The sequence below is a fragment of the Centruroides vittatus genome, unplaced genomic scaffold, assembly GCF_030686945.1.
Source record: "Centruroides vittatus isolate TY-2023 unplaced genomic scaffold, ASM3068694v2 scaffold_490, whole genome shotgun sequence".
Classification (NCBI taxonomy): domain Eukaryota; kingdom Metazoa; phylum Arthropoda; class Arachnida; order Scorpiones; family Buthidae; genus Centruroides; species Centruroides vittatus.
In genome coordinates, this window is record NW_027122711.1 from 161790 (window position 1) to 450147 (window position 288358).

A 288358-nucleotide genomic window follows, 5' to 3' on the forward strand; every position below is an offset into this window, starting at 1 on the left:
ATCTATAAATTCACATAGTAAAATATTTAATGTTTCATATAATATTTAATAACATGTAAACGAATCGTACAAAATCAAAAATAATTTAAATATTTTCCTAACTTACGGGCCAGTTGGTAGATAGGAAATATAAATATCTAATTGTCTTAAGGCATACACAGTTGTTAATTCTAACACAGTTGCAACTGTACAAACAGCAAGTAAATAAGACTGTAATAAAAAAGCATAATATATATTAGCCTATTCATAATTTTATATTGTAATTACTATAACTAAAACTCAATATTTTTTAACTTACACAAAATTTATGAGATCCGTAACGACGTTCAAATATTCTAAAATAATAAATCAGTAAGGTTCCGCAAACCAAATCTTTTGTGTCAAGGAAAGTAAGTTTAGAAGTTATAATTCTCCATACCTGAAAAATTACAAATTAAAAATCTTTTGATAAACCAGAAATATCAATAAGAATTCTTTATCATAATTCTAAATGTTTTCTTCCTTTAAATCTTAATGTAAAATCTCAATACTGAATGTAATAAAATAAAAGTTTGACTATGAATAGACCTTTAAATTGCTTTTTAAAAGAATTTTGGATGCATCGGTTCAATGCTTTTTAACTAGCATGTTACGTTTTGCAAAAATTCAAACACTAATGTTTATTTTAGATTTTATAATAGATAAATTTTAATGAACTCTATAATTATATTATAATTATCTTTATAGATTCTAGTAATTCTTATGTAAGAATTTCAATACGATTAATTATCAAGTTATCGAGTTTCTTGAATTACGTGACAGAGGAAAAAATTTAGAAAGTGTAATTTATCTTAAACGTCTGACAGTTTGCATTATAAATGTAAATATAAATTTCGTAATAAATAATTGTGATGATATAAAATTAGTTTCCTTGAAAAAATTTATTATAAAAAATAATTTTGATTGTAAGTTGGATAGTTTGTTAGAATTGTTGTGTGAAACAAGACAATACAAATTCTCATTTTTTCATAATACACAATTTGATATTTTAAATACTGATAACTGAAGAAAAATATATAGTATTAGTACAATGTAGAATTAATTTAAAATTTCCTGTAATTTTATCTGGTTTGCAACTTTCAGTCTTTCTAATATAGATGGATGTTCTTATTATTTTGGCAATGATGACATGATATTTATTGGTGTTTAAAATTAAGGGCTCAGCATGCTTAATGCATTCAAATAGTAAATATTTAAGGACGTTTTCATTTTCCTTAACTTGAACAATTTTTCGTGAGACCAACATTTATTCAGAATGAAAAGCAGTGTACACCATTAAGTAAAACTTTCAATTCATATGAACTTTGTCTATAGTGATTAGTTACACTTTAACAAGAAAAATGTTATAATACAGTAGAGCGTCATTTATCTGAAAGCCGGTTAACCGAAACGTTGGTTATCCGAAAGCTTTCCAGTCAGATCGTATCGTGCCGAATCGAACGTTTTTGATACTAGATTAATTTCTAAAGTATAATTTTTTGTTTTTATATTTTTCAATATATTTATTTTGTTTGTACAAAATAAAGAAATAATTTTGAACGACACAATAGCCTCGATTATTATTATAAAAATATTCGTTAGGCTTAAAATCGACGAAAATTCAACACGAAGCGACACGCAACAGAAAAAATTTCAACATCGGATAGGTTAATATATTTTTTCGTACATAATCGGTTATCCGAACAACCCCAGTCCCCAATTGATTCGGATAAATGATGCTCTACTGTACTTGACATTTTTAGCATTATCATAATAATTACCTCTAATAATAAATGTAATGAAACATCTAATGACATTTTATAAATGCAATCAATTATAGTTTTCTCTAATTCTTTGACTATGTTAAATGATTTATGCCTCATACATTCGATATGCTATTGCACGGAGTAACAATAATTATTGAAGTCATACACAGATTATTATGATTATGATGATGATTGTATTAATTTGAAAATGTCATGCAATACGTCAAGCATGTAAAATATGGCGAGAAAAAGAATTAAAGGAATTATAATTATGATGATAATACACATTATGCTGTTAAATATTTAACTATAATTATTCATAATTATTTAATATTTAAAAACTTACCTCATATTGTTCAAATATATTAGGGATGCTATATATTACATATTGTTTAACATGAGCTAATAATGGAACATTTAAAGCACATGATGTTAAGAACATACATCCAAATAAGCCTTTAGAAACGGGTGCTTTATCTGGAAAATAAATTTTAATTGTGTTAATCATCTTAAATATAATAGTAAAACTAATCAAAAATACTGTTAAAAAATAATTTAGGATAAAAGTATTTCTATTGTTTTGGCAAAATTATTTCGATTAAGTAAAATAAGATTTCCAGAAATATGTGTTTTTTAATAAAAATATTTTTAACTTATTAAATGTTAGCCGAGTTATTTAGAACAGTGACTTTTAACGAGGAGTGCACACACATCCATAAAGATACGAGATATCTTTTTTGGGGGCTGGACTTCTGTGATACATTTTCTTTATTTCTTTAAACTTGTTTTTTCATTACACGCCAATTCTTTTTTTAAAATAAAACACTTATACAAAATATACCAACACCAAAGTTTAAATATATAATTGTCTCTTTATTGCAAATTCCTAATATAGACTTAAATGTTTTTGCGTTAATTTGAATGGACTCAGATGACACTGGGATGTAAGAGGCATTTTAAAAATTCAAAGTGTGCAGACAAAGGTTTATTAGAAACAATTTGAATATACATTTTGGACTTAACCAAATTTTTTTATAGTAAAATTTTTAATATTGTTTTATAACTTTCATATTAAAACAAAAATTAATTTTGTTCCTTTTAGTAAATAATATATTTTTTGTTTTACGGTAATTATTTAAACATATTCTTAGCAAAATAACTAAGCAAATAATTAATCATCATCTATCAATGTAAATGTAGCATTTGAAAATAGCAAGCTATCAATGTCATACTTAAAATCTTTTGTATGTATCATAACAATAGGTCTAGTAAATGCTTTTTTTGTAATAACTCTATAATCAGAATTGAAAATAAAAATTGATATTTAAAATTTTCAATAATAAAAAGAAAGAAAGATACAAATTCAAACAGTAAGACACTAAATTAAATCATGTTATAAAGCAAAATGTTTTCAAAAACTTCACTCCATTACCAGAATTATTTAACTGCTTTCGTTGAATTATCATCATTACATCAATAGTCAAAACTTCTACTTCAAAAAGTTTATTAAATTTTTTATTTACAAATAATCGGAAATGTCTTATGATAATGGATTTCCACCCCCTAACGATAATAAAATCTCTCTTTTCAACAAATTTTCAATTTTCTACAAGAAAGTATGTCTTTTTTTTAAATTTAAACAATATTCCCATTTAACTACTGTATTTTCCGGTGTATAAAATGACTTTTTAACCCAGGAAAATCTTCTCAAAAGTCGGGTGTCGTCTTATAGAGCAAGTATATCCCAAACTCTATATTTTAACTGTAAAAGTCGGGGTCGTCTTATATGCTGGAAAATACAGTATGTTTAATTTCTACATAACAAAGATTTTAAATCCAGACAAATTTTAAAATAAACATCCTCTTTTTTCTTATTGATAAGTAATAAAATACCGACTCCACAACTCTTGCCAGCAGGATGACCACAATAAATTTAATACAATATCTGTTCTATACTGTACTTCTAAGAAGGTAGAAACATCTGTATCCAAGGATAGTTTCAAATAACAATCTTTTTTATATGTTCGAAAATGTAAGAAATGGTTTTCGTCAACAAAAAAGTTCCAGATGAAATTTTTAACAAATGATCAAATGATAATATCAGATTATCTATTAGGCTAGAACTGGCTAATTAACTTTAAACACGCTATATAATTTGGACTTTAATTGAGGATGATAGCTTAATTTCCAATAATAAAGTTTTAAATTTAGACTATTCTTCTAAATGGAAACGGAGGAAAATTTTTTATGAACTTTCATTTTTCAATTACTAATAACTTAATTTATTAGTGATTAAAATTTATTTATTTATTGTACAGTATATAAATATTTATAAAACAAAAAGTTCTGTTATTTAATATTCATAATAATCTGTGCATATATTTTACACATAGTGAGTAATTAGTATTTTAACAGATCTTTACAAAAATTACTGTATTTTCCAGCATATAAGACGATCCCCGACTTTTATAGTTAAAATATAGAGTTTGGGATATACTTGCCCTATAAGACGACACCCGGCATATAAGACGACCTCCGACTCGAGATGATTTTCCTGGGTTAAAAAGTCATCTTATACACCAGAAGATATGGTATTATATGTTTTAAAATAATAATCACATCAAATTTATATTGCCTCTATGTTTATGACTAATTTAATTAATTATAATTAATGACTACATTTCAACTTTTAACCTAATTATTTTGTGTTTCATAAATACTTCATAATTTCAAAAAGTGAAAGAAACGTTATACTTCCTCAAACCCCGCAGGGTTTATTTTTAGTGTTTGTATCCCCAAGGGTTTATTTGAAGACATGGATATTTTTGAGATTAGTGTTTATCATCTTGCAATAGGAGACAAGTGGGTAAAAGCTGAAAGAAATACCTTAAGTACTTGTATATTTTCCAAACTATCAAAACCTTTTTATTGACTGCATTTGTAGATTACAGCTACAACATTTGAAATAACTACTGTTTTCATATTTAACCCAAATCGGCTTCTTCCAATTTGGTTATTACGTTGACAATCATATCTGCTTCAAATTCACCATCCTTTTATAATTTGAGTTTTCAAATTACCCTTTGACTAATGAGCTTGCAACATATGAATTCAATTGCAACTTTCCCTCACTCAATATTAAAAAATATTTCCACAAACCTTGGTATAGAAAATGCTGTCTGATTCTAAACAATCTGAAGAGAGAAAATTTTAGTTAAACTCCTTACCTGCCATTTTAAACTGCATTACCATATTCAGTACAGTACTTCAATGTGTTTCCTATTCTTTTCAATCCTAAGTTTATTTAAGATCAAAGTTTATTCGATTTATTCAAAGACCAAAGGTTAATTAAAGAAATACTATATACAGTAAACTCCTGATTATCCCTGTGCAGATTATCCGTGCATGAATTTAATTTCAAAAAAAAAAAAATGTAATGAAGGTAATGATTTGATTAAATTTTGGAAAAAAAATGACAATACTGGATGCGATACATGGTGTAACTCAATCTTAGAACAAAATAAAGCCATCAACACTCGTTTGATCGTGAAGGAAAATTCTACCAAATGTAGAAGGTGATTTTTTTGGATTCTATCAAGCCCAAGACAAGTGAAACAGTATCTAAATAAGTGAGCTAAGTGCAAATTTAGATGGCTTTGAAAATGTTGATAGAGAAAATATTGAGGAGTGGTTAGAACATGATTCATATGATGGAGGTTTTCAAATAACGAGTGACGCGGATATTATTTCCAATCTCATTCAACCAGAAGAGCAAGAGAATGAAGCCGAAAGTAGAGAAAAAGAAATTATCAATTGCATTAGTCACAACACAGTCCTGAATTCTGTTGACACTTTGTTGGAATACATCGTCCAATGGGAATTCAAGTATAATGACATAATAGCTTTTAGAAAAATTCGAACCGATATTAAAAAATCATTAAAAGATTCCTGCAAACAAGCCAAAATCACAGATTTTCTTAATAATGAGCATTAAACATGTTAAAATAATTGTGTGCCTTAGAAATGTATAATATGTTGTATTTTAAAAATAAATAATTATAGTTCGGATTATCCGTGTTTTTGGATTATCCATGCCACCTCTCCCCACCATTAGCCCGAATAATCGGGAGTTTACTGTATATACAAAAATGGCAATAACTTCGTTACTTGCATCTTATGTGCAATATTTTGTTTTGGACATTCTTACCGTTTCTTATTAAAAATGTACTTAATACATTATTATATTAACTCTACCTAATGATAATTTATTGTGCATGATTTCCATAATTCTTAACAAAAACCTTGTTTATGAAGTTTTAATATCTAAAAGCAGATTGGAAACTTCTACATGAAATAAGCAAAACTGAAAATTATCTCACCGCAATTTGAATTTACTATAAAAGAATTATCATTTTCCAATAATAATCTAGAAAATGAAAGTATATTCATTAATCAAAATTTACCATAAATAGAATAAACATTTTATATATGTGTATATGAATGTATGTAATATTCTTAAATATTTTTAACACATTTAAATATACACATACATATAAATGAAAAACTATATAAATTACAATATAAACTATAAAATCATTTTATAATACATAAAACAAACAAAACAAATTTATTCCGTTTTTATTGCAATAATTTATGTATCCTTACGTGAAACTGAAGTTGCGGTAATATAATAAATCATTTCTTTTATAATTTACTTTTCTCTAACAAACACAGGTTGTCTGAAAAGAAACTGAACTTTTGCTCTAGGAAGAAAAAAAACTACAGGAAATATTTTTATGAATAAGTTTGTTTATTTGAAATAAAATTCCTTTTCAGCAATACAATGTACAGAACGAGGAATGAGCATTTCAAAGACTTTTTGAGCTCCTGTTTTGGCACCTGGTTCAGTACTGCAGTCGCAGCAGCCTCGATCTCAGGAATGTCTAGTAACAGTCCCTCCCATTAAAATTTTGTTTTGGGTACAGAAAATAGTCGCAGGGAGCCAGATCAGAAGAATTAGGTGGATGGTCTAGGGTTACAATACCTTTTTGAGTCAAAAATTGACAAACGACGGTGCTCTTGTGCGAGGGTGCATTGTCGTGCAGCAACGTCCAGCTTCCTTGAACACAATACTCCAGCTGTACGTGTAAAGTTTGGTTCCAAAGACGTTCCAAAATACCTAAATAATAGTCTCTGGTAACATTCTGGTCATTTGGGACAAATTCTTTGTGCACAATACCCTTGGAATCATAAAAACTGACAAACAGACAAACACGGTCTTGTCCCACAATTTTTGGAAACAAAGTTTTTTGATGAGCTTGTCTCTGACCTCCATATAGGACTTCGATGTTTCGTCAAAGAGGTTGTATTGGTAGAACTGCATCTCATCGCCGAAGACAATACTTTTAAGAAAATTTAGATTGTGGCAAGTTGTTTTGATGATATCCTGAGCATGATGAATGCATGCCTGTTTTTGTTCCTCAGTGAGTGAGTACAGAACAAAGTGGGAACAGACCTTATATTTGTTCAAATGATTATGTAAAATTATGTGGACAGAGTCCTTTGACACTCCCAACTCCTCTGACAACATTGTACGGGTTACATTTAGACCTTTTCCTAATATTTGTCGCACTTTATCTATGTTACTGTCCATAGTCAACATCTTCAGACCACCACTTTTCAGATTGTTTTCAATTGACTCCTGGCCATCTTTGAATTGACTAAACCAGTTGTAAACTTGTGTTTGGAACAGGCAATCATCCCCATGTACTTGTTTCAGTAACTCAAACATTTTGGTTAAACTTTTCTTTAGTTTTACACAAAACTTACTGTTGGCACATTGCTCCATTGCAATTTTGATGAGGGTCACGAAATAACCCTTACATTTCATGCCACACAAAGGATCGTTATGAACCAATTCAAATACTATTGCACACGATTGATAATATAATGTTCAAAATTTTGAATTTGACTGTTAATACTAATTGTACCATCTAGGGTTATATTTCAAGAGCAAAAATTCAGTTTTTTTTTTTTTTTTAGACAACCTGTGCATATATAATACTTTTTTATTCTATAATTAAAGAAAAACGTCATTAAGCAAAATTTTATTATATAACCAGGTAAAATATGAAATGGCATCTCTCTGTGTTGATAGATTATGCTTTATAATACAGATATCCTTGATTAACACAATTAATCCCTCAATGCTACTGCATATATCATTATTACATTAATAAAATACGGTATCTATGTTAAGTAAAGACAGCTGGTAAAGCCGCATTAAATAAAATTTCTGCCGCGTACATAAAGGTATTACAGCAATTAACTTTGCACGTTAATCAAATCCCGCATTAAGCGAGGAATACCTGTATTCTTGTTATAAAAAAAAAACACATTTAAGTTTGAAAAAATTATACAAAGCTATACTTCCCAAAATATTCAGAAGAATAATTAATATGTTCATTTTCCTAGCTACTGATATAAGAATTAAACTTCTGTGTAATATTTTCAATATAAAATATTAAACAAGATATTAATATCTTTGACATAATTAATTTGACATGATTTGCTGTTTATAGTCATAGCTGTGAAAAAGTTACTAGATCCGGATTTTTTTTTTAATTAAAATATTTTACATTTCAGACACCTGTTAACAATCAACATTGTTCTTTTCTTGTGTTTTTGAATTATCTTCTATAATGGTGTAATGTTGCTTACAGATAAAAAGTATTATTAATTCCATAATACTAGATTATACAATGTCACACAATAGTTAAATAATAGATCAGAACATGAAACTACAAAATTATTCAATTGTTAAATTTATGAAGTTTAAAAATAAAGAAAATAAATCTGTTCTATTTTTATATCCTTTTTAATTGAATCTATAGATTATTGATTTTACGAAACAGAAGAAAATGTTTGTCAGATTATTCAACATTCATAATCAAATTAAAAGCATATTATACAAATGAAACTTGTCAATCTAAAAAACTAAAACCAATTTTTTTGACAAACGAAAATCAGAAGAAAGTTGATTTGCTATTGTTTATCAGTACTAAAATCAATAGTTTATAGTTTTCAATATAAAATTTAGTAAATTAAATGATAATATAGTGACTAATATATCAAATTTAAGAATAAAATTTAATCTTTAATTTAGAGAAATGTTGTAGATGTGCAATATACAATCTTAGGGCTGAACAAATCTTGCAGTTACAGTAGCATGCATAAAGAATGAGCAATTATTTATTTTAACAGTCACATGGCTGGGCTGCAGTTTTTAATCATATATTTTATTTATTTAATCGATATAAATAAAAATGTAATGTCCGTTTGTGCCTACAGGTAATCTCCGAAAGTTCTTCGCCGATTCCTTTGAAATTTTCACACAACGTTCCATTCAAATACGGCCGTGTTTATATATAATATACATGTCGAAATTCCCTCCCCCGAGAGTTAATAATAAAAAAAGTTATTTTTTTATGAAATCTCATAACAGATGGTGCTACACACAATTTTAACGTCGTACTAGTGTGTCTTGCTTTTTCTTAAATATTTTTCGCTTGGAAAATTACGAAATATTTAGTTACAAAAGTTTAAAAATTAATTAAATCGTATTTACATTAAATTCCTTCAATAGAAACATTTAAATCATTAACTTTAAATTTATAAAATTAAATCCAGAAAGAACACATTTCTAAAAGCAAAATTACTTTTACGTATAACTGTAGTTGTACAGTACAATCAAATTTAACTATTTTATAAATGAACATTAATGCTTCTAATTATCAGCGATAAATAAAACTGAAAACATTGATGACGAATTTAAATAGGAAAGTGAAAGCGTTACTTTAGATTTATTACATTGTGGTGGTACACCATTATATTTTTGTAATTTTGTATATCTATATAAATAAAAATGTAATGTTCATTTGTTCCTACTGATTCCTTTGAAATTTTGACACAACGTTGCATTCGAATACACACGTTTTTATATAATATACATGTCGAAATTCCCCACCCACCAGGGGAGAGGGACAAGATTAAGGCTTACCATAAAAAACTGGGCTTCTATTATACTATTTTAGATGCGGTTTTTTGCATTTTAATAGGGTACGTCAAGAGAATGTACACTGAGAAGGGATTTTTCAAAATCCCCCACAAGGAAAGTGTTATACATTTATAATAGATATATTTTGAGCCACAGCAACGTGTGGCTGGGGCCGCTAGTTTAAAATATATGCTTGCCACCTCACTAGTTAGTAGTGTCTTGCCCCTGTATATTATCACAGTATACTTTTTCACGTTAGAAATAGAGACATGCCAGTCATCTATCTAACTTCTTTCGGGGGAAAATTTTTGAATTGAAATATGATGTAGTTCATATATAGTTAATCGGGGCCTCATGCCTTTAAGTGTTCCATATCTGGTCTCAGCTTTCATTTATCTAACTCTGTTCTCAAGATTAAGGAAGGTCAAAAAGACAACAGTGCAAATTTAGAGATGTACAATTTTTTCAAATCGCAGCCCAATGAGTTAACTTTAGAAAAAATATATCGCATGTCATCACTTACATGATATTACTGGTAATAATATTGCACATTACTGGTTAACTTTGTACCTGGCAGAGCAGTAATATAGGTAACACTACAACCAACCACACAACAGTTATTTTTTGAAGTTTTGTGTGGCAGAAAGCTGTGGTTCATTATCACTGGAAGAAAACAAGCACTGCGTTTCAGTATGTATCCAACCCAAAGATGCACGTGTTTTCCCGAAGCAGTTTGTTTTGCCTGCATACAGATGGCTGTCAACTCAGTTCCACTAGCTCTATAAACAGTAGCAGATTATGTTTGTTTGATGCCCTAGGCTCAATTTTGTTATAAGGCCCTTTATGTACAAGTGTTTTTTTTTATATTAAAAAGACAATAAAGTCTGTCAAGTAGGCCTAACAAAGTTATCCAAAAGACAATGTGATTTGGTCTTCCGCTTGAAAAAATTGGTTTTCTGGAGGGAGTCAGTTCAGCAGGTGGCATATTAGCTGGTTTGGCACAAGTCCCAAATGGGCAGACCTGAAGGTACACTACTGGCCCAGTTCCAGATTGGATTATTGTTAGACCTGGAAAATCCCTTAAAAGGAGAGATGATGATCAAAAAAGGGAGATGTTTTGTCTGGACTATGAACAGAGGACCAAGACGAAAGAAAGTACAGCAAGAACTTTGTATGGACTTCAAAAAGGAAAGCTTCCTCCAGATTGCTAGAGGGAGCAATAGAAAAGAAAATATGGCAGAAAGCCTTGACTGTACTTTAAAGGAAGAGAGAAGCAACATTATGTTGGAATACTACAGATGCATTTGCTGGTGTGGTCCCAATATATGTAGAAAATAAAGGACTGGCCAATAAGTTTAGGTCATAAGGTGTCTTTCTGGCAAACCAGGACCTCAAATCATAAGTAGAAGTTTATCTGATCGAGACTACTCTAAACTGGATCTTTGAACTTCACTAAGTCCTTAAATAATAAGAAGTTTTTTCTTTATAATATACACTTTTTAAACATTCACTGAATTTTTAGAGGCATATTATCTTTTTGCCATGTAATTTTTAAGGCCACTCAAGATGACTAAACCCTAGATGCATGCCTAGTACACCTATCGGATAATCTATCACTGGATGTAAATGTGAAAGAAATTAATATCATTATTTAATTTTATTTTTCAAACTTCGAAAAGTATTCTCTCTTGTATGAAAAAATAAATTCTAAATAATTCAATAAAAAAATAATTTAAAAATTCAATATAAAACATTAATTTAGCATGCTTAGAATTTATAGATAGTAAAGTTTGTTTAGGAAAAGGTTCAGAAAGTTCAAACATATCTTTTTTTTAAATATATTTTATTTTTATAAAAGAACTATTCATGAATTAAAGTTTCTTATTTAATACAATTTCAATTTTCTCTGTTGTTTTCCCAGCATTATGTCTTGCTTATCATGAAACATTATAAAACTTGGCACCAGTTTTCTAAATAAATAAATCAATACTAATTTCAGGAAGCTATCTTTTTCATTAATTAAAACAAATGTTTTCAGTTAAAATCCAAATAATTCTAAATCTGAAGTTTAATAGTTTAAAAATCACATAGCATAGAATATGTAAATTAGAAAAAACTTCAAAATTATTCTAAACAGTTGCAATTTTTAAATTTGAAATAAAGCAAAATAATAAAATGAAACTTATTTTGTATTATTCTAGGACAAATAAATATAATTAAGTGAATTTTGCTATTAATCTCTTGCAGAAGGAAAAAAAATTGATGGAATTCAACCATAGCCAAGTGTTGCTAAGTTCATTTGCATCCTGTATATTAATAATGTTATACTGAAATAGTTCTAAAATCCTTACTGGGGTATAACCATCCCATTCATTAATTAATACAGGTTTGGACCCAAACTGATGTATTATAATAAAGTCCACATAAACAAGGAGGTAGCATTACTCACAATGACTACAGAAGCATAAAAGTTCTTTTATTCTAACAGAAACTGATCTAGTACTAGAACAATATTATATAAATTTTGAAAGTTTAAGTATGTAAATACCAACTTTATCTAATTTATCTACAGTATTTGAATCTTACATGAGCAAAGGATTTGTATAACAGTGGTATTTATCTCAAACATTATATCTATTAATAAGACCTTGATTGAGTTATCAGGATGTTGGCTACACTTTTGTCAGTAACTATCAATAATTTTTAGTTAGTTTATACAACATCACTTTCTGCCCTGTGGGCATTAAAAGTGTTTCTTTTTATTAAGCCCATTTGGTTCAGCCAGACTCACAATGAGGCAACAGGATGGTGAGGAACAAGGCCCAAAATATTCAGAAAAAACCCACAAAAATTTCTGAACTTTTTACCTGCTTTGATTTGTCTCCCTAAAATGGGTGGTTACTCTTTTAGCAAACCTTATAATGGGCTTGCTAAAAGAGACCCTCTTAGGGCAGAGGTGAGCGAGCGAGAAGAGGTGAGGACGTTTCGTGCTCTCATTTATTTCGACCACACAGACGAGAGAGAGAGAAACAGTGTGTGAAATGTCACCACCTCTTCTCTCTCACTCACATCTGCACAGTTGCACCCTTAGTGCCTACAGGGCAGAAAGAGTTAAAAAAAAAAAAAAACCATTCTAGAAGACGTAGAAAAACAAATCAATTTCATCTCAAAACAACTTACAGTCGAGCCAGCATCGAAGAGATACCTATAAGATAGCTAAACAATTTTTAGTAAACATAAATTTAATTAAAATAAAATATAAACTATTACTAAAATCATTGCTATCATTTCCATCTAACTATTCCAACATTAGATAATACAGCTGTCATAGGAAAGACTATTACATAGAAAAATATAATTAAAAGTAGCATGTATAATATATAACCAGATTAGTTAAATAACACTGCTTTAATTTAGAAACAATTTAAAATCACTTGTAAATTGATTACATAACTTTACAATTACTTAAAAGTGTTTTAATTTCAATGAGTGTGTCACATTAAGCGAAATTATAAATAAAAAAACATAATGTAAGGTAAATAAGGTCATTAACTGCATAAAAACGCAATGTGTATGCAATAACTCATTAAATGATACAGGTGTGATGTTTATATTTAAGAAATTGATAGAAATTAATTGAATAATTTGTTATATTTAGCAATATGTCACTTACAGAAGCCGGTGGTACTATATTGCGATAATATTGCAGCCATATTTTGAGAAGAGAAGAGAAATTAAACAGAATTAAACGAAGACATTTTCTTTCAAAATGATTAAGAAGATTCGAATCAGAAGATGGCCACCTAACGGCATTATAAAATATTTTCTAATATATGGTAAAATATTAATATAAATTTTCACTTTTATATTTTTATTTTATTTTTATTTAGATATAAAACGTGTATATTATTAGTTATATTAAATATATATAATAATTTTAAAAAAATACTTTTTAAATACTGTAGTTATGAAATAATATAAACGGACGAAAGACTATGATTGGAAGACGAATGATCGCGTGACTTATTTAAGCAACTTATTTTAAATTTAAACTTTCTTCTATATAAATATAAAGTTTTCAACAGGAAAATAAATTTTATTTCCATTTTCTTTTTTTTTTTTTTCATTTTTGAATTCCTTTTTTTCTTACAATCGGATGAGCGAATTATTAGCCTACCGCACTCGATGGCCGAGCGGTCAAGGTGGCTTACAGTTCTGGGGACCTGGGTTCGATTCCGGACGGGTCGAAAAATCTCGCGAATTTTTCGGGGGTGGTCCATCGGGATATGTTGGGCCTTGTCCCGGGACGGGTTTACTAAAAGGCCCTCTTAGTGCCCAAAGGACGAAAAGAGTTTTAAAAAATACTCTTTCCAAAAAAACCAAAAAAAAAATTCTGTGAACATTAAAATACCTAAAATTTAAATTTTTGTGCGGAGTTGTTATTAAACTAAACCACTTTCTTCAACAGTTTACACCAACAAGCTAATATTTCGGTTTCTCTTCTACGATGATCGTTACTAGTGTTGATATGCAAAAAAGATTTTGATTTTAAAAGAGAAAACGAAGGACGTAGGACAAAATAAACCTAGGCATTTACAAAGTGAAAGCAAAGATCTCCTAAAACTTCATTAACCATAATGTAGAGAATACGGTATTGCTACAGGCAAGGGCGTACCCGAGATCTAAACTAGAGAGGACAACTTTTATTAGTTTCGAGGAAGTGGGGAGGGAGAGTGAAACATGATGATTTCTTACAAAATATAACTCGAAACTATTGAAAAACTGTTTTTATTATTCATTAACAGACTAATGCTACATGCTACCACTTTATATATGGACCTACTACCTACCATGTTATCTGAGTTACAAAAGCCAAAAGATACAAAATATTTTGAGAAGAGAAGATCATCTCACAGTGTTCTTTCCAAAATTCCGATGCACGCTCATCAGGCATAATACAGTCAGTCTTTTCCATAGTGCTCCTAAGCCAGGTGTTCACTCTTCGAAGCGTACTGAAGGATCGTTCTACGGTCGCCGTAGTGCATGGAATTGTGAATGATTTTCTTATGGCAGAAATATATATATATATATGTGTGTGTTTCGTTAAACCGGTCAACGACTTCTATATCTCTTAATTTGTCTTCCGATAAATTCTTTATCCACAAATTATACCAAAAGTCCAGTTCTCGGATGTCATCATCCAACTCATAAAAATTTGTAAACAGTTCTGCGTTCTAGTGTAAATCTGTGATACTCATTTTGTTCATGTATAAAGGGTGTAGTTTTGTTAACGCAAAAGCTGGGGTATTTTCTTGGGAAAATCGAATATTTAACTATGATGTAAGCGAATCCAGGTAGGGTTTAATGACGGCCGGATGGCCGAGCGGTCAAGGTGACAGCCTACCGCTCTGGGGGACTCGGGATCGAAGCCGATCGGGTTGTGAATAATCCCCAGGAATTTTTCGGGGGTGGTCCGTTCGGATATGTCGGGCCCCGTCCTTCACCACCCGGTCGCCCCATCGTGGGCCTGGACGAACCCATAATGGGCCTTCTAAAAGAGGCCCTCTTAGTGCCCACAGGGCGGAAAGAGTTTAAAAAAAAAGATATGGTTTAATTAGTAAACGTCGCCAGTATATAGTCATTGTCTAATGGCGGATTGCTCTTGTGTTTTTGCTATGAACAAGACGTAGAACACAAATTTCTAATTCCATTACCATGTTTGCGCTTTTTAAGTAATTTGCCAGTAATTCGATCTGCGTCTTTACGGTCGTTTTTAAGTACGTCGAGGATTCCTGTAAAGTGTTCTCCCACCATGATGAAATACCATGGTGTTTGCTCGCATAGCGTTAACTACTGGTTCCAACACTGCTGAGTATTTTGCAATAGAAATTAGCGCAACGATAAATAATGGTTTTGTAACCGCTGAATGCAACTGGTATGCAGATTTTCTTGTGTCAAAATTTCCCTCCGTGAATAATTGTCGTAGCGCTTTCACAAGCTCTGGGAAATTTTGAGATTGAGTTTGGGGCTTGAGCAATGAAAATATAATGCTCGAGAATATTTCTTCCTTAAAATCGCTTGTACACCACCCTCTTTGCCTGCCATTGTAGAGCAGCCATCGAAACCAAATTCAACGCAATATTCTGGTGGAAGATTATAACTATCTATAAAATTGTCAATTGTTTCTGCGATTGATGAGGCATCTTGTTCTTTTAGTTCCACAAAACGTACAGATTATTCTCGGATTTTTCCTTTTCTTTCGTTGTAGAGTCGCAAACCAATTGATACATCTGTGCTGTGTGGAGGGAAGGGGGAGGGGGGAGGGAGTAAGTCCAATATCACAACACGTGGAATATGTAACACTCGTTTGTTTCGTCCAGAAAGTGTACTCCTTGACGTCAATATGACGTCATTTTTCGGTTTGTTCATTGTAAAATTGAGGAGATGACGTCAAATTGACGTTAGAGTGTACGTTTTTTATGAAAAGAACGTGGCTATTATTACTCTCAAACCTGTTTTTGTGCGGTCTTTTTTGTGCGATTTTTTATACGTGCAATGTGTTTTGTGCAATTATTTTTGTGCAGTATACCAATTTGATTGAAATTCATATACCGCACACAAAAAATCACACAAAACAAATCGCACAAATAAAAATCGCACAAAAAAAGACCGCATAAAAACAGGTTTGACTGTAATTAGAAAAACATTTTAAATTAATTTTATAGAATGATGAAGTGTTTGTTGTTGTTTGAAATAAGTTAAAAAATTCAACAACGAATTTCGTTTGTTATAAATCTTTTATTGTAAATAATGGCTTTTTCAACAATAAGAAGTAGGCCTAGTACTATCCAATTACACCGCAAATCGCAAGACCCAGGGAAGATATAATAGGGAACACTTGACAATTTTACGTGTCATCCTTGCACAGGGCACGCTAATGGTCTCTGTATCGTTCCGATTTTAGAATGGACTACCGAAGGAGTACCAATTGATTACTCATAATTCTATTAATTATTCACATTCATTATTTCAGGTATCGAACCAATTGAGAGTGCTTTGACAATACACGTCATCCTAATTTTATCTTTTGGTCATCGACTTACGAGTCACCCTGTGTAATGAAAGTAGTAGATAAATGTCAGTTATACCTTCTAATTAGACGCATTGTTCTGTAATTCATTTATCTACTACAAATGCATGTTCTATAATATATATTATATAGAATTTTTAACAAAATTCGTAATGTATTGGCAACGGTTCCAGTTTTTACCGTAATGGCGATTCTGTCTAGTCATTACGGGGTTTCTGGACAAACAAAAAACCCACGGAGAAGAGTGAGACCTTGACGATGGTTCCGTGGCTTCTAATGGAATTTCATTTCCTGTAACTAACTTCACTCGACAGAAGCACTCGAAAATATTTTTAGAATTTGTTCCTTTTTCGGGATATAATTGATAGTTTTATTTTTATTTTGTAATCATTTTTAGGCATGAAAAACATTAATTCGTTAATTGTCAACGTTTGTTTACTCCGGAAAGTCAACCGTGCAAAGGATGGCCGAGCGGTAAAGGTGGCAGCCTAACGCTCTGGGAGACCCGGGATCGAATCCGAACGGGTCGAATAATCCCCAGGAATTTTCCGGGGGGTGGTCCGTTCGAATATGTCGGGCCCCGTCCCTCACCACCCGGTTGCCCCATTATGGGCCTGGCCAAACCCATAATGGGCCTACTAAAAGAGGCCCTCTTAGTGCCAACAGGGCGGAAAGAGTTAAAAAAAAAGTATATCGCTATTAACCTACCCCATGTTAAAATTTTTCTCCGTTGTGCGTCGCTTTGCGTTGAATTTTTAACGATGTTAAGCCTAACAAAAAGTTTTTTAAAAAATAATAATCGTCGCTATTGTATCGTGAAAAATTATTTCTTTATTTTCCACAAAATAAGACAAAATAAAAAATTAAGCATGGTTTAAATACTGGCTTCCCTTTCATGGTCGAGCCAGTGCTGCCAGCTAAAACATGCAAAAATTTAACAAAAATAATATTAAAGTAGCCAAGACATAACCAAATATTGTAGCGCCACATCACTAGCGGACATTTGCATTTGCCGACTAGAACGCGGTCGGTTAACCGATAAGTCGGTTAATCGGGGGTCGGATAATCGATGCGCTACTTATACAATTTCGCAATGCGAAAATTTAAACATTTCATTTCAGAATCCAATCAACGATTTTTAAAACTTCCAAGATTAATACAGACTGAGGCACTATAAACCACCTGCAAACACGCAGATATTTTACAATTTTGAAATGATGGAAACAGTTAGCGATTAAACACAGTAAAATTAAATTAAAAATGCCTGCGGCTCTGCGGGACTCGAGTTCGAATCCGGTCTAGAAATTCATTAATTTTCGGGGTGAAGTGACAAAGAATGGCGCGCCAAAAATTCCCGCCTGAGGCGAGCCAAGTTTATGCAGCCGTTTTTCTCTTACGTGATGGCTAGATGGCCGAGGTGGTTAGGCCGCAGGGGTGGCCAAAACGTGGCGCATTGGAAGATTACAAGTGGCGCTTTAGTCAGTTTTGAGCAACATTGCCAGATTTGGTTTTTTTGCGATTAAGAATTACATAGAAAAATTAATTTTTTATAGTCTGTCTTGACAAGTTCATTTGTTGCACAATTCGTTGCAATCTATTTTGCAGATAAAATAAGTGTTTTCCACATAGTAAATTACAGTGTATGCGTGTATTTTGAGTCTGGCGATCTTTATTTCCGATCAGTTTACAGGCGTGTAAATGGCCGAAAACATTTATTGTGATTAAAGTTAGTGCGAAATTCACGAATGTTGTTTTTATTTTAAAGAATTTGCAGACAAATCCAAGTTCCAAGCTGATCTCGCTCTCAGTGCCAACAATTGTGGTCCAGAGTAATCTTCACCAAACGAGACTCTGGCAGTTATAGCATCATCATGAAGCGATCACCCTCTCGTACAGGAGATCATTGCTGCTTCAATAAACTGGCATAAATTAATTAATTTAACTGCATGATTAAGTTATTCCTTTTTCTCCCCTAAGCAAAGCAGATTTATTCTTATCTTTATTTATCAACCCCTAACAATGAACGTAAGACAGTATAAATAGTGTGCGGCCGGATGGCCGAGCGGTCAAGGTGGCAGCCTACCGCTCTGGGGGACCCGGGATCGAATCCGAACGGGTCGAAAAATCCCCAGGAATTTTTCGGGGGTGGTCCGTTCGGATATGTCGGGCACCGTCCCTCACCACCCGGTCGCCCCATTGTGGGCCTGGCCGAACCCATAATGGGCCTTCTAAAAGAGGCCCTCTTAGTGCCCACAGGGCGGAAAGAGTTAAAAAAAAAAAAGTATAAATAGTGTTTGAGTTATATGGCGCATCTGAACTCGTCTGTCAAAAAATTGGCGCATGGCATGCAAAAGGTTAGCCACCCCTGGGCTAGGGCATCAGCTTATTACTCTGGAGATCCAGGATCAAATTTAGGCAAGCAACTCGTATGGAATTTTTCATGGGCAGACTGGCTTGGATGTCAGATTCCTATCCTTGCCACTGGGTTGACTGGCCAATCTCACAATCGGTATGGAAGAAAAGCTTTTTGATGTCAAGGCAGAAACTCAATAAAAATAAATTATATGATAAAAGGGGCAAACATGAGAAGAAAAAAAAATGGCATTCAGATTTTAAATAAAAATTGAAGTCTTTTCATTATATATCAATTACATTTTAATTACAGTATGCCCATGCAATCATCATTAGAAATCATACTTTTCTTGATATATTGGAATCACTATGTATTTTTCTGCAACTATACACCATACCTGGATGGTCAAACGAGGCGACAGACTGCCGCAGGTTCAAATTGGGTGAATTGAGAAAACCCCTGAAATTTTTCATAGGCTGGCCTGGCAAACCCGTGGTGGGCCTACGAAATGCCCTCAAGGTGAAAAGAGTAAAGAAATTTCGATAAAATCAACAACACGAGTCTCGAGCACCATAATATTGCCAAATTTAAACACTCGCTTTCGGGTAGCCAATTTCATTTAAAGCAAGGAACATTTTAATAACTATTTCAGATCATCAGATTCACAATGAAATATTGGTGTAATGCAAATTTAAAAAATCATACAAAATCAAATAAAATTTGAATTTAATTAAAAATTACATTTTACAAGTAACTTTTTAGATATTGAAAAAACAGGACATTTAAATTCATATAAATAGCAGACAAAATATTATATCATGAAAGATTACAACAGATTTTTATTTCACTGAATTACAGTATTATAATAAGGAAAAATATATATAATCCCTTAATTAAAAAGCAAAAGAAAATTATAAATGTTACATAAATAAAATATTAATATCAAGTATTTTCCTTCAATTAATATTTATAGTTTACAAATAATGTTTTAGATTATGAAACAAAGTATTATGTTACAAATACATTTATGATTAACATTTATAATATTTTATTTTATCAACATTCAATGATAAAGTTTCTTTTCTATTCATTTAAAGAACTGTTCTAATTATGTCCACTTTGAATAAATTGGAATAATAAATCTCGTAACAGGTTTTTGGCAATGATATAAAACAATTAACCATATAATATATTAATTCTTTTAAACGTGTTTATAATTACTTTTCTATCTTAAAATTTACATATTTAATTTTATAGCTTAATTGTAAAATATAATGTATATATAAGCTTATGTAGTCAGCTTTGAAAATTGACAGGGACCGGGAAATTTCGCAATTCGTATTTTGGAATATTTCTAGTTTTAAAATCTGAAATTAAATTTCGTTCTGTTGATTTTAAAGTATTGAAATGGGAAAATTCGAGAAGTAAGTTTGAAGTAAGATTGAAAATTATTTATTAAATTTTAATCGATTTTTGTACTAGAAAAAAATGCAGGAGATTCATTTCTCCGAAAAGATCCCAGAATTTAGAAAGTTGACTATATATGCAATATGAACATTTAACAACATTTTGGAAGAACACTTTTCAGACATACAACCCTATACACATAGTATAAATACATATTACTCTTAAAACTAGAACATATACGGGAATACATTTTCTGAAATATTCTCAAGTTACGTTACTTTGTAACATAGCTTAAGTAATTTAATGGATGTGCGATAAAAATAAGATAAAGAACAACTGTGCGATTTGACTACAAAACATAAAAATTTGCATAAAAGGCATTTAACATAAATAAATACTATCTTACACATTCTTTACAGTAGTTAACTGACAATCAAAATTCACATTCCTTATTTATATATATCTTTATTTTATTTTTTTAAATTTATTTTGAAGTTATATTTAAAAAAATTAAAGTAACTTTCTCTCTCTCTCATTACAATATTATCAATAAAATTAAAAACTTTTTATTTATATAACTATTATAAATTTTATATATATATATAATTTTTTTCAGTTTCTTTCAACAATTTTATTTTACACAAAATAACAATTTGATTTGCTTTTGTATGGCAACAAATATTAAAATTCCATCGTTTCTGCAACGTGTACAACCATCAATTTTAATTTATAAATGAAATAATGCACCCCATGATTTGCCAAGAATATTATATTCATTAAATTAGAAACTTTCAGAATTCTGATTTTTGGCTCTTTGGGAAGTCTCAGGTAAATTTATCGCATTGGCATTACGACAGATTCGAAACGAATTCGAGACCACGAGCGGTCGCGTCGCATTTAAATTATTTTAAAACTAATATTCGAAACGACTTTAATAAACAGACTGGACAATGAGGTGTCACATCTCATTATCTGATCCGCTATAGTAACCTAACTGGCTGTCCCACCAAATATGGACTTCTCCGACGACAGATGCCATTTTTGGCATGGGAAGATGATTAAAGCCGTCTTCTTCTTCTGGAGTGGTTGAAGATAACTCGCTGCCCTCGCTTAGGTCGGGAAGACCCTTTGAACCTAAAAATGAATCTAAATAAATTAGAAAATAAGATAATCCAATTAATATCTCAAAATTAACCTGCTTGTCTTGCATTCCATTTTTTTACAGAAAACCTATCCTTTTCTGCTCGAGAAGCACTGTCAGACAATGATGGTACTAAAAATTTTCTGCCTCCCTAAACAAAAATAAATTATTTATAAAAACTTATTTTTTAATATAGTCATTTAAATAAATTATAAGCTATTTAAGTTAAGCTTATATATAATTAAGCCTCGGACTTATTTGCACAATAAAACTATGTAATATTCATGCAAATATGTATTGTAGGAGAACATTCATCAATTCATCAGCACAATTTAATGTTTGAGTCAGACAGGTTAGGTGTATAATGTTTGGATAGAAAACTTTCAATGTGTTAGCCTCCTTCATCATATATTTAGCATTGTCTGTTACAAGCAGGAACACTTTATGATGTCAGATCTTTCCTGGCCACAGAATATGTAAAGCCACATTCACAAGTTGGGCACAAGTTTCGTTATTTGTTTTTTTTTCAGCGTATGTGATGCAATCGGATGTCTTTTGGATGACTCCTTGTCCTTTTTGCATTAGCAATGTACTGTACTGTGCAAAAGCATCTGTTATTTCATCCATCAATATGTTGACAAGCGATACCTTACTAGAAATCTTTTGGAACAACCCCTAACAAACCTGACAAAAAAATAGTGTTATCATCAATGGGCAAGCAATCTTCATGAAAAACTTTATCTATTGTTGCATTAAAACTTTTCTAGAAAGCTTCTCTAATTGTTAAATAAATATTAATAGTATTCACCACAGACCAGGGAGAATTCACAGATAAACACTCTAGCAGACTTCATATCAAAAGAAAGTAAGAACAGCCTTTTGAATGATAGGGGAGTCTCATGAAATGGAGAAAATTCCTAGTTTACAAATTTTTTCCCTAGATCAATAGTTGGTAAAATTATTAAAGAACAGAATAAAAATTCATAACTTTAATTCAATTAATTCAAAGATTTCGAGAATTCGAAAAATGATACACAAAATGAGTTCATTGGTGAATTTCTAACATTTGAATTTTGTGCTCTCATCTGTAATTGGATGATGGAGTAATATTTCTCATGTTTTTTATAGCAGAAACAGACTACAACACAATGGTTGTAACTATAGTCAAGATCTCATGTTACAAACGTCCCAATGCTATGCATTCAAAGCAGGGAAAATTAAAATCCTGGGAAATTATGTCACTACTAATCAGCCAAATATTTTTAACAATTTATCAAACCATTGTATCTGCAAACCTGTTTTTCCAAAATTTCTTGCCCTGGTTCCTGAAATGGTGAGATTTAGCACTGAGAAATGGTGATAATCAGGAGGCCAGCAAAATCCCATCACCACCTCCTCGCAATGCCGGCCAGGAATATCGACCTTCGGGAAGAAGCTAACGGTGAGGGTCTCCAATGTCAGGCAGTGCGATGCACCAGTTGGAGTATTTTCGGTTGCATCAACATTTAACGAATACTGCTAGGGCATCCCCCATAGGCGACGCATGTCGTTTACGTCCAAATGGTGTGAACAGTCAGCAAGGGCTACCTGCCCCTGGACAGTGCGGGCTAAAGAAAATAGTCCAAACCCTATGAGTAGCCACGGTCAACATCAGCACCCTTACCACCAGAAGCCAAGAGTTGGCAGCTGCACTCAAGATGCGGTGAGTAGACATTGCCTGCATTCAAGAGACACAAAGTGGAAGGGCTCAAAGGCCTGAGAAATTGGTGATAGATTCAAACTATTGTACAATGATACAAACTCATACCAGAATGGCGTTGGCATAGCAGTTAGTGAGTGGTTCCGTGATAACATCACTGATGTCCGGCGCATCTCTGACCAGCTAATGTCCGTAAAAATTGAATCCAGCGAACTAACTATCCGAATCGTTTCCTGCTATGCCCCACAACAAGGTGCCCTGAAAGATGAAAAGGACGAATTTTGAAGAAGCCTCCGGTTGGTCGGCGATGATGAATTCCTGATAATCGGTGGTGACCTTAATGGCCACGTTGGTGCAACAAGAGAAAATTATGAGCAAATGCATGGTGGGAGTGGATTCGGGGACCAGAATACCGAGGGTGACAGGATCTTGGAGTGCACTGAAGCTTTTGACTTGGCCATCGTCAACACCTTTTTCAAAAAGCGAACCAGCCACCTAGTGACCTATGCCAGTGGTAGTCGGATGACCCAAATAGACTACTGCCTCATTAGAAGACAGGACCTAAAATTCATGGTCAATGCCAAAGTAGTTCCATCAGATAAATATTGCACCTCAGCACTGCCCACACTTCATCAATTTTCATCTTAAGCTCAAGCTCAGCAACACCTCAAAACCTGAAAAGACTGGACCTAAATGAATTAAGCGGCACCGCCTACCTGAACATAAAACTCTGTTCAAGGAAGCAGTTGGTCTGAGCATGGCCAACTTCAACAACATTCCTGAACAATCAGTGCCCATCATCTGGTCTAGCCTAGTTCAAACATCCACACAACAGCCTCAACCATCCTAGGCAACACAAAACCTGATAGGAGATACCTTGACAAATGTATTTGATGATGGAATGAAGAAGTACAAGCAGCTGTCAGAGAAAAGAAGATGATGTTCAGGAGATGGAGGCAATCAGGCACCAAAGATGACTATGAGCGATATTGGAACTTCAAGGCCTTGGCAAAAAAAGCAGTTGCAGCAGCAAAGGTTGCCCACTACAACCGTGTGAGGACCTTGACACACCAGAAGGAGCAAACAAGATTTACCGGCTTGCCAGCACCCGACATCGTGCAACCCAAGATATACACCACGTAAAGAACATCAAAGACAACCATGGCCAGATACTCCGTGATCCATCAGCCATCCTCCAAAGGTGGAGTAAACACTTCTCAGCCATCTGCAATGAGGAGTTCCTACACCCTCCAATCCATCCAGCAGACCTAGTACTAGGACCAGTTTCCCTGATATCGCCACAAGAAGTTGGAAGGGCTCCCATGAAAATGAAGAATGGCAAAGCACCCGGACCAGACGATATACCCACTGAAGCATGGAAGCTTCTTGGAGGATGAGGGGAGGAGGCTCTCACAGCCCTCTTCAACAAGATAATTGAAGACAGAGAAGTGCCGTCAATCTAGTCAACTAGCATCACAGTGCCAATTTGGAAGGGTAAAGGTGATGTGGCAGACTGTACCAACTACTGACCGATCCGAATCCTGTGCCATGCCATGAAGATTTTTGAGCGAATACTCGACATTCGTCTTCGCCAGATTGTCAACCTGACTCCAAACCAATGTGGATTCATTAAGAGCTGTGGATTCATTAAGGGCTGTGGAACAACAGATGCAATACATGCTGCCCAGCTACTTCATGAACATTACCGGGAGAAGAACAAAACTCTCCATATGGCCTTCCTGGACTTGGAGAAAGCATTTGACCCATGTTCCATGTGACCTTATCTAGCAATCGCTCAGAGTCCATGGTGTCCCAGAAGCCTACGTTCAATGGACCCAGCTCCTGTACACTGATGTGACCAGTGTAGTCAGATGCCCAGTGGGAACCTCACCCCTGTTTAGCATCAAAGCTGGTGTACACCAGGGATTAGTCCTCTCACCCCTCCTTTTCATCCACTGCATGGACTATACAACAGCTAATATTCAAAGTCCACACCCATAGACCCTACTCTATGCAGATGACGTTCTCCTAGCAGCAGAGTCGAGGCAGGAGTTACAAGACCAAGTCCACCAGTGGAATTACTGCCTTGCTGGTGTCAGCTTCAGGCTCAACATCAAGAAGACAGAATACCTAGAGTGTGAGGCCCAGACCAATGGGTCAATTAACATTAAGGGAGAAGACCTTAAGAAGCCCACTCAGTTCAAATACCTTGGCTCACTCTTCAGCAATGATGGTGAAACCACCCTTGATGCAAAGGCGCGAGCCAATGCAGCCTGGCTAAAGTGGCAGCAATGCACTGGCATCCTCTATGACCATCGTATGCAGACCTGGCTAAAGGCAAAAGTCTACAAATCCGTAGTCTGCCCAGTGGCCCTATACAGGTCAGAATGCTGGCCATCAAGAACCTGCCATGAACAAATTCTCCATACCATGGAAATGAAGATGCTTTGCTGGTGCCTCGGCTTTACCCAACTTGACCACATCACAAATGAAGACATCCGAAAGATCATGAGAGTGGCCCCCTATATCTGAAAAGATGCGGGAAGTAAGACTCAGATGGTATGGCCATGTCATGCGTACTGATGAACACTCAGTAGCAAAGACAGCATTACAACTCAGCCCACCTGGACGATGACCCCAAGGGCACCCCAAAATGAGGTGGATGGATCGACTGCAAGATGACATGAGGAGGGTGAACGTCACTCTGGAAGACACATTGAACCATACCATACCATGGAGAAGGGCATGTAAGAAAGCAGACCCTGCATAGAAGCATGACCTAAACACTAGGAAGAAGAAGAATAAATGGTGTTAATCAGGAAACAAATGGTGACAATTTATACAATGAAATTAAAATATTTTGTGCTGAATGCTACAATGACATAACTATTGCAATTACAATGTTTAAATATGCTGTTTAAAATACATTTTTGTAACTTTATTAATTTTTGTCTCTGAATTTTTATAACTTTGTAAATTATATAATTTATGCAGTTTTATTATTATATTTTTGTATATGTAGATCAAAGAAATAGCTTTATTTTAAAATTTTATCCAAAAAACATATTACGGTAAAAACAATATAATGCATATTTTTGAAGGAACCCTGCAGTTGCTAGTGATGGCCCTGATTATTATTAATAAATAATATAGCAATTTATTTATAGTTAAAACTTAGCTATAACAAATTTCTCATAATCTTCTGTTCTTACTTGAGAAGAAATACTGTCAGATCTTCCAGGCAATATTCCTTTCTTACGATGACGTATAGATGATCCTTGCTGATCTTCCTTACCTTCTTCTTTTGGTTCAGCTGGAACAGGTTTAACTGCCATTTCTGTACCACCTAATAATGCTTCAGTTGTTGCTCTTAAACTATTTATTAAACTGGTTTGTTCTTTCAACTAAAATTTAAGAAATTTTTTTTATTAATAATTCCAGATTCATCAAAAGCTGATACAAAAACTTACGTACCGCTTTCATACGATGTAAGCATTTATCCAACCATTGACGAATAGTCTGTTTTGCTACTTCTTCCTCAATCAGATATTCTAATTCTTCTCTGGCCAAAAGTTCTTCTAGTTGTAACGCTTTGCGTATATCAACAGATCGATAAGACAACATACTGCAAAATATATACATTTTTAATTATTAGAGCGAAATAAAGAACGTGTTTTAAAACTTACTTCAAAACATCATGAAATGTCACATCTTCTCCATTGTGTAAACGTTCCATTTCGAAACACATATGTTTAAAAAGTAAGCGATCTCTATCGGGATCGACTTCTAATCTCCCCTGAAATTGAAATAATTTTTATGTCAAAATACGAATATAACATTAATAAAAATTTTAATTAAATATCACTTACCTTTAGCAATCTTAGTAAAAATTTTACTTTTCTCACAGGTATTACACCCTAAAATTAACATAATTTATTTATTTTATTGCAAAAAGTTAAAGGTCTTGCTCTTTTAGACATAAAAAATCCAAAGTAAAAAGAAAAAATCAAAGATACATATTTATAATCTCTTTAATAAAGACTTACTCTTTGCTGGATGTCTACCATATTCCAAGTACTCTGAAAATTTCTGATGTCTGCATAACTCAACAAAGCATCTTCTTCGTTAGAGTAAAACAATGAGAAATTCTCCATAATGATAGCTAAAAATAAATTTATGATTATATCTATCTGTTACTTACACTTAATTAGAAAAAATAACAAAACATTTACATAACTTTAATGCAAAAAATACAACAAATTTAGATAGTAAATTACGAATAAATCTTTTGAATCATCATTCACAACTATAACAACAGAACAAAGTATAATAAATTATATGATTTATAAGTAATTTGATTATAATTAAAATTTGATTATATATTACAAGGTTATCTGGATCATTTTAATTTTGGTTTTTATTCTCATTACAAAGAAAATAATATCCAAATTAAATTATTATACGTTTCTTTAGTATGTTTTAATAAAATAATTCTTACCTACAAGTAAATTTAATACTATATATGTTATGATAACATAAAATGAACAGAAATATATCAAGCTTCCGGTGAAGTTTCCGCAATCAGTTTCCCAATAGTTTTCTCCGGGAGTACAATATGGTGGACTTAGCTGAAATTTCAAAAAAAGCTTATAAAATGAAATTTTTATTGATTTAGTTTATTAAATCAATTCAATCATTGAAAGCAATTAGAATAATCAAAGCTTGCCAATTAAATTAAATTTATTTATTCTTCCAAGTTAATTATTAAGAATACTTTTATAAATTATTATTATTAAGTTAAAAAGGTACATTTTGAACAAATAATTTGCATCCTGTGATTTAAAAAAAGCAATGAATTACCAAAATCTACACTTTGTTGCTTCATTATAACATTTCAATACATTATTTTCAAAATTTCTTTACGTAATGTGGCTGTCTGCCATATTATATGCTTTTGTCCTTCTGACAATTTTCCCTGCTCTTTGTTCTTTTCACCTTATAGAACTTCTAATCTTCTTAATTATTCTTTCTTGGAATGAGGGCCACTTCCTAGAATTCACCATCATCGTATGCAAGGTTACCCGAGGACATACGAAGCAAAGGAAGATCACATTTGGGTTGGTACTCAAAGAAAGACGACCACGAAAGAAGAGACACATTACAGTGTCCAGTGGCTTAGAGACGAGCGAGGCTAGAACCGTGAGTGTAAATTTTGACATTTCCGGGCCAAAGTTATTGCGTTAAAGCCAGCATTTCATCTTTAGGAGTCCGAATGTGATACTGACTTTTAGGATAAAATATACAAGAAAACCCTCAAGAACTGAGGGGAAGGAAGACAGAAGCAAGTATTTGCATTTAAGTTCACACGTGGCCCTTGTGGTAAGCAAAAGACCCATTTATTCTTTCCTATCCTATCTGCCATCTTTGCTACTTCTCACCCTCTTATTTTCAATTTTTTTTTATTAGAGTAAGTGTAGTATTTAGAGTTAGTTTTATAAAAATTATTATTGTAATAATTATTCCTGTTTATAATATTGAATAATTGTGATTACGATTTGGTGTGATGTGGTTATCTTATTTTTGTAATTGTTTCGCCAAGGATCAGGTTTAGGATAACTGCCAGAGTAACTGTCCTAGAGTTGGTTCCTTTACTGAACTTGGACATAGTTATAACATGCAAAAATAAATTGAGATTTTAACATCTACTGTGCATGTTTCTTTTTCTTGGGTGTTTGCCTTAGTGAGCTAACAAAAAACCCTTTCGTATCTCACAGTAAGTCCAAAATATTTTTATATAATAAACAGTTAAATATGCATTCACCATTCAATCATATTAATCATTACTGCGAGGCACCCACTGCCTCAGAAAATTCTTTAACAATATAACTAATTAGTTGTAAAAAATGTCAATCAAATACAGAAAACATTAGAACAAACCTATTTTCTCAAAATATTAATACAGTATTCTCTTCCAATGTATTAGGCATATTTTATCGTAATAAAAGCTTGGTTAAACTATACTGCTACGAAAAACAGCAGAACTATAAACTTGCCAATTTAAAATTTTGCAACTTTCATGTTTAATAATAATAATTTTTATAATAGATTAAATGCAAATTTCTCCATTTCTTATAATTATAAAATTCTAGAAAGTAATGTTTATGGTCAGGGCTCTTAAGATGGGAAGAAAGCTAGGGATTTTTCCCTGAGCCTAAGAAAACTTACAGATCAATCTTCCTTTCTACCCCATATAAAATTAATGCTATTTTTACTAACAGAAAATAAAATCTTTAAGACTACCTTTTACTAATTACAAAAATAGTCCATGTACTGTACGATAAGACCCCACTTAACACGGAGGAATATGATACGTTCCTAGATGACAAAGCGCTAAACAAAACAGCGTTAAACGAGGTCATTTTAACACAGACTGAACAGAGAAAGGGAACACACAATCAAAAATAAACAGATTTTACTTTAATTTTATATTAATTTGCATAATAATATATGTTAAATAACACACAAACATATGCACACAGAAATGTAAAGTTCATATTTTGTGATGAAGATCCTGGCTCTTCTGAAATTCTTATTTTTTGCAATAAAGTCATGTAGTTTCATTTGTTGCTTTTTTTTTCTTTCCTTAAGCAAATGTCAGTAGCAAGAGATCACATCCAAAGTGCCTCATCTTGCTTTTACACTCCTTTCAAAATCCGGATCATTTCCTACAGTTTAATCAATAATTTCGGTTATCATTACCAAACTTTTACTAAGGAAATCTGTTAGGAAATTCTTTTGGATTTTTGTTTTCAGAATCACTATTTTCCAGTTCTACATGAATTCCTTGTTCTGCCAGTTCTTAAAGGTCATCATTGGTAAGGCTCTCATCAAAAACCTGCAGTAACTCCTCAATATCCTGCTCGTCTACATCTAGTCCTGCTATATCGATTAGGTTGACAATTTGGTCAACCCAATGATACAGCGATAGACTCTTCTTGTTGAGAATTCTTGGATACCGCAACCATAACTTCTTCCACAACTCCGCATTTATCATTCTTGCCAAGTAAAGTTGATATTGCCTATGGCATCCATAATGTAATATTTTTTCCAAAATTGCAAACAAACAAACATAGATTTAAAGAAAGTACAGCGCTATTATGAATTGTCACCTTTTGTCGATTGGTTCGTGTTCAGGAATAATTGTATTATACATGAATCAATGAAATGCCACATTAATTTAAATCAGCATACATTTTGAGCATTTTCTTAGGTTTCAAGCAGACTGCATTATATCGAATCAGCATTAATTGAGGCAGCGTTCAGCAGAGTCTTACTGTATTTCATTTGTTCAAAAATCAATGGATAAAGTTGTGTTAAAATGAAGGAGTTTCACAAATAACCAAAGATAATAGACGAACAAAGAAAACTTTAATTGTACTATTAAGATAATGTACAGGTTCGCATACCAGATGCCAGGCAGTCTCGATTCCAACATGCAACACTTGTAATATTAATTATTAGTACTAGAAAAAGATAATCATTAAACCACACCGTGTGACAAAATCTATAGGATTGGCAAAAAAATCTCAACACTGACCACATGGTATAACACACATATACAACATAAAATAATCTAAAACTAAAACCTATAACTAATTATATTACTAAAGAATAGGATAGAGGATAGGACAGATTGAGGGAATAGAAAAACGGGTACCCAATGTTCTGTATCTGATTTCTTAAGGTGGTCATTGAGCATGGATCTTTCTTTGATGTTGAAGATCGGGGTTACTGTTCTTGTCACTTCAGAATTAATTACTCGGTTCTAATATTCACATTTTTTGTTCCTTAGATTGTCCGATGGCTTCTCAATGGCTCTCTCCTCGGTAGTTTACGTCCCTCGCCTATTCCACACGGCTCCAAAACGTACCGGAATAGCTGACACTCACACCCGTCTCTTCCACAGCTCAAACCCCAACTGTTCACACTCCCTCTCTATTGCCCTCCATGCTACATACCCTTCTATTGTTTCACATGGTTCACTATGCCCATATAAGGAAATGAAGTTTGAACAAGGAAATTCCAGAAAAGATAGACAATAGAACAAAAGAGGAAAGCTATGAAAGAGAAATAGAAATAATAACAAAATATAAAATACACACATATAACTACAAAATACATATGGCGCACGGCCACAGTTGTCTGTTAAGAAAGGGGCCCATTCTACCTCCTGGCCCTATATAAGCTCTCAACAGCACTGTTTTGTTTCAAAATGACATCACTTTCTGAAGAAATGTAATGTAAAATATTCTAATAATTTAACATATAATAAATTAATATAAGTACACTAGGTTTGGCTTAACTTCATAATATTGCTGAATTTTTTAATTACAATGTTCACAGGCTGGAGCAATGAGGTAAGAATTAAACAGAAAATAATTTTATTATCAATATTAAAATTATTTCCTGTTTAATTTTGTTCAAAATGTTGTAACCCTTTTAATAGGATTTCATTAAGGATTATCTTTTGTTTTAATACTTTAATTTTGTAGTGCAAATATATGAATAGATAATTGTCAGAAGATGGAAGTTGATAGAAAAATGTCTCTGAGTAAACAGACAATTTTTCCAGACATTTTGATAGCAAAAGAAAAACTATGATTGTATGAGGCTGGGACCTCCAATGGGAAATGAATCATTAAACTATCATCAATAAACAAGTGACTTATTCCTGTGAACAGAATTGGGGCCACGAAGAAATGGGGTGAAATGTGATTTAATTGTCATATTCCTGAAATTTAATTGACACACTCCTGGTCATAGATCATGACAGAGAGTGGAAGAGATTTTGCAGTCACCTTAGACTGAGTTCAAAGCAAAAAAAGTGAATGCTTTTTCAAAGGGAGGTGGCAACTGGGACATACAACCCAGTAGCATCTTCTCCAAGACAAGAGAAGATGCATCTGTCAGAATTTATGGAACAATCACTCAGGAAGGAGTATGACCCTACCTCGGGGAGAGCGGTCCATACAGGGTGTTTGATAACCCTGTAACCTGAATTGCATCCCTAGCAGCAACAGGATAGGGATTAATAGAGTTGCAAGAAACCAACCAAAAATCAGGATTTCGGGTGAAAATAGTATAAAAGCTTGAGATTTCAAGGACGCAGGGAGGTTATGATCGAGATCATCAGTCCCCATAACTGAGATCTGGATCTTCCGAGAAGATGGAAGAAAACCCAAAATCTCCAAACGAGGACAGAAGGAACTCAACTTTCCAATGCCAACTTCTCTGCTCTGAGACCTCCAATTCTCTGACTTTCTCCAAGGAACAGAAAGGAGAACTAGAGATAAACTTTCTTTTCTTCAGAATGAGTGCCTCAAGATTTAGCTCCAATAAACATCAGGACGGACTTCTCATTTTCCTCCTGGTGTCCTAAGTTTGACAAAACCAGCACTGTTCTTTATTGTAAGCATGTTTTGTCTTATTAAACTCTGCACTCAAAGCTAGAACTATTTAAAATCAATGACACAAAAAACCTTACACACGTTGTTTCTAGCAATTAAACTAATAAGCACAAACGTTTTCGGCCGTTTTGAAAGGCCTTCTTCAGGTGCACTGAGGTCGGTTGGAACGTTTGTGCTTATTACTTTAATTGCTAGAAACAACATGTGTAAGGTTTTTTGTGTCGTTGGTCTTATTAAACACAATTAATTTTGTCACTCTGGTCATGCGAGTCTCTGTATCCTAACCACTACCCCAAAAATTCTCATGTCATCCTAACAAGTTGTGGGAAAGCGAGTATTTCTGTCTTCCACCCAGACAGACCATCATCGGGTAGAGCCCCTGATGGTGGCCTTCCTTACAATAGACTTTTCTTTAAAATATTTCAAAAAACTAATGAATAAAGGTATTGATTTTACAAGTTTAATAAAAATCCAGCTTATATACTTTACAACTGAAATTTTGTCTACTACATAATTGACTTTCATCCACAATATCGATATACAGTAATAGACAAGTCAATATTATTATATATTGTAGAATCTCCTTGTATTTGCAGTAACAGATCCTCTGAAATGAGGCAAAAAAAATATCAATTTGGTATCTGGATATATAGAAAACATCCATAAATTAAGATATTTTCTCCAGATGTGTTAACGAGATCTGTTCTAACACAATTCTACTGTATAGTAATGGACCAGTCCATAATAATCACGATAAGATGGACCCTCATTATAATAGACTAATTTCTTCAGACCTGTGGTAGTCTGTTATATCAAGCTTTTGCTGTATATCACAGATATATATATATATATTTAATATACATATTTTTGCAATTCAAAACTTATTATAGTGAACTTACATTTAAAAAAAATTATATATGTAAGAAAAGATTTATGTCATAGCTTACATAATTCAGAGAACAGTTTTAATCAAAATAATTTACCTATTTTCTGCTGTTCTCTGTTAATAATGTTACTAATAGATCTTGAAAATTTTATTAATATTTTTCAAGTTTAATTTCTAAATAAACAGCAATAAAGACTCAAAATTATTTACCATACAGTCGTGCATAATTTTATTCCAATCTTCTCCTGTTACAATTCGAAAAAGCATAGCTATACCACTAGGAACAGTCTGAAAATTTGCATGTCTGCGTAACAAAAATATATTTAAATTTTCAAAAAATAAAACTAATCGCTTATATTAAAACAAAAATTTAAGATTTTATTACCTCCCTATGTTTTCTCCAAATTTGACAGTTCCAAATAGAATGACTCCAGTCAGAGCATAAAACAGGATTAATAGGAACATTCCCATTATGATAAAGAAACTTTTATAAACTGATACAACCACAGTCAGCATCAACATCTTCAATGTAGCCTATTTAAAAATACAGAATAATAACAACAATTGTTTTTATTATCTTAATTAAACTATAATCTTTACTTCAAAACATCTTCACCTCTTATTCATTTTTTCACTCTAAGTACATGTTAAATTTTGTAACAAAATTTAATATTTCAATTTTTAGAATTAGTATCTAATAGAAAACTGTATTTTATAGATCAATTTACTTTGCATTTTTGTATTCATTATTGTTTTCAATCAGCACTTAATGTAAAGAATGGCGAGGTTGAGGCCAAAGTTTTAAACGTGAAAACGGGTACATTGGACGTTCGGTGCCGCTTTCCTGTAACCCTAGAAGTTTGGCAATGGCCTTTGGAATGTCGAGCATGATTCCACTGACTTTCCAAACACCATTGTCAAACTTCTCGGTTTACAGGAAAGCGGCACCGAACGTCCGACGTACACGCTTTCGCGTTTAAAACTTCGGCTTCAACCTCGCTAATTAGTTAATTAAAAGCATTCGCCAAACTTACATGTTTTCCTGTAATCGTGAAGAACCTGAATATCACAACTGCAAATCCAAATGAATGACTTAAATCATTCTGAAATTATATTTTAAAATCTTGTAATCATTTGCTTTGAATTTAAAGAAAATTTTAAATATCTAAAAGTAATTTTGAAGTAATAATAATAATACTACAGACAACAATTTCTTTTTTAAAATATTATTGTTTTGAATACTGGTTAAAATTTTATCCCTGCTAATGTTAGAATATTTTTATTTTCTACTAATTATTACAGAATCTAATTATTAGAAATAAAATTGTTATATTTAATTAAAAGTATGATTGATTGGAGAAATAAAAACCAATTTAACAATAGAACTAACCCTGTATTGACTATTTATTATCTAAAATAAAAAGTTATTTTTTATGATTAAATACTGAAATCAATAAAGAATATGTAAACATATATACTGCATTAGCTACTTACAGCTATAAGTAGCAAACAGAGAAGTTCGTCGAGCAGTCGAATGGCGAGAAATACCTCATGTTCAACCTTTAGAAAAATTGACATCGACCAATATAATGAAGACACGTACAAAGAAGATGAAAACACTGAATCTGATTCTCCTCCAGTTAACATTGTGAAGAATTAAGTTTTCTTCTTGCACAAGGGAGACATGCTGAGGCTTTAATCCAAAATTGTTTGGATTTAACTATTATATTTAATTAAATTTTATTATTCTACAGGATGCTGCTTTAACTAGAGTCCTGCAAGTATTGCTGTCAGTTAGAACAAGTGATATTGAAGCAATAGTTAGCATTCTGGATCCATCATTAATGGATACTCTTATGAAATATATTTATAGAGGTTTTGAATATCCTATTGAGGGAAGCAGTGGCTTACTATTAGCTTGGCATGAACTTTAAGGTTTTTGCCATTGGAGGAGTAGGCTGCATAATGAGAGTCCTCACCGATAGGAAAAGAGTTTGACGACAAGAAAAAATCCTTGTAAGCAGTCCTGCAGCATTTGCTGAATATTTGCCATTGGACTGATTACGATTTTGAATAACATGGACTGCAATAAATTTCATTTCGGCCTTTGTATACCAAAATTTCTAAAATTATAATTTCAGAAACACCTCATTAAACTATTCTTGTCATTTGTAAACAAGAAAAATATTACAGTTGAAAATCAGTCTAAAATTTAATATTATAAAACAATTTTTCTAATTGAAAAATTATTTTTGTTTATGCTGTATTGTAGAGAAGCAATGATGCAACGTGTACATAACTTAAAGCAAGAATGAAAACAAAGTGTAGCTATTCTTGCTGATTTATGTCCTGTCAGTCAATTATTCAAAGAACAATATCCTTGTAAGTGGTATTATTTTTGCTATAATAGAACTAAAAATGCATATACTTTTTATTTAATTTTTGGTCTTTATATTTTTTAGAATTTTATCATTTTTCATAAGTTAGGTTTGTATAGTAACATAAATAAAATTTATAGAAATTTATGCTTTTCAAAGTAAAAAGTTGCTTAAAATTATTCTTAAAATTGAAATCAATAAAGAATATGTAAACATATATACTGCATTAGCTACTTCAGTATATTTGAGAACTTTTTAAAATTTTATAGGAAATTTCTAATTTTTTCATAAACAAAACAGTACAGAGCCACTAGCAATTGTAGCCATTTTTCTTGATACGAGGGTAATCCCAAAAGTAAGGTCTCCTAATTTTTTAAATACAAAGAAACGTTTATACAAAAATAAAGTTCATATCATTTTAAAACTTGAACATTTATCTAGTTTTCTACATAATCGCCATTTTGGTCAATGCATTTTTGTATGCATTTTTGTATGCATGTCTACATGTCAAAAACATCTTCAAGCGGTATAGGGAGTTTGCAGCTGATCGTACCAAAATTCATGACTAAGAAAGAAGTGGGAGACCACCAATTTCCAACGAGACAGTTGTGAAGGTTGAGCAAACCATGCGTGAAGATTGGCGAATCACTCTGGATGATCTCTGCATTTTGGTTCTTGGGCTTTCCCCAAGCACAATTCATAGGTTTTTAACGGAAAAGTTGCAATATTGGAAGGTGTGTGCAAGATGGGACCCGCGACAAGACGGCGAGCTGGTGTAACATGGGCATACAAAAACTGCCACAGCGCAAACAAAAATTCATCGATTGAAATGATTATGCAGAAAAATAGATAAATGTTCGAGCTTTAAAATGATATAAACTTTATTTTTGTAAAAACGTTTCTTCGTATTTAAAAAAAATAGGAAACCTTACTTTTGGGATTACCCTCGTATGTCAGGGTCTGTCCCAAAAATTCTTGTGTTTATTGGTTTAATTTTTTTTATTGCAAACCAAGACAATTTTGCACTAGAAGCACAATTAAAATTTATTAAACATTGTTATCCAGGTGAGTTAGAATTTTCTTCAAATCTTATCATAAAGTTTTAGAAACTTCTAAAAAAAAACAACAATGTATTAAAAAATACTGCAGTAAATAATAAAAAACATAAGATGTTTTTGTCCAGTGACTGACACATTGTCCTTAGGATAATGCAAGTTCAAATAGAAAAAAAATCTTTAAAAAATTCAAAATCCAAACATCTTAACAGATTTATAACAAAACCTTTTACATTTTATGGCTTCAATATTTTACAGCAAATTTTTCTTCTAAACACAAAATAAGTTTATTCTGAAAATGTTTTAATATGACAAAAATTCTGACATACAACAATGAAACTGTTTTAAATATAATTTTCAGTTAAATAAAAATAAAAGATTGGAAGATTTTATACAAAATGTTCTGTCAATTATTTAAAATTCATAATTCAGAATAGTAACTTCTATATAAATCTAATTATTTTCAAAATACTCACCCTTAACATGAAGTGCATCACCACCCAAATTACTCCAATGAATGTGACAAACAGGTCATAGCGGTTCCTTCGACTTTGCCAATAACCACGAGGTGTAAAAGCAATGGTTTTCATCACTACCTACAATTTTAATAGATCAGAATCAAAACTTAAACCAATGTAAGATAAAAGCAGAGAACAGTAGATGTTGGATCTCTGGGTCAGAATACAACTCTCTGCCAACACATTGTGTTAGTAGAGAATTGTATATATGGAATAGGGCAATTTTTTGTTTACCTATGTCGTATCAAAGAAAACTTCCATTTAAACAGTATGGTATCCCTATTGATGGGGTGGAAAGCCTAAAAGCAATAGCAAAAATAATCATTCATTTCGATTTCCAAAAAAAACAGAGAACATGATGTGAATAGAAAAATAAATTTGATTAACAAATCAGAAACTAGAAGGTCACATTACATATCACCATTCAAAAAACATTTCAAACAGAATATTGAAGAATAAAAACTGCTCATTGTAAGTGAAGATCAAGAAAGAATAGAATCTTTATCATCAAAAATACAATAATGTGGATAATAGTTTACTAAGAAAAATAAAAAAATAAAAAAATCTTTTCTTCAAGGAGAAAAATCATCAGAGTAACTCTGTTCAATATTTAAACAATGGTCTGAATACACAAGAGTTTACCATTGTTTTGTTATTTGCAGGTCTGAATCTAATCTAGCAATTTGTTCTCTTCACTTGCCATTTCTTTACTGGTTTCCTCACTTCGATTAGCTTGGAGAAAGTAATACATTAGTTTGTATAGCTGTTACATTTGAAGAACATACATGTGCTGAAATTGCAAATGCTATTACGGAATTCTGAAAAATTTGTAAATCTGTCTAACAGAAACATAAGAATACATTATTGTATTTGGTGTGATCAAATGAAATGCCTGCTATCATGTAAGAGAATCACAAGGAAAAGCTACATACAATAGCATCCACACACATACAACTGTATGATCCCTCCTGATGATACAACTGGGATATCATAAGATGTATGCACAGTGAGTTCCAGTTCATCATAGGGACCAATGAATGTGGTTAGTGCTGCAGCATAATCTTTATTACCAGGCAGAGGGTGACATTTTTCTCCAGTGCATAGTGACAGTTCAAAGAATATGGTGTCACCACTTTGAACCATCAAGCAAGTCCTTGATGGTTTAAAAAGTGCAGTAGAAATACCTACAGTCCACCACATCCCAAAAGTTGAGCTAGCAAGTTGATTCTTATGGTCTTCTGTGGTCACAACAAACCTCTGTTAGTAGTTTTAAAAAATGGACACCATAATCAACACACAGCATTATCTGCAGACATTGAACAACCTCCATCGTGCCTTAAAGAATAACTTGGGTTTCTTCACCTTAGGTGTTAGTCTTCTACACCAGTGGTTCTCAATCCATGGTCTGCGGAACACGGGTGCTCTGAGAAGCCACTTCAAGTGTTCCACGAAAAAACAAATATACAATTAAAAATTGTTGCAAAAGAAAAATCAATACAATGTAAAATAATTTTTGTATGGGAATGTAATTAGCAAACGCCAATGTCGTCATCTACTAGACCGAATGTGCTTGATTTCAAAAAGGTTTTCCATCTCTGCTTTAAAGCTGATGTATTGTAACTGCTCTGCGGAAAAAAATGTCAAAGTTTAGTGTTCCCCGACTTCAAAAAGATTGAGAACCACTGTTCTACACAATAATGATCATCCACTGTTAAACAAACTCTTGCCAAAAAGAGATGGAAAATTTTGAAGCATCCTGTATAGTCCTTAGCTCTTGACGTATGACTATTTTTTGTTTGAGCTGCTTAAGGAAGCTTTTGGGCAGATGATATCTAACAGATAATGATGTGAATGCCACTGTTCATCGGTAGTAAAAGAAACAGGAACTCCTCGTTTACAGATGGCATAAAGCAACTGCTACAATGTTGGGATACAGATGTTTGCAGGCGGATGAATTAATGCATGTCAAGACTCTATACACTAGTATTGACATATTCTTCTACACAGTATCCTAGTGTCATGAAATAAATGTGGTTTTCTTGGTACTTATAGCTGTTGAATGAGTTTATTTGATTATGTCTAATAGTTAAGCATAAGCCAAACGATTGCTGTATTGAATCAATTTAGTATGACAACTGTTTGAACATTGGACTTTAAAATATTTATATATGTATAGCTAAGCATAACCATCTGTAACAACTGTTTCTTATAAAATAAATAAAACAATATAAACAAACTTTTCATTATGTTTGTTTTTATTAAAGTAAAAGTATTATTAGTAAAAAGTAAAATACTATTTCATATATCTTAAATCATTAAAATGAAAATAATTTATACCAAACGATTGAGTACCTTATTTTCTAATCTCCTTTTATAGCTATATTATGTACAGATAACTTACTTCAATAGTAAAAAGTACTGTGAAAGAAGCAGATACTGTGGCTAAAGGCATCGTATAATTTTCATCTGATCTCCACTGCGGGTTGTTTTTTGAAAGAAATATATTCATTAAATTAATAAATATAATAAAATTTAAAAAAAACAACGCAAGTAAACGAAAAATTTATTTACGCTAACGCATAGAAGACTGCTGTTTGCCAATACTAATAAAGCGATAAAACGCTTAAAGAAAAGTTTCTGGGTTATATCATATATAAAAGCTCTGATTTTGTGACTGTCGGGTCGGGGTGGTAAATGGAGTGGTTGAGCTATTTTAAGTCTCTTCTTTAAGTCACACCATCGTCTTTGGTCGACGGTAAGTAAAGCCGTTCCCTAAATATCAAATAACATTTTTTAATGTTTCATATAATAGAAACAAATTCAAAAATATTACCTTATTTTCACTGTAATTAGCAATGACTACACCAACAAATAAAGTGAGTCCAATCATACAACCAAGAAACACAAAAATATGTATATAAATGGCATGGACCTATAGAAATAAATATAAAAATTTAATTTAATTTAAAAATAAACAGAAAAATTTTTAATTTTGGAATGATATGCCATTAATATTTTAAACATTTTTTTAATGAGAAATTATTAAGTTGAATAAGAAAAAAAGGTATTAAAAAACCTAGCTCTTTTATAAAATAAGACTTACAGGACCTAATCTCTGAAGTAATACATCACGAATATCCAACCATCCTTTGAAGGATAAAACTTCGAAAAGAGCCAGCATAGCATTGCCTACATTGTCAAAGTTGAATCTGCGAGGATTGGCCCTAGAGAGAAATTTGTTAGCCTACAGATGAATGGTTAATAAAGGCAAAACTACTTATGGATACACATTAGGGAGTTAATTAATGCAATGCCAGGCAATAAAAGAATCTGCAGAGTGAAAAATATTCAATTATTAAGCTGAAGTATATAATACAAATGCATTATATCAGGAATGCTTATTGAAAGTGCAGAGATGATGTAGCATTCGAATACCCCATTCTTATAACCCAAATTAGTACTGTTATCCGAACAATCACAATTTAATTAAATAATGCCGCAATTTAGAATCGTGTTGCAAAGCCAAAAGCCGAAAATACAAGACGTAATAGAAAAAGTTTAAAAGAAAGTAATATAAAAATATTGCAAAGATATGGAGGTCCCAGACTCACATCCCCATCTTGAGCAGTGATAATTTCACGTACTTCAGCGTATCCCTCGTAGGAGAGGATTTCAAATAAGGTCAAAAGAGCATTACCAATGTTGTCAAAGTTGAAATTACGGGGATTGGCCCTATAGAAATGAAAGAATGCTGCACTTCTTATTTTAGTTCATTTTAATAAGAAAATATTAAAAAAAATACATATAAATATATTAAAAAGTCTTAAAGTTGAAAGTATATTAACCATAAAAAATTTTAATAGAATAATAATATATTATAAAAAGTATAATGTTCAGTTATAGAAAAAAAGCAGATTATATTTTGGGAGCAGGACAATGCTCTGCCATTTAATTAATTCCCCAATGTGAAATTTTGAAAATTATATAATAAAAACAAAAAAATTGTATCTTATAAAAATAATATCAAATTGAATACACAGTTTTACAATATGCAATTATTTCCCTATTTCAATAAACAACACAAAAGAAAAATAAATAAATGTCGTTACAGCGTCAAACCGGCGAATATTCAAAAATGAAAAACTTAATATTTAAAAAAATAAGAATAAAAAAAGTTATTTTTAGTAGATAAAACTGAAAAAATTCTTAAAATGTGGTAAACAAAACGAAATTCTTTTTAAAGCAGTCATAATATTATCTAACCAAACTCTAGGAACGAGCATTGCAGGATAAGATTCATTTTCTCCTGGTTGAAGTTTCATTTTTGTGATAAATATTTCCCTCATGAATACCCCCACACAATCAGCCTAAAAGATAAGAATTTCAAATAAGTTAAGTCAATTTATTACGATTTAAAATATTATTTTAAACTTAATAATTTGTATATTTAATTTCTATATTAAAAAATGAAAAACGAAAACCCTACTCTTTCAGTGACAGCAGGATCGTTGCATCTTGCTAAACGACCACCAAATAAGTGTACTCCGTAACAAGCGAACACAAACATAAGAACAATGAGAAGAACTGATACCTATATAATATTAAGAAATAATCTTAATGGGATAAAAATTAAATGTAAATTTTAAAAAACTGCGAGTGTTAATTAAATTCGTCGATACCAGTAAAATCTCTTTAAATCCACGACACAGTTCGGATACGACTTTACGCATGTGTGGAACCAGAATGAATATACGCAAAGGACGAACACATCTTAAAATCATTAAGACTTGAGCACCAGACTGAGGAGGTACTTTCTGTGGCATCCAACACAGAAAGACCAAATTAACCTAAAGAGAAAAATTTAATAAAATAAAAATGCAATTTTCAACATATAAAACCAAGTTTATTTTTTTTATAATTTAATAATAAGAAGTTTAATTACGTACAGTATATATGAAAAAATCCATGATTCCTGCCACATCCTTCACTAAAGCTTTAGGTGTAAAAAACAGACCGTCCGCTAATATTTTCAATGTCAATTCTATACTCATCGAAACAACAAATACATATTCCGATATCTATTTAAAATATAAGTAATTGTTAAAAATAATTGTAAATAACTGAAAGTAATATACTTTAATTAATTAAACATTATATAAAATTGAGAATTAGTCTACATTAATATAAAAACTTTATGATAAGATTAAAAGAATAGATCTGGTGAACTAAGAAGATAATTTCTGATATCATTAGAAGAAAATCAAGAATGTTAGTTGTGAAATAGTCATAAATATTACAATTTAAAATAAAAACACACACATATATATTAAATTTATATCAATTATAACAGAAATTAATATACAGTGTATTTTCTTATTTACTTACACACACGCAAACTGAATTTAAAAAAAAAATGACAGATGAATACTGAAAGTTTCTTGCCTTCTTCCTGCAGAAAATGTAAAACAATTCAACAGCTCATATGATACTAATAAAGCACAAACTTGATCGCTGCATAATAAACCAGTGGATGAGATTTATCACTCTTTGTTTGTAAGCACAAGATAGGAAACCTTATTTCCAAAATGGCCGGCCCTTCTTTGGAATATTCCTGGGCAACAGTTTCAAGAGTTTACCAGAAATATCAGAACTATGAACACTGTGGTCTGTCCATAATTCTAATATTTGTAAAGTTGTACTTGTTCCAATTGTAGAAGATAAGATCCATAATTCTATCAATATTTATAAGAGGTGATGTCAAGTCACTACAATTGTCTGTAGTATCCCAAAGGTCTTTGATTGAGTTCAAATCTGGTGAGCATGGATGTCAAGAACACAATAGGTTATTGTTGGCACTGTCCTTCTAAAACAACCCATTTTCAAAGGGAATAAGCAAAGCATAAAAAAAATGGAGATGATCTGCAATGATGTTCGTATAATAAGAACCTGTTATGATAGATTCTATAGGGATTGAAATTAATCTTTGAGAAATAGTTGTTTCAGGTTTCTTGTACATTCAGATCAATGTGAGATATGTCACGATGTCTTTATCTTATGGTGCCATTACTTAAAATAGAATCTATCATAACAGTTTCTTATTATACGAACATCATTGCAGATCATCTCCATTTTTTTATGCTCTGATTATTCCCTTTGAAAATGGGTTGTTTTAGAAGGACAGTGCCAACAATAACCTATTGTGTTCTTGACATCCATGCTCACCAGATTTGAACCCAATCAAAGACCTTTGGGATACTACAGACCATTGTAGTGACTTGGCATCACCTCTTACAAATATTGATAGAATTAGGGATTGCCATCCAACATGCCTAGATGACTACACCCATTCACCAGTTCCTGCACCTCATGGACTCCATGTCACTTTGTATAGTCACTATTATTAAGTCAAAAGGAGAAGCTAAGCATTATTAGTCTGCAGTCTCTTGCATTTTGGCACTTCAATTTATATATATATATATATATATATTATATATATAAATCAGAATATCTGTTTATTTCTCAATGAATTAATGATTTAAGATCTCAGATCCTTGACACATCCACTTTATTCAGTATTGTATCTTTTATACATTTGTTTGCCAATACACATTTCAGGTTTCCATCCATCTTCTGATGGCACGATGCATAGCTTACACCAGGGATGGGCAACCTTTTTCTATGTAAGGACCACACTTAAAACTTTGAAATGACACGTGCTGCACAGAAGAAAAAAAAGAAAAAAAATGTGGGTAAATCACAACTATTTATTCATATAAGATTATAAATTAACACAAATATACTTAATTTGATGTGAATATTTATATAATATATCCAAAATATTTAGTCAAATATTAATCACTGCTAGTTTTAACTGGTTTTGATGTGAAAGTCTGTTAACTGATTTCTTATTTTACTTTTTACTGAATTTTCATCAAGTTGTAGAAAATAATGATAAAATTTTTGTTGCATACTTTCTTAAATTGAGGAATTGATGTATTTATTAATATTTTGTACAGCACGGACCGCACAGAATATTAATGTGGGTTGCAGGTTGCCCACCCCTGATTTACACAATCATTTGCTTTGGTTTTTTACATTAAAACCAATCTCAAATTTGCCAATATTGCAATCATTCTTTCATATCTTTTCCTAGTTCTTTCTTTCATTGTGAAATAAAACAAACATTAAAAAATAAAGACACAGTTTCAACAAAAGGAAAAAAACATATAATTAGTAATTTTCCTTTTATATAAATCTACATTCTACTTTATCTTTTTTTTTTTTTCATTAATGAATTACAAACCTGTAAGAGAGATGTGTTCATAACCCGTCGGCATGGTGTTTCAAACATCATAGATGCACATGATAATGTAGTTATAAGAATCATCACCCAGTCCAAGTAGGTAACTAATCCAAGGAGATTACTGTAAAAATTTATTTTATTAATCATTAATTTTTAAATTATGAGAACCTGAGAGTTATGATACTTTTTACCTTATGAGATGCACCATTGTATTGTTTTTTTTGGGGTGGAAATATTCTTCACATTATAAGACACCCTAATTTCGGATAAAGTTTAGCTACAAAAAGTGTATCTTATAAGGTAAAAAATATAGTTACACTAAAATGTATATATCTTAGAAGATATTAACAATATATTACAAGTTTTTGCCTGTAAGTATAAAATATTTGTTGAATTTTTGCCTCATCGTCAGATAAAGATCTTTGCTAATAATAACAACAAAAATATATTACCGTATTTTACGGACTATAAGAGGCACAATTTTCTTCGAAAAATTGCCTCCAAAATTCAGGCGCATCTTATAGGTATTATTTTTAAAAATTGCTTAAAAATTAAGGTGCGTCTTATAGTCCGTAAAATACGGTATATTATACTGGAATGCTAATGTATTGAAAAATTGTTATTAGTATTACAAGCTATTCCTAAATTCAGATAATTTTTTTGTCATTTGTTCTAAGTATATAATATTAATATGGTAAACATTATTTTTATCTAAATGCCAAATACTTACTGTAAGCTTTTATATTTTATTTTTTTTTCTTTCCCCGTAACAGGATCTCTGACACAAGGATTATATCTTGCATATACTATTGATTGACACAATTTACGAAATTTGCTTTCTCGTCCGACAACAAAAAGGGGATTGTCAAAAAATGGATGATTTTCTCTCAGATCTTCTTCTCTTTGGTTTCTAAATAACACACAAAATTTAATAAATAAATGTGTATATTAATTAAAATATGATAAAAATATTCATTTAATTCTTTTAACTCTAAATAACTCCCTTATCAACTTATTCATCCAAAACTGGTTTTCTGAAATTCACATCTTTATTACCCTAGCACAGGGGTCCCCAACCTTTTTGTACCTAAGAGCACATTCTAGAATACCGGCCGGACGGCGGGCACCATTTATTTTTTCAAGGTGAATTTATATTTGGACGTAGTTAATAATACATACACATAATGTACAGAAAACATTTAATTCCAAAAATGTAATAAAACATACACAATTTAAAATTTTTGATCTGTATGACTAAATATCTGCATCCATAGTTTTCCAGTATAATAAGTCCTGTTAATATATAGAATGTACTAATATACAAAACAAATTTTAAATTGTGTTAGAGAGGACAAAAAGGCATAATAATTAAAACATACACAAGACTATTAACAATAATTTTTACAAAACAAGTAATTACTAAACAATGCATACAAAATCTACAAAGTATAAAAATTCTTTATAAAAAGTATAAATCTGAAAGTAAATGTGATTTTTGGCATTGCATTTCATTGGCCATTGCTTCGTAATTAAGAGAGTATGATGATATTCCTGCTCATTAGCAATCGTCAAGGTGTTCATCTATAAGTCGTGATCTGTACTTTGATTTTATGATATTCAGAATGGACCGGTTTATTTCATTTCAGGTATGGGAAATTTGGTTGGTGAAGATTTGGCGCGAGGGGAAAAAGAGATCGGTCGCATTTCGCTTTGTGCTTTTATCTGTGTTGGACGCCATTTATACTTTTGAGTGGTTAATCATTAAAAACAAAAAAACTTTTACATAGCATTTTATTGAAAACTGAAATATTTTTATTTTTATCATGGTCGCACAGCGGCGGGCACACGTAAAACGATCGGCGGGCACTATGGTGCCCGCGGGCATAGGGTTGGGGACCCCTGCCCTAGCACTTTCAGATTCCTAGATCCCATCATTCAAAATGTATGTATACTGACAGTTAAGAGAAGTGCTTATCTCAGAATGCCGAATCAAATATTTTATTATAAACGCTTTCATTTTACATAAGAACAGCTTCAGCTAACATCCAAATATGAATAATGTCTGTTATCCAACAACAATTTTTACTTTGTATATACAAATGCTAGTTATCCCTCAAAGCTCCTGACTCAACTTGTCTCTCAGACCACTCAAAATCTCATTCCTCTGCCAATTTTGTTGCTTTGTTCCCTTACATTCAAACTCCTGACCAACAGACAATCCATTTCAAGTTATGAACTTATGCTGTCAGCTACTGTCACTGTTCTCTGTGTGTGCTTTAAGACTGGAGAAGTTTTTTGCAACCATAAAACTAGATGAAATGTTGTTTTGCCAAGCTTAATGATTAATTAAGTTAGGTCCAGCTAAGTATATCAAACAAAGTCAAATGACCAGACAAGATGGGACTCCCAATCTTGACACTATATTTAAGTACATTGTTATTTTTTTACTTTTAATGTATCTGCCCGACATATATCATCTCTAACTAAAAAAAAATTCTCCTGTTAGCTCTTTGAGCTTTTTCAGAAGCAACCTTTCCTTCTTACCATACATCCCAACAGTCAATTTTTAATACCTTCCTTTCAGTCCTCCTTCTGTAACTTCAATATCATTTCCCAAAACTGAAAAATCCACTGCTTACACCTGAAACTTTGGTTCCTTCTCTCAATCATACATTTCCATGCGTCTTGTAAATTATCACAGTGTGTGATTATATAAAGTATGAATGAGTCGACACGGAGAACTTTAGTGATTTCTTTGATGGGACACATTGATAACAAGCGTGCTCGATAGAGCAGACGCTTAGAAGGAGGAATCCACTTATCTCAGTAGGGACTAGACAAAGACAACTATCCAAATTAACAAGATAACCCTTTAATTTTCCTTGGAACATACAATACATCCAGGGAAACACACAGGAATGTACGGAGCCCAACAATCCAATCTACCGAATAGCTTTAACACACAATTCTCCTGACAATAATATGTTACAGAATTTTCGTAACACGCACCCATAAAACATACCGACAACGAGTTTAAAGTGTACCTCTTCTTTTACTTCTTATTGGACAGGAAACAGTTCGAAAACGAAATCTTCCCGCTGACCTGGTTGCACAGTCTTTACTTTCCGGCTTCCCGACTATTTTTCTCACGCACTTTCACACACCACACTCTTCCCTCAGATTCTTCCTTCTCTTTCCACTTCTGTTCTAACTTCTCCCCAAAACACACCCTCCAATAAATCTCCCACACTAGGTTACACACCCAGATTTACACAACTCCTCTTCACCGAGTCAGACCCACCATGTGGCAAATTGGGGGGCAGGAAAAGACATAAGTCACAACAGTCATAATTATTAATAACTAATTGGAAGTGGAAGGACTAAAAGGAAGGTAATAAAAATAACCATTGAGGTTTACAACTGGAAGGAAAAATTACTTTTTAAAAAAGTTTAGGAGAGCAAAGTAGATTTTGTGTTAGAAGACAATGTAGGTACACCTTGTGATTTTTTTTATTTTGATTGTGAATGTCATGAAGACAAGTTGTAGAAACTTGAAAACATTAAAATAATAAAGATGTGAATAAGGTATTAATCATTAAACAATTTTAAAAACAAATACTGTATAACAATAAAAACACAATGCTTTTTACAATTTCACAATATCAGTTTAGAGTCAAACAACAGATAGCAAATTTCGTGTATCTAATTACATGAAATTTCTGCTATCATTTTCAAACTGTATCTAATTACAGTTTGAAAACGTTAGTGATAAACTGTATTATTCACAGAACACACCAGTAACAGGTTCTGGATAAGGTGTTGATTTCCATCCTTGGTGTTGACATGTTGTTGATGTTGATATCTAATTGCACATTTCCATCTTGATCTCATGGGCTAAATCTCATTACTTTGACATTTGATTCAGCAAGAGATGGCAGCTTTCAATACTCATACACTAAACAGGAACATAGTCTCTTCATATAAAAAATGAATGCAGCAAATGAAGTAATTTCTAATAGACCTTGCTAAGAAAATGGTAGAACTTAAAATAAGATCACAGAATCTGCAGAAAAGAACTAAAGCCATAAGAGATGCAGTGAATGCAAGTTAATATCAGCATCTAATGATGTCTGAAGATTTCTAAACAAATTTTATAATTCAAAATATTGTCATTTCTCATTTTTATGTTTAAATTACAAATATTAAATGTTACGACGAAAAAAACAATGGGGTTTTTATCAACGGGGAAAGCTTAAGCCCATGTAACCCTCTGTGTATCTATCCCTGAACCCTGTAAATAGTAAATAATTGTTGTAGAAGGAAGTATGACTGAACTATGGAAGAAATGCAAAATTCTGGCCAAAACACAAGAGCTGAAATCACTTAAAATTAGTATGGAATATGGAAGAATACTTTTCTTCACTAAAATACATCTTTAATATATGAATGAATTGTTTTCTATTCAACCATCTACAGACAAAAACCGTGAAGAGTGTAGAGTATCATCCGGAAGAACTAAAGAGCTACATCCACCAGCAACAACGGTATGATCTGGATACAGCAGGAACAGGCTACAACAATCAGTGAATAAGCTTTAAAATCTCTGGAGATATAGTCACACTACCAGACTGCCACCTTACACTTTAAAGACTATTTTCTCTCTTAATGATTAAAAAAAAAATTGTCATATAGCAAATTTGGATAAGTCTGCGAGGGGATACTTAGACTGACATGTTGTAACCACATCTTATTCATCCCAATAAAGTATCATTGAACATCTTGACTCAACTCACTAATTTATCAAGCATAAGACACAATAAACTTCGCCCATTGTTAATGATGAGAAAGTAATAATCAAGTTTACATAAAATTTTTCATTAAGGTCAATTAGCAAGTAAATTTAAAATATATTTTTCTCTTTAAATACATGTTTTAATGGAAATTTTAACCACCTAATTAATAATTCTTGCAGTACATTAAATGAAAAAATGAAATTGGTAGCGGTACGATGTAACGGTCAAAAAAGAAAATTTCGCTTGAAGAAGGACCTAGTGAGGGGCCGAAAACGTTTGTGTACGAACTTTGACTGCATCGGTTACAAGGTTTGCAGGAGATTTGAATGAAATTGGTAGCATTTGTGAAAATACTGCTTGCTTCCTGGTTGGTGAAGAGCATTTACAAATTTCAATTTGGTGCTACCAAAAGCTTTATGCAAAATAAAGGAAGAGTTACATCTAAACAATGTTGAACAATTTTATTCTTTCAATAAGAATATTTAAAAATTGTAAAATAAAGTAATAAAAAGGTTTAACAGAATCTTTTCATTTCGTCCGTATATAGTTATTATAAATTTTAAACTCATTATTAAGCCAGTTATAATTACTTTTTAATTAAAAAATACTCTCTTCCAATCAATATTTTTTTATTAAATTTGTTCTCTAATTAATTTGGGTTTATAATTCTCTTAAATACATTACAAATACTGTGCTAAATAGGGTATTCCTGTATACACAGAAAAAGATGTTATTATATGTGTCACAACGTTTATATGAAATGTTTTGTTACATAAAACATAATTACCTTTTCATTTCTGCTTGTTGACGTTTCTGTTGCAACAGCTTAATGTCAAAATCATGAGGATTGCGGGTGGCACTAGTAGTACTACCCTCTCCATTTTCATGAAGATGATCATAAGACTGTTTAATCTTTATAGATCCAGCACGAACAGATCTTCTCATACTTCTGATAAATCAAATCGATACCAAATATAAAACTAGTCAGTATATCAAAATTAAAATAATATACTACCTTCTGTCTAGTCTAACTGGTTTTTGGCCTGGAGTCTGCTTTTGTCCTTTACCCAAAATAGGAATTTGTCCAGAATCTCCTACTAAAAGTCGCTGGTTATTTGAATCACTAAAAATTTTTTAAAATAATTAAACTTTTATAATTTCTCAACTCTATATCGGAAAGTTATTTATATTTACACCAATATATTGTTTATATTTGAACGTTTTAGATGACATCCAACATTACGTATTTTACTAGGAGAAGATAGCAGATGTAAAGGACGTTGTTTGCGGTATGTCACGAGCGTTTCTCCCTCTTCGCCTTTTTTCATTGTTGGCAGTTCTTCAGGTTGTTCTTCTACAAACATCTTCATAAAACTTTCTCTTACCTAAATACATAATAAAGTCGTGAATATGTCTAATTTGTAATAAAATTTCCACTAAAATTTTACCTTCGGAACACTAAATTCAGATGGAGTTTTATTTAATCTACTCATCTGAGGACTGTCAGGAAAACGTTCAAAAAGCAACAACCTTTTTGGAAGGCCTTCTTTAATTCCAGCACTCTGTTCTTTTGCTTTTAACTAAATATTAAAAAAATAAATAAACATAAATCAATCTAAAATCTCACTAAATTTAAAAATATTAGATTAATGCAAAAGTTTATGAAATTTTTTACAGTTTTATAGTATAATATTTATTGCAAGAACGAAAAACAGTTTATAAGCCATGCTTTGAATGCCATTACATTCAAGCACCTTCTTCTATTAATTGGACAGGTCATGGATTTCTTCTGAATAAAACTCAGACTATTTTGACTCAAAGAACTTTGCAAGTGCAATTTTCATCAGCAAACTGCTTTCCATCCAAGAAATGTTACACAGAGCTGAAGAAATGGTAGTCAGATGATGCAATGTCTGGGCGGCAGATGAAGAAGAACCTCCCAGCTGAGATTATGCAACTTCTGCTGGGTCAACCTTAACATTTGATCTTGCAGACCTTTCCAATGGCAGGTAAGCGATAAACTACAGTGAACTGGTCACAACAAAGTGTCTTCCTCATATCTCACAGTCAAAAATGGGTTGGCTTCCATCAACTTCTGCAGCTCATCATCTTACAAGACAGAAGACCTTCCGAGCATAGCTAATCTTTGACTTCGTATTGTTCAGCTTAAATTAACTGAATGAATTGTAGACTGTAGACTAGGAGACAACATTCTTGCCAAATGATTGCATCATATGATGATAAGATTCAGTTGCTTTTATACCAAACTGATAATCATAAAGAGTATATAAGTGAATTTGGTCATAAAAACTGTTGGCAAATTTGTCGTATTTAAAAAGTTAGTATCATCATACAGAATATCTTTTCACTTACAATTGTGCACCTCACTATTCTTCATTTACATACCCCACAAGAAATTTCTAGATGTCCTTTGTTGAACAATTTCAAGGATTTTACAGAGGTTTAAAAAATTCAAGAAACTTTTGCATAAACCCAATATTTAAGACACTATAATATTATATACACTATAATCTTTTAAGATTATAGTGTATATAATAGACAAGTGTATACTTCAAACTTATAAACTTATTATTTAAAGTAAATATTTCTACTGATATTTAACTACCAGGTTGTTTGAATTGCAACTTTAATGTTTTATTGTATTTAATTGTCTGAAATGAAACTTGATATTGTTCTAACTTTATTACATCTTTCTTATTTGGAAAAATTTAACGTTAAGTAAAAAATCTACTTAATCATATACAAGATTTTCATGTCATTAAATACATACTTGTTTAACTTTTTTAATATCTTCGTCGAGTTCTAAATTATCTAAGATTACAGCTACAAATAAACTGAGCACAATCTGTTAAATATAAATGCAGTTTACTTAGTTCAATTTTAAAACTTTAATTTGAAATAATATAGAATAATTATCAAGAAATATATATTTACCAATGTTACAAAAAGATGATATAAAATAAAATATATCGCAACTAAAGGACCAATTGTTTTACTTGTACGAAGCATTGTTTCATTCATTACTTCGCCCCATCCTTCTTGAGTCAATATTTGAAACATTGACATAAAAGCCTGTAAATTAATAATTAATTTATAGAGATTATATATTTATTTAAAAATTACTTCCTTAAATAGATATACGAGAAGTTAAAGCGTACATTTTTAAATTATTGTTTCTTAAATTAATTAATTAATTATTAAAAAAGCCAAAGTAAAAATTACTATAAATAAATGGTAGCTTGGACAATTTTGGCAAATGCACACTAAATAAATTTTCTGTTATTGCGTAACAATAAACTTTATATTTGCAAGCTTACTCTAAACCAAATACATAAAGATATATCAAATTTTCATATAATAATAACTGTATATTCTATTAAACAGCTTTAGTGTAATTAGGCATTATATCTTATATTAAAATATTTGTTATATATTTTAATTTATACAATTATTTTTGAGTGCCAAATAAAAATCACTCAATGATTTATCAAGTTAAGGTTATTATATTTAATATTATATTAATTTTTTTTATTGAATCACGTGTAATATTTAAAATATTCTGCTAAGTTAAAATTCTTTTATATGTGTATTTACCTCAGGAAATGCTTCAAATTTATTAAAATCAGCCAGAGAACAAAAAAGTTGCATACTTATACTTGAAGTAATAATTAATAGACACATGGTGAATATTATAAGACTTCCTAATTTCTTTCCTGGTCCAAAAATCTATAAAAATTTATTCAAATTAATAAATTGAAAATATTTTTTTTTTTTACATAATGCACGTTTAGTACCTTATATACAAAATCTTCTAATACGGGAGAAGCTTTAATTAAACGTACAATTCTCAATACCTGTAATTAACATAATTAAATTTCGAAAAAAGTAGTAATAATAATTAATATATTTTGGAATTTAACAATAAAAAATTTAAATACCTGAAAATAAGCTAATTCAGACATGTAAAGAGATGGTATTGCATGTAAAGTTGTACCAATTGCTAATAATAATTCAAACTTGTGTAATGATCTTTGATAATAGCCATGCAAACCAAGACACCATATTTTAAATAAAACTTCCAAATCAAAGAAAATGGTAAAACCAACCTTAAAAAAGTTTTTAAAAAATTTAAATTTAAATAAAGATTTGTTATTTTTGAAAAATATTTCAATTGGATATTTATTTATGAAATGAGAAAGAACGCATACTTCGGCTAGATAATACTTCTCGTAAAATTGTCGTCTCGGACGTCCGTCGTGTTCAAATGAAATACTTGCAGCCACAATGGCATTTGCAACGTTAACTACCATAACAATAACTTGAAAGAGAGCAGACTGAAGAAATATTTGAAAACAATGTGGTGCTTTACCTCTTCCCTTATTCTCATCAATTGTAACTAATCTCCAGCCTGTATCGTCTCCTCTTAAAATCTAATAAATAAAACTTAGTAAACTTGAAAATAATAATAAATTAAGTTAATATATTAATTAGATAATCTCCAAAATTTATAGTAATAATTACCTGAGGTGTTGTTTCGGTTGCAATTGTACCTCTTTCCCCCCACATTTGTTGAAACTGTACTCTTATTTCATTAAATGTTTCAGTAATTACGGCTATGAAAACATTCTAATAAATTTTTAAAAAAATTATATAGATTATATTTAAAATTTATCAATCTTTCTTAAAGAATAATTAATTAGATAAAATTTTGATTGTAAAACCTTGACAAGCCATGCCAGAAAAAATATCATGGTTGTAAAATAAAAGGTTGCTCTCCATGCTGGTAAACTATCCATTGCTTTATACATTAATAATGCCCAACCTTCTTGTGATGCAGCTTGATAAACAGTGAAAAAACTATGTGCTACGAAGCACAAAATATTTATCGTTAGCCATTTAAATAAAAGAAAATTTTTTATTTATTAAAAAAAGTCACGAGATTACCAAAATCATCGAAACCATTGAAACCAGATATATTTTTGGGAAGATCAATTTCCATGCAAACCATTCCATTTGGACACTTATATCCAGTGTTTGAGGTCATTGAACAGTAAGTATCTGGGATTGCCAATGAATCAAGAGTTACATTTCTGTAAATAAAAAATTAAATTTAGCAAATAATAATGAATTTAAATGAATATTAATTTCTTATTACAATTATATTATAATAAATAAATTAGAAACAAAAATATCTTTTATTTTAATTGGAATTTCTTCAGTAGCCACCCATTTTATTTTATTAAATTTTATACATTTTATTATTCATAAAGTGATAAAGGTTTTGAGGGGGGCTGAGTTTTGCTGGATATCCGAAGAGGAGAGGATGCTATAGAAACTTGGACAAACTGGGATGATGAAGGAAGGGAGAATAAAAATTTCAAGAAAAAATGTACACATAATTTATGGACAGCCCTAAAGTGAAATTTTTGGCATAATAGCAGCTAAATTATAAACCATGATAATGTTGTAACTTGTGGGATTAGATTATAGTTAACTTCTTGATAACAAGAGTTAATCTTTAATAATTTCAAGACAGAGTTCGCTCAAACAGAGATCACCATTTTAATTCCGTGTTTAAGACAATACAATTTGGCGACCGACCTTTCCATTTGGACACTTATATCCAGTGTTTGAGGTCATTGAACAGTAAGTATCTGGGATTGCCAATGAATAATTTTCCGGCGCTTACTACTTAGTGGATATAAAGCCGAGAACTTCATAAGAAGGTTAGATGGATTAAAGGAGATGTTCGTATGTCACCAATTCCTATTTTTAAAAATTTTTATATTTTTAATTGGAAAATTTGTGTTTTAAAAAAGACTTTTTAGTTTTTTGCGGCTAGTAGCCTCTACGGAAAGGTCGGTCGCCGAATTGTATTGTCTTAAACACGGAATTAAAATGGTAATCTCTGTTTGAGCGAACTCTGTCTCGAAATTATTAAATATGAAAAAAACCATCGGATGAAACAAAAATAAGAGTTAATCTATTATTTTTTCTTTTGTCTTTTGTTGTCTGGAAAGTAGAAGTTATAATACAATACTACTAGTTTCCCCAATCCATATAAATACTTAATTCTTCTTCCAGGAGTAACAAACATTTTAAAAAATATGAACTATTTTTGTGGAAAATGCTAAAAATTTAGAAAAACAGTTAGTAAAAATAAATTAATTTAATGTATTCCTATTTTTTCACAAATAAAAAATTATCAAAACAATTTTGATGGAACATTTTAGAATTGAACGCATCCACTCGCTCCATATTAAGAAGGAAAGAAAGCAAAAGTAGGAAGAATTCTTAAAATTAGCCATAATTCAATACTGTGTTAGTGACATCAGGAATAACAGAAAATTTATAAGATCAATTATTCTTATAGATAATATAATGGCAATTTTTAAAATATTAGTATACTTTGATAAATAAAGTGCCAACTAACAAACAGTAATTATAATTATGTTTTGGGAAAAGGGGAATTAAAACATTTCAAGTACAGTAATACCTCGACTTACGCTACCCCGACTTACGCGATTTTCAAATCTCGTCGATTTGTCTTTTGTTTGAGCGCCACGCAACTTTTGATTACTCACCCTCCCCACACTATTGTTCAGCTTACATGTTCGGACGTGTCGCGCGGAATCGACACATAGCTACAATTTATTTTGTGTTATTTATTTCTGTGTTTGTTATATCTACGGAGACTCGAGAGACTCTACTATGTCATGCAGACGAAGTAGAACTGATTCTTCTGCATCAAACAAGAAAAGAAAAACTTTATCTTTGGAATGTAAAGTTAACATTATTAAAGACTTCCATACAAAAATAAAAATTTGTGAATTGGCAAAGAAGTTTGATCTACCAGAATCGACGGTTAGAACAATTATAAAAAGGTAAGAAAAAATTCTCAAAGCTATGAAAACTTGACAGAAGGCCTCAGTTCAATTGAAAAGGGGTTACAAATTTTAGAAAATAGACTCCAACAAAGAGTGCATTTCTTCTACAAAACGAGAAATAAAAAAATTAGCAGCATGCTACGAGGAAATTTTGCGGGAGAAAAAATCTTTAAGCCGTCAGACAAATTTGTTAGATTTTATGAAGCCTTCTACATCAAAATAACTTCGCTTTATGATTTTAATAATATAATTTGTTATACATATATATTATCTAAGATTTTATTAAACATTTTTTTCTAAATTATTGTTTTCTTTAGTCTCTGGCCCCAATTAAAAATAATTTGTATGTATTTATATGCGAAATTATACCCCGACTTACGCGGTTATCACTCGGTCCCACCTATTGCGTAAGTTCGGGGTATTACTGTATTCAGTTTTTATAAATTTTTTTTCATGTATAATTCACACATTTCAACATATCTTTAAAACATAATACTTATATTGGAAAAACTAGTTGTAAATTTGAGTTGTAATTTTTTCAGTTTTTTTAGCATTAACATAAATGTAGTCTTATATAAACCAACACTAACATGTTCTGTTTTAGACAGGTTTAACTGTATTATAATAAAATATATTTATCTTACATTATATAAATTAATTTTTATTTCTTACAATGGATTTGTTCCATTTACGACACAATGAGTAGACATTTCTCCAAAAAACTGTACACCAAGAAGACCATATAATGACATAAAAAATAGGAAGAATAAAGTGACATTGTATATTTGTTGACTTGATCGCCTAGGATTCAAAAAAAAAAAATAATAAATATACAGAATTTTTTAAAAATACATAAATTTTAAATTAAAATATAATAAAATTAGTTTAAAAATTACATCATATAAATTCTTAAGGATTTAATTTGAATGTATTTTAAATAGTATTACAGTCAATACTATTAATAATGTACAAGCAACTAAAGAATAGATATACTGCACATAATGCAATTCATAATTAAATATTGCTTTATTAATCAATTTTTAATATTTTAGTACAAATATTCAATTCATTCAATTTATTAATATAATCAATTATATTCTGTGTTTGATTAAATTAATTAATTTAGCAACTCAAATCATAAAATATGATAAAAGGTTTAAAAATATAAGCTGTTAAAAAATAATATCTGTAGAAATTTCTGTTAACGTATTATAAAATATTATCAGAGAAAAAAGTAACCAACTTAGGAAACTCGCTAGCAGTTTACGGTAGTTATGCTTACGTTAAATGTGAAAATTTGGTGTAGGCAGACAAAATATCTTTCTCAAGAAATTAATATTTTTGCATTAATTATTATATTAACCTTTCAGCAGTGGGTTAGTCAGGTATGGTGCTATCCCTATGTAGTGTAGAATAAATGTGGGAAATTTTTTAAGTATCTTTCCAAGCGTTTTTTCTCATTACCATTTTGGAAAAAGATTTTGTAAACAGTTATGTCTAGTAAAGAAAAGTCTTTTTTAATTGTTGCATAATTCCTTTTTTATGTGAATTTTTTTTTGTGGTAGTTTTTGGCAATATCCGCAAAAGAATTTTGCGATATCACCAAAAACTATCATATCTGTCTCCTCATATAGTATAAGGTACTGTCTCCTTTAAGTATAATAAAATTGCAACTGATATTTTCTTTTTATATACACAGTATTTTATAACCACAGAAGGACAGATATCCGCAAAATTCTTTTGCGGATATCTGTCCTTCACCACAGCCACATGATCATGCTTGACGGATATAGCCATCGGTCACTGCTGAGTGGTTAATATAAGTCAAACTTCTTTAAGATATATAACAAAACCAATAAACTCCTGAATTCGTTTGTACACTGCCTGATGAGGGGCTCAGTTGTCCGAAAGTGCTAGAGAGTAACTTGTTACATAAATGTGAACTTCATTAAAGCATATATTAAAAAGCTTCTTGCCTGTATTACTTAATTACAAAAAACTACTTAGTTAGTTACAAATAATATACAGTATATCGTATTGTATGTAAGTAGTTTTTTATAATACAATACAATATACTGTATGTTGTATTGTTGGCAATTATCACTATAGACTCTGTTTTATATGTCACCAAATTGATAACTGCCAGTAATGCATTTTGGGATGAGTTAATTAAATAGATTGGGTGTGTAATAAACCTGTTCATTAGTCATATGTAACTAAGTAGTTTTTTGTAATCCAGCAAAGCAGTTTATTGGTTCTGTAATATAGTAGCCCCTCGTTATATCATGCTTGTTGGGAGAGGAAAAAAATGTGATATAACCGAGTACTAAAATTTCTGGGCTTATACTAAACAGATTATACATGCTATGGAATCTCTATCCTCTATTCTTTCATCAGCAAGTGTTTCTGATATAAAATAAGCTTAGTTTTGCAATACTGAATTTTATTCATAGTTATATCAAATTAAATGATATTTATATAAACATCGATACCATAAATGCCAATTTAGCATTATTGTTTCTTTAACAATGACATTTTAAGTCAAATACTGTGGATATAAAAACAAAATATCAGTTGCAATTTTATTATACTTAAAGGAGACAGTACCTTATACTATATTATGAGGAGACAATACCAATAAAACCAATAAATAAACAACTTTTATTATCAAAAAGAAGCATAGATGATAATCGATCTGTCCACCTGTTTTGCTTATTTAGATCTTGATGAACTTATTGTTTCACCTGCAGTGATAGTTTCAATGACAATAGTAAGAATAAAATACCATATTTTGTTGCAAAAATAAATTCAATGGCACTTGATGTTTTAAAATTTATTGATTCAAGTGCTTTTGAAATTTGGAGACAAAAAAAAAGCACAATATATCCGAATTTGCAATATAATGAGGTGCAATACAACGAGAGGCTACTGTATAATAATTCATTACAGACTGAATTTCAATTTTATTAGTAGAACTCCATTAAATTTATGTAATTTTTTTGAAAAATGATCCCAAATTCTAGTAATGATAACTTTGATAGTAAAGTTAATCTAGTATCAAAAACATTCGATTCAGCGTGACACAGTCCAAGTGGAACGCTTTCGGTTAACCGACGTTTCGGTTGATCGGCTTTCGGAGAAACGACACTCTACTGTAGTTGAAAATTTATTTCATCTTAGTTCAACTATAATAAAAATAAATTTAAATAATTTTGTGCAATTAAAATATTAATTAACTATCAATAAAAATATAAAATAAAAAATTTTCTGGAGATATCTAAAGTAAATTTTCTGCCTAACGTGTTCTCTTATAGGGTGCTAAAAATTTTATTTATGTTTTGTTTGCTTATTACCATATATGTAATTTAAAACCTTCAATGAACTTTTAAAAATTATATAAAACATGGTATATTTCTTTGAAGTGTACAATAAACAATAAGAAAAAACGTTTTTCCAAGCAAGAAACACAGCAAACTTTTCTGATGCTCAAGAGAATGGTCTGCATGTGTTGGAGTATAAACAGCTCAAACCTTTCATCAACATTGAACATATCGCATTATCACATATCCTATAATAGCCAAGAAAGTAAAATTACTAATAGTATTATTACATTATAATCTGGTAATTGATAAATACTCACAAGCTTATCAATTTAAACTTATTCTATGAGAGATTAAAACTAATTGATATTTTAATTTTTTTATCAATAAAACTCTTAAATAAAATATTAATTACCATTCGATTTATTATAAATATTCGTGTACATTTCTCTGCTGTCTTAGAGACAAAAGCACTAAAATATTTTTTCTCAATCTTAAGAGATTGAGAAATATTTTTCTTTTTTTGCAAGATAGGATATTAATTATATTGTTAATTATAAATATTCAATTACAGTAATTTTATTTAAAGAAAAGGTCATTACTTACTTAAATATTTGATTAATTCTTGATTTCGGCATAGAAAATTTTAAAAATACTCTTATGAAACGAATCATGATCAGAGGTCGAGGAGCTCGCAAGATGGACAAATAAGAGAACTTTGGCACTACTTGGGTAATTTCAAATACCTAAGTATGATATAATTCACATGATATAAAAAAACAATATTTTTTAATTAGTCACAATTTAATTTTATTTAAATACAATAAAATGTCTTTATATGTTTAATAATCAAACTGACAAACTCTTTCGAACCACTAATAAATGCTTCGGGATTGACAAGATGCGTGTATTAGTTATAAACTTATTAGTCCAATACTAACTGATATTCATATTCAATATTCATATAAGGAATAAAATACTTTAAAGGTATTAAATGCATTGGCTTTCGTGAAATTTAATAAAAAAAGGTAGTCTTTAATATAGTTTTACACTTAAAAATTCATTTATAAATTATTTCTTAAATTTATTAATCTAAAAATTATTTTATTTAAAATTCTCATAAAAAATTCTTTGTGTAATTGATATTAATAATAATAAAAATGAAGTATTAATTATATTACTTGAAGAATTACAGATATCCAAAGAAAAAACACCATAGTTGCATCAAACTGACACCATCTATCTTTTAAATATGGGACTTCACCCTATAATAAAAAATAATAAATGCTATTATATATATATACATACATACATACATACATATTTATATGTATGTATGTATATACAGTACTGTATTTGGTTTAGTGAACACTCATGTTTAGTGGATAAAACATCTAGTTCTCACATAGTAATAGAACTATTGACACATTTTTATCTTAAGTAAATGCTGCCCTATGCAGATAACAGACTAATATTTCCCATCTTTCCTATTATCAAAAACTTCTCTAAAGAAAACACTACAATACATTATGTGTTTTCCATGAAATAATCATGTTATTTTTTAAAGTGATATCTTTGGTGCTTTTGTAAAATTTCTTTGTATCTTTACATTTGTCACAGAAAGTTTACACAGTTCTATTTTTGGATAATATTCTAACACTTTGCATTAAACATTCACATCAATACTACTCCCTTACATAATTGCAAGGGGCCAAATAACAGCCGATTTCAGTTAGTCGTTGCCTGTTCTTTCAACTGTTCAGTTTAGTGTGTTTGTGCGCTGTTTTGGATTAGTGCTCTTCTGTACCCTCAGATTCCTCATCATCCCTCTATTTGCTGCTTCCCTCCTGAACTGTTAACTGAAGGACTACATTCTAAAGATCCTCAATGAAGATTCTAGTTCTGATTTGTGAAGTACCAAAAATTTGTAATCGCTTTCTCTTTCTCCACAAAATGCGAATACCCTGTGTAATGTGCTGTATCAAGTTTGTGCCGACTAATAAATGTTTAAGTGTAGTGAATTATTTTGAATGAGTCCTTTCCAACTAAATCTCATCATTTCCTACTCCATCCTCTTACCTCTAATCTCACATATGAGACCACGTTATTGCCATACAAGAAAAATGCTCAAACTCGTGTAGTAGGTGTGTAAGGAACTGAGTCCGAGCTGTATTTTTATTTCTATTTTTATTTTCTTTAATTCTATTTTATTTTGGGGATTATGTTTAGTTAGGGCGAAGGCTCCCTTACTCACCCAAAGTAATATAACGAATGAACGAACAAAAAAAAAAGGAAGAACCAACTCACCAACCCGACAAAGCGCCGTAGGAAAAAACTAACGTGCAATTGTGCTTTCCTGACTCAGAAGTTCAAAGGAAGTTCCGCAGAGTGGGGGGTGACCCCACACACACTAATGTTGAGGACTCACTAAACCTTAAGCAAAGACATCTCAAACGTGTAAGAAATCTTAATAGAAAGTTATGTAAAAGGATTTAGTGAAATTGTCGGGAAAAACATTGACCAGGGGAAAGAAAAAAGATTGTTAGACATTAAGTATGTAAATGAGGGGGTGGTTCCAGAGAATCATTGTGACGTCACCTCACAGCATAAAACAAGCCATGTTTGAGACGGAGGATGAGGTGAGCTTCCAAAGTGTTCGAAGAGAGATTCCAAGGCGATAATCGAGGTAAATCGAAGTAGTTCCTGAGTGATAGATTAAAAGAGAATTCTTGGAGATTGAAAGAGTTGGATTCGAAGGAGTTTTAGCTAGAAAAGGTTCCTAGTATAAGAGGTGACAGATAAGGTTCTAGTTGGTTAAGATTCTTTGCACATAGTTATAAGTTGATTGACCTTGTCGGATTTCAAAGGGGAATAGCTTTAAGATAGTAGAATTTAGGAGATAAGTTATCTCAAATTTTGTCAGTCTTTGAGAATTGTTTGTCTTTATTGAATAAATTGTTGTTTTAAATTTTAATACTTGTATATAGTGCTATTTAATAGTTTATATTAAAACTTGTTTTGTTCTTTTGTGGCTGTACGCCATATTTTTGTACATATGAATTTTAGATTTAATTAGTTTTAATAATTTTCTCTCCTTCTTAACCCTTCTTTCTAATTTCCTTTGTCCATTGTTCTGGCTTCTGGGAACGCGGGCTTCCCACTCCCCACCCACCAGGGGGTCGTGTGGAACAAAGAGTTCGAGTGGAGGACGAGTAAAATCTGGGTCATCGAAGAGTCACTTTTTCTCCGGCCGGACACGAGGAAGCACGGACGAGAACGGCGAGCTCGTGAGACGGAATTCTACGAGGGCCGAATAGAGAGCCGTGAGGTGAGGATCCGGACCGTAGAGTCAAAGACACTGACAAGAAATTATCCTAAAAGGTATTTTTACAACGTTGACGAACCCAGAGATACGCAGAATAAACCACCAGCCGGAATCGGAGTTCAGCGAGAACAAGGGTACCCCTACTATCCTATCAATTCTTCTCACTTCCTACTTTTATACTTTTCTATCCTTTTAGGTTTAAGTTAGTTAAGAATCGCGCGGGTTTTATTGTTACAATCGGACAACAAGAGAAGTTGGACTGAGGGAATCCACAAAGAACTTATTTGTATATATTATTAATCGCGAAATTAAATTTGTTTTAATTGAATTCACGTGTCTGTGTATTCCTATCGCGCTTCACACTTTACACTTTATTGATCTCGACTTATAATTTAAATTTTTTTGGAACCCGCAAGTCCAGGCCTAGCTTTCTAACTGCAAACCCGCGTAAAGTACCCGTTAGGTTAATGGTCGTAAGTTTCAACCAATAGTTTCACCAACCATAATGGCCCATTTTTTTTCACTTGTTTTCAATAGAAATGGATAAGTACTTTACAGGTGTAACCTACTTGGTGTCAGAAGGAAAGACCATCATAGAAACTCACAGTGGCATCTGGACATCACCCAGCTACCTTCACATAATGGAAGGAGGATTTTAAAAATTCAAAGAATTTTGAAGAAGAAAATGAGTCACACATTAGAAAAATGGGAAATATCCTACTGGGAAACCAAGACAGCATAATTAGTATTGTTATTTGCTAAGCTTACAATAGTTATAGTCTTGAGTCCCCAATTCCATGCAAGATCTTTAGAAAAATATAGAAGTCTTCTATATTTTTTTAAATTAGTTAATCATTAATTTATAATTATAGTACAACAGCACTTAACACTTCTAGTACTAAATTATGCTAACTAATAATTACTATCTAAAAATAAACCTAAAAGTTCAGAAATTCTTTGGTTATTTCTGAATTCTGTTCTTATCAAATATTCTTTTACAAAAGAAAACTGTGTATCGATTACATATAAAACTATCAGATATTGTAAAATATATAGCAATTTTTAACGGATCTCTGGTCCCAAGAATGTTTGCTAAACCCAAGCTCAACTTCATTTGTATAGATACACTTACTGGGAGTTCTTAAATATATTTATACTTACAGTGATCACACCTCTAATATGCATTTTGGCAATCATTTCCGCAGAAAACAAAAAAGTAACAAATAAATCACAACAAAACGTGATATAAATTAACGACTGATACTTCTCAAAGGTCTTTGTGGTATTCAAACTAACAGATACCAGGCTAACCAAGGCACAGAGACGAAGTAAACGCCTTACCCATATCTGAAAGAAAATTAATATATAATAATTTAACAGTGCAACTATTAAACTAATATATCTTGTATTTATTATTCTTATATACAGTACATGTAATATATAAACATTTCAAAGCCCGATAATTATATTAAAGCCAAACAATTGCTGGATTAAAAATCGAGCTACATTGTTGCTACTATTAATTAAATACTAAGTAATTTGGCATTAGAGGTAGGCATTTGGCACCATCTCTTATCAAACTTAATAATCATAAATTAATATTTATTAAATAATTTAAAAAATTCTGGAAGAAAAGAACTGGCCCAGAGCATGACTTGAACCCAGCAATTGCCACTTACTGTGCAAATGCATTGCCAGTTATGCTATCTGGCTGGACCTCTGTCTGATCCCTTGCTTCCAGACATATTTAATTTAGATACAACCATACTAGTTACCAATTAGCACCGATTACTCATGGTGCTAACTAGGGATGACATAGCACCCATAGTCTATAATCACCCACTGGGACTCAGCTGGCTATTGCTTTACCCCAGTATGGTATTATGTATATGTGTGTACAGTAGACCCCCCTATAACATGGTAGATATGTTCCGTGTTATATGAATCCGTGTTGTACGAGTCACTTAAATACATGAACCAATCACAGTCCAGCACGTGTGCAGTTTAGGGGCTATGGCTGTTTGAAAGGTTTTCTTCCATAAAATTAATCGATTCTAGCCTAATTTGACTCAACATTTCCAAATCACGTATAATTTTTTAGGAATAATCCATATGAACTATGCTATAAACAAAAAAATTGTAGGTGACTTACCGTGTGCGCGCCGTTTGACGATGCCATTGCTTAAGCTTGTTAATGTCGCAGAGCGGCTCATCGAACAGCGGGTGCGTGTTTCCCGATCAGCGAATTTTTCACAGAAAAATAACTTAACTTTGGAGACATCATTAATAAAAATATAATTTTTATGGCTGTTAAATAATAAATGTTTTTTAGTAGGTCCAGTGCTCGTTTAAACTCAATAGTTTGTACAATATCTGCTATTGGTCCAGATTTGACCAATCCTGTCATGACATGAGTCGGCGATGACGTTTACCTTGTTATACGAGTCTCTTTTAGCGTGTTATACAAACACAATCGCAATTTTTTTGCCGTGTTATATGAACCCGTGTTATAGGCGGTCTACTGTATATATATGTATGTAGGTATGTATGTATATATACATACACATAATTGGGCTACAAATTTGCTAATTAAATGATAGTATTAATCATTAAATTAGCAGATTTATAGCCTAATTATTTAAGGCAATTGTTTAATTATATATATCATATTTTACGGACTATAAGACGCACCTTAATTTTTAAGCAATTTTTTTAAAAAATGCCTATAAGACGCTACGAACTATAAGACGCACCTGAATTTTGGAGGCAATTTTTCAAAGAAAAAAGTGTGTCTTATAGTCCATAAAATACGGTATATACATATAATTATATTAAAGCCAATCTAGTGCCAAATTACTCAGTATTTAATTATTAACAGTAGCAGTGATGTAGTTCAATTTAATCCAACAATCATTATGTTTTAATTGAATGTTCCCAGCTGAAATAAATGAAATATGTTAGTCTTCCAAACAATAACATCTGTCTCTCTTCGCCCTCCTCACTATCTTCTATGTATGCAATCAATTCTCCAAATCTACAGGTAAAGCAAGAATAAACTTGACCAGTATTTTTACTTTACCTTACTTCATCTATATAGGTTTTTTTAAAATTTATGCATGTCAGGCTGTAAACTTCTTGTTAAATTTGTGTTAAATTCTACTTAAAATGCTTTTATAAGTGTATTTTTGGGTCTGGAACTGATTAATCTAAATTAGAGACAAGAGACAAGGACTTCTTCCAGAGAAAGATTAAGGGCAATATCTTCTTAATCTTTCATACCAACCACCATCATTGTAGTTCATCTTCTCTTGATTGATCACTGGCATTTCATTTTTCATCTGTTCAAATCTCTAAAACCAAATTATCTTAAAATATTTTTTCAAACTATAAATGTTAGCATTACGAAAAATAAAAAAACTTGCTAACTAAATGTGCAAGAGAAATTCCAATTCAGAAATCGAATTAATAACAGTTTTACTTACAGTGAAATAATTATTCAGTATTAGATTGTATCCTATCCTAAGTCTCAAACATACATAGCTATTTACAAAAACAAGTTTCTCCTATTTGATGTTGTCAGAATCATTGAGGAGGAGAGCTAGGAACTTTTCTCTGGCTCCAGGTAAAACTTTGGGACCTGTAGTTATTCCCACCCCTATATATTAATGTTATTTTTACTAACAAAAAATAAATTTCTCGTAGTATTTTTGTGAGATTTATGATAATGGGATCCCATTGAGAGGGTTTGTCGCTGTAAATAGATTTAAAAAATTAAATCTTTGTTTCTTTATTGACGAAAAAAGTCTTAAAGAAACATTCAATGTATTTACTTTGTTAAAAAAAAAAATAAATGAATCCACTCTACTCCTGGGCCTCTTACAATCTCTTGATGACCCTGAATGTCATTACATTTCTTTGGAATGTCTTCCTCAAACAGACAGACTATAAAATTAATGCAGTTTCAATTTATAAAATCCTCACAATCATTTACCTTTTATACTTCATTATATTAACTTTGAAAACTGCTTTGTTAAGTTGGATACAAATTCACACAGGTAACAAAATTAAGGCAATATTAAATGTTAACAACAGGCTCAACCAATCATCCATTTAAATTGTGAAGGTCAAAAGAGGTGACTGATATTAGATGTAGTGGATGGAATCGCCCAGGCAAGCAATTCCCGCCGTTTGTAAGGTAACGGAAACTTTCGTAATTCAAAATCATAGCCGTTACAGAAGAACCGTTAGAAAAGATCCGTTGGGAAAGTCGTTGTGGTTTGAATTGATGATCGACGGATGATTGGCTGTTGGAGAATGGCTGTTGGCTGGACTTTATGAAGACATCGAAGCAGATTGGCGAAGAATTTGAACGCCGGCTACTATATAAGCAGTTTTCAGCGGGAAAAGAGGTTACCGAGATCTCGCTATCTCTCTTTGGGACCTTGCTGAAACCTGGTGTAAGTGGACTCTCGTTGGACTATCACAAACTTTTCCTGACCCGGAGGTGTTGCGAGTACTGTCTGTTAGCGGAAGTCGTAAGGTCTCCTTCCTTCCGAACTTGTACGGAACGTAGTCGGTTGTAACTTAGATTAGTGTATTGTGGATACCTAGTTGTAAACGTTATTTTGTATTTATTTTGTATGTTTGTCTCATCAATACAAACATTGTGTTTTGTCAATCCGACTGGTGTTATTTTGAACATTACTTCAGTAATTGTTAATGTCAATGTCATCTTAATTTTGCCACCCATATGAATAAGCCTTTGAGACTTCATCTTTTAGTTGCTAATTTTCAGAATTAAAGAAAGTCAAGTGGAAAAAACGTTTAGTAAACCGATAAATTTAATACTTTAATTGATTGGATTTTTGAATATAAAATAATTGTAAACTGAATAAATAAAATAATTATTCAATTTATTATTATTTCAAAAAAAAAAAAAAATGTTTATAATATATAAAATTATGCGCACAAACTATGATATTTGTCATATGCATAAAGTGTAAAGCTACCCATTGTTCTAGTCAACTGAGTTGATCAACTACAACTGATTTAATATTTTGTATCTATTAAAAGAAAACATATACAGTAGAGAGTCGTTTATCCGAATCAATTGGGGACTGGGGTTGTTCGGATAACTGATTTGTTCGGATAACCGATTATGTACGAAAAAATATATTAACCTGTCCGATGTTGAAATTTTTCTCCGTTGCGTGTCGCTTCGTGTTGAATTTTTCTCCATCGTATGTCGCTTCGTGTTGAATTTTCGTCAATTTTAAGCCTAACAAAAATTTTTATAATAATAATCGAGGCTATTGTATCGTTAAAAATTATTTCTTTATTTTGTACAAACGAAATAAATATATTGAAAAATATAAAAACATAAAAATTATACTTTAGAAGTAAATCTAGTATCAAAAACGTTCGATTCAGCACGACACAGTCCGACTGAAAAGCGTTCGGATAAACGACTCTCTACTGTATTGATAATCAACATTTCTCTTTTGTGTTCTTTTCCTTTTATCATATTAAAATTCTTTAAAAATTATCTTTTAATAACGAATAGTTTCTTGTAAAATACTAAATATTGTCAATTTTCATGAAATGATCTATACATTTTGTGATTTATTGGCATGAGTCAATAAATCACAAAACTTAATAGATACTTCCGCGCAACAGGGAATTGTCTCCTTTTTGCTAATAAAGATTGATTGAATGAAAATGCATAGTTTCATTTATTAATACTATTCTATTTTATTAATTAAGCATACATTTAAATGTTCCAAATAAATAAAGTATAATGGAAGACTAAGTGTATGTCAATAAGTAAAAATTGGTACTATACATTTGATTCATTTCTTACATTATGATGAAAGTAAGTATAAAAGAATAAATTTAATAATAAATATGAATTAAATGCAGTAAGCGAAATAATAAATTATTATTGTTTTGTCGAAGCATGAAGCTAAACATAGATTTGAAGCAAAACTTTAGCAATTATTTATTGTGACATCATCACAATGCCGAGATGCAATTTTTAATCATATGTTTAATTTATTTAATTTAAAATATATGCTCTCCACCTCAAATTATTACTTTAGTGTCTTACCCCTGTACATCATACTTTTCCATTAGCAATGGAGTTGTGCCAATGATCTATCTAGCTTCTCTTAGAGAAAGTTTTTGTATTGAAATAACGTGACTTTTGATTTGCATCAGAAGTTTGTTTATAGTTAAACGGGGTCTCTTGCCCCTAAACTTTCCATATCTGCTCTTAAATTTTATTTATCTAACACCATTCTCGAAATTAAGGAAAGACGGACGACAGCGGGAATTTATAGGTCTACAGTTTCTTTCAAATTACAGCCCAATGAGACAATTAAGGTGTCACTAAAACAGATTTTAAAAAATAAATATATTAAGAATAAATTAAAAAACACAAGTGAAAAACAAAGAACACACACACAGCTGTAATGAATTATTATTGTTATTTTTTTCATCTGTGAGAAAAATAAATATGAACCTACTATAAATTTATACAATTGGAAAAATTCTGTATCTAATTTGTTATATTGATTTCAATTTAATTTATGAAGTCAATTTCGTAAACTGTCGAAATTTTATGATCAATTTAAACGACTAATAAAAATAAAACTAACCATATTCACCCATTCTATATCAGTATTTTCGTTTAATGTTTCGTCTGGTCCATAATCAGCCAACGTCACCTCCCCTCTCATACTCTGCTTACGACCTAACATCATTTTCTGAAGAAAAAACAATACATATACATATATAATTAAATTCTATTTAAATATAAAATATTATTTATGATGTTTTATTATACTAGATTTTATTGCTCTTGTCATTTTTGTAGTTAATTTTAAAAACTATAAAAAGTATTAAAACCTTTTTACCGAGTTTCTTTAGAAAACGTACAAAAATTTATAAACGTTTATATTTTATTACTCTTTCTCCGAACTGTAACATTATAAATAGAATATAAAACAATTTTTTAATGATACTATTACATTTTATTTGCAGTTACTATTGCTATATGTGAAATAACGTCAGAATCAGTATAGGGAATCTAGTTTGTATCGACAGTTGAACACATGCCCTACATATGATAAAAATTAACAATTAATGTCTCACAAAAAACCCACTTTTTTAAATGTTAACTAAGATTTATTTCTTTCATTATATTTTAAAACAAAAACCATATATAACTGTGGATGGGTTGTCCTGTAATCATGTATTTTACATGTGCTTTGTAACAAATTTTCCTGAACTTGAAGAATTGGGACTAAGTTCTCCAGGGTCTCTTACTGCTCTTGGGCAAGGAAATGAGATTAAGCAAACAAAATATAAGGGAGCTGTAATGGCAGTTCTGACTGAGAGGTTAAGCAAGAGAGACGCGCGAAGAGAAAAGAAAAAGATGAACGAAACAAGAGTTTAAAAAAATGAGGGAAAGTGCGATAGCTTGTATTATGAGTTATAGAATATTTTATTTATGTCTTTGGTCCATACTTTTTCATTATTTCTCTAAAATTATCATTTTTTGTCCAACATCTTTGGTTAAAAAATTTTGTTGAGGCAATTGACAACAATACTTGTAATGTTACTGAAGTAATTACTTTTAGATCCTTTAGTATATAATGTACTCATATCCTTTACTCTTTTCACATTTGTATAATAAAACTTTACTTATGTATTTGTGTTAAATTTTTTAATGAAATCAAAAATTTTAAAACAATGTAAAAATTATTGTTTGAACTTATGCTGGTTATGTATATGTATATTTAAGTTTTTTTAATCTATAATAAATACTTCCATAAAATATTGATTAAAGTTCAAACAATATACCAAAAATATATTCGAGTTGTACTTGCAAAAATGTTATTTAACTAACAATGTTTACCTTACAAATGCATATAAAATACATTGTGCTGTCCACCCTCCTGCAAACAGCACCGTTTAATAGCTGCATCTCACGTTACTATGAAACGTTTGATACAGCACTGCACTTTTTAGCAGTGCAATCACGAATAGTATAGCCACATGGTAGGAATTACTTAATGGGTCATCAGAAGTGCATAGTACTCCATGATTTATAAATGTTAATACAGAAAGAAAAAAAATTGAATCTTAAATTGATTTATTTTATGAATGCAATATATTATATGGGTTAATGTTACCTATGGTAGCGAATGTGGTGGCTCGTCTCTGAAACAGTGGATACGCACGTTCTAACCTAACCTAACCTATTCTTATAATTTGGTTGGCAATAATTATGGTAATTTATTAGAATAGGTTAGGTTAGGTTAGAACGTGCGTACCCACTGTTTCAGAGACAAGCCGCCACCATCGCTACCATAGGTAACATTAGCCATTATATGCATATAATTTGTTATGTACTCTCAAATTAGACAATCTTGTTAATGCGAGTAATATTTATTTTTAATATGGAAGCTCTTTTAAGTCTATCCTGTGCTTTAGAATAATTTAAATAATCTAAAGTATGGTATTAATTATTACATTATATCATCCAAAAAATACCATAATTTTAACTGATTAATAAACTTGACAGCTTTCTATTACAGTAATATTTTAAGAAACATTATAATCTAGATCCAAATGAAACAAATTTCTTTCAACAAATAATCATTGGTTGTAAACATTGTAACTCAAAAGAAAAAAAAATTATATATATTTATAGATAATTGTAAAATATTGAATAGCCTAGATGCTGTAAATATACCGAATTAACAGACCTACATAAGAAATAATTAAAATATTTCTATCTAATTAGATAGAAGAGATGATAATATGAATTAATTTACTAATTATATGAAAATAAGACATCTTTATATTGTTTACTTTCAATCAAAAGTGAAAACTGTTAATTGATCAATAATTTGTTTAAAACTAAGAGATAATACGGGTATAAAAATGATATATTTCCCCACAAAGAAAGATATATAAAGATAAATGAGATACAAATTGATAAAAGGGCCCACCAGTGGCCAAGTGGTTCCGTTTCCCGAATGCTGGGAGTTCGGTCGTGGGTTCACGCCTCGCCAGGATGAACTGGCCATGTAGAGTTTTTCAGGTTTTCTCCATGTTGTAATGCATGAATAGGGGCCATTTACCCTTAAAAACACCTCCCAGAAGGCATTCCACCTAGGCAGATCGCCCAAGTGTTGCATTGCTGTAACTAACAACAACGCAACACTTGATAACAACAATGCACACTTAATAAACAAACAAACAATTGATAAAAGGAAATAAAAATTACACATTATGTAAAAATCGTTGGCATAAATGTTTATATTTTGTAAAGTTTTGATGAAGGTGATGTTCAATAGGCAACATGTTATTAATGAACAATAAAAAAAAAGGGGTCTATGACAATGATAATCGATAAAAAAGAGTATGTAAATGTGATACGGATCTAGTTTTTCTGGAAAGAACTAATAATTGGATATTACGCCATCAAAATATTTATAAGTTAAAATATGATCAAAGTACTTAACTCTTTCTTTAAAATCAGGTAGTCCCAGTCTGATTCTTGCGACGTCGGCATTATTAGTACCGTATTTTATGGATTATAAGACGCCCCTTAATTTTTAAGCAATTTTTTAAAAAAATACCTATAAGACGCACCTGAATTTTGGAGGCAATTTTTTGAAGAAAAAAGTGCATCTTATAGTCCATAAAATACGGTATATTGGTAGATGGCAAAATTTGCTCGGAAGGGTGTATTTCCTTAATAACTTTATTTAGTAAAGGGGCTACCATTGTCCAGATTGATAAGCAGTAGTCTATTAAAGACTGAAAGTTTGCAAAGAAAATTGACTTCAGTACAATTTTTGAGAATATAGGCCTATAAAAAACGCCTTAAAATTCCCCGGCAAAATAGATTTGGCAATTTTTTCTATACAACCTTTAAAGGTCGACTTATTATCAAAGACAACTTCCAAATTGCTATATGAATTTACATAATTTAAAACATGATTTAAAGATGTACAGATGCAGAAATGGAAAATCTCTAATCAGAGAGAAGCAAATTGTGACAGTTTTACAAATATTAACTCTTAGATTTACTTTACTAAAAGCTAAAGATAAAATTTTGAGGTCAGTTTGTAAAACTTTAGGGTTGCGATTTAAGAGTTTTATATTGTCGAAATAAACTATAACTTTATATTTAATATTATTGAATAGATTTTTAATGTATGAAGACAGTGCCGTAACTAGCCACTTCCGTGCCCCGTGCAAGAATTTGCATTTAGGCCCCTTAATTAATTAGGTTTGGGAAAATAATAAAACAAATACATGCATTTTGGGCCCCCCCTTCCAAGTGGGCCCTGTGTGGGTGTACCCGTTGCACCTGCCTAGTTGTGGCACTGTACGCAGAGAAAAATAATCCACTCAAAATTGATCCTTGTGGGATGCCACTAATTTGGGAGTATCTAGGAATTCAAAATCGTTTAAGTTTATCTTGTATAATCTTAATAGAAAATAGTTAATTATCCAAACTGAATGATGGCAAATACCACAATGTCAGATGGGGTATAATTTAGAAGTTACTGATATATATATTTTGCGATAAATACAGATCTCAAATAATTTTAACATTGTGGACGATAGGGTGATAGGTCTGAAAGAGTTCGTGTCTTTTTTATGAATAACTTTTATTGTAGATGAATGCCATTGTTTCAGAATATAGCTATGTTGAAGTAGCCTGGAAAAAAATTTGGATAATGTGACGGTCGAGGTAGGCTGTAATTTAGAAAAGAAAATGGCAGGTACACAATCTGAATTAAAATTAGTGTTTTAGCTTGCAGATAGTCTCTTTGACTTCTAAAAACAATAAGCTATAATGGTTGGTAAAATTATTACATGAAAGAACAGTAAAATCAGCATCAGGTATAATATGAAAAAATCTAGCTTTAATATTGTTGTAGACATTATAAATTATGTCATCAGGTATATGTTGTGTTGTGTTTTCTTAGATATAAAACCCCAAAAAATACAAGTGTCAGAGTCAAAATTAGATATAACACTTATAAAGTAATTTTCAAAAGATACATAGCATTCTTTATAAAATTGTTTTTGAAGTATATGATGTAAATAAAGGCCACAGGAGTTTCCACTCCATTTCCATCTGGCCCATTGTTTTATGGTTGCATTTCTCAACTTTTTTAAGTGACGATTAAACCATTTATAAGAGGAAATATCAATTGAATGGAATTGCAGGAATTTGTTTACGGTAAAGTAGATAATGTATATTTGATCTGTAATGGCTTGTATGGACATAATTGGAGAATTGAAAGACCAGTCAATAGAGCAGATGAAATTTGAAGCTTGTGTGTTATTAAAATGTGTCCATAGAGGTATTCTGTTAGTCTTACAGTAACTTCAAGGCATATAGACACATGGTCAGATTGGAATCCTTGGGCTGGGTAGGCATTAAGATTATAGTTTGAAGTAAAAGATAAATCTAAAAAAGTGTTAAAATATGTAGTGAAAAGTATATTTTGGGATAAAATTGATAATGGGTAGATATCATTAACAAAAGTTAACTTCATCAGGATCGGGAGATGAATAAGAGGATCGTGGTCGGTAAATGGACCATGCAATATTAGATAAATTAAAGTTACCACATAGTATTATCTTATTGTTGCAAAAATTGTCTATTATTACAAGGTACCGATGTAAAATGCAGAGAATCTTTTCCCTAATATTGGGGGGAGGATAAATAGTAATTATAATTAATAGACAGATAATTTTACTATTAAAATACAGTCTAAGTATTCAAAAATGTTTTAAACCTGGATAGAAGGGGTTAATGCTGCCTCACTTAACGCTAATTCAATATAATGTGGTCTGCTCGAAGCCTTAAAAAAAAAAAAAAAAAGCTCAAAATTTATGCCAATTTAAATTATCGTGGCATTTCATTGATTCGTATACAATACGATTATTTACGAACATGAACCAATAAGCAAAAAGAGGCAAAAACGTGCACTTTCTTTAAATCTATGTTTGGTGCAATTTTGAATAAAATATAGCATCGTGGATGCCATAGGCAATATCGGCTTCGCTTGGCAAGAATTAACTGATAAATGCACGAACGAAGTGTGGAAGAAGTTATGGTTGAAGGTATCCATGAATTCTAAACGAGAAGAGCCTATCGCTGTATCATTAGGTTGACCAAAGTCAATCTAATTGATACAGTAGGACTAGGAGATGTAGACGAGCAGGATATTGAGGAGTTACAGCAGGATTCTGGTGAGAGCCTTACCAATGATGACCTTCAAGAACTAACAGAACAAGGAATTCATGTACAACTGGAAAATAGAGATTCTGAAAATGAAGAACCAAAGAATTTCTCTACAGATTTCCTTAGTAAAAGTTTGGTAACAATAACCGAAATCGTTGATCAAATTGTAGCAAATGATCCAGATTTTGAAAGGAGTGCAAAAGCAAAACAAGGCATTTTAGATGCGATCTTCTGCTACCGACATTTCCTTAAGGAAAGAATAAAGCAACAGATGAAAAATGAAACTTCACGATTTTATTGCAAAAAAAAACAAGAATTTTAGAAAAGTCAGGACCTCCATCACAAAAAAAGAACTTTACATTTCTGTTTGCATATGTTTATGTGTTATTTAACATATTTTTATATTAATTTGTATAATAATATAACTTAAAATTAAAGTAAAATTTGTTTATTTTTGGTCACGTATTCCCCTTTCCCTATTTACTCTATGTCAGCGGTTCCCAACCTTTTTTTGACCAGGGACCACTTTGATTTCATTGTTGTTAGCAGGGACCACAAGGTTTAAGAAAAATAAACTGTGTCAATCTAAAAATAAACTGTAATCAAAACATAAAGCAGATACGTTCTCAGCAAATAATTAGCTTAATTCACCACACTACACCTTTATTTGTTGCTGAGATGGTTTTATTGAAAGAACTAACGTTTTCGGCCTACTCAATAGGCCATCATCGGGCTTAACTTTCGAAAACGGAACATTGGCGTTCCATTAAAAGAATACATTTGTTTAAAAATTCAAAGCATCAGTAACGGAAAAAAGGAAGAACAAGATAATATATACAAATATAAATATACAATAAAATCAAAATAGTAAAATAAGAAGTAAAAAAATAAAAAATAAAAATAAATCTACTGGTGATACTTTATATAAACATAGTAGCAAATTGTTAAGGAATAATTGATAAAAAATGTAAATATAAACCAAGGTAAGCAAGCCTACGAGGTCGTGCTAAATTTCTTGACTACAAATTTCCAAGCTGTCGGTAGGCTATCTGCGTCCCTCGCATTTATGCATGTCTCTCAACAATGTTCTTTCAATAAAACCATCTCAGCAACAAATAAAGGTGTAGTGTGGTGAATTAATGTGATCAAAACTTTTAACATAAGTAATAGTTAAACTCAAGAGTAACATGCTTTAACAGTACTATTATAATAGAAAACATAACATTTTTAGTAAAAATTAAATTCAGTTTGTATCAATGTGGGAATAATAATTTAAATGAATAAAAGTTTTAAATCTTTTGCGGACCATATTTTAGCTCTTGCGGACCACTGGTTGGGAACCGCTGCTCTATGTTAAAATGACCTCGTTTAATGCTGTTTCGTTTAGCGCTTTGTCGTCTAGGAATGCATCCCCCGCGTTAAGCGGGGGTCTTACTGTATTTTGCTTTTTTATTACCAAAAAGGAAATATGTTGTTCAAGCAAGAAAAAATTGTGTAACATGTATGGAGAAGATGTATTGACAGAACAACAATGCCAAATTGGTTCACAAAATTTCGTTCTGTCAAGCTTGATAATAAAGATGCACCACGTTCTGGAAGGCCAGTTGAAGCTGATGAAGATAAAATAAAGGTATTAATTGAAGCAAACTGCCGAATAACAACACAAGAAATTGCTAAAAGATTAAATTTGTCAAATTCAACCGTTTATGATCATTTGAAACGACTTGGTTTCGTTTCAAAGCTAAAATATATGGGTTTCACATGTTCTTAAAGAAAGAGATTTGCTCCTTCGCACTGACATCTGTGATTTGCTTCTCAAACGTCAAGAAAATGATCCATTTTTGAAGCGAATCATAACTGACAACAAAAAATGGATTGTTTATAACAACGTTGAATGCAAGTGATTATGGAGTAGAAGAGATGAGCCAGCTCAAAGCACTTCAAAAGCTTAAATTCATCAAAAAACGTGATGATCTCTGCTTGGTGGGATTTTAAAGCAATTGTTTTTTTTTTTTTTTTGAGGGTCTACCAGACTATTCTACAATTGATTTGGAAGTGTACTGCCATCAAACAGAAAAGGCCAGAATTGATCAACAGAAAAAAAGTGTAGTGTTTCACCATGGTAATGCCAGACAAGAAGTTCAGTAACTTGTCAGAAGCTGTTAAGGCCACCACACACATTCAGGAAATCCTTTGAGGAATAACTGTGCAGGCCTGACCTCGAGGAATTCCTGAACATGTGTGAGTGAAAACCGTACAGTTTCGACGGCCTGTACAGTCAACCAGAGTAGAAACAAAAAACCATTTGATTTTCCTGCACAGTTTTGAACTGCGCAGGCCAACTGAACGTGTGTGTGCCGTCGTGTCGTTCAGTTGTGAGGCCGCCGAGTAGCGAGAACAATATCTCGTGAATGTTTGGAAAAATTATTTTTTATAACCTTTTTAACTTTTATTATTTTAAGATCGAATATTTCTTGAGTAAATTAAAATTATAAATAATTTTAATATTTAGAAAACTTCTCAATTCATTTCCTCAGCATTTTTATATTTAAAAAACTTTTCAGTTCATTTCTTTAGTTTTCATAAAACATCTTGATACTCTATAATATCATTTTCTTTTACATTTTAAAAAAAAAAACAATCCTCATACCGGTACATATAAAATCCAGAATATCTTCCTAAGCCTTTTCGTTTCCGGTACCCAAGACAAAATTAATCACCAACTAACGTTTTCAACGTTAGTTGGTGATTAATTTTGTCTTGGGTACCGGAAACGAAAAGGCTTAGGAAGATATTCTGGATTTTAAAAAAATTATTGTTTTAATACCTATACCTGTTTTAATGTTTTAATATTGTATTAAAACATGACAATTTGAAATAATATTTTAACAATAAGACAAAGTAAAATAGGGAAATAGTTTAATATAATAATTATTTAAATTATATTTGTTACTTATTTATCAAATATCTATACAACGTATTGATTTTGAAAATATCTATTTTTTGTTCAATTAAGAATTGTTCGTAAGATAAAATATTGCAAAAAGAACAATGCTTTTTAAAATATCTGTGGTAATAACAATTCTTTTTAATATCTGAACTTGGACACCCAAGAAGTTTCATGTCTAAATAACTGTAGCTCCAGTTTTTAAAAAAGACTTTTTTCCCCTATCTATCTACCTTTAAATAAAAATAATTCTTTATACGTTGAGAAATTATTTAATAAGTTTTGTAAATTACTATGTTTGATCCAGCCAGTTATATCCGATGGTTTTTCGTCTATAAAATTTAACCCATGAATTTTTTTGGCAGTAAAATCGATTTGCCAATGATCTTTCGCTGGTAACTGATGCTTTTTAACAGAATCTACAGCCCAAGATTTCTCTTGAAAAATTAATTTTGTGATCTGAAATAATGCCATTAAAAAATTATTCGTATGAAAAATTAACTTTGTCATCAGTGCTACTCAAACCACTACTACTACTCTTTACACATAGACTTCTACGCACATGTTTTTTCCCGCGAGTTTAATACAATTTGTTGCCAATAAACATCCAAGAACAGCCAGTACGTCGTCATCGGATGCCACAACCGACTGACTAACTGAGAGATTTTCCTCCTCGTGCGTGGGCAACGGGAAATTCTGAATTACCTCAAGGCCAGGCCTGCACAGTTATTCCTCAAAGGATTTCCTGAACGTGTGTGGCGGCCTTTACAGCTTGGATGGGATGTGCTACCACACCCACCATATTTACCAGATCTGGCACCCTTGGATTATTACTTGTTCCAATCTTTACAAAATTTTTTAAATGGAAAAACATTTACTTCAAATGAGGATGTCAAAAATTACTTGAATCAGTTTGTTGTAAGCAAAGATCAGAACTTTTATGAGCATGTAATCTTTATCATAAAAGTTCAGAAAGATGGCAAAAGGTATCGGACCAAAATGGTCGATATATAATTTAATAAAATATTTATATATTATAAGAAAATTGTTTTTTTTATCATGAAAAAAACTAAATTACGTTCCAAACAATCCAATATTATCAAGATACCAATTCCTCATTGACGTTCTCTAGCAATAGAAAAATAAGAGTAACCTAACTGTTCTAAGTAATTATATACATCAAATGAATAACGGGTTCCCGACTTTCGGTAATGATATACAAATTATAAAAATCGTTTAGAATTGTAGGCAAGTGTACACATTTGTTTTTGATGAATCTTATATTTTGTAAAAAAACTTTAAGGTAATTAACGGAAAGTGACATTTAAAGGCAGTTAAGTATCAAGAACTAAAATATAAAAATGCTTATATAATAAACAAACAAAAAAAATGATGTAATTTCAACAAAAAAATGATGTAATTTCAACTAAAAACGTGATTACATCGTAGAGAGAAAACAATAATACAAGTAATATTTTAGAATATTGATTGAATTGATAAACAAAATTTATAACTAGCAAAGTAAACAAAATGCTTAATAACTGAAAGTACACCGAGCTTCACCAATTGCAACTAAATTCTGCATCATAATTAATGCTGTAATCTGTGGGTATAGATCATGCCGACTTCTGGGTGATAGAGTTATTGTCTATCATTTTTTCCTTTTTTTAAAACTGTATTTTCATTGTCTGGAAAGTAGCAACTCTGACAGTATAGCTTACAACACTGCCGTTTCTTCCCATTTATCTAAAAGAGTTAATTAATCTGAATTTTGTTTATGAAATAAAATGAATAGCTAGAAAATTTCAAAATTATTTAGTTACAACAGACTTCAATATTTTATATTTTCAAAAGTAATGATAATTAACAATATAATAAACTCCAGATCAGCAGCGCCGCTAGCTGTTTGAGCGCCTGTGTGCAATACCGATTATGCCGCCCCCGTTTAACTACAACTGCCTACGCTGAGCTTGCCAGCAATACCAATTTGCCACCCCCTGGATGTGCCGCCCGCATGCGATGCACACCTTGCACGCCCACTTACGGCGGGCCTGCTCCAGATAAAACTGATTACATAATACATTTCTGTATAATATAATGGACTCAATTGGTTGTAAATTAATTTTGATTTTCAGTTTCTAATTTTTTCATATTACTTCATCATTTCTTTGTTCACTAGCAGATAAATAATGTAGTTACCAGCATCAAATCCATATATCTTCTTTATAAAAAATATAATTAGTTTTTGTCGGAAACAGCATATCTTGTGCTTGATATATTATCTTGTCTCCAAGGGATGTCTTTTTAAATTATGGATATTTAAACTGTTCTACATCCTATTTTATAAATTAAAGAGAAAACTGTGTATGTTAAAAATGCTAGTTTTTTTCTACAATATATTAAAATAAAAAAATATATATTGAATTAAACTGAAGAAAAAAGTTTGTATCATTTTTATATCAATCGACAAACTAAGCAATTGTGATTCTTTCTTTAATTATTTTCTATTTTCCTTCGTTTCTCATGCGCTTTTATATTAAAAGGCTTGACAAAATTAATTTTAAAAAGAAAAATACTAATTTTATGTAAATCATTGTTTACAATAAATTCACTAAAAAATAATAGCCATAATTATTAATTAAATAATCACACTAGTTATTATATCTTTTATTTTCATCAAATCAAATCCTTATGGAAGTGACAGTAAATGAGTTTGAATCGTAGCAACAGAATCTAAATGGCAGCAATGCCGGCTCTTTTAAGATCATCATTAAAGAAAGAAAGAAATTATCTATAACAATTGTAAAAATATTCTTGTCAATAATTAAAAATTGTTGGGAAATTATTGTAAAAAGAATGTAATCATGATATTAAGAATAAGAAAGTACTTATTAAGTAATCAAACATTCTAAGAGATTAAAAAAGATATAAAATGATTATTGCCTGAAATGGATATCATAAAAGTCTGTACAGTAGACCCTCTATAACACGGAACGTATCTACCGTGTTATAGGGGGGTCTACTGTATAACAATCACATGCACAGACAACAACACAAACTCTTCAATTTTGTTCAACAGTACGGTTATATATTTCAAGGTTATGGTATATTGAAAATTTCTGTTATAAATTACAGAATGTAACGCAGAATTGATTCTTAGACTGCTAGAACAAGTCAACATATTACTTTGTTTTCCAAACAAAGTGATATGAACAACTACATAATGCTAAACATCTCTTCACTGCTAATGGACCTTACAGGAATGTTGCAGCAAGATACTAAAATGATTCCCTAATCCATAGTTAATGGTTTCTGATAACTAAACCATACTTTCACTCAACCTTTCAGAGCAGCAAAACCTTTTAATAACTAACGTTTCAGTCATATTTAATGACCATCTCAAGGACCCGAGGATGGTAATTATCCTCAAGGACCCGAGGGCGATAATCACATTTAATGATCTCCTGAGGATGATCATTAAATATATCCAAAAACATTAGTTATTAAAAGTTTTTCCTGCTCTAAATTAGTTACTCAGTGAGTGATTTGTTTACACAATACTTCACTTTATTTTCAGATATAGCCGTAAAATAGTGCGAAAACATTTCTCCGCTATTAAGAGTTTTCGGTTGTCTTAATTTAGCTGTAATTTTATTTCTCGTTACAACTTTCGAAATGGATTTCTCTGTAATTTTAAAAATAATATATAAAAACTCTTCTTATAAACTGAAAATTTCAACTGGCGACACTATACAAATTAAGTCGCTGGTTAATAAAAATTAAATAAATAATCAAGTCATAAAACAATGATAAACAATGCATCAATGTTTATATTAATTACAATAAACACAATTTAAACTTTTGTTTATAAAAGTTAAAAGAATAACATTTGCAATTATTATATATGAAAGCCATTAAGAGAAAGCATATAAAGCTATAAATACTTACGAAAATAATAAATTCCAACCCGGATGCCTCTCCATGCAAACAAAATATTGAAACTATCAAAAATATTACAGATTAGAAATTATCATCCTGTTAAAATAAACAATATGAGAACAGATACAAACCTATACATTGATTATCAAATAAAGGAAAGGAGTAGGAAGAGGAACATAGGAGGATTCCATGTTTTCCTCTTTCCTAATAGGATCAATCAATCTTCTCCTTAAATAAGTGTTTATCTTCAAAACATCCAGCTTCATAGTTCTTGTAAATAACACGTGGACATTTTTAGTACACAAGTGCAGTATTACGTCATAAAGGTATAGAATATTCGCATGACGTCATTTCGTTTCGTTTCTTTAAACGACTCCTTTCAAAATCTAAATTTACAATTATTTATTACCATTCAGTTAAAATAAATAATAAAATAATTTACTGGATAATTTTCAATTCTATTTATAAATGTACGAAAAAATAATTATAAATAATTAAATTATTTTTCGTATATTTTTTTATTATATTTATCTTTATTATTGTTATTTTAAAAAATTATAATAAAAATAATAATTTATAATTAACCAAAAATAATTAAAATTTAATATCAACCAATCACGTATCTATTAGAGAAATCGTTTTAAATATTTGAAATTTCAATAACCAATAGAAGTTAAGAGCAATTCTATTTTAAAAATTTTTAAAAATTTGAATACTGTACTTGAAAATAAAACAATATTTAAATAACATAACACGTAGATTATATATATTTATATAAAACAATATAGGAAATGAATGCTTGGCATTATTTTTTTTAATATTTAAATATAATAGAGCAAAATTCATTTACAAAAGTCTGTACAGTACATCAAGAACATTATATAATAAATTAGTGTAAATGTGAAGAAGGAAGACTAATACTAAAAAAAAAGCGATAAAAATATTTAATTTATGTAATTCTAATCGTTTTCTATAGTTTATTTATAGCATCTTGTCATTTATTTAATTGAATAAATGTCACCATAAATTTTTGTCACAAGAAAAAGTCGTGTGAGAAAAATAATTAGAATTATATATAAAATGTATATTATTTTATAAATATTTAAAAATAAAATTTATTTTCAGAAACGATGATAATGTCAATAAATTATTCTACATTGAAAGGATTTCTAAACCTTTTATTTAAATAAAAGGGAAAAAAATCTTCAATTTATAATGATTTTTACCAAATCGAAATAAAATTTGGCAAAGATGAGAGTCTTTTATGTGCCAATTCCGTAGCTTATAATTTTTTCCGTTCTCTCATTACTCACAATTTGATATATTTTTACAGTTAGAGTGAAGAAAAAAATCAATTTTTAACTATAAAAGATGTCGTTTAAAATTAAAATTAACGTTAAAATTACGTGCAGATAAGTTTCCTGAATATATATATATATACATATAAATTATAAATATTTTAAATTAAATAATTTTCATTTTATTATATTTTAATAATTATCTTAATTATTATTATCAAAAATTATATTAATTAAATATTCGTATAATTCTTTCAAATAAAAATAAATTAATAATTAATTAAATGCGATTAATTAATTATTTTGCTTTAATTTTCATTTTAAAAAAAAGAAAAATAATAATAATTTAAAATAGTACAAAAACTTACCAAAAGATGGCGACGAAAAAAATTTATTTTAAAATACGTTCAGATAAATAAACAAATTTGGCATGTGGTATTTAATGATTATTTATTCATTATTTCTTTTTAAATTTTTTCAAAGTCTGTTTTTCTCCGATTGCATCTTTATTTTTATTTTAAATTTATTTTTAGATTGCATTGTGTAATCACGTGATATATCGAAATTAATCAAATCACGTGATCTAATATATATATATTATCGGAGAACTATCACCGACGTAACTTAAATAAGTTACCTTGACAATAAAGCGTGTTTTGTTTTACTTTTTATTATTAACTTTACTAAAATAAACAATAGTTTTTTTTTTTTAAAAAATAGAATAGAAAATCGATTTTATGACTATTGTTAATATATTTATTTATATATTTTAACCTTTCACGCTCTGCAGATGGCGCTTGAGTCATAGAGATTGATCGGTCAGCGTGTGATGGTTGATGTCGTCAAGAGAAAGTCAAGTTTAGTTAGGAGGAATGTAGGTCGTTATGTTGCGGTAAATTTCTCTTCCAGAGAATCTAAGTAAAGACTTTAGCATAGGAACATGTAAAGCACATATTGGGAAAAGTTAAATCATTATGATATATGGTAAGATGATTTTTCTAAATGAGTTTTCAATTGATTTACAATATATTTAATGTATAAAATGTATATTTACAGTTATATAATCTAAATATACATATATCCTGTATATAAAGGTGATCATATTGATTTTTATAAGTTTTTTTCCTATATTTATCAATTCATTCTGATGAAAATTAACTTATAATATATTTTTAAACATGATTTATGTGTTTTTTTTTTAAATATATGCTCAACTATTAAAATCAATAAACATTTATAAATTGTTTATAAAACCTTTAAGGTTATATTAGGCAGAATATTCACGTTAAAAGTACTTTCGAGACACATGCACAAATTTTTTTTCTCTCTTATTAATCTATTTCAAGACAAATAAATTAAGAATTTTAATTAAATTTTATTCTGTAATTAATTATTGATGATAAATTGTGTTATAGTTTAATTATTAAGAATATTTAATCACACTTTATGCTACACTTAATTAATTTTTTTTCCATTCAAACTTGAATTTTTAACTGTTTTTCTTAAATAAATAACTGTGAAAAATTTTATAAACAAATAAGAATTGGTATTAGCTTATTAATATATGAATTTATGTGAAAAACAATTTTTTTTTGTTATTTTTTTAGAATTTTATATAATATATTCTTTGATATTGTATTCAGATAAAAGAAGAAATATTGTGAAAGGTTATTTATTGTGTATTTTGAGTAGAATAGCCAATAATCACAGTTGTATTGTGATAAAGCTTTAATGTAGATCAACTGTATGAATATTTTAGAAAGATTTCATCCAAAATGCTATAATTTCTTCCTTTTTTTATGTAGTTTTCGAAGTTTTAAGGCGCGCGTGATAATATCTAATGGTGTTAGAAACTAAAAACAACTACATTAAGTTATATATTTAAATTTTGATAAAGTTCGTAAAATCTTAAAATTTTCATATAAGATAGAAGTTAACTTTTTGTAGAAAAATTAATATTTCATTTTAATTTAATTGGCTAAAAGATGTTAAAGGATTAAATTATTAAAATTATATATCATGTTTAATAAATGACAAATTTAATTAAATATTTAATTAATTTAATCATACAAGATTTAATATTGTATATAGTATTATAGTATTAAATTATATAATTGCACTTTCATATTTTGAATGATTAAAAACTATTTTAATTTTCCTTCGCCTTTCATTTAACCCTTTGATTATAAATAATAAAATATATTAACATGAGTCTAATATGTGATTAGTGGATGTAAAATATCCTGAATAAAGTATTAAGATTAAGAATATCATATGCTTCTTATATATATATATATATATTAAAAATGAATATGAATTTTCAAATTAAATTAAAATTTTAAAATGTATTTTTTTCATTACATGATAAATTACACTTAAAATATAAAAATAGTAATTCATATGAAATATATATATACATATATATGTATTTTTTATGAATAATCTTTTAAATTTGATTGATTAATTAATTATACACCGAAATATAATTTATGATAGAATGATGATCCAAAATTGTTCTTCATAGGAAATTTATTATTTAACAGATGATGAAAATTACAAAAGTTATCTAACGACAATTAAATAATAGAACAATAGAGGTTTTTTCTATAGCAAAAGTTTCTCTAGATAGAAACTTTCCTTGACAACACATTTACTGTGAGGTGAAAGTGGATTTACAGGGGCAAACACTTTAAAAATATTTTAATTTGAATATTTTATTTTTAAAATATTTGAAACAGAATTTAAACAATAGCTTTATTTAGCATTTCTTATCTCTTTGTATTGTTTTTTCTTTTTTAAATAATTACTTATTGAGATAGCTGCAGGTGTTTTAAAAATAACAAAATTGCCATCATCATTTTTTTAAATGGACATTAAGTTTTATTGTTAAAAGTTTTCGACTTTTAACTTCTTATACAAGAAACTTCGATCTTTTGGTTATTGTATTCTGTTATCTTTTGACGTGTTAAAAATTAATGATTTATGATACTAAGAAAAATTTGTTTTTAATTTAATATATGCGAGTCAGTCGCTCTTTTTATCATAAATATTTTATCAAAATATGATTGGATGTGTTAATGAATTGTATTCTCATGTCATTCATGGATGATTATCTTTTTGCTGAAGGGACAATGTAGTCATTAAGCTATAAATTTTGTATACATTTTCATTTGTAGATAAGCTTTCTAAATAGACTTTTAAACAATGAAAAAATTTAAATACATGTATTCTTATTTATTTACATTTAAAAAAAGTAAAAACTAAAATTATTAAAAATACATACTGAATTTCTATAATTTATGAATATTTTACCCTTTATATTCTTTGCTTGATATATCAAATGGGTTTCTTTTTTTAAAAGTAGGCCATTCTTTGACATGCTTAATCTAGATCACTGTAATAAAATGCATTTAAATAAACACATAAGAAATTTTAAACTAAACCAAAATAATCATTTATCTCTGCTGCTGCTGCTGCATTAAATTTTTTTCAACTAGAATACTAAATTATTAAAATTATAAACTTAATAGAGGAAATTATTTTGTGCGCATAATTCATTCTACCAACGGTGAACTGGGCGAAATAAGTTTAATTGTTGTTAGAGAGCAAACGAGTTCTCACATACATTCATGCTGCACAGAAAATTTTTTTCTCGATAAAATAAATTATACTCAAAGTAAAACATGTCAAGGACATCGAGTACTCGATAATTTTTTTGTACTTAATATAATGAATAATATTAGATAGATTACATTACATATATGTTCTTCAAAATCTAATATTATAAAAACAAAAATAGATAATGAATAAGACTTATAAACATATTACTACGGTGGCACTTTAATGAATATTTTATGTCAATTATAGATAATGAATAGAAAATTTGTTGTTGTTTGCCCCAGGATAAATCATTATCACATAATGTAATGAGGCATGTTAAATAATACATTTTTTTTTTTTGCATGCAAGAATATAAATGAGATAAGTCCATTACTAAAATAAAATATCTGCTGTAATGTTATTAACTTGTTTATTAATTAATTGCATTTTATTGAACCATTTATTTGCGTTAATAAATAAATTATTATAATGTATTTTTAAAATATTTTTGAACTCTTAATGGTAATTATGTGGTTATTTTTAAAATAGTTTATTATATTTTTAATTTTGTATTATCATCATTTCCAATTTAAATTTATAAATTTTTAATTGAATATTGTTAAAGAAAGAAAGAAAAGTATTCTTTTTTTAAATAAATTCTATTTTTAAATAAATATTATTTAAATTTGTTGTTTAAAGAAGGAATTTAGAAAATTATGAAACTTAGGTCAACAATCTTAATAAATAACAGAGAAGAATCTTACAAAAACTCATGTTTTTAGAAGAAAATTATTTGGTATTTATATATATATATAAGCATACATAACAGAGTTGTTTTTTATTCTCTTACAAAATAATTCAAAGAATTACTAGAAAGTTATTTTCATTCATCCCCAACAAAAAAAATAAAATAAAATGAAAGAAGAAATTTAAATGCTTTTCATTCTTTTATTTTTAATAAATTCTAGTACTGTTTTCATAATTAAATTTTAAGTCTTTTTTAATAATATTATTATAAGTAACAGTAATTTGTTTTCCAGATATAAAATCTAATGTGCATTTTTATTTAATTATGTTATGATTTTATTATTTTAATTTTTTACATGCAATACAATTAAGAAATTCCGATTGCTAATTAATAACACAGAATGAAGACACTTTTATCTTAAGGCGAAAACTAATTTTTTTTTTTATACTAGTGGGTTTATCTACACGATCGGCGATTTCAACGATAAAAAGTTTATCGGATAACCTATCTATAAAGCTAATTTTTGGAGAAAATTTCCATTGTTAAAACATATGTACACAATATTAGAAAACATATTATTACATACTTTTATTCATAAGATAATTATCTGTTATATCCAGGGTCCCTACGCACCTGAAAAGTCAGGGAAAATCAGGGAAAGTCAGGGATTTTCATTAGTTTCGGAAAAAGTCAGGGAATTTGTCTCCTTAGCTGCCTCGTTGATTTCGTTTGCTGAATATGGCTGACCAAGCGTAGCCATCTGCAGGTGGCAAGAAGTAATGCTGCAATCTTTAATAAGAAAATATACCAGAATCCGAAATGGCTTTTTCACCGTTCTGAAGCCATATAATTTTACAGTTGTGGATTAATAACAGGATAAACTACTATTATGTAATAGTTTTTAATTTTAATAATTCAGCGATTATAAAAAGATAAATTTGTTAATTAGAATAAAAATAACTAATTAAAATTAGTTTTTACAAACTTTTAAAACTCGAAATCGTAATTTATTAAAATATTCACTTCAAAATTGCTAAATAGATCGATAAAAATCGGTAATTTAATTGTTTTTCAGGTTAATATTACCTTAGGTAGCCAAGATGGCGGCTCGTCTCTGAAACAGTGGGAAACCTATGTACTAACCTAACCTAACGTATTCTAATAAATTACCATAATTATTGCCAACAAAAATATTAGAATAGGTTAGGTTAGGTTAGGTTAGTACATGCATCCCCACTGTTTCAGAGACGAGCCGCCATCTTGGCTACCTAAGGTAACATTAACCAATTTCTGCAACTTCGATACATAGTTTAATAATTAGTTTAACAGAAATGATGTTGGGTAACATAGCCACTGATTTTGGCAAATTTAGGGATCATACCTGTAATAGATATACTGTGTAGTTATAGTTTTGAAAATCAACTGGATCAGCGTTTCTCAACCGATAAAATTTGTGAAAAAAATTTTGCTCACCGGTGGTGTTTTAACAAAAAACTTTACTATATATTAAAGAATTACTACAGAAGTAAATTGTAAAATTATTATTATTATCATTTATTAAATTATCACTATTTTTTTCAATAAGAAAATTTTTAACGCAGAGCGGTAAAAATTCTCTGCGGACCGATCAAGAATCTCCACGGACCGGTGGTTGAGAAACAGTGAACTAGATAATCCAATAGTTTAACCAATGTTAACTTGCTTATAATTAATTATAAAGCTGGTAAATTTTTTAAAAAATTAATTAAATTAATCAAATGTATTTTAATTTTTTAGTGTCTTAGTGCGAAACAACACCACAACTGTTTTTATAATTATGTTGCAAAAGAACGAGATTTTTATAGTTACCATATTTTTTTTTTTTTGGTAACTCTTTCCGCCCTGTGGGCACTAAGAGGGCCTCTTATAGCAAGCCCATTATGGGTTTGGCCAGGCCCACAATGGGGCGGCCGGGTGGTGAGGGACGGGGACCGACGTATCCGGATGCACCACCCCCCGAAAAATTCCTGGGGATGTTTAGACCCGTCCGGATTCGATCCCGGGTCCCCCAGGGCGGCAGGCTGCGAACCTTGACCGCTCGGCCATCCGGCCACTATAGTTACCATTCTATGCGCTGAACTTCTATATTTTATTAATGTATAATTGTAATTTCGTTTGATTGTTTATTTCTGTATTTATTTTATTTAAATTCTATAACATTAGTTCGTTTAATTAAAATTTGCTATAAAAGTGAGAAAGATGTTTTGTGATATAATTTGCAATAATTATAAGAATTGTAATTAAGGGTTAAAATAAGAAAATTTTATGAAAAGATGAAATTTAATGCAAAATTAAATAAATAATAAATAAATAACTATTAAAAATAATTATTAAAACTCTGGCTTTACATCGAAACCGAAATCAAAATGGCGGCAACGGAACATTTGTTTTTTCTTTTAATGAGTTGCCAATTCAGCTAATTTAGTGGATTTATGAACAATTCAGCTAAAAAAAACAAACAATTCTAATGGAAACAGTATGTTTTGAGTATTTTTATTAAAAAATGTCTAGCTGTAAATTTGAATTTTGAGTTGGTTGGCAACACTACTTTTAGTTAATACATAGGCAGATGCGGATTGGATGTCGTTTGAATGTTGTACTTAGTATTGTGACAAAACAAGTCTTACACATTGCTATCTGATCTGGTTCATCTGTCTTTTAATAATATTGTTCGACGTTTGTGTTTTTCTACATTCTTAAATTATAATGGCGCGGAAACAAACAAGGTTTAATCCCCAATGGCTAGATCCAGCTATTCATCCAGAATTCAATTCCTGGTTAGGAACTGTAAAAGATGATGATACAAAAGCATTTTGCTGCATTTGTTGTAATGTTTTCTCGTTAAGTAATATGGGAAAGCGTGCATTAATATCCCATGCAAATAGTTCTAGTGATGTTGAAATAAAAAGATTGAAGTCGGAACAAACTTCGCTGGTAAGGTTTTTAACCCCAACAAATTCAAACTCTTCTAATAGTCAACAAAATGTGTGTGAAATGGTTTCTGTTGTGGAAGATAGATCTAAGATCATTAATGAACAGTCTCTCACCAAATCAACATTTCTTAGCAGCACATTGACACCTTTTGTGATAAAAGATGGTGTAATAAAAGCAGAGATAACTTGGGCATTGGCAGTTGTAAAGAAAAAGATGTCACTCAATTCATGCTCTGATATTAAAAACATTTTCAAAAAAATGTTCGCTGACAGTGCTATAGCTACACAATTTCAATTGGGTCCAGGTAAAGCTTCCTGTATAATAAATTATGGCCTAGCCCATTATTTCAGAGAACAATTGATTGATGCTGTTACAAGTTGTGATAATATTACTATCTCCTTTGACAAATCACTAAACAAAGTTGCTCAAAGAACTCAAATGGATCTTGTGATGAGAGTAAAGATAAGGTTATGACCAGATATTTAAATAGTGTCTTTCTGGATCATAGTACAGCAGGTGATCTTATCTCTGCATTTCTCGATGGCCTTTCAGATATTCATCTTGATCTAGCAAAAATTCTTCGTATCTGTATGGACGGACCAAATGTAAACATAAGTTTTCTGAATAAATTAGAAGATCACACGGAGACACAGAATGTTGGTAAATCATTTGTGAGAATGGGAACATGTGGTTTACATGTAGTCCATGGTGCTGTAAAAGCTGGTTTTAAAGTAGTAGATTGGAATTTGTTACCACTGCTACGGAATTTGTACTATTTGCTAAAAGACTCACCCACTCGGCGTGCTGAATACATTGCTATAAGTGGAAGCAGATTGTTTCCCAAAAAGTTTGGTTCAACAAGGTGGTTGGAGAATGGAGAGTGCTTAGAACGTGCAGCAGAAGTTATTAAATCTGTGAAGACATACATAAACAACAGTACAAAGTTGAAAGACAGCAAGGTGGCTACATTCTTGAGACAGGCACTCAATGGCCCTTTATTAAAGTTAAACTTTTATTTTTTCGGTCAATATGTACACAAAGTGAGAGCTTTCTCACCCGATTTCAGAGCAACAAACCTCTTGCACCTTATCTTTATAAAGCAGTTGTTCAATTATTAATGAATCTGATGAGAAAGTTTGTGAAAAATGACAGGGTCACCGACAAGCAGTTTCTAAAAATAGATTTAAATGCTAATGAAAACTTGGTACATCTTAAAAATTTGGATATTGGTTTTGGAGCAAAAAAGGTTTTAAAAGAATTGAAAGTAAGCGACAAAGATATTCTGTGTTTTCTAAGAGATTGTCAAAATGGGCTGAAAGTGATGACACACAAGATTATCGAGAAGGGACCTGTCAAGTACAAATGTGTGAAGGCTTTGAGCAGCTTAGACCCAGAAATTATTAAAATGCAATCAAATGTTGGAAAATTGTATTTCAATGTTTTACTGGAGATTCTACATGATACAAACAGGATTGATGAGAAATGTGCTGTCAAAGCAAAAGAACAGTATAATATACTCTGCAATAAAGTATCCATAAAACCCTATTCTACAAAGTTTGAGGACTTCATATCTGAAAGGAGTGATGATGATGGTCTGGACACATTTTATTGTGAAATTATGAAGGATGATAGGCAACTGCAAGATCTATGGTCTATTATCAAAATTTCTCTTTCTTTCTCACATGGGAATGCAAGTGTTGAGAGTGGTTTTTCGGTTAACAAATCACCGTCGAGTGAAAATCTTAAGGAAGAAAGTTTAGTTGCTCAACGCTTAGTTTACGATGGGATCCATTTTGCCGGTGGTATCGATCAAATAAATATAGACCAGAAAATGTCGTTAACAGTCAGAGGATCTAGACAGCGATATATTGCATCTCTGCAACGGAAAAAAAGATATTCAGAAGCAGCAGGCATCGAGGGCCGAAGAAAAAAGAAAACTTACACGACAACTTAAGGATTTAAAACAACACAAGAAAATGTTAAGAAAAGATCATGAAAAGGAAGAAAAAGAGATTGAAATGAAAATAAATACACTTGAGGAGAAAAAGCTAAAACTACATTAATAGTTCTTCTATTTTGTGAATTGTAATTAATTTTTTTATTTTCTAATTATCTGTATTTTGAAAAAAAAAGAGAATTAATACTAAGAAGTTTCTCTGTATTTTGATTGTCCATTTTGTAAAAATAAAAAGATTTTACAAAAAATTAGATACATTTGTTAGAGAAGCTATACTGTAAACTTACACCTATCCCTCTTTATTTCAAAATTGTGTAAAAATAGATTGTATATAATGTGGTTGACAAAAGAAAACTAATTCTTTTTTTACATGATCAATTTTTTTGAGGGAAAAAATGCTTTATTTGAAAATTTTTTAATTTAACTTTTTGTTAAAATTATGTTGCTGTTTAAAAAAAGTTACTCTTTTTGTTGAAAGATTGGTTTTAAAATTACGTGTTTCTAAGTCGAGAGTTCATTTTAAGCACAGTACAGTACTATTTGTACTGTATATCAAATACCGTTTGTTGATTTTATGCTATCTTGTATTTACTAGATTTACATACAAATAATAATGATAAGTAATGATAAGCAACAAATGAAACATGAGCTTTTTATTTTATTTTTTCATTACATTGAAGTTTTGGATTCTATCAAACATTTTTCTACAGGATATACCGGTATGTACTGTATTTTTTTTAATGTGGCAGTCTGTGAAACATATCAGCTGTGCAAAAAGAGGGGGATAGATATACTCAATGTTCACGGTAAATAAAATGCTGTTTCATTATGTCGATATTCCACACTGTAAGAAATGTGAGGGTCAGGGAATTCAAAACAAGAATTTGAGTAGGAACCCTGTACATGTAAATTAATTCTAGTACTCTGGTACAATTTCCGCATTTGTTTTATTCATATCAAACGTGAAATTGTGTTATTGTTTGAAAAAATGCTCAAAAATAAGGAATTGAATTTTAAAAAATTATTCATATTATCCATTTTTATCATAATCTGAATATTTCAAGAGATATGTCAACTTCAAGTAGAATAAAAAAAAAAGTTATCTATATATATATATATATAGCCGTACACGCAACGTTTCTAGAGAAAACTTCTATAATAATACCCGTGTTTCTATATTTCTATAGTAAAGAAGAGGATTGAAATATAAGAATAATTTAAAAATATTTTTAGAATTTAGTAAATGCAAAATTTGAGTAAATTTTAAATGTCAAAAAAAGGAAAAAAATTCTTAGAACGACACACGAATAAATTCTGGCATGGTTTATTGTCATTTATCATTTTGTCTAATTAAGGTTTTTATTTCATTAATATATGAATGATAGTTTTTAAGAATTAAAATTTAATTTATTAGACTTTATCTGATCTTTGTTATCGTAATAAATCAGAAGGAAGAAATTCATAAATTATGATTTGTAAAATATGTAAAATTCTAAAGGAAGTATAGTCGCACGACGTCCGATAACTGCAAATAATAGTAAATTACTGTTACCGATTTTTACATTTTCGCTAATGTTTACACTGAATATCAAAGAAAAAATTTAATAAAATATTCACGAAGGGAAATTCGAATATGAATCAAGAAATATAACCTCATTACGATTAGAACTTCATTTATTTTTTTTTTTATTCTAGGATTATATAAGGTATCTGTTATTAAAATATTTTCTAAGAAATATGAATAATGCCCTTTGAAAATTAAGAAAAATTATGACTGAAATAATATAAATCATTATAGTTTATATTGAAAAATAACTTACAAAAACAGTGTTTATTTTCTTGAGTATAAAAAAAATTTTTTTTTAAATATATCACAGAAGAATATTTGAAAATAAAATTGTCGATAAACTTCTATCAATTCATTGGTCCCTGTGATATCTTATAAATAAGATAGCTAAAGAAAGTCACAGAAGAAAAGTTTCAAAGACATTTCAAGATTCTTGATATCACTATAGAAAAAAGACAGCAGTGTTACAGATTTTGAAAAGATAGAGTTATATTTGAAGAATCTTAGAAATTCAAGAATTAAAAATGTTAATAATGGTTGTAAAAAACATGGTTTAAATAAAAATGTTAATAATGAATGAAGGTTAAAAAAGTTATAAGAAATATAAATTTAGCAGTAAAAAAAAAACAAAGAACACGGCATAATGAAGCTGAAGAAGTTAGAAGGATTTCCACACAAACCTTAGAGTGAATTAGTACATAAAGTTTCTTCATCACCGAAACAAATAGTCATTTGTTTATATCTGACTTTATGGCATTCTTCCAACTCCAGAAATATCTGATTTTCTTTTATATTCCTCACCTAACCGAATTCAATTGCACTTTCAAAAAAGTAGGAAAGAAGAAAAATTTATATTCGGTCATTGGTTCTTAACTTTTATAACTTTATATATCTTTTTTATTATTATTATTATTATTATTTTATTTAAATTTTAAGATTATGCCGGTCCAAAAATAGAAAATAAAAATAATATAAAGGAAGGGGGAAAAAAACAAATATTGCAAATTTATAAATATTTTATATTTAGAATAGAAAAATGAAACACTAAAAGTTGAAGTAGCAATGCTTTACAGCGAAAATTACTAAATCAATTTTTAACATCAGTGTTGTTGACATGGTTATTTAGAAGTCCACACGACATTGTCGATAGAGTCGAAGTGTATATCGAACTAAAATAGCACGCTAAATCTGTTACCTGGATACTGGCAACAAACACTCATACAAAAATATTTAAAGTATATTATCACAATTATTGCTAATGAGTTTGTCGTGTTTTTTAAAAAATTATGAATAAAAACACAAACATATTTTATGATCATAATACTTTAGGTCACCATATTAACAGGAGTATTGTAGATATTGTTATTTAAGGATATTCTTTCAGGGATATTGTATTAATTTTACTTAGAAATTGTCAAAAAGGGAAAATTTGAAGGTGGTAGAGAATATTTATTATTAATTAAATTTAAATTGTTTTTTTTTTTTTTTTTAATGTAAATTTGAAATTCTGTAACTGAAATTTAATAATTTTCTTAGTGATCAAAATTCCTTCATTTCGCACTTATTTTAAATCAACGGAAAATCCAGCATTTAGGAATAATTTAGGAAATTTTCTTATAAGAAATTTATTTGTATTAATTTGTAAACAAGATATTTCTCATCTAATAATTATAGATTTTTAAATAATTCATTAGGGCAGCAATTCTTAATCTTTTTCATTTAAGTACCACTACATTAGGGAATGTTTAACTAACTTAACAACAAGATTTTTTTTCTAAAATTTAATTTCCTATTTATATTTTCATAAAAACAAATCGTAGTGAACATTCCCTCAATTCGTAGGAAAATCCTAGGTTAATGTTACCTATGGTTCCAAAATGGCGGCTCGTCTCTGATTCAAGGAAACAGAAGAAAGAAAACAGTGGGGATGCACGTTCTAACCTAACCTATTGTAATAATTTGGTTGGTAGGTTAGGTTAGAATGTTTTCTTTCTTCTGTTTCTTTGAATCAGAGACGAGCCGCCATTTTGGAACCATAGGTAACATTAACCAAATCCTATAATTTAGGGAATTTTTTTTTTTTAAGAGAATTTCCGCTTTATCTAAGAAATTTATTTACATCAATTTATAAACAAGATAGTTTCTCTGGTCTAACGCAATCAAATGTCAAAAATCTTTATTGAGATTTCTAAGAAACAGAAGGAAAAAATAAACATATTTTTTGAAAAATATGTATAATTTGGAAAAATTCCAAAGAAGTATCTCAAGTGAGTATATTTCCCCGATTTTTCTAAGAGTCAAAGATTACAAGAGGGAAAGAAAAATCAGAGCAACTTACCTATTCTCTGCAAAGAATTGCCCCCTATTTAAAGGTGGATAGAAAGGAAATATTGGCAAACCGATTTGTGATGTTTTTATCGAATGAAGCAATTATTGGGGAAGTAAAGTGTAATTTTTTGTTATTCTGGAGTTATTGAAATTTCGATCGAGTAGAGTCGAATAGGAATAATTTTTTTTTTCCATAAAGAACTTATTCTATTACAGCAATATAAGTTAATTAACATAATTCATTTTTATATTATTTATTTTGGAAAATATATTTCTGCCATTTGCCTTTTTAAATTATTAAATAAGAGAAACTGTTGGTTTAATTTTATCTAAGCGAATATGCTAATGAGTATATAAACGTTGGAAGTATGCCAAATTGAAGAGAGATGGCTGGCAATGACAGGTCATGATTCAGTAGCATCACAGTCATACATACACTACCGACAGCTATAATAATCCCTAATGGTTGGAATTAGTTATTGCGCTTTTCTTTATCCTGACTGTGAAGTCCCCCAACGATAAATCCTAAAGTTTTCCCTCCATCTAAATCCCTTCAAAAAAGGGGGGGATAATAGGGATTAGGGATAATTCTAAGAAATCAAAGTTGAAGCGCCCGTGTTTTTGATATCAACATACTTAAACTGAAACTTGTAATCTTGTAAATTAATTTTTTACGTTATATTTAAATATGTATAATTATATTTTAAGGAAATAAAACAGGAGAATTTTAAATACGTTATTCGTTAAAGGAATTTTAACACAGGAAAAATTACAGCTTGGAAGCTAATTTATGGATTTTTTTTTTTAAAGGAAATTTCGCTAAATTTAGGGAATTATACTGTTTTTTTTTTTCTTCTTCTTCTTTTTCTTCTTCTTACGTAAAAGCGAATTTCCCTATGAAATCCCGGAATTTAAATTTCGAAATTAGCATTTTTTTATTGTAAAATATCGGAAGGAAATTTAAACTTTTTAAAGTCACGATTCCGTAATTTGTAGGAAAATAACACGGGAAAAAAAACTTTCGTTGTAAAGGAAATATGTTCATTTTAAAGGATGAAAAAAAAAATGGCGGAAATTTAAAAATAAATGAAAATCCATACTAATGACTATTAAACATATACTCTTTTTTTTTTAAATATGTTTCAGTAACCACAGAAGCAATAAGAAAAAACGCCCATGTTTAGGTGAAAACAAAACAGTGGAAAACAGGAAAAGCAAAAAAGGTCTGTATAAATAAGCTTCTAAATAATAAAATCGGTAGAAGTAAACATTCGATCGAACAAGGAAAAGTACACCCAGATCGCGTTAGAAGAATTGTCTCCACTAGATCAGTACAGACATGGGTGGAGTCCCTTTATTCATCTCTTTCTCAATCTTTCTTCGCTCATGACGTCAAGTTAAGAATATATATATATAGTATATAAATACACGCACTGTACTCGAAGGAGTATAAAATTATAACGGTTTACAAGAAACACCTTTTTCTGATCTACTTAGTAACTTCCTTTTCCAATATAGTATAGGGCACGTTATTGAAAAGTTTCGACCCGTTGGCGTGACGTTATTCCTTTTCTCGATCGTTCATCACCGGCGAGGTCGACTGTACTTCAAAAGTACGATCGATGCTTTATTAATGTGTACAGGTCCGGTCCCGCTACTGTGAAAACCGTGTATAAGTTCCTCCTATTTCTCTCAACGGGGGCATTCAGCGGTTGTAGATCGGTACTGGGTGGAGATTTCAGTAGAAAGATGAATCACTCTCTAATGATTCATCATCTGGTGATGCTGTTGGGAATTTTGGTGGTTTGAATAAAACAAAATATGAATTTTTTATCTTCTTCTTCTTCTAAAAATGTAATAAAGGGTGTTTGCGTGAAGTTCCGTTAAGCGAATTCTGTATTGCAATACATTTGGGAGTTGATTGTTGGGTTTTTTTTTCCGTTTAAAACTACTCTCCGGGGAAAGTCGATGATTATGAAGTAAAACAAACTTAAATATTCATTAATTTCTTGTTTTTCCGAGTCTACTAAGCGTAGAATATGTCAAGGATCATTCCGGAGGAGGTTTATGGTAGAAAGGATTCTTGGCAAGTACCAAACAATTTTTGATACGATTCCAAATATATTTTTTTAATACACATTTTGGCTTTTGTAATTTTGATAAAGATTTCTAAGCTGTGGTAAGAAATTCGAGTATAGAATCGTAGATAAAAAGTTTTTACGGCATCTTACGTTTGCAATTGGGAATTGTACAGATTCTACAAAGCAGGGGTGACCTCGAAGACTATGTAGGCGTCCTCGTTCGTTTATCAGATTTTCTGTCAATGTTATCTGATGATGGCGACAATTAAGTGTAGATTCTATGCTACGAGATAATAATAATATAACCAAATAGATATCATTTATTCAAAACCGTTGTCGACGATAAACAGACTTGTATGGGCCTTAATAACGGCAAACATCGATCGAAACAGATAAACAATGGTAATATCGATCATATGGGATCTGCCAAAATCCAAAAGTAAAATCAAAATCTTCTAAACAGTCGGGAGAAGTTTAAAGAACGATCGAATGGGTAAAGGGGGGGTTGGATCTCGCCTTCCCTCCTCACCACCATTGGACGAATCGATTTGGTGCACCACATCTGACGCCAAAGCGCAGAACTGCTCTTTCACAAGGAGAAGATCGGTAAGTTCCTCCTCATTTCTAAATGTGAAAGTCAAAAACAAGATATTCTATTTAAAAAATATATAAATATGTATATGTATATATTCCGCTTCACTCGATATATATATATATATATATTTATTTATATCCACAATTGGAGCCCTTTGATTTTTCTCCTACTCAAAGTTTTAATAGATTTTTGTTTTCATCTTTGGAGATTTTAATCTTTTACTATGGAGGCTTTTCGTAATATATCGATTCTCTGCTCTTTTCCAGTTAGTTGATATCTATTTTTTATTGTTATTTTGATATATTTTTTTCTTCCTTCAGTTGGCACATTTATTAAACAGGGAAAATTGTATTTAAAAAAAATGATTCCCCACGTTTAAACTAATTTTCGTTTTAATGTTTGTTTGTCTAATCGGATTATCATCATCATTGTAAGGAGTTGACCTTTGATATTTTTGTTTTCCAAGTGAATAAGTGTTTGTTTGCGTTTTGATAGGTGATTCAGCTATTAAGAGATTTCTTATAGTTTCTTGGCTCGTACAACAATTTATCTGATGTTATTTCCCACATTAACTTACTTTTTAGTTTACTGGTAAAGAGATTTCGTTTATTATCTTAACTGATAGAAGAATTTAGATTTTTTTAATGATTTTTTAAAAAGGAAAATAATATAGTCGTGTATAAAGGTGAAGATGATAATCATTTTCTTTCTCGTTTTCTCTTGCAGCTTGAGCACCACATTCAAGATTAATCACTGCTTAGAACATGCTTCAGCGTAGAGTACAGTTCACGTTTGTCTCTCCACACTTAACCTCATCCCGGACTGGGGTATCCACAAAATTAACTCGTACAACGTGACCAAAGAAGTGAAAGCACCATAAATTGAAGACAATCTTCGCACTGTAGAAGAAAAAATAATAATAATTTAAGTAAAGCAAGATGAGTTCCACTCGACGTTATCGTAAGAGATGGAGAAACCCAGTTTTAGTATTTGTTTCGGGACTATTTGTTGTGGTCTTATTTTCTTACATTCAACCAACGAGAGACAGGAAACCAATGACGGATAACAGTGCAATTATGAGGAAGTTACTACACCAAGAAGATGATACGAACGATACTAAACAGGCACAGTTCCCAGAAGATTTATTTACCCTCGAAGAACGAAAACATGGTGCAATAATTTTGCACGTTTTAGGTTTAGCTTACATGTTCGTGGCACTGGCCGTTGTCTGCGATGAATTCTTCATCCCAGCACTGGACGTTATAACAGAAAGTTTGGCCATCTCCGAAGATGTGGCCGGTGCTACGTTTATGGCCGCGGGAGGAAGTGCTCCAGAACTTTTCACCAGCGTTATTGGAGTGTTTATATCGTACAACGATGTGGGAATTGGCACTATAGTCGGATCAGCTGTTTTCAATCTGCTCTTCGTCATCTCTATGTGTGCTATCTTCAGCAAGACCGTCCTGCAACTTACCTGGTGGCCCCTGTTCCGAGACGTCTCATTCTACTCCATCATTCTCATTATATTAATGGTTTGCTTCAAAGATAGTGTCATTCATTGGTACGAAGCAACCGTACTGTTATCGTGTTATGTAATATACGTTACTTTTATGAAATTTAATTCACGAGTAGAGATGATGGTGAAGAAATTATTGAATAGGAACAGGGTGACCAGAGTTGGCAGCACGGATCAGCTGATGCCCAGTGTGAGTATGAATTTTCTTATTACTTTTCGCACTATACTTTTTATGTTTCTTTTTCATTTAAGTTTTAACATACATTCATCTAGTAACAAGCTTTAGTTTTTAATTTGCATATCGCTTCATTTCACATAGGGAATTCCATATAAGAAGCTTCATTCTATGATTCAATTGTCCTTTCTTAACTTTCAATTTATTCACATGCTTCAGTTTCTCCCAATCCTTTTCACGATTTATAGAATTCGGAGCGGTTCAATTATTTGCATTTACAAGAACTGAAACGTAACTTATCGTTCCCCATAAACCATAAATTAAGCTAATCTCGTTTGCAAGATATTTGCTTTAATTATTGATCCGCGCGGTAAGAATTAAACCATTTATGGATACAGATCCGGTTTTCAAATCTAATTTATGACTCTGGCCGTAAGGTGAATAAGATACCGCTTCTCCAAATGATCGGCTACGTCATATCTTATGGTTAAGTCTTTCTTATCTTTTTTGTTTCTTAAAAGCATCTTTCATTTTCCTGTGCAATACATGTTACTATCGCTCCTAAAGTAAACACGCATTTACTTTCTCCGCTAAGTAAATATCCATTATACTACAACGAATAGTGCATTATCCATATAAAATCAACAGATTATTTTATACGTATTCTGTAGAATAATATCAAATTTCATTTCGATATCTTTAATTTTACCTTGTGTTGTACAAACATTAAATACCTTAAAGAGGAAGAAAATTTGGATTCCTTACACTTTCAGTTTACTGTAATATTACACTTGTTAAACTATCCATCTTTAATCGAATTTTTTTTTTTTATTTACTCTTATCTAGAGAAAATATTCCAGCTCTTATGTCAAAAATATCATATTATATTCATATTATCCGCCTCTTCTCTATTATTATTTTAAAAATGAACGTTATAATTTACTAAAACTGTACTTTATACGTGTATCCAATGCTGTATTGAACATTATTATGTCTTAATATAATGTAGTACTTCTGACTTTAATGAAGACTATTGACCACTTTGTTAATATTTTAAATGAATTGATTGATATTACTATTTTATCCAAACATTTTCAACTCAGCACGATTATATTCTGCACTTTTATTTATATTTTTTTTTATCAATTAAATATTACTCTTATTATATAAATACACACGTATTTTCTAATATCATCTTTTGAAAATATGTTTATCTGTTTAATTATCCTCTCTAGATAATAACCATCTTTATTTTCTTTCATCTAGATATTATCCTTTCTGCTAGAATGAATTGTGTAACTCTCTAGTGTAAACTCCCCTCTCCTTCATGTAGTTAAGTCATTATTTGTTCTGCTAAACAAATTTTATTTCATTTTCTTTATAACTTAGTGTATCATTTTATTTAGTTAAATTACATATCCTGTAGTCTTCATTTAATCTAATTAAATAACTCATTCTCTAGCATCTATAAACAAAAATGCATTAGCCGTCCCTTATCCTTCCCTGTATCTATCCTATCTTCTAAATGCACCACCCTTCCTACTAGTGCAGAAAAAAGGAAGAAAAAATTATTACAGGATTAGCACATTATCCTTAAAGAAGCGGCATCAATTATCCTCATTTCCCCCGCTTCTAGAGCCAAAAAAAAAACCTATCACCTACGTGCACCCCTTCATCCCTAGAGCAGTGTAATGGCTTCTGTTGGAGGTTTTATTTCCTCGATGACAGAACAGTAAAAGATCAAATCAAACCAGTTTCTATCACGTCATTGAATGCAGAGAACGTAGAAATTATGTTTTCCGACTCCACCCACAATTCTCACGTACAGGTAGCATATCATTACTTCATTTAAATCATCTGGGCCCGATACATATCACGTGTTAGGGTCTCGTAGATCGAAAGAATCGATTAGCGACCTTGACGAGTGTGTGTGTGTCACGAGTGCATAAATGTCTATTTCTTGAATAATGCTTTGGCATATTTAGAAAAAGTAACGACAAGAACGTAGAAAACACGAAAATTAAAAGAAAGAAAGAAGAATCTTATCGATAAATACGACACTTTTTTTGAAATGTGTAATACTATAGCTTGGTAAACCTATAGAAACAGGCTTACGTTACATATTTTTTGATGAATGTTCGATCGACTAGCGAATTTTGTATTGAAAGTTAAGAACATTTATATATATATATATATATAAATCGATTTGAATTTGCAAGAAAAATCGTGTCATGTGGCAAAGTTTCTCACAATGCATCCATCCGTGCATAATACGCAACTATGACGAATTCCAACGAGAATGAAGTTTTTAAATATTTTATTCGTTCCTAAATGAATTTTATTTAATTAAATTGGCTTATTAAGCTTTTTATACGTTGGCCAACACTTATTAAATTCGTATAAATTAGGTGTTAACGTTAATATTTAATCTTTCTTCAACGCCATTACAGGAGAGAGAGAGAGAGAGAGAGAAATTCTCTTAAAGTAATATAAATATTCTGCTAGTAAAATGCGAACGGTTTTGATTGAATTGTGAGTATTTTATTAGGTTAGTTACTTGTAAACTTTGCCTGTATAAAGGTAAGAATTATATAATATGATCGAAGATCGATCGTGTCTGCAAAAGAAACTTCTTTTTTCCCATCTTCTTTATCAGTTTGAAAATCGGAGAAAATTACAGAAATGTTCGAACGGGATCGATCTATTTATATATTATTTATCTAGATAATTTTATATATTAGGGAATGTCCTTAAGTTAAATGAAAAAAGGGGGGGTTTAATAGAGAAGCGAAGTCAATTGCCATTGATTTCCGTATCGATCTCGAAGTGTGTGCAGTTCAAAACAAGGTGACCTTTCTTCGTTTGTGCGATCAATTTAACGTTTTTCCTTATCCTTAATTCAATCCTAAACTTCGCCATTCTTGTATTTTGTATGCGGAGTTGAAGTTTCTTGTAAAACTAAGGCAGAAGACGTGTATTTATAACTAGAATTTCCTTAGAAGTGTATTCGACTCCGCCCAATGCCATGGATCTACTTATCTAGGGAAGATGGCGATCAATCTTCTTATCGAATGAATACACTCGTGTAAAATTGATGGAGCATTCGTGTTGCTTTGTTCCCTTTTTACTCTTATGTTCGAACACGATAAAGTTTTCAACGACTCCCATTAGAATATTATATGCATTGGGATTTGGGTTAGTGGGCTCTTATCTGTAGTAATACGCTTCTTTCTGTCCTGCCAATTTAACTTATGACGACACAACGGCCTATAATTTGATACGGTTCGAGTTTTGTAAAGGGGAGGAAAAAGAAGAATATTTCACGTTTTTCTCCTCCCCAAAAGTGGAAGAAGAAATAGGTTTTGTGAAGCGAAGTTAGAGAGGTGCTGTACTTGTATATGGTTGAAAGGAGTCTTTTAAAAAAAAACGAGGAAAATGGGGAATTTTAAGAAAACAAAAATACGTTTAAAGAAAAGGGCGAATTTTATTTGAAGTAAAGACATTTAGAGGAATGGAGACTCTTCAGAAAGGAGATTTGAGCAAAGTGAAGAATATTCAAAGAAATAATTTATAAAACAAGATTTTTTTCAAGAAAAAATAAAGTTCCTTATAGAATTTCTTACTGAAATGGTGAATTTTTACAGGAAAAATGTTTAAAAATTACCAATAAAGTGAAAAATTTTTAAAACGGAAGATAACAATAGAAAATAAAATAAATACATTAAAAACTTACCTTTTTTTCTCTCTCTCTTCAAGTCTACGTCTAAGAAAAAATTAAACAAATATCTTTTCTTACTCATAGAAAATTTTTAATCAATTTTTAAATGAAAATAAAATAATTTAATTCATTTATTTAATCCGAATAGAAAGAGAATAGTTTTAAAAAATGTAAATAGAATACGTTTTAAAATTAATTTTAAAAAATAATAATAAAAAAAATTCTTTTGTTAAAAAGAAATATAAACATTTTACAACGTTGGCGAATGCATTTTACTATTTTACAAAGCAAAAATAAAGACAGTTAGGAGTAATAAAGCTTAGTAAATACACGAGTTGATGTTATTAAATTACTTTACGACGATTTATTCTCGATTTTTTTGAAAAATTTCAAAGAGAAACAAGATAACATTTCGATTAATTGGAAGTTTTCATTGCGCTTTCTGTCTTCTCATCAGAGTGTAACGACTTAATCGTTTTCTTTCTCTAGCAAAAGAGCAGTTTGGAGTTTGTTAAAGGCGAACTCATCCATGAAATATTCATTAACCCCTCGGTGAGTTATAATTTACGATCTTTAACAATATCGGGACTTAAATAATTAATTAATACGTAAGTATATTTTTATGTTGGTGGAGGATAAGAGCATCTAGAGACTTACTCATTCTTTTGTAATCGACGGCTGTTCTTTCATAAGAAGAGGTGATACTTTATTGATTATTTCACATCGATCGCTCATTTTTTGACCCGATATTATGTTAACGCTTATGTCTACTTTATATAACTGCAGTCGGAAATGCATTTTCGCTTTCACCTGTCCCGCATCTGAAGCTAATCTCGACGTTGCTGATAATGGAACGTTGCACTCTATGCAGTTTCCGATGCCAAATGTTGACTCAACGAACTTTTAAAAAATATGTTTTATATGCCGAAAATTGTTATCTAATGTATAAATTAACTTTTAGAATATATATATATTTTTTTCTGTATTTTCCGGGAATAAAACTGATAATTGTTAACATCTCTCTGGCTCTCTCGCAACAGATATCAATTTATCTCGTTGATTTTTCACTTTTTGTTTTCTACAACGTTTATCACTTTTTCACGAATATCAAGATAAATTCCATTAAGTGAACGTCTTATCCCCCCCTTTCTGTTTCCTTTTGGGCAATTTTCCAAGAGGAAAAAAATCGATTTTCTTCTCTGTATTGTCCAAAATGGAGTATGCCAAGATTTTGATCCATCATCATAATTATAGTTCTTGGCACGAATAATGGAAGATGGTTCGATTTTGGGCGGGTTTGGATGATAAAAATGGGCCCGTCCGAACTCCAAAATGTTCGAATTTTTTTTTTTTTTTTTTTTTTATATACTTTAATAATTTCTTCTGGAGTTTACGACCGAACATGCTAAAATTGTTCTCGTTTTATTCTGTGCTTTGAATTAAAAATTGCGATCTATTAGATTAGATTAAAGCTCGTTTTAATCTACATTTTTTTGGCATTAGGGCGTGTGGGTTTGATTATTATTAATGCTTCGAATTGAACTTTAGAGAAAGCCCAGTTTTCTCATCCTTCTCTTTCGATGGGTTCTAGTCGGAAAAGTATATAAATTAAATAATTAAGATATTTCTCCGTATCGTTTCAGTTCATTACTGTTTGATTTCGTTAACTCCATCAATAAAATTTCGAGTTCTTTAATCGCATCGCCATAAAGTTCCTAATCAATCGAGACATTTCATTCGCCAGCTTTAATTTCGGGAGCACTGAACTATAGGCAATTGGTGCTGATACAATTAGTAACTTCACTTTCATCCGACTCTGATTGATGATGGTATTTGGAGGGTTACTTTATATATATTTTTTAAAAAAAACAAAAGACATTTATACTTAATTTTTTTGGGGAAGGGATTTTTGTGTTATGGCTTAAATCATTGCAGTACATGGTCGATGTTTCTTCTTTCTAGATGATGAAGAGACGTATGAGTACTCCACTTCTGCACGGTGGCAGCAAATTCCGTCACGGATTGCTCCAACTGATGATACATTCCATTGATCCACTTCACGAAGGTACGATTTTTAAAATAAAGGATAATAAATTCCATTTTTTTTAAACTTTCTTCCACATTTTTTTATACTCAGAAATGTATAGGTTTCTCTGTTATGATGCATGTTGCTTGATGGAATTTTTCTCTTTGCCAAATTTTGTTCTTTGCATGTTCTCAGTTATTGTCTTATGTATACGTGTCTTCATTCTATTAAAAAAAGCGACGTTTTTTTGCATGGTTATGGAGATCTATACGTAAATTAACGTATAGAATAATCGTTTTTTTTTATACTTTGTCGCTTTTCTGTCTTGAATTGTTGTGTTTCTACTCTAAAATATTTTTCAATACAATAAAAAAAATCTAATTTCTGTACAGATATATTGTGTATTATCGTGTCTTGTTTGCACGACAAGTTGCATGTAAACTAATTTTAAAATATTTTCTAAATGGGTAGAAAGTATTGAGTAATCGTGATTAAAGATTGGTTTCTATGGGATTTTTTTTTATTTTAAAAATGGTTTTATTTTGTGAGTTTTCGAACTGTAAGACTGCTTTTTGTCGGTTTTTTTTACGATAGAAAGGCTGTTTACTTAAGTTGCATGGCAGCTGTAACATTACTGTTTCGGGTTTTATTGTAAAAATAAAAAGATAACCCATTAATTTAAAAAAATGGGTCACTTTCGAATGTGATATTAAAAAATATATATATATTGTTTTTTAATGAAAACATTTGTTCTACATATTCTTTTTAACCTATAAATCTTTATATACGTTAAATAACCTTAATTAACATTTAGGTAACAAGGTTTAGTTTAAAATATAGGCCTATATATAAAAAAAGAATGAAGTATTATAGCGTGCGGAACTTCCGCTTCTTATTAACTTTGCGTGACGATTCTTTTGCCAAAGCAATACATGACGCAACCATGTTGATTCAGGTCGATAATTATTAGCTACAGCAATTATAATATCTTAATGTTTGAATAATAGAAGTCTCGTGGGTAAACTAAAATAGAATTCGTTCATTTGTAACATCAAGAGGGTAGGAGGACTGCTTTGTGTGTGTGTAACTTGTCGTATGCTGTTGACTTGACAAACATCGTATTGCTAGTGCAAATACGCCGGTGCTTTTCAATAATAGATTCTCAAAGTATGTGGAAAAGATACGATGTTTATATCTATCAAATTGTTTATCCAAAATTGGAAAAAACCACTCTTTTACAATACATTAAGATACATCGAATATGCGCTATTTTAACACACGATCCTCACCAGAAAATCTGATATTTTTTTAAGCGAAATATTTTTATAATGTACCGCATTTAAAAATTTAAAATAAAATAATGGAATTTTCAGACGTTTCAAGCACGCCAAGACGAAATATGATACTACACAATGCTTTTGGCCTATCAAAAGAAGAATATTAAAACGGCAAAATTGACTTCAAAAGTAATTTCGCATTTAGTTAAAGCTTATAGAAAAATTGTGAGCAAAATCAAGAACATTAGCTTTGTATCACTGCGCTCCTTTACCAATGCGATCGTTATGATTATTGATGATGCAGAAGAAACTTTTTCTATTAGGTAAATTAGACGACAAAGCTTCACAACTGCACGCAATAGCCTCTCTTCGGGTACTTCTGGATGCAACGAAGAGCAATGGCGGATTGCCGAGCGGAAATGTCTCTCCAACAACCGGCTATCCTTCTTCTTCGGGAGATCTAAAGCCTCCTAATTCTACAATGGTTGAGATAACGTGCGACCGGCAAAGCCACGTGCCCTCCGCAGATACCTGCATTACCAGTATGTCCGGATGTGAAGAGGACATTGCGCGCACAGAGGCCATCAACAATTTACAGGTGATTTCCTTTAATACTTATTAAAAAAAAAAAAAAAAAAAAGCAATTCCACAACCTGTTGTGCATGTTGTGTCGTTGGTCGTCTATTGTCCATGTAAAAAAACAAAACAAAAATTTCCAAAAATCGACTTTCAGATCGTCCCTCCTGTTTATCAGCTGTCAAAATCCTAAAAGTCAGCCCCTTTTAATTCATCTGCATCCCTTTGATATTTTGTTTTTCGTAATAGAGATCTTTAAAAGATTTTTTATACGTTTTTAAAATTTCATTTTGATTAGAAACATTTTTTTAGGACATATAAAAATGTTTCGGTTATGTGGTACAGTGATAATTAAGCACTTAAAGTTTGTGTTAAATTACCCATGGTATTTGGAAATGTGTTGTCTGTTTTTTCGTTCCTCCTACTTTTTTTTTTCTTTCTTGGTCTTCTAGCACTCAGATAATCACTCACCTATGAGTCTGACGACGCACAGTGCCCAACGTGACGCTCGGAATGGGAGGGAGCTCCGAGAAACAACAATAGGAAACGGTTTTCATGGTAGTGCCACTGCAGGAGGAAACGTCAGCACCATCTTGCCTGAACGAAACGCCCCTTCACAGAGCACAACGACTTCCACGGTACCTATTTACCTTTTGTATGTGTGGTTGTGTGGATGTTTATGATGGTTGCCTTCGTTGTTCTTGCACACCACTTCAGATATTCTAAGAATTGGTTATTTAATATAATTTTATAAACTTTATTCATTTCAGATACGAATAATTTCGAATTAAAATAAATAAATCCTCCAGTCATTATAATAATTAATTGGTTTCCTTTCGATCTCATTAGTGTTTTGATTTAAATTTTGTTGGTTCATCTTTAATTGGTTGGAAACTGAATGACGTGTGATAGAAAATCATCCAATAGTATGAAGAGACGTATGTTGACGTGTTTAAAATTTAAATTATTATTATAGTTTGAATTTTTTAAACTGAATTTTCAGATTCGTAAAGAAAATATCATGACATAATTTTATCATTTGTTAAATTTTAATAAGTTTTCATTCAAACGTAAGTAATTTTTGAAGAGGCGCCTACGAAATGTGTCAATTACAATATTTAAAAATTAAACGTATCGATTGGTTGGCTGTAAGTGACCTCATTATTGCGTAATACAAAAATAAATCTATAGAATTAATCATCGATTGGCTAGAAGTTTCTTGACGTAAATTGTTTCAAAATTTCGAATCGCTATAAGAACGGTGATTGGTTAATGTCAAATGACGCGTTGACGCATTTTAAAATTATGATGGCGGTCGGATTTGCGGAAGAAAATGGCGCAATACTTTATAAGTTTTTCATTTTATGAAAAAACGAATATAATTTATAAGTTTAAAAATCATTATTCGTTTTAATATATCCAGTTTAAATCTAGCAAAATAACATTGATTCATGGCAATAACTCCCTATCTATGCGAATGGAAAATTCCTATTATTTGTAGTTTGATCTAAAAATAACCTTTTTTTTCTTTAGTTTTAAATTTTTAATGGAAATGTCTGTGTGCATTTTTTAATATCTCAGTTTAATGAAACGAGTTACGAAGGAAGTAAAAAATATATTAATTTTTTTTTTAAAGAAAAGTTAGGCAGCCTGACATAATTGGAAAATGTCACATGACAATTTTCCCTAATCGAAAATTATATTAAAATAAAATGCAAAACTTTTTATTTTTTTTTTGCCTATTCTAGATATATAATTTTAGCCCAAATGATTACAGAAGGCTATTATTTTTTTAACTTTAAATATATAATCAGAATTCATTGGTTAACTAAGAAGCACGTGATCATTGTAATTGGAATAAAACTATGGAGAATGTAAATCTGATTGGTTAGATTTGTGTAATTAGTTTTTAAATTTAAAAAACATCTTTACTGCTAAGTTTAATTTCTGTTTTAATAGACATTGTTATTTTATTGATTTTTATGCAATTTAAAATGCAATAATTGTGCTATTTTTTTAAAAAAATGATTTTAAAATCATAAATTTAATGCCAAGAATCTTTTTATTATCATGTTTGTTTAATTTAACTACTGTTCATTGTTTATTTTCTTTCTTGGAAAAACAGATAACAAAGAGAGAAGTTACTTCTAAAATTGCATTCTTCTTTTCCAAGTATTAGAATTATTATTCATTAAATATTTATGCTACTTTTGGTAGTTTTATACAAAGGACTTTTGAAACCTACATAATGTAAAAGAAGTCTATATGTCTCTCTGTATTCATGCATTAATTTATCAGGATGTTATTCTTGATCTTTAATATGCTATAAGTCAATATATCGACTGCATAGCTGCAGGTTCCTATCTATCATTAAGGATATATATACACATTCGGCATATAATTATGATAGAGTGGAAAATTTCATCATATCATCAAGAAACTGTGCAACGGTTTTACCAAATTTATTGATTATTTTTCAAAGTTGAATATATATATTTTTTTTTTTTTTTGTGATTAAAATACATAAAAATCTCATTAATTCTATTAATGAATCTAACAAAGAAATAAACTTTATTGCAATCATAAATTAAATTAATAAAAACATTTTATTGATTAAATTTCAAAATTAATTATCTGATAAATCAGTGTAATATAAAAATAAACAACCTTAATTTTCTGATAATGGCTTCAAAAAATATATTACCCACTTAAAACTAGGTGATTTGTATTCTTCTTTAATTATTCTCGTCAAATAATTTTGAAGATATTAATACGGATAATATAAAAAAATTAAGTTAATCAAATCAATATATAATCTATCCTCTCCTAACCAAGCACAAATAAACCCGTGCACAATTACTCCTGACCTAACCTTTTTTCGTACCTACCTTTATCAATATTTTAGTAACGTGGTAGAAAGCATATTTTTGGATAGTATTTTTAGGATTTGGGATACTGACTCTTGTTATATGGCTTGTCTATTACCACTGTTGGTTTGATCTAATCCAATTTATCCTGACCTACTTTCATTGGATTTTCAATCTATCGTTGAAAATGTATTCGGATAGCATTTGGATAATAAATTTAAAGTATTTTTAATTCACCTTTTTACTTTATGACATTTTTTTGTTCTTTAAACTTTCAGTGAATTTTTTTTTTAATATTTAAAATGATTATAGACGTATTTAACCTAAATTAAGCTGCTTCAAACTTATTTGATGTCCAACATTCTAGAATTTAATGATGTCATTTACAATAAATTGAATAGATAATGTGTAAAAATGTTAAATCGTCGGTTAAATCACTTGAGATAATAAGAAAAATTAACGCAGTAAGCTGTTGATATTTCTAAAATGATGTCTTCTGTATTTTCATTGTTTATTCTATTACAAGAAATGATTTACTCATAAAATATTCTATAATGAATTCGTACAATTTAAAAAAAAAAAAAAAAAAAAAAAAAAAAGATGGGAAATACTTATATTGTTGAAGAAATTTTTAATGCTTTGATTTATAAATTAAGCCACGAAAACTCTCCGAATCACGAAAAACTTCAAATCAATCTTAACAAGTGGAAATATTTACATTAAAATTCTCGATGCAATTACGATACTTTAATCTTCGAATTAGAATTTTAATTTGGTAGCTAATCCCTTTCAAACAACTAACTGGGTCAACTTCTATCATTGTCTATCGGGATTAATGTTTAAATAGTTGAATTTAAATAAATTTCGAAATTAATGAAAGATTTATTTTATTTTAAAAGAAAAAGTTACTTGGAATTTCAAATGTGCTGTATATAAAAAGAAATACAAACTGTTATTCAAATTATGATGATAAATTATTATTTGTCGTATTACTTTTAGTAAAAAACATTTTTTCTTAAATATAATTTCATTAAGAGAAGTTTATGCAAGTTTAAACGATGCATAAATATTTAGAAAACTTTAAAATGTATAGTATAGATTTCTACAAAATATTTAAGTTTGGGAAAATTACAAACATAAATACTGTTTGAAGAAATAATAAAAATATTTAGCTAATATTGAGAAGAGAGAGAGAGAGAGAAACAAGAATGTTGTTTCCAAAAACACAACTTTACGAAATTAAATACATTATGTGTGTGTGTGTGTATATATATATTCATAGTTTCATCTATATTTTCGTACATAAAAATATTAAATTAAGGATGATGATAAAGGATTAACGTATTCATAAATATTTGATATAAATGTTTGTTTGAAACTAATGTTCTGCAAGGAGCCATTCATTAATTATGTGTACAGTTTATGGGAGGGGAGAATCACAAAATACAGTACGTCATTGCACACAATGGGAAGGGAAAAAGTCAAGGCATTGTCTTTGTGGACTTTTTTAGTAGGATTAGTGGCATAACAATTTGTTCTTATAAGTATACTTACTAGTAATGTGAATAAACTCTCAGTTTAAAAAGTTCTGCACATTTCTTCAGTGCATGAACTATTGTAGAGAACATGAATTAAAGGGGATGTTTGCTAAAAGTGCATCATTGTAAACAGTGGAGAGACGAAGAGGGCCAAATATGGCTCAAAAACTGTACACCTAATTAATAAACAATCTGTAAACAGCTTTCATTGTAGTGAAAATATTTTCGTATATCAACTTCAATAATCATAATAGATGTTTTCAATTATAATAACATTTCATATTCATTCAAATAGAAGTTATCCTTGTATTTAAACTTCCAAAGAAAACATTTTTGGAATCATTAACATTTCAAAATAACATTTTAATATATTTTTAAACTACATAGTTGGTAAAAAGTATGTTGGTAAGTTTTATTTTTAGCTAAAATTTCTTTTAAATATGATATTTTAAAATTTAATCTATATTTATAATATGGACTAATGATTGTGTTATCATTTCTATAATATATATAAATATAGAGTAGAAATTTCAAAAATAATTTATTATTATTATTATTATTTAGAAATATTTTTATATAGTCATAATGATAATATATGATAATCAAGATAAATGATTAAATATGATTGTATTTAGAAAGAAAAATCAACGAAAATACTCAAGTTTAAACTAATAGATTTATTTCTAATTTAACAACTGAAAAATGACTTCTATAACATGTGGTAAAGAAAATAAAGATAATTCATATTCAAATTATATATATTAAAGGTAACTTATGTATAGAAGGTGTCTTATTCTTTTAGTGATGAAGCATGGTGTTAAATAAGGAGAAGCAAATTCAGTTTATTCTGATGGTGTGGACCTGCAAAGTTTCCAAAAGTTTAACAATCTGTATCCAGACTTCCCACCAATTACATATAGTGGTCTGGACATAGCCTTTTAAACTTTTCAGCAACTTCATACTGACTGAAGGTCTTCAACATCAAAATAACTTGAATTTCTTACTCATTACCATGATTCACCTGTAAAAGAATAAACAAATCAGCATAACTCTCATGGGGCCAGACTTAAGAAACATCCACCCCTCTGTATATACTGTACATATGACAAAGTTAAATAATAAATATTAAATAAGTTATATACAGTAATTAAGAATTTGGGGTATTTGAGATCTAGTTAATATTCAAATTCAAGAAAAGTGATATTCATCCATCTCTAATAGAAAGCAAACGGTATGAAATGTAGATAGAGACAATGTAAAAAAATAAAGATTTTAGTCAAAATAAACAACAAAAAAATCATTATTAATCTGTTAATACTATTTTACGTGATTTAATTTTTAATTATGATTATCATGTTCAAATTTTTTATCATACTTCAAATCTTTTTTCATTTATACAAAGAGGGCCAAGCTGGAAGATAGAAACAGAATTCATCTTCAGTATGATTCAAATCTTAGGTCTTTTACATATCTAACTAGTTTATCAAAATGAAGTAGATATTTTAAAACTTCTTGTTTTTTTTTTAGAAATAAAAGGATATTTTAATAAGATATATGTTTATATATGCATATCGGCCTATAGAGGATCCAGAATAAAGATAAAGTAAAAACGCCTTGTGTCTATTAATGCACCTAGTAGTGAAGGAAAGAAAGCAATAAAACTATAATGTTATTAATAAAATAATTACACAATTTCTTTTTAAAATTAAAGTTTAATATCTCATCATATATTGTATACTTTTATTATAAAAAAACAATAATAGCTGGAACTCATAATCTCATATGTATTTGGTATGAATATTGATTTTAGATATATTTTTAAAAGATTGACTTAAAAGACCATAAACTACAGTAATTAGAATAAAGTATTATATAACTTGAAAAGATATTTATAAAAATTACGACTAGAACGTCATTTCTTTACCTTTTCTTTAATATAAATAGATATAAAAAGCTTTTATATACGAATGAATGTAGTAAAAGTCCTATGGTAATTAAAAATAGTTGCATTTTTATATTTATCAAACCATCTAGTAGAAACATTATTATTAAAAATAATTTTAAATTGGAAAAATTTAATAATAGTTATAATTTTTGATAAACCATTTCATTCCAGTTTGATATGATCTTTTATAATTAAGACTGTTATGTATTTGTGCATGGTAAGAATTTAATGTAAATAATTAAATTCTTTCCAAGTACAAATTAAATTATAACAGAATATAATTATTACATTAAATTCTGCCAAAATATACTTATAGCAAAATAAGATGAATTTACTTTCATTAATTTTAGTTCAGTTTTGCTAGAGCCATATTATAGGGAATGTTATTAAATATTAGAATATTAGTTTTATACATATATATCAAATGAGACTGGGTTTAAAACAAGAAGGAATAGTGCAGGAATTATTTTTGAATTAAAAAGACAAATATTCTGAAATATAAAATGGCTTATTTGGACTGCAATTCGCAAAAACTGGAGAACTATAACTTCCCACTGTCGTCCATCTGTCTTTCCTTAATCTTGGGAACAGAGTTAGATATTTGAAAGACAAGACCAGATATGAAAACCTTATTAGAGGTAGGAGGCCCCGATTAACTATATATGAACTTCTGGTGCAAACCGGAAAAGTCGTGTTATTTTCAATTCAGAAATTTTGCACTGAAAGGTGTTAGATAGATGACTGGCATGACTCTATTGTTAAAGGAAAAGTATGATGTACAGGGGCAAGGCACTAAAGTACTAATTTAAAGTGGAGAGCATATATTTTAAATATTAAATAATTTAAAAATATGACAGTCACATTGCTGGGCTGCAATTTTTAATACCACAATAAATAATTGCTCGTTCTCGTTACATATCCAAATTAACTTAAAAAAAATGAACTTAGTAGTAATAAAAATTCAAATTATAAAGTAATATTTAAATTTTAAGTATTAATTTTTAGTACTAAATAATTAATTTTTACATTGGTTAAATAACAATTACAATAATTTGATTGGCCTATTCTGACCACAATTAAAAAGGGATTAAGCTTAAGTTGTCGAGATCAGCCTAAAGGTGAAGCTTACACTAAGTAAGTTAAAATAACATAAGGTGATCAAGCACATTAATTAGCAGTATATTACGACGTACTTAAAAAAAAATCAATATACCGAAATCGGTTTTGGATTTCATTTTTGCTTGTGCAAAAAAAAAAAAAAAAGAGATGGAAGTGGAGATTAACAGAGAAAAAAATATGCAAATAAAATAAAATTATTAATGATAAGCAAGTTTTAATTAAAATAATATTTTATTAAATAAAAAGAAAATAGTTTAATTAGGAGCTTTAGATACATGTAAACTTTTATTTTAAATTTTTGTACATTATATTTTAAAGTATATGTTTAAAAAATGTATAGGCCTACACCTACACTAAGTATACACTATACCATTAATAATTCTACACATGTCTATGAAATTCTTGAAAAGATTAAATGAAGGCACATCTTCAAAGTAATAAAAATTTAATACAAAAAAAGGACATTTGTGAGAAATTTTCAGATTAAAGACAGCCAGATATTTAGCCGAACATTTATTTCGCTTTGTTTTTTCTACTGGATTTGAGATAGGTTTTCATTACTTCATTCTGATTAAAACAGTTAATCAGAATGAAATTAAAAATTAATTATTTCTCTTCACTTGATATATTTTATAAAATTTACTTAAAAATGAAGTAAAATTAGTATAGTTGCAAAAAGGCTTTCGTCAATAAACTATTTACTTACCTAAAATACTTGTTCGTGAATTAATTTCTATGACGAAATAATGATTATGATTATTGTTATCTATAAATAGAATGAAATTCTTTGATTTTATACTAAAAGCTTCAATAAAACTATCTCTAATTAAACGAAAATATATCATTCAATTCACATTTTCACATTAAAATATGAAATCGTTTCTGTCAACATTACAAATAAGTCGATAATCAAAAAGCAAACTTTTACTCGAATTATTCAAGCTTCTTCAAACATGTAGAAAAGAGAATAGAGTAGAACTTCAATATTTTAGAAGCAATTTTAAAAAAATTTTTTTGAAACTTGAAATGCTTTAAATGAAGTGAAAAAATAGTTTAAATAAAAACCTTCTTAGATTTCTATCGATGCGTAAATACTCAGGAAAGGATTGTTATCTTTAAAAATTTCATTGTTTTTTTTTTTTTTACTATATTTAAAGAATTTTAACTTGTCTTTTTTGTGAATTAGAATTATAAACAAACTTTATCAAAAGTTTTTTATTTAACTTTTGCTTACATATAAATTATAATTCCATTATTAGTCACTCGTTATGTTAACGAAATGTTAGTGTAATTTTGGCCTGTACCTTTAATATCGGACTCCCCACATATATGTATGTGTAAGATTTAACTTTTGTTATTTTTAATATAATTTTCTATTTCTATTCATTATATTAAAAGCATTTACTTCATAGAAGTCCTTCAAACACTTTTATTCTTTTATTTATAACTAGCAGGTAGGCCCGGCATTTCTCGGGCAAAAGTAATGATAGCGAAGATTAAAATTATTACGTTATAGTCACAAAAGAAAAAGAGTTTGGTTTGATTTGACGTGTGGAGTATAGTCTAGATTTAGCCCCCGCAGATTTTCATTTGGAAAACACCGTTCTGGACTATTTCGAGCAACAGTACCGTGAAGGGTACATTAAGGGAACAGTACCGTATGGGTGTATTAAAGGTCAACTGGAGTGGAAATTAATTTATATTCTATAAAAGTGTTTAATTAATAATAAACTTTAATATTATGTCATCAGTTTTGACTTAAAATTGATTTATCAAATGTTTATTTTAACATAATACTATACAATCTACATACAAAATTGAAAATAAAATAAGATTTTTTGTAATATTTTCTTCAATATATATATATATATATATATATCAGTAATAATAAAATCAGTAACTTATTTAATATGCAAGTGATGTAATAAAATCTTTTCCACTCAATTTCCTTCCATATTCTACTTTATACTTTATTTAATTTTATTTTATACAACTGCTTAAATTTCAAATATAAACATAACAAAATATTAATACATTATAAATAACACACTATTTTTTTAAATTATTTATTTATTTTGCATATTTCATTTATGTATTTTTCAAGGCTGTTTTAGGATTTTATTTCTGTTCTATACTTTTTATTTATTTCTGTCAATGAAAACTATTTCCTATGATTACCATTATACCCACAAATATTTAAAATAATAGCAGTTATTTCACATAGTGTTGTAACAACTGATTTTTATCAAGCCAGACTAAAAAAAATTGTAGTAATGTACTTTTAAAAAATCAAAAGATTGTACAATGATAGTAAAATTAAATTCATTCAGAAAATCTTTTATTCACACGATATCTGGCTTTAAGCCAAAATACAGGACATCTTTATAAAATAAACAAGTATAGAAAATTATATTAAAATAACAAAAGTTGGATCTTATACAAATATATAGAAAAAATTATTCTTTACAAAATTAAAATCTTTTGTTATAGTATTCTACTATATATTTATATATATTATAGCAGAATAATATAACAAAAGATTTTAATTTTATAAAGAAAAATTTTTTCTACTAGGGGAGTCTGATATTAAAGGTACAGGCCAAAATTATACTAACATTTATAATTAAGAAAAATACTTAATACATTCCACGAAAACTACATATTTTTGTTTATTTCTCGACATAATTGCCGTAAACGTTGAGACATTTATCCCAACATAACACTAGTTTAAACATCCTTTCACAGTACTGTTGCTTGTCAAGTTGCTTGAAGTAGTCCAGAACGGTATCTTCCAATTCCTTTTGATCTGCAAAGCGTTTCTCCACCAAAAACATCCGAATAAATGAAAATCTGATGGGGGGGTTAAATTTGGACTATACCGAGGATGTTGCAGGCTTCTCACACAGTTTGGTTTGATTTGACGTGTGGAGTATAGTCTAGATTTAGCCCCCTCAGATTTTCATTTGGAAAACACCGTTCTGGACTATTTCGAGCAACAGTACCGTGAAGGGATGTTTAAAACAGTGTCACACTAGGTTAAATGCTTCAACATTTATGACAATTATGTCAAGAAGTAAACAAAAGTGTGTAATTTTTGTGAAATGTATTAAATATTTTTTTTAATTATAAATGTTAGTGTAATTTTGGCCTGTACCTTTAATATCGGACTCCCCACATATATGTATGTGTAAGATTCAACTTTTGTTATTTTTAATATAATTTTCTATTTCTATTCATTATATTAAAAGCATTTACTTCATAGAAGTCCTTCAAACACTTTTATTCTTTTATTTATAACTAGCAGGTAGGCCCGGCGTTTCTCGGGCAAAAGTAACGATAGCGAAGATTAAAATTATTACGTTATAGTCACAAAAGAAAAAGAGTAATTTCATCAACAAACTAAATATTTCTAAAGAAAAGTTGAATTTGAAAATCAAAGATTCTAATATTGTTCGATTTTCACGACGTGTTCTGATTATATCGTTCGATTTTCATCAAATGTTCTAAAGAAGAAAAGTCGAGAAAAACCGAACTAATCTGTTTAAATTTGAAAATCGAATATGTTCTAACATAGTACTCTTTTTTTTTTTTTTTTCATCCAGTGCCCGTAAATGTTGCACGTTGCTTTCTCTTCTTCTCCATTGTTATTTAACACTTCCATTGTTACTTAACACTTTGGTACTTAAATTTGGTATCCTGTGTACTGAATTTCAACTTTCAACTCCTAACCGTTTTAGCGAAAATTAAGATTATTATGTTACAGTCAACCTTACCCGTTTTCACAGAATGCAAGAATTGGGACTCCAGTTTCCATACTAATTAGAGAATTTTTAGATGGGTCTAAAAATATGTTCGATTTTCCGCAAAAACGAAAAAAACTGCATCTGCATTGCTTTCTCTTAACATTTCCATTGTTGATGGAAGTGTTAAGCCTTAATCCTGTCCCTCTCCTCCATGGGGAGGTATTTCGAAAATCCCTTCTTAGTGTGCGTTCTCGTGACGTACCCTAACTGTGTACCAAATTTCAACTTTTAACTCCTAACCGTTTGGGCTCTGCACTGATTATTATCAACTCGTCTCGATTATATATATATAGATTATAGCGAATCTCTATACAAATCTCTAATTATTCTCAAGATAAATAAGTATTCCTTAATTAAGGTTATAATTTTTCAATGTCTTTTTAATAATAAAATTAATTTTGAGATAGAATTAACTAGAAACAAATAGTAATCAATTAAATCCATATTTTTTATTTTTTCTTACTCCTAGTTAATTCATTTGATATATATTTTTCTATGTTAAATTGATTAAATTTTAGAATAATTTCAATATTTTAGATTTAAAGTAAATTATCTGTCAACTTTATTGTATTTGATATCAATAGTAAAAACTGTATTCATATGTATTCATATAAAATATATTTATTTTGATTTATGAAAGTATATATAAATATTTTATGTAGTATTTATTATAAATAGTCTAGAAATGGCTGTAAATATTTTAAATCTATAGAATCAATATAATCTCTGCCATTTATCACAGTATTTTGATATTATTATAGTTTTTTATTGTTGTAAAATTTTTACAATATGCGAAGACTTTTACGGAATAAAAATTTATAACAATTTTTATGCTGTACAGTTATATAATGTGATAACATTCTGTATAAACATTAAACAGAGAATAATCCTGGTATATATCAAAACAGTAAGCATTGATAAATGAATAGTTGTTCCCAAAATGAAATTTCTTTGTAAATTTTGATGAAATATTGATGTTTACAGATAGTTAATTTCGCTTATTACTTATTCGTTTGACAAGATTAAGAGAGTATGGATATGATCATGTCAAAAAATTATTTAAAACAAAATGTTCTTCCTTTAATTACGATGATGTATAAAAGAAGTGTACAAGAGGAAATAATGTTCTGATATCATTTATACATTAATAATAAAACTAAAGTATCATCATTCATCATTACTAATGTATAAAACTTTTTTCTGTATTGATTAGAAATTCTGACAAGATTTTTATCTACCAATATTCTATTTTATTAATAATAAAAAATTATTTTCTATTGAATTATTTAAGTTTATTAACAATTCAACTTTATACACTCAAACCTGTTTTTGCGCGGTCTTTTTTTGTGCGGTACACCAATTTGATCGAAATTCATATACCGCACACAAAAAATCGCACAAAAAAAGACCGCGCAAAAACAGGTTTGAGTGTATTAATGTTTTTTATAAAAATTTTAGTAACTTAGTTCTAAACAAATCTTAAGAAGTGTAACTTTTCTAAAAAAAAAAACTATTAACTCTGTTTATTAATTCATCATAGCTACAACATAATAATAATTACCAATTTTAATGTTTGAGAATAATTTAAAAACTTCACAAGTATAATTTTTAAAGAATTAAATATAACACGTTATATTGAAAATCACAAAGACATTATTTTTCTTTTTAGAGTGTTTAAATAGTACATTTTATATTCAATTACCAATACTTACTGTTATTTTTCACATCCAGTAAATTAAATTTTTTTTTGTATTTTTCTAGTATCTAATAATTCTTTTCTTACGATGATGATAAAATAATGTTTTAGCATTTAAAAAAGCACAACTATAACAAAAAAGAGATTAAATAATGATGTTTCTTTAAAGGAAAAAAATTGAGTGAAACAAGTTTTTCATATTCTTTTTCATTAAGATGTATGAAAAAAAGACTTTTTATAAAAATAAATCATTGTTTCTTCTTACAAGTAAGCTACATTCATTCAAAAAGCCCTGTCTTAATTCAGTTTCTTTATTTACAGCCTATATAATTTTGAATTTGAAATATTTATTCTTATAGACCAAGCATGTATACGCAAGATTAAAAGGAGATTATAAAACAATATTTTTCATAACAGTTTAAACTATTTAAGGAATAAATTGATACAAGAGTTGGTTTTTGTGTTAAGTAATTGTTGTTACTGTCATACTTAAGTATTTTTAAAGAATTATGTTATTAAATACACATTGATTGTAGATATATTGTCCATCCATCTGTCTTTCCTTAATCTTGAGAACAGAATTAGATGATGGATGACAAGACTAGATACGGAAACCTTAGGAGGCCCCAATTAACTATATACAAACTATTTCAATTCAAAAATTTTCCCCTGAAAGGAGTTAGATAGATGATCAGCACAACTCTGTTGCTAACAGAGAAGTATGATGTACAGGGGCTTGTTATCTGGAAAAGTATTATGTATGTACAGGACAAGAGCAATTTGAAGGTGGAGAGCATATTTAATTTTAAATTAAATTAATTAAAAATTGCAGCCCAGCGTCGTGACAATGTCACAATAAAATAATTGCTCGTGTAGTAATGTCTTCACAACACTTATTCTAGTCAGTAGTTGCAAAAATAATCTATGAAAAAAATACGCAAATAATTTAGATTTATTTCAGTTATATTGTACATTAAAGTTCTTTCTGATCAATATGACAATATAAACTACTCATTTATTATAATATAATGATATAAATCAGAAAGAAGTTTGATTTACAATTAATAAAATAACAATATTTCAATATAAATTTCAGCAATATTTCTATATTGTGATCATTTTACCAGGAAACTTGACTATAAAAACAAACATACAGCAATAGTCTGCTTGTCATTAATTCTTCTACGGTTTAGTCTGTATATGTATGTATGCCAATGTTTAACTAATAGGCTCAACTATTAATAAGTTGCATTTAAAAATAATTTTAAAAAAATATCTAAATCATAACTCACCATAAAGATATTTGAAATAACTTTAGTGTCATTGTCTACATTGATCAAAATTGAAATGCTGTTTTTCATTTCTCGTTTTAAGAATCTTCGATCATTTGAGAAACCTGTTATTGTAAAATTAGACCATTAAAATGTTTTACTTTTAATTTTTATTTTATAAAACATTATAAAGTATTGATAATTAAATATGAATATTTGTTTCTTCTAACTTATAAATTTTTATATTAAGTATCATACATAGAAAAATGTAGCGGAATAACAGAAAATTTATCTATTCGAGTCTAATTATTTTGAATCTTAGAAAGAATCAAATATGGAATTTATTGTATAAACAAATCTACATATATCATGGTTCAGTTTCTAGGAAATGCATTATTTTCTTCCATTGAATTTTCAAAAGAACAGAAAAAAACTTCGTAAGACTGAAAATTAATTTTTAGTCTTCAGAACCGAAACTTTTTATCTAATCCGACGATTAAGAAGCAAACAATTCAAAATATATTTCTGAATCACGTGACTCAAAAGTACATTTAGACTGTAATTATGAATCTGGGCCAAAATTAAAAATAATATACGGTATAGTAATTTAATACGGTAGATAATAACTAATTCCAAGCAACTCTCATTAACAACGTCTCCATATGTGATTCTTCCTGCAGCTTAAAGTACTAAACAGTCTATACAATAAATATATTACTTGCATTTTAACAGGAATCTAACTTAAATTATTAAATCAAATGAAAATTTTAACTTTAAATATAAATTTACATAAAAATATTCAAAGAAATTAATCAATATCTCTGTTTTTAAATTCTGTCAAATAAAGATGAACAATTGTTCCAAATTTTATTTTGACAGAATTTAAAAAACAGTGTTTTGTAAAAGAGTTTATCTGACAAAGTTTTTACACTATTATTTTCTCTTTTTGTTGAGTAACATTTTTTCTAATTTGATTATTTGTATTTGTTATTATCGATTGAAATCTTTGATCCTATCGATCTTTGGATCGAGCCTATATGAATCCTTTGATCCTATCGATCTTTGGATCGAGCCGAGGAATCAAAGATATTAGGATCGATCCTATCGATCCTAATATCTTTGATTCCTCGGCTTTCAATCTTTTCTTAGATGTTCCCTGTATTCGAGTTATCCTATTTTCTCTGTTTTCTCAGGATAGCTTTTTGTATCTTTTTGCTGGCATCGCCGAAGATGTCCTTAAATCTCCGAAGTATTTCTTCGTCGGAAGGAGTCATTTTCTTCAACTTGGGAGCTTTTCTTTCACGACGATCATTCATAGCAATGTTTTTCTTCTTCGGAGCAGAAGCAGAATCTAAGAAAACGTCGAAAGCCGGCAAGGCCAAGAGAAGACGATCGAAATTAAAAAGAACGAGGAGGAGTAAGAAAAGAGGCAGGAAGGGAAGTGAAGGATCAAAGATATTTCCTTATGCAATATAGGAGATTGACAAACAAAGAATAAGTATTTTGTACACAAAGTACAAGCATTTTTGCCCGTGTTAAATGGGCATCGTCAGGTAACAAACTGCTGAGAAGACACGGAACTGCCAAACACGTGTATAGGGGAAGGGGTGTATGATGTAAGAAGAGAGGAGGGAGGTTTATATTTCTATGAAATATAAACCCCACTTCCAGGCAGTGGGGAAGGAGTCAACGTCGCTATAGCTTATGGCTGCATTACGGCAGGGGGCCTTGTTCTAAATGTTTAAGCACAAGGGGTTTAGATTATAAGATTAAGTATTTTGATATACAGTACAGTCTTTTATTGACTGAACAACAATATAATTCATGGATTATATTGTTTATAATACTTTTTAAAAAGTTTTCTTAGTTTAATGAAAAAAAATAACAATAACTTCATATTTTTTAACAAAAATCAGAAAAATAGTCGAGTAACATTCTGTACTAAATATTTTATTGCATTTGCTAATAACAAATGAGATCATATCAAAATATATGCTATATACTAAACAAGTAAAACAAAATTCAAAAAAAGTTAATAACTATTAACTTGTATTATGAATTATTTATGGTAATTTTGCAATAGTGGAAATATTTCAGCAATATATTTACATGTTTTGATAAGATTACAGCAAATAATAATTTATGATTGTCCTCCTTTTAAAATAAACATTTACAGTTACTGAGATTTAAAATGGAGGGCAATATTGAAAATTTATTATTATTATCCTACGTAGTTTATCGAAAAATTTATTTATCTATCTCATTTCTAGAATGTAGAATTGAACAATATTGTCAATAAACATACTAACAAATGCAATAAAGGTTGAATGCACATTTCAACAACTTTTTACACTACAATAAACAGAGTAAATTAAGGAATTATAAAAGAAATAAAAATTCAAATTGTTATTATAATCTGAAAAATCTGTGCATAGTATTTGCTGTTATTTCATACTTCTATATGTAATAAATATACAACAAATCAATGGAAGCAGATAAAATTACAAAATAAACATACAGTACTATGCTAAAGGAAAGCAAAGTTTATCCAACATTATTTTGTTCATTGTATTCTTTTTTGTATTTTAAATTATCAAAGGAGGTCAATGATTGCATGATAGATTTTACTTAACAATGACACGGTTTATTCTCAATAAAGATCCTCCATTAAATTGTTGTAGCAACAGAAAAATATATTGCTTTTGTGAGATTAATTTTTATTTTTTTTTTATTAAATGTACATTATTTTGATATATATTTTTCTACAATTAAATGCTACGATAAATTCTTTATTAATCAATATAATTTTGTAAAAAGGAATGTGTAAAATAACAATGTACCTTGCTATTATAATCAAGTGGTCCTTTCTTTAAAGTCTTCAATTATTTTTAATCAATGGACTCCTTGATCGTAGTAGCAGGGTATCTTGTTGGTTTATACAATCCGTATGAACTGCTGCTTGGAAAATAAGCCATAAAATCTACTATTTAATATTATTTTTAATTTATTTTTGCAACTAACATTTATTTGTAGTAATGTATTTATAAATAAATACGTAGTCTAACTGTAAATAAAAAGAAAGTAATAATAATCTAGAAGAATAATGTAATTATGAACAGTAAAATGAACTATTTTAGAAGTCTTTCATTTATTTATATTAAGTTCTATTAAATCTTTAATCTAAAATAAAGAAAAATATAAATTTTATATACGAAAAAAATATTTTTAACTTTTGTTAATAATAAATTATGAATTTGTTTAAAAAAATGATATTTAGTAAATTAATTTCTGTAAAATATATGCTTATAATTGTTTGAATTATATCTAATTATTAATTATTCAATTTGAAAATTTCATCATATATTTTTTGTCAAAAACTTAGATTTTAGATCAGCAGTTTCTAACTAATGTGCCTTGAAGCCATTCTAAGTGTGCCAGCATCTCCTGATGCACTTAGAATGATAGATAAGACAATTTAGACCACTGGTTCTCAAACTTATTTCGACCACCGCTCACATTGAGATTAAAAAAATTCCCAGTGCCCCCATATTTTTTAACTTGCCTTTTCACATTACCATCTGTTGCGTATCTTAAAAACAGTTGCAAATATAATGTTTAAACATGCATTATTATATGGATAGGATAGATAGGGTGTGATCTATATCCTATTTCTGAGATCAAAGAATGTTTCAATGAGAGGAAATAAAACTCATACTTAATCATATTTAGAAGTATTTTTATTAACATTAAAAGAAGGCTTTGAATTTAAAACTTATCTAATGTGAAGGATGAATCTGATGTATTTCGACCAGTTTGTTAATATCAGGGTCGAATTCACTTAAAATCAGCCGTAAGTCGTTGCGTTCAGTAACTTGCAGCCGATTTCTGTTTTTAGTTAGCAACGTTGCTACAGCACTAAATCCACGTTCACACAAATACGACGATGGGAATGCTATCAGAAATCGTTGAACAACTGACCATAACTCAGGGTACAGTTGAGAGATTTGCTTCTGCAGCCAAAATTCTTGGTAGCCATTCTTGAACTTTCATTTTTAGCATATTTATGCAATAATGTTACTATAATAAGTTCATTCATGCTATAATATAAGTCAACGTGTTAGAAATATTTAGGTTGTGATCTTCAATAAAAATTTAAAAATATATAGATTGTCAGCATTTTATATATATTATAGTCAGATTTTTATAGATAGAATTTGTCTGCCATCGCCCCTCTAGATTTCCTTAATGCCCCCTAATTTCCTTTGAGCCTTCTACTGCCCCCCTGAAAGCCTCCAGTACCCACAAGGGGCGTTATCGCCCACTTTGAGAAACGCTGATTTAGACGAATAAAACATTCTAAAAAACGAAATAACAAAATATACTTCTGTGTATTATCAACTAAGATATGTTGCCCAAATCCACTGACACATTTAAACTTATAAGGGAAAATAAGGTGGTATAACAACGATTGAAACAAATATTTATTGAACTACGTGTAAAAAACATACATAACGGTAATTAAGTGTTATTATTCAGCAAATGCTTGAAAGTATGACTTTTAAAAAAAATCCTTCATATTGGGCTTTGGGGCAGAAAAGCCAGAACCACTCGGAGGTATTTCCTAGTGTGAGGGAGAGTAAAATGAGGTACTGTTCCAAATAAGGTCTCTATTGAAATTCAATGGCTTATTACTTTTCATTACACAGATAAAATGGGCAAATAAATACAGCCCCACACACAACGAATCCATCGTGAATTCATTCTTGATTTTCAATAAAAGGAGTTTGTATATTGTTAATTTTGGAAACACACTATCTAAGTCAGGGAAACTCCAATGTTTGAAAAATGCAGAGTTCATTGTACTATCTCCTGTTCCTATGCTTCTAATAGCAGTGGACTTTTCTCTATTCTCATATTTGTTCTACCTATTTTTAAATGGTTCCCTAAAGTTCAATGATAAAACTTGCTAATTACTTTTCTTTGACTTTCTCCTTTTTTTCATAGAATCCATGGTCTTGGCCATATCCTCAGGAGTCTAGTTTCCTCTTTTCTTCTTGTAGAGGCATAGTTAATCCTGGAAGAATAAATTTCAATAAAACTTTTCAAATTTTGTGTTTTTCCTACTAAAAATAACAGTAATATAACTTATCCATAATGAATATGGCAAGTCTCCTTTCCTTCACATATACATGACTATCCTTTCCCCTAATTTTCTTCACAGCACTTTATGATCCTTCCTAAACATACTTGAAATAATTTTTCAGACAGATATATTTTTATAACAGCCTGCTAAGACATACAACTTTCTTGAACATTGAATAAATGTAGACAATTGACTCGTCCTCAAACAATAACGAAACTTCTAGCAACGCATCTGTGACAAGTGAAGTACTGCAAGGCCCAGAAGATGAATTAACATGTTTTGCTGCTGCTAGCAGCAGCAAAACATGTTAATTCATCATCTGGGCCTTGTTAGATCAACCTACCTTATATTTTGTAAGTTTGTTGCAGTAAACTATCATAGAAAAAGTTTTAATTTCGTGATTTACCTGTTAACTAGTAATATTTAACAATACTGCATGCTACAATCTTTGTTTGATCGTTTAAGTATGCTGTAAGTCCAAAAAGAATGGGAACCACTTTATTAGATAATCATTTCTATGACTCTTTTATTACAAACAATAACAAATTTTTTTCATGAATTAAATCATTTTCAAAGAAGCTTTACTTGACTGATTATATTTTAATAACAATTAGTTGTATTTAATTCTACGTTGAATAAATTTTGTGCTAGAAAAGAATTTAAGAAAATACACACTCGCTCGTCTTCAATAATCAATAATTCAATTCTGTTCGAATGTCCTTATTACAAATAAAATAACTGGAAAAATTGTAATACAAGTGATTTTAAACTACTTTTTGGTGCTAAAATATGATTAAAATTGATTGATGGTTATTAAAAATTATTTGTATCTAACCTCAATTATACTGTGTAAAATTCCTTTTGGTTTTATTAAGATTCCAATTTAAATAAAATTTAAAGTATCCTGCAATAGTATTATTCTCACTATGATTAGCGTCGTCTTAATGAAGAATTCAAACCTATAATCTTAATTTGATTTTTGAGTAATTAATCGAGTAATAATCATATATATTATGTTTTTGTAATATTCGTTAATATAAACGTATTTCTGTAAAGGAATACAAATGGTTATTAGTAATAGTATTTAACTATTATAATCAAATTACAATCAATACATTCATTATTTACAAATAATTTCAACAATTTCATACCAAGTTTATTTTCGGATAATGAAAAAAATATATGTTTTATATATACCTGTATATATATATTATATATATATATATTTGAAAAAACCACAATAAATGGTTTTTTGATTTGAAAAACTTATGAATTTAACATAAAACTTTAAAATATTCTACTTAAAACAGCTTTGAAAAGATTTTAATTTTAAATAAAGTATTTCAAACTCTTTCACGAGCTGAATCACATTTCTAATTTTAAAACTGTAGTTATACGATAACATAAAAACATTTTTCATTGATTTTAAAGTTGAAAAATGCTAATCATTTAAAGTTTGGAATACAATTTTAAATAAATAAAAATAGAAAATGAATAAATAAATGTGATATGCTTTTAGATAAGAGAAAATTTGATTTATTTTTATATCGGAAAAGAATTTAGACCATCTGATATATATATATATATATATATATATAGGACATCTATAATAATAGTTATCACTTTATTTGTCCAATAATCATCATTATTTGAGGACAGTATTAAATTTTGATTTGATTTTATTCTTTTTTAAATAAAATTCAACAGCTTGCTATTTATAAATAAATTCTTATAACAATAATATGAAAGAAGTTCAAATACTTTTCATTTAATAAAAAGGAACTAGATTCAAAATCCTGATTTTGAGTGCCGTTTTGAAAGATCGATACTTAAACTAGTTGTATATTTAGCAACTAACATCAAAATGTTTAGAAAATTGATTTAGATTTAGATTCATTTTTAGTTTCAGTTAACCTTTCATGCTTTTCTGGTTTATATTTGTAAAAATATAGATACTTAAAATTCATTTTGATTACCGTATTTTTCGGCGTATAAGATGATTTTTTAACCCAGGAAAACCTTCTCAAAAGTCGGGGGTCGTCTTATACGCCGGAAAATATGGTATATCATAGTTCAGAACATTTCAATAGAAAACCTAGTTTTTTATATGCAATGTTCTTGAAAGTCTTTAGTATTTTTTCAAAAAGTTTTATTATTGATATAAAAACTAATATTTTTCGAAATATTTCGTGTGGGATATAGAAAATTTATAAATTAATGCCGTCTATTGATGTTAGTGTGGAATTATTTAGTTTTAAAGACAAATGATTTTTCAAGATACAATCTTACAACAAAATAAAAAATAATATTCAAATTCATTGTGTAAATTTACAAAGAATTACTAAAAGTTCAAGAAATTTCTATTATTTGTGTAGAAACGAAATGTCTAAGAGCAGGGTCATTGAGAGTGGGAGCTGGAGACTTTTCCGGGCCATAGTGATTCCTACCCCTAAAAATTAATGTTATCTTTACTAAGAAGAAAAGTAAAATCTTTAAGACTGCTTTTTATTAATAAAGAAACATTCTACACATTTTATTTGTTCAAAAAAATGGCAAAAGAAGGACAACTCTACCCCGAGTACTATATAAACTCTCGACGGCCCTGCCTAAGAGTAGAATTTTGTTTTTAATCACTCTTCATTCGAGCAAATTGGAGGTTAATAAAATAATTCAAAATCATTTTCTTCAAATAAAAATTAAGAATAGTTCCTTTCTTTAATAAGTTATTAACAATATTTTATTTGCTTTTCAACATTGTCTAGCATTCTGTTCAAATATGCTTATATTTTACAAATGTAAATTATTGCAATACTGTATATAAATAGACTGTGCTTATAGGATTACATTATTTAAAATAATACTGATTATTATTGAAAAGAATCAGTTAATTCATCTGATTAATTGGATCAAAATTACTAAATTAGATATTATTTTTCAGAACAAACGACATATTTTTGGTTTCATATTTGTATTCTCTATTAATTTAGTTCATTTTATTGTATGATATTATTCGAAATCTATGGAATTTAACTTTCTACATTCCACACTGTTTTACAGTAGCCTTGCAGCTATAAGAAAATACATTTGTAAAATATAAATACAGGTACTCCTCACTTTACGACCCATCTGCTTAACGACCACTCGCACTTACGACCAATCGAGTTTCGATCTGCAATTCGAGGAATCCCTTTCTCGGCTTGAGGGTCGGTCAGTGGCGGATGGTGACATGCGCACTAAGCATACTATAATAGTCTTTTTATGAATAAATTTGAAGTTTGTTGCATAATTTGTATAATTTTACAACAATCCTATATTCCCGACGCAAGCTCTTCAGAACGGAACTCGGTCGTAAAGTGAGGAGTACCTGTAATTGCTAAATTCAGCTGCAAATAGTTTTTCATAGCTTTCTTTGTTGTGTTATTTCAGAATTTGAATAACCTTCCAATAAATAGATTACTAAGTATTCTAAGTTTAAATGTTTTAAGATAACTCATTGTTTATCTCTTCCAAATGGCACATCATTACAAATTTCACAAGTTTTAACAATAAAATTAAATATTAAATTGCATTAGAAAAGCAACCAAAATATCTAAAATGAAAAAGATTTCTTTTAAATAACATTCAGTAGAATATAAAATCTTTCGTTTTGTTATAGAAAGTATTGAAAATCTATCATTTGATGCAGTATTTTATTTTATTTCAGAAACCATTAGATCATCTATATGTGATAAACCCTAAACAGATTTAATATCAGTCAGCTCTATTTGTACTGTTGTATTATAAAATTAATCAGATTTTAATTTACTATTTAAACTACTACATTAATTAAATGTTACTCAGTTATTTCCTGATTCCAAGATAAGTTAGTCGTCATTCAAAATGAGTGAAAACAATTATTAAGCAAGAAACACATTTGCATATAAATCAATTATTCCTTGATTATCTATTGAGAATTATGTTCGGAATTAGAAATTTTAAAATGATTTGTCTTGAGAAAAATTGAATAATTTATATAAATATTTAAAAACGTTAGTTAATACTCACTCAATGTAAGTGTTAAGATATTTTTTCATAACTTCATATTAAATATTTATTAAAATAATTCAAAATTTATCTAAAATTTTTTCAATTCCACATCAAAGTAGGAAAATATTGTCTCGGATAGCATGCGACAAATGTATTTTTGTTTTGCTGTGTTTTAACACAATTAAAAACTCCAGATAAGGAGGCATTAAAGAAATTAAAAGAAATATTTTATTTGTGCAAGCGCTTTCGACGTAATTTACGCACGTCGTCCTCGGGCAGTTTGAATTCAAACTGCCCGAGGACGACGTGCGTAAATTACGTCGAAAGCGCTTGCACAAATAAAATATTTCTTTTAATTTCTTTAACGCCCCCTTATCTGGAGTTTTTAATTGTGTTAATACAACTGTTGGCGTGACATCCAAGCTAAGTATTTTGCTATGTTTTAGTTTCATTGTCTGTAATGGTCATATTTGTAAAATGCACATAGGGTTTCATCCTATACAGTTTTTTTTCTTAATTTAGATTCATGCTTATTGCATTTATAATATGTAAAATTTTCAGCATTAACTAATGCATAATTCAGCTTCCTTCTTTGCATTAATTTTTCATAGCACCAATTTAAAATTATTTTTAAACATTTTTTTTAACAGCTTCATTTGATTTCTAAGTTAAATGTAACAATAAAAAGTTTAAATATTTAAGTAATCAAGAAGCTCTTCACTATTATAATTTTTGTTTTGAATAGGCTCAGGGAAAATGGGAAAACAAGCCTGGCTCATCCAAACAACTACCAATGGATTGCTGGGTAAGGATAGAGGAGGAGGAATAAAAAAACAAAAGTAGATAAACGAAAGGAAAAATGGTAGTTTATTTTAATTCAGTTGATAATTAATATAACTTCATAATATGCAAATTTCTTCCTTTCTTCTTCATCTCTCCTCAAACATCTTTCTGTTTTGTGTATTTTTATTATTCGTGTATTCGGTTTATTTTCTATTTTCTATCTTTCTGCGTCATTGAACGCTTTATTAAAACAAGAATTACGGTTATCTTTTCATTGAAAAGACACTTTAGTTATATTTTTTTGCATTCTTGCAATTTCTTATCTAACGTTATAAAAAAAGAAACAAATGAAAAGATAACGTAAATTTCTTTTTATAAATTTCAATATAAAAAGTACTTAAGATGCGCTTCTTCTCTATCATTAATGCTATCTAATTTTCATTGTATATAAGTTGATTAAATATAGGAATTCTAAGTATTTATTTTAAATAATGTTTTTGATAAGAAGTGACTTATCATTAACACAATTGCAATAAGAAGTATATTTATCTAATTCAATCTATTTAGTCAAGAAATACTTTTCTTATATATTTCATTATATGAAAATTGTAACTATATTATCCATTAACAATCTATCATTAAAGGATCGTTCCAAAAGTAATGCCCCGCAAGCTTCTAAAAATTAATATCGGTCCTAATAACATTATTTCATAGGTAGAAAATTTAGGAATGAAATACTATTTTTCCATAAAATCATCTTTTAATTTCTGTCTTGTTGCTGCCATTAAAGAAGGATGAATAGTTCTGTGATGTTCTTGTTTATGATGTGACAGTTCTGTTATTACAGACATATTTGCTTAACATTGTAAGTTATATAATGAATATCTTCCTGTCTATTTTTGTAGACTATTATGTAATCTACAGAACTACATTTAATAGCATTTAATCCTCATATACTATTTTGAAAAAAATTGTAGACCCATAAATTCTTACTGTCATCTTTCTTTAATCTTAAGAATGGAGTTAGATAGACAAAATCTAAGACCAGATACGGAAAGCTTAGGGGCAGGAGGTCCCGATTAACCGTATATGTTATTTCAATTCAAAAGTTTTCCCCTGTAAGGAGTTAGATAGATGATGGCATGACTTTGTTGCTAACAGGAAAAGTATGATTTACAGGGGCTTGCTATCAGGAAAAGTGTTGTGTACAAGGGCAAGATACTACTAATTTGAGGCGAGGGGAGCATATTTAATTTAAAATATAAATTTTAAAAAACATGACTAAAAATTGCAGTCCAGAATTGTGACAATGTCACAATAAATAATTGCTTGTTTCTATTGCTTTATTCTCAAACAGAACGCATTGCTTGTAACAGATGTGCGAAATAGTCGCTAAATTTAACAAAATGCAGCGTTTGCAGAAAATGAATGAATTAAATATGAAGAGAACCAGAAAAAAAAATGCAAACTACGTAGTAAAAAATATTTCTATTTAAAGTATGAGGTTTATTTTTGGAATGATCTGTACACATTTATATGAAGAATTGCAAAATAATTTAAGCAGGCATTTCATGCATAATTATTGGTTTAAGAATCTTTATAAAAATATTACTTCTTACTTAAAAAGTGTAGAGAAAGAATAAACTAAATATAATGATTAAAATCAGTGCTGTCAAGCTACAGAGTAAAATGGGCCCCTTTTGTTTTTGAATAAAAGAAACGTGTAGAATGCTTCTTTATTAACAAAAAGTAGTCTTAAAGATTTTATTTTACATTAGCAAAAATAGCCCCATAGGTAGATTTTGGGGCTATTAAACTTTGAGGCCCATAGTGATTTCACTATGGGCCTCAAAGTACTAATTAATACTCCAGTAACCACCACCTTATAAGTTGCCGAGGGAGTTTTTAATTAAGAAAACTAACGTTTTCGATCTATTCCATAGATCAAAAACTAATTAATCGTACTAATTAATTCTTAGTTACTGTAAAATTCCAGTAAAAGGGGATAAAAAGCTAGTCGATAGACGTATAGTAAACTTTACAAATCAAAATATCTTTTTTTAAGTAGCAAGTTAGCATCTGTTTACTACAAAAATAGAAACAGTTTATTTGAAAGTAACTTCTGACAATGTGTTGCAAGATGTTTTAAGTATTGCCATTTCTGCTTAAATTTCCTTTAAAATACATTGCATCACTCTTGCTTCATATTTCTTGTGAAGACAATTTAAAAGAAACAAACAGCTTTAAATCCAGCAACAATTTTTTAGGAACAAACTTTTTCCACCATCTTAAATGATCTTCTTCAGGTTCTAGAACATAGTTTTAAAATGAAAGCTAGGTATGTGTATGAAAAATGAAATTATAAAATACAGTGTCTTATATTTTAAATTATTTACATTTTAAAACCCGAAGATAACCATTTAAGATGATTGAAAATCTTTTATTCAGTAAAAATGATTGCTCGATCTAAAGGGTTTTGTTCTATATTGTTTGAAATCTATCGAGTACAATAGGTTTATTGTCCGTTGTACATTGCAAAATATTTATAAGACAAATTAACTTACAGATTAATAAACAAATTCATCATCCATTCTTCTGTCGTAGTTGTTTTCATCATTGTATGTTAACACTATCAATGTATGATTTATTTGGTTATGACCGTTGCACGTTTCCAAAAAGACATTTCAGTTAAATGGAAAGTATCAAATAGGAACAATACATTACAGTCTTTAAATATATTCTGGAATATCTATCCGACAAAATCAATACAATAAAGGTCATTGTACACATACTTCTACATACTTAGATTGTTTATCTTTATGAATTACAGAATTCTGCTACTGTTAAATATGTCATCCTTGTAAAATGATTTTCAAAAGAACTGCTTCTAATTGGAAGAAATTTCTTAAATCAATAATTATACAAGAATTAATTATGCATAATAAAATATGATTTCTATATTTTTATATTCACTAAAACGACTGTTAGCTTTTAAAATGAAAAATGTTAAATTAGGGATAGTACAAAAAATTAATAAGAACTAATATATAGTTTTGGTCATTTGATAAAATAAAACAGATAAAAATCTATTAAAATATCACAAACATTAAGTTATAAATATGTAGAAACGTGAGAGATAGCTAGCACATGTATTTGCATGCAAATTAAAGGTAGTACTTATTTCTATCATTTATCCCTCATATTTCAGAAAATATCTTGCTTATCTCCTCGCATTCCGTGTCCTGTATATACTTCTGTAAGACGGTGGTACCCGTATATACCACCGTCTTACAGAAGTATATACAGGACACGGAACGCGAGGAGATAAGAAGAGACTTCGTCGACAAGCTCCAGTCAAGAGTCCGTAGATTTACACACACTCAAATATCTTACTATTCAAAATGTAAATAAAGCTCAACTGAATAAAACGAAACTAAAAAACTGTCGCCACAAATCTCTATCGCAGTAATTTATTTGCAACTAACATTTTTGACCATATTTAATGGTCTTTATCAAGTAACACCAAGTAAAATAATAAAAGAATGTAGAAAAAGCAGTAAATGCTTTTCTCTTAACGCATTTACTGTTTCTATGTTCTATTTCCCACGTACTCTGTTATTGTTCTATAAATTACTTTGCTAAAGATTTACAGTGACAGTTTTTTTTAACTCAACTTTCGTAATTTCTCTTTAATTTATTAAACTTTGTACATCAAACTTATTTTTCATTGAAATGATATTTTGGATTAGTTACCCGAATTTCATCATTTTTAAAAATAAATTCGACACTTGGCTCTATATTCATTACATCTTCTATATTTAAAGTAAGCAAAAGTTTTTTCATACTTTTTAAAAATGGAAAAAACCCTAAAGTTTGAGTGCCGAGACCCTAAAGACTGTTAACTACTTTAAACAACTCTCACGTACAACTTAATTAAAATTTAGGGTAATATTTTTTGAATGTCAAATTGTATATGACAATTTTATCAGTAATAAACTGTTCTCTTGTGCAAAGATTAATTTGAATAAACTGTAGTATTTCCAAAGAATTCTTCTTTGTCTTTAAAATTAGTCTATCTATTAATTCTATTCTCATTCTGTATTTTGGCATCTACTGCACTTAGAGAAAAGTAATTATAGTTTTATTATATCTGATTAATTATTTTGATTAACACTTGGCAACCATTCTTACTTACAAATCTATTTTTAGGTCCATTATTCATCCGTCATATAGCTCTACCTAAGTAGAAACTTAAAATCTCGAATTGATTATTTTTTATTATAAAATCATGTAATTGGGAAATAAAATTTTAAGCATTAAAATTTTATACGGTTAAAATCTTTACCGTTACAAAGGTATTTGAAGTTGACGTAAAAGTTTAGAAATGTGACGAATGATATTTGGAGTCTGTGGAATGCGTGCTTTCTTATTCTTAAATATATTCTTCGGTGTAACATTATCTATATTTATTTTATAATATTTTAATGTGTTTTATAAGGAACCACAAGACCCAGAAGAACCAGATGAACCTCTAGATCTCTCATGGCCTGACACATGTCATAAACGTATTAATTACATTCTGGTTGCTCCCATAGTTCTCCCATTATGGATAACATTACCAGATGTCAGGAAACCGGTACATAGACGACTTTACAAATCTCTATTATTCAAAACTAGCCGACGATTATTCGATTAATCAACCAAAATTGTACTTTTAATTTTTGTAGGAAAAAAGGAAATGGTTTCCTTGGGGATTTCTAGGGAGTATCATGTGGATTGCAATATTTTCTTATTTAATGGTCTGGTGGGCAACTCTAGTCGGAGACACCATAGGCATACCGAGTGAGGTAATTTACAATATTTCATTATTTTAAGCTTATATCTTTTTTTAATTTAAGCATTGACTTTAGTTTTTGTAACGGTTCAAATCGTCGATAAATACATTTAATCTGTCTTTGTCACGTAGATCCATTGGGCATTGGCAATTTAAATAACAAATGTTTAATGGATCCATAGTATAAAAGTCTATTGCAATTAATAGATTAGACTTAAAAATGGCTAAAAATATAAATAAATATAGCTTTTTTAATAGAGACTGGTCTAGCTTAAAAGTTTTTATTGTAGAGGTTATAAGAAGTTGAAATATATGATAAGAAATTATAGTATTGATATTTGTTTTCTGTTTATATGTACTTTTTTATATATTTAAATATAATATTTTTGCTTTAAGATATTTCATAAATATTAGAATATGATAATTTAAATGCTCTTCTATTCAATTATGCAATTTCAAAGCTATGTCACCTGATGATTTATCCTCCACGAGGACTCGAATAGAATGGGATAAATAGCATTCGTGAATGGAGCACGGAAAAAGCTTCATCACTGGATCTGCAATAAATATGAAAACTCCATTTTCTATAATACAGTTTCTGTAGTATGGCCTCAATATCTGATCTGAATGAAGTCAACAAAAAGAAAATTTGAATGGATCTCAAGTAGAAACAAGTAATAAAGTATTACAGAAAAATCTTGTTAATCTGAACTCGGATAGATCGAAATCTCGTTAGTTCGTAACTGTACTTTTGTCCCGGCCGGGGGGATAAAGACTTACACGTTAAGAAATTCTGTTAGTTCGAAATACAGCCACTTGGAAATTCGAAGTGAAAATTCTGTCCGAACTGCAATACGTGCACATTAACTCATTCATTTTCATTAAAGTGCCTCCATGCTATGAAAGAACAATAGACCAAGAACAACTCTAATCCGGTCAATATGGCTTCGCTTCTACAGTAACACCTTATTTTCAGGTGTTAACTTCACACATGAACTACACTTTTTTAAATAAACTGTCCTGTTGTTGTATTATAATTTTTTTCTGCAAACTTTCAATACTTTATACATGTTTAAATTATGAAAGTTTTACTAATATTTTACAATGAAATTATTTTCTGGTAATATTACCTTGTGGGGAAAATCTGAAATTCTTATTCATGAATTATTTTAATCAAAGAATAAATGCCTCCAAGAATTATATATCATATTGTATAAAAATTAAAATGTGCACACACAGTTTTAATGTTATGATAATTTTTCTCTATTTCTATATTAATTTCATTTCGAGTTGTCCATTTTTTTTTAAAAAAGACATTATGTCTTTTGTAAAAAATGCATTAAAATTGAAAATTATTTTCAACAAAAGTATCAAATTGTTCGTTCGCATTTTCTTAAAAGAACTGTTACTAATTTTCTATACATTTTTTTTATTTAATGATATGTTCAAGAATAATATCACAAAGAAAAATTAATTCCATCTGCTGTTTCTCTTGGTAACTAGGGCAACATATTTTCCAATTTTTCCAGATGTAGAGTTTATTATCTGTGCCATTTACACAATTAACTTGAATTTAAATAATTTATATTTAGTCAATTTTCAACATAAAATAAATTAATTTATCTATATATACTGTACTCTTACAAAAATAACATTTTTAACATACAAAAGCACAATAATAACCGGTATTTGCAATAAAAGTAAACAGTATAATAAAAATCTTGAAATCTCAATACTATATTTACTATTTAAGTTCAAATATATAACAAGTCTGTTAAAATTTCTAAAATACCCTGAAAAATATTTGCTTGATGAACTTCAAAATGCTTCTTTATAATTTAAATTGAAGATATGGTAATTATCATATTAGTATTAAACTCTGCAAATCTAATTAAATTAATAGTAAAATGTTAAAAATTTCAGAGATATTCCATAAGAATAAAGATATAGCTTGTCATATCCAATTGTCAAAATAGTTAACCGATTGATGCAGACACCAGTATTGTAAGTTATACGGCCAGCCACAATTTTGAATATAACAGATGATTTTGACTCACACGGATGAGGGATTGGAAAATGTCCCAACTTGTATTGTCAATAATAAAGTACGGTAAAACCTGTCAATTTGGACACCTCTTTATCCCGAATACTTCCATATCTTGGACACTTTTACATAAAGGTTTGGGTTTGGTGATCTGTCTGGATTCAGTTTTGGGTCCTTCAGAATGGTAAGCCGATGGCTTATCCACCTTAGCTATCTGATTTTCGTGAGACTTGCCCACCAGTGACCGTATGAATAAAATCTCTGAACACTAGACCGACTGGGAAGTGGTTTGCCCCTCACAAACAGACTGGCATGTGAAGTTTTCCAGGTTTTCTTCACATGTCTAACATCAAAATACGGGCAAGTTTACCATAGAAGGGCTTTCTTCCTAGGAGGAATCCCCTTGGCAGATCACTCGTGTTGATTTGCCATATCCCATTAAATCAATCATGTGACTACTAGTCCCTCACAAAGTACAATATAATGATTTAAAACAGCATTAAAGCTAAAGTTGTAGCAAGATTAAATGATGGTGATAGTGATTATTTTCATGTTTAAAATATTAATGTTGACTTTTTTTCAGGTACTGTATAGTACATTGATAATGCTGTTCACTCAACATATGCATATTTTGCTTGAAACATCTTAGAATAGACACACTATACCTGTAAATCTAAATTAATTTCCATGCTTTCAGAACAAAAACCACTCATTCTATAATTTGGACACATTCTTATGGAACAAAGAGTTCCAAACATAAACAGGTTTTACCGTACAATGGTATAATGGACCAGGTTTGAACCTAAATCTTTCAAATTGGTAGTTTAATGCTGTAACTATTGAAATTCAAATATTTTTCCTTTCTAAAATATTTATAAAGTGTAGATCTAAAATTCTTATATAATTTTCTTGTTTATTTTCACGTAATATGTAGTATTACGTGAAAATGTAATATTAAAGTTTATGTTCGGTCAAGCATGTTTTTATTAAGCAATATTTTTCATTTAAGTTCATTTCTTATAATTGAGAATAATTCAAAATAGAATGCAGTACTCGGCTAATTGGGCTGCAATTTGAAAAACTCGTAGACCTATAAATTTTCACTGTCCATCCATTTGTCTGTCTTTCCTTAATCTCAAGAATGGAGTCAGATAGATGAAAGACAAGACCGTATATGGAAACCTAGAGACTCGGTTATAGTTAATCGGGGCCTCCGGCAGGAGGCCCCGATTAACTATATACGAACTTCTGATGCAAACCAGAAGTCGTGTTATTTCATTTCAATACTTTGACCAGCACAACTATTAGTAAAGGAAAAGTATGATGTATAAGGGAATGTCACTACTAATTTGAGGTGGAGCGAACATATTTTAAATTAAATAAATTAAAAATATGATTAAAAATTGCAACCTGGAATTGTGACAATATCACAATAAACAATTGCTTGTATATAATTATAATTTCATTGCAACAAGCATCTAGTAATGAGAATTTCATAATTTTAATCGGTTATTTAATTCATTATGTGAAAAATAAGATCCGAAAAAGATTTTTCGGTTTATTTTTCTTCCTGTGTGATTCAAATGACTATCAATAGTGTATGTATTTTTGAGTAAATTTATCTTTATCTTTAATTACATTATTATTATTTAGTATTTGATTTATTTTAGGTTATGGGGTTGACGTTTTTAGCTGCGGGAACCAGTATACCCGACCTAATTACAAGTGTCCTAGTTGCGAGGAAAGGTTTCGGGGACATGGCCGTTTCGAGTTCCGTCGGAAGCAATATTTTCGACATAGCAGTCGGGTAAGTATGGCAACGTCTTGAATTCCTGGCACCCAAAATGGAAGCAAAGCCTAAGCCATTCTTTTCTCTTGCAGTCTTCCTTTACCCTGGTTGTTAGCATGCTTGATAAGTGGTTCTGTACACGTAAGCAGTGTAGGAATGGCATGTTCGATCTTTCTACTTTTTATGATGCTGATATTTGTCATAGTTTCCATAGCTCTTTTTAAATGGAAAATGAATGTTGGATTAGCAGTGGTTATGTTTCTTTTGTACTTTGTCTTCATTGCTGTCAGTCTTATGTTGGAATATGAAGTCCTATCTTGCACCAACATTTTGAGTACTTTCTCATCAGGAAACTAAGAACAATTCGACATTGTTATCCTCCTTTCATACAGAAAATGATACAGAAGGAAGGATTCAACACAATGTAGAACGGAATTAATCCACTAGTGGATATTTCTATATGAAGTGAGAAAAATAACCTGTACATAAGAGATAAAGTGTACATATATGTCACGTTAACTCTAATGATGTTAAAAGGTATATTTTATGAAAAGTTGAAAAAAAAAAAATGTTAAATAATCAAGAGTTTATGAGGAAAGAATGTTTGAGATATTTCTCAATTATATGTACAGTATAAATTATATATATCTATATATATAATATATATAAATACCTTTTACATGAATTAACTCAGGTTAGGTTTGTATATGGCCCGGAGGTGATTTTCAACGAAAAACCTATGTACAACGATCCAGAAAAATATTTCTAGAAAGAGTGCCTTGGTTCAAAAAACAAATACACATTTATTATTTAATTTTTAGTTCAATTTTATAAAGTCCCTCGGCATTTACCGTCAGTATTAGGATTATCTAAGAAAGGATTTTAAAAAGACGTACCGCAGACAACAGTTTTCAGTTATTTCTAACGTTTTATGTCTCGTCTCCAATAACAACGAAAAATAAAAAGCAGAAATAACTTTTATACTTTATCTCCTACCGTAAAGACGATAAAAATGGCTTAGCGATACAAACAATCTCAAATAACACAGACGACATTTTTATCCAGTATTACATTTGCATTCTTTACCATAACCTCTTTTTTTCGTTAGTCAATTTTTTCGAACTGTCGACAATAAATTTCAGGACCGAGTGCCTTGAGAATGCTGTGAAGATTTTGTGATGAAATGAAAATTGTAGAATGTTAACATTTAATGTTATATGCTTTCTATGCTCTTTTCCTTTCCGTGCATGCCTAGTTGTAAAATCAGTGTTAGTTTTATATAACAAAATGCACATTTGCTCACTGTAGTTGCCTGAGAACAAACTTTTGTCCTTTAATTAAAAAGCTAACACTAGAGAATGGACCAAAACTATTTATTATTTTAATTTTTATCCGTTTTTATTACTTGAGTTTCGATCCCTTGTCCTCACAAGCTGTGAATCCCAGATTTAACTAGCGTGAAGTTTTGGGTGTCTTCACTCATTTACTATTATGGGATTATTACAGATGGAATATGATTATATTCTCCAAATTTATATGATAATACAAGAAAATTGTTTACGATGTATTCCGTCCCTTGCTATTCAGATATGCACTTTTATCCCTCCAGGAAGAAAGTTTGTGTCGAATAAAGAGGGAGAGGGGAGTGATGGAAAAAAAAAATGAAAAAATACCTGGATGTTTGTTGTTGTGTTGAATATCTGTAGCAAAATTGTTATTCTGCTCAAGCAGTTAAGATCTGTGATTTTAATTACATGCCATCAAGTGATGTTAGCATGGAATATTCAAGTCGATACACAGTTTATCTCATTGAGAATCCTCAAATCAAAATACTAAGATCTAATCTTGTTTTTTTAAGCAAATGATCTAAATTTAAAAGACTAAAATAAATAGTTATTAACAGTTTTTTTTCTCTAATAGGTTCTATGCAACAATTATAAAGTTTCAGTTAATTTTAATTGTCGACATATCATTCACAAATAGAATACAAAATAAGCACATTAAATGGAAGTTTTGACTTGGGCCGTGCAGATTAGTTTTTTAACTTTCGGTTACTCGTTAATATTTCTTAAAACAGTAATAAACGTAAATATAGAAAATAACTATAATAACGTAAAATCTTACCAGTTCGGTTCTTTCCTTCTCTTTTAAATCGGACAAATCAAACACAAACCGGATTCGCGGCCTTCGTGAGATCAAAATCTTCACAGCCGACAAAGAAGACCAAAAAACATACGAGGAAAAAAACTAATAATAATATATAATAGTATAAATAAATAGTACACATATAAATGGACATTCATCAGTCATACAGAGACGAAACAAAAATAAAACAAGAAATGATCGATGACAATTTAACATTTATCATCGTTGCAATACCATTTCCATTATATTGTTCTTACAGCAGAATTCCTTGCTAATTATTATGTAAAATGTAGAAACTATGTATATTATACAGACTGCCAAATTGTATTTGTGTAAAGATAGAAAAGAGTGTATATATAACATATATAATATATATATAAATATATATCCATATTCATAAATATACTAAACCAACCAAAAGAGAAAATACATTTAAAAGTATAAAAGTAGTGCAATAAAAAATTCACTTCATTTGGTTTTGATGTTTAGAATGTGTCAAAATGTGAATTATAGTTTTCAAATTTAAAAAAAAAAAATATATCATTTTTGCTAGTTGTGTAGACTAAAACTAAAAACGAAAAATACAAAAATATTAGCGTCGTATTTATTTCCGCCGGCTCGTTTCTTTTATTAACGCCCGCATACGTCGTTTTCGTTTCCGACCGGACGTAACTTGACCGAGAGAATGTCAGAGATTAACAAATCTCCCAACAGAATATATTTAGAAAATATTTAATTTTCCATATTTGTTAATTATCTTCCCACTTTTATTAATAAAACTATGTTTTAGAGAGTTTATACAATTTAGCGTGTTCTCTCCATTTGCAAAAATTGAAGTCCTGTCATTGTTATCATCTATCCAAAGAAAAAAAATAATTAAATAATAGTTAACAATCTTGATGTGAAACTGTATAAATCAATAACTGGCAATTAGTTTGTCATCTGTACGCATCTGTATGATGATAAATAAAATTTTTAGAAGTAGAAATCTTGTATTGTTCTTTTGTTTGAAATGTATCGTGTACTATTTTCGATAAAAAGAGATTCATCCAAAGAGATCAGATTCCCTACTGTGTACTACATCTCAACTTTACACTGTATATATACATTAAGCATAACTCCATATCAGGAAATTTATAAAGAATTAAACAGATTTTCATATCGGATTTTATTGAGATAAATAAGACCATCAACATCTTCGGTAAATAAAAGAAAAGGGATCAAAGAATTAGTAACATGGATAACACATCCTTTTTTTTACGGTTGGAAATTTTAATTCTTTCTTTATAAAAAAAAAAGTAAAGAATAAACAGAAGAGAATTTCATTTTCATTAATTATGTATTACACATTTATATACTAATAAAGATTAAAGATCATTTTGCATACAGAAATGATATACAAAGGACATCCAGAAAATAAAGAACATTTAGCTATAAAAAATAAGAAACGATAAAACCTTTTTCCTATCGTTACTAATTAGTATAAGACCAATTACTTTCCTACATAGTCACCATTATGATTAAAGCACTTTTCATAGCTTTACGCTAGTTTTTGTATTCCTTTGTCACACTTCCATCATCAGTGCTTTCAGCCAGTAAGTGATAGCTTCTTTCACCTCTTGTCCATTCCAAAACATTCCAAATCCACCCAAAAACTCTTTCAGCTTGGGAAAGAGATGAAAGTCACTGGGACCATATGGCGGATGGTCGAAAACATCCCGGCCAAATTTCTGAAGCGCGGCTTAAGCAGCTCGGTAGAACGTGGTAGCGCGTTATCTTCCTCGATTAAACATTTCTCGCATTTGCTTCATTCGTAATGTGATTGCCGTACACTTCTGTGATCGTTTATGAATTTCTACAGGTTAATTGATGGCAGTAAATTACTATACAGTGCGCTATGCACAAATGTTCTTTATTTTCTGGACACCCCTTGTATAATACATATAAAATTTGATTATTCATTTTGTACTGATTAATAAAATATGGAATTTTGAACTGATCCTTCCACTTCTTGTATAAATGTAAGTCTCAATGTAAATGATTTTGATTTATACAGAATCAATTTACTGCATCAATTGAGAAGATTAGGTGTAATCAGTGGTGCCCCAGAGAGAGGACCGAAGGGTGCGGAAGCACCCTCCAAGAAAAAATACCACCAGAAAATTTTCTAAAAATCTTTTCCTTATTAAAATTCATTTTTGTATTTATATTGTGTTGTGTCTTCTATTTTTATACTACTTATGAAATAGCATCACACAAGGTGAGAATTTTATTGGGAAACAGAGGATGGAACCGAGATTTTAATCATCACATTTTAATTACTAACATGTTTAAAATGTCTCACAGAATATTAAAACAATTCCTAAACAAATTCAAAATTTAATCCTAACAAATATTGCATAAATTTATATCTTTAAATCAATATTTTTCTTTAATTATAATGAATAAAACTTATATAGAATATTTTTTGTCAAATGGCTTAGCCGAACAGAAAACTAAGCCAGAAATTTTAAATTAATCAGATGGAGGACTAAGGGCACATAGTTGTCTCCCCGGTCGGCACAGCAGGGGACCAGTATGGTTAAATCTTCTAAATTAATTGGTGCGCAAATACGAAGTTGAAGAGATGTCAAAGTCGCACGATTGGCAGTGCTTGTGGACGATAAGGCATTGCAAGTTTGAATCTTTTCATCCAGAACATCCTAAATTAATTAAATTCTAATTAATAAAAATTAAAACGGGACGGAGATTTAATCGTATACCTTTAGTCCAAATTACTTTACATCTATATATTTAATTGGCCGAGTTACGACCCGACGAATCTGACGTTATCGTTCGATTAAATGACAATTTAAATTCAAATTATTTTGAAGACTAAATTTCAATATTTTTGATTGATTAATTATTGTTTTTTTTTAAATATTAACATTTTTCTTTTGTTAAAAAATTAAATTGAATAAGTTATTTATATAAAGTAATATCACTCAAATGATTTATGAGATGTTTTTAGGAACAAGGTACTGTACATGTGTAAATTGGGGTCATAATATATTTAATAATTTACTAGATTATAATAAATTATTTAATAACTTAGATCAATATATCTCTGACTTGAATAATGAAAGACCATTTTTGAGACTCTAAATTTATTAAATTCTATAAATTTCCTTCTTTATTCTTCTATTGAAGCTAAATTTGATAAAATAAAGTGTGTAGACATTTTAAATAGCAATAATAATAAATAACTTGAAGAAGTTTATACAAATATTCAAAAAGAAATTATATATATTATTTACAGATTTCTAGAAAGTATTAATACAGGCTCAACTTTGATCCAAGGGAGACAATTTGTCTCTTGACCCAAGCTTTACAGCAAATTGCATAAAAACACAAGGTGTCACGTAGACAGAAGTTAAAAGTAAATTACTCAACACATATTAAAAAAATTTGAGTATGTCTGCAGTAGGCATACTTTTAACTTTGTACCAATTAAATCTTGTAATGCCTCGGCAATTATGGACAATCTAGAGCTTTGTGTCTTCTCGTCGGACGTGATCAATTCTAGAGAGCTACGTTTTATTTTAAAAAATTAGAAAATATCTTCTCAAACACCACAAAACTAGCTCTAAAGCCACGTGTACGCTTTAGAGAAAATTCCGGTGACATTTTTCTTTTGCTAGCGAGATCAATCTAAAAGTGTGTATATACACAACACGAAAACTTGTTCTCTAAATCTCAGCTAGAGAAATGTTAGATCAACTCCACCCAGATTTCTCTCTCTCTCTTTTTTTTTTTTTTACTCTTTCTGCCCTAGGAAACTAAGAGAGCCTTTTTTCAAGCCTGTTGTGAATTTGTTTGGGCTGAAGTAGGGCAGCCAGTTTTATCATCAGGTATGTAATTACAGTAGAGCATTGATTATCCGACCCCCGATTAACCGACTTATTGGTTAACCGACCGCGTTCTAGTCGGCAAATTCAAATGTCCGCTAGTGATGTGGCGCTACAATATTTGGTTATGTCTTCGCTACTTTATTATTTTTGTTAAATTTTTGCATGTTTTAGCTGGCAGCACTGGCTCGACCATGAAAGGGAGGCTAGTATTTAAACCAGGCCTAATACACTATACTAATAATGTATTTTTTCATACTTTTCGGTTATCCGACCAACCCCAGTCCCCAATTAAGTCGGATAATCGATGCTCTACTGTATAAACAAAACATAACAACCTTATTGCACTTTGAACTTACTTTTGAAAATTATCGCTAACGTTTTCAGTCCACGTCTAGGACCTTCTTCGGACAGATTTTTGAAAAAAGATTCTTTCTGGTGTTTGTGGTGTTCTATTTAGCTGCAATGTATTTGAATTTCAAATGTTTCTTTTAAATATATGCACATGTGTTGTTTGTTATGGCGTCGGGTCGTACATAGCTTGTCGTGCCATCGAGATTTGTTTTTTGTCTTTAAAATTAATTAAAAGGCCTTGGCAGTCTGCTTTAAAAATCTACAATGCCTCCAAATTCCTAAGTTGGTTTATATAGTGGGTTTTCATATTATGGTAGCCAGTTGTAGTTCTGGTGTAATCCTGTTCTCACTGATATATATAGCCAAAGCAATGGCTTTTTTCTTGTTTTCGATATTTGTTTTGTTTTCGGGGAGGCATTGTTTGAGAGATGTTCTTGTAGACTCGATGTATACAAGGTCTCTATTAAATCTGTTATCCTTGAATGGAATTTTATATACTCCCAGTGTTCATTCTACGTCTGCTTGATCCTTTTCACTCCTAAGCATTTTGAATGTATCAGGCTTACGTCCGTAAGCGATTTCTGTATTAATATATGTCAATGTATCTTTTATATATTTCAATATTGGAAAGGAATTTGGGAATGATCTTGGCTTCTAAGAAATGCACTACAATTTCAACCAAGTCACCTGATAGTGGACTACCCATAGGTACTTCTCTGTTTTGAAGGAACATCTTCCCATCCAGTTGTAAGCAGGACGTGTAACAAAGCATATGAGATAGTTCTAGTATTTGTTTATGGTCCACACAGTTCGCCACCTTTGTCATAAGCCAATCCCGTATACTGCATAACAGGGCTCCAGTTTAACCTATGGATATAAAGCCTTAAAGAATCTTTTTTCAAAAATTTGTCCAAAGAAGGTCGTGGACTGAAAATGTGATAATTTGTTTATAATTAACACTTTGTTTAGTGGATTGTTTTTATGGGTATGTAATTATAGTAGAACACCAATTATCCAAATTAATCAGAGTAGGACAATCAAATAACCAATTTTTTTTATAAAAAAATCATACTTGGTTGGAAAGGAATTAAAAGCTAAATACCTTAAATAAATTAAAATAATATTAATTTTAATTCTAGTACAATAGTAAAAAGAAATTAAGGTATAGAAATTTAATGCATATAAATGATTAGAAATGAAAAATAAATTATTATTTCTAATCATTTTTATGCATTTATTAAAACTAAGCACTAGTCTTTCATTGTAATCAGGGCTGCGGTCTGTAATCAGAGTCATCAAAAAATCCGCCAACTCCGAATACTTTTTTACTTCCCACCTTGTTATGTATATAAAATGGAAAAGTATTGGAATCGTGTCAAATTTGACCCTCTGAGTTTTTTGCAAATCTACACATTTGGAGACCTCCTGAACCCAAAAAACGTCAAATAAAGGGGGAAAATCTCTGTGTGTGTGTGTGTGTTGGAGTCTAATTTGTTTCATTTTTTTATTCTCTGTTCCAAGATATTAAATAATATCTCAGAATTGGTAAAGTTTAAGTACCGTATTTTACGGACTATAAGACGCACCTGAATTTTGGAGGCAATTTTTCGAAGAAAGAAGAACGTCTTATAGTCCTTAAAATACGGTAACTAAATTTGACACAGTAGCTTATGTATAAAAGGGCATTAACGCTATTAAATTTTGATTCTTAATTAAAGGTAGACTATTTTACTCGTTATTAGCGTTCGCAATTTTTATAAAACTCGTTTCTATCCTCAAAATTAAACTTTTTGTCATTTTATAATAGTACAGTTAAAAATGTTCTCACCTGAGATGTTAGAATGTGTATGGGGCACAATTTAGTTCAATCATTTTGAAGCTTAATAATTCCTGTGTTAACTAAAAATCCAGTTTAGAGATATTTATGTAATAGTAAAATTAATAATAATGAGATAGCTCAATAATAGCCCTATAGAAGATTGGGTTAATGTTACCCTAGGTGCCAAGATGGTGGCTCATCTCTGATTCCAGCAAGAAAACAGTGGGACGCACGTTCTAACCTAACCTATTCTAATAAATTACCATAATTATTAGCAACCAAATTATTAGAATAGGTTAGGTTTAGAACGTGCGTCCCACTGTTTCCTTGCTGGAATCAGAGACGAGCCGCCATCTTGGCACCTAAGGTAACATTAACCGAAGATTGTCAATAGTCATTATTGTATCGTGCACATGTGCTTAACATACTTTCTTATTTTTCAAAATAACTCGGCACATCTACGTTCCTGCTGGAATATCTGATGCAGAAAATGAGAACCATCTGCTGCTACATTACATCCACTGCAGCAGTCAAATATAACAAAAACATGCTAAAGGTATTCATAATTAATTTAAACAATATTTTGATTGGAAATGTATTCCACGGCAATCTGAAGATACAATACAAATGATCGATGCATAGTAATTGTATGTACTATAGTTCACAAACCTCGTATCTCCAGTAGCGGCATAATCAAAATGGCGTGTCGCAGCTCATGTATGGTCGCAAACCTCACGTTTCTGGTATGTTTGATTTTAGATAAGTTAAAATTCATTGTGACAAATGTGATATTTCTCTCAAAAACCCAGTTTTTGATGCCTCCTGTAATATAGGTATTTTGGAGATATGAGGTTTGTAAATTAGGCCAACAATATGTAGTGTGTTACTGTAAATAAATGCAAATAATAATAAAGGTTTCTACTTACTTACCTAACCACACATGACTTTGTACTTCTGAAGTCGTGTTGTCCACACACAAGGCATCAAAAGAAAACTCCCACTTGCTCTTCCACAGACAACATCTGCCCCATCATTATTTTTCTTTTCTCATTTTTGTAGTTTGGCATTCCTTTGGCACTTTAAATTGTGCCATTTTTCAATTATTTCTTCTTATTATTTGATTTGTTTTAAAGCTTTGGCTTTTTTGTATCTTTCTCTATATAGAAATTGCAATGTGTGTTGAGTTTAGATTAGGCCACTGAAGAAACCCCTCTTTGTTCAAGCTATTGCACAATGATAAGGCTGATAAACTATGAGGACCAAGAGTATACAGAATCCCTAACAGAGATGACGTGGGAGCTACTAACAATTCCTTAGCCCGAGGGAACACGGTTACACAATTCAAAGAAGGAAACGGGTCACGGCACTTTCCACCTTTGGGCATAGCGGTTAATCTGGGTGAGAAATACCACTCACTGCTTTTAACCTTTAAACTATTGAGGATTAGAGACCCTTGAAATACTATTTAAATATGAGTCTGCCTGGATAATTTAACTATAAATATTCATTTATTATGACTCCTCTACACCACCCATTCCGGCTTCCCCTTTTTTGTCAGACATTTTAATTTAACTTATTTTGTGTTACTTTTCTACTTGATTGATTGCTAATTTAATTTTCAATATACTCTTCACATGCATTGACACAATTTGTTTACTAAACTTATACATATATACAGTTAATTTTGAAGTGTTATAATCAATATATACATTTATAAATGGTTTTTTGTGTCTTTTCTTTGTATATTATGTTCCTGAATTTGAAAATCTGAAGGAATACAGTTTAACTTTAACAATGTTCAAGTTTAGAATGTAAAATAAAGATTTTTTTCTACTTTAAATCTGTTTGAATTGGATAGCATTTTATTAGAATTTAGAATTCCGGGTATTTTATAACATAATCTCTCCGAGATGGCCTTTAAGAGGTCAAAAACATTTGCTTAATTAAAAAACTGCAGGAAGAAAGATATGAATTGTTAACTAAAGTTAGACAAGTGTATACCGGTGATCTGTAAGCCATTCACACTATTCTTCTAGGCTATACTGTAGTACCGTACCGAGTACTAGGACTCTACTGAGTGCCGAGATAATGAGACCGCCGTACCAAGACATTAATGTTTACATTATTTAAAGACTTTTAGTTAGAGAAAAATCTAGCTGAAAAGTCTGTAGTGTACACATAACAGGAGGCTGCCATTTGCAAAATAATATACTACAAATTTGTACTGTTCTACTCTCTACTGACACCGGGATTTATAAACTACAACTCCAAAACGAACCTGTTACCAGTGTTCCTTGCGAAAATCGTCCCACGATCGTCTCACTAACGTTTTCGAACTTATAAAAGTTCTTTTTCAGGTGAAGATGGAAGAATTTGAAAAAATAGAATAGAAGGTTTTAAATTGAACCGCTTCGTCTAATTCCGTCTTGGCTGACATGGGCTGTAGTGTCCGGGTGTTGGTTATCGTTTATGCGCTTCGAAAAGGACTTGCCAGGCCAATGAAATGTTGATCTCCTCTTTTTGGTTGATGCAGATATTATTAAAGCTCATTTTATATATAGCGATAGCTTCTAACTATTTTATATGTTCCGGGTGGGGCGTCGTTACGATGATTTTAGCCTTATCTAATTCTGCCTTGATATCTTGATCGGATGCATATATACTTAGCGCCGTGTTGAGTTTCCGGTGCTGTAGGTCAACTTGGTGTTCTTTTAATCTGGTCTTTAATGAGCGCTTAGTGGAACCGATGTAAATGAGCTCTCTTTGCCATCTGTTGTCCATTAGAGGGATAGAGTACACTCCATACATTCTGTTGGGATCCGGCGGGTCTTTGCAGTTTTTTAGGATTTCGGCTATTGTGGGGCCTCTTCGATATGCTATCTGCAACTGCTGTCTTTTGGCTACTTCTCCATATACTCCTCTAACGTATGGGTTGTATGTGATAGGAAGCCTTGCTAAGTCTTTTTTGTCAGCGCTATCCTTTGCTTGTCCAGCGGGCATGTTTCCTTGGTGATGTTGCCTGGTTATATGCTGTATTAGGGAAGGGTATCCATGGTCCGTTGCGACTTTTTTAAGATAGAAGAACTTTTATAAGTTCGAAAATGTTAGTGAGACGATCGTGGGATGATTTTCACAAGGAACACCGGTAACAGGTTCGTTTTGGAGTTGTAGACTACAAATTTGGTCAAGTCCAAAATTGCTGATATTTGGAATATGACCTAAGTTGATTAAGAGCTCTGTGGAGTAGTTCCACATAACTTGATTTAAATAATATACCAAGTAGGCTTATTGACAGGGGCACCTATACATTGAGGCAAATGCCCCCTTTTCATCCTGTTGCCCATTTCTTAATCCTCTAGGGGTCCAAACAACAGAATATTAGAGATTTCTAGCCTATTCTGCAAATAGAAATGAATAAACAATATTTGTCCATTGACCCATGCAATTTCGTTGAATGTTGAACAAAACCCCATTTCTTGTTTTCAAGGCCAAGTTAGTCCCAAGTACAACCAGTGCCACCTTGTGGGAACACTGATCTGATGATGAAGCTACTTGTAATGTACAATGCCCTTTTTTTTATAGCTTGTGCCTCTCTTTTTCATAGTCAGCAGGAGCAGCAGCATATTGATATAATATAAATTTTAATGAGGATTTTATATATTTACATATTGATGATTTTAATGATTTAGAATAACTTAGATAAATTTGAAAAAATACTCATTAAAAGACAAATTCAAATCTGCAAACTCTATGTATTTAACATATGTCTTAATTATGCTGTCCGAAGTATTAGGTACTTCTAGACGTATTTATCGTCGTAAATTTAAAACGATCATATAAAATATATTGCCTATTAGCTTGTACATTGGATTTTTATATTGAATTGAAAGAATGGACATTTGAAATATTTATATGCAAGGTGTTAACAAACATTTTCGGTACTGGTCCTGTAGCACAGCAACAGAGAGCAGTACAGGGATGTGTCGGCAGCTGTGGGGAGTACTGATTGTTGGAAATTAGTATGCCGAGTGACATTGTTCTGTAAAGAATCATTTTTGTGCTACGTGGAGTTGAGTGACCACATGCACAAGCCCATTTGCAATTTCAGTATGGATGACAAAATTGAGTAGAGAGCTAACATCAAATTCTCTGTTAAACTCAGAAAAACTGGAAAGGAGACCATCAAAATTATTCAGTAGGCTTATGGGGATGCTGCAATGAGTAGAACGAGGTGTTTTAAGTGGCACACACATTTCAAGGATGGCAGAACATCGCTGGAAGATGATGACAGATCAGGTTCATCATCCACAAGCACAACCTCCAAAAATGTTAAAAAAATTAGAATTGTGCATGAAGATCATCAGAACCATTGCAGACATTGTTGCCATCATCAATGTGTCATATGGGACAATCTAGGCAATCCTGACGACAGAGTTAAACATGCACCATGTCTCTGCAAAGTTTCTGCCCAGACTTCTTACACAAGAACAGAAAGTGCACTGTGTTGAAGTGTGGAAGATCGTCAGCAGGTTGTGGATGACCCAAACTTCTTGTCGACGATCATCACTAGGGACGAGACATGGGTCTATAGTTACAACCTGGAGACTAAACAACAGTTTTTGCAGTGGAAGAACCCAACATATCCATGACCAAAGAACGCAAGGATAGGTCAGGAGCACAACCAAGAGCATGGTAATCATTTTTTTCAACGTTTGCAAGGTTGTGCACCGTAAATTTGTCCCCAAGGGCAGGACCGTCACGCCAAGTTCTACTGCAGTGTTCTGAGATGACTAAGGAGAACATTTGGTGAAAGAGACCTCAACTCTGGAGTTAATGCAACTAGGTCTTCCATCATGACAATGCATCTGTTCGCAGAGCATTGCTAACATGTCAGTTTTTAGCCCGTATCATCATCATAACCCTTCCTAATCTTCCCTACTTGCACGATTTGGTTCCCAGTGATTTCTTCCTGTTCCCAAAGATAAAAATGAAGCTGAAAGGTTGCTGTTTTAAAAACGTAAAGGAGATCCAACACGAATTCATGAAGTGCTTGACACCCTTGAAAAAAAACTTCTAGAAAGCTTTTCAGTCAGTATTTAAAATCAGGAAAGACATTATTCTTCAATATAAATTTATCATCCAAACAAATTATATAATATAATATATTCTAAAATATTCCTGCATCTGAAAAGATATTGATCTAGAATGGTCACGAGCAACCTGCAATATCCTAATAGGTGGCCCTTGGGCTTTGGCAGTGTATTTCTATTTTCCCATTTTCTGCTTCATACCATTATGTAACCCTAATTAAGCTGATATTTGTGACAAAGATCATTCAAACTAAACTGGACTAGTGAAAGATGAAAATAAACTATATATTATTAGTTTGCATACCATTAGCATATATTATTTTAGTAGCTAGTTAGGTTTAGTTTTATTCATGTATGACAATGGGTGATCTGCCAAGGAGGTAATGTCTGCTGAGAGGTCTTTTATGGAAAATTGGCCCATTTAGGTGTTACTAACGTGTTCCAGAAAAACCAGAAAATTCCATGTAGCCAGCCCATTGGCAAGGTAAACCCGTAAAACAACTACCTGTATTCAGTGGTTTTATCCACTCAGCCACTGTAGACACTTTAGTATCTAGTGTGTGAGCAGTTACAAAGTGTGTTGATACTTCTTATATATGTTTTTCACACATTTTTTTTCTTATATAGACTTTAAGCTTGCAACTACATAAGAAAAAATGCATATAGCTCACTGGAAGCCTACAAAATACACTTGTGGCCCACATCCAGAAAAGGTTGCTCATCACTGATCTAGAGTGTTTGCACTCTGATGTGTAATTGAAAGCATTCACATCTTAAATTACAATGTCTTTTTACAGAATTAATAATTTATAGAGTATATTTCTATAATTATTAATTTGAATTTATGATGCAAGTGAATTTGTATGTGATTTGAATAAATTTTAATAATGCCAGTCTATACTATAAAGGTATTTGGAATAAAAGGAACAGTTTAATAGAAACAGCGAAAACAAATCATAATAAAAATATTTCTGGTAAATTTCTTACCCAATTTACACATGAATTACATCTAATATCAGAAGAGTATTATTCTTATCATATAATACATATGTACAAATCAGATCGCAAGTGCTTAAAAACATTGCTAGAAATAATATATATATATATATATGAATAATACAATATTTTATCAAAATATATTTTCATTAAGTCCAAGAACTCTTCCTGAGATCTTCAATTTGTTCTCTGATATCGGAAAAGGACGGCCTTTTGTGGGAATCCGAATCCCAGCATTCTATCATCAGTCTGTATATTTCTACGGGACATGATTGAGGACAACCCAGTCTGGTGCCCTTCTGGAGGGCCTCGGCTAGTTTTGTGTCGGAAATTCCCGGTATAATGGGATTTTCTCCGTAAGAAAACATCTCCCACAATGTTATTCCGAAACTCCAAACATCCGATTTATGAGAGAATTTTAGATGCAGAATACTTTCCAAGGCATACCTATCAAAATATGTGATTTATGCAAAAAAAAATATTCAATAATTTATAAACATGCCATTGTAAAATTTTTTAAGCTCACCATCTAATAGGCAAATCTCTTTCAGTCTTCATCCTGTAATAATCATTTTCTGTCAGCCTAGCTAAACCGAAATCACTGATCTTTACACAGTCTTCTGATGCGACTAAAATGTTTCTGACTGCCAAATCTCTATGAACTATATGTTTCTCTTCCAAATATTTCATTCCCTTAAAATATTTGATAAATATTTTAAAAATTTACTTTTAAAATGGAAGAAAACAAAAACAAATAATATATATTCATTTTCTAATTACATCTTTTAATAAGAAAATAATTACCTCTGCAACATCTGCAGCAAATTTTAATAACTGAGCACGTTCAATTTTTTGCTTGTGCATTTGTAAGTATGCTAGTAAGCTCCCCAGTTTCATATATTCCATAACTAACATGATTTCTGGTTCTTTAATTATTTGAAAAGAAGATCAATAGACATTTATTTAAAGATAAAAGAATATTATATATCAGAAAGATAAACCTGCCTTCTACAAAAGCTTTAATTTCGACAATATTTGCATGACGGAGTTTCTTCATTATGTCGATTTCTTGAGACAGTCCACGGAAACTCTCTTCCGACAGCGCAGATTTTTTTATTCTCTTCACGGCAACCACCTCCGTGCATCCGGCACAGTATGTGAGTGTTGCTTTATAAACTTCTCCATAAAACCCCTAAATATAAACAATGATGGTTGGCGTGAGAGCCCAGACTAGATGGAAATTTTATTTAACAACAAAAATTTTATTTAAAGAATAACACTTAAATTTTATATATTATATGAAAAAAAATTAATTTTTTTCCCCAACACTTAATAAAAATTGAAGGATGTATTGTATCTTTCTCCAGATTCACTTCCATTTACTTCCTTTGACACATCTTCTAAATGTGTCACCAGGAACTTCATGATCAAAATTCATCTATTGGTCACAACCTTTAACATTTCCAAAGATGGGCACAAGAAAAACGGGGAGGACCCTCTAATAAAAGAGAGGGATCAATGACGATTGGGGGTTTGTCATCATCGAGAGTTCGCAGTCTCCAGAGTCCGTCGACCATCTTCCCCAGATTCAGATACATCACCTACTCTGTTGATCACCGTCTAAATCATCCAGAACCAACCATCCAACTGACTTTCCTTCCATCAAGCTATCATGTGATCTGCCATCAAACTATCCGTCATGTGATCCGCATCGATTTGCTAAATGCTCCCAATATCGAATGCTTTACGAACTAGACATATTCCAAATCACCTATATGCCTGGTATCTCCGACACTGATTGCTCCAATGAACAAGGAACCAACTTTCTCAATTATACACAAGATATTTATCCACATGCGATCAATGTGAACTCTCTCTAGTGGTTAGGGACCCACAATGATAATCGTAATAGCTATAATTTGAATCCTAAATTTACATCTTATATTTGTAAATATATGCAAAGTCCTAAGTAAATAAATGGGTATTTGTTAACATTAAACTTTTGGTTGAGTGCACTTCTTTCAGACACACTGTCTCTCGGACCTTCTCCATCCTGAATCTGACCATCTACAAGTGCAACCGCTCATGCATGAACCCCAATTTTTGTGTCCTTTCAGGCACAGTGGTGTCAGTCCCGACGTGGCATCTCAACGTGGTGCCGACCCTGCAGTCACAGCTGGCAAACTTAACTAGGTAAAAGGTTTATTGAAAATGATCTTACCTGACCAAGCCTTTCCCCAAAATTTAATTGATTTTTGTCAATGATCCAATGCGACTGAGGATTTGTTTCGAGAACCGAAGTATTGACGTCTCGAAATTCACTGAAAATTATATCTTTTATTATAAATATCTTTATTATTTAAATACATGTTTATTTTATTTTAAAATTACCTTTCATCTATACTAATTAAACTATCAACAGGTACTTCATTTATTGTAGTTTCGGATATAATGGTAGAGGTACTCTGAGAACTAGTCATGCTACCACTCGAAAGACGGTCGTAATTGAAATTTGTAATATTCGAAGAGACAAGACGAAATGGATTTTTTAAAAAATTGTTTCGATGATTCATGACTACAGTTTCGTTTCTATGGAGAAAAGTAGCCGGTGGAGGAGTAGGCGGAATGGGCGACGATTGACCATTTGACAAATTCTGGCTGGAATTAATTGTTGCATACGAATGGCTTCTTCTAGAATTATATACTGTAAAAAGATTATGTAAAAAAAATTATTTTGTACATAAAATTGAATTATTGTATTTGTAATATTAAAAACATATAATTAGCTTAGTTTAATCAATAATTACTATTAAAACTAAACAAAATTTGGAAAAATTAATAGTCAGAATTTTTTTAAATGGTGAAAATAACCAACATTTATTAATTTTCAATCTTCCAAAAACAAACAACAATTTAACAATTGGACAAATATCTCATTTGTTAGTTTAAAATCGACTCAAGTGTAGACTATTAATTTCATATTGGTATGTAAACCACATTATTATGGTTAATGCATAAAAGGCATTATCCATAATAATATAATATAAATAAATCATATTGATTTTAATTAAATGAACCATTTTTCACATTAATAATTTGATTCGTTGTGGTAAGAACTGATAAATTCGTAATTAATTGGCTTATTTAGAATCCTAATAATCTATTAAATTTATTGCTTTTTAAACAGAAATTTATCAACTGCCTAATCTAATGAGATCTAATATGAAACATGTATTAAAATTCGCAATTTAAAATCATTCGTGTTAAAATTTAGCATTTACAATAGCAAACAAATCAAATTTTCTTGTGATAATGACTAACATTTTTAAATCTAATATTCTATTATCTACTTTACGCAAAACACAAAGAATTTCATATTTAATTTCCAACCTCATTGGCTCTTATAGAACATACAAAAGTTGAGAATTTACCTTCATATAAGATCTGGTTAATATCACGCATGATAGCTTGGGCCTTCTTTCGATTGTCCAGATCAAACGTCCAACATTCGTTCATTAATTTTCCGATATCGCTATGAATATCTGTCGGATAAGGCGGATGATGGCCTTGCAGATATAATTCTTTTATCTGCAATGATAATATGAAACTTAGTTAAAATAATATAACTAAAATTTTATTCAAATAACATTTATATTAATGACTATTAATATGATTCTTACTTCATTAGTTTTTTTGTCTTTAAAAGGAATCTCACCAAAAGAAAATATTTCCCACAAAGTAGTTCCAAATGCCCAGACATCAGCTGCTAATGACTTTGCAGCTTGGCTAAAGTCACTGTAGCATTCGGGAGGAATCCAGTGCATGCTATAAAAATTACTCTTATGTAATACTGATATTTCTAATAGTTCTGATCATAAATAAAATATAAATATTACAATTTTAACTTACATTTAATTAATTAATTATCAAAATATCAACAGAAATCACTAGACTAAATTTGATTAAACTAAAGCAATCATTTAAATAATTAGATTATTAAACTGTTTATTTAATTAATCAAATCGCAAGTTATTTATCAGTTAAAATGAATAGAGGATTTGCACTACAGGTAAATATGTTGTCTTCTAATAACTTTAATATCAGGTTAGTTTATTAGTTCATGCATATTTTTCAGAAATTTTGGGAAGAGAGAGAGAGAGAGAATTATTTAATTAGTCATATATTCATGTTCATTTAGAATTATTTTCATGTAAACAATGAACTATAAACAGAATCCAGTGTATATTAATACAGTAGAGCATCGATTATCCGACTCAATTGGGAATTGGGGTTGGTCGGATAACCGAAAAGTATGAAAAATACATTATTAGTATATCCCATGTAATTAGTATATCGCTATTAACCTACTTCGCATTGAATTTTCATCGACGTTAAGCCTAACAAAATTTTTTTTAAATAATAATTGTCGCTATTATATCGTTAAAAATTATTTCGTTATTTTGCACAAAATAAATACTGTACAAAAATAAAGAAAAAATAAAAAATTAAGCCTCGTTTAAATATTGCCCTCCCTTTCATGGTCGAGCCAGTGTTGCCAGCTAAAACGCAAAAATTTAATAATAATATTAAAGTAGCCAAGACATAGCCAAATATTGTAGCACCACATCACTATCGGACATTTGAATTTGCCGACTAGAATGCGGTCGGTTGACCGATGTGAGGGGGTCAGCTAATCGATGCTCTACTGTAATTAAAAAATCCACATTTGTATTAGGAAAAAAAAAAGAAAACATTTAGAAAGTTTACAGGATTTCAACAACATTAAATGTATCAAAAATACAAGAGCTATAACGTATTATTTAAAATCCACAGATTTGTAAATAAATATAATGTACACACATCATAATTATCTGCCTGAAATTTATTGGGCATATTTTACATATTTTTGTAATTTATCATTCACAAACATCCATGTTTTAAATTTTTATTTTATTTTATTTTAACATTCTTGTTTTAAATTCGTCCAAATATGCCATAAATTTTTGAAAACATGTATTTTGTATGTGTTTTATTTTTAGTCCATCTTAAATTTATGCTGATTCAAAATAAATAACTTTTAGTATCCACAAGCAAGTCATTTTGTTTATAAATTAAAAATCAATTCTTTAAATACAAGAATCTTTCATATTCAAATGTATAACATGAAAGTTAAATAGGAAACTATTTGTGAAACGTAAAACATGAAATTCAATACATATTTTCTTGGTTTATATAAAAGAATAAAAGGTAAAATATTTGTTATAAAAATTTCATAAATTCTTAGATGAATTACATAAAAATCAATAAATGTTCTAAATATCTATTCATCAAAGCTATTTCCTATTTCAATAGAACACATATTTTTAAACGGATTGAAACTCAATTCACTAATCTAAAGTATTTCGAATATTTACAGTATATCGAACCAAATATATTCTTTTATACAAAGAAAACTTTTAAGTTTATGAAATGCTAACTACATTATAGAATTTAGAAGTATATGAGATGTTAATGTTGTCAATCAAAATTATAATTTAATGTATAATTTTAATTACAGAAAATAAAAAAAATCTGGTAGAATAGTTTTTATACATTTTAAAATATCATATAAAAACTTTACTTTTCATGAAGCTTTGTAAATCTTACACTACTATGAGATAAAAATAAATAATGTTCTCAAGAAGCATTTAAATTTATATGATATATATTGCAATTTATCGCATTGAGCATCCAATATTCATAATTTGTTTAAAAATACTATCAAAATCAAATTCAGCAAATAAATTATATTACTAAATTGCTATTACAGTGGACCCCCGATATAACGTGCATGTCGAGCAGGACACAATACCCGCGTTATACCGAGCGGCGCGGTGTAACGCGGTTCACTTCTTTACTTTAGCAATAATGTCGAGCTTTTCTTTCACACTGTAAGCTTTTTCTTTTACTCATCATGCATACAATAATTAAACACTATTCAAAATACATTCAGGAACTCAATACATACACAATTACTCAATACGCAGTAACAATAAAATGCGCTACTCACTAACGCCGCACTGACCTGTATAAACATGTTTAAGCTTATTACGTCATGAACATCGCCCGCGCTACAACTAAGTGCGCAATATAGTGAGCAGCGCTGTAACAAAGGTCCACTGTACTAATAAATATAAATAAATAAATCAGTATATTCAGCTAAATCTAACTAATAATTTATTAATACTAACAACTGTTTCTCCACAAATGACCACTTTGGTAAATGTCAAATTTAAACCTAATTCGACAATCGAATCAATTTCTAACATCGTGCATGAAATTCTATTGAAAAATAAGTGCAAATAATTCGTAGATTCTTGTCAATTTTCTAACACTAAAAAATGAGATGGGAAGTTCTTATACATCCCATTCAGAGCACTTATTTCATATATAATTTTTAAGAAACATAAATTACAGTCATAAGTTACCTTCACCTTCCTTATATACAATTAAAATTTAAATCTGCATTGATAATTTTAAATTAAATTTGATGTTTATACAGATATCATAGTAAGTCCAACAGTTTATTTGTATCTTTTATTAGGATTTACCGATAAAATTTAAATACAAATTATTCTGTGATTACGTAAATTGGTACATAGAAAGGTATAAATTTTTTGAAATTAAAGTATAATTTAAGTTTTAATATTAAAAGTTTTCAACATTGACAAATAGAAGTTGTTTTAAATATTTAAATTTTATGCTTTTGACACCAATATATAATCAACTATTTGTATATACAGTCAAATCTCAGTTTTGACTGCCTCACTTTTCGAACAATTCAGTTCGTGAACAGAATTTCAAACTCACTTTTGCCTCAGTTGCCACACAAGGTTGCCAAATAACCTACTCGAGAAGAGCCAACCACAGATTAAAAAGACACAGACTATACTGTACTTCCTATGTTAAAGAAAATCAATGGCCCGACCAATCAACAACAGGACTACTGATTCAGAATTTAGTGGTGCAGAGATTTCCTTGTGTCATTAGACATCACGACACAAATCATCAATGACATTGCTATTTAAATTAGATTTCCATGTGCATGCGGGAAAGATACTATTTCTGTTTTTTGGTATGCACCGCAGTTGAATTTAAATCAAATTAATTCATAAAACTTGCATTAATTAACATTCACGTAATATAAATGGCATCCAAGAATTCGTATTTAAATATGTTTAAGCTATGTTAAATAACAAAAATTTATTAATATAATATTATATATTCTAATATTAATCTTTAATATTTATTAATATATTATATTGAATTTGTAGGCATTTTTATGCATGAAATACAGCTAAAAAGATTTTTAAAAACAGCTTTATTTTGGGGTCAGGAACTAATCCATTTATTATTTCTTATGGAAAAATTTGTTTTGATTTTAGAACAAATCAATTTTCTAACAACTTTTAGGAACAAATTACATTAAAAAACTGAGGTTTGACTGTATTTCTATTCTATCCTCTCCACAATATAACATACATTTGCTATAACACATAACATTATTTTAGAATTAATATAAAAAATTTACTGTAATTAAAACGAATTCATAATTATAATTATTACTTACTCTTCATCATTATATACTACAATTCCTGGATCAGCCAATTTAACTTTAAACGAGTTATCACTGTGTTGTGAAACTAATATATTATGACACCGAATTTTCCCATGACAACATTGTTGTTCTTCCTAAAATTAAAACAGTGAGATCAAATTTATAGATTTTATTTCAGCACACAAACAGTTTGTAACATTTACTGAATTGAAAATATAACTGCATATTAAACTACAAGTGAATGAAAACAATTTATTTGTAATTTATTAGTTTAAAAAATTTTAATTAGTGTAACTTACCAAATACCACAATGCCCTTGCAATATAATTTGCTGCTTCCACTAAGTCCACTTGTTGCAATGCCTGATTATTTTCTCTCAAATATAAATCTAGCCTACCTAACGGCAAGTATTCCATTACAAAGCAGAGTGGAGAGAGTACCATACCGATAGTTGAAACAATAGAATCGCATTGCCAGAACAACACTTTATCACACTGATTTAAAAATTCCTGAAATGTAAATAATAATTAATACAAAAAATAATTTAATATATTCATACTTATTGTGTAATATTTATTCTTCTGGTACATCTAGTTACAGATTTAAAATTTTTTTTTTAATAGCAGACAAGGTTAGATTAGCTATTTGGCTACATCTCAGCTAATTAATTTCATATATATATATTGCCTAATTTTGACTAAACGTAAGCTAGTTATGCTACTATCTTGTATACAATCTTGTCTTATGACTTTTAGTCCAAATTACACAATATATATGAAATTAATTAGCCAAGGTCTAGTTTGATAATTAGTTTAGCCTGTATCATTTGATCATTAGAATAATTTAAACTTGGTTTTCTATATGTATTTATCTTCCACAATTTTTCACATCACACACCATCAATGTTTCTAGACAAGCAGAGCTAAAATATGCCGTTTATATTGAATAATTTCACAATTTTGTGTGTATTTTCAATTAAATTCATTGCATTTATATTTAAATCAATAATTCTACAAAAACTAAAAAGTTGGCAAGGGCTCTTGCTCGACTTTCCCAGCACTAGAACAGGATGTTTAGGAAACTGTTAGGAAGTACAATAATTATTGAATAATTTACGATACGAAATTAAGTAATAACAATAACTTAAATGATGATAAACATTTTAAAAAATTTAAGCTTAAAAAATACTTTGACATTAGATCAAGGTTAAAATTGTATGGTACCATGAATACTTGAGTTCAGTACTTCAAAATTTAATAGTATCATATGTTTCTTAATATTTACCCCATCCTCTGAAAATCAATTAATATTCTATCGTGATATCGCCATCTCTGCTGTTTTTTAATCTAATGAAATAGGGAATTTTATTTTAAATGCTGTTTATTTTATTCTTATAGTTATTTGCTTTTTATGTTGAAAATACAGCAGAGTCCTGTACAATGTGAGAGATGTGTTCTGCATTATAGGAAATCACATTACCAAGACATGCATTATCAAATGATTTTATTCAAGTTTAAACCTAGACCTAAAGTTGAAGAAAATATATACCTCTGGACAACAAAATTAGAATTTTGTATGAATACTGGTCACAATTTTTTCATTGCAGTATACAAATTTGCATTATATGGGAGTTCACTGTATGCATTATTTATTGTCTGTCTACCAAAATTTTTAAAACAATATAAAATTTGAAAGAATTAGCAACGATCACATCATAATAATAATAATCTTTAAAATTTACTACAAGTAATAATAATGTAAAGTATTGCTGGCAAAAATAAATTACTTGTTTTCAATAAAGATACTAAAAATAATTTTTATTTAAATAACTAATAAAAATATGATTTAAAAAATATTTATTTTCATTTATATTTGAAAATTTAAATTTTCTTTAAATTATGAAGCTTGATATTAAAGTTAGCATAAGTAATATTAGCATTAGAGATAGGTAAGCCACACAACTGTCTATCGGCATCATGGAAAAAAATTTAATTCAAAAGTACTTTCGGCAGTTATAGCTGTCCTCTTCGGGCAATATTGTTCGTAGCGAATAGAACATTTGAATTCAAGAAACAGAAGACAGTACTTGTATTACTTGCATCAGAGTTGCCACTCGTGACATATGAAAAGACTTGGGTCTGGATGGAAAAGAACCCAGATTATTTACCCAGAAAAATTCATGTAATTATAAATAGTTTATCATAGTATATTCATGCTGTTATAATTACAGACACTATAATACAAATTTAAAAAACCATTTATTACCTAATTTACACAGTAGTTAATGCTATTTAAAAGCTACTCTGTTCTTCTTTTCCATTAACAGTACTGTACAATCTTTATGCTCTTCTTGTCGCTTCTTATACTTTTGGTGGCAAACTCCTTGTATTGCATCTCTAATTAGTTCAGGTTCGGGTTAATACAGAGAACAGCTAAGATTTTTCCTACTGATCGCTTGTTTAGCAAGCAACTTGTTCTTTGATGATTCAATAGTTAAATTAACCCCAGTGTTTTTAAAATTGCTGTATTAATATCAAAATACACGTAAGCCATCTGGATTTTTAAGTAGCTGGAGTTAAGATGTTGCTGTTTGTGTTGCAATAGCAAATCATTGCGAGGTACGATTTCATAGCTTGAGCAGGTGCTTAAGTGCTTAGGTGCTTAAGAGCAGGTGCTTAGGTGCTTAACTGAATGTTTTTAACTTCGCGTAATTCAGTATTCAGTGAATAAAGTACCATGCTTTTCGTTTTTGTTTCTAAAATCTAAAATTTTTTATTATTTCACTCATTTTATATTTATTAAATTAAAAAATGTCTCAAATATCTTTTATTTCAATAAATATAAAATGACTTATATCATTATCCTGTTGCTTATGAGAATTTATCTTCAGAACCTTTGGAGAAAAATGACAATTTCTCCAATGACGACATTTCTTCTTGCCAGTGACTACGAATCGGGTCCATGATAGTGAAGCAGATGCCAAAGAGTTACCGGCAAACACAGAATCATCTGTCATCAGATTCTGTGTAATTTACTATGTAAAAATGAAACCACCAAATGGTATAAAGAACTAATGTTCATACTAGAAATGACTGTTTAACATTACCGTGTATTGATTTTTTCCCTGTTGATTTGTTGTAAAATATAATGTTTAGGTGTTTAATTTTTAAAAGTATGACGTAGTTTGATGTTTAATAAACTTTTTCTTAATTCCTTATAATTCGACATTTTTGCTTATTCGACGTTTTGCCCGCCTGTTTAGGTTGGATAATCCAGACTCTACTATATATGTAAAGTCATATTTTAAAAAACCCATATTTTACGAAAATTAGAAAAAACAACCTAGAAACCAACAGAAGGTCGAAAAACCCAGATCTGGGTTTTAAAACCAAGGTATAGTATCCCTGACTTGCATACTTGAGTACAAGAGAATTAAATCTTTTTTCATAACACTGATACAGTTGTGTGGCTTACCTATTTCTAATACTATTTGACAAATAAAGTTATAAAGTTATTTATATTCTATTAATATTAGTATACTATTTATTTCTGTAACTGTTTTTAATGACTTTTTCAAATAATCTGTCATAGTACTAACTTTTACTTGATGATAATATATTAGGTCAAGTAACTAATAAATAGGCAATAATTAATAATAGGTGTGAATAAGTATTCTAAACTTACCATTGTGTATACTAGATTTAATTGATGTTTTAACTGCTTTACAGCTACTTCTTTAAAATTATCTGTTCCACGTCTTAAATAACAATGTTTAACAATAGTCTGATGACCGTGCAATTCACCGCTTACTTTTTTACTAAATATTATACTGTCATAAGGAATACACTGGGCGGCACAATTACATTCTCCACGACTTTTCAGAGCCTGAATATCTCTATTTATGGGTCTGCACAGTAATAAGCAAGTCTTCTCTAAAATTTCATGCAAAGAAAATATTATTAATCATATAATAATAAGTAAATATATCAAGTAGATAATAGAAAACAGAAAATTTACTACCATATTCAGATGGTGGTATACACTTTTTAAGAAGTGGATTGTTGTTTCCTTTGGAGTAGTGACTTATAAGTTGAGGAAGTGAAGGAAAGGTTTCTTCTTTGTTCTTTATAAAATACTCGTCGTCGTCATTTCGTAAAATGTAATATGTTTGAATGAAGCCATCGGTTTCGCTGACATCTAATCTATATTCGTGATATACCGTAGTACTTTCTCGTAATATATAACATCCCACTTCATTTTTACATTTCTCTCTTAATTTCTGGTAAGAAAATTCTTGCCTGAAAATATTAATTATGTTTGTAATTTCTTTAAATACATTTAACAAAATTTAAGTTTTTTAATATAAATTGACAATATTCATAAAAATTAGTTAAAATAACCATTTCGTACATAAAAATTGAAATTTATGGCACCAAATATAAAAACCGACAATAGTATGTAAAATTATAACGAAATGCAGTAATCAAGCAATACAACTTAAATAATCGTAAAAAATAATAATAATAAAATGTTTTTTTATAACTTATTTGAACATGTGTAACAACAATCAATCTTTCAATTCCACTTTATTCCACAACTGAAGCAGTCACAAAAAATTTAATTCAAAGTTTAACTAATTGTTGTGCAGTACAATTACATATTTTTAATATGGAATCATTTTATGCACCATTTGATTCAACATTATACAACATCAGAAAAAATTTGGATGTCATGTATTATCTTGTAATAAATAAAACGTTGTTAATTGTTTGCAATTTTTGTATTTGTCAAAATCACAATATATAAATATGTACTCTACATATGTATGTGATAGAATGTTTGTATATGTCTGTTCTCTATAAACTTCTAAGCTTTTTGATCAATCTGCATCAAACATTTCATACATTTTCTCTAATATTCTGTGAAAAATATAGGCTACCATGAAATTTCAACATCCCAAACCTTCTGATTTCATTCCCTAGACCAGGGATGGGCAACCTTTTTCTACGTAAGGGCCGCATTTCAAAACTTTTGAACTGACGCGGGCCGCGCACAAGAGAAAAGAGGGGGGAACTGTCGGTAAATCACAATTCTTTATTCATACATAATTATAAATTAGCATAGGTATACTTAATATAGCTTCTGGCACCGATCTAAACGTAATATATCGGAAATATTTGATTAAATATCAGTCACTGCTAGTTTTAAATTAGTTTCGATGTGTCCGTTAGCCGGTTTCTTGTTTTAATTTTTACTAAATTCATTGCGAAAAAACTTTTCACAAATATAAATTGTAGAAAATAACATTTGAATTTTTGTCGAATATCTCATTAAGCTGGAAAATTGATATATTTATTCATACTTTATGCCACGCGCGCCGCAAAAAATATTACTGCGGGCCACGGGTTGCCCATCCCTGCCCTAGACACTTCATAATAAACGTAACAATGGTAAGCTAAAATAACCAAACTTTTAATATGGATTTTACTTTAATGTATGTCCTTATTTTCAGCCCAAGCTGCACAGGCATATCTACTATATAATATTTTTACCCAGATTTCTTGGAGATTAGGATGGTCCAGATATCTGGATTTTCTAGATTCTCGGGTTATACAGATTTTCAGTTTTATTATAATAGCTTGACAGTAGTAACTATAATTTATTCTTTTATTATTAAATAAAAAATTGTTGTCAATACAGCTAAACATTGTAAAACGAATACAATTTTAAAAATTAAACTTGTATATGTACTTACCCAATTGGACCATGGCATTTCAATTGTCTTAAATTTAACAAAGAAGGCGTTATTAAATCTTTACAGATATTGAAAGTCCACTTCTCTATCAACCGATAGTAACCATCCAAAAGAGATACAAAAGAATGCATTTGATCAACACTTTGAAAGGTCAAATACTGTAATGTAAATAGTTTAATTAAGCCTTAGTTTTAATGTAATTAAAAAAATCATCACTTTAATAATTTTTATAGCATTTAAATTATACTTACCTGAGGAATACCATTTCTCCTGCTAATTTCAACAGTTCCATCATTTCTCATGCTAATATAGCATAAATCTTCTATGGAACAAATTTGTATCCATGACTATTAAATTAGAATATATATCTATTATATTTATTTATTGATTTTATTTCTTTAAAAGTAATTAGAAATTTTGAATATCATACCTCTTTACTACCTTTAATCTGCATTTGCAAGCCAGCATTTTTCAATACATAAGGACAAACTCTCAAAAACACTTCATATACTTTACCATTTTCATCAATTTGTGCTTGATAGTGTTCGCAAGTATAATCCGGTACAAGGGTTATTAAATGTTGTATATATTGTTGCTAAAATAATAATAATTTGTAAATCTCAAATAATAAAGTGAAAAAATATATTTATTAAAAATTTTTTTAAATTTACTACAGCTACTTTTAATAATAGAAATTAATATAATCAATATTTTAAAATATCTTATTTTTAAATGTAATCTGATAGCTCTACGAATGTTAACATTCGTGGAGCTATCAGATTACATTTATAATTTGGTGATGTTTCCATTAATGATTGACTCCATATTATAAAGTGAAGTTTATTAACACTAAAACAAGTATTCCATTTATACTGACTATAATAAATTCAAATTTAAATTATTTAATTAAATGTTTCATATTACAGTTTAAAATTCAGTACTCTATTGTTATTTAATCTGTCATTATTTCAAGAAATTTCAGTTTCATATAAATCTCAATAAATATTTCATTGATTGCATTGAGTTTGTTACACCAAATAAAAATAAATATACATTGTCTCCTAAACACTATAAAGTGCAGACACATGGACACTTGGCAATCTTCATCTTAAGTTTATTTCAGTTGACTGAAATAAACCCCCTGGAACAACAGTAGATAGCCAATTATCCTGGCTATGGAAGCAAACAAGGATGGGCTGTCATTATAGGGATAACCCCTTAAACTATTTTAGAAACTTTGGATTTTATTTATTTATGAAGACACTCTAAATAAAAAATAATAATAATCGTTTTGTTATACATTGTTCATATTCAATGTGGGCAACATCTGAAGAATTAACATAATCTTCTTAAATTAAAAAGGTAAATGCTATATTCACATAACATAAAATACAGAAGAGGTTAAAAATGTCTTTTTTTTTCACTTTCCTTCCATCGTGTCCAATCGCCAAGAACTAAAACAGTCTTCTTTTGCAGAGATGACCTTTTATTAGAGGCTGTGCCTCTGCAGTATTATGTAAAACATTTTTTTTTTAAATGTTCACTGATAAGCAAAAATTGTAAAAATATATAATTCATTCATATTCTGTCAGTCTCTAATAAAGGATCTTCTCTGCAAAAGAACTGTTTTAGTTTCTGCTGATTGGACATGACAGAAGGAAATCAAAGACATTTTAGTTTCTTCTGTATTTTATATTATGTATAATCTTTTTAATAGACAAATTTAGTCAAATAATAATTTTGTGTGAACATTTTGATACAGAAAAATTCCTAAAAGCATTTCTTCTTAACTATCTTTCAATTCACTGTGAAATTTATACACTGGATACTAGATACTTATTAAAGAAATTACGAAGAAACTGAAAGGAGAATGTCAAGATTTTAAAAAAACATCACACCTTAAATTACTCCAGAAAGTATTAAATGTTTGTCTGTTCAATGACTGTTATATATTCAACAACTAATGAAGGAGCATCAACTAATGTCAAAAATGTTTTTATGCATTAAATAATACTTGCCGGTGTTAAGGTGTATACTTACTTTTACATAAGCCACATTTTGTCCACTATTTCTAAAAGCTTTTATAATAGCTTTATTAATACGTTCCTTCAACATAAAGAGATTCCATTTATCTAAATAAAAAAGAAACATGATTCATTACAAAATAAATTTCTGTTTTAAAAGAATTTCATTTTTCCTTAAAGACTAAAATTTCGAGCATATTTAAACTTTTATTCATTCAAACTTTAAATAAAAAGAGCAATTATTTATTGTGGTGTCGTCAAAATGCCGGGCTGAAATTTTTAATCATATTTTTAATAATTTTTTAATTTAAAATATATTCTCTCCACCTCAAATTAATAATGTCTAGTCCCTGTACATCATACTTTTCGATTAGCAATAGAATCATGCCAGTCATCAAACTAACGCCTTCCAGGGAAAAAATTTTTGAATTGAAATAATGTGACTTCCGATTTGCTTCGGAAGTTCATATATAGTTAATTGGGTTCTCCTGCCCCTAAGCTTTCTGTATCTGGTCTTGAATTTCATTTATCTAACACCATTCTCGAAGTTGAAGAAAGACAGACAGCGGAAATTTATAAGTATATATTTTTTTCAAATTACAGCAAAATAAAAATTATGGAATTTATGCAAAGCGTTTTAAAAAATTACATATACCATATTTCTTTAAATCCCAGAGGGTTTATTTTTAAAACATATGTTGCCCCAGAGTTTACTACCTTGAACAGGAGACAAGTGGTAAATATTAAAAGAAATACCTTAATTACTTGTACATTTTCCAATTATTAAAACCAATCATTGACTGTATTTATGGGTTACAGCTACAATATTTGAAATAATTACTGTTTTCATAGTTAATCCAATTCAACTTCTTCCAGTTTGGTTATTACATTGTTAATCATGTCTGCTTCAATGTCATTGTAATCACGACCTTGGCTACCATGTTCTGATTCAAAATTGCCATCTTTCTCCAATTAGGAAAATTCTAATTGACTTATGAACTCTAACACAATTTTCCCAAGATCAATATTCAACAATATTTATAAAGTTATTTCAAAATAATGTTTCATATACCTTGGATTAGTGCTGTCCAAATCTAGACAATTTGAAGAGATAAAATTTTAGTTAAACTCCTCACCTGTCACTCTAAATTAAAGGGGCAATCAAATGAAAACGAGACAGACTATATAACAAGTGTGGCACAGAAGTTGGTAATGCAGGTAGGTGTGTGTATAGAAGTGCCCTCTATTGGGAATCAGGAAGGAACAGCGTGAACGTTCACAGCTGTGCCATTTGTCTGTTAGATGTGCTCGAAGTGAGGTCGGCAAATCGTGTTGCATCCGACATCACTATAGAGTCCTGCTGCTCATTGACTTTCTGGAGCATGGCACCACAATTAACACACAGAGGTACGTGAAACTTTGCAAAAATTGAAGCGTGCCATCAAATCTGTTAAGATCGGGATCCTTATATTGTGAACTTTAACATCTTTATGTAATTTTATAATCTTTTAATATCATCTTTATATAATCTTAATCAAAATATTTAACTACAATTTATACAAAAACGGAACAAAGTAGACCAAAAAGGTTAGTTAATGGGAAATCAACTGATAAAACTTTCTACAAAAACAATAGTGACCCTAATATCAACCGCTCCGGTTATCTGGTTCTTATGTAAGTGTGTTTTTGCTTTCTGATAAGATCGGTTTAAACTCGATTCCCACGAGTTGAGTTCCTTGTTAAGATGAGTAAAATTTCTGTGTCACGACTATGTCACCCATCACTTTATTGGTCCAAGAAGATCATCTCCTCTGATGAAATTAAGGAAGGGCCTGCAAAACACCTCTCCATATAAAAAGGGTGTACGATGAGTAAGACAGCAGAAGTTGTCACTTGACTGTGTGTGTGTCCCTGTTCGGATTTACCCATCATCGTCAAGCTCCCCCTCCACTGTTCATCCTCCTCGAACTAGCGTACAATTGGATTGAAATCTAGGACAATTGGATTAATCTACATTTAGACTGAAATCTAGAATCAAAGATATTATATCATCTATCAGACGTTCGTCGATACAATCAACATATATCCAAAGGTATTTATCCTACTCGCGAATATCTGTAAGCTCTCTCTCTAATCTGTGTAGAATGTACGCTCGCAGATCATGAGTCATGTATCTTATCAATCTCTCCGTAAAGTAACTGTTTTGTATCCAATTGGATATATGGGTAAATAAACGGGTATATTTTTATATGTAAAAATCTCCGAGTGCATTCTTTCCGTCATTCTCTCCACTTGTTTCATTCAGGGTCTAACTCGTACATAACCATTCGTGCAACTTTACAATTCTCCGTATCAATCCAAGGATACAGTGGTGTCATCCTGATGCAGTATCAAAGAGATACCGGCCCTACGGTCACAAATCCAAACACCCTGGAATGTTGACAGACAGCATCATTCTGTTGCAGGATAATGCCCACCCACATGTTGCCAAGGTTGTTTTGACTATGCTACAGAAGTTTCACTGGGAAGCCCTTACACATCCTCCATACGGTCCCGATTTCTCCCCATGCAATTTCCATATTTTTGGAGCCCGGAAGAAAGACATTCTTTTATAATGTCCAATTAACTAGCCCAACAATTAACCTTATCAATTGATCATTAGTTTAGTTTTCTATAAGAAAGAAAAAACATGATGCAAATCTCCGAAAATTATTTTATTTTTAATTATATCCTCATTTTTCAGTTTTCCACTCTATATATTAATGTATTTATATAAAAACATAAATAAAATACAGATTTAACTATTAAATGCAAATTATGTAACAAGAGATGACAATTATTAGGTGCAATATCGTCACATCAGAAAACAATCTCCTCCATTACATTAAATGGTTTGCTTTGTCAACATTAAATCATTCTATTTTAGTGGACATAGAGAAAATCAAATATAGTATTGTCTTGCCAAATTTAATTGACTTTAGAATATGTTTTTCTAGCATCAAATTGAAAATGATGTTATTTGCCATATTTTTTACAATTCAATATAGCTAATCTACTAATGGCTTTTATCCAGACAGTAAACACATTCTTATTTTCTTTATTCTTACTGTGAGGTAAGGACATAGGAATACAAATAAGACATAATTAAAAATACATAAATCAGAGCTTCGGAAAAGAATAATAAACTTGAAACTTGAAAGAATAAATCATTAACAACACAGTTCAAAAATTCCACTCTTAATATAGCATATGAGAAACATCTTTTGGTCAATAAATAGCAAGGAGAATTGTTGTTAGGTCCAGAGGTTTGACTTACTTCGCATTAATAAATGTAAGGTCACTTATAAATTTTATTTATATTAATTTATTTTTGTATATATTTATCATTATACCACACATTTCATATTTATTTTCAAACTTTAAATAAACATATTATTTGTAACATATCTCAACTTAATTGATTGTCTTGATAATTTTAAAACAAGCATCTTAAATAAAGATCTAAAGCTGAAGTTAATAAAGTTTAAAAATGTTAATCCAGTAAATAAACAATCTTTAAATACATACAAACTGTAAATTTTTGCCATAATTGTAATTAAAATATAACATGTAATATAATTAAATGCATTATATGCATTATTTTTTAATTAATGATAATGTTATTGTTTTCTTAATAAATATTTACTTATTGTCTTTCTGTTTATTACAGATTGTAATATCTGAAGAGGGAGAAAATGTACTTAATGATTTACAACAGAAATTTAAGGAAGTGGCTATTTATAGTTACAGTAAGGATAAACAAATGGCTATTTATAATTATAGTACCATAAATAATTTACTATTTATAGTTATATATGTATGTATATATAGTTATTGAATTTTATTGTTCCATATGTTATGTTAACAGTTGTCTACAATTAAAGTATACCACTTCAATTGTACAGTTTTGTCTCCATACACTTAATAAATTCTCATAGACATATTTATCTTGACACAGGAAAACTATGGATAGTTTAAAAAATGGTTACAATTTTCACCCCTAGGAATATATAATGACACCACTGCTGAATGATAGTAATTTTTAAGAAAGCAAAACCTTCGTGTTCAAACTACTATTTCATTCGGCTTCAATGCTGAAAATTACAAGATATCGACAACTGCTACTAAGTAATTTGACTTTGATAGAATTGTTAGAAATTGCTGAAGTTGCATTTTTAACAGAGAAAACAACGTTTTAACAGATTGTATAAAACAGTTCAGATCAATTTGCACAAATCCCAAATGTGTTCCTTGTTGACAAGGATTTCACAAAGATTTTACCAATATATACTGTTTTCTCAAATTCAAGTCTTGTTTAGAAAGTTTCATCTTATAAAGTGTTTGAAACAAATCATTTTGACTGCACAGTTGTGAATAAAAATGAACTATTAAATAATTTTAAAGCAATTTTATACTCAAGAACTTTCTATACCCATGTGCAAGTGCATGTGGCTCTTCTAGACCATTACTGTGGTTTCCATGCACTTATACAATTTCTTTTTATAAATTTCATACATACTACTTACACATATGTTAGATTTTAGTAAGTTTGCTGACTATTATTTAGTAGTGTAATATACACACAGTATAGATAAATGTAATTTGCAACTTACCATTGAACAGGTAACTGAAAATTAAGGATATATTCGTAAAGTCAAAGGAGTTAAATGAATGTTTATTGGTATTTAATGACTGGGCTAAGTAAATAACAGATAAAGTTATCACTGTTCTGTAGTAAATGTAACATTTTAAATATATATAATATAAAATATCATTTCAATAGAGGTCGTGGCTTTTGTGTATTTCAGATACATGATATGTTGCTCTTATTGTGACAAGGTGTGCCTGTCCATTATATACTCTTTTATAGTCAAGTTAAGTTAAAGAAAGTCCAAAAATTCATGTTTTTAAATAGTCAATTTTTTATGGTAACTGTAAACTATAAATAGCCACTTGGTTATTGTTACTCTAACTTAGATATCCATTTCTGAAATTTAATATTAAAGTTTCAGTTGTCACATTTTGTAACCTTCTTCAAATAATATGATTGAAAATATTCTCAAAAATAAAAAAAACTTTGAATTTTTTTCTACGGAACCTATTTAAAACCATTTATGATGTTCAAATTTCTTTTTCCCAGTTCGTTGAAAGGGTTGGTAAATTTGATTCAAATGCTATATAAAAAAACTTCCTAAGCAAAATTATATTTAAAAAACAAACGTGTAAATAAAAAGATTTTCTGAAAGGTTTTTTTCCTTGACTGTGAGTCTGAGTCTCCAATTAATGCAGATAAAGAAGAAAATGATACTAATATATTAATATTTTCTAAATTTGTTTACATCCTCATCATAATCTTTAATAAAAATTATGACATTCATCTAAATAGTTATTTATTCATTTAAAACAGTAACTATACAAGTAAAACTGGTCCAACTTCATTTCTCATCTTGTAATACACTCAAACCTGTTTTTGTGCGGTCTTTTTTTGTGCGATTTTTTATATGTGCAATGTGTTTTGTGCAATTATTTTTGTGCAGTATATCAATTTGATTGAAATTCATATACCGCACACAAAAAATCACACAAAACAAATCGCACAAAAAAAGACCACACAAAAACAGGTTTGACTGTAAGTATAAAATGTCTGAATAAAATCACAAGTGCAGAATAACATTGATTCACTCTCTACTCTCAAGTATTGTTATTTCTAATAATGTTCATATACAAAAGAACAAATATATATCAAATACACGATAACAAAACAACTTGCATAAAATATAGTCTCAAATTTTTGATAATATGAAACAAAACTCTGAACTACCATAGATAAAAAATTTTTCTTTGGACAGATCCAGCAGAATTTAGAATAGCTTTTATTCTATACTATTGTTCTAATCTCAATATCTTGCCTATATTTGTCTTTTCAATCTAAACTCAAAAAAATACCAGATATCTTGAGATCTGAGTGTAGAAAATCTCTTGCTTCCACTCGAAGTCTCTTCTTTTTTGAGTTTCCCATCTTAAGTAAAGGATGGATTCCAATCAAACAAGGAGATAATGACCACTGTGAGAAACTTATTCTTACGCTAATCTGATTCAAATTTTAGCAGACTTTCTTCTACCAGTTCTTTGTTCTTTTGTAAAACAAAAGCTACATTACGACCAAACCACGTATGGACTGACACTAAAGGCTTGACGCTAATCCTGACAATTTACTCCACTGTCAGATGGGGTAAATAACTAGGGGAAAAGTAAGAGAAGTTCAAATTATCTGTTTTAGAAAATTAAACAAATTTTCTGCAAGCTTCTACTGTTTGGTAGTATTGTACTATTCTATATTCTTTGGTAATATTACATTTTCTCCTTAAAGGAATAGTAAGGAAACATGTAATCACTTGTTACTTGTATACAATCCACCCTTGGTCATTGAAAAAACATAGATAAGTAGCTCTGCTATCAAGATGTAAATATCATTAAAACTGTCAAACATATAACAATTTTTCTCATACCACAGGAGTTTACAAAACGTGCATTTCAGGAAATTCTCAAAATACTTGCATTCTATAAATTACACTATACTTTCTCTTTCAGGATATATATATATTTGAAATATGAAGTATACCATGCTAACTGTGATGCAGATTTCGACTTAGCATAGTAATGTAACTAAAATTAAATATCGTAATATATTATAGTGTCAACAAATAATTTAACAAGATAGTTTTTGTATAACTTTAGGCTATGAATATAAATGTAAATACAGTATTATATATCATAAAATGTAATTACAAAAATATGAAATAACATATGTGATGTAATTTTATATTCTGTATAAAACTTTCTTAGTGATTAATTTATCATTCATTTAATTACAAATACGATACATTAAATTAAATTTGTTATTATAAATTATGAATTTAAATATAAAATTTTAAAAACATTTCACTTACGTAATACTTTAGGTAAAAAATTTGAATATTCAATTTTCATTTGTTCGGGATTTAAATCCTGTTCAAGCGCAGTACGAATTATATCAGTAACTGCCAGACCAAAGGAGTCATCTGCATTATTTGAGAGTTGTTTAATTTTTCCTTGTAAAAAATCATGTCTCATTTGATGAAAATAATAATTGCATGCTTGTTGATCAATCTGTTTTATAAAAATTGTCTTGTCATAATTTTACAATACATATAATAATTATTAATATAATAAATCTAAATAATACGAAATGATGATAATAATGATACGGTTAATATCTAATAAGATAATTTTTTAAATTAATTATTAAAAAACTGTTGTAAAAATTACAAAATACTTCTGTTTTTTAGAATACTTAATACTTTTATAAATATTACCAAAATTATAATATTTACTATAAATGTATATATTATCATTACTATTTTTTTACGGGATTATTAATTACAATAGCGAGGTTGAGGCCGAAGTTTTAAACGCAAAAATGTGTACGTCGGACGTTCGGCGCCGCTTTCCTGTAAGCCTAGAAGTTTGACAATGGTGTTTGGAAAGTCGGTGGAATCATGCTCGACGTTCCAAATGCCATTACCAAACTTCTAGGCTTACAGGAAAGTGGTGCCGAATGTCCGACGTACACGTTTTTGCATTTCAAACTTTGGCCTCAACCTCGCTAATGTAATTATATTGCAGAATTTTCTTCATAATTGAATGTTTATACATCTATAGTAATTTAGCATCAGTAACTTGCATGTAAATTTTTGACATTTTTAAATAAATTCTTTCATATATATTTATTACATTGAATTCAAAAAGATTTGAAAAAAATTTAGAAAGCTAGAAATAAAAATAATATATAATAAAATAATCGATTAAGATATAATTTATAATAAACAGAAATAAAATAATAATTACCGCCAACTTTTTTACATCCGAAGGATGAAATCTTAACCTGAAGTACAGATTCAAATCTTTGTTGGATCCGACATCAATTATTTTACATGGACTGTACCAAATATTTTTATTAGGATTCCAGAGAGCAAAGAGATGCCTTGATGCCGGGCTAATTCTACAATGTTTGGCAGCAACAATACAAAGATATTCAGCATTATACTTAGTAATTTCTGGTAATATCAATGGCTCTTTTTGAGTATATAAATTAATCATAATGACTTCTTTTCATTAGATATTCTTATTCAAGTATCAAAATCTGTACAAAATAGATAAATTCATAATTAATTTGAAAATTAAGACAAAATTCCAAAATTATATTATTTTATTAATATGAATAACAATTAATTATCAATACTCTAATGTACATACATACATACATAATGGACTAAAATTAATTTATTAACAATTAATATATTTCTTACAGGAAAATTTTAATTTATTAAAATGATGTAGCAATATTTATATAGTAGTTTGAAAAATAATAAAAAAGTATTTACTATAATCATCAATAAATAAACATTTCAGTAATCCTAAGAGATAAGGATTGATTGCCGAGTTAGCTGATTAATGATAAACGATTAATTGGGATTGTACAATCGTCTAATCATACAATTAATTGTTAACTAATTGTTGTCAGATATTTTAAAAAATATCTTATAAAATTTCAATTTAGTTTTTATAAAGCTTTTTTTTTTAACCTTAATTTAACACATCTTTTTAATGTGAACTTTCTTGGCAGTTCTGGCATTCTGAGCAAATAGACATAACAACTAACATTTCTGATGACTGCATTTTTCCAATATTAACTGATAAATTAATTCACTTATGTTACAAATTACTTCAACACATCGTACATCGTTACAAGTTCAATATAGTCAGCAAAACAGTATTAAATAATAGGGCATGCACAGTTAAATCTTGTAGCTCGAGACACTAGTTTCAGTTTGATGTGTACTTAATTTCCGCTGGTGAGTAAACAGTGGAAATTGAACAGGAAGTTTTAATCTACTTATAAAAACATGGACTTAAAGTATGTAACAGTTACTGAATTACAAAAGAAATTAAATGAATTAGGGGACAAGACAACAGGAACAAAAGCAGAATTTCAGAAAGGTACACAAGCTTAAAATAAGTATAAACTGATGCTTTTACAGTTGTTGCCTTTTGTTTTCAATCTTGTAACAGAATTACATGGACAACAATTTAGTTTTAATTACTCAACTTCAATTTGTAATATATAGCTGACCCTTGATAATCCGACAGGTATGGGACCAAAGGGGTGTCGGATTGCCAAAAGTGTCCGGATTACCGAAAGTGATTACATATTTGGCATTGTTTTGCTAGCAGTAGCCTACAATATTCCTACATTTTATGAGTAAAATGCTGCCTAGGTTAATATGGAAATGAAACACCCATTTCAGTTAACTAAAACATGTTTATTAAAAGAAATATGGAAGCCAATAAATGTACATACAGTATGTATAGGCATAAATAATACAGTACATACAGAACTGCTCACAGAAAACACAAGAAATGTGTGTCATCGTGTAAGAATTGGGTGGGGAGATTCATGTCATGATATCCTTCTGTGCAAGCAGACACGTACGGCGGACACTGACCTTGACGGGAGGTGCATCGAACTACTGAGCATGTCGGATTACAAAAGCGTCGGATTATCAAGGGTCACCTGTACTTTTAAAATTTTAGATACATAATAATAAACACAAAACAACGTTAAAAATCATTGTTATTAATGTTTGATGATAATTAAGTACCCTCTCATGGTCGCTCCAGTGCTGCCAGCTAAAAATGCATACCAACTAAAATAACATTGGAGTAGCCCAAGACATAGCCAAATATTGCAGTGCCACAGCACTAGTGGAAATTTAAATTTGCCAACTGAAAAGCTTTCGGTTGATTGGTTTTCGGATAATCGACGCTCTACTATATTTCTAACTCGACTTGTCTACAGACGCAACACTGCTAGCGAACACCGTTCCAAATGACAATGTTTTTCTATCATAGTTTAGGCTGAAAGTGGAACTCGGGGATTCCCCAATAGCACACAAATTTATGAATATTAGGCTCGTATTAAAATATTTATATTGTTTTTATTATTTATATGTGCAATTTATTTAAGTAAAAATTATTTTATATATTTTTTATTTCTATTATTTCTAAACACGAATCCATAGTAAATTTATAAAATATTTGAAAAAAAATTGATCTGGCATGAATTTTTCAGCGACCCCCAAATATTTTTCGTGACCCTCAAAGGGGTCGCAACCCGCACTTTGAGAATCACTGCTCTAAACTATTCAAAATTAACTGTCCTTATAATTTTATCTGCTACAGATTCGAGTGTATCAACTGATTTTCTTTCCAGTTTTTATCTTTAATTCCCATTCATTTTTCTTACTGAATCATCTAGAAATTTATGAAATTTCTAATCTGGATGTTTTTTATCATTGGCACTGAGGCAAACAACAATTAACCAGCATTTCAAAAATACCTAAATAACTAAAACAGCAATATTTAAACTGTAAACACGGCATGATAGACAAAACGGGAAGCTACCTATCCATAAGCCCGATACCGGCATCGAAAAGTGCATGCCCTATTGGCAATGTAATAACAATCTGCTTAAACAATTCTCACTAAACAATCCGCTTAAAAATAAAAAAAATCTCTTTCAAAAATAAGCAGATAGTGATAGAACATTTTCAATTTGAAAACACCGATCCAAAAGCTATCGGTTTCTAACAGAATTGGATATGTTGCCATGATTATCGCAAATTATCATTATTAATAAAGTTACCGTTTCTTTAAACATCATTCATTTTTTAACAGTGGCGTGCCGTCATTGGAAGCGATGGAAGCGCCGATTCCACCTTCCAATGACTTCCCTTAAATTTTATAAAATATAAATTTTCATATTTTAACGTACTTTGAATTAATTAAAATTAATATTTTATTATAACTGCATTATGTATCTTTTACAAATTTCTATACTACATGTGAAAAAAACGATAAGATTGCTATTGTATATTCGAATAATTCGGTGGCGGAAGGAATGTCGAAACCGGGTCAGTCTCCAATCAGCCAGATTATATAGGCATTAGCACATGCGGTTTACAGTGCACCAACCTCACCCGGTTTAGCTGGTAGAAGCGACACACTCGTAAAGAGTACAGCTTTATATCCCGGAGCGGTTGTGGGCTGTTAGCCACCTGCCTGTCAACTTCCAAGCAGCCAGATTATAGGCATTGGCGCATGCGCTTTACAGAGCACCAACATCACGGTTTAGCTGGTAGAAGCGACACACGCGTAAAGAGTACGCGACTTTATATCCCGGAGCGGTTGTGGGCTGTTAGCCGCCTGCTAGATATTCGGCCACCCTTCGCCCGATTATGTGAATCACGAGCAGACTAGATCAACGGCGGGCAACCCGCGGGCCAGCTACGGCTGGCGAAAAGTTTCTATCCGGCCCGCGAGATCTTTAATAGATTATTAAATTGGAAAAATAACTAATTAATAGTTATTTTTCCAATTCTTTGTAATTTTCGAAAACGATTAGAGAAATAAATGTAGTAATTAACTTTTTATTTATTTATTTCATATTTGCAGACTAAAAAATTACAAGTCACAAGAAGGCGTCAATTAACGACTACGGCGCGGAAAAAAACGTAAAATTTATTCTGGCCCATGTTATAAAAAGGGTTGCCCACCCTAGACTAGATTTATAACAACCCAACCGATAGGAGTTTACTGGCACGTTTTTATGATAGTTCTGTATAGTTGACAGGAGTTTAAAAAAACTCCATTAAAATGTTTGATATATTTATTCTGCGTTTATTCCGCTCTCCCATCTTATATTACTTACGGATTTCAATGTTAAACCGGTGATATTACGATTTAGTATGTCCCATCTGTAAGGGGATGCAGAAAAAACGTGTACAATTCTAGTACAGTGTTAAAAATTAACTGTTACTTTGGCAGCATCATTTACAACCAAATTTAATGAATGAGACGTACAGTACATACAATGGTACAAAAAAAAGCTCTAAAATTTATTTTCCTTAAATTTACGATTTATATATCCGTTGTCATAAAAAGTTGTCTTTCCACTGTTTTCCCAAGACTACAGATATTCAGGTACAAAGTAACTGGTTTCGACTTATTTCTACTTAAGAAGTGACTAAATAATTAAGAGATTAGGGAATGGGGACATAAATAAAACCCTGTTGAAAGAGCCAGAATTTTACTTCAACAAAAGCTTAACAGAACCAATCACTCGCTCAGTACAGTGGAAAACTGATTTCCGTGTACACCTGGTATTAAAACGAATTAGTTAGATTTTTACAGCTACGGTGAGAAACGTTTAAAATTTACAACAGCCCTGTGGCGTCCTTTGAGATATACTAGTGATGCGACAAAAGAGGCATTTGACATTGACCGGTATCGGCACCCTCGGGATTTGGCACGCACACACTCACTACACACCTACCTGGACCGTCACTAGTTCCATTCATTAGCTACTCGTATCAAGATATTTGACTAAGTGGATTGTTTTAAGATTTAAAAAGTAAAGAATATTTTATGTTATTTTTATGTACGTTTCTTTACAAAGCTATATTTTAATTATAATTTTCTTTAAAAGTATATTAATTAATACAATCGAACAATACATTGTACCAGGTATGTATATCCACCGCACATTTTATTTCACCGAGTAAGTTTTTATAATTTATTTTTAATTTTAGCCCTTATATCGTGGCTAGCGATTCAGAATGTAATTGTGATATTAAAAATACATTTAGAGAAGTCTACAGTTTTTACTGGCTTATCGAACAAATGAATACGAATGGACCCTAGACCAGTGATTCTTAACAGGGGGCCGCGGCCCCTGGGGGTCCATAAGAAGTTTGCCGGGGGCCGCCAAATTATGCAAAATTTCCTTCGGAATATAATAAAAAGAAAATTGATGTATAATCCGAATATCGTATTGAAAAGTGAAATAAGAAAGATAAAGTTTTCCTATTTAGTTTTTATTTATTTATTTTGTATTTCTTCCTACATACAACTTTGTTAGTACAGAAGAAATAAATGCAAATATGTTATTTACACCGCAGTATTTACTTCTTTTATTCCAAAGCAATTTTAAGAAACTATTAATGCTTGGAATTTTAAAAATAATTAGGAAAAATAGTAGGCTTTGAAAATTTAAATATTTTTGCAAAAGTTATGCAAAATCCTTACCACAAGTGGGCGTTTTAGTTTTAGTTTAGTTTTAGCATCGACATTGGATCGATTTATCGACATGTTTCTTATTTTATTTTCTGTTAAAAATTAATGAGTTTTCATGTTTAATTGTGAAGTTTGAATGTTATTTAAATAGATAATGAAATAATAAAGTTATGATTTACATTTATTATATAAAAAATAAAGCAATAATAAAAAAATCAATTTATTATAGATAAATTATCAAATTATCAAATATAAATTATTATTAAAAAATGGGGGTCACAAAAAAATTATGAAATATTTGGTGGGCGGCGAGTATAAAAAGGTTAAGAACCACTGCCCTAGACCATCACTGACGCGCAATTAACTGATTGCCCCTGGAAGTCGGCTTCTTACAGAAACACAGCTTCCCTGTCATCAAATGTCACGGCACGCCACTGTTTTTTAATGTTAATTTAATAATAATTTTTAATTTAAAAAATAGCAGTGTTTTTCCAATGGAACTTACTGATTACTTTGATTATTGGAAAATTAATCATCACTTGATGATTAATCAGTGGAGGAGCCAATTAGTATGATTAACAATTAGGAAAGGATTAATTGGTACATCTCTACTAACAGAATATAAGTAAAAGTTTTATTTTCTTTATAAATTGTAAAAATTATTTAATAAATGATTATATTATCTTAAAGAGCTAACTTAATAAATTAAAATTATATCAAAACTTCATCGAATTATACACTGTAATTTAACAATGCTTTGTTTACGTTTACAAAAAAAGGTTTTCAGTTCAAAATTTAAGAATTACTAGTATAATTAACTGCATCGATTATAAATTTATTTATTTATAATTCTTTAAATATCTTAAGAATTTCAACAGTATTGATAATTTTTTGAAATATGAAAAATTAGTTTTCAACAAAAAATCACATCATCATCCATATCTTTACACTAAATATAAACAAATATTTCAATTAGTATATAAATAAATATATTGTTTTCATTCTTTTTCGTTTACAAGTAGGTACTTTAAATTTTTGTTCCGAAATAAATCTTTATGTACTACAGAACACAGTCAAAGACTACAGTTCTCTCTTTCCTGATGTTACTAGTTTGCTTGAACATTTAAAAAAATTTTTCTAACAAATCTTCAATTAAATTAAATCCTATTACAATTCTTGCTATGTTTAAGCTTCATTAATCAGGTAGAGTAGAAAGAATTTGTTTTGTTTTAATCAGAAAAGATATACAAAATTAAACTGAATGGATAGATATAAACAGCACTTTGCCTGGTAGATTGCTTAAAGCAACTTTAAAAGACAGTTCGGCTACTTCCATTTAAGTGATTAACTGCAACACCTGGAAGATTTATAAGTGCTGTAATTTAAGGTAGCTGCTTTAAATGGAAAAAGTATTTGTAAAATTTATTACACTGGAAAACACAGAGGTCTATTCTCTACTACTTCCAATAATATCAAAGTTTTGCTATTAAATAACGATAGGGGCTGACATGGCACATTTCAAGCCTCCCATTGCTACTGGATACCAAAACATCAGTATTATCAAAAGTAGTTAATACTAGACCTCCCCAGATGTTATTAGCTATTATAACATGTAGCTAAAGTCTGTATCATCTTGACTAAATATTTTGATATATATATATATATATTTAGTCAAGATGATACAGCTGCAAGTTAAATCATTTACACACATCAAAACACTAAGAAAATGATTTTCTTTAAAAAATGGATTCTATACTAATATATGATACGTAAACAAAAAAATCTTAAACGTTTGCACACAATAAACTGAAACTGAATAATTTATTTTAAAAAATCTACTCATATTATTTAATGCTTACACACTTTATGACAAAAAAAAAATAAAACTACTTTCAATCTTCAATACATATACAGTGGTGCCTCATATAACGTACAGTACTTAATCCGTTCCAGGTGCACGTCTGTTATACGAAACGCATTTTCCCATAGGAATACATGTTAAAACATCTAATTCGTTCCGCAGCATAAAATAACCGTACTGTATCATAAAAAAACTGAACAAGGGGTGCGTTCTTTTATTTTACCGCGTAACTCTGCACGAGCGACATTCGTTTAAAAATTCCTGCGGAACGCATTCCTAAATTCCGGTGGGAGTGCACGCCTTCGAACGACAAAAACGGCCGCTTATAGCAGCAGTTTACGGTGGAAAGCAACATGGCGTCCTCCATGGCTCAGATAGTTTCGTTTCCGGGTCCATTATGTGGTTTTATGAATGAGAATTTAGAAATTGTAAAAGCGCGAGTTAGCGCACGCGGTAAAGTGTCTTTACGAATTTTTTTCGAGGCTATTCTGAATGCTCTTTCAACAAATAATCCATTTTATGGTTAAATTGTACAATTGGGACCCTTCTTTTGCCTTTTAAAGCTCTTATTTTAGAGTTATAGATTCCTCCATCACGATACTATCGATAGCGCGGGCGCCGCCATCTTTCTTTCTTTCACCGTCGTTCCTAAATGCCTACAAACAGCAGCGCACTCCCGTAGTAGCGGAGACGCAGAGCGACCGCTATTAAAGAACGCACCCACGAAGCAGTCACCAATTATGCCGGAAAGTCCGTTGTTCAAGTCACGTAACGGCCAAACAGAAAGTCCGTTGTTCGCAGCGTTCGTTATTCGAGGCGTACGTTATACGAGGCACCACTGTACTACTAAAAGTCTTAGATTGTTTGTTTGTAATAAAATACAGAAAAAAATCAGCACAAAATACCTTCATTTTTTAAGAATTTTATACCCCAAATGAGAAAAGAAACAAAATAAAACAAAATTTGTTAAAATCAAGTGATGGATAACTGAGTTATCACTGTGTTTACTATCTTATAACTATACTTAAATCATCTGATGAATTAATTTCAGTGTAATATTGAAATTTTTGGTGTAATGTAACTTCTGAGACTTCTAGAATGGCTATCTGTCCATCCTTTATAAACTTCTAAGCCTTTGACCAATATGCATTCATATTTTACTGACCTTCCTCAGGAAAACTACAAATTGAATGTCTGTTGCATTTGAACAAAAATTTTTAAAACATCATAAAATAAATATTTCAAATGTTGATAGTCAAACCTTTGAGGTTATGAATAAATGAAAAGCATAAAGTAAAAGTAAAACTAATAATAATAATGTAAGAACAAATAATAATAGCTGAGTACAAGTGTTACCCTCCAATTCATACACTAAGAGCTCGTATAAGGTCACTTGGTATATATTTCAAAAATGGATTAGTGTTGGCTCTCACCTTGTCCCGTGGGACCAAGTTCAAGTACAAGATTATCCAAGGTTTATTTTGAAGAAAAATGTATAAAATGAGACATGCAGAGGTCTTACATATACAGTAGAGCATCGATTATCCGACCCCCGATTAACCGACCGCGTTCTAGTCGGCAAATTCAAATGTCCGCTAGTGATGTGGTGCTACAATATTTGGTTATGTCTTGGCTACTTTAATATTATTTTTGTTAAATTTTTGCATGTTTTAGCTGGCAGCACTGACTCGACCATGAAAGGGAGGCTAGTATTTAAACCAGGCCTAATACACTATACTAATAATGTATTTTTTCATACTTTTCGGTTATCCGACTTTTCAGTCATCCGACCAACCCCAGTCCCCAATTAAGTCGGATAATCGATGCTCTACTGTATATATATAAAACACTACTATTACTTATTAAGCGATCACTGAATTTTTGTTTTATTTGTATATGGCAACACAACATATGGGAAATCTACCAAGAGAGGATTCTCCTAGGAGAACTTTCTATGGGAAACTGGTCATATATAGATGTTACTAACACAAAGAAAACCCAGTAAACGCCGTGCGGACAGCTTGTTCGTGAGGTGTAAATCCACAACCAACCAGTGTTCAGTAGTTTTATCCACTAGACCACTGGTAGACTTAAGGCGGTGGGTAACACTGAAAACTTTTGATGATAATTAAATAATTAACATTAAAAAAAGGTATTTATTTATTTATTATTATTATGCATTATCAAATAATAATTATATTGAAATGTAGTCATAATGTTTGAATTTAAAAAGTTCAATTAAAATTATTTAAAGAAATAAAATTATTAAAGCTAATTACATATAGTATAATATTAAGTAATATTTTTTCTCTAAGTACATATTTTTCAGCATAAAATATAAATTATATTTGTGTTTACTAGTAGTTGAATAATTATTTTTGTATTACTTTTGATTTTTTTCAATAATAACAAGTCATTACTGAAGTCAATAGAATTTCATTTATTTTTTGAAATGAAGATTCACCTGTGATAAAATTTCATAACAACAATGAAATTTAAGAATAAGTCAATTAAATAAAGTGCAAAGCTTATAGACCAACGCTATATTTTTAATAATTTTTATATAAAATCTATAACTAATAAACTTTTTTTTAACACGATTAATTTTTTGTCAGACCCCCCCCATTTAAATTTATTCTTTAAATTTCATAATTCAGATTCATTACATTTTATTTCAGAAAAAACAGATAAAATAATTAAGAGAATAGAAATTGAATCACTACATGTCATTTCCATGTATTAAAATGTATTTGTGCTTCCTTTCTACTTCTTTGTAACAATAAATTATTGCATAATCATGATTAAATGGATGAATGTTATGAAAAACTTTCTATTCATATTTTTATTTATAGTAATTAAAACAATTATTTTTTAATTGTTTAAAATATATTGTTGTTTTATGTAGAATGTCATCATTCGAGTAACTGTTAGTGATCGTACTTGTATCATCTTTTTCATTAAATCCTATATATTTTTTGATATTAGTACAATTATACTACAAAAAGTAGATGTGAAAGGTGACAAACAATTTTTCTATATATTCAGAAAACTCATTATTATAGTAAACAATGACAAACAACTACATTAATTATATAATGTTTTCATTATATCTTGTTGATAATGATTGATATATCATCCTTATCTGTTAAATAGAGCAATAAATTAAATATCAATTTATAAACAGCTGCTTCCTTTCATTTTTTATATGTTATTCAATTAAGATATATCATTACGTATTTAACCCAAAAATAGTTATTAATAAATACACGAATCGTAATTAATCTTGTTTTTTAAAAATATCTCTAGCTTTATGTAAGTGTAAAAGTGAATTGTATTTGTAAATAATATACAGATCTACGTAATTGCATGCTTTGTAATTAATGTAATTTACATTTAATCTACAATATAATATATTTTTATTATTAAAATTAGTTAAAATTTAAAATTTACCTTAATACTTATCTTAAAATACAGTTTATTAAATCTCTATATATATATATATATTAACATTAAATATTGTTTTATAAATGTCATTTTTGAAAATTGCATTACATGAATACGTTCACTTTGAAATGATCCATACAACTACATTAATTAAATTTTAAACTGTTTTGGTATGATTTAATACAGATTTACAGGAAGGCTACAATTTTTATTAAATGCTAAATTGCTTTTTCAAGCTAATATATAATAAAATCTACTGTTCACAAATATTTAAGCCTATAATAAAAACTCAAATTATCGTTACAAAAGTATTTACATCAATGGTCCAAACTTTTTTCATGGTCATCCTATCAATAAAGAAATTCTTGACAAGCTCATCAAAATAAGAAAAACATCGATGTTGCATTCAGTTCAACAGCAACTTCAGTTTTCAATGAAATTAGTGTTGCTACAGTAAGAAAGAAAACTTATCTTGCAATACTAGCATGAATCTGCCATTCATATTAAACCTTTTTTTTTAATCATCATTTTATAATTAAAACTGATATATTTGATTAAATAATTTCAATTTATCTTTTAATGAACTAGTAAAAATGGATACTAAAATAATCAATTAAAATATGTATTTTTGAGAAAATATTTTAACATGTAAATAGATTTTATAAATACTTAACGTAAGTGAAATAAATTCATAATTAGAAAATTTGATACTGAGACATTATATTTGATATATTCAATATAATTTAATAAAAACAGACTAACAAATTCTACTTTATATTATAATAAATACGAAATGTTTTTGAAATTTCAAAAATAATAAATCTTTGTTAAAACTTTGTTTAGTGTTTTTCCTTTTTTCTTTCTATTCTTATTCATGTATTTACTAAATAACATTCTACCACCAAAATGAAAATTTGCCATCATATAAAATTTAAAAGACAATTTAAAGTTTTCACATATACAAACAGATTAACTAAATATAAATATTTTAAATAGAAATAAATTATGAAAAAGTGTATTAAAACTTGTTTATTCAGTGAAGCAAATACTTTACTTTTTTCTTTTTTGCGTAACATAATTTCCTCAGGAACTTCACAAAAAACAAAAGTTTCTCATCCAAATACACATAAATTAGAATATTCAATTGAATAGTTGTACAGTAATACCTCGGTTTTCGTTGACTTTGGCTATCGTCGGTTTTGGTTTTCGTCGATTTTTCCCACGAAAAATTTGTCTCGGATTTCATCGACGTGCCGACACGACCCGGATGTTAATTTTGCGAAAACAAAGGGCGACCCACGTGTTTTCCTGCTCACTGTGGTGTTGTTTCTCATCGTGCTAGCGTTAACCCACACGTCTAGCCAAACAATTCCATTGCTTTCCTTTCAGCTCCATCACGAGAGCAAAGAAAGTTTCCAGAGCCAGCAGCCCTTCGAATTCCACATTAAATGTTCATTTATTCTTTACATTAGTCTTTTATATTCATTTTATATTAATTTCTTGTTGTTTTTAGTATAAAACACTATACTTATTCTCTATAAAATGTGTTTTTGGTATATATCTCGAAGTGTCTAGAACAGTGTTTCCCAACCTTTTTTGTGCTATGTCCCACCTAAGCCTTTCTAAAATTCTTATGCCCCCCAACATATATGTTGAACTCTTTTGGATGGTCTCTCGTTGCCGTGTTTGTTGAAGTTTTTTCTTGCACTTAATTGTCACACTGTTTTATTGTAACCACAATAAAACCCAATCCTTTCATCAAAGTCTCTTGCACTTTCCAGTCATTGCCAAATGCGACCTGGAACACCACAACTCACGTCTGCCCACCTCGAGGTCTGGGCAAAGAATGTTCTTTCTCCTCTTTCATCGGCCTCAGGGCCTTGTTTATCTCTTTGTTCTCAGTGGTTCCCAGAATTGTTAATTCCACCCCAAGGGAAAAGGGTTATAAAAGAAAGTTCTAGAAGGAAAGGGAAACAAAGAAAATTAAAACTAACTTAAATCAATATTTACAATAAATATGGCATACAGCAGCTATACGGTTAACTTAAACTCTGGATGAGTTTCGAATTGCCCCCTTGTGGGGCGTGGGCCCCACGTTGGGAAACACTGGTCTAGAACAAATTAATCATATTTCCATTGATTCATATGGAAATAATTGCTTCCCGGTTGTTTTCAGACAGATTATCAACAAAAACCGAGGTATCACTGTATATATATTTTTTCAAAAATTAATTATTAATAATTAAAATTTAAAATCCTGTACACGTTATTAGATATTTCTTTATGTTTTAATGATTCAATTTATTTTATTTTTTTCATTCAAATCCTAAATAATAATTGTAAAATATACTTAAATAACTGGATATTTTCAACATGAATTTAGATAATTAGGATGAATATCATATGGAATCAAGTTTTTTCCACATAAATTAAAAGAGTTTTATTTGACATTGTATTATAAATAAATAAATAATGTATAAAATGAATTATTTTACAGTATATTTTTTATCATAGAATCATTTTATAATCATAAATATAACAACAATAAATTAATAATAATAAACTTACTTGAAAAACAAAAAAAACTGTTCTCTATCACAAGTACTACAGCTGTACTATTCCTTTTCCTTCACCTGGAATTACACAAATTTCCAAGTAAAATCAATAATAAACTTTTTAAAAAACAAATATATAAATAAATTGCGAAATTTATCAGAAATTTAAGTCAAAAATGATAATATAAACATAAAAATAAACCTTAATTAATCTGTAAATATTACCATTTCTTGTGTTTATTAATTATCTTATTATAAAATCTTTTTGTTTTCACTTTATTTTATAACGGGATGAATTCAGTTTCATTCTTCAAAATTGCAACGTGATCTCCATCTTGTCATTTCCCCCTTTCCCATAAAAACGCGCCCTCTAACGATAAAACAATCTTTTCAAAATATAAATATTTATATATATATATATATATATATATACATATATTTTTTTTAAATCGTAAAATATTCATTTATTTATTCGATTATATAAATGAAATTATTTAAAATTTTAAATAAAATATTATATTCAAATCGAATAATACAGTATTAAATGTCTTGTAGTGAAATATGTTTACGTCACGCTACATCTATATGACTTTGCTTCGATATTTATATTTATTTTTATACGTATAAAACGAAACTTATTTATTTTTTTATGATTTTATATCCATAAACTTATAACTTATATTCAAATAAATGTTGTAATATAACTCAATTGAGCAGTAAGAACGAGAATTTTATTTGGAAAACGACGAAATCCTAGGACACACTCCATTTAACGCTCCATCTTCGTACGGTTTCGTCTCTGATTTTAAATTTTTCGGGCGATTTGAATAGCAACGAATAAATAAATAAAAAAACATTATTTATTATTTATATGTTTATGTTATTTGAAATCATAAACCGTAAATGGAAAATTTGAAATTATTATTAGTTAAAAAAATAACTTTTATGTAGTCCGATTATCGGTTTCGGAGCAGTTTTCAGTCTCAAATTCGCTTTATAAACATATAAATTATATGAAAGAACGTATAGAAAATTGTAGTTTTTAATTAACAATGAATAAATAGCGTAACTTGTAAATCCGCCATTCATTACGCGTATTTAAATCGAAATTTAAATAAATAGTTCGTATGTAATGTAAACAATTACAACTACAATGTAACTGAGTACTTGTTTCTTTATAAAAATCTGTGAAAATTTTAGTTGGCAAATACTAAAAACTTAATCTATACGAGTTTTATTACTTTCCTGGCTGTCACATAACATGGCGATCGGTCAAAAATGACTACCCAAGACTTTTATATTTTTAGACTAAGAGGGCCTTGAACGTCGAGAAATGCAAAATAAGTTGGGTGTTTTTTGTTTGTATGGATGTTAATATGTGTGGGAAGGCATGATTTATTTCACCCAATTGAAACTTGATAACTCTTCTGCCCTTATTGGAAAATTTCCGAAATTTTGCAGGGATGTTTGTGTATTAGGTGGAAATGTTTCTAGAAATTTTCAGGAAAATCGTAATGTATTGATTCTGGAGATAATAAGGAGAGAGAGAGAGGGAGAGAGCATATCTAAAAAAAAAACTTTAAAAGCTCGTCTCTACTCTCTCAAAACTAAGCCTTTTTGTCTTTTATAATGATTTAATAATATAAAAGTTATTTTTTCATAACGTATCTCAACAGATGGCGCCACGCATAATTTTAACTTGGTGCTGTGTTTAAGACAAATTAGTGTTCTTAAACGTAAGTATTTATCGTTGGAAAAATTACGCAACTCGTTGCTGAATTTTTTTATAATAAAAAATACAAAAATACATTAATTTTTTATCTTGTTTTTATAATAAGATATATATATATATAACTCATAAAAACGTAGACTTTTACTTTCGAAAAGAAAACATGTTCGGTGAAAAAAAAGATGCATGGTAACATGTATAATATATAAAATAATAAATAAGAAAAGAATATTAAGTATTTTATTACACTTAATAATGTCTTTTTTTACGCTATGGGCAGTAAGAGGGCTTACTGAAAATAATTTAAATTGTTAGATAAATTAATTGTATCAAAATTCTAATTATTAGTTGTTTAGAATATTTATGCAGCCGTAAGCAGTAATATACATTTATCTATTATTCTCTCAAATCTCTCAACTTATGAGCTGTCCATAAACTATGTAACGTAGATACGGGTGAATGGGTATTCAGGTAATCGATACGATGCATTACAAGAGCTATTTACAAAAACGCTACGTAATGCTAAAGGTTTAACCCTCGGGTAACAAAATTATTAATTTCCGTTTTTGAAGTGTTGCATAGAGAATTACAAGTTACACACGTAATCAATAAATTAATAATGTTCAGTACCTCGCATTCTGTTTTACTCCTTAGTAGGCTACAATTAAGGATTGAAGAGATGAGTTACGTAATTTTGAGAGTGGATATGTGCGACAGAGTTACAGAACGTTACTGTGGATGAAATGGTAATTGAAATGTATTTAAAAAGCGTTACACATGGACTATCCCTTATTGGGGATAATGTGTGATGAATAATTCTGAAAAATGTTATTCAGAGTTTCTAATTTCTTAAGTACATTTCTTACTACACATAAAATACTACACTGCGATTGTAACGTTCCTCCGCAGTGGGCTGGGAAACGGGAGGAGATACCAGAAACGAAGTAATGGCGTCAAAGGCAACCACACGAATCCCCAGGAATTTTTCGGGGGGTGGTCCGTTCGGATATGTCGGGCCCCGTCCCTCACCACCCGGTCGCCCCATTGTGGGCCTGGCCGAACCCATAATGGGCCTACTGAAAGAGGCCCTCTTAGTGCCCACAGGGCGGAGTTAAAAAAAAAAAAAAAAAAAAAAAAAAAAAAGGCAACCACACGTCGAAAGAGTTAGTTATGATACCAGCACTCTGCTGAGCCTCCCACTGGAGAGGTATATTACGATCGTACTGTATTTTTTAAGATCCTGCATTTTTAATCTTTTAAGCTATATTTCGAAATAATTGATATCTCTCTTAAGAAAACCGTGATTATTTTCTCGCTCAAATACGCTGAAGAAGCCATGTTTGAATGGTATATACACCGAAAACGGCGGTAGGAGCTAATGCTCAAACACAGTATACAGCGAGAACTTCACCGCGATAAAAATTAAACAATGCTAGATATCTGGAAGAGAGAGATTTTCTGTCTCGCGAGCGAGAAATTCTATTTTTCGATCGTGCATGATTTCTCTTTGCGAGAGCGATATTGATAAAATCTCGCTCGCTACTATTATCGCGTCTGCAGATGATAGTCTAAGACATTAAAGTCACACAGATATTTTTTAAGTATTGTTGATATATTGTTATTGACTGATTGCTGTTGACAACAAGCAAACATAAGTATTGACAGACCAAATAAATTAAAAATATTATGTGAATTTTTCATTGTTTGAATTTTTAAAATTATTCCTTTATTACAAAATGCAACATGCTAATAATTTATAAGAAAAATATTGTATAATTGTGATTAATTACAATTAAAAGTTAGAGATTTTTAAATTACTATATTTTTATAATACGTGTCCATTGCATTACACCAGCGTTTCTCAAAGTGGGCGATAACGCCCCCTTGTGGGCGGTGAGTAAATCTAGGAAGCGCTGGAGGCAGGGTACTGAACGGTGACCAAAGGCAAAAGTTGGGGTCACTGACAGCCGTTTCCTTTCTTCTGTTAAACTGATAAGAGGAAACATTGCGTTTAATGGTGTCCAGATGTTGAGAACAATGTACGGTAAGGGCACAAAGTGTGAGATTCATAGAAAAGTTTTCCTAAGAATATTTCCAATCCTTTCTCACACAAGAGAAAATTGGTTAGGGAGCGTTGGGTATAACTTTATGGAACAAAGGGGGCGGTGGATCGAAAAAGTTTGGGAATCACTGGATTACACGATTAATTGGTCCAGAGAAATAATCACGTAAAGTGAATTTAATACGGCATGATAAGAATTGGGGACTAGGCCAAGGAAAAACAAAGAAAACCTATAAATGCAACAACAAATTAATTTTATTAGTTAATGTAACTATTACAATGCTACAGGTATTGGCACTCTTCAATCGCATGACCGGGATCTTGAGAGTCTGGATCATTACATTCTCACTGTCTTGAAGGCCCTAGTATGGTTGAACTGACGATTTTCAACTTTTTTTTTTTGATGAAATTCAGTTAACAGACAGCATTCTTCTCTCTGTAGAGTTCTTTGTAGCGAGCCAAGGAATTCTCGCAATTTTGGCACTTGTATTCTTGTTACGGCCATTTTCTTCAGATTCTAATTTCACTGTCAATGTGCTAGAAAAATTCATCTTTTTACTATTTTGAAAGTTATTTTACGGGCTTAAAGACATCATATGTTCCTCCCCTTCATCATATTCATCATTTTCCATTTCTAAAAGCTCTTCACTGGTGAGTTCTGTTGAGTGGGACCGCAGAAGTTCATCCACATTTGCTTGGTCTAAATCATCAAATCTAAATGATCTTTCCATGTCAACAATGTCTTCTGTTAAATTGGAAAGTTTGTGTTCAGGATCAAATTCATGTGAATCGGAAACTTCACATGGTCACAATATCACGGCATAGGGTGACTGTAAACTTTAAACTTGCCATTCATTTATAAATCAATTGCCTTATTTTAATTTTATTTTTATAAATCGCGTTATAAAGAAAGCGCGAAGTGAAATCGCGTATAACTAGAGATAGGTTACCTTTATTTAAATTAATCCTCAATTGGTTTATATATATATAAACGAGGATGTTTGTTTGTTTGTTTGTTTCATGGTGTAAGAATATAGGTAAAAGCACTCCTATTGTTTGACTGTCATACAATAATGCGTGCATAATTGCAGAAGTAATTATTATCCAAAGAAACAAATAGTAAATATATTTAAGTCATTTACATTATTTCTATAATGATTTTCAAAATTTATCGTTAACTCATTTTCTAATAAATTAATTAAAATAATTATTAGAGAAAAGTAAAGCTAAAGTATTTAATAAAATTTACAAGTGCTTGTGTGTGTGTGTGTGTATATATATACACACACACAAGCACTTGTAATATATATACACACACAAGCACTTGTAATATATATATACACACAAGCACTTGTTATAGCCTATATATATAATAAATAAAAAACAATTAGTTTATAATAAAAAAAAATACGTAAAAATATTATTCGTGAATGGTTTTTGTCTCTCTTTTATAAGAAATGAAGAGCAAGGTTCATGTAGACATAGTCATAACGACAAGAACTAATGGAACAGAAAAAAGGTGGAAAAAGACAAAAACCAGAGAACACACGCACTGTATTACATATTGTTATGACAGTTATCAACGACGTATAACAATTATATTTAATAAGGGAGATCTGGATAGAATCATTTTCTAAGATTTAAAATAACTAAATATTTAACTGCATTACATAAAATAAAATTTATCTTCTTATTAATGTACGGTTGTAAATTCTATTTTGAAAATATGAAATTAAAGTATCGTATAAATCCTACAAGTTAATTTTCAAATTTATTATTATTATTTTTTTTAATCTTCTTGAAACCTTAAACAGTACACAGTAAAAACCTCTTCATAACGAGTCCGGTTTACGCAGGTTTAACTGCAATTTGTTTAAAATATATAAAAAAAATTCTGTTTTTATTGTAAATAGTTATTGTTATTTATAACAAGATTGATTATTTTACAATATTTACAAACATAAAAAGTTTTAAAATAAAATATGATAACAGATGGCGCCACCAAAATTTTGATTATTGCCGGGAAAGTTGAGCAACTCGTTGCTGGTTTATTTACCAATGTTAAAATGCAAAATAAATATTTTAAACATTGATTTTTTTTTCATTTTTACTTATACTAAAATAAAATTTTACATTGAATTTATATTTTCATTTATTAACCACTCACATCTTCAATTCTTAAAATATTTGGTTTAAATAAATAAATAAATATAAATAAAAGATTTTTTCAATAAATTCTTATAGAATGTCGTATAATGAATAACTTAGAATTTAATAAATGAGGGGTGATATATATATATATATATCACCCCCCTCAAGGATGCTCAGGCTACAGAGGAGCCAGGAAGAACAATTGCTCTTCCTGAGATTTGCTTTATTTTGAATAATTGATTTTATGAAGCAAAGATAATATACAAGAGTTGATTTATTTTAATAGAAGTTATATTGCAATAAATACAGATCACCAGCAACGAGATGGCTTCTCTAGTCCTCGTTTAAGCTCTATGGAGGAGCCACATATTTTTTGCAGTTTTCTTATGGTTTTTATATGTGTTATCATTCATTCTTATGAAGATAGACAACACAGTATAAGAAGCAACAAATCTGTTTACGGAAGATGATTTTACTGAATCAATTGGTTGATAAATTGATATAAATGCCTACGTTTTTGCTCTCTGAGACAAATGCTATAGGCATCCTCAAACACCCACAGTTTGGATGATATCAGTTGATACCTCAATTAAATAGCAATAAACTAAAATTTGGAGCTGACTCATACCTTCGTTCTGTTGTTTATTTATATTTATCGATTGTATTTTAGAGATTTAAATGATTTAAAAGTCTCAAAATAGAAAGGCTTGCATTCAACTATTTAATGTTTTTTTTTTTTTTTTTTTAATTTGTAGCCAATCTCTCTGACAAATTCTCAAAGGTGCTACTACTGTATATTCTTAATTGATAAAGAAAACAATTTGTTTGTCAAACAAAAATTTCTCTTGTTTTTTCGTTCTTTGTTAACAAGATTTTTCCGTTATAATGGAAAAACCTTGTTAATTTATTAACAATTATTTTTTATTAATTTGAAATATTGGCTTATTTTAATATGTCAATTGAAACTCGTATTAATTATATTAATTGATAATGGAAAAATGAAAATAATAAAACCTTGTAATTATCACAAATAGGTGAAAGAACATGACATTTTTCTTTTTGCATTCACTTTTCATTTCTTTATTATTAATAATTTATAAATAAATATACTGTATTTTAATGTGGAGTTTTAACCTTATAAGTGTTGCAACGAATAGTATATTCGGCCTGGAGCGTGGCCGAATAGCCGAATATTCGGCTAAACTATTCGGCTTGATTAACGCACGTACGAAAATTGGCGCGCAAATCGCATTATGGCAAGGACCCTGCTCTCTATTGGCCCTCTGTCACTACGCTTCGCCAATCACGTTACTTCTTGACAGTTGTAGCGGACAGACACGAGCGTCATGGTACATGACCCACACGTGTAAATAACGGGAAAAGAACAGAGAAGGACCGCGAAGTGGAAATTGAGATGATAACATAATCGAACAAGTCGAGGCAGCTTATTGGCGCGAAATTCGCGGCCGTCAATGCCAAATAATTGTTCTCATAGACTTCGGAAAGCTAAATGTCTGTAATGAAAGTCACTTAGAGTGCACGGGCGAGAGCCTGGGGCCGTTCGGGCTACCAAGCTGTCTCGAATCTGTGAAATCATAACTGTAACTTATACCGACGTTCTATCTGTCTCTTTTCTCCGTTATCACCAGGCTACGAGTCACGTAATTGTAAAATGGGAAATCTTTTCTTAGCACGCCTAAACTTTACAAAAAGAACACACCCTCAAATTTTTAAGTTTCTAGCACCAGTAGTTTTGGCTCCGCGTTAATTATCCTATCAGGACTTGTTCTTTTATATACGAGTATATAGATGACTAAACTACATAATAAGTAGGTAGTTTTCATTTGATTTGTTACCTTTTTTTTGATCTCTTAAAAAAAATAATTTAGTTATATTACTTTTCCTTTGATGTTTTAGATAAATAAGCAAAAAATTGCGCTTTCTCGAACTTGAAATATATGTTCAGCATTAATAAAAGTTACCAAAATGATTAATTTACTGTGTTTTTGTTATTTCTTACTCCTGTTTTTAGGTATTCGGTATTCGGCAGAATGGGCCGAATACCGAATAGTAACCGAATATTCGTTGTATAACTACAGTTATAACTGTAATATCTACTATTAAAAAAATTTAAATGATATAAATATTTTAGAAAAAATTTAAATGATATAAATATTTTAGAAAAAATTAGTTCTGATATTATTATTCTTTTTTTATATCTAATATACAATTATTAAACAGTAACAAAATAGGTAATTATTGGTTTTTATACTCGTTATAACATTGCAATGGTGTACCCAGGGCGTTGCTCGTGGTGCTGTAGCATACTCTTGATATCAAAGTAATTAGTTTTGTTAATTAAAAATAAAAATAAACATGATTTCAATTAGATAAAGATAGGTAAGTAAAGTAATTTTAAGGTAATTGAGTAACATTTTCCGATAAACGACAAGGGGAACGTGCCCATGTCCCCCGAAACTACTTCGAGTAGCACCCATATTCTAAAAATCCGTTTTAACATTGTAGTCTAGTATATGCTTCTGTATAATTCATACGTAACATTTTAGCCAGATTAGACAGATTATGTAGTATTGGTGAATCTTTTAACTGTATGCTCGCGTACAAAGGGTGAGATATGTACAGTACCTTCCTTCCCACGTGCTGTTGGATTTTCCAGCTATACTGTTGTGAATACAAGAAAGATAAATGTAAACAATACCAAATTTTATCAAAATGATTAAGTATAGGCTATACATTTATGTAAATAAACTATGTATACGTGTCAATTTACTACATTTTGAATGAAGTATTTGTTAGTACATGTTTTCAGCAAGAAATATATGGTGCAACAAGAAAAAATTGGATTCGTTGCAGTACTGTAATTGCTATCAATAGCCCACGAAGACTGTCAGAATAATGAAGGCTAAGTCGGGTTAACTACGAAAACAGTAATTATTTTAAATGTTAAAGTTGTAATCATAGATGTCTGCAGAGGGGAACAAACGGGACATTTGCCCCTTGCTGGATCGAGTAAAAACTTCCACAAATTATAATAGTAAAAGTGACTGAGTTATGTAACTTTAAACCCTGTTTTTCTGCCAGAAAACCTATAAATGCAGTCAATAATTGATTCTGATAGTTTGAAAAATGTACGAGTAATTAGAACATTTCTTTCAATTTCTAACCATTCGTCTACTTCTGCAAGGTAATAAACTCCATCCTCGAAAAAATCCGATCTTCAAATAAACTCGGGGGTATACGTACTGGTACGATTTAAAAATAAACCCCTCGGGCTTTAATTGAGAAAATACGTTAGTTTCTAAATATTTGAAGTTTCTTATTAATTTATAAAGTGATGCTAAATGTTTAAACTGGATAACTCATTAGCTTATGTAGGTACATAGTCATATCCTTTTTAAAAGCTTCTCAACCCCTCGCTACTATTGTTTTAATACACGAATATTAGTCGGAAATTTTGCTTATTGATTCGGCTAATTTTATCATACATAGGGAAGAATCAGGGACCAGTTTCCTGTAGAAATTCTTCCCGGAAGACACCCCTCTTGGCAGATTGCATTGCCTTATTCCAACAACCAACCTCCCTCCTCAGTTTATTATTTTTATTTATCTTTATGCACTTTGAATTACATAAATTAATTTTCTAGACTTGATAATTAATATTTTATTACGTATATTCCGTCCCGGAATCCTATACACAACCGGATACAACACAACAGACTTGGCTTCTCCTCCTCTTCTTTAGCTCTGATGATAAACACAAGGTGTAAAATTTAACAATATTCGATTGTTTTACATACGTTTTACATGAAAAAACACATTAAATTTAAATAATATTTAATGTGAAAAATAAATTATCTCATGAATAATAATAATTATTATTATTATGTTTAATCTATTAATTATGAATTCTATAGCATGTAAAGGTCGCCTTTGGCGGCCTGAGTCAAAGAAATCGCCCGACTGAGATAATTGCTCCCACCTGGAGCTGCTTTTAAATTATAATTACATTTTAAAATGGTTTTAAATCATTGAAAATTTTATTTTGAATGTTGTTTATAATTTATTTTATTTATACATTTTTCTCTTATAAATTATTCTGTAATAAACATTACATAGACTCTTCAGTTTTATTGAGTTATTATTTAACAATTTGAAATAAAGAATAAATTTTTATTTCTATTATTCTTTATTATACCTTTGCTCTTATATATTTTTAATAGGCAATAAAGTATGTAAACAAAATAAATTTATTTATTCTTCAATTAATAGATGCTTATAAAGATCAACAACTGCCGAATTATCGGGCTAGCAAATGGCTATAGTAATATTAATAATTAAAGTTAATTTGCTACTAGAGTTAGGTCGTGGCGCATCTCTTGCTACATTTAATAATTAGAATTTAATTAAATAATTTAAATAAATTTAGGCCTAACTGGAAGAAAAGAATCGACCCGAAGCGGGATTCGAACCCGCAACTTCTGCTATCCGTGCAGACACGTTACCAATTACGCAACCCGGACCTTCGCTCCGATCTTCCCTTCCAGTTGATATAAGATTACCGTACCACCATCGACGGGTAATCCTTGCAATACCTCTATCCGGGATTCAAGGATTCTTTACTCCAAATAACTTCTTATTAACATTTATTTCAAATCCAAGAATAGTGTCTTCATCACCTTTATCGAAGATGGCTGACTCCCGCGACTTTACAACCGATCCACCAAACAAAAAAACTATTCACCCGAATTTAATTTATCCACGTGGACGGACAACTCTATCAACTTACCTACGATTCTTGCCCATCCAGAACAAATTGTATCCAAACATCCAAGATGGTGATATCGTCCTATAAACCACCTAACTCCTTCGAAAAAAGAAATTCCACCAAACAGTCTCAACTCATGTGAACTTTGAACTGCAGTCTCGACCCTAGGTCAACGATGACGTCATCCAGCCACCCAACTACTTCCAAGAACTCCAGACACCTCGAGTAATAAATATTGTCACGCGTCTAAACGCGTCAGGATATATTTTTGTAAACAACTTCGATATTATCGCAATGATGTCACCTATTGACCTAATCGTTTCTAAGAGAGAGTAATATATCACTCTAAATTGTAAACATACCTCTCCCCCCTGCTTATCACCTTAATATTTTAAAATCACACTAACTAAGTGGTGATTTTAAAGAAAGCATGGAGTGAATGTGAACCTAAAATTTCTAAATTATTTCACTCCAGTTATAAACGACTTAATCAACAACATTCCATACCCGGGAAATTGTTGACCCTCGAATGGCAACGATTGTCCCCTAACTGTCAACAAGCCGTTATTCCTTCGGAGCAGGTAGATCATCTTGCACGATGGTTTATAGTTAGCGTCCGAACTAGTCGTTTATTTAATATCCCGGGAACACCTATGGCCCTAATAGCGATTCGTTTTCGCTCACGTGACAAGTTTTCCCATCAAAAACTTATAAAAGACGCTTCCTTCCCCCTAAAGGGGTCGGATCGTCTCTCCACTAAGAAGTGCACTACGCCGTCGACCGAACCCGAAAGTTTCAAGGTGTCTATGTTTTAAGTGCCATTGTCCAGTCTACGAATTCTAAGATTCGACGCGCCATCGTCCCATTAACTGATTCTCTGTCATCCCGAACATCATCGTCACCTCTGAGAGAATATTCGTCCATTACGAACTCCGTCTATTACGGACTTGTTAAGAGGTATGAAAAATAATTGTAAACTCTCTCTCTCCGGCCCCTTTTTGTATACGAGGGTAGAAGTGTACTTTAGTTCGTTTAGCTTTTATTAAATCTTGTTTTGTTATAAAATGGTGTCTTTCTTGACTGTCGGCTTCGCCTTATCGTCGACCCCATCCTTCCTCCTCCTCCACTCGCGTAACGCGTAACGCGCCGTCTACGTAACAGCCATCCTAGACACGAGAGTCGCCGGAAAAAGAGGTACGACAAACTCTTACCTACCTCCCCGGGATCTCACAATAGGTTAACCTCATGTTCACAACTATTAACTCATTCTGACATGAAAAAGGCTGACTTTTCAAAAGAAATATTAAATTAATCAAAGATATATTGTTATATAACAGGCCTTTATATATCTATAGTGTGTAGGTGTGCGTAGGCGTGTGTGTGTATGTGTTTATAGCTAATTTATGAAGACGAAAATACAATATTAATAAATATCAAACGAAAGTAATAAAAAATTGTAGACCTATAAATTCTCATTATCGTCCGTCTGTGTATGTTTGTCTGTCTGTCCTTCCTTAATCTCGAGAACAGAATTAGATAGATTAAAGTTTGAATCAGATATAGAAAGCTTAGGGGAAGTATGCCCCAATTAACTATATACTAACGTACGGTTTGTGCCGGAAGTCACGTTATTTCAATTCAAAATTTTTTTCCCCGAAAGAGTTAGATGACCGACACAACTATATTGTAACAGGTAAAGTATAATGTACAGGGGCAATACACTACTCATTTGAGGTGGAGGGTATATACAGTATTTTTGAATCCATTATATATATTCTATATTACAAAATTACTATTATATCTTAGTATAAAAAATAAATATGAGCTGTTAAAATTACAGTTTTATTGCCCCAGGACTTTTTTTTACTGCCTTTTTTGTGTTGGTTCCATTAAATATGAAGAAAAAGTGTCGCAACTCGACATTTATACGTATTGCATTTAACTGGTGCTATTCTCATGCAATTTCTATCATTTCCAAACAGAATCCACAATAGAAAAGATATATTCCCTACATATGTTACTTGTCGAGATACATAATAATATAAATCATTGTGTATCTCGACAAGCATAAATAAATATATTATATAATTTTTCGCAACTATTTATTATAATAAAATCGCATTGTTTTCTAGTAGCTGTAGTTTTCAAAGAATTTTTTTCATTGTCATAATGGATAATGGACTAATGACAATGATTATAGTCATTAGTTATGGCCAAAAATATTAAGGTGATCGGTACTGCGCGATTCTCCCATGTAAACTTCTTTAGTATCATATAATGAATTTCTGTTTTAAACACATACAATTTTTCACAATTGTTTAACGATTAAAAAGTACTTTTTGATTAACTCAGATAAACGAACAAGTAACCCTTGGACTTTAAACTGGGTGTTAAAGCCTAAATGGTCGAGCGATTAAGATAGTAGCCTACCGTTCTGGAGGACCAACGATCAATACTGGACGGGCAGGAAAAAAAAACCAAAGAATTTTTTGGGGATCCGTCTCGGAAATGTCCCTATACCCCTCGCCCGTTGTGGACTTCAATGGTGCAAAGTGGATCGGCCGAACAAGAGCCGAATATATCGAGTAAAAAGCCTACGTCCCATAATGGTTGTTTTTTTCTTCAAGGGCTAAAATTTAGGAGATGTAAGCCCTGATTTTTGCGGCGAGGGACGGGGTTGGGAGGCATAAGAATCTCGAACCACAATCCGAAGTGAAGTTGTTCCATTCCTTACCAATGAATATTGTGAAAGGATCTTCTCTTCCCACAAATTCTCTTCAGTATTTGTGATTTAGACCTACTCTACTAATATTAAAATATTAAAATTAAAATTCTTCGAAACTGTAAAAATAATATTTATTTATAAGATATTTTTCCATAAATGTTATTAAAACTTATTTTTATTTAGAATAAAATAGAGAAATAGTAATTATTTGTCGTATTATATAATTGATATGACATTTTTATTAAATTTGACGATATATTAATTGAAAAGAGTATTTTCTTTTTAACAATTTATTTTCGTGATTAAATTAAAAGACAAATATCTCTCTTGAGTCTGTTGACACTAGTGTTACTTTCGCTATTTGTATACACGAAATAATAAAAGGAAACTTCTTTGCTTATTGAAATGCCCATATTTAATCTAATTTACTCGTTATTAGTTCTTAAAATAATAAAGCAATTTATTAATTCACATATTTCTATGATCATTCTGTATATCCACTGTTTTTTTTATTATTATTCTTTACGAACCTATTTTCTAATGTAACGAAATCGTGTTTAAAGAATATTTTGGTCTCCAATTCGAATCAATAGTAGTACGGGCAATAATAGTTTAGACTTGGATGGTAATTTAAAAGTTTTGTTTCGTTCTTTCATCATAAAGTGATTCTTTGGTTTGGATTTTGTTATTCTTCTTTCTGTTAAGGTCCAAGCAGTGACATATCCACGTATTATAGACAAGTTTATGCATAGACATTTTTTGTATATAGATCTGGAAATCCCAATACCTTTTCTATACCTTCCTCGATACACCTCTGCTCCTAAGTGCATTTATTGTGCCCACCAGAGTCTGGTGAGCACAATAAAGTGTTTAGTTGGGACTCTGGTGACCAGAGTCCCAACTAAACACTGACAGTTAGACACAGGTTTACGTCTCACCCGTGGTTTTCTTCACATGTGTAACATCTACATAGGGCCAGTTTTCCATAGAAAGTTTCTTTTGGAGTCATCTTGGCAGATCATTCAAGCGCTGTGTTGCTTATTTCAACAGTCAAAATCCAATTTTAATAAATAAATACTTTCCACACAAAATATTAAAATTTCTGACGAATATTTTCCGTCAAAATAATTCGAATATCTATTACTAATCCTATGTATTGCTATTAGATTATATAGTTAGAATACAATGAATTTCCTTTAAATGGTGTAAAAACCACAAGAAGTTTAGCGTTAACCGTCTTTTATAAACATGAATGTTGATGAAGGAAACAAATTATTCAAATTCCCGAATCGTTTTATAGAAAATAATGGTGACACAACTATAAAGTTATTGGAAATAATATATAAAGATCAAAGTGTTTCAATTGTAGTTTGTTACTCCAAAGAAATTGGGACAATACGTATCTTTATCATTCCACTTTCTAAATTCTATATAATTTTTCTTCTGACATAAACACAATGTAGTGCAATAAAAACACGACTGTACAACATTTATTCTTGGTAACAAAACTCATTGCATCAGTCAGAGCTCCTCTTCAGTTGGCACTGATAAAAACATTGATTAAAATTTCACAAAATCCAAGAGATAAAATCTTAATGGAAAAACATGAAACCCAACATTTATTTTTACAGATTGAATCTATCGAAATCTTTATAAAACCAAAAATGTTTTTCCTTTAAATCCACTCTACCACAATTATATCTTATTACTGTTTCTCAGTTTGTCACTTCGTCTATTTCGCTTATTTTATAAATGTAGCAACTTTCCGACATTTCACCGTTAACTTTCGTGTTATTTCCTTACTTTAAAAGACTTACTTTTATATCATATATCGATAAAATTACTAAAAGCCTCGCCATTCATAGAGGTATAGTGGAGACATTGCCGCACCATTTCTTCAAGAATTGTCCTTAGGTCCTTTTTGTTTTGCGAATTTTCAGCCTTTTATTGATTACTGCTTACCCATCTTGTCTAGTGCTGCTCCTTTACGAAGTATCCGCTGAGCTAAACAAGGTTCTTTTTAATAAACTTTGTAATCTTCCTATTACTAGTTCCTTTTCTGAGACGAGAGAAAGGCTTGGTTTTCCAATACTCGAGCAGGACAATGCTTCTTTTTCTAAGTATTTTAATGGTACTATTCCTCCCGGTAATATCTTTTTTGCGCACTCCTTACCCTCATATTTGTGTATTTCATTCTATGGGCTGAATATTGCTGGAGGTTCCTTTCATTATACAGCTGAAGGTCATGTATGAAACTTAGAAGATTTACTATTTAGTGATTTTAGACATTTGAAGAATGTTTTAATATTTTATTTTTATATATTATTTATTTTGTATTCTCTTCTTTATTCTACTGAAAGTGAGATAACGCATTGTCTCACATTTTCGTGTTATTCTATCACATTTTTTCACGCTTCATAATGTTTCAAGTTTCGTGTATTACGTGTTACATTTGGGTGTATTCTTGTTTATTGTATCGTTCAGTTAATGGAGGGTTGTAATTTATAGTCTCCAGGCTTTACATGTACATACAATTTTAAATAAATAAATAAATAGAGCCAAATATTGAAAAAGGAAAGTTTTTCATACAAGTACATTTATATTCGCTACATTTTTAATTGTATGAATTTTGATTATAAACATTTTGTGTTGCGTGGGCACTAAATGTTGTATTGTTATTTTTTTCTGTATGTTTCTGCATTGTTTTATTAATAACATTTTGATTCCCAGTAATTTTTAGGTATTATAAAATGGGAACTCGGAATTCTTTCTTTCTGTGGGCATTAAGAAGGCCTTAGCAAGCCCATTATGGGTTCGGCCAGGCCCACAATGGATGGGCCGGGTGGTGAGGGACAAGGCCCGGCATATCCGGATCACTATCCTTCTGAGGTTTTAGGATCCATCCGGATTCGATCTCGGGTCCTCCAGAGCCACAATGGTTCAGGTTGACATTCAGCCGCACCATTGTGAATCTAACTGAACCCACAATGGGTATGGTTTTAAAAGAGGTCCTTTTATTGCCCTCAGGGAGGAAAGAGTTTAAAAGAAAAACTTCCTTGTTCCATTAAAAACATATTGATCTAAACGGTGACTCACTATATCTGATTACACAGGATGTTATACAGGATATACATATAAAAATGTAACATTTAAACTCAATAGAGATTTCTTTATATTATTTTTAGTTATTTATTCAATTTATATATCGTTTATTAATTTAAACAAAATAGCTAATAAATAACGGAAATTTAAATTTTTTTACACAATTACCAATTTCACATATAATGCATATTTCATGTATTTATCAAACTCAATTATTAAAATGCTTCTATTATAATTCGATTTATTTAATCAATATTAAAATAATTATAAATAAATGATATTAATTTTTTAATTCATACACTCTCAACAGATGGAGTAACATTCCTAAAGTAACAAAAATAATATATATATATATATATATATTTTTTTTAATCATTAAAAATTAAAAAATTCAATTTTTAAATGTTCCTTACATTCATTAAAACATAAAACAAAATTCAGACATTTAAATAATGATTATAATTTGTGTTAATTCCACTTAAAAAGAATTCAATTTATGTATCAGAAGCAGTATAAGTACAGCTTATAAATAATTATAAACTGTAAGAAACTTATACAGAAAATTTTCTATTAATTAAAATAGCAAATATATTGTTCAATCTTTTGAATAAAATTGCATTATATTGTTGTGTAAAAGTTGGTACGGTTAACTTAAATTACAAAGTTTAAAACAAACAGGAAATGAAACAGTAGATCCTATTAATCCAAGTGTTTATTTTGAATTCTCGATATTGAAGAAAGAAATAAATCCAAAGCACAGAAAACTGATTAAAATTTAATATAAACTTACATGCCAAATTATTGTACTTTAAATAAATAAATAAATAAAATATCTATTTACTAATTTTAAAGTCTCACTATTATTTAAACTACTTATATATCTATTCTTTTTATTTATTTACCTTTAACAGAAAAAAAAAATTTATATATAAATAAAATGTATAAACAGTATTATTTATTTTAATTTCAAAATAAATAATAATATATAAAGAAGAATATTTAACAAAAGCAGATTTAATTAAAATCATTTTCTTACTTTTAGTTAGTGATTTATACTAGTTATTTTCTTGATCCACAACAGCAGTAAAAATTTGATTAATTTTGAAACTTTTTAGAGGAAAATATTTAAAGAAAAAAAGGTTATGTAATGGAGAAAACTTGTTTATTATCATGTCAAAGAAATAAGTTTTTTAAGAAAAGAAGTTTGTGGTCATCATTTATCCATTAACAAGTTGATACAACTTAGATCAAAAAACTTGTATGTGTGTTGTATAAGTGATATTATTAATTTGGTGTGAAAAAAAAACAAAATAATTTATCTCTGTACATGATCAAATATCAACAATTTTATTAGATTATATTTGTTTTTTATCTTATAGTTACTCTTTATTGATGATACAAAGAAAATGATGAAATGTTTTGATATTTTGATTCAACGCTTATCAAATCTCTTTTGATCTCTCTCTCTTCTTTGATCTCTTTTAATGCCTCTTGATACAAATTAAATTAAAGTATTTGTTTGTTAATCAAATCTATTAAATTCAATTATTTAAATTAAAAATAATAATAATAATAATAATAAAGTTTAGATTTTAGTATAGAATTTCTTTTTTTTTTTTTATCTCCTTGTATACTTTAAAGTAATAGAAAAAATAACCTTCTATTGCTTCAGAATTGCTTTAAAGAATAAATAACAGACCATTTATGATTCTTATAACCTATATATAAATAAATAATTTCAATATAGTGCATTTTAGTTACTATCTTATCAACCATAGCTTCATCTCTTTTGTTTTTCCCCCATTTTTTTTTTTTTTTTTCTAAGGGAGAAAGTTAAAAATGAATAAGAGTATTGGATAGAACATTGTCTTGATATCAAGACGATCGATAGCCATAGTAGAAAACTCTAGGAGCTGTTTCGTTTATATTTTTAGCTTTTTAGCCTGAAGATATTCTTCTAATATTCTAGACAAGAGTGGAATGTTCGGTATTCTGTTATATTATTCCTTTCGCATTTTTATGTTTGTTATTATTTTGGTTATATAAAATGCGTTTTGGGTGATAAAATATCACCACGTTGGTATTTTTGTCAAATTTTAGATATGGATAGATAAAAATTTTCCTTTATTTTCTACGTAAAAAAATGTTTTTTTTTTTTCCTACTAAGATTTTGTTTACTGATAATGAAAATTTTAACACGAAGAGCATAACAAAAGTTGAATAGAATAGATTTATTTTTTATTATTATTTTTTTTTAAATTCTCCTATTTACTGTTTTTGTAGTTCAGCAAATTACATACAATCTTGTTTGAAAGTATTTAAATCAGAAAGTTAAAAAGAAAATTTCTTTTTCTCTCTTTTTTTTTTTTTCCTTTTTATCATTTTCTATTTAAGGCATTAAGTACTTTTATACAAAAGAGTTCTAATTAAAGAATTCAAGAATATTTATTTATTCTCTTCAACTTTTAAGAATAATTTGTTAAAAAAGTTTGTATTTCTTTTTTCCTCCTCTTCTTCCTTATTTGGTATGTTTACAAATAGGATATTGTCTTCTTTCAAAAGAATAAGCTGATTTACTCTTCTTTTCGAACTTTCACGTGAGCCTTTCTTTCTCATTTTTAAGGCTTAAAAACTTTGTACAAATGAAGTTTTTGTTTATAAATTTTTCTTTTTTTTTGTATAAAATTAATTTAAAATATAGAAAATTAAACTTTTTTTTTTTTTTTGTTCTATGAATAATAATATTTTGCTCGTTTTTCTTTGAATGGGAGCTTTTATAAACGATTTTCTTGAGATTTAAAGCATTCTTATAGCGAATTTGTGTTTGTTTTTATTTATTTTATCATATTATTCGTTACATTTTGTCTTTATAATAGTATTTTGAATTATATTTCGCTCAACTGCATCATATTTCCTCATTAAAGTTACATTCTATGCACATTTTATCGTTTAAATTCACATATTTACTCAGAATAGGTATGAAATTTCATTCATTCTTCTGTATTCTTACAAAATTCTGCTTTTTATTTAAATAATTACTCGATAACTCTTGTTAATAACAATTATTTTTTCACTGAATTAAGTTATTCCACTTCAACATCACTTCAAAAATAATAACTCCTCCTCCACTCTACGTATAAGGCTACATAAATAAGTATTTTAACAATTTTCTTATAATGTTTTTATCTTCTTATATAGAAAACTTTCAGATTAAATCGTCAAATGAAGCACTTTAAAAACATTCGAAAGACTAAATAATAAAATGTCTTCTAAAAATTAATTTTTTAAATGTTAAGAAGAGGAAAAGGATACGCTCTCTCCTTCTCCATGTTATTATTCTTTCGAATTAGTTTACACCAAATCAATTGTTTTGTCCTCTTCAAACAAGAAATGATTATTGGCAAATATCAGTTAGTAATTACCAACCAACAAATGCAGATGATAACAGTTGAAATATATGACTATTGTTCTAGAGAAAAATCCAATATAACGAATGATAGCACTACACTCCTAATCAGCCATCGGGGCACAATGTAAATAATGGCTCATTACATTAAATAACTTAATTATAATTATAAAGAGTAAAGCGGTCTCCATTTAAACAAGCAAAACTGTCTCTGTACCAATTTATCACTAACTTCTTTAATGAATATTGGATATTTCTGTTACTATTTTTAACTTAAAGAGGAATGGGGAGAGAAAAAAAACTTTGTTACAGAATTACAGAATTATTATTTTTTTTTTTAAATGTAATATTAATTACACTAATTTTATTTATTGCTTTATTCTTATTATTTCTATAACAGATTGTTTTGTATTAAAGAAAAATTGTACTCGAAACAATGCTATTTTAACGCAAAAAACAGGCTGCTTTTGGTCTTTAAATTTATCATCAGTCATATTGGAACTTGAATGATTTTTTTTTCTTCCTTATCCAGAATAAATCTTTATATATATTTTTCTTTTCTTTATTTTCTATTTCTTTATGTGGTGAGTTTGATATTTGGGAAGATTACTTGAGTATATATAAAATTCACTCACTGTGATGAAGTAAATGTATGTTTTTGAGTAGTCGTCGTATCGATTTGTTTTCTTGTGGTAAAAGAAACAAGCTGATTGTTTACTCTACGACAATATTGGATGGAATTTTATAAAGGATAGTTTTATATAGAATAGAAAAATGTAAAAGATACTTAAACACTAGAAACAGAGCTGTCAAGTGAAGAATACTCAATGCAACATGTGCTTGACATGCGATGTACCAATATCTAGCAAAAGAATCCTCAGAAGTGAATCTAACATTTCTCCAAGAATGTACTGACTCGTGTTCTTCTCGGATCAGAATTCAGTAAGTTCTTTCTCTGTTGGTCCTTTTCTCTTCGTGCATCGATTTACTGTCAGTAGTAGAGCTGCATGATAGAAGGGCGTAACCTGTTAAGCAGGAAAAGAATGCAGAACGAAGAGAGAGAGAGAGAGAAAAGAAGAAGGGAGGGGGAATGTAAGTGCATATTTATGCACTACCCCCTTTCCTCTTTCTAGGTATACATTCTAGGGAGAAATAAAGAAAAAATCTGGGAAGAATTGCGTGAATAAAGAAGGAAAGGGAGCTAAACCCCAGACAGGAAAATGCTGTAGAGTGCTTACCTATCTCTGATCACACATTGACCAGAATAGCGCTTTAAGTAAAACGGACATTGAAAAATTGTGTTATTTATATTGGTGTAGCACCAAAAGTGCCCTTTTAGCAATATATTTTATTTAGTAGAATGAATTTTAAAAGGAGACGTGGTCAAGATGTGGTATCAATATACGGATTTTTTATAGAAGTATACATATAGAATACACACGAGAGATATAACTTTGTTGAGTGAATATGTTCGAATTGTAAACATCTCTAGAAAATAAATAGCTCAATAATTTCTAAATTTTCCTCGGTGTAGATTATTGAGCTAATTTAATGAATTTAATATTAATCATTTACAGCATCCGAATCAAGAATCTAATATTGTGTCATCAGATCCTCCAGTACTAATTATTGTGTTATGTTATATTTTGCATTAATTAGTAAATATTAATAAGCCTATGTTATACGAAACTTTACAGTCGTTAACCTTTTAAAAATCAATAACTTTATAATTAATTTAAACTTTATTATAATAAACAATACGAAAATTTTTTAGAATTTTACATTAATTGACACACTATAAATGAATTAATACTTTGTTTATTCATAAGAATATTATCGCTACGTTTCTATTAATATAAAATATAATATAACTTTTTAAATATTTTGATATTTATGTATTTATTTATTAATTTATAGTAGTGTAACAAATTCGATTTGAAGGGAAATTAATTATATAATGGTTTACTGAAGTTAACACAGTAAATAAATACGTAATATAATTTATAATTAAGCATGTATGAAGCAGATTTTATGCTAATATATGCTGTATTTAGGTATGCATACAGTTTTTATCAGTCGAAATTCTTCACCGTTTGATACAGACAAATTATTTGCAGTAGAATCCGTCAAACGAAATCATTTTAGAAAGAAAAATCCCTAAAAAAAATCCGAGTCAACAGATAAATATTCGAATTTTTGTTTGTTTTTTGAATTTTTTTGCTTTACCTCATTAAGTTAGATGAGCAGACAGACAAACCCTTTCCTTTAAACTTAAACTAATTGTATAAAAAATCGATAAACGGTCCATCTTTGAAGGCTCACTATATTAAATTCTTGCATTACTCAATACATTTTTAGTATATAAATTTAAGAATTATCACCAACTTTGACAGATCAATTTTTCAAGACGTAATTTACACCTTCTTTCTTTCAATTTTTTATTATTTCCCTTTTTCTAAAAGAGTATTTCATTTCAAAATCTCATAATACACACACAGAGACAGATAATAAAAACAATATGCATCGTAAAGATGCTAGAAATCAATCAAAGAATAAAGCTAATAATGATGATGATGATAAATAAAAAGTAGAAATGAAGTAGTATTTCAATCTAAGTGTCATCTGATATCAGATAGTTTGGAAGGGAGATAGTTAGGACCACTTTACTCCAATTGAATTAATAGCTATCAGTTGTTACCTGATGACCAAATTCTCTCTTCAATTCGCGAATGGAGATTGATTATTGTACAGTGACGATTGAAGATTAGGAGTTGTAAGTGAAAAATTGCCAATGTACGCTATAATATAAACCATTGAAAGCAGAATAGAAGGGATGAAAGTGGGATTGTCATGTAGCAAATTGAACACATTGGACTAGTTGATGAAATTCTTGAAAGTTAATATACTGATGGGATGAGAAGTTGCATTGAAAGAACAAAATTGCTTCGCCAGAATCATTTGTTCCTTATTGGAAAAAATTGAAAAGGAAAGATCAAATTTTTCAACCAATATTCACTTAATAAAATATTTTCTTGTTTTCATATGAATAAGTGAACAAATCATTTTATTACATTTTTCCCCTGTAAAAAAATAAAAAGAAATCATTTTTACAGCTCGATTCGCGATGTTTTTCTTAATAGGCATCGATGTTTCCTTCTTTAATTTTAATTTCTCATCGAATTAAAGAGAATTTGACAGCGGATCCATTCGCACGAGATAATCAAGCTTTTCCATAGTTTCATTCTGTAAATTTATAAAGAAAAATGTAGAAAATATATTCATATTTACATCATCGACCATTGTATTAATATAATAAATAAAAATAATTAAATTTTAGGTGAAAATTTTGCTTAATTTAGTAAAGAAAATTGTCTAAAATCGCCATTTTTTCATATAAATATCGTTCAAAAATCCTATAAAATTTATTTATAAACGAATAGGCAACGAAATAATTATAATATTATAAAATTAAGTGAATAAATATATATATATATAATTATATTTAAACTGTTGTATACCACATAATTGAGGTTGTATAAATTAGGATCTTTAGTAGAAATTGATAATCTTCTGTATCAATATTTAGAAAGTTTAATCCTTTGAAACTATATTAAGACGTGAGCTGTGGGCTTAAATATTCCCTCGAATATTATCTCTATCAGCAACATTATTATTAACATTAATACTATAGTAACAGGGGTTAATGGCCAATAAACACATTATTATATATAATATTTAGTTTATTGATTCAAGCAATAAATTGATATCGAATGAACGATATTTATACATACGTAAAGGGGTTTTAGCAGTGAATAATTTTATAAATGTATAATTATATTTTATAATAGTAATTAATACAATTTTAGTGTTATCCATACAGAGATGCAAACGATTCCAATATAATTATTATGTCTAAGTTTACATTTTAGGAATTTCAATGAACGTGGAAATTACAGAGGTAAATGTATAATGACTTAAATTTAATTTTAAAATATATAAAATAATTAAAAAGCATTTAATTTTGTGTAATTTAAATTTAAGAATAATTGATATCGACGAAACACTTGCGAAATTAATCTTATGTAAACTGTTAATGCAATTAAATATTGTTAATATTATAATTGTTTTATAAATAATATATTTTTATCATTTATTTCTTCTATATTTACGTATTTTTTTTTGCCTAAAAAAGGGGGGAATATTCGTATTTCATTGTAATTCTTACTGCACGACGAACCTATTTAGGCACATAAGGCCTTTCGGGCCCGTTTGGTTAATAAATTTAATGAAAATGTAAACATTGTAAGGCCCTTATAAACATTTTTTGCATCGGATCAGATGACATTTGCTCCTTTATTTATGCTTTATTTCTCTATGCTCCCTTAATGATACCTGGATATACAGCAACTATGTATGTAATTCTATTGTATTGTATTGTATTGTGTGTAATCTAGCTAAATTATTAATCTTTTGAAGGTAAACTTTATATATATATATAATATGAATCAAACTGAATCCTTTAAAACGTTGTAATCGAGACCATCGAGAGGAGAGGGAACTGGCTACTTTTACGTGGGTTCATAATGGTTACTATCCCTAAAAAAATTAATATTAAATTTACTAATAAAAGATAACATTTTAAAAAATGCATTTAATTAATAAAGAAACATTCTACCCATTCCATTTATTTAAAAATATAAGTCAAAAGGGAGGTTTCTAAGGGAGAAAAAAGGAGCCTTTTCTCTCGATGTTCCTAGTAATAATTTACGCATCGAACAATGCGAGAGATGAAGTATTTGAATACGGCAACGGTTAACCGGTATATACATGTATATATTATTTAAAAAAGAAGTTATATGTTAGTAGTTATAAGGAACAATTTCTAGATATCATCAAAACGCTTTAAGCGTGCAACGTCTTCAATTGAAGTTGGATCTTTTACTCGATATCGATCGTATCTCGGTTGCTGGTTGGTGAAAATTTTTTGCAGATAAATAGTTTGCTTTATACTAAAGGAGGAGGGAAAAAAAAAGAATTTTATAGCGTTAAATTCATAGATTCGACCGGCGAATATCTTATCCGTTGATACATTTTCCTGTGGAAATATATCGCATTATCCTTGGTGATAAAAACTAGCCAAAATGAATTTGTAACCAGTAAAACGTGAATGGATCGACCAGGGGTGTTAAGCGGGTGCTGCCATCTTCCGGGACAAGTCACTAATAGTAAGGAAAAAACCCCCCTATTTTTGGTTGCTATAACAACCAAAATAGGAGGTTCGACTAGCTAAATAAATATTGCACGTCCATTGCTGATGGGATTTGTCCACGTGATCGAGAAATGACGTTGCAGCAACATTTTATCATCCATTCCTTCTGGATCTGTCGAAAGGAACTGGATGAAATGAGATTCTTCCATAAGACCCCAAATATAGCGAAGTCATGTAATAACAATGACTTGGGTTATTGCAGAGGGGATTTTATTTTTATTTTTTTTTCCTCGCATTTATTTACTTTTTATGATGTTTTTTTTTTTCTGAATTTTGCAACTAATATTAAAATTTAATTTTTAAATTTACAAGAGTGTTAAAGTGGAGAATTTCAAGAGCCATCTCTTATTATAATAATAATATTATTATTATTAAAATTAAAATTCTAGTTTAGATCAGTTAAACGTTGTTAAAACTTTATTTAATTTATTAAAAAATAATATATTAAAATGAAGTTTAAAGTCTGAAAAAAAATATATTTAAAAAGATTAACGAAAATTAAAAAAATAAATAAATAAAAATACGGTTAAAATTAGGTGAAAATTGAAAACGATTTCGAAGAAATAAATCGAAAAGAAAAAAAAAAAAAATTTCTAGTGAATGACAAAATACTCAATTGTGAATGAATGAAAACAGCAGAGAAAGCATATTGGCCTTTACAGAAACGAAAATCTATCATTTTAAAGATGGACAGTGACCTTTTATATGGATCTTTTTGAGGATGATGGTACGCCATTTCTGAAAACCGTCTTATAGGAACCCTTTCACTACGATGTTCTTATAACATCTCCATTCAAAACATACAAAACAGAAAAGAAAAAAAAAAGAAAAAAGAAGTAGAAAAAGACATTGTATACTTAGTAAATAGATAAATGTAAACATTATAATGTTTTAAATGCTTTAAAATTGTTAATTTATAAATAAAAAGCCCGCATATTTGATGTTGAACTGGGGTCTCTAGTAGGTCAACTGGATTGTATCGATCCATCCCAGAGTTTGGTTCTTCCGTGCTATCATTATGGTTAACTAGGGTGTTGTTAGCAGGAGAATTTCTTCTCATTTTTATTTCGGAAAATGATAATTAAAAATTTACACGCAGCAATTTTTGTTTATGAAAATTTCAATTATTTCCCCCTTCTTCCCCTCTTCTTCCTCTTTTTTTCTTTGTGTTCCCAACGTCCTAATTTTTCTGTACTGTTCTTTCTACCAATTTAAAACAGAGAAATGATCGCATTTAACCGCTTTTAAACGTTATTTAACTTAGTAATTTGATACGCCTTAATCTAGATTAATGCAAAGATACCGGATCATAATTCTTGATTCGAAATCCCTACATCTCTAATGGCCATTTAGAGATTTCAAGTTAAGAATGGGGGATCTTGTAGCGTTAAGGTTATTGGTTAATTAATTAGAAACACACTAGGATATTTGGCCGAAATTAGAGATCTTAGGATCAAAACAAATCCCCGAGTTTGGATTATAATTTTAAATAACACCTATATACTGTAGATAATTGTTTATTTTAACCTTTAAAGTTACTAAATCTTACTGTAGAACATTCATTTATACAATAATAAATGTGTTTTTAACGTAAGAAATTATACTTTTTAACTTAAATTATATAATTTTCTTATGTTAAAACGTTTGATTTTTTTTATTTTATCAATTTATACGAACAAAAATATAAATTAGAACGTTCTTCTGTAATTTAAATTTAGAAGATCTTTGTTTTTTTTTTAAAGTCTATTATAGATCATTAAATTGATTAGTTCCTGAACTTTCAACCTTTTTTAAGTCACTAAATCCACTCCTTAAAAGTTTGATATTTTAGGTTTTAAATTAACAATACTAGAAGTTTTTCTTACGATTTAACCCACTAAATTAAATTACTTTCTGGGTTAATTTTTTTAAAAATAAAATTTTACATTGATTTAACATCTATTTGATTTGTTTTCTTTATTATTTAAATTAGACTATATTAAATTTTTAATTCATTTATGCCGTTTCATACACGTGGTTCTAGTAAATACTCTGTGAAAAACAATTGTTCGTTTCATGTATGTTACACGTGCCTGAAATTAACATAAACGCGTGACTAATATGTGTTTATTTCATACATACTGTAAGTCTACGTGTCTATATTCAATCTACAAACCCATTTTATGCTCATTAATATACATACATTACACGTTAACGTTGTTATACATGTTCATTTCGTACTTTAAACTACATACCTATCATAGGGAATTCAGCAAGACCATTTGGCCCAGAGGCTTTAGAAAGGCAAACAATAGAGTAGCCAGGAAGTGGCCCTTACCTTTTTAAAAGAATAAATGAAGAAAAAAATCAAAATTATATACTGGAAAAAATGTGTCAAAAGCACTTATACACGTGTATACACAATACATAAAAGTTGATATTGCTAGTGGCTATATCTACGGTAGTACATGTAAGTTTGCACGTTCGAATTCGGACCCCCCTGCAGAAGATAAGAGGATCTTCCTCCATTGTTAATAGGCTTTGCTTGAGACACTATAAGTTATAAACTTGTTTATTACAAGGTTTTTTTTATGTTATTTACACTCGTATAATATAAATTAAATAAATAATTCGAATGTTATCAACCAAATACATTAAAGTATCGCATGAATTTTAATACAAACCAAGAAATGTAAGTGAAACAAACATATAGCTTATATAAAGGATAAAGTTTTATATATGTAATAAAAATTTTTATTCTACATTTTTCTTTTCCCTTTCAATTTTATTAAGTGCCAAACTTGTATATATATATATATATATAATATAATAAATAAAGAAAGGGAAATTTTTGACTGTATGACAATAATAATTTATGCATTTTACTATCGTACGACGAATAGCGTAGACTATAATTATATATTTCTATATCGAATTTTAGGTATAGATATTTTTTTATTATGGCAATTTTTAAATGGAAATATTCATAGAAATCGGATTCGCAATGAAATGGTTACTTTCATTGCCAAATAAAGTAACGATAAAAGTCGCGATAGTAGTAAATAGTTACCTCTACTGGTGAGGTAATTGCATTCTGTATACAAAAACCAATTCCAGGCACACTTCACTTTTACTGTAATGCTTTTTATATATGGATTAAACTTTTGTTTATTTCTAAGATTATAACCCGAAATTTAATTTGTTTTTTATTTAAATATGCTTATTTTCATTATGAAATTTTATACTAGGATCGATTTATTGGTGTATTTTTATGTGTTTTCTCTTAACTAAAATCCTTAAATTGATGCGGTTGTTTCGTTAAATTAGTGTGGTTTACCTCTTAAAGATTTTAAGATGGATTATGGCTTATTTTCTCTTAAAGATAAATTATTTTCGATAGTTAGATTATAGTAGAAAATCGTATAACCTACGACGATGTACTAATTCTTCGATTATCCACTACCTTGAGGCTAAATGGTGCAGAAAAGCTAAGATTAGAGCAGGTGAAAGGTTTGGTGACTCGGCATCAATCGACTTTATCCGGATCATTGTTTCTTTTTGAGTAGAACAGAGAAAGTTGGAATGACAAAACCACATCCCTAGAGAACAAATTGACAAATGGACGAACAATAATCATGGTAGTGTGTGTTTAGCCGAGTCGAAATAGTTAAATGTGAATTGCAGATACGTCGATAAAGTATGCACATTTACAACGATTTTAACTACAGTCGTGTAAATCCTTTAAAAAAAAAAACCAATAAAAAACTAATTTTTATTCATTTTTTATTATATTAATACGCGTGCTTATATCTCTACTGCATTTATCCTCTATATATAAACAAAGGAAAATAAATTTAATAAAGAAAATCCTATAGGAACCGAAAACAAAATCCGTAGGTTGGCAAAATCGAATATAGTTCAAGAATTCGTCTGTATAAATTTAGTCGAAATTTGAAATTCCTTAACATTTTTTCCATTCGAATTCACCACATTAGAATTTCTGAAGTTAAAAAAATAAAAAATCGTTAGGTACAGAGAAGATCGTTGAAAGAAGGGAGGAAAAAATGATCGAGATTCTAACTTAAAAAGATTTGAACAGTGTTGAATATAAGAATAAAAATTAATAGTAACAGTAGGAGAAAAAGTAAAAAAAAAAGTATTTCCAATATTATAAATGAATTGATAGCCTTAAGAAATTTTAATTCTTTTATTTAACTCTCTTCTAATCATACTCCTTTACATTTAAAAAAGAAAAATCGATTTAAAACTGTAATTAAAACGAATAATTAGTTTTATATATATATATATATAAGTGTTCAATCAGAATAATTTCTAGTTTATTTGAAAGGATAAAACAGAATTGGATTCATGTAAAATATCGTAGCTGAAGAAGACGAGAAATAAAGCTCCTTTTTCCCTGGAGAAATCATAGTAAGGTTGTAGATACGCTAATGATCCAACTTACCTTACTAAGTAGACCCAGCAAGAAGTGGTTGAAGAAAGTAATACACACAGACACACACACACACACACTATTGAAGACCAGACGTACAAATACTCTCATTAACTGTGAATAGCTGTTTTTCTCTTCTAAACATCAATACATTGAAAGTGAAGGAATGCTTTTTCCTTAGAGATCTGAAAGATAAAAGAATTCCTTCCATTACTAAGATAGTCAGTATAAATCTCTAAGTGTGAATTACTTATTTTACTAATAACATTATTATTATTATTCTAATTTTATTAATAATTAAGTTAAGAATCGGTTATATTCCATTATTCTTTTAGGAATAATTAAAGAGATTATTAATAAATTAATTTATTATCATGGATGAGGAGGGATGGTGATTTGCCATGGATGAGGAGGGATGCGGATTCTTGATTGAATTTTCTCCTTAATAATTTATAAAATATATTATATATATATATATTTATATATCTTATCAGATGTGATTTCGAGTAATTAATGTAAAGTATATTTAAAAATTACATTAAAAATATTTTTAATTTTTAATTTAACTTGAGTTTAATTTAAAATTCTTGCATTAATTTTAATTTATTAATTTTGCTGTTGTCCTGTTCTTCTACGTTGTAAATTCCATATAGATAATTAAAGATAGGAATAATTATAGTAGAGATAACATTTAAATTTATGAAGGACTTAGATATGGTTAATGTTGTTATACGCCATTCAGGTTTAATTAATTATATTTTAGATCCGTGTAAGGACTTTGTAGAGATTCTTATCGACTTTTTATATATATTTTTAAATATAATTTTTAACTAAATCAAAAAAATCTTTTGATTTATTATTACATAAATGAACTATTTAATCTCTCGTATCCAGGGGAGGGAGATGGTCTCTACTTCTATAAATTAATGCCATTTTTTATTAACGTGAATAAAATCTTCAAGGATGCTTTTTTTCATTAATACAATAACATTATATGTATTTTATTTGTTCAAGAATAAATGGAAAAAGAGGCTCTCTAAGGGTAAAAGGAGGTGACTCTACCCTAGGGCCCCATTCAAGCTCTCGACGTCCCTGTTCATATGCAAACATTTTAATTAAAATACTACAAATTGCTCAAGTTTTATCGTCAATTCGGCTTATAAACAGTAAAATAAATCACTGTACGACTTTATTTTAACATCTAGAAGCGAAAAAAATGATAAATTTAGAAAATAGTTAGTAACTTGTATTGAAAACATTACAGAAAACGTTTATAGGAACACAAAAGAAATACTCCATTAACATTGTCCTTAGCTTCTCTTTTTCTCTTCAGAAAAAAAAAACTCTTAACGAATTCTGTTAAAAAAAAGAGGGTCGAGATTTGTCCTATCTGCTTAGAGGGACATTGCAAAGCCCGTATAGCAGATTTGTTGTCCACTGGGGACCTACATGATCGGATCCTGCTGTCTGACAATCCCTCCGAGAAAGACATGGAGATCCCACTGGCTCTCTTCCAGATAACCAAAGAAAACAGCCTCCAATATTTATGATACTATTTACGAGTATGAATTCACTTTACTGTCATTATTCTTTGTTTTTAGATAACAAAATTTTCTGTTATGTTATTTAAATACTATCTATAAAAATGTAACATTATAGAAAACAAATGGAGATGAGAGTACTTTCGTATATAGTGTATACAAGAGAATGGCATACATTAACTTTAAAAAAATACAATTTAATAAAATTTTAATATAGAAAGATACTTTTACGAAGGAAAATATTTTTAAAAATCTAATTTTTACTAGAATAAATAAGAGGAATGCTTTAAAAATCGATTGTCGAATAGTTTTATGTAATTTTGTATAACAGGAAAGGTAGGTTTAAATATATAAATAAACGGAATAGTAATGTAAGAAAAGGAGAAGGGAGAATATATTATATGGAAGATAGTTTCATCTTCCTTATCTGATACTTAGTTACTACACATGTTGAAAACCATTCATCTTTCGCTAATTTCAACTGTCTGAAATGTCACCAGTCAGTGATGGAACGAGAACAGACAATAACTTCTTCAACAAAGTAAAAGACGAATTTTAGCTTGGCCAGACATACAAACAATAGAAACTGATTATGCTCATCCATTGTTACTTTATTGAATAGTCAAAAAGTTTCTCTACTTGATCGATTTTTCTTACCGATTTATTGCTTTCTCATTTAAACTACAACTAATAAGTTTAATTAGTTTCAAGGTTGGGGGAGTAGAATTTAATGAATTATCGACAACCTGTTGTAATTAGTCGTCCCCTCCCCATTATCCAACTTTCGAAAGATCTCACCTGACAAAATATAAGGTAGCACGTTTCTATGCTATTTTTGGACACCTCACTTACGCTAGATGATAGAACGTGTACTGTACTCTAACTTAATTGTTAGTAGGTAGAGTTTTCTATTAATTAAATTATCTAAAGTGGTTTTCTCCTCTTTAACATTTTGCATATTGAAAACTTTAGATGTAGATGAATCGAGAAGAATCGATGTACGAAGTGTTATTGATCAGTAGGATCTCTCTATTTTGGATAGCGTTTAGAATATTTAGAGTGGATTTATATCCTAGTTTCAGAATACATTCGGGATTACAATGGATTTGGGGAGCGAGATTGGCATCTGTGTTACATCACTGGATTCATTTATTCTTTGGATACAACCGCTGTTGAAGTATTAGTCGATGTATCCAATTCTCTAAGGTGATATCATGAATAATGTTAGAAATATATTAAACTAAATAAAAGAATATATATGTACATATAAATTTTTAAAAAACTTTGCTTTCAAGTAAGAAGAAATGGTAATTTATTATTAAAAATTTAATCTATATTCATGTAAACTTATAGAATTTTATCATTTATTGTTTCTATTTTAATGAAAAAAGCTATCGTAATGGAGATGAATTCTGTTTGTTTTCTATAAAAATATCCCCAACTATCCAGTTTTAACATCGGTTATAACCTTTTCAATAGAGGAGGTGAAGATAAACAACCTCTACTTTCCTTTTTATTGTTACTACAATAGTTTCGCTTATTGGATAATGTTGAAGTTTTCGCCCTCAATTCCGTTTTCCAATAATAATAATAATAATAATATTTTTATCTTGAAAATTCATCAGATATTTGGAAACAAATCTCGTTAATTGCATTATTTTAAGTCGTCTTCTTCTTTGAAGTGTTGTTGGAGCTCTCTTTGTATCTCTTCATTACAATATCGTGCATTGCTATTTAATTGCCGTTTAATTATATTATGCTTTGTTTACAATTTTATTAAAGATAAAACACAAAAGGACGGACATGATAAAGTAATAAAAATGTTTATTAATAAAGAACACAGGATTTGTTCATCCGGTAAAAATTTCTTGGTGTCAATGTTAATAATCTGATTATATTGACTTTACCATTGATCTGTTTGTAGTAAGTCATGTTCCTTTCATCTTATTAACGTTATATATATATTTATTATAATAATAAAATTGCCGAATTATTTACTGGCCATATGATAATATACACGTATTATGTTTTTATATGATGTAGTAGTAGTATTATAGAGATGAAGGTTGGACAATCTATGAGATGCGAGTTAATAATAGGGCTTTCGTGTAGGCTGTATATGGCTCAATCTAATCTTCTCCAGTGGATATAGATTTATCATCTGACAGTAGGGAAAAAAATTAAATCTATCCTGTACTTTCTTTAATAATTATTCTTATTTTTATTTCGATTAATATAGTATTTCGAATTCTATTTTACGTCTTAGTATCTAAAGCCTGTATACAATAATGTGGAATTGATATATATTTGCTAGTATATAAGAATAATCCCACTTTCAGACAGTGTTTTTCGGGGGAAAAGCCCGTCTTATACGCCGGAAAATACGGTATTTGTAATAAACACGTACTGTACAGATATACCTGTGTATCCGACTTAAGGTATTTCAATAAACGAATGGTATTAGATCTAAGCAATTATTAATGCATTTTGTTATTATTTAGCACGTAACCGTGTCACTTAACAATACTGTGACCACTATTATGCATCTCCAGATGTAAATGAATTAATATATATTCAATATAATATACTACTATTTTGGTGAATTAGTTGGTATTATAAGGCATTAAATTGATGAATTAATGTTAATTAATTACATAGTCATTACGGTATTGTATATAGATAGATATATATATTCATTATAATAATATTTCGATCTTTATTTATTTATTGTAATAAGATATTGATAAATTAGAATATGTTGTAGTAGCGAATACAAGTTGCAATTTTATTCTAATTCTATTATATACATACAGGTCACGTATAATTTCGATTCTAAGATGATACAATACTTCTCCAATGCAGTTATCTGTATTATTGTCATGCAGTTAGCTTTTATGTGGCATATTTTTTTCAATACAATACCAAGAGAAGCCGCATAATTTCGGTTGTAAAAATACATCGCTTAATTATTTCTGTTGAAAAACTTCATTAGAAAAGAGACGAATTTTTAAAAAAAAAATTCAAGAGATTAAACTGCATTTGCATATCAAATGACTGGCCACAAATCTGTGTTCTCGATAAAACACTTTAATTTATCCATTTTAATCAGTAGAAAGTAAAGACGACTGTTGAAATTTTAATACATATTTTTCAAAGATGAGCATAAGAGACAGGAAAGACAGAGAGAGCATTGAAGCGCAATTGACTCAAACCGAGATAGTCCTCTGTAGAGATTGGCCAGGCGTAAAGATAAATTACAACTTTGTCGTGTAGTCAGCGACACTGTCAAAACCCGATACTCTGCTGTCATGGCTCTGAATCCTTTCGTCCGAAGATGGAAAAAAGCTTCGCCAACGGAGACAATAGAAAGTAAGTGACCCGTGAACATAGTCGAGATAGCTGAAGATGGAGCAATGTTTGCTTCGTGGATTACCTACCTACCTCCCTCCTATACATGTGACAGTTATTCCGCCCAACTGGAGTTGGATTATCTTTTCCCTCTTGGATTGGGTAAGTCCGTTTTGACATCTACAAACTGTCTTCAAAATTGTTATGCCGGTTAAGGTTTTACTTGATTACGTTGCTTTTCATTTGATTCGAAGGAAATTTTCTTTCCTCTTCTTCTTCTTATTATTATTTTTTCATTCCCCTTCTAAAAAAAATAAGTTATATTACTGATTGGGGAATATACGATAAGAAATCGTCGGTATGAAAATAATGGCATTTCTTATTAAAGATGGGTACGAATGGAGGCCAAAGGGATTTGGAATAAGTGATGGAAAAGGTGGATATAAATAGGAAACGTGGACGAGTTTATTGCAGAACTACATTTAAAACTTAGAAAATAATGCAAAATAGGAAGAGGGGGATGCTAAATTTATATGTTATTGGGTAATTTGGCGATTTCATTTGCGAAAGTACAGATAAACGGTGAAGAAACTGCAGATAGAAGATGCTGAATACAAAGATATGGATGATTTATTCCACGATTATACACAGATGTTAGTATGTGATATATGGTTTCTTGTAAACTATAATTTGAGAATTTAGATTCTAAATATAGAGATTTAACGTAGGAAAAATATAAAAAAAAAAACAAATATCCGAGTTTGAATTATTAAATAAGCATAACTCGTATATGGATCAGCCAGTAAAGATGATACATCTAGAAACTTACGAAAGCGAAGAGCATTTAAAACGTTAAGATATAAGGAAATTACACGGGTTTATGAATAATTAATACACTAAACACACGCTTTAATTAAACATTTTATATTAAATAATAAGATAATCGAGTAAATACTTTTTTGTTTTAAGTAAAATCTAAACTTATCAATGTCAAAGAAATAAGAGAGTGCGCTTGACATTACTCAGAATGGATCAATAATTTTCTACACACCTGATGCTAAAGCTCTTTGTAAGGTCGAGGAACTTCCTACATTATACTGACACCCCCACATGTTGGACATTAATAGCCTCTAGCTGTAATCATTAATGTCACCAAAGTCGACGACAGCTTTTATTTAGTTTTCTCTTCTTAGTATTTTAAAGTTATAAGTTATATATATATATATATATATATATCAAGAAATATAGTAACATAATAAAAGAAATATAATATACAAAGTAAGAGAGAAAGTATCAAAAGATTATTTTAAAAAATTTACTTTTCATATAAGAACTGTGAATAATTTAATATTTTAACTTTAAACTAGAAAAACTTCGACATTTTCTAGAATTAAAGTTTATTTACGTATAATAAATTCTAGAGAGAATATATTTTCTATTTTTTTTTTTAATCGTTTTAAAATATTAAATAAGTTGTATTAATTACGGAGGGAAGATGGAAGATCGAAAAGAATTCTCCCATATTTTAACACGGTTCGGTGTCAATTAATCTTGCGAAATTATAGAGAAAAATGACACTCCTTAACTATTAACGAATCGAATTTTTAAGAAGTTAAGAGAATTATATAAAACTAGAAAGTCTATTTTACCAAAAGTGATATACTCTAAAATCAATAGAGCTGATTTCAGAGAGGTACCACTGAAGAAAGTAATTGCCCCGGGTCTCCTTTATCTAGGAGGTCTCATCTCATTTTAGATAATTCAATGATTTCACTTCAACATGATGAGGTCACTTACTAGACGAAAGCTCTTACGTTATTAAGGAAAAAAAAAAAAAAACGTGATTATCTGAAGACAATCTACACTACATATGCACAGAAGTATACGCCATTTTATTATATTATAATTTTTATTACTCGCTGCCACGTATACCTTTTATACTTACTTAGATACATAATTTATCGAGAAAATCATAAAATAAAATTGATATCTGCATTATAATTAAAGCTTTTACGATTTATAATAAAATTATACTTTAAATTTTACAAATATTATCCATAATTTCGTTATAGAATGTAACAGGTAACATTTTGTTACCTGTTATTATTATTATTATTATTATTTGCTTAATTAAAAATTTAATATTTTAATTATTAATTATTAAAATAACTTTAGTTTAATTATTTTATTCTGTTATTTAAGAGAATAAATGTAAGAAAAAAAAATCACTTCAAGAATTAGAAGCAATTAATTAAAGTATATATAATTAAAGAAAAATAAATGTTATTAAATAATTTAATTGAATAAATAACGCATAAGATATAAAAGACAAGATAATAATGTTATTAGTTAAGATAAATAATTAAAAAAAAAAAAAAAAATTGAACTTAACCAAAATTTTTATAAGTTAAATCGACTTAATTAAATTATCTTGAAGCTACTAATTTATTTAATAAACAAACTAAATCATAGACATTAACTTTTACAACATAACAATTTATAAACCGCACAGAAAAAAAGGGGAGGAATTTTTTTTAAAAAAAAAGTAACCGCAAAAATCTACATTTTTAATCAAGAAAAATAAGTTTTAACAACAGAAAATGGTTTAAAAATATTCATAAATTGACCAAGAAAAAGAGGAATTTAAGATATTTCTCTTGTTGGTTTATTCTCTAGTGTCGTTTAAACACATTTTTTGATATTATTAAAGGCGAAGATCTCTTACCGGAGTGAGAAATTTGTATCCGGAGTAGACTCAAACGTAACGGGAAGATGACCAAAAAACACAATGAAATAACAATAAAACAAATAGAAATTGCACAAGAGTAATAACTTTCAATCACTACTGACACCAAAACAACATGGTTTATTTCAACTCTATTGCCTTACTTTAAGCATCAATTTTTATATAACTTATATATATATATATATTATTATTATTTCAGTTTTTACATAAAGGAAATCTCTTTTTAAAAACAGGTTATTATATTTATAAAAACAATAAATATATTTTTTAAAAATTTATTTATTTATATACTTTAACTCCCTTATTCTCTTTCTCTTGCTCCTCTTCATTTTTGTTGTAGCTAAATTTTATTACTAACATCTGGTAATTCTCTTTATTAATATTCTCTTCTTTTAAATTTTACATAAAAATTCTATAAAATATAGAATAATTATTTATTTATTTTTATTTACATTGTTGAATATATATTTATATATTTGTATATAGTAAAATTTTAATTTTATATATATATATATATAAGAGAGAGAGGGTAAAATCTATAAAATTTAATGAAGAATTTGTAAAGAAATTTCCGTCTTTAATCTTCTGATGTAGGTTTTTATATATGAATTCTTAGATATAAAAAGAAGAATGGGGGTGGGTAAAAAAGTAATCTGAGCTTAGAACCATTAGAGTAATTATCCACATATACCTACAAAGGACCATTTGTGATGGTTATGGTATCTACTTTTATCGTTTAATCTGTATCCGGAATGACCCATCAAAATCTTGGAAGTGGATGAAGCATTTACTTTCTTTAAGTTAACTAAAAGAGACAGTCGTGTAAGAAAGAACACTAACACTACGGTCATATGCTACCTATCTGGATTCATTGCTCGTAAGACTTTGGATCGATAGGAGGAAGGCGACATCCAGACCAATAGAAAAGGTCCCTGTCTTATTGTCAACGTTTGGACACAATACATGGACAATGGTTGGTCTCAGCTGCGATGGTCCTCAGATAAGGATTACCAATGGAAATATTTTTTGGATTTGTACACTTTGTACAAATCATCTAATGCTGCTTTTTCGACTTTTGTAGATGTTGAATGTTTCCAACTTCTCGCTTCTTTTTTTAGATATCGTCAAAAAAAAAAAATTCTTTTTTTACTTTACAAAAAAAATTTACCTCATTTAAATCATTTAAATGCAAATTTTACACAATAAGATTTATTTTCTTTATTGTACAACGCCTGCCTTTATCGTTCCGCTTTATAACACGTAAATAACTACTCGTTAGTTCTCGTTATACACGGTTTCTCCAATATTTTCTAATTAAAAACGACCGAAACTATTTTATTTTCTTATTTAAAAATTTTTTAAAATTATAATAACATAAAATTTTAAGTTTTATTTAATTTTATAAAACTAAATTTTCAAAGATTCATTTTAAATTTCGTCACCTTTAAAATTAATACATTTACACGTGGCTGTAATTTAAAGATCGAATTCCTTTTATATTTTCTTAATATTTTTACGTAGAAATATTAGTGTAACGTTATCTTTACATCAGTAACCATTTAAAAAAAAAGAAGAAAAAGAAGAAGAAATAGAAGAAGAGGAAGAAGAGGAAGAAGAAGAAAAGGAAGAAAAAGAAGAGGAAGAAGAAGAAGAGGAGGAGGAAGAAGAAGAGGAGGAAGAAGAAGAAATAGAAGAAGAAGAAGAGGAAGAAGAGAAAGAGGAAGAAAAAGAAGAAGGAGGAGAAGAAAAAGAAGGAGAAAAAGAAGAAGGAGAAGAAGAAGAAGGAGAAGAAGAAGAAGAAGAAGAAGAAGAAGAAGAGGAAGAAGAGAAAGAGGAAGAAGAAGAGGAAGAAGAGAAAGAGGAAGAAAAAGAAGAAGAAGAGGAAAAAGAAGAAGAAGGAGAAGAAAAAGAAGAGAGGAAGAAGAAGGAGAAGGAGAAGAAGAAGAAGAATATTTTATCTTTTTAATACATATTTTTTTAAAGTTATAAAAAAATGAAAAGTGTTTTAAAAATGCCGTTAATTAATTTCACCAAATTAATTAATATTTGCCTACGGGAAACATTAAAAGATCAACTGACTTTTGTTTAAACAATTGGAAAAATTGCATCATCGTAAAAAAAATCTGTGATGTTAGATAGTTCAGTTATAATTACTTTTTTATTTTTTATTTTTATTATCAACTCCTTTGCCTGTAGATATATAAGGCAATAAAGTTTTGTTTTAGTTGGTCATCAAGAAGAAAAGATTAATTAAAGTACAGAAAAATAAAAAAATAAAAAATAATAATAATAAAAAGGAGCGATTCATTCGATTACATGTGATGTTGAAAATACAATAATTGGCAGAAGAGAAAATGACTCATAAATTTTTTATTTAATATAAAAATAAAATGCTTTAAAATACAATAAATTGTATTTAAAAAATTTTGTTAATGAATTTTTATTGTTTACTTTACTCTAAGAGGATCGCTCGTCTTACTCTTCTCTTAATTCAGGTTTTTTTTTTTTTTTTTTTGGTTTGTCTTTCGTCGTAATTAATGATAATTTATTTTAATTAATTGTAAATTAATGTGTAAATAAATTTTTAATTACGGTTAATTTAGTAGAATTTTTATTAAATGTATCATTCTGAAACAGGATTGATAAGGGGGGAAAAAATCGCTGGAATTTCGTTAAATTATTGATAGGAATAACATCAAAAATAACACTCCCGAGCTTTTAAATAATTTATTATTTTATAAATATTTAATTTCGAATAATTTATTAAGAATTATTAACATAAGTAAGAATATTTCTTAAATATATATTTTAATGATTTGAGCCTTCCTACGCTTCCATTTTTTTAAACGAATTTCTAATCGAAGGTTATTTCAACTCCATTGAAATATATATATTTATAAATTAGCAGTGGTTGGTTGGTGGAGTCTAAGCAAATTTGAATTAGAGGACACACGTGTACGGTGTTGACTTCAGACGTTGTTCTTCGGAGGAATTTTGGGAGGGAATATTTCCTTTTAAAACATCTTTTGGGGCCTCCTGTTAGTGGGGGCCCCCTTTTTTCTCATAGGATAAAGCACCACTGTATATTAGAATTTAAGATTATAGTTTCGTCGAATATTCCATAAAATTCGTGAATAATCGAAATGTTTCGCTTGATCATTCACGACGATCAAGTGAATCATTCCAATGGTTGAACTTGAACACACGAGTCAAACCACAAATGAATCTCGTGCACAAAACAGTATCTAATTGTTTATATTTTTTGAATAGAACAGAAAAGGATCTTCGATTCAAATAATAATAATAATTTTCTATTGTAAATAGAGAGAATAATTCTCATCTATTGCACAAATTTAATTGTCGTGTACTCACGTGGCACTATCGAGTATTTATGATGTAAAATATACGAAATATTACGGAAATTTTACACGAAAACGTCATTAAACTCCGTAGAAATTGTTTCGAATCTAATTATATGCATATAAAATTATTTTAAATATAGATCAAACCTTACTGCATGAATTTCGTATCGATTTCTTTCAATTTTATAAATTCATTTAAATTTCTAAAACTCTCATTACATGTGATTCCGCTCGATTACAGACTTTAATCTAAACATAAATGTCTTTCAATTCTGTTCTCATTAAACATAAATAAATTAATTTTATAGATTCGTTTTAAGCTCTAGAATATCAAAACATAATCTCATTAAACCGTAACCTTTATCGAATTCAATATTTTATGATCGGACGAAGAAAAGTATAAAAGAGAGTTTATTGCACGAAAAATCTTTTAGGAAAAATAGTTCTTAACTCCATTTCGAGAAGTTTAGTTTTAGACCCCACCAAAAATCTCATTAAACAAGGCTCCACCCAATCGTAGTTCACTGTAAGTTAAAGCTATAGTGGGAAGTTAGTTTATTGATCAAACATTCTCCACCCCCCCATTCTACATAGCACCGAAATATGTAAGAAAATTTAAATTAGTGAAATAACACGACCGAACTCCTCTCAATTTTTAACATTTCAATAAAATTCCATCACAGAATTTCACCAAAATTTTCAAATTTAATAAAACCGTCGATAGGAATTCACCAAAATTTTCCACTTTTAATAAAACGCTACGGAATCTCTCTCCTTTCGATTTCTCTCATCCTAACACACAAAAGATGTATAGAAACTCTTCCCAAATTAACCAATAAATCTAAGAATAAATATATAAATTTTAATTATAAAATTTTTTTATAATTATTTTTCTAAGGAGGAATTCGAGATATGTTACTTAACGTTATCAATGTTTTAAATTAAGTATTAACACTAAGATAATAGATATGAATAGGAATTCCTCGGCTACGATATTACTGAAACTACAGAAAGAAGTTGTTCAATCAGTACTAGCAAAGATATATATATATTTTTTCTTTTTTTCCTCCCCTTTCTCTTCCTCTCTTTCTCAACATGAACTTTCCTGGAATGCAATAAACTGTCTGACCGCAATATTTCGCCAGCTCAACATTGCCCAAAGCTAAACTTCTGTACACAAATGACGTCTAAAGAAAGAAATTCCAGTAAGAAAATACATTTGACCCTTTTTATTTATCTTGAAACTTATTAAACTTATTTTTTATCTCATTAGTTTGATTCTTGACGTATCTTATAGGAACTTCTTCTTCTTCTTCTTCTTCTTTTACCAACTTTGATAATGTTATAAACGTTGATTAATCTGAGCTAATCTCTAGAATTAGCTTAAGGAATTTTATTTATTTAATAGTTTACTCTTGTTTTTTAAATGAAATCTTTAATATTATCGAATATTTATTTTAAAACCTGTCAAAGACGGAAGAAAAAAAAAACTAATTGCCTGAATTTGTCAAGGAACGTCTCAAGTTATTTCCTATGTTTGTGTGTTAATTCTTTAACGTTTTATTTAATTTTTATCTACGTAAAAACGTTAAAAACGTGTCTAAAATTAAGAAAATTTAAACATATATTTTCTTATCAATATTTTTCTAATTACAAATTTACATCCAATTTTTCTATATTAATCGAAATTAAGTGCTTTAAATTTAAAAGAAAAAAAAAATAACGAAGAAAATATTAAAAAGTAAATTTTTAAAGCTCTATATTACAATTATTTTTATTATTTTCTTTAATTTTTTTATATTTATTTATTAACAAAACACGAACAATTTCTCCTAAAAATTTCTGATGATGCTTCTCCAAAAGGGAGGAAAAAATTCTTGTATTATATGTCTCTATCATTAATCATTTCCGAAATTATTTAATGACATTCGAATGCTAAAATATAACGAAAATAATAAATAATATTATGTTTAAAAATCGTTATATTTTAAATTTTTTTAAACCTATCTAAAAAGGAACGGTTTACACAGTAATTGTAGTTAGAAACTGAGGAGAATTTCGTGATAATTTATTTTATTTATATTTTATCAATTCATTTTAAACAAATTTTGATGGTTAATAACTCTTAATATTCCCATAATATTGTTTTTTCTTTGTGTTCTTGTACTGTATCTATCAAAACTTCTTACTAGTTCATGCATATAAAAAACAATTATTTTAATTATTATATCATCAAAAGACACCTGTAATTTTTATCTCTATGAAATAGTTGTTTTTCCCATTAACCTCTTGATTTCTCCATCTTACATCTTTTTTTTTTCTATCTTGCTCCATTAGTTCTTTCTATTTTATATATACAGCTGAACCTCTGAATAACGACCACTGATGGAAACTATAAAAAAATGGCTGTTAGATACAGCAAAACCTGCCTAAAAGGGAACATTTTTCAAAACACAGCGATTTCCTGTGTTTAAAAAAAAAAAAAAACCTGTTCGAAACGGAAACCGTTCCTGTCCGGTTTACACAGGTTTTACCGTATTTATATATTTATATAAAGTTATAACATTTACAATACTTTATCTAATTTCTATATCATTTAAAATAATTATTATATAAAATTTGCTATTTTTTTAACATAAAATTCTTTATTTTATTCTCATTTAATCTTTATATTCGATTGTCTAATAACATTTCCTACAATTTCTAAGTGATGATAACAATTTTAATTTTATTTCTACTTATCTAAACTCTTCGATACTTTAATTATCTCGTTCTCTATTGAGCATTTTTCCTATTTTCATCCATTTACCATCATTTATTTTACTCCAAAGAACACGCAATTATACACTCTTCTAAATTATCAAATAGGATATTTTTTGTTATCTTTTACATATTATTCAGCATTATGCACCGCTTAATATTTAAAATATACAAAGAAAACTCGATATTTATTACCTTTACTAATGTAGAAACGTGATATTTAAGTAAGGAAACACTTTTCTTTCGATTGTAACTAATTAAATACAAGGAAACAATGTACAAAAATTGATATTAATAGCTAAAATATATACTAAATTTAATATTTTTTAGATATAAATTACAGTTTTGGTTTAGTAGAAAACAAAATTTATTATTAGAAATTAGAATAGAAGGGTAGGAAAGAAGAAGAAAAAAAAAATGATATACGTATGGAAGGGGTGGATAAAATTATAACTTTCCTCTATCACAGTTAAGAAAATGAAGATTTTTCGATTACCTTTCACACGGTTAGTTTGCTTAACCAAAAAAATAATAATAATAAAGTTTTTTATCTCATCACAGCTGGACACTCACTCATAGGTTGTTGTGCCATACATATTAATTTTATGGAGGATAAAAAAAAAAAATTCCTTTGTTCTTTTACGTGTTACATACATATACACAATATTATACATTTATATAAATATTTACTCATATAAATTAAATCCTAGTATAAACATCATTAAAATTAATTAATTTTATTTAATAATAATTTTAAAAAATGTATATGAAATATTATTTTATATACAATAAAATAAAGAAAGGAAATTGCATATATTTAAGGTTTATTATTGCATGTGTAGAGCGGTATAAAAGGAAATATGTTTGGGAGTTGAAAGCAACATTGGAAGCTTTAAATAGGAATAAAATTTCCACATTCTCTGCAACCTTCGTAAACACGATAAATGCTACATTACCAACTCATATTGATTCAGCTGGACAAATATAACATCATTCTTCTTTCTGAAATATTATTTATTGTATCATTTTTACAACCTGTTTTCCATGTTTTTTAACTTATTTTTCTATTTTTCTTCCTTTTTTTAAAATATTTATAAGAATTTTCTTTTTTGTATTTATTTCAAATTTTCTTATATATATATATATATAAAGATATTATATCTAAGTAGAAGATATATTTAAAGAAAAAGGAACGTGTATATATATATATATATATATATCAAAAAATAGTATTAATATCTCATATTTTGGCTTGTACAGATGTAAATGTGTATTTTAATAACGTAAACTTTGTTTATAGTTAATTATTTTATCAAATTTACAACGTTTAAAATATGCTAATGCATTTAATGAATACTTTTTTCTCATTTATTTTCTACAACAAAACGAATACGTTTTATGTTAATTGTAATTATGATTTGCTCGTAACATTTAATAACTATGATACAGTGTATATTTAATGTTTACAATAATATATTTTCTATTTTTGTATTCTTATTTTGATACAAAGTATGTAAAATAATATAATACTCACGAATTTTATCATATTAATATTAATTGTCTCTATAGTTATAATTAGAGTTAATATGAAAAGGATGTTTATACTATTACATCTTATTCTAGAAATTAATAATACTATATTATAATTACCGATTAATTAATTAAAACTCGTTCTAAATATTCTTATCTTATTAAAAATAAATTTTATATCGTTACTATTTATGGTTCTTTACGTTAATTTTATTCTTACATATAATTATATTAACCACGAAGAATTTTATGTAGAGGAGTCCAACAGGACCGAGACATAAAAGAGTCAAGATGTATAGAAAATTATACGAAAATGATTTATTTATGCCATATTTTTTATCATCTTATATGTTTACACGGGAAGAAGATCGTGTTTATATAGGAAAATATTTTTGCATACACCCACACATATATTGTAAAACCACACAATGTTATACACTCGTACATTGTATGGTTTTACACAACACACACATATACACGTTTAAAAGTATAAAATAAGTTCTCAAAACCATTTTCTAAACGTCAATTGATAAAAAATAGGTTTAAAAATGACATAAATAAAAGAAAATGGGTATAATAAAAATGAATTTTTAAGCAATGGCTCCTACAAAATTTGAATAAAGTCTCGTATAAATTCTCCTGATTAATTATCAAATATATTTTAAAGTAAATTGAATAATGGTGTAATTTCGTTTGTATTAATAAAGGAAATATTTTTCCAGTTTAAGAAGTTAAGCCAAACATTAGGAAAGAAGTTGTAAAGAATTTTTATTCATAAAATACTCTTAAAATATATTTAATAATTACTTAATATAATTTAACAGATTCTTAAAAATGAATTAATTTTGCTACCGATTTAATAAATAACAACATTACATTACATTTAAATAAATAATCGAGTTAACAGTTTGGAAGATTTCCAGATCTGTGAAATAAAATTAATTTTATATGTCTTTAAATAATTATCCAATCCTGTTAAATTACTTGGCACGTCTTTGGAGAACAAAATCGAAGGTTTAAAAGTCAAACAGAACGAATAATGTAAGTTTATTCGACAAAAATTACTTTTAGAAAAATTAAATCTTAATTATTTCAACTTTTATTAAAGATAATCATTGAAGTTTCTTCAAATTCTTTATTAAAATGATCTTTTTAACTGATGGGAATGAATTTTATAATTTATTACCGTCGATATAAGCCGGAGACTATAGTGTAATTTGGTATAATTGTATCATTTTAAAGCCAGATAAAAGTTTATAATGGTTAAATACATCTAGATAATGGAGGATATATATATATATATAATATAAATAAGAAAAATGTGATGAGGAGACGAAGTTGAGAGGAGAAGATAGCTTGAAATTTATCGTTCTATGTGGATTCTAAGCTTAGATAAAGACTCGAAGATTGTATCAGGGATTTTATTCGTTCCTATACCTTACCTGAATGTAAAACTACGTTTAAATGTATAATATATACGAAGCAGAATAGTTTGTTTTGAAAATCATCAACAACTTCAATACCTAACACGTCCCGAGTGTGTACTTGCTAAACTAACGAGGATGTTATGTTGGAGTATTGCTGTTTGATGTACAGTAAACATATAATTTGTTCGATAATGTTATGGCCGAGAGGAATATTTAGTATTGCATTATTGATTTTGTTAATTTGATTGCTTTTACATGCTTTTTTCTGGAGTAAAAGTAAATAAAACCTAAGCGTAGACGTAGAGAAAGAAAAACGTAAAATGCATTGTTATTCTGATAAATGAAATGTTACTTTGGTGGAGACACGTTGAACAAATTTGACCTGTCAAAAAAGTAGACAAGAAGGCTGGATAGAACCAATTAAGACCGTGAACATCAAACAAAGAAAGAACAAACACACACAACTAGTTGTTCAGTAAGAATAATTGCAAGATTCTATGGTGAAATCGTCACGTTGATGTACTTTTGGATACCTGGTGGGCTGACAATTGACCATCGTTTAATCTGATAGAATGGGTGTGATGAATGAAACTGCTGTTGCACGGAAATGCTTCACGTCAACATATATAACGTCTACTGGAAATGTTAACACCTGTTAAATTGTATTTACCAGGTGAACAATCTCAGCTGAAGCGCTCTCATCTTCAATTATCTATCTGGAAGAGAATGGCGATACTCGAAACAAGAATGGAGCCATTATACCATTCCATTTAATATTGGTATGGCGACGCATTTGCATGCTAACATGATGTAGAAAGGAAGTAGAAATTGCTACGATATAAAATAATAGAAATGTTAGAAAGTATAATTCAATAAATCATCGCTTAAACACAAATTTAAATGGGAATTTAAAGATAAAAATATTTAATTCTCTGAATTGTGACGTGAATTTTCTTTTGGTTTACGTTGCTTAATCTCCTTTCGTGATGATAAACATTAACTGAAACTTTAAACATTTTTCCTAGTTTGACTACTTTTACATAATTACAGCAGCTTGTAAATGCTTTATCATCATTGTTCCTCCTGTTTGATCTCTAAAACGCTTGTTTCCTCTCCGAATCTCTAAATTCTTTGTTTAATTCCTTGCTTAAACGCTCGATATTGCTTATTGAAGCCAAAGTCTAAAAAGTATCCATCACAATTAAGCATATTTTTAAATATTTTCCACTGTTTTCTCTGCTGGTACCAACGTATTTTCAATCAATGTTAATATTTTAAAACTTTATAAAAATCGTTTGTTATTTTTAAAACGTTTTCAAAGCAGCAAACATTTAAAATAGGACAGAAAACAGCTTTAGAATGTTTATGAAACTTTACGTATAATCTAGAGTAAAGATCTTATAACAAATACAAAACTTTTTCGATCGGTTTAACCATCCGATCATGAAGAAAGAAATAACTTATAAATCTTCAACCACTATCGAAGAATCTCTTACAAAGGAAGCACGTACTTACTAAGAACACGAATTTCTCTGTCGCAGAATCCTCTTAAAGAGAATACGCAATTCTTTCCAGTGGAAAGGAGAAAGTGAAACTATTAATCCCGTGTCTTTAAAGTAAAGGTGGCTACATCAAAATTGTATGTCTCTGAAGGGACAGCCTTTTGTAATTCTTTGACATTACTGAGGGGGATGGCAGCCGGGTCAGTGGAAGAATGTTTTCCTTTTTAGTGCCATTTTATGACTAGTCGTTGGTTTAAAAGTATTTGCCGTATATACGCTGTTATAAACAAAGTAGAGTGCACGATGTATGAAAAGAATACATCGAATGATACTCGTTCGTGCTGAAGATGCGATTTATAACTCATCAATCCTCTATAAAAACGAGAAGAAAATTGCATTTTTTACTCGAGAAATTATATAATTTAATATATAATCTCTTATTATTTTTTTTTCCTTTTATAAAGTTTATATATAGGCCTATATATATATATATAGGGGAATATGTTTCTGAATGCGTGTCGATTTTCGCGTGCTTAATAGGATGGTGGGATCCGATGTGTTAAAGAATCTCTTGGCTTCTCCTCTTCGCCATCACTGTCACGTGATGGTCGTACCACGTGATTAGCCTCCACTCCGTTCCATTGCAGCATCAGAGAAAGCATTACACTGCCAGAGGCAACGGGTATCGAGGTGTTTCGCACTTGACGAGGGTAATGCCGGCGTAACTATTAACATCAAAACGTCATCATGCTATCCCAATTGTGGAACAACAACAACAATTGTTAAAAGTTAAGCAAATAATAAAGATGATGGTGTTTAATTTATCAGGAGTACGGTGTTTTTCGATTGTGTTTCAATGGATCCTGCTCTGGATATATGCGGACTTTTTCCTCTCCAGCTGCTTAGCATCTTATGGTAAGTAACTCTAACATTGTTTTTATGATATAAATCCAACGTTCCTTCAAGAATTTTTTATTCTTTAGATCAAAAAACTATCGATATGCACGCGTGACCATTTTAAAAAGTTGACAAAAATGCAAAAAAAACACACACACACATACAATGGAAAAAAATATCGAGATATATATATATATATTTTGTAGCATCTAACACATTTTTTAAAATTTTTTACATGATAAATAGCAAAAGAGGAGACGTATAACTTGTGTAAAGACGTAAAGAAGTTTCTTGAAAGGCAGTTGGATCTCACCCAAACTTTAGAGAATATTTCTGATCTAGAATCAATCACAATCTATAGCAAAGACATTTAAGTATTGGCTAACTCGAAGATGTATTACTCAGAGATAAAATACACTTTTGCAATTCGCTAAATTGCTTTAGGAGATTGTTACAATTTGTACCCTTTAAGAAATAAAATTCAAAGAAAAGAAAATATATATAAAATAAATAAATAAATTCAGTAGAGAAAAAGAGTTATTAGCAATTTATCCTCTTAAATTCTATAATCTTTCCAGTTCTGTTTCTAGCACGAATGTAAAGAAAATAATTATAAAATATTCCACTTTCTTCCTTTTTCTTACACGTTTATACGTTAGATATTTATATAATTATTAAAAAGGAATGATCTTACAGTCACGTGTACGAGATGTTTCTGTAGCAAATGCGAGGCGTTACAAGAGACAATTTAATCTGTATCTCGTTCTATGCACTAATGGACAACAATCATCACGGACCACCTTCTGAGCCTCATCGACTGGTGTATTCAGTCCACAGAAATGTCATCGTTTGGCGCCGTCTGCCATCTCCTTGACAACGCATCCTTGCTACATTATTTGCTGCCTTTCTTTCTATGTGGAAAAAGAAACAGAGCATTGACTCTTCTTTGTTCCCCCTCTTCATTACCTACTCGTACAAGACGTATAAAGAATCGTCCTCTTAGCCATTTTTAAAATTTAAAACTAGATAATTAAGGATATAATTAAGTGGTTTTTTAGAAAAAAAAAATAAAATAAAGAGACTAAGAAACAGTTTCCTTTTATTATTATTATTATTATATAAAATTTGATAAGCAGAAGTGATGAATTTTTCAATTCTTTTTGCTGATTATTAGATTTTCTAGCGTGAATATTTTGTTTCTTACATCTTTAACCTTTCGAGATACAGATCAGTTGGGATGAAGGCACGATCAGTATTAATTATATCACGTCATTTTCCAGTTTAATCGAAAATTTTTAGGGCGAATTGCTGTGTAAAGTATACCAGAGCTTGTGTATAACTCTCATTAAATTCTTTTTTTTTGTGTGTGTGTGTGTATGTGCTATACGTAAGGTCGAAGAACAGTAAATATGGTGTTACATTTTTCCTTCAAAAGAACAGGTGGAGTACAGTTGTTTAAAAAGACATTTGGCTTGGTAACGTCCATCCATCATAATTCAGTAGGCTTTTATCACTCCAATGTTCAGCATTCGTGACATTGTCCAATACTTTGATATGGAGTTTGTAAATGCGATTTGTTGTAAAGTAAAACTTTACAAAAAAAATACTATAAGCAATTATACATTATTTATCTTCTCGTTTATTAATTTTAATTCATATATATATATTTTTTAAAATCATTATTTATTTTTCAAAATCGAAAAGATTTCTGTGTACGTTCTTCTTGTTCATGTCATGATATTTGTTCAATATCTTGGACAAATATCACGGATAAGAATGAATTCTACTTTGTATATTCAAAGAAATGCAATTTCTCATCTTCTTTTATAGAAAAAAAAATGTAAAAAAGATCTCTGATTTTTGTACGAAATAAAATTACTTCCATCGATTATTGGAAGAGCTAATAAAGTACACAACAATATTTTTGTTTTCTTACATCTATGTAAGGATAATATTGAAGTGTACATAAATATAGTTTTTCTTACATCTTAAAAATTACATATAAAACGAGCTTTGAACCAGTTTCGCATGAATATAATATGAAAGCAAATCTCTATGTTCTCTCGTTGGAATATATAAATTTTAAAATACATTTTTCTCTTCGAAAATGGTCAAAATCAGTCATTCTTAAAGATCATATTTACTTATAAAATATACTTTATTATTATTATTATTTATAACATCGTAAAAATTTGAAATTTTAATTATCTTTTTGGCTGAAATTTTAAAATTTGATACACAAATATAAGCTTATAATTGTATAAAGTAATTATTTCGTCTCGTTTATCTCGTGTAATTCCTCTTTTAAATTGTTTCTCCATTAGATAATTCCTACAGCTTTGTTAAACGAATTAAATAAGAACATTTAAAAATAAATAAATAATAATAATATTTTTTTATTTTACTAATTTGTTAAGCTTTTCTGCTCTGTATCACTTTATTAATGATGTAGAAGAAGAGAAAAACGTTAAAAACAAGTTCATATGCGTGTCTTTTTTATCTGGTTTCTAGTAAATTTTGATTTAACTAATTGCAATATATTTTTTAAAACAGATTTTTCTATAGAACTAATAACATTTTTATAGAGAAAAATAAATTTCTTATGGTATTTCCTCTTACACTTTTCATAATAAAAATATTCCCAAAATATCAATAAGGTTCAAACTTGAATTTTTTGCCTATTTTTTTTTTTGCATCAATCTTTCTTCCTTTTACTCTATTTTCTTTATATTTTTTTTCATTTTGTATCTAATATCCAAGTTTTTCTCTTGTGGAATATTTTAAGTATATAGAATCACAATTTCTTTTTATTTATCTCATCTTCTGGAAAAGTTTCAATTACTCTAGAGATTTTTGCTCCAGGATATGATTATAATAAAATATATTCTATTAATTTGAAATATTATAAAGATATATACGAATAAATTAATAATGTTTATAAAGCATAAAATTTATATATTTTTTTAAATAATTATTATTGGAAATAGAATTCGTTTTAGATTTATGAATAAACAACAATATATATTTACTTGTTTATTCATTTATTCAGAGGATAAAGCAGCTTTATTAAGTTAATTTACATGTAATTTGAGGTTACTTTAAATAAGAAATGTATCGTAGTCGTTTAGATATAGGATTATAGGATTTTTAAGGCATTTTTTCCCTTTACTTTAAGGCTTTAAGGCTATTGTACAGACTTTTATAAAGATTAATTTTATTCTATATGAGTTTATTTATAAAATTATAGCATTTTCATATATACCTTTTCAGATATAATCGAGTCTTGAGCATTACTGGAGTGTTTATAATATTAAATGTTTATCAAAAGTTAAAGTATTCTTTGTATATACTGTATACATATTCAAACACAATATTCTATACATTTAATGTACTAAAGGGACATAAATTAACAAATATCTATACTTCAATTGTAAAGTTTATTTAAGAATATAGAATAAATTTACTATTTATCATTCAGTTTTAACAAGTTTTGCTACATGTGTAAGCAAAGTTAATTAGGAGAAACATACTAAGAGATCGTTAATTAAAACTTGAACTTGTATCCAAACGATAGATAGGCAATTACTAAGGGAATAATGAAAAGTTGCTTAATTAAAGTCATTCCCACATCACTACAACTAAGATATTTTTCTTATAAAATACACACACATACATACATACATATATACTTCTATATATATATACTTTTAGATGAAGTTTATATTGACAGTTCTTTCTCAAATATCAAGAAAAATACATCTTAAAAAAAAAAAAAAATAAAATAAAATTCTTTCTCTCTTCTCCCTTGATACTTTTATATTGCAACAGGTCTTAGGATCTTGCTATCCTCAGGCTGAAGGATTAGCTGGAAAGAGACAGGATATAAAAAAGAATAATTTGTCCCGTCATGTTTGGAAACCAAACACGACGGTCCCATAGTTCACAGAATCGATAACATGCCAGGATGGAGAACAGAGATGGTGTCACACAAACAGCACCCTGCTTAGTTTTCCTTTGACGCTCTACTCTCAGATACTCTTGGACTATACGCCTGATAAATTAAGAGATCAATATATTCAGTAAAATTGCCGCTTGAACTAGTTTATCCCATCTAATTCTTTTTTTTTTTAAAAAAATAACTCTTCTTTTCTTCTATTAAATATTGATTCTGTAAGTGAAAGTAGGTTAAAATTATTTGTTTTAGCAATTTTGCTAGATTTATCAATTCTTCTTTAAATTGAATGCTTAATTGCGCTTAGAGTTACATTTTTCTTTTAAGATATATTTCTGTCGACGAATAAATATTTAAATTTTTGACGTTAAAAGTAAGGATTTCTTTAAATGGAGACGTGATATTTAGTCCTTTACATTAAAAATGTAAAACGGAAAATAATTGTTTAGGAATTTTCTTTTTTTACTCGAATAAAGTAAAGATGATGCTAAATATAGCTAACAACACAACTGTTTATTATTTTTAGTAATTTTTTTTTTTTAATGCATAAAAATTACTCTTAGAATATTTTCATTAAAATGAATATCGTATAGAAAGAGTGCAGACGAAAATTAATATTCACATAAAGATATTAGTATCGATCTGAGCAAAGAGGGAGTGTCTAAATGACTTTTTTTTTAATAATAGAATAAAGGGAAAAATCTATTAAATTCTCTGACTATTGATCAATTTTGATATTATAGTTTAACTTACTATTTATAAATGTTACGTTTATTCAGTAATATCGATGAATATATTAAGTATAACCTTTCTCTCTTATTTTATTAAATACTTTTTTATTGAATTTTGTAGCAATTTTTATCTAGTTATTTAATATGTAATTTCGTACTGGGATCAGAAAGATTAAGTAGAATGAAATAATACATAAATAAGTATAAAAAATGATATAATAATTGATGATGGAGACGGAGAAATCTATAGATGATACGTGAAAATAAATATTTTTCTCTAAGTGACGTGTGACTGGGCATTAAATAAGTGGAATTTATCTTGTAAAACTGCCATACTGTTAAAAGGGTTATTGCTTTACGTGGCATAAAATAAATGGAGTGGAGTGACGAACGAATTGATGCATTGAATAATGTGAAAAAGATATATAAAAGTCACTTACTTATTACTTAGATGTATAAAGTCTCTCTCTCTCTCTCTTACTTGTAAAGAATAATCAAGTTTATAAGCAGAATAGAAAGGAGGTTAGAAACTTGGAATGGATTCGGCCGTTCAGTTTACTAATTTTAATGTACTTTAGTTATTGTTTGTTAAGATGAGCGTGATGATAGAGAAGAGAGATTAGTTGCAGAATGAACATCAATCTGATAAAGAAAGTATCTGTGCTGTCAGAGAATGAAAAGGTTTCGGATGTACGCACGACTGAAGGCAAGTTGCTGACAATGGGAGGATTAAGCTGTAGCTTTCGATGCTACTGAAATCACTAATCGACCAACTCTGTCAACATCTGCTCTAACCGTCCGTATCAGAAGACGTGTCGATACTTCCTCCGATAGCTTAAGATGCAAGTTCTTGTATAAATAAACACTTAAACCAAATGATTATGTAGAAATTTAATGCAAAAGTAAAGTTTTCTCGTATTTATCTAGATAAATATTTATTATTTCTAATTTAATAACGAAGATTTTACTTTCATTTCATGAACGTTTTCATTTGTTTTAATATCGGACGGGACTCTTTACAAAATAATATTTATTCGAAAGATTTTATTTTAGTATATTTTAATTTTAATTACTTCTTTAATCTTGTTACGCAGTTTAACTGTTTATAAGATAATCTTTGTTATTTTTATTATTTTAAAATGTTTGCAAGTAGACGATAAGTTAATTTATAATTGTGTAATGCAGTTTAGAATCATTTTAGAAAAATGAAGACAAATATAAAATCATAACAATAATTTAAATTAAATTTTAAGTAGACTTATCTTTTGATAATCATAATAATAATAATAAAATAATTTAAAGTAAGATTCTATTTACTCTAAATTTAAGTATAAAATCTATTACTTTTCTAATCTTAAGATTCACTAATTTAATGAAATATTTGTTTTTAGTTCCTATTTTTCAATGCCGTTGATTAAATAAAGTCTCGAAAACGAAATTCATTAGTTGTTAATTTGGTTTTCACTCGTTTTTCCTTATTAAAACTAAAGTTTATTCTTTAAAATTTTAATATCGCAACGTTAAGACAACAAAGAATATTCAAAACAGCATTAAAGTCCAAGGAAATATTAGAAATAGAAGACAAGAATCTTGTGTATGTAGCTAAGAATGGAAACAAGAACGATTTTTATTATCGGGCAATATTGTGTCCTATAACACTTCGATATGATTGATAGACTCCGAGAGGTATTGCACACCATTTGGGCCACATGCCGTGCAAGGTGATACAACTTGCCTCACTCTACACTGTTATTACTGCCACAAACGTTGCTCAGATTTGTCATCCGGCCAGCCAAAGAGCGGCGGTCAGTTGCTCCTGCACCTGTCAATGTGTCTTTCCTGTCTGACTCACGAGCCAAGAGGTAAAGCAACATTAAAGGCGCTACTATAATTGGTTAACTACGGTTCCTATTTAGAATTGAATGGAAAGCTTTAATGTAGTTTTAGAAAAATTAAGTTTTTTTTTATGTTCGATGAATGGTATTGTGTGGCACAACAGGTGTTGGAGGGTAATCAATCGCTAAAAAGATTGTTGAATGCTAGTTTAAAGATTGCATGGGTATTTGATAACAGAAAGGGACTCGCTTACTATTGACTAAAGTAACATTTTCGATTGGGATTTCTTTTTCCAAGAAAGAAAAACTGTGTTAGATAATATCTTTTGATATTTCTTGATAGAGAGTATATTCCATTTTCTCCTATTTTTATTAGTTTTGATAATATTGTATTGACAATAACACAATATCGAAGGAAGGAAAAATAAATATTGAATGGAATGAGCGATGTTTATGCTTTTCTATCCTCAATAACAATAATAAAAAATATATATTTATTACATTTACACAACTACGAAATATAATAATATTATTTTTATATTAATCATGTTTACAGACTATTTTAAATTGGTTTATATTAAAAGAATTTACTATAGAAATAATTAAATTAAAGGTAAATATACATTCTTAATAAATAGTTAATTTTATTAAGTAAGGAACTTCGTCACATATACTTGATGAAGTCATAAAATAATTTTGTTTTTTGGGGGTTATTTTTTGAACATAATGGCTACTTTTCCATTTCTGGAAACATGCCAATATTCAATCCATTCTTTTCTAAAAAAATAACTGTCTTTCCTCCCTTACAATTGTCAATTTCTTTTTTTCTTCCTTTTCTCATAACTTTTTTTCACTATTCTCTTTCTGGAAAAAGTTATCAATTTAAAACTTTCGTCTTATCTGCTACACTTGATCATTTCGAAATGGTTTTTGCACCTTTCTAGAAATTCAATACGGCCATGTTAATGTAAGCATGATGAATTTCTCATCAAGGACTAAAAAGTATTTTTTTTTAAATAATTTGGCACAATGATCATAGAATAGGAAACCTTCCCAACTTTTCTTATTGCTTGTTAAAACTTTAAGAGTTTCGACGAGAATGAAATTTTAGAATTAAACAAATAATAAGAATACTTACAAATTTTAATGCTAATTTATTTAATAAAGAAAAGAAGAAGAAGAAAAAAAAAACACAACTCATTTGATTAAAATAAAGCCATTTTTATAAAGGTATCAGATGAAAGAATAAATTACTCCTTCATCTGATTCTTGTATAATAACAAAAGAAAATTCTGAATAATATCCTTGCATGTAATAATAATAATAATATACGCATGAAAAGCATTGGTTGGTATTCAATTTCACTTATTCTTTTTCGATTTTTCTTTATTAATATATATATATAACTATTTACTTTGATGTGGCTATAACGTTATTTTTTTCTTTTACAGTTTGCTTTGCTTTATGATAATATTTTGTTCCATAAAATACAGTACAAATCCTACCTATATTATTAAAAAAATTCTCTTTTTTTTGTCATAACATTCTTTCTGACATTAAAATTTTTTTTATTGCTCTTTATGTTTACTTTCACTTTTGAAAATTTTCACTATTGAAAAAGTTTCATTTTGAAAGATGTTTCATTTTTTTCTCTTCCTTTTCTCTTCTCTTTATAAACATTTTTTAACATTCCACAGATTTTAGAAAAATTCTTAAAAATTTAAATCTTGTAAGTCTTGTTTATTTATCTTAATTTGTCACAATGATTTATGGATTATTATTATTATTTTTTTAATTATTTAAATTTTTACAAATTTCATCTCTCCCTTCTTTAAAAATTTTCTTTTATAAACTTTATTCATATTATTTTATATCTTATTAATGCTTTAATAAAGTAATTTGATATTTAATGTGAACATTTTTAATTTAAATGTTAATAAAATGAATAAAATGTAAACAAAATTATGTTTTGTAATTTCATTTTTATATTAAAAAAAACACACACAAAAAAAATTAACTGCTTATTTAATAAAATTCTAAGTAAATTTTTATTTTTAAAATGTTTCTGCATTAGTGTTTAAGTCTTTTTTTTTTTGAATATTCAGTTCATCAGTAACAATCAAAACACATAAACAAAAATTGAATACCAATTTTTCAAAGAACCACTGTTATAAAAGATAGAATTTTCTTTATCCAAAAAGTTAATTAAAGTATAAAAAGGCATGATAATAGTTAAAGCAAAGATAAAATTATCTCCATACAAACAATGAATGTTAAGAATAAACTTCAATCTTTAAATGCCATTATCGTCTTAGTTATAGAAGTATCCAGTAAAGAAAATGCTTCACATCACTTCAGGCTATTAGCCAAAGTGTCCTTCTGCTGATTAACTATATCTGGAGCCCACACAATCTATTCTAATGATTAAGGAACCACAAAATGGCTGCCTATACCTCAAGACTTTATAATCAACACCATTAGATAGATTACCCGCTTTATAAAGGAATTTTTGAATTTATACATTACTGGAAAGATATTGAATGAATCAGAAAAGTATGGCCTTATACATTAGCTAATTTGAACAAGGTCCATTATTGTAAAGATTGATTTTTATGTTGCATTTTTTTTTTTTTCCTTTCTCTGTCGTGTTCCTTTTATTCTTCGGAGAGGCTTTCTACATAATTAGACAGAGTTGTCAGTTAATGCCCTTATTTAATTCTATCCTTAATTAAATTGTAACTAAAATTTTTAAGCATTTTTAAGTTATCATGCAAATTTTTTAATCTAAAATTAATTATTTTTCAATTATAATTTTATTTTATTTGAAAATACAATATTAATTTTGAAATATTTTAATATATTAATAAAACTTTTTAAAATTACATGTTTCATGTTAGAAAATTAGCATTTCTGACTAATCAACTGTATAAACATTACTATTAATTATTAATTAATATTACATAAATAAAAAATTATGGGTTATTCTATGGGAAAGATTTTAACTCATTAACATTTTTAATTTATCTATTTATTCAATTGCCGTTTATTCACTTCTTTGTCTAACTTGAAAACTATTTAGTGAATAAAAAATATTTCAAATTAAATTTTACTGATTGCATCACATTAACTTATTCAGGATATTTAAATTTTCTATTTTTCTCCCCCTCTTCTTCCCTTTTTTTTTCTCCTTTTGATCAAATACCATTATGCAAATATTAACCATCAAACATGAAATTTCTGAACAAATTTAATTTAATTCTTTATTTTACCTTTTTTTTTATTATTATTATATTCACAGCATCTATATAACTCTCAATGCATTTATTTACTTGTGTTAATATGTTTCTATACACATTATATATATTTACAAACTTTTTATTGTGATAATTATTGAAATAAAATTGCAATTACTACATGTTATTTTAGAATTAATAATTTAATTAATTAAAATATTTTATTATAATTTTTGCACATAATTAAAAAAAAGTTTCTTTTATTTTTTATTTAAAAAACCCAATTTACTAAATATATTTGTGTTTTTAAGCTATAAAATGCTTATATACACATTATTACTGATTAAATAAGATAATATATTTTTTATAAATGTATAATGTTGGGTTTGTTTGCTTTATAAATTAGAACAATTCATTTGATATGCCCATATGAAATTCGCCATCACTATGTACAGTGAATATACACATATTAATGTGCATAGATTCACTATATATTTATTAATATGATAATAAATTATTATATATCTTTATAATATACTTCATCTTTAAAAAAATACATTACATTATTATTATTATATTTAATTTTTTATATATTGTATATCTTTCATGTGCATTTAGTTAAAAGAATATTTAAAAAATGATGTATATTTTAACATATACAAAACATTATATAATAAGTTTGTTTTCAACCAGGAAGGTTGGTCCTCTTTTCCTTTGTTAATAAATAAATTTTATTAAAAAAATCAAATAAGTACAGGAAATATATTTGAATATTTGAATTATACACATGTATATACAACAACTGAGAAGTGAGACTTCACTCCTCATCCACAGAGTTAGTGACTAGTGATTACATCCACAGTACAGGGATGAAAGTAGATTTGCACGTTATAAATCAGGTCCCCTTGATATCGATTCTACTTACACTACTGATATGTATAGATATTTATATATAATAGATAGCTAGATAGATATGTTAGCTTTTGTTTTAACAATTTAACATTATAAAGCAGTAAATGTAATTCTAAAGTCATAATAAAACTATTTATAATAATTATATTTCTTATTTTTTATGAATAAAAATAACTCAAAATGAAATTTTAATAACAAAACTATTTTATATTAAAGTATTACTTTTATATATAATATTAATTTTTTTAAAAAATGGTATAGAAATGGAAGAGTAAGTAGATATAGTCGTATATATATTTTATTAGTTTTCGGCCGACTGATTAAATATAAGAAATTCCGAATGGCCGTGATACAAAGAGTGTGAGAGAAAGAATGTATCTACAATTCACCAATTCCTGAATGAAGCCAATTCGATAGAATTTACAGTCGGATGGCATGAAACTCCATAATCTTTTACGACTGCTACCATCCGATTAGAATAATAACCAGAAAGTTTATGAGACGACAGTTGAGAATCGACGTAGTTTCAAGTGGAGTGAAATACTTTTTTACGACTTTGGTGTAAAAAGTACGATTGATTTTAGGTATTGAACGTGATCCAAAGGATCAAAGAAACACCGAATAATTGAACCATAGATGGGAATGTATGTTAATACCTTATTCGACCTTCTCTTCCTTCTATAATTTTTTTTTCTTTTGTATTTTTATTTTATATTATTCAAATATTTCCCGAATTAAACGTTTCGAACTTTCCAAGTTTTTAAGTTTATAGATTCGTTTCTTTTTCTTCTTCTTCTTCTTCTTCTTTTCTTTGCTACTTCGTTGGGTTATAAACTTTTGTATGTGGTGCAGAAAGTATTTTAATAAAAATTAATTATTAAGGGTATTAATTGCTTTTACCGTGTTAGAAATTATTAAGATTTCCATTCTAATTTTCATAGGAATTATTTTGTGAAAAAATGAATTAAAATTTTAGGAGAAAATTCAGTAGGATTTAATTATTATGACGATTTTACTCTATTATATATAACAGAGGAAAAATATGGCAATCGATCAAAAAATGACCCCCCCCCTAAGATTTTTACATTTTTGAACTTAGGAGGAGAAATGCAAAAAAATTCGGTGGTAATTTCTGTATGTATGGTTGTTAGTGCGTATGGGGGGATTAGGATTTTTTGCTCACCCTCTTTGAAGATTAATAACTCCTGTGATTTTTGTCGAAAATTTCTGAAATTTTTCAGGAAGGTTTGTTTACGAGTGGGATTGATGCTGTTAAATTTTGACGGTTAAAGGTTAAGAGGGTGGGGAGATAGATAATGGAGTCGTGCGTATCTCCAGTAGGGTCGGACTTGGTATCGATTATACTCGGTATTAGCATTTACAATTTTTTATAAAGCTCATCCTTACTTTGAAAATTAAGTTATTTGCCATTTTATAATATTTAAAAAATATATAAAGTTTTTTTAATAAAATATGATAAGAGATGGCGCCACCAAAATTTTAATTGTTGCCGGGAAAGTTGAGCAACTCGTTGCTGTTTTATTTTTATTGTAATTTCTCATCTTTTCATTTGTTTTTGATTTAAAGTAACTGAAGATGTCATAACATCATCTTGATTCTGATATCATCATCATCATCATCATCATCATCTTGAGTGATTTTGATGATATCATAACTAAACAACTCAAGATGATGTTATGATACCATCTTGAGTTATTGAGTTATAATATCATCATCAGAAATATATTTAATGTTATTCTAACAAAACGTTTATAAAAATTAATTAAATACAATTTAAAATGTTGATTCTCTTTTCTTGCTGCTAAATAAACTTTCGCAGATTATTTTTATCAAAAATATTTTAAAATAATTTTTAAAAATTAGACTATTTATTTTATTAAAAATATTCTGTTTTGAAATTATTATTTAATTTTAAAAAAATATTAAAAAGGCCTATTTTAAATATAATATTTAATTAGAGAGCATGTGATTATATATTATATAAATAGAAAATAGAAATATATTGGCTCATTGTAAATAATATCCAGGCGTAAAATAAAAAGAAATTCTTTTAAAATAATAAACTCATTCGATTATATTTCCAGGCTGATTGATAAAGAATTTTAAATAGATTTACATAAGCTTACACAGAGGTTTATTTTTAAATTTGATTCGATAAGTTAATGAGATTTTTATTTGTAAAGCGGAAAAAATATTCGGATAAGAAGGAAATTTGGAAAGATATATTTGGAAGTGATGCAAAAAAACGGACGAAACAGTTCAAATGGTCATAATAGAGATTTCATTTCTATAGATCTTCAACTGGATAGTAAGGAGTTCTTTCTAGCGGAAATCTTATCGCCTTTCTAACATTTCTCCAGTCCACTTTCATGCTAGATTCGGATGTCCGTAACTTACTGTCGACTGGACATTTCCTTCTAGAGCTGACCGTCTGCCAAATAGCAATTCCTGCTTCAAATAGCTTCTATGGAACTTTCCTGATGGTCTTGATGTCTCTATTAACAATCGTTGTTTCTCCTCTTCGTTAAATCTTTCAGATAATTCTCATATCTCTTTCTTTATTTACTAATTTATAAGATGAATAAATTTCAACTTTTTAAATGTATATACTTTAAAATTGCTTTTAATATTTCAATTAGAAAAATAATTAAAATTATATATATATATATACACGTGTATAAGACACATACAAACACACATATATGTGCAGAGTTATACCAATTCATTAAATCTGTTAATTACTTTTAAATTTTGTGCAATTAAATTTAATTCTTTCTTTTATAAATAAAATTAATAAGTTTATTTAACAGAAAATAACATTTCAAAATTTTATTTACATTAAATTAATTAAATTGCAAATAACCTTTACATTAAATCACGATAAAATGAATGTTAAATATTTTTTATGAAAGACCAATTATTATTTAAATAAAAATATGTAATTATTCCCTTTTTAAATTTATTGCAGTATATTGAATGAAAGAATTATTATTATTATTATTATTATATATAAGAATAGCTATATATAGAGAGGTTTTTAGTACAGATTTTTATACTTGAGATTATTTTAAAATAATGTTTTAATTAATAAGTATAATTATATTTAATTTTTTTTTTAAAAATCACGTGAATTCCGGTCCATACCGGAAGTTGTATATAGTTAAACTGGACCTCCGACCCTAAGTTTTTCATTTCCGGTCTCGATTTTATAATATAACTCGAGATTAAGGACGGACGGACAGACAAACGATAGTAAGAATCTATAGGTCTGTAATTTGAAAATTGTAGCCCAATAAATATATTTTCTACACTACTATAATGTAATATAATAAATTTAGTATTTATTATACTGAAGATGTAGTAAAAAGAGATTTATTCCGGAGATATTATAGACGATATAATGAATTTACTGCATCAGTTGCGATTGCAGCAATTTCCTACATCCACTAAACTATTTATTTTAGTCGCTGTTTCTAGAAAAATTTCTTAAGAAATGCATTAAGATACGGTCACCTTTTGAGTCTTGTTTTCCATTTAGGAAATGAAATAAAACTAGAAGAAGGAATAAAAAAAAAAGTAAAAATGAACAGATGAAAGACGAAGAACACTTTTATCAAAAAGTCATCATTAAAAACAGATAAATGCAAATATTTGGACTGTTTTTGAAGTAAACCGATGTTTGACTGAGCGATTATTGTCCATCAAGTGAATGGAAAATAACTTTATGAGATTCGAGTTTTCTCCAATAAAACTTTAAAAGAAGGGGGGAAAAAGAATCTCTATACGGTTAACGTGTTTGGATTACAAATCGTTAGATTGAATAGTAATAATAATAACGATTAGAAAAATATTTTAAAAATATATAATCAAAATTCTTTACTAAAAAAAAAATACAAAAGCTTTGGCTTTTATTTGTAGTAAAATTAGCTCCGTCGTTTCGTCCTGGACCAAAGTAAATTGCGATTTTTAGAAAGGGCTTAAGTCTACCCACGAGAGGTTAAAAAATAAAAAATAAAAAAAATTTCGAAGTGGAAATCTAGAAAAATTAAAAATAAAGAAAAAGAAATGCAGTAATGTAGTGTTACAGTGTGTCCAATCTTAGAGAGACAGCTTCTCTTTGCTAGACAAATCCTCCCATAGGCATCAAAGCACACTTCATTCTGATAGTTGGTTGTCTGCTTGGACGAAGATAAAATGATATCAGCTTCACTTTTTTCTTATTCTTTTTTTATTTTTATTCTTCTTCCCTCCCCTCCTTTTTACCAATTGTAATTTTTCGCTTTATTCGCTAAAGGTATTCTACCTAATTTTGTAGTTCACCCCCCGGCTATCGATAGAATATATAGTTAAGAATGTAATTACGTCCTAGTATGAATTGGATAGTATTGGTGACTTTATGAAAATCTTCTCCCTTCGGTTGTTTTTATGTGAAGATTGATTGCTCTGTCTTATTCAGTTGTCTTTTTTTATATACTTCTGCAATTTTTCTCGTCGTAGAAATTATATTTTCTATTTTATTTTATTTTTTACTTTAAGACCTACTTTTGACTATTATAAAATTACTATTGTGTAATGAAATAATCAAACTTGCAAACGATATTATTATTAATTTAAATAAAATAATTTTATACTAAAATAATAAATTTTAATATTAAAATCTCTTTTAAAAATTACTTAATATAATTTTTCTAAATTGTTCTCTTTAATTATATATATATATTTTTTTTAAACAATTTTTTTAAATAGCAAAAATATTTTTAATTATCTTGTAAATTGGAAATAAGGAAATTATTATTTTTTTTTTTTTAAATAAAAAGAATATTTCTAATTTTAAACTTCTTTACTCGTTTATTTTTAAATGAAAATCGTTAATATTTTCCTTTAAAAAACTAGAATTTTTCATTTAAAAAAAATTATCGAGAAATTCTATTCGTCGGAATTATTATTAAAATTATTTTTGATATATATTTAAGTTTGCTTTAATAATAATAATAATTAAAAACTTAATTCTGTTTAACTGTTTATTATAATTACATAAATCATAATATAATATCTTGTATAAAAATAAAGTATATAAAGACTTAAATCTGTAGGCACTCCAATATTTCTGGATGTAATGAATGTGTACAAAAGTTAAACAATAGATTTATCTTGTTATAAGGACATTTTCATTCTTATAAAATTAGAAAAATGCCTTTAAGACAGGGGAAATTTTAGCTTCCTGGAACACATATGTAACAATGTATAAAACAAATAGTAAAAATTAATGTAAACTAGTAGAAGGAGTCATTATAACAGCTCGATTTGTCAACAGAGAACGTACTGTACGTACGAATGTCCTAATTTGGTGTACAAAAAAGTGGTTGAGAAATGTTAGAAAATCGAGATTGTCTGTACTTTGAAATTTCTCAAATAGAAGATAAAGCACAGATTTTGGAATCTTTGTATTTCGTCCATTCCACGTCACAAGGAACTGTGTGTTCCCTGTGACGTGGAAAGGACGTCACTGAGTTCACAAATTTCAGTCGAGTTTTTATATGCTTCCTCCTACCTAAACATGTAAAATTATTTCCATCCCGTCTGTTTTCTACTGATATTTTATTATTTTAATACTTTATATAGAAGTTATAAAAATATCAAGACAGAAATTTATTTTAAAATTCTTAAAATAGAAAGAAAAAGAAGTTTTTTAAAGTTATTGTAATTCGTCCTTTTCTCATCAAAATAATACAAGATAATACACAGCGGAATCGAACTCTTCTATGCTTAAAAATATAAAAATTGTTTAAGCATATGTTTTGTCCTGTTTATACGAGTTATTATTTTTAAATTTTATAACATAAATAAACAAAATAATTATAGAAAAAATAACATTAATACGTGAATTATTTTCATGAAATCTCATTATTGTATCATCGAAATGTAACAATAATTTATGCACATAGCAAAGGAATGTTTTAATATCATTAGCATATATTAAATTGTTTGTACTCATTATATAGTTATGAAAATTAATATATAAATTGTATAGTAATGATTAGAATGAAACTATTTGAAATCAATATACAATGTACAGTACAAATATTTAAACTTATATACATAAATAAATATATACATATATATATACGCTATATGTAATTACTTTTGCATATAGAATATTAATGGAATAATGTTAATAAATGTAAACAAATCTTAAAATTTATAATAAAATAAGTGCAGGTAGTAAAATAAATATAATTAAGGATTAGAATTTATGTGGAATATTAATTAACGTAGGACTACTTATAAATTTTATATATATATATATATATTTTTAGTTGAAATCAAATGAAAAAAAAATAAGTAAAAGAAGGCTTATTCAAAACCAAAATCTCGAAAAGAATATTAATAAAGAGTTCCAATCTAAGTATGTGATAAGGGAAACAAATTGAAAGAGTTGTAATTTATTTCTAGAATTTGTTGGAGGAACGAATAATTCGAAAACAGAAATCTACGAAAATTCAAAAGTGCAAAAATCTATCCGAGTTTTCTATTTAAAGTTTTTTTTTTTTCTTTTCGAAATTTACGTTAGAAAATAAACATTTTTCGAAGAATTCCATTATATAGGCCTAATATACTATAGATATAGAATGTTTTTTTATGCCAATTTTAGCAAAATATAAATAAATTAACATCAAAATTTATTTATTTATTGTTATTTTTAGCATAATTTTTCTAAATAAGTCGAATAAGACAAGGTTAAACAAGAAAGTATTTATGAATACAAACAATCGAAAAATTGATTAAATTTACGGCTATTTTAACAGTTATAATTTTTAAATACAAATGGAAAAGGCGGAGTTATCTCTTTTAATTGCTACTTATAGGCATTATTGTATACTACATCAATACTAGGCCTGTATGGTTTATGTTTAATCACTATTCATCATTAGTTTTCTACGTTAAAAAATTATATCGATATTTATCTTGAATATTGTATACGCTCAAATATTCATATTTATCAATTATTCCATATTAAAAAAAGTCAGATATGGATAGACTAAAATGGTGTTAACCCATTGTAAAGACTTATTCAAGTATAAACCGTATAAAAAGTGTCCAAAATGCTGCAGTTACTATTGCTCCTATTTCTGAAATCTTTAATTAATTAGTAAATTGCCTAACAAATGTATGATTTAATAAATATATTTTTTAAATCACGGTTTTTATGAATTTTGTATAAGAAAAACAAAACGTGATTAACTAACGTTTGGGCCATTCCAAATACAAATAAAGTATTCATAAATTTTTGCGCCTGGTTATAATTTTAGTTATTTAACTGATAATTTTAAATATATAAAAAAAAGTTAAATGTTAAATTATATTATTCATTAACAAGTCAGTATATTTTTTATCCTGTGTACAGATTTTCTACTTAACGAGTAACAAATATTATTATTGCCTCTAGCATTTTTGTATTAAAATTAATAAAACATTTTCAGTTTTTTTACGTAAGTTGATATATATATATATATATATTTAACATCTACAAATACACGTCTATTATCGTTATAAGATACAAATTTAATGTAAAAAAACGTAAACTTTATCTACTTTTTCCTAGACATATTCTATTACGGTTCCATATATAAGTTTTATTATACGGTATATCCAAGTTATAAGTATATACGTTATGTTTATATCATACAACACACGGAAATATACATAAATGTGTATATATATATAACACGGACCTGTATATGAAGCTTACATATTGCTTAATGTCAGTGCAGAGCTGTATTTTACCGAAACGACAATACCTAAAGCAATAAATTGTCGCCATAATTCTCATGCGCTATTTAACTGACCCAGGTTGCTCGTTCGAGTAGATCCAAGTAAGAAAATAGCATTGTTCAGAATACTTTAAATACGGCAATCAACCACATTATATGTTCTGAATATCATCTCAATGTTCATACAACCGTGAGATTTATAGTCCAGTTGTTTGCTAAAGTATTTCATGGGGTTTTACTGTATCGAATAAAGTTATATTAATTTGATTACTCAGCTTTATCCCCTCGAAACTTTTAGAATAATCACCATTTTAACTAGAAATTTTCTAAGAGTGATATATTAGCAATAATTTTATACACTTATACACTAAAATAGCTTAAAATTTACGCATTTTTGTCTTTAATTTATAATTAAAGTAAACTTATATATATATATATATATATATATTTATAAATGATTTATTAAACTTTTGTAAAAACTTTTATATAATGAAATCATTTTACATTGGAGTTTTAGTAAATTTATAGTCATTTAGAATGAATTTAATTAACGGCTTGGTAATTATATCTGGATATACATCATTATGAATGTTGTGCTGCAAATACCTGAGTGTGTACTAGTTGCAGTGCATAAATCAACGTGTAACAAGTGTTTGTCAGCGTTAGAGATACTCATTTTAGCTTGTTTCGATATCGTAGAACAAAGGATAGCTTTATAATTGAGGTAGTTGTGATATCTCAATTTACAGACTAATTACTTCTCATAGTTTAGTTATAATGTCGAATAAACAGGGAAGGAACATTAAATTAGCCTGTTCTTTCCATGTGAATTACTCGAATCGTGTTTCTTTCTTCCTCTTATTTCCTAAAAAAATTTATGAAATATATACAAAAAGTCATTCTTAGACATCATCATCCATGTAAAATTATTCATAATAAATAAATATTTTAAATATTTTCGTTAAGTAACTTTGTCTTATCCTAGAAATTATCAAAGATTCTAAATTATTCTGCAACGTTTTAGATAATCAGCAATTGTCTTTCGGCTATATAAATCTTGATTAAACATTGATCCTAACATGCTACAACATAAATATTATAAAATTTATTATGGCTCTTACAAACAATGTAATATTGATCATAAATGTTTAGATAATCCGGAATTATCTTCGAAACATTATAAATTATTAAACACTGTTTCTGTGCAATATACAATAGTATTTAATTATGTTATATCGATTGCACTTAATTAGATAATATAAAAGAAATTTCTTATATAACTTACTCCAATTCAAGTAGAAAATATTTCAAAATTTTCAATTTTCTTCTATAGAATTACCTAAATTGAAACGTTATTTATTTAATTAACATTTAGTTTTATAATTAGATAAATAATTTTTATGATATTCGTGATTATATAAAATTAATTTAAAATATTTCTCTGAAATATCAATCTTAAAAGTTTTAACTGCGATTGATTAGAGTTTCCTTAACAATGATTAGTTGAAGAATTAGAAGGTTTTCATTGAGATATGCTAAAATCTAATTTATTTTCCTTTTAAACCAATTATCATTAAGATAATACTACGGCAATTTGGCTTTAAATAATGTGTTACAATACTGCAACTTGTTTTTATGCGCTGGATGCAGATTAGTTAAATGTACCCAAAATAAATGTAAAATAGTTTAATTTTATTTAATAATAATGAATTTCATGCTGTGAAATTATTCATTTCTCCGTACGAAATCATGTTTTTTGAAAATTTTGCGTTTTGTTCCATTAACATTAACGTGAACATGAGAATAATCCATTTGTTCTACACTTGTTATAATATATATTAATTTTTAATAGAATTTAGAATTAATAGAATAGAATTAATTTTTAATTGTTAAAAAATATATCATATTATAACAAAATGAAAGCAAATGGGTTATTTGCATGTACAGAAAATAGATTTCATATTCTGAATTTAATAATTTTACAGCATGAAATCCATTATTATTATTAAACATTATTATCTTATGCGTATTTTAGACAATAATGTAAATGTAAAAGAAAATTTTACTATATTTCATCTTTGAAACATGGATTTTTGCAGAAAATTTTTAATGGCTTGGAGACAAAAAATTACATCAATAAATTTTTATTTAATTATTTAATTTTAGGGGGTTTCTCCCATAAGTAGATTATAGAATACAGTGTTGCATCAAATCTTCCCATTGTCGAAGATGTAATACTACGTATATTAATCAATTTTACAATTATAATTTGTGGAATTTTGGCCCCCGTTTGCACCTCTTCGAGAGCGCCCGTGCCCTAAAATATTGAAGATGGTTTTCTCATATTTTAAAAATATTTTACAATTGTATCAATTTACAACCGTATAGATATTAAATAGTGTTTGTATACAGTCAATGTTTATACAGTACATCTTAGTTTTAGTTTATAAAGCTAATCTTCACGTAGAATGTTTAAAGAAAAAGGAATTTTTATATCTCTTTTAAAATGTTTACATAATTAAAAATATTAAATACTGTATACGAAAATAATAAATTAAAATCCAATAAAGCAGTATATAATCAGCGATACTATACTTTTATTTATTTTCCAAATTTGTTAGCCATTTAGTGATTTTTAGTTTTAGTGACCTTTCGTTCGATTTTGTTATTTCCTTCGAACAAAATCGAAGTTAAGAAAGAGAAAAAGAAAATTAAAGCAATGAATGAACGAGAAAGAGAACAGCAATAAAAGTAGATGGTGGCTCACAAATAAGACTAGAGACGACAGCCATAAGAATAGTTGAGTTAGAATGGTGAAAATTTGATTAAAGATACCATACTTTGGTGTTACTGATAAAACAGAACAACAAATTTACTATTTTTCACTTTTATTCGTGTAGATATATACGAAATTCCGAAGGATTTAAATACATATTTATTTAAATATTTATCAATCAATACATTATAATAATACTGTATATTCAATTCAAAATTATTCCAAAAAAGGAGGTTAAAAATGTAATTCCTTTTTCTTTTTTTTTTAGAGAAAAATTTTACTGTAATTATTGTAGACTTATTGTTTATTTATGCGTGATTTAAAATGCATTTAAATACAAAAAGTTTTGCTCTAGATTTACTACAATAAACATCTAAATGGAATTATCTCGACTTACATAAATACCGCTTACGGCAATTATTTAAATATGTGAATAATTAAGTAAAATACATGTAAAATAATTACTTTTTACCATATTTAAACATATATAAACAGGTCTTTGTTATATTTTTTGAAGATTTACAAATTTACAAATGTATTTTACATCATTAGTCTTTTATCGCTAACATCTTTTAGTTAGGCTATGTTTAGTTTTCTTAATAATACTGCTTATGAAAATTACGAAAAAAATATATATAAATCGATTTTTTAATTTACATAAAATTGGGTAAATGCTAATAAAACAATTTAAATTGTTAATCTCAACTGGTATAAAACATATTTTATTAAGATTGAATTTAATACTTTTTTTTTGTTGAAATAAACTGAGACAGACAGACAGACACACTTACCTAGCAACAGAAAATATTATACGAGCGAACTTTTATATTATTTTATATTCTTAAAAATTATTTTATTAAATTAACCGAAAAACTTTCGACGAGATGATTACTTGATATAATTATTCTTCCTCGTGTGATTATCCTATCTCTTGGTACATTATTATATTCTTTTCATAAAAATGAAACTTCAATTTATAAGCTTTTATTTTATTTTTATTCTGTTTTGCTACTAACGTAATAAGCGAAAACAATATAATTACTATTTAAAGAAGCATAAATATTATAATTGAAAATTGAAATGAAACCAAGTTAGAAAAGGGGGGAAATGCAATTTATCAGCGAAAAGACATGTAAATTGAATCATTTTTATTATTTTCGAGAAAAGTTACAGCATTATGAGGAATGGTAGTCATTTAACATTAATGTCTTCAGCAGTTGTGCTCTTTCTTCAAAACGTGAGAATCGTGCATTTAAGCGGAATAGATATCCATTGAAAAGAGAAGGAATTTAAAAGTGTTGCAAATGATTCTCACAAACGACTGCTCGTTTTAAAATTCAGTACTTTTTTTTTTCTTCCTTATCCTTCGACTTCTCTTTGCGGTGCTTAATTATCTTGTCGTAACAGCGACTGAACGTTTCCCTTCATTAAGAACTATTTCTCATATAATTGACGATCTATTTTCTATTTTCTCTAAATACTTATTTTTCTAATATTTGTTTAAACTTCATAAGAAATTAATGTTTTCCATTAAAGTTAGAAAATTTAATTTAAAATATTTTAAATATTTTATAAACTTACAAAATAAAACTATCAGCTTAATTCTTTTTAATTTCATGTCTCTCTCTATCTCTCTTTTTCTCTGATAAATTTTAAAAATTCGATTTTCTTTTTACTTTATTTTATTTTTTTGCCTTTATTATGCATTCTAATCATTTGATATAAATGAGATTAGGAGTTTGAAAGTAAAGAATAATTATCGCGATTGAAGTTGATTTAATAAATTTAAATAAAACAAATAAAAGAAGCTACGATATTATAATAATATAATATATAAATTTACTAAATAATCTGTTAACTTTAAATTTATTTTATTCCTTAAAATTCGTTTCGTTGATATGAAAAAAATTACAGCAACGAGTTGCGTAACTTTCCCGGCAAGTGTTAAAAACTGTGTGTGGCGCTATCTGTTATGAGATTTTTAAAAGTTTTAATATTATTAATTATTATAAAATGGCAAAAAGCTTAATTTTGAGATGAGTTTTATGAAAAATTGTAAATGCTAATAACGAATAAAATCTTTATTAAGTTCGTCCCCATTTGAGATATGACACACGACCTCTTCTATCTCCCCACTCTCTTGACCTGTAATCACCAAAATTTAACACCATCAATTCCACTAATACATAAACCTCTCTGCAAAGTTTCAGAAATTTTTGACAACAGGTACTGAAGTTATTAAGCTTCAAAGTTGGTAAACAAAATCATGCCCCCCCACACACACACTAAAAAAACTCCTAATTTTTTTGCACTCGTCGACATTTCAAGGTTCCGAGTCCAAAAATGTAAAAATCTTGAGAGTCATTTTTTGACCAATCGTCTTACTTTCCCTCTGTTTTATATAACAGCAAGGAAAGTAAACAGAAAATGTTAAAAAAATAATAATAATAATTTATTTATAAGTAAAGGAGTTTCAAATAGAAAATCAGCCAATAAGCGTAAATCATATTTTATTTAAATTAATCTTATTGGTTTGTCACACGTTCCGACGTCGATTTAAAAATCAGCTAATTGATTGAAAGTGATGTGGGCGTGGTCGATACAATCATTGGTTAAATTGGCTATAATTATAAACGAAGCATTAAAATTTAAACTGCGAATAGAATTTAATAATTTATTAAATAATATGAAATTAAATATTAACTAAATTATGTATAGGCCTAGATATTCATCTATTGTTCTACATAAAGTGAATGTTTATGTTTTAGGTCTTTGTTTTCGACTATATAATTAGTGTAATTTAATCATTGTATCATTAATGAGGGTGGAGTTAGCGTAAAGTTTAGAGATTAAATTTATTTACGAAAGTTTATTCGAGATTCTTGATTGAATTTCGTTTTTAATTAAAAATTTTATTAAATAAACTTTAATCGGCACAATTTTATATTTTAAACATTGTTTATTCTGCTAATTTAAGTTAAATAGTTCAGAGTTTACTCTCTCTCTTTTTTTTGTTTTTAGTTTATAAAACATTTGAAAATATTGTAAGTTGGTATATAGATATTTCAAACTTGACATTACTTTTTAAATTGTTAATAAGATTAAAATTTGGTTTATGTTAATGGAATATTAATTTAAAAACTTAAGATTATCTTTTTATTTTTAAGACATATTGAAGTAAAAATACTTTAGATTGATAGGTTGGTTAGAGAAAGTTAATTACTAGAAAAAGTAAAAAATAAAATAAAACTAATCAACTTTGTGAAAATTGAAAATATAATTCCTTATGAAAAGTAGTTTAAAAAAATTTCTTTTTAATAATTTTAAAATAATTAAAACAAGTTGAAATGTCTAGTTTACAATCCGAATTAAATATAGACTAATATATTTTATTTTATCTCTCATTTTTTGAAACGAATTTTTAGCTTAAAAATATATATATATATAAAAAATAAAAATTTATTTTTAAAAATCGCAAATTTAACGAATTAATTAAAGAGAATTTTCGGGTATTTATTTTTTATTTATTTATTAAAATTCTTAATAGTATTATACGTTATATTTTCAATGATTTTTAAAAATTAGATTGTTCATAATTAATGCAAAATGATCCATAACTTTGAGTAAGAAGAATAAAAATTTTTCCAAAGATCTCTAAAAACACGTCATTATCTTAATGATGAACAAATGATCGCTAATAATTAAATACTTTTCTGAAAAAGGAGTTGTTAAATTTATTATGTAGTCGTGCTTCTTTCATCCCTTGTCGGTCGTTTATCTCAAATATCTAACATTAAATTGAGACTTACACAAATTTTATGTGTTATAAGTTAGTATGCAGCTGATAGTTTAGTTTGAACTTTTGGAAACAATCAACATTACAACGACTACACATTACAGTTTGACCTTGTTAGGACAATCGATAATGTGCGTCATTATTGACGTCATGGTTACATCGTTGCAACTGCTATGGGTGAAAGATCGGTTTTACGTGTCACTCAAAATTTACATTATCAATTATCTTAAATTATTTGTCTTTTTTTTTTAAAGTTTAGTCTTGATGTATTAGTGAGTCTGAAGTGATAAGCTTCATTACTTTGAAAGTTTGTAAGAAAAATAATTTAATTTAACACATTTTTATGTTATTAAAATAACAAAAGAAAACTGCGTTATAACATTTAAGTAAGTTTATATATTTTAAACCTGTACCCTGTGTTAATTATATATATATATATATATTTTGCTAGAAATAATTAGCGTACTGCTTAAGCAAACTTATAAGAATTAATTTATATATATATATATATATATATAGGCCTATAGATGTAGTTTCTATGCTATAATCTAAGTAGATTTAAGATTTAATAATTATTTATAAATGTACAATATTTTTGTTTTTGTATTAAAATTTATTTTACTATAATATAGATTTAAATGTCATGCCTAAATGCAATGTACTCGAGAGATTGTAGAGACAATATTAAGTTAAAATATTAAAAAATATAATATTCTTCTGTTGAATTTATGAGATAAACTTAGCTAAAGAATCTTCAAATTTTAAACTGCGATTGGTCAGAAATACTATTTTAACGGCGATTGGATGCATAAATTAAAGCAGGAAGAGAGATTTATGCATCACAGGATAAACATATTAAAACACTATAAAATATAATTAAAGTTATTATTTTATCAGATTAATTTAAATATAAAACTTTTTACACAGATTTAGCATAGGATAATTCAAATGTTTTTTTTTTATTTGTGTGTGTGTAATTCTTACTTTATCGGAAAGAATAATAGGTCCTATACTTGAGAGTAATTTGTCCTATATATATTACAGGATAAAATATTTTGTTTGAGTGTTTTAAATTATCATTTAAGATGTTATAAATATGAATAGTATACTTTTATGATTATCTGAAACAATTTGAAACCATTATTTTTCCTGTAATACAATAGCCTAATCACGGATAGGCTTATTTTCTATTCTTCGCGATTCTTTCATTCTACATACGAATAAATTACATAAAATAAAAATTACCATTAGCTTAATTTATTACTTATTTTACTGCTTTCACCTAGTGTTATTTTAGTTTTATTGCTTTCACTTATTTCTCTGATTTTATCTAACGTAAATTTTGTTATCATTCATTTGTATTCTCATCTTGGCACTTTCATTTATTAGTTTTCTGATTTTAATACTTTTTAAAACAATTTTTGCATTATAAAACACATAAAACTTGTACCAAAGTTGGTAAAATTAAATAATACTTTTGTAGCAGACATACAAGAACTATACACTTATTTCTAGTCACTCGTATACGTGTATATTATTAAATACATAATTGTAGATTATAAAAGAATAAAATAAAAGTTAAAATATGAAAATTTTATTATTAATTTAATATCAGTTGTAAATTATTTTAATTTCTTTTCCTTATTTTCATGTTTATTGCTAGAATGTAAACATTTTATATTAAGAATTTCTATTTTAAAATGTCTAAAGAATGTAGTTTTATATTGAAAAGTTTCATTTGAAGTAGTATCATATTGAAAATTTATTTTTAAAAATCTAAAATTTTTTACTGAAAGTAAAAGTCAAAAAGATGCGGATGTCTAAAGACGATTGATGGTGAACATCATCGGTGTGACGTTGATGCATATGTTGGGGATTGTATCTCGTCTATGATGAATTAATCCATCAAAAATATTCTTATTCATGTTATAAATAAAAATATATATTCACTAAAATGGTCGAATTTCAATTTACAGGAGTATCTAGCTATTCTTAAGTGTTAAATTATGATGATTATTCTACACAATAGATTTTCGTAATTGTTTAAGTGAAATATTCTGATGATTCTATTACATGTTTCTATTTTTAATAAATTCGAATTTATGAAAAAATATATTTTTAAATTCTTATGAAACAAAGCAGATCATCGAGTAATTTTAAATTTTGTATATAAATCTTCTTTGAATATTTGCAAATCCTTTTGAAAATCAGTTTTAAAAAAAACAATAAAAAATAAACATAACAAGAAAAACATTTCTGCACCCTTTTTAAGTTAATAAAAACCCACGTCGATCTATAAGAACTAAGCTGCGTTAACCTAAATCGAGCCTTTCAGAGTTTCAACATTTAGAAACAGTGAAAGTAGATTTGACTTTCTTTCCAACGTCATTGGAGACATTTGTCGGATTTCATATTCTCTTAGTTGCCATGGGAACATCATCCAGGTTGTGTCAATAAGATGTGGGAGCAACAAGAAACTTGGAAATATTTATGGCTGCAGAGTGGTCCTTTATTGACACAAAAGATGTACTGATGAATCTGAACTCAATGTGATTGCTTCTAACTATAAAATAATAAGCAGAACTATCCCAAATCTTGGATTTTATTTCGTTTCTCGTATTTTATGTCATATGGAAAAGAAAAAATAAGAAAATCTGTTCTATAAAAGATTCTTATGTTGTATTGTTAATGTTTTTTACTTATTTATTATGACTGAATTTTAATATTTTATATGTTATTCGGATTCTACATTCGCTGTCTATGTACTATACAGATTTATTCTACATTTTATATATTAGCTAAAGTTTTATAGGCTGATTCTAAAGAAATACAAATGCATTTTTTTTTGTTCAATCCTGTATATTATTTAAATATGTAAAATGTATATTTAGATATTATAAAGAGCTTGATAGTAATTTAGAAAAATTTTTTAAATAAGTAACGGTATTCATCTTAAATTTATATTTTGTTTTTCTATGTAAAACATTTGACTAAGTTATAATCTATACACGAGTAAAATAAACAGAAAATGTTTTATTTTATATTTAGATATACGTTTAACATTATAAACATTTTTTATATGAGGTAAACAATTTTTTTTATGTATTAACTAATTTTATTTTTGTCATAAAAGTATTTAATTTATAAGATTTTCTTTGAAATCTATTGAGGAAACTAAGTAGGAGAATATAAGACATCCCAGTTAAAATAAAAAATTAAAACGGTTACTTTAATAATTTAAAATTAGATTTAGAAGCTCGTATAGATTAGTACTTGTTGTAAAAACACGAAAGGATATTTGGAAAGAAGTAATTAGCAGTTGATGACTAAAGAATAAAGAATTGCATGTTTGTTTATCCGTAGGAAAAGAAAAAAAAATAAGAAAAATAAACTTGATGTATTTTTAAATAGAATAAACTTGTACGTAAGTAAAAAGAATGTTCTTAAATAAATATAAATTGAGTAATTTTCTGAACTAAAAATTTATAAGTTAAAAAAAAATTTTTTAAAATGTTAGTTAGTTGCATTAACTTCTAAGAGAGAGAGAGAAATACAAAATTCACATATATTTAATAATATTTTCGCTAATTTATTTTAGGATTTTTGTATAATTTATTAAATCTATTTTTAGTTAGAATAATATAATTACAAATGAATAAATATAAATTAGAATAAAATAAAATTTAAAATAATTATAAATAAAATGCTAATTGTAAAGTAATAAAATGTTTGTTAATGTTCAAAACATGTTCAACATTTTAAAAATTTAATTAAAAACGGTTGCTAGAACGTGAGCTGAAAGGTTTAGTAAGAACGACTGTTACATTTTTTTTTTTAATTATCTCATAAATTATAATTGTAATATATGAGCAGATATTTATAACTAAGTTGAATAGAGCTTTAAAATTTTGAATTGATTTTTCATAAATAACTATAAAAATCGAGAAAACTATCAGAGATAATGGTGTTATTGGAAACAATTAGCACTGTTAACTTACTACCGCAACTATTGGCATAACATGTTACTTGTCAAGCGCATACGCCAAATTTCAATTTTGATATATTTATGTAAAGATACAATACTGTTAAATTAGACAAACAAAGCATCTGGTAATTTTATTGTATGGGACGTAAATTAAACTGAATCGACACTTTGCTCAGTTATTATGCTAATATTTGCTGTTAAATTCTAAATAGAAAATAGCAAATAGTATTATTCTATGGGTTCATTGACAAACCCTTAATGCTGTGGTTTTGTATACATATGAAAGAATTTAAACGAAGGTATAAATAAAAGTGTTACATAAATCTATGGTCAGTCACAACAACTAAGAAAATGAGAGTATAACAAGATTACAGAATGTATCACTGTAACGTGATCGTTGAGTTGGAAAGTAATGATTAGGTTTTAAATTAATTGTGAATTTTTAATTAAAATTACAAGATAAACTTGCCAGCACGGTAGTTAAACCATGCAAAGATAGATTGAAAATAAATAATTTTTTAAATTAGATGATTAAGGTAATCTGTACGGTTTATAACATTTTTTTTTGTTCGTTTGTTTATAGGTTATATTCAAGATAGCACAGATAATTCAAGGATTACCGAAATCACAGAGAATATTTATGTTGGAACTGAAAAACGAGAACAAGAAACGGAGACAATAATGGACTATTGGAATCTTGGAGCCAATCTTTTGCCTACGTTTGACAGCAAAACAGCCAAAAACGTTACTACGCAGCTAGGCCAGACGGCCTATCTACACTGCATCGTAAATAACTTGGGAGACAAAACGGTAAATGCTCTTTCATTCTTTTCTATGTAAATCCCAAAGTAATCTATCAGAACTATTTCGTTCCTTTTCCTATTTTTACAAGTTTTCTTTTGGAAATTGTTTTGTGACAATCGTTCATATTATATTTCAAACGTGGAAAGGATTGATATGGAAAGCATTTGGATAGAAGTTCCCTCTTTTTTTTTGAAAATCTTTAAAAAAAACAAAAAAAAATGTGTTTTGCATTATATATTTTCAAATAGTTTACTTTTGAAAGTTTTTGCCATAAAAAAATGTTTTTATAAACAAAAATTTATTAAAATATACATTAAAATAATTTTTAAAAAAACCATGTTAATTTAATTCATATTTTAAATAACATTCTACAATGTTAGAATTTTAAGTAAGAAATTAAATGTATCCTCTTCCTTTCTTACAGTTTAAAGAAAGATAGATGTAAGATATGCACCGCGTCACATTATTATTAACATAATAATTGTTAATTTTACAATGATCCATCTCGTAATAGATGCATCACTTGAATAATTGTATGCTATTGTTGTCGAAATTTTATAATTCATAAATTCTGAATTGTAATAGCGATTCTATCCATGCCAGTACATCATCCGCGATTCAAACTTGGAAGCAGGAAACTCAATTCTCTCAAGTGTCAAGGATTCTTATTTCCCAAGACTTACATTGTCACTTAAAGAGGCATGGGAGTTGCAGAGGGATGTTGAAAGTTCTAATGATGTTGCAAAAAGGAAAAATATTTTGTTTCATTTTTTTAAGAGAATATTTATTTACTCGTCTATCTTTTAAATTATTTTTAAACATGATTATATACGGGGGAAAAGAAATGTTCAACACGTTACAATATAAATAGCTGTATTAAAAAACCTTAATAATTACCTACACAAATAATTAAATCCTAAATAAATATTTTAAATAGGTTTAAAATAAAATGATTTAATATTTATTTATTAAAACTTTTAATACTATAATATAAACATAAAAAATTAATTTTTAATACAAGCGAGTGCATAAACAAACGAGTTTTATTAATTCAAAATTCGGGAATGTAAAGAATTATATAAAAATAAGAATATTAATAATATCTCTATTAGTTTTATAAATATAAAAAGTTTTACAGAATAAAGCATTTAATTATTATGCAAAGTTTAGTAGTATAAACTTTTATAATTTTATGTATGTATGAATATTGATAAATGCCCTTATATATTAAAATTTTCGTTGACTATGTATATAAAATTTTTATTTATTTATGCTGTTTATATAACATTCATAAATATTTAAGAATTTAATAAAAATGAAAAGGTTTTTGTTGTTTTTTTAAGTTTTATTGAACAAGTAGCCTGTGTAGACTTTTACACAAGACGAACTATTGATAAATACAATTCTATTGGGAAATAGTAAGAAAATTAAATAAAAAAGTTCCTATGAGCAAATGATTTTTCTTTCGATATACAAGATAAAAAAAAACCTGAAGTATTTTCTAACTAAAATTGGTTAGAAATAAAATTTGTTAAAAAGAAAATTAATTGATAAATTGAAATACACAAGATACGCGATTGGTTAAATTGGTAAAAGTGGGTTCCGCCTACTTTCACTAATTTAACCAATCGTCGTTAAACTAAGTATAAAGTCATCCCATCAATGTTTAAAGTCTACAAATTTATCTTATATATTTGTCGAAGACCCGTCTATATTTATAGAAATCTTTCACTTTATTATTATTATTTTTTCTATAGTCACAGTATTACATTTATTAATATTTTATTCTTTTAACATGCAACAACTGTTTAATATACATGATACATTTACATATTATACAATCTCTATATATACAGATAAGAAATTTTACATGCAAATAACTTGTAAATATTAAGAATTTATATCATATTTAAAAAAAAACATATAAAAACAAACACGAAATGGAAAATTTACATGAAAATGTAATTATTTGATACATTTTTAGTTTAAATATTCAAAAAATTAAACAGTTTATATACATTAAATATACAGGAATTTAATAAATAATATAAGATATATGAACATAAAAAAGCATAAAAGAATAAATAAATACAGACGACAAATACATAATATTTTTCGACGTAGATAAGATTTTCTATGACAAATTAGAAGTTAATGTACAGTTAATATGCAGCGGTTGAGAGAACGTAACATTGTTCCTCATTAAAATCAGTTTTGTTGTTTGACGTCGAGAACAATAGAATATTACATTCCGGAAAACACGGTTTTGAAGAGACTCTGGATAACAGTAAATTAGGCATCTCGTGTAAGTCTGAGTCCTATATTCATCGTGTTTATCATCCAGACACAAAATTAGATTTATGAAATTATTTTCGAGCTACTTAAAGTTCTCTATAAATTAATTTTATTCGTCCAAACTATTTAACTAATGTTATTTTTAAGAGAATTAAAATAAAATTTTATTTTTATTTTTTTAAAGTTGAAACTTTTTTATTAACATTTTTAGTGCTTAAATAAACTTTACTTCCCTCGGGAGTATTTTCCTCGCTATCTATAATGAAATAATCTATAGAATGAGAATTGAACGAAGAGGGTCAATCGTGCTATTGTTATGGATCTAGAATGTGTGTAGTTCCCTCTAAAAATACACTTCTGCCCTTCTGAATCTGAAAATAACCTCTGCATCCCTCTGAATGAATCGACAGCTAAAGTGATAAGTACCTACTCCACATACTTAAAGAGAGTAGGGGAAACGAATGATAGACATTTCTACTCCCTTCAGGGTGTAGGGGAGATAAAGCGATTGCATTTGAGTTTCCTCCTGCTAAATGTGTTTAGTAAAATGAAGAGAAGTGCCCACATTATCCTAAAGTTGCTAAAGATGAAAGTAAGCAGACATTAAGGCAAATTTATTCTAAATTATTAACAAGACCTAATTAAAATAGGTCTTTATTTAATGAACAGAAAATTTGCTTAATTAATGAATAGCAAAATTTAAATTATTCCTTAAAGACTAACTTCACTAACTAACTTTCGAATTTTTTTTGAGTAAATGAATAAATGTTAAATAATGTTAATGGTTCGTCTTCTAAATAAGATTCAATGATGTTTAAATTATAACAACAAAGTAAGATTTACTTGTTAATATTTTAAATGTTTGCTAAATAATTATAAATCTTTCTTCATAAATCAAAATAATTAATGATAAAGTCGTAGGAAGAATAATGATGAGCAACCTCTTTGTACGGATGAGTTTAGTTTCTGTCTTTATTTATGCTTTATTAAAATTTAAAACAGAATTACATTAAAATACGGATTTAAAAAAAAAACATTAAAAGGTTCTTTACTAATTATAAAACAAATAGTAAATCTCATTATTTTTGAAGAAAACTAAGAAAAACTATTTAGTTTTTAGTTAGTTTCTAGAGAAAAATCTGTTATCATTCCTGTGAGTAGAACAGATGATGTATATAAATTAATAAACTTTGTAGATATTATTATGGTTCCTGCATAATTATATAATCATATATTTATTAAAAATTTTAAAAAAATTAATAAAATTTTAAAGATTTATATCATTATTATAAACCGAGTTAGGAAAGTAGGAGGGTTAGTCAAACTTGAATACATAACTTATTATTAGCATATTTTAATAAATATTTCTCTGATTAATTTCCTTATCTGTCTATATATAGAATTCATTGGATTATGTCGGAACCTCAGCTAATGTATCAGATATTGCCAATTAGTTTGGTTGGAGCTTGACTAAGATTAATAGTGCCCTATATTAAGTTAATCTAGGAAATAACATGATTTAATAAATACAACCAGTTGTTAGTCTGATTGAATTTCTCTATACTCACCGAATGATACAAATTAAAGTAAGTAACCCCGTTGCTTCCGTTTCTACTACTTCAAAAACATGACCACGTTGCTTTCAATACGACGCTAAAAGAAATCCTTTTTTCTATTAGAATTTTAATACTTTTCCTTTCATATTGACAGATTTATATAGGTATAATCTTATATATTATTATATTATTTATGAAATCGAACAATTAAATCTATAGGTAAAACCGGGTGAGATGCCTAGAAGGGGTTTATTCAGGAGGTTCTCCTAATAATTTTAATCTAAAATATAGAAATAGCCATTTCTTTCGTATGGTTTAGGTGAAATTTAGGTGAATCATACTCAAGCATTAGACAACACCCCTGGAGGTACGGTATAGATGTCCAAAACAGACAAGTGTAATTTTGTTGCCCCCTCTATGTAACGTAGCGTTTTTATTTAACTTTGTTTACTATTATTAAAAGATAACACTTGGCTGTACATGCATTAAACCTATTTCTTCTGGAACCCACAGTTGAGCGAGTTATATGCGTTCATAAAAAACTATAGGCGACTCACCAGTTTTACGCTACATAAAAGTTAAAATATGTATGTATGTATGATAGGTAAAAGGTTATATACTGTTCAACGTATCCGCACCAAGTTTAACGTGAAAATTCTTCGATGGCCCAGATAAATTAGCCAACTTTGTGGTCTCTTCCTCAACTACTCCAAAATCCACCCCTCTTAACTTAAGCCTGAGGAAATTTTTGTGCTTTACAGTTTTATTATTGTAAAATTCAAAGCTAATAAATATACCGTACAGTTTAGTTACTAAAACCATTGTTTTTATCATCCTCTTCCAATCCCAATCTCACTAACCTCCACCCCTTCAAAACCCCGAATAACTTCATTCACACGCAGCTAGTTACATATAAAAATGCCATTTATTTAACAAATTCTTAAAATAAATTACATTATTTAAATAAAATTTAATTTTAAGAGCTTGCATTCTAATTTTGCTCGTTTCAAACTTTTCTAAATGATGAGCAAACTAGAGATATTGTTTAAAATATGATAGATTCAATAAAAAGTAAGTTAACTTAATGAATTCTTCAAACTACACATAAATTGTCTTCGTATTAATATTATATAACTCATCATCTTTTCGACTTATCGACATTCATTCAATAAAAGCATTAAACAAATAACTTAAGACGTCTGTCTAACGGAAGACACAATAAATTATTAAGTAGATTCTATTGAGTTAAGATTTTAGGACGATCGATTATATTCATTTGATTAAGCCTGTAAATATGGATAGATCTATCCGTCTGTTTGGATAATTGTTTAAGAAAGTTCTTAATGTAGGTCAGATATTTATATCTGACACAAGAATCTTTTATCGTTTGCTTCTATACAAATAAAAAAAATCCTATAGATTTTGTTTTATTAATGTAAAAATATATAAATTTTAAGTTATAAAAATTATAAAGTATGCTTTTCATTGATAGATTTGTTAAGAATAATCAATGTTAGACGTGTGTGTCTGTCCTTATCTTTCTCGACAAACTGCAGTTTTTTAGGTCTGTATTAATAACGTAATTTATATTAAAGAAAATGTTTATATCTGAGTTGAAATCATTAAAAAGTTATGCTTGATATACAATTTATGAACGAAATTATCATTCAGACTACAGCGGATATTTTTTATAGATTGTGATTCAAAAGAAAACGTGCATAAATATAGAAAATTACTTTACAGATAAGAAATTATATTGAAGTATTCTAAAAATGGAATAAATTTATACAAACTTACGTAATAGACTTTAAATTTTTCTGTAATACGTCTACAATTACAATCTCACTTTCCACTTCTTTACACCTTCCCAAAGGAATTTGCTATGATCTCAATAAGAAAACGAATTTTACACTGGATGGTTGTCTTACATGTCTCTTACATGATTTTCTTACTTTCGCTCTAACTTTTTCTATCTTCTACTTATCACATGCAACATCGAAAACGTTCACTTGGGAACCGGAGATGCTATGAATTCTTTTGAGATTGGATGACTTACGGGAAATTGAACGATGTATGAGACTTTCAGGCTCTTGTTTCTGGATAAAGAACAATCTAGATCTAAAGATTGTTACGTCTACTTTCGTAACTGTAACTGAGCTTCTTTACTTTTCTCTCAGACAATTGTCTCAAAGAAATCCTTTGACATACCTAGCTCCTGCAGAGATTGTATTACTGATTTGAACCTTTAAGTTTTCAAAAAAGACGCATGACGAACCGATAAAAAAAAAAAAAAAAAAACGTATAGAACCTAGACAAAAATAAGATTGACGTTAAACATTGTTTTGAAGGATATACTCACTTCTAAACGTCTTAGATTCTAACAGAGGAAATGAAACTGTAGTGTTATACTTTATCACTTAGTTCCATTTCATACTGGAGAGTTTAAAAGGCTGTTTTTTTTTAACCTTATTTTTTCGGATCCTTGTTATCGTAAACTATAACTAAATCTATAAACCTGTCGTTTTATCTTACTTTCTAAGCAGAAAATAACTTTTCTAAATTGTTTTCCGAACAGTAAATCCATCTAAATTACAGATAGAACTTGCCAATTAATAGAACTACTTTATCAATATATATATATATATATATATATATATATACCTATATTGTTATCACTAGTTTATAAGCCTATATATTATCGTGATAAATAAACAAAATTTTAAAGCTAAAAATAAAAAAAATAAATAAAATTTTTGACATTTTTATTATTTAGAAAATTATAGTTTATGTATTTTATATATGCTCTGTTTTAGTTTATACCTATTTAAAAAATGATAATAAATGTTTCTGTAGGTCTGTTACTTATATAATAAAATTGAAATATATTTAAATTAATAATTTTATTATTATTCTTTCAGGTATCATGGATTAGAAGAGTAGATTTTCATGTTTTAACAGTTGGACTGGATACATATACTAGTGAAGATAGATTTCAAGCCATCCACATCGAAAATACAAACGATTGGGCTTTACAAATTAAATTTTCACAATTAAAAGATGCAGGTGTTTACGAATGCCAAGTCAGTTCCGATCCTAAAATTAGCTATTTTGTTAATTTGACAGTTTTAGGTAAGTACAACGAAAGAATATAAATATCATTTAGCCTTAGATACTGTATTTTCATAGAGTAAAAATTACTTGGATAGTTTACTTCGCTTTTAATACTGCTTCAATATTAATCCATCGACGTCTGTCATTGAATGACAAAGATGTTTGACTACGTGCCACTGTTGTGACAAGTTGTATTAGAGAGAAGATAAATGTATGCCCCTCTGAAGAATGACTCGAAATTAATGAACATTATTGCTAGCTATCTCAGACAATATATATAGATGAGAAGAGAATATTTTAAGCCGAAGAAAATCGAATATGCTGAACAACTTTTCTTAATGCCATTTCTGTTTAATGTTTCAAACTTTTTTTTATCACATAAGAATTTTCTTTTTTTTTTTCTTTTACTTCTAGTTGAAGTGAAGAAGTGCTTTCCAAAATTAATTTTTAGCTTGGAAATGTGCAATTTAAATTGCTTGACGGACTTTTATGAAAATTTAGGTTTTTTGGTTATAAATTGAGAATTAAAGTTGACCTTTTTTTATTATTATTATTAGTATTAAACCCGTTTTAAATTTATTGCACTATTTCTTTTATGGTTTCTATCCCGAAAAAAAAGCCTTCTTTCGTAACATTATAGATATTATCTGATAATTTGAGAAGTGAGTATAAAGTATTTTATGTTAGATTAGTTTAATTCTTGTTTATTTTGTTAGTAAATTAAGTTTCTATCCAGTTAAAATAAAGATTGATGTCGAGTTTCCAATGTTTTTAGCAATTAACTTTAATTAAAATTTTGCCATATTTTACTGTAAATTTATAACGTTAGACAGATTTTAATCTTAAAAAACTATAACCTTTAACCTTTTATAAAGTATACGTTTATATATTTTTATAATGTCGAATCTTTAGCTTAAATCTTTAACACCAGAAAGGATAAATTTATGAAGCGTTATGCTCGAGTTCTAAATACTTTTTATGGATTTTTTTTATTATTATTATCTTAGCTAAGCAAATTTTCCTTTCTTTTACAGTAGCTAAAGCTGCAATAAACGAAGCACCAGATTTATACGTCAAAACAGGGAGTTCAATCAACTTAACTTGTATTATAACTCAAAGCCCAGAACCTCCTATCTTCGTCTTCTGGTATCACGATGATCGAATGATTAATTATGATTCTACTCGAGGAGAAATAACAGTTCAGAAATTAAATGGTGATGTTGCTATTAGCAGGTTGTACATTAAAAATGCTTTACCTGCCGATTCAGGAAATTATACTTGCGGCCCTTCAAATGCTCAGCCAAGTAGCATCACAGTACACATCTTAAACGGTAATTAAGTTTTACAACTTAATTATACGTGATCAAAATAAAAATATAATGGCAGAGATTGATTAAAACAGTGAGTAGATTAATAAAATATTTTTGTTGTATACTAAAATATTATAATTTTTAATTATTAAACATTAAAAAAGAAATCAAGTTTCTTCTTTGCTCTGATCAATCTTTGTCAATATGTTACTAATATCCATTTATATAATGTATTATCATTTTTTTTTTTTAAATCTTATCTTTGTAAGAGGAAAGAATACAATCACACAGACTTTTATATCTATATATATATATATATATATATATTAAATTTAAATAATAATAATAATGATAATAAAAAAAATTTGCTCTTACTACTTCAGAATTGGACGATTATGAAAAACAGATATGTTTTTCATCTTTAAAGTCATATTAATGCATTATAATGATAAGTTACTCTCGAAAAACGTCAAATTTAATCCGTTTGAGAATATTCATTTTAAATTACATTTCTCTGATTATCTAGGTCCACACGTTTCTTTATTTTTTATTTTATTTTTTCCTATTTTAAAAATGTCATTTCGTATTTTAAAAAGTTTTTTAAAAAACCCCTTCAAAAATTAAACTAAAATAACAAAAAAATTTTTTTTCTATAATTTTTGTGGGAATTTTAATTAAATTTTATTAATCCTGTGAATTAGCTGATTACGATTAATCGATTCAATTTTTTTGCTCTTGCTCTAATCTAGTTGATGTTTCTGTTAATGATGATTAAATAGATGATTCTTATTAATAATTCTAATTAAATGGATGATTTTCTTAATGAAATTAACGATTTTGTGAATTATTAAGCGGATGATTTCGATAATGATTTTAGTTATAGATGTTAAGTTAATCACATTATCGATTCTTGAACATTGATTATGATGATCGTATTAGTGATTGGATAATTAGTATAATCCATATAATTTATAATTTCTTTAATCCGATTTAAATGTTATTAATTAGAGTTAATAATTATAAACAAATTCGATAATACATATTTATAAAGTAAATATACAGTATATAGCTTACATAATATTACAAAGATGAATATTTTATAATAAAATGATTCAAATAACTCCATCGTTTTCTGCCCATAGTATCTTCGTGGGTATTCATCAGACAATGTTTATTCATAGTTTTAAATAGAAATCTTATCTTTAACAGTAATTCTTAACTGGACAGGATACAAAGAATAATTAGATCAATTAAATGGTTATTCATGTATGTACAGTACTGTACATCAGTAGATTGCAGAGTCTTTTGCTTTTAACTCGTGCTCTATTCTTCCTTCAATGAATGTACAAAGATCTAGTATTATTCTTTAGAGAATAGATAAATATCGTCATTGCGAATAATTGAAAGTGTTTTATATATACGAACTTTTAACTAAATTTTCACAGACAACAACTGGTTGGACAATAGAACAATACATTAAAATACAAGAATACAGTAATAGTGATTTGTATTTATTGTATTGTACTTAAAGCAAGATAAAGTTTAATAAATAATTTATTTATGATAATTTATTAAACTCCAATTTTGCTTAAATTTAATTTTAAAAAATTTAGCAACGAGTTGTGTAACTTTCCCTGGAAAAAAAAAATTTAATTTTGTGTGGCGCCATCTGTTATGATATTTTATTAAATTTTTTTTTGTATTATTAATTATCATAAAATGTTCATTTTGAGGATAGAGATGTGTTTATAAAAAATTGCAAATGATAATGAGGAGTAAAATTTTCATTAATTCCGACGTCATTCGAGATATGACACACGATCCCCTTTATCTCCCCATCTCACTGACCTTTAACCTGCAAAATTTAATAGAATAAATCCCTCTAACACACAAACCTCCCTGCAAAATTTTAGGAATTTGCAACAAAAAGGTACAGTACAAGCGTTATTAAGTTTTAAAGGGGATGAACGAAATCATGCCCCCTACACACACACACACACTAACATCCACACATGCAGAAAAAACTCCCCAATTTTTTGCATTTTTCGACGTTTCAAGATCCTTTGAGTCTAAATATGTAAAAAATCTTAAGAGTGGGTTATTTTTTGACCGATTGCCATACTTTCTCTCTTTTATAACATATATAACAGCCCTGAAAATAATTAAATAATACTTTTGCTTTATTCTGTTTTTATAATTATTCATTATTACAAGTATAAGACGAAATATTGAATGATTCAGTCAAAGAATCAACATTAAAATTACTTTGATTCATATACTGTAATAAATATAACAATTAACAGTATATAATCTAAAAATGAGATAATAGAGAAGACAGACAGAAATACTTTTTAATCATTGAAAATAGATTAATAAACGAGTGTGATTCGGGTTCGAATCATGTTAATACCATGCTAACTTATCATAGGCAATGTAGATCATCATCATCCTTAAAATTAATTCATGGTAATCGACCCATTGCGGGTCAGGCCCGCCTATAATGGTTTCTACTTGTGGCTGATTATATACTCTATAATGTGATGGTGTCTCGCGTTAATTAATCAATCAGCCAATCAAAAAGAGCTCAAACGTGAATTATCCAATCCATTTACTGATTGTAAACTAAAATAATACACTAGAAACGAATAAGAAACTAGATTATATTATGAGAATTCATAATCTTTTATTGAGAACTTCAAATTTGATCGGGCATAACGTGATATCACGTTATGCCCGATCAAATTTGACGATTCCATTCGTGATTCAATCTGTATCCAGTCGATCGAATACATCCAAAATTGATATTTATCTTGAAATATTTTAGCCAATAAAATTTCATGTTTTTTTTCTTTCTTTATATTATTAATTCTGCCTACTTCTTATCTATTGCAATTATTTTCTGTTTTATAATTTTTGGTTAATGTTACCTATGGTTCCAAAATGGCGGCTCGTCACTGATTCCAGCAAATAGAAGAAAGGAAACAGTGGGGACACTGTTCTAACCTAACCTAACCTATTCTAATAATTTTGTTGGTAATAATTATGGTAATTTATTAGAATAGGTTAGGTTAGGTTAGAACGTGCGTCCCCACTGTTTCCTTTCTTCTATTTGCCTGGAATCAGAGACGAGCCGCCATTTTGGAACCATAGGTAACATTAACCTAATTTTTAATTACGTATAAAAACCACATAAAATATAATATAAAATAAAAGAATAATAAAACTAAAATACAGTAAAACCTGCCTAAACGGAACAAATTCTTCGGAATGGAGCGATTATTTTCATGTTAAAAATAAACACAAACCTGTCAAAGCAGTTAAAATATTCGGCACTGTGCGATTCCGGCTTACACAGGTTTTACTGCACACAGATTTATATATATATATATATTTATTTATTTATTTACACATTTATTTACATAAATTCTGATTTAAAAAATTTATTTTCAGGTGAAAAACCAGCTGCCATGCAATACGACAGCAAAGGTTCCCATTCCGGAAGTAAATCGTTAAACCCCGAATTTACGACATTATATATACTTCTGTCCATCCTGTGGTCGGTACTTAGGTGAATTGACTCGAACTGTTAATAAGATGTGCGATACGAACTGTTCTCAGGGTGAAAATGTGGCCACAGTTTGGAGTAATAAGTATGAATGTGTAATATGTGTATGGCTGTGTGTATGTTCACTCTGAACTAACTTCCCATTGTGGAATTTCATAAAAAAAATATATATAAAAAATAAAAAAATAAAATAAAATCATCATTCAACGATGAATAAAATCTCTGTATAACATATGAAGAAATATTGGACTAATTTTTTGACCGCAGAAATTTTGGTCAAAGTGGTTTTCCGTCGGACTTGTGTCGTTTTATTAATTGGATAATAAAAAAAAAAAAGTACAACACATTGCCAGAATGGAGGTTTCGAATTGCCTTATTTTAACTTCCTCATTGCTCATGAAGTTATATAAAGTACTGTGGTTAAATAAAATTGTTTTGTTTCAGAAGTTGTAAATCTTGAAAATGTATCATTAAAAAAAAGAAGTGAAAAATGATTTTGGACTTGGAAACTTGTAAAGCAAAATAATAATAATAATAATAATAAAAACAAATTTTTCATTAATTCACGTGAAGTATACAGTATTTTTTAAAGAGTTTTCAAAGATTCAAAAATATGTGTAAAAAAAAAAACCAGTAATAATAATAAAATAAATGTAACTAAAATATTTCTATAGTAAAATATTCTCCAAGTCTAAAATGATTTCAACTTTTTCAGATACGTCCACCATGTTTATGGACCCAGAATTAATTTAGTTATGTTTTTAGAAAAATTAAATACTACTTTTATTCCAATATAATTGTATTATTAATGGTTTAATTCATTAAAAAAATTTATTTATATCATGTAAATATATATATATATATATATATATTTAATTTGTTGTTTATTATAAAAATATTTTATAAAATATTGAAGTTAATATATCAATGTGAAAATTTTAAATAATATTAAATAATTTTAATTAGCATTTTCGAATTTTAAATGTAATTTAATGATTTGCATTAATTAGTATAAAGTAATTATGTTATTAGTATTATTATTATTATTATTATTATTATTTTATTTTAATTATGAAATTTTATTTAAAGTGTACATGATCGTGAGTAAAAATTTACATATCAAAATTGTTCTATTTACTTATTTATTTATTTTTTTTAATTTTTATATTGTTATTATTATTTAATTCTATTTTTATTTTGTATAAGAAAAAATAGCATTTTTTTGAATAGTAGAAAAAATTCTTTCTGTAACTAGTTATTTCTCTGTTAGAAAACACTTTATTGTTATAATAGCATCAAACACACGTACGAAATTGTTTTAGCACGTACTAACCGTCTTTATATTCATTACAGTAACATAATAACAATTAAATAACCTTTTTTTTAGATTTAATTCTATTTTTGTGAATGTTCACAATATATCCGAACTAAAAAAAAATAACTAATGATACAGTTTACGTTTATGTAATTAAAAAATTAAATTAAATAAGGGAAAAAATCCTATTATCTAATTTTGATTCTTAATTAAACTATATTAGGAATACGTTTAATTTGGTTTTAATCCTACTACATTGACGAACTTATAATCTAAAATATATTACAAAATAAACAATTAAGTTATAACTTAAGTAGAATTTTAATTATCTTTTTTTTCGAATATTTAAATCAGTTCTAATATATAATATATAAAAAGATTTTTTTAAAAAAAAGGAGAAAACATTTTAATCTAGTGTTTATTTTAGATAAATTTATATAGACTTTTTTTTTTTTTTAAAGTTCGATTAAGGTTCTATAATTAATTTCTTTTCTAGCGTTAACTTAATAGAAACAACAATTAAGTTTCATCCCTCGTTCGAAATTAAGTTGATCTTATCAAGATGTTAATTTGTTATTTACAAAATAAAAACATTGACTACTGTTATAATGTTAATTTTATTTAGTTTTCTTTTATTTTTCTTTCACGTCTTGGCATGTATATAATTAACTTTTGCATATTTATATATGCCAAGATAGAAGAGAAAAAGTAATGAGTATTAACGAAACTAGAAATTTTTTTTTTTTTTTTAATATTTCTTAATTTTAAAATTGTAAAAATTATTTTTTAAAAATAAAATATAAGAAAAGAGAAAAGAAAAAAAAATATATTAATAATAATAATAATAATAATAATAATAATAATTTTATTTTTCCTCGAAGAATAAATTCAAGAAGTAAAACACCTCATAAAATTAAAGTAAAAATAGAAGAAGAAACGTGTTAAATAAAAATATAAAAAATTAATATAAAGTGAAAGTAATATATTTATTGTGTTTAGAATGCAAAAAACATTTTTAAAATATAAAAAATTAATTTCAATCATTCGCAACAAATACTTCTGTACAAATTAGAGAGAATCTTTCAAACAATATCGATTTATTCCATATATATATATATATATATATAAAAGTAACTTATATATTTAAGTACCCAAACAATTCTTCAACAAGTTCTTAAACTATTTTCGGCACATCCTAGCAATTTCAATGGGCTTCCTTTCTGTTCATTATCTCAACAACATCCAAACAAGTATCTTCGTTAGCCTCTATTGCCTTGTCAACATCCGAATAATATTTAATGATATATTTCTTATGGTCACTTTTCTAAATTTATTTTAGTTTTTATCATCAATTATCTTCATTATCCATTAATTAATTTGTTTGTTAACCAAAAAAAATCTATTAAAAAAAATTAAATTATTTGTACAGTACAAAGAACATATTTTATGAAGATAATTACGTAAGTGTTAAAGCGGATTGTTAAAGCGGATTTAAAGGAAATTATCATATATTTTGGATTTAAGACGATTAATTTATAATCCAATAAAGTAATATTAGTAAAAATCTAATAAATTTAATTCAATATATATATTTTTATATTTTCTTATTATTCTTTTATTTATTTATTTAATTTCTTGTTGAATTGCGGTGTTAGATAATCTCGAAAATCCTCTGATCACATAATTTACAAGGATATCTTGACCTTTATAAGTTGATTAAAATGAACAACGATTATCATTACTATACATTTAATTTTGTATTAAAAGTAACAGGTAACGAGATCGATACTAATTATGAACCCGATTAGAAATTATTTAAGGAATTATTGATAGGAAAAATTTCATATTCCAACAAAAATATGATTTAATTATCAATAATTACTAATTTAATTTAAATTAGTAAATAAAAAATTAAAGCTCTAATCTTTTTCTGATGTTTTGCCTCACTAATTTTTTTTTTTTTTTGTTTGTTTTGTTAGTTAAATGATAATTTCTAAATTTTTTCTTTGATAATTTTATTGTAAAAGAATTATTTCTATACTTTTTAACGCGGAATTAAATATTTTTATTAAAATTACATTACTTTTCCTATATTTAGAATGAACGCCGTACCGGTCTCCCGGCGCCATCTTTGTTTAAGTAGCGCCATTAGCGAGACTCCATAACACGTTTTATTTTTTTAATACTTCGATTTAAAATTTAAAAAATCGTGTAAAAGTGTATTATGAATTTATAAGAAAATTGTCTACTGAAATTTTATTAAAAAATTAAATAAAAATCTTTTAATTAATATATTTTTTAATTTGAAATTTAGTAAAATATAAAAGAATTTTTAAATAAAATTGATTTTTTTTAAAATAAATCGTAAATATGTTTCATTTATTTAAATATTATTTTTATCTGAATTTTTACATAGATTGTTTATCATATTTTTTACATTAAAGGAGAAAATTTATTTTTAAATTATACCGAAATATAAATTTATAAATATATTATTATTGCAGTATCGATATTTTAAAATTCAATAAATATATTTATTATTATTTTAAATAATGATCCAGGAAAAAAAAAAAATCTGTTTATTCGATTTAAATAATGCACACTTTTTACGTCATTCTGACGTTATTGTTAAATTTTCTTAATGTAAAAGTAAAGCGATGACGTCAAAATGATGTAATAGCGTATAATATTTTTTATATAAAAGAAGAATTTTAATAAAAATAATATATTTTATTATTACTTTTAATTACATATATATATATATATATATTTAAAAATCTTTCACATTTTATTAAATTTAATTACAGTAAAGATAAAGAAACATCAATAAAACATGAAATAAAAATAATATTATAATAAAAAACAATGGAGAAAAAACATTTTGAATGTGCTAAAGTGGAAAAAATATGTTTTTTTTATATAGTTTTATTAAACAATTTGTATACGTTATGTAAATAATAAAGAGAATAAACAAATTCCCTTACTATATACTTTATAACAATAGATATATTTAGACATAAAAAAAAAATTCTGTTTATTTAAATAGACGTAATGCTAATTTATTTCAATGTAAACAAACCTGTTTAACATAAAGTAAATTAATCAAATTACGAGAGTTATTCGATATTAAAGAGAAATTAAATAATTGTAATTATAGTTAAAGAAGACAATTGCAAGTAGAGATAGCAAGAGTTACATAATACTTAATACGATTAATTAAAGAAGCAGTTTAGTTACTAAAGAATGTCTTTGTAAAGAAACGTTTACAAATAAAACAAGAATGTAAATGAAGAGTAAAAGAAAGAAAGAAAGAAAAAATTAAATAAGTTGACTTATCTCTTATCTTCTATTCAACGGAAGTTTTGTAAATTAGTGGTTCCAATTTTCAATAGATATACAAGCAGAGAATGAAGTTTTCTTACTGGTATTCATCATCTACGTCACGAAATCCAATTTTCTCTCTCTAATTTAGACAAAACACTTTGACAATTACGAGTAAATGCAAGTCGAACAGAATCCATCCTTGTGAAATGCCCATTAATTTCTGACACCTTCAGACTCTTTCATCTTATAAATAGAATTAGAAATATACGATACTCTTCAATTTTTCTTCGTTTCTTTTTAATAGTTTTAGGAAGAAAAACATCAAGAAATTAAACTAAAAAAAAAAAACAAAACAAGAGGAAATAAAATAACAATAACAATAAAACAATAGAAGGAGACAATAAGACTTAAGTTTACAGCATTATATTTTATTGTTCTAACTGCTATACTTTAGATTTAATTCATAGATATGTTGCACTTTGTACTATTTATTAGAACCGTATAAAACATTCATAGTCAGCACTTAAATTTTCTATAAATAATGTTATTTTTTTAAGTATCTGGTCGTGATTTAATGTTTACTAGGTACGTTTATTGTTAAAAAATTAA

The 288358-nt window shown here is 28.9% G+C and overlaps 6 protein-coding genes and 2 pseudogenes across 11 annotated transcripts in view; 4 read left to right on the plus strand and 4 right to left on the minus strand.

The window, feature by feature from the left end:
• The window catches only part of LOC136989368 (ubiquitin-associated domain-containing protein 2-like), an 18148-nt gene extending 4488 nt beyond the window's left edge, over window positions 1–13660 (minus strand). For both annotated transcript variants that reach the window (XM_067287487.1, XM_067287488.1), the window contains exons 1-5: window positions 13514–13660; window positions 2131–2261; window positions 299–418; window positions 107–210; window positions 1–2 (exon numbers count right to left, since the gene is read on the minus strand). The exon at window positions 1–2 is cut by the window's left edge and continues 119 nt beyond it. In XM_067287487.1, coding sequence (XP_067143588.1) covers window positions 1–2; window positions 107–210; window positions 299–418; window positions 2131–2261; window positions 13514–13553 — 397 coding nt within the window. In that variant the 5' untranslated portion in view covers window positions 13554–13660. The remainder of the gene's footprint in view (window positions 3–106; window positions 211–298; window positions 419–2130; window positions 2262–13513) is intronic.
• A 3063-nt stretch (window positions 13661–16723) lies between these two features.
• Window positions 16724–16823, minus strand: LOC136989386 (U6 spliceosomal RNA; annotated as a pseudogene).
• A 4407-nt stretch (window positions 16824–21230) lies between these two features.
• Window positions 21231–83069, minus strand: na (sodium leak channel non-selective protein na). 2 transcript variants are annotated; one of them, XM_067287483.1, is made up of 42 exons: window positions 82781–83069; window positions 82659–82711; window positions 70140–70247; window positions 64645–64830; window positions 61340–61423; window positions 60765–60904; window positions 57511–57639; window positions 54896–55041; window positions 54673–54815; window positions 54473–54577; window positions 54160–54381; window positions 53890–54057; window positions 53746–53805; window positions 53546–53677; window positions 52886–53023; window positions 52722–52796; window positions 51379–51510; window positions 51125–51315; window positions 50946–51053; window positions 50718–50879; window positions 45868–46047; window positions 45138–45258; window positions 42781–42912; window positions 42514–42681; window positions 42321–42425; window positions 42098–42201; window positions 40938–41058; window positions 40668–40766; window positions 40406–40606; window positions 40236–40310; window positions 37793–37912; window positions 34918–34986; window positions 34269–34417; window positions 34094–34187; window positions 28029–28158; window positions 27577–27692; window positions 27400–27447; window positions 27217–27326; window positions 27005–27155; window positions 26743–26934; window positions 21886–21982; window positions 21231–21836 (listed from the first exon to the last, which is right to left on the minus strand). In XM_067287483.1, exons 3-42 carry the CDS (start codon window positions 70242–70244, stop codon window positions 21649–21651), a joined length of 5196 nt encoding a protein of 1731 aa, XP_067143584.1. In that variant the 5' UTR covers window positions 70245–70247; window positions 82659–82711; window positions 82781–83069; the 3' UTR covers window positions 21231–21648. The 2 variants fall into 2 exon arrangements, with proteins under 2 accessions (XP_067143584.1, XP_067143585.1); XM_067287484.1 differs by having other exon boundaries at window positions 21231–21824; window positions 82781–83068.
• LOC136989351 (actin-related protein 2/3 complex subunit 5-B-like) lies at window positions 35394–36350 on the plus strand (annotated as a pseudogene).
• A 1684-nt stretch (window positions 83070–84753) lies between the features above and the next one.
• On the plus strand, window positions 84754–145075 carry LOC136989365 (sodium/potassium/calcium exchanger Nckx30C-like). Of its 2 annotated transcripts, XM_067287481.1 has the most exons (10): window positions 84754–84931; window positions 98267–98343; window positions 100523–101502; window positions 107168–107270; window positions 108832–109106; window positions 109537–109722; window positions 137774–137911; window positions 138003–138122; window positions 141824–141960; window positions 142035–145075. In XM_067287481.1, exons 3-10 carry the CDS (start codon window positions 100735–100737, stop codon window positions 142297–142299), a joined length of 1992 nt encoding a protein of 663 aa, XP_067143582.1. In that variant the 5' UTR covers window positions 84754–84931; window positions 98267–98343; window positions 100523–100734; the 3' UTR covers window positions 142300–145075. The 2 variants fall into 2 exon arrangements, with proteins under 2 accessions (XP_067143582.1, XP_067143583.1); XM_067287482.1 differs by lacking the exons at window positions 84754–84931; window positions 98267–98343 and adding an exon at window positions 99732–99807.
• Window positions 91739–93390, plus strand: LOC136989375 (uncharacterized). Its single transcript, XM_067287496.1, has 3 exons — window positions 91739–92204; window positions 92249–93067; window positions 93113–93390. The coding sequence occupies exons 1-3, from the start codon at window positions 91739–91741 to the stop codon at window positions 93220–93222; spliced, it is 1395 nt and encodes a 464-aa protein (XP_067143597.1). The 3' UTR covers window positions 93223–93390.
• Window positions 145076–156148: 11073 nt separating the features above from the next.
• LOC136989370 (tyrosine-protein kinase JAK2-like) lies at window positions 156149–192708 on the minus strand. Of its 2 annotated transcripts, XM_067287490.1 has the most exons (19): window positions 192695–192708; window positions 179536–179830; window positions 178599–178797; window positions 171626–171717; window positions 170016–170180; window positions 169837–169932; window positions 169586–169743; window positions 167851–168128; window positions 167515–167762; window positions 164130–164339; window positions 163843–163964; window positions 159914–160058; window positions 159665–159821; window positions 158625–158937; window positions 158455–158554; window positions 157239–157425; window positions 157038–157159; window positions 156760–156926; window positions 156149–156680 (listed from the first exon to the last, which is right to left on the minus strand). In XM_067287490.1, the coding sequence occupies exons 2-19, from the start codon at window positions 179785–179787 to the stop codon at window positions 156383–156385; spliced, it is 3309 nt and encodes a 1102-aa protein (XP_067143591.1). In that variant the 5' UTR covers window positions 179788–179830; window positions 192695–192708; the 3' UTR covers window positions 156149–156382. The 2 variants fall into 2 exon arrangements, with proteins under 2 accessions (XP_067143591.1, XP_067143590.1); XM_067287489.1 differs by lacking the exon at window positions 192695–192708 and having other exon boundaries at window positions 179536–179839.
• Window positions 192709–241207: 48499 nt separating this feature from the next.
• LOC136989380 (neurotrimin-like) lies at window positions 241208–283661 on the plus strand. 2 transcript variants are annotated; one of them, XR_010882910.1, is made up of 5 exons: window positions 241208–241474; window positions 271053–271279; window positions 278043–278253; window positions 279270–279636; window positions 282996–283102. XR_010882910.1 is itself a non-coding variant. In XM_067287501.1 (5 exons), the coding sequence occupies exons 1-5, from the start codon at window positions 241366–241368 to the stop codon at window positions 283115–283117; spliced, it is 966 nt and encodes a 321-aa protein (XP_067143602.1). In that variant the 5' UTR covers window positions 241208–241365; the 3' UTR covers window positions 283118–283661. The 2 variants fall into 2 exon arrangements, 1 of the variants encoding a protein (XP_067143602.1); XM_067287501.1 differs by having other exon boundaries at window positions 279270–279566; window positions 282996–283661.
• The last annotated feature ends 4697 nt before the right edge of the window (window positions 283662–288358 follow it).

Bases quoted from the DNA above. Each gene is read 5' to 3' on its own strand.
- na (XM_067287483.1), bottom strand. From the start codon at position 70,244: ATGATGTTAGGTCGTAAGCAGAGTATGAGAGGGGAGGTGACGTTGGCT. The intron at 64,831-70,139 runs GTTAGTTTTATT...ATTTTCTTTCAG, and splicing joins ATATAGAATGGGTGAATATG to ATATGGGTAAGGCGTTTACT. The intron at 27,327-27,399 runs GTAAGTGATATT...TTTCAATTTCAG, and splicing joins TTTTACTAAGATTGCTAAAG to GGGAGATTAGAAGTCGATCC.
- LOC136989375 (XM_067287496.1), top strand. From the start codon at position 91,739: ATGACCAGATATTTAAATAGTGTCTTTCTGGATCATAGTACAGCAGGT. The intron at 92,205-92,248 runs GTACAAAGTTGA...TTCTTGAGACAG, and splicing joins GAAGACATACATAAACAACA to GCACTCAATGGCCCTTTATT. The intron at 93,068-93,112 runs GTGGTATCGATC...TGTCGTTAACAG, and splicing joins CGATGGGATCCATTTTGCCG to TCAGAGGATCTAGACAGCGA.
- LOC136989365 (XM_067287481.1), top strand. From the start codon at position 100,735: ATGAGTTCCACTCGACGTTATCGTAAGAGATGGAGAAACCCAGTTTTA. The intron at 109,723-137,773 runs GTACCTATTTAC...GTGTTTTATAAG, and splicing joins AGAGCACAACGACTTCCACG to GAACCACAAGACCCAGAAGA. The intron at 138,123-141,823 runs GTAATTTACAAT...GATTTATTTTAG, and splicing joins CCATAGGCATACCGAGTGAG to GTTATGGGGTTGACGTTTTT.
- LOC136989370 (XM_067287490.1), bottom strand. From the start codon at position 179,787: ATGATTAATTTATATACTCAAAAAGAGCCATTGATATTACCAGAAATT. The intron at 167,763-167,850 runs GTAGTAAATTTT...ATGAAATTTTAG, and splicing joins TATACCACCATCTGAATATG to AGAAGACTTGCTTATTACTG. The intron at 164,340-167,514 runs GTAAGTTTAGAA...TTTACATTTCAG, and splicing joins TAAATCTAGTATACACAATG to GAATTTTTAAATCAGTGTGA.
- LOC136989380 (XM_067287501.1), top strand. From the start codon at position 241,366: ATGATGGTGTTTAATTTATCAGGAGTACGGTGTTTTTCGATTGTGTTT. The intron at 278,254-279,269 runs GTAAGTACAACG...TTTCTTTTACAG, and splicing joins TGTTAATTTGACAGTTTTAG to TAGCTAAAGCTGCAATAAAC. The intron at 279,567-282,995 runs GTAATTAAGTTT...ATTTATTTTCAG, and splicing joins CACAGTACACATCTTAAACG to GTGAAAAACCAGCTGCCATG.